Source organism: Urocitellus parryii, chromosome 6 (assembly GCF_045843805.1).
Source record: "Urocitellus parryii isolate mUroPar1 chromosome 6, mUroPar1.hap1, whole genome shotgun sequence".
NCBI classification, from domain to species: domain Eukaryota; kingdom Metazoa; phylum Chordata; class Mammalia; order Rodentia; family Sciuridae; genus Urocitellus; species Urocitellus parryii.
The window spans coordinates 9,168,343-9,456,700 of record NC_135536.1 but is presented as its reverse complement, the minus strand read 5'-3'; the positions used below and the strand labels follow the sequence as shown (position 1 = coordinate 9,456,700).

At 46.6% G+C, this 288,358-nt stretch overlaps 5 protein-coding genes across 12 annotated transcripts; 4 read left to right on the top strand and 1 right to left on the bottom strand.

The window, feature by feature from the left end:
- Positions 1–75,514: 75,514 nt before the first annotated feature.
- On the top strand, positions 75,515–83,826 carry Bdkrb2 (bradykinin receptor B2). Its single transcript, XM_026399441.2, has 3 exons — positions 75,515–75,548; positions 79,323–79,435; positions 82,578–83,826. The coding sequence occupies exons 2-3, from the start codon at positions 79,362–79,364 to the stop codon at positions 83,686–83,688; spliced, it is 1,185 nt and encodes a 394-aa protein (XP_026255226.1). The 5' UTR covers positions 75,515–75,548; positions 79,323–79,361; the 3' UTR covers positions 83,689–83,826.
- Positions 83,827–96,920: 13,094 nt separating this feature from the next.
- Positions 96,921–102,232, top strand: Bdkrb1 (bradykinin receptor B1). The gene is made up of 2 exons (XM_026399445.2): positions 96,921–96,984; positions 100,904–102,232. Exon 2 carries the CDS (start codon positions 100,914–100,916, stop codon positions 101,970–101,972), a length of 1,059 nt encoding a protein of 352 aa, XP_026255230.2. The 5' UTR covers positions 96,921–96,984; positions 100,904–100,913; the 3' UTR covers positions 101,973–102,232.
- Positions 102,233–117,570: 15,338 nt separating this feature from the next.
- Positions 117,571–186,799, bottom strand: Atg2b (autophagy related 2B). Of its 3 annotated transcripts, XM_026399417.2 has the most exons (42): positions 186,208–186,799; positions 177,952–178,114; positions 175,583–175,735; positions 175,026–175,128; positions 173,314–173,476; positions 172,380–172,559; positions 169,730–169,826; positions 168,751–168,936; positions 167,543–167,697; positions 167,347–167,452; positions 165,957–166,218; positions 164,613–164,763; positions 163,840–163,932; positions 163,518–163,706; positions 161,415–161,688; positions 159,960–160,062; positions 157,990–158,182; positions 156,128–156,270; positions 150,724–150,881; positions 150,170–150,342; positions 149,468–149,618; positions 147,814–148,013; positions 147,598–147,678; positions 146,359–146,465; positions 145,915–146,007; positions 145,309–145,379; positions 144,784–144,860; positions 144,352–144,522; positions 142,598–142,739; positions 140,275–140,477; positions 139,176–139,402; positions 138,210–138,318; positions 136,926–137,120; positions 136,112–136,213; positions 131,085–131,163; positions 130,202–130,406; positions 128,191–128,260; positions 127,726–127,808; positions 126,950–127,071; positions 126,605–126,759; positions 125,873–126,022; positions 117,571–122,635 (listed from the first exon to the last, which is right to left on the bottom strand). In XM_026399417.2, the coding sequence occupies exons 1-42, from the start codon at positions 186,367–186,369 to the stop codon at positions 122,381–122,383; spliced, it is 6,255 nt and encodes a 2,084-aa protein (XP_026255202.2). In that variant the 5' UTR covers positions 186,370–186,799; the 3' UTR covers positions 117,571–122,380. The 3 variants fall into 3 exon arrangements, 2 of the variants coding, with proteins under 2 accessions (XP_026255202.2, XP_026255203.2); XM_026399418.2 differs by lacking the exons at positions 177,952–178,114; positions 186,208–186,799 and adding an exon at positions 177,636–177,691; XR_003301755.2 differs by lacking the exons at positions 117,571–122,635; positions 125,873–126,022; positions 126,605–126,759; ... (2 more) ...; positions 128,191–128,260; positions 130,202–130,406 and adding an exon at positions 133,998–134,108 and having other exon boundaries at positions 131,094–131,163.
- Positions 186,321–211,875, top strand: Gskip (GSK3B interacting protein). Of its 3 annotated transcripts, XM_077799885.1 has the most exons (4): positions 186,962–186,989; positions 197,406–197,480; positions 206,871–207,129; positions 210,074–211,875. In XM_077799885.1, exons 3-4 carry the CDS (start codon positions 206,872–206,874, stop codon positions 210,233–210,235), a joined length of 420 nt encoding a protein of 139 aa, XP_077656011.1. In that variant the 5' UTR covers positions 186,962–186,989; positions 197,406–197,480; position 206,871; the 3' UTR covers positions 210,236–211,875. The 3 variants fall into 3 exon arrangements, with proteins under 3 accessions (XP_077656012.1, XP_026255204.1, XP_077656011.1); XM_077799886.1 differs by lacking the exons at positions 186,962–186,989; positions 197,406–197,480 and adding an exon at positions 186,321–186,370; XM_026399419.1 differs by lacking the exon at positions 197,406–197,480 and having other exon boundaries at positions 186,919–186,989.
- Positions 211,876–216,524: 4,649 nt separating this feature from the next.
- Positions 216,525–278,375, top strand: Ak7 (adenylate kinase 7). 4 transcript variants are annotated; one of them, XM_026399425.2, is made up of 18 exons: positions 216,525–216,626; positions 220,652–220,837; positions 224,409–224,517; positions 227,881–227,975; positions 236,076–236,186; positions 241,581–241,661; positions 244,169–244,257; positions 246,773–246,863; positions 248,552–248,629; positions 250,862–251,011; positions 256,919–257,047; positions 257,825–257,954; positions 265,392–265,520; positions 267,144–267,212; positions 270,286–270,483; positions 274,284–274,504; positions 277,886–278,044; positions 278,337–278,375. In XM_026399425.2, the coding sequence occupies exons 1-18, from the start codon at positions 216,525–216,527 to the stop codon at positions 278,373–278,375; spliced, it is 2,166 nt and encodes a 721-aa protein (XP_026255210.2). The 4 variants fall into 4 exon arrangements, with proteins under 4 accessions (XP_026255210.2, XP_026255213.2, XP_026255212.2 ...); XM_026399428.2 differs by lacking the exon at positions 248,552–248,629; XM_026399427.2 differs by lacking the exon at positions 267,144–267,212.
- Positions 278,376–288,358: the final 9,983 nt, after the last annotated feature.

Genomic DNA, 288,358 nt, shown 5'->3' with positions numbered 1-288,358 from the left:
CGGAAGCGGGCGCTCCTTTTAAAAGCCCACAAGAGGTTGATAAGCTCCTTTTGGTTGGTTTTGGGTATTTTAATTGTCCCTGGTGGGCTGTTAGAAATACCAAGGTGCCTAAGAAATCCACCACGAGTCGGAAAGCGGGTGGGCAAGGCAAACTTCCTCCGTCCAGAAACTAGCCAGCCAGCACCTGGGTGGGCGGCCACCTGTTGGACTTCCAGATATGATGGCAGATAATTGATTGATGGCCAACAGTGGGAAGGATTGATTCCTCTGCTGCCTGTGTCTGTGAAGTTGGTGAGCCTAGTGAGTATGAATTCTCCTTTCAAGCAAGGTCCTAGGAGACGGTAAGGAGGGTCATCAGGGACAAAGGATCACTTTAAAGGGGGTTTTTCATCTACAGTCTAGATCCCAGGGGTCCCAGAAAGACAAAGAGGACAGGTTGGCTCAGAGGACCTTCAGTCTTATGCCTCTTTGTGCAGACAGCATTAGCTCTGAGGGAGGCACTCAGGAGGGTGGAGCGTGAGGGAGGAGGTGCAGGCCTAGCTGCCTAGAGGAACTTTCCCCCAGCACCATGATCAGCCACCAAGGATACCCAACGGGGCCTCAGGAAATGGGGTTGACAGAGGGGCCTTTGAGAGTCACTGAAGAGCAATCAGGATCTCACAGTTTCCTCTCAATTGCACCCTAATCCTGGCATCCAAAGGCAGGCCAGGACCAGGGCACTCTCCTCTTGCTCCAGGCACACCCCAAGCTGGGACAGAAAGGTAGGAAATGGCTCCTAAGGGCAGGTGGTTGGAAACTACAGAAACGAGGAACCCATCGCCAGAGACTTGAGACCAGCAGCCACACCGATTGCATGTGACAGGTGCCCAGTTTCCTCCAAAGGACAGTGAAGGCAAAGAGCGTCAGGCACGGACGACTTTCCTCAGTGGGGATCCCAGAGGAGACCCCAACACGATACCCGTGGGACTTGGGATAGGGTCCGGGTTCCACGGAGTTGAAGAATGAACACTGCAAATGCCAGAGCCAAGCAAGCAGCAGGAATTTTATTTAAAAGGAGAGTCAAAGATACAGAGCGCCCAGGAGGGGCAGGAGTGCCGGTCACAGCGCTCCTCCTCTTACAGGCTTGTAAGGAGAGGTTGGTGAGCCCCTGGACTGGCTTTTGATATTTTAATTGTCCTGCAGCAGGCACAGGCTGGGTTATGGATTATGCAGTCGCTTTCCATGAGATGGAAACTCACTCCTTTTCTGAGAAAGAGGGCTGTCCTTTAACATGTGGGGCATGTTAGGATGGCTGTCCCTGTGCTGGCCCTCTTGCTGACCTTTACTGTCCCTCCCTCTCTCCACTGCCTAGCCTTCTGTATCTCAAAAGAGTGAAAACTGAAAGGCAGCTCTCTCTCTCTCAGCTTACTTATATTTACTACAGAATCACATAATATAAAAATAATATCCCATATGGAATTAGTCTAAACCAAGGTTTGCATTGATGTAAAACACACACACACACACACACACACACACACACACTCCTCAAGATGGTACAGCAACCACAGGACCTTGCCCTTAGGCGGGTGTCAGTAAAACCCATTAGGGACCCTAGAGCCGCATTGTCCCCTCTTTTTGCTGTGGATGCATCTGGCAGGAAGATGTCAGAGCAGGGAGCATCCAACTCAAGGCTCATCCCCACACCCCTGGTTAGGAGGTGGGAAGAGCCCTCAGCATGTGGAAGCTCAGAGTTCTGCCCCTCGCTGGACACTTCCTCCTGGGTCTGGTCCCTCTGGGGACATTGTTGTCCAGGTCTTTGTGCCTGGCTACATGTCGGCTGTTCTTGCCTGTTCTGAATGCACGTGTCGTTTGGGCACCTCCACTCATGTAGCTGTGCGACTTACTGAGCTCAGGCAGCCTGCAGAGCAGGAGCTGATACAATGCCTTGACCAGCTCCGGAACTTAGTCACAAATGCTGCTCTCCCAGGCTGGGTGAGGGGACGGAGAAGAGATGCAAAGGGGAAGGGGAAGACTAAGGACTCACCTTGGAAATGATGATCTTGAGGCCCTAGCGGTGCATTTAAGGCAACTGTGTGTCCATGGCAGGTTGACTTTCTAAGCTGGATGCCAGAGAGAGATTTGGGCTTCTGATAGAAGTGTGGGGCCATAGCTGATTGATGGTCATTACCTGCTGTGTGGAAAGTCCTGGATTGAGGGGAGCCCAGAATGGAACCATGAGATGTTGCAGCATTTGAGGGTTGGACACAAGAGCTGCTGGCAGAGGAGGGCGAGCTGCTGGAGAAGGCCAGGGAGGGCGGGCAGGAGGGGTGCTCAGCAGCTCACATGATGGGGATAAGTGAGCAAGAGAAAGTCCCCAAGCTCTGGTTGCATTCAGAGATGCGCAGTTCACCTTGGTGGGAGCTGATTTGGGCGGAGTAAGGGGTGGGAGGCAAGGCCAGAGGATTGGTTGAAGAATGAAAAAGAATAAGGAATAGGAGTTGAGGAGAGTCAACTGTTCAAGACGTTGCCTAAAAAATGGAAGGGAGAAAGGGGAAAGCCCTATTGGGTAAGGCATGAGTTCAAGAGAGAGATTTGAAAAATCAAAGAGAGCTGAACAAGTCCTGCACCTTGGTGGAAATCGGTTTGGTGGTTCCTCAAAAAAGTAAACCTAAAATTACCGTATGACCCAGGAATTCCACTTCTGGTATATATCCAAAAGAAATGAAAACAGGTACTCAAAAAAAATACTCATGCACAGATAGCTACAGCAGCACCGTTCACAATAGCCAAGACACAGAGCAACCCAAAGGTCCAGGGAGGGCGATGGGTAAACAGAACGTGGTCTGTCCGTGCAGCAGAACGTGGTTCCACCATTTAAGAGGAATGGGACTCTGACATGTGCTGCAAAATGGGTGGCCCCAAACAGGCCAAGTGAAGGAAGCCAGCTGGTCTGTTTTAAGGTCCCACTTATGTGAACTACCGGAGCAGTTCAGTCCAGAGGCAGAAAATGGTTGTTGCCAGGGCTGAGCGGGGCAGGAGTTGGGGGTCACTTAATGAGTTCAGGTTTTGTGGGGTTTTTTGGAAGCACTGAGAATATTTTGCAACCAGAGAGGTACGATGTTTGTACCATAAAGTGAACATGCTGAATGTCAAAGAACAGTAGGCTTTAAAATTGTTCCTTTTGTTATTATGGAGTTCACCAATGTTTTTTTTTAAAGAAGAAATGGATTCTAAATGATGGCAACAGACAGAACCTAACCTCTGCGACTACCTCAGTGGCTTGAGGAGGAGCCCTGCCACCCCAGACCACCCTCCTCCCACCCTTCCTCAGAGCTGAGGAATGTGCCTCGACCCACAGCACCAGACACAATGTCCCCACCTGAATGACCTGCCCCAAAGGTCCAATTGTCTCCCGCCTTCCCTTTCCCCAACTCCATCCCCAGATATCCTCGTCCTTTGAGGAGACGCCCTTCCCTCAGTGAGTGGAACAGAGTGGCTTCCTGAGCACCTATTCTGGGAAACAGCCCCAGGCAAGAAAACAACCACCATATAGGGAGGCCGCCACAGGGCGGAAACGCCGTTGCCCAGTTTGGAGGAAGTGGCCACTTCAAAGTTGGCACAGGCCGCTGTCCGGGCCTCCTGTGAACTGGGAAATGATGGGGAAGTTGGGGCCCTGGTCTCTCTGGCCTCATGGACAGGGATGTAGAATCTGGTCACACCTTAGCTTGGCATCCAAAGGAGGTCCCTCCAGCAAACCGTTCCTCAACCAGTTTTCCTGAAAAAGAGAGCACAAGGTGCTGTGTCCAGCGTTGCTTTGGAAGGTCAGTGTCATTCTGGAAGGCAGGGAAAGGGGATAAGAGACAGAAAATGGTGAACCGGGATGGGGAGGCGGCAGGGACCGTGAGCGAGCTACCCCAGTCCAGGGCAAATTTCAGGTAACGGGTGTTTTAGCCTTTCCATTGCTGTAACCGAAAGATCTGACAAGAACAACATAAAGGAGGAAAAGCTTAGTTTGGCTCATGGCTTCAGAGGTTCCGATCCTACTGGGCGACTCCACAGCTCTGGGCCCAGGGTGAGGCAGAACTTCACGGTGGAAAATCAAAGCAGCGGAAGCAGCTCAGGGCATGGCAACAGGAAGCAGAGAGAGCTCTGCTCACAAGGGACAAAAGACAGACCCCAGAGGCCACCCCCGGTGACCCAGCTCCTCCAGCCACAGCCTACGTGCTGCAGTTACCACCCAGGTAATCCTGGTCGGGGGATTGGTCCATTGATGGGTGAAGGCTCCTAATCTAGTTGTGTCACTTCTGAACATCATCTCACTGTTTCACATGCGAGCTTTTGGGGGACGCCTCACCTCCACACTGTAACAAAGCAGTTGCATTAAACAAGGAAAACTGAGGACCGCGTGCATGCAGCCGGATGAGCTTGCTGTCCTGCCTGCCTTCTGGTGTGAAACGGACGCTCTGTTTGTGAAGAGCAAGAGCAGCATCTGTAACCTTGAACCGAAAGGACTGGAGGACAGCGGAGTCACAAAATATAACACCAGAGAGTCATCAAAACTGTATTCAAGGCAACATTGTGTAGTGGAAAGACCACCGGCATGGGCGTCTGCCGGGTCTGGATTGGAATCTGGTTTATCACTTACTTAACCCAGTATGTGGCCCCTACTTTTTCCATCTCAAAAGTGGGAAGGGTGTCCGGACATCACAAAACAGACAGGCAGGGCGCAGGCGCACACACACTAGGAGGACTTCAGCTGTGGGAATAATGGAGGCAAAGTGACTAAAATGTAACAGGTTGCCGCCGCCTTCCTCTTCCCCCAGGGCGAGTTCCCTCCAGACCAATCAGACCCTCCCTGTCAGACACTCAGGAGGCTCCCTCTGCACCCCCAAGGTACATCAGCAGCACAGTGAGCAGCCTTCAGGCACCTCCCCGCCACTGCTCTACGCAACAGCCAAATATATATACATCATTCTTGTTGGTGCCACTTCTGGGAAAGCATCCAAAAGAAACTTCTGGGAGAAACTGGAAAAACCATGTATAGGGTTGCTTCTCACAGAGTTATTTATAATACATAACAGAACTGTTTACTAAGAGACGTAGGAAATGTGGCTTGCTGATACCATGGGATATGACACATTTAGAGGGGTCCCTCGCCATCCGCATGGAAGGATGCAGTCACGAGATGTGAAGTGGTTCAAAGCTGGCTGCAGAACTGCTCCACCCAGGACCCAGGCTCTGCAGTCCACAGCTCAAGGGCAGGAGGACTGTGGGTAAATGTGAATACAGCAGTTGGTAGGTTGGAGTGCAGTGACGGGTACAACTTCTGAACCTACAGAGCTATTTTATGTTATTTTTGTTCATTTTTCTCTTAATGACACCATTGAAGTAGATGATTTCTAAGATTCTGTCCCTCTCCCACATTGTATGGGTAAGGGGCATATCTTTGTTTGATTTTATGTTCCTTCATCTATAAAATCTCCTGGTAGTTTTCTAGAAACAAATCCTGAGATTCGCAGGTATTCGTTCTCTATTGTTACATCACAAATTATCCCCAAATCTAGCAGGTTAAGGCAAACACCTGATGTCTCGTCCTCAGAGGGGTGGGATCCGAGGGCTGAGCCGGCTGCTTTGCTCGGGGTCTCCAGAGGTCAAAGTCAGGCTGTTGGCAGGGCAGCTGTCACCAGAAGGGTGGCCAGAGGACGGAGAAGTCATCTTCAAGCCCACACTTGTGTTGGTGCCAAGTCCCTAGGCCTCACCCTGAGTCTCTCACACATGGTAGCTGGCCCCCCACAGAGGAGGTGCCTCGAGAGCCCTGTCCTCTATAACCCAACTCTTCTTCGACCCAAGCTCAGAAGAGGCATCCGTCATGTGGTGAATTCCTGTAGTTCTTGGGTGGCCTTGGCATCCATTCTGAATGTGAGCTGGACTTTGTCTTGCCAGAAGCAGGACTTGGTCACCCTTGACACGATTTCCAGTCCTCCACCCACCGCATGTTCCTCTCGAGATGGTCCATCCAGGTCTTTGTCTTATATAACCGCCTCCTGGTGACCACCTCCCTACAGGGTGACTGTACACACCTGCCTGGTCACCCCACTGGCCATCGTCCTTGTGTGGACTGCACAGAATTGCCACAGGGACCAACTCTCCGTCAGTGTGACCTCCTAGAACTCTCGCCTGCTCGTTCTACCCCCCCAGCTAGGACTCCCAGGGGAAACCTGCTTGGCAATGCCCTGGTCCCCAAAAAGACACTGGCCCAAGGGACCCTTGCTTTTGCCTCTTCCTCCCACCTACTGGCTGAGCGTATGGGTGCTGGGTGGCTCCCTGGTCCCATGGCCCTGTGAGGCAGGCTGCCCTCTCCATCTGGACCTGTGAGCAACCGGCTGCTTCTGTCACTCGTGGGTTGTGTGGAGCTGCCTCCTCCGTCTCACACCCGACCTCACCCCCAAGTCTAACTCTCCTCCTGCCAGGGCTCTGCGGCAGAGGGGCTGTCTTGGAGTAAGTGACATGGTCAGACAGGAGCCACCAGGACATGTGCCAGTGTAAGCAAGGCATTAAGCGTCAGCCAAGATAAAGAAGTCCCCCGTGCAAGGCATTCTGCACAATCCAGGGCTGAATTCCCGACTCAGCCAGGCTGGGCTGGAGCTCGGGTCTGTCCTGAGAGCCAGCTCCCGACCTTGCTGACTTACAGTAGCACCTCCACCATACAGTGGGGGTCACCAAGGGCAACTGCGGGCCAGTGCAGGGGGCAGTGACTGGGGCATGAAGAGCAGAAGGTGGGGATCGTTAGGGGCTGTGTCAGGCAGCTCCATCATGAAGTCTGTCCTGCAGAAAGGCCGCCTCTCCTCATCACCTCCTGGATTCCGGCATCCTGCGTGACGTCACATTACCCAGCACAGTGAGGCCAGTGAGTGCCCGAGAGATTTTAACTGAACAAGGGGACGGAGAGCTGTTTTCTGGCTTGTGTGAAAGGCTTGTGAGGATTGGAGATGGTGGACTTTAAGTGCCCGGCTCACCAGATGCACGAAGTCACAGTTGCCCATGCTGCGCCCCGCCGCCCCGTCCCCCCACCACCATGCAAAAGAAGAAACTGAAGGTCAGTGTCCCCACGGTTATGAGCAGGTAGGTACCAGAGCTTCCTGTCCAGCCCAGGCAGATGGGTTTGGCTCCTGAGCCCCAAGCTAAGTGGCTTGGAGTCACATCTAACCCATAAAACCCACAGGAGTGTGGCTGGGGTCAGGGTAGCCCTCGGCCCTGCATTCACACAGCCTGTGTTCCTAGAGGGACAGCTCCGCTGGACCCCACCTCGGCAGACCTCCGTGAGCCCCCTCTCCCTGCTCCTCCAGCCCACTGCCCCTCCCTCCAGGCCCATCTTGGACCTCAGGCCATTCACTGCCACTCGGTTTCCATCTCAAGGAGCCTCCAGGATGTGCTGGAGGGACTTCTCAAGGAAACGCAGGCCTTGCCTGATGCTAGCGGGGGTCTCCTGGGACGGCCACGTGGTCCCTTCCGTGGGCCACATCAGTGAATGTCCAGCTGAGGTCCACAGCACATCTTGACAAGAGGGTAGACTGAGCGGGAACCCACCTGGCCTGCGCTCCACGCCGCTCGCCATCTGGGCATGTTCTTCTGGCTCCAAGCAGCTCCCAAGAACCTTCATCTCCTTCTGAGACTCAGCAAAGGGACTTAGCAGCTGGACTTGAGGACCTCGTCTCATTTTCTACTTGAGAATACTGAAGCATTTTATATCTTTTTTTGGGGGGGGGCGGGTACCAGGATTGAATTCAGGGTCACTCAACCACTGAGCCACATCCTCAGACCTATTTTGTATTTTATTTAGAGACAGGGCTCACTGAGTTGCTTAGGGCCTCACATTTGCTGAGGCTGGCTTCGAACTTGAGATCCTCCTGCCTCAGCCTCCTGAGCAGCTGGGATTACAGGCTTGTGCCATGGCACCAGGCTCATTTTATATCTTGAGTTTCCAGTTTCTGTTTTTCTGCCACTTCTTTTTCACTAGGTTTTACCCCACCACCACCAAAATATACACACACACACACACAAAAAAAAAATTCTTCCAGAAATTCTTAAAAGGAAACAGGGTAGGGCTTTGACTTCAAGAGAAGTTCCCCGGGAGTCCTGAGATGCCTAGTTTAGGAAAGCGGCACCATCTGGAGTGCTCCCGTGAGGAGGCCGTGGGGTAAGTCAGCTCTCCAGGCAGGGCCCCTGCGGCTGACACTGGCCCCTCTGATCTCCAGACTGCACTGTGCCCTCATCACACGGAGGCTCTCAGACATGGTCTCCAGGGGTGGGAGGGAGGGGCAGCAGGCAGCACCCCAGGCAGGACAAGCAGTTCTGAAACCTGAACGAGCCACCCAGGGAGCGCAGTCCCAGCTCTGGCAGACTTGGGGGTTGACCAGGCACAAGCCGAGGAGACAGGGAGGACCAGTGGAGGACAGATAGCCAGCTGGGTGGTCCAGGGCCTCCACAGGAGCCGTTTTAGTGTCTCCAGGGTGGGGAGCCGGGTGGAGGCGGTAAGCTGTCCACGGGGAGACAATGGCCTTGAAGAGCTCACTACTCACACTTCCTAAGGGTGACGATGCTTTCCACTAAATTGAAGAAGGATCCACTTGTCCCCTATAGAGAAAATCATTTTTGAGAAGAGAAGATTGCGTCACTTCTGGCACAGGAGGATTTTGAAGAATCAACGTCTGAAGAGAAGCTCCTTCCACTCCCAGGTACTTCAAGGTTTACTCGGAACTTACAAAAGTGAAAAATAAAAGTAATGCTAGCCCTGATGTCATCTCAATAATTAATATGCCTCCAACAGATGGCGAACAGATGGAGGAGAAAGCCGTGGATCCATTAGGACGCTTTTTCAGGAACGTGCACTTTTCGTCTATTAACGTAATTTAGAACCTATTCTGTTGTTCAATCAACTATGAACTCATAATCACAGTGATGAATTATTTCCAAAGACTTTTTTTAACCTTTAGTTTCCATGTTCAAAGGCAGTTTTAATTGTCTACATTTCTGTTTACGTTCATATTTTTATGGCAGACAAAGAATATATTTTGTTGAGATAAAAATCTAGGGGAAGGAAGTGGAGGAGAAATATGAGCTCAAAGAGAAACAGGAACAATGTAAGATTGTGCCAGATTGTTGATGTGTTTATCTAAAGGCTTGATAATGGGCGTCTGATGGCCATGGCAGGTAGATTCCTTAGGATACATTCACAGGGAGATGGAGCCACCTTATTTTCAAAGTATCAGTATAACTTTTTGGAAATTTTAGGTTTGGGAACTTTTTCAACTTTAGATGAGTTTTAGATGTCAACTTGAGTAGGTCCAAGGGAGTCATTTTTAGAATGATCTTAAGGAGTTTGGCAAACAAATTTTAAAACTTCTTCCCTCGGCAGTGAATCCACTGTGGCTGGAGCTTTGGCGTGTGGGGCTGGCCCTGAGAGAGCTGGTTTCCTAGTCAGAACCGATTGTTAAAGTTTCAGAAGTTTTGCACCAATGTTATTAATATTAAACTCTACAAGCACGTAAAAACAAATACACACAAACCCTCACATCCAAACTATTTTACTCCTTCCTGTCTTTGAGGTTATTTAGATCATTCCCATCTGTGTGGGGGAATTCTATAAAATGACAGGCTGTGGCACACCTCCTGCAGCCCTGTGCTCAGTGAGGTTGCACTGGTAGCTTGAATTCAGCCTCAGGGGCATTTACACCATGGGAACAGGCAGATGCTACAAGCCGGAACTTGAGCTGTCACTGTGTTGTGTACACGAAATCAATGGATAAAATGTTACTAGTGCAAATTGAACCTAGTGGAATGCCACATCTGTGAGTTGCACCAAAAAGAGAGAGAAGAAACACTCTTCCAGGTTCAAAACCCATTATCTAATCCAGCAAAAAGTCACTTATGTCATTGATAAATAAAGTTCTGACGATTGTTAAATATGCACCAGCTCCATTGCCCAAAAGCATCCATCAGTATTGGCATCGGTATTTTAAAAATCTACTAGCTGAGACTCCCATGCAGAGGGGTGGAGAATCAGTGATTCTAGAGGGAAACAATGATGAAGAGGATTCTCACAGCAGCTGGCCTGATGCGAGGCTCCCCCTCCAGTGGGTACAGCTCAGGATCTAAGCACTTTGGGGGTCAGAGAGGGTGGCAGGTTTTAGGGAGAGGCCCTATCCATTTGAGAGTTCTGGCCTGTGACTTTTTCTTGCTCTGATATGGCGGATCGGAGGTCATTCTCCAAGACAGAGCTCCCTGAGGGCCAGGCCTGTCTTATATATCAACAGAAAACTGGGTTGGTGCTTCCTGGCTGAGTAGCAAATGAATTGATGAATTATATTAAGACATGTTTTTTTCTAAACATCTCACAATAATATTTTGGATGAACTAATCATAGTACAGGGCTTCACTGTGGTTCTCTGTGACCATTAGAAATGACACTTGATAATTTAAGACAACTGCTCACAATATGTTGTTACAAAGGAAAAGCTACAAAATAACATAAATTATGAACACAATTTGGTTTTGTAAAAACACATGCTAAATATTTTCCCAAGCTGGACAGGGTTAAAGGGAAGTCCTGGCCTGGGGCCAGTTCATTTGGGGGGAAACAAAGACTTCATGACTCTCTGGAATGTGCTCCAAGGGGAGAATCTGTGCGGCTGCTGGTTCCTGCCAGCCGTGGTGTGACCTGGAAAGGGCTGTGGGCATTTGGAGTGATGTCCTGCCACAAGGGAGTTAAAGAGCAATAAACAAGTCTAGACCCTGGGGCACACTCGGGTAGGACGTCTTGCCAATTTCAGTGTTTAGATGTGACATCCTCGTGGTGTACCAGAACATGAAGAAATATGGTTCTAACGCAGAGTGGATTAGCTCGTTTGTGATAAATCCTGCATTTTTAATCTCTCAAGTGTTTTAATTCGATCTATATGACCTTGATCACCCACTACAAAAAGGGTTGAGAGGCACAGCAGTCATTATGCCAGGGCAAGGAAGACTGAGCAACTCGAAAACAGCACTTGGAAAAATCACAGAGTGGAATTCGTGGCTGGAGGAATCTGGAAACCCCTGCAGGGGCCAGAGAGGGAGGAGAGCTGCCTAACGTGCTTAGTAACACTTGGACTCCAACACACTGTGCCAAATAAATCCCTCCCCATTGTTCTCGCCTGTGGCTGCCCTGGACATTGCAGCACAAGCGCTCCTGTTGGGGGCCAGGAATGGGAAAACACAGGCCGGCTGGCTTCCTCCGGACCAGTTAATGGCAGGGCGGTGTGTGAGGTTGGCCTTGGCCCAGTGGTCCACCCCTTCCCTGCCTGGCAGCTCAGCGTGCAGCCTGGGAGTGTTTAAGAAACAGGGTGCAGTCAGCTTCCAAAGCAGGAGTCAAAGCTCCCAGGTGGCCCCCCTCCATCCTGTAATGCACAGCTACAGGAACTCAGCAAGACAAGCATGGACAAGGACTCAGAGATGCAAATAAGGGCAAGCCCACCTCACGCAGGCAGCGGGCAGCGGCTCAAGAAAACACATTGAACAAACCTGAAGAGGTCCATTCCAAGGCGTGCTCACCCTTTGGGTAGCTTCAGAAATTGTGGGCCCTCTACAAGGTCGAGAAAGAAAAGCGTGGTCACACCAGCCTGAGGGTCTGGTTCATTTCATTCCTTCCTTAAAAGATGTTTGGGGATTTTTTGTTTTTGTTTTTGGATACTGAGGATTGAACCCAGGAGTGTCCGACCACTGAGCCACATCCCCAGCCCTTTTTTATATTTTACTGAGACAGGTTCTCACTAAGTTGCTGAGGCTGGCTATGAACTCGAGGTCCTCCTGCCTCAGCCTCCTGAGCCGCTGGGATCACAGATGTGCACCACCACACCCGGCTTAAAAGATTTTTACTGAGTGCCCATTGTGTGCAGAAATCAGACGTAATATCTTTCTTCTAGGAGGTTACTGTGCAGAAGGAGAGACTGATAAAAATAACCACTGTAGCTCAAAACAAAATTAACCTAGTAATCAAGACAGGGCCATCTATCACCAGCCCAGCCACTGACCCAAATTGAATCCCTCCCTGTTCCTGGTTAGTGCTGCGTGGGCATCAAATAATTCAATTCCACAGGAACTCAGGAGGAAGTTCCCCTTCTTAGCTCCCTTATAGATTGGCCTCATCTTAAAGGCAACGTTGAGACCCATGATACTAAGGAGTCTGCTTCCAGAGCTCTACTTATTTCCACTTCACATTAAAGTATCCAAGCAAAGTCCCTCAGGGCAGTGTGGGGGCATTCTGGAAGGAAATCCAGGAAAGCTTCATGGAGGAGAAGGCACTGCATGACAAATTCAATTCCCAAGGATAAGAAAGAGGCTCTGCAGGTCCTGGTCCAAGAGCACACCAAGAGTTACGCAGGAACTTGATCTGACTGTCAATCACTGCTGGGGAACTGTCTTTAAGGAGGCCCTCATTCAGATCTTGTTTATTCTGTAACTCCTCCCGCTTGTCAAAGCATAATCTCAAATTCCTCTTTGGAAGTTGGCGAGGAGCCCAACTTATATGCAGGGACCCCAGTGATTCACTTGCTTCCCTAGAAACGTCCAGAAACGACAGGGTAATTTGCCTTCTGAGAACTGTCAGGTGACCAGCGATCGTCTTGAGTTGCTGTTTGTAGTGGGGCGCTGCCAGAGTGCCAACACAAACGAAATTCTTGGGAACACTGGTGTGTGGCTTTTCACACTCAGGTGGGAAGGCTGAGAGAGTACCCTGAGCCCCATCTAGTGCTCACCAGCAGGAAGTCCTTCGTGGACACTTGGCCCATGCTGCTTGGTGAAAGTGGAGGTAGAGAAGGTGGACTCTGGAGGGACTAAATCCCCCTTAGGGATTAGCCTTGTCCAGCAGAGGGTAGGAGGCCCCTGCCAGATTCCAAAGAGAAGGGGAATATCTTAGTCCATTTTCTGTTGCTATAAGAGAATATTTGAGGCTGGGTAATTTATAAAGAAAAGAGGTTTATTTAGGCTTGTGGTTCTAGAGACTGACAAGGCACCAGGATCTGCTCTGAGAATCTGGTGTGACTTCAACTCATGATGGACAGTGGCAGAACTGGTGGGCACGTGTGGGAGGTGCCAGATCGCATCACAACAACCTATTCCCACATTGTAACTGGCCAGTCCTGTGAGTTCTTGGAGAAGTGTCCTTCAAGAAGAGCATAAATCCCTCCAAAGGACCAAATCGTCTCTTAAAGGCCCGGCGCTCTCAACACTTGGACGGAAGACCAATTCTCAACCTAGGCTCTGGTGGGGACAGACCCCATTCAAACCAAAGCAGGTGGCAACGTGATCAGAAGTACGATTTAGGGAAGGAGCTCTGCCTGATGTCACAAGAGGCTCTAGCATCCCTCCATCCACCACTGATAAGACAACCGGAAAACCAAGGTGACAGCTTGGAAAGGCACAGCGACATCAGCACCAACCACTGCACTCAACCTCAGCAAGATCTCTCTTTACTTCAAGTGCACACAGCACCTTTACCAAAATGACGTGATACAGGGTCATAAACTAAGTAACAACACATTTGCCAATGTTTTAAGTCATGTAGAGTGGAAGAGAATGGAATTAAATCAGAAATCGGTGATAAAACGCTATCTGGAAATTCAATTAACATTTGGAAATTGAACAACAGACTTCTAAGTAACCTATCAGTCAAAGAAGGAATCACAAAAGAAACTAGAAAATATTTAAAAACTGGAAGAAAACCTGTGAAATGCAGCTCATTCAATACTTGGAAACAGTTTAGAGCATTAAGTGCTTGTTCTAGAAAGAAAGAAAGATCTAGAGCCAATGTCTAAGCTTCTGGAATTAGAAAAAGGAGAGCAAAGTAGAATAAAAGTAAGAAGAAAGAAGAAAGTAAAATGATAACAGCAGAAATTAATGAAATAGAAACAGAATAACAATAGAGAAAATAAGCTCATACAAAAGTTTGTTCTTTGAAAAGATAAATGAATGTATGATAAAATCCCTAACCAGGCTGATCAAGAAAAAATAAGAACAAACTACCAATATCAGGAGTGAAGGGGTTAATCTACATACATAACCAGTCAGGATAACACGCCAAAACTTGGCAAAGACGTCACATAAAAAGAAATTGCAGGCAAGTATTCCTCATGAATACAGACACAAAAATCTTCTTAACGAATTATCACCACCCAAGTCCAGTACTACATAAAAAAGATGATGCATTGTAGCCAAGTGGGTTTTGTGGCAGAGGGCAAGGTTGGTTCAACCTTCATATTAACAAGATGAAAAGCACATGACACTTTCAATCCATACAGAAAAGGGTATTTGACAAAATTCAACACCCATTCATAATGATAAATTCTCAGAAAAATCCAAGGAAAGGGAGTTGATGAAAATACTGCAGCTAGCTTTGTACTTGATGGTGAAGAATTTAATATTTTCCCCTTAAGATCAGGAGCAAGACAGAGACACATGCTTTCATCTCAACTATTTAACATGCACTGAAGGTTCTAGCTATGTAATGGGAAAGTAGAGACAAAGGCCTTAGAAGGTAAGAAAAATAACTGCTTTGCAGATAATATTGTTATTTATATAGAAAATGGTAAGAAAGCTATAAAACAATTACAACAAGGATTATTAATTTAGCAAGATTGCAAAATACAAGATATATATATACATACACATATATAGATCCCATATATATATATATATATATATGAAATCAATCATATTTTTAAGTTAGCAGCAAGCAACTTAAATTTGAAAAGCAACATCATTCACGATAAAATATTTTTAAAATTCTTGAATATTTAGGAATAAGCATAAAAAGCAAAAAGAGATGTGTAAGACCCCAAACACTAAAAATTGAAAAACATTACCAAGAAAAAAATGAAAGAAATTCTAAATAAATGGAGAACTATGTTATTATGATCATTGACTTGAAAAGTCAATGTTTTACAGATACCAATTATCTTCAAATTAATGTATGAATTTAAAGCAAAAATGCTGATCAAATCAATTACTAGGCATTAACAACATAGTTCTAAAATTTGAATTGAAGGGCCAAGAACCTAGAATAGCCAAAGCTATCTAGACAACAGAATCTGAGAACTTACCACCTGCTTTCAGAATTCAAGGTTTGCTGTAAAGATGCTTTCATTAAGAGAATATGGTGCCCACATAAGGATTGGCAAATAGATCAGTGGGACAGAACAGAGACCCCAGAAGTAAATTCACACTTACGTGTTATTTGGTTTTTGATGAGATACAAATATCTCATTTTTTCCAATGGGGAAAGAAAGGTTTTTTTCCACATATTGTGGCATACCTAAATAGTGACCTAAGACCAAAAAAAAAATCAATCTATGCCCCTATGTCACATCATTAGGCAAAGTTAACGTATGATGTACAATATTTGTAAACATAAAGACTGAAATTAAATTTCTGAAAGAAATCACAGACACCGAGATTCACAATTTGGAGTTGGTGTAAGTTTCTCACACAGGACACAGACAGCAACAAGTGAAAAAATTAACAAATGGAAATTCATCAGAATTTAAACCTCCGCCCACCAAAAGACAATTTTTCTGTAACCATGAATAAGTTAGCCAGACTGGAGGAGAATATTTACAAAACCCGTATCTGATGGAGAACTGGTATCCAGGTTCTATTTTAAAACTCTTAAGACTCAATAACAAAATGACGAATAGCCCCATGAAAATTAGGCAAGGATTCAAACAGACAACTCACAAAAGAGCCCACACGATGGTCAACAGAGATGGCCATCAGGGGCCGGGGACTCTGGTGGGAAGGGGACGCTCGTTTTGAACCTGCCAACTCCCAGCAGGCCATACGTGCAGGATCAAACCATTTCCCTTCACACGGATTTCACATCAACTTACAAATCACTTGTATAAATGCATAAACAGATGATGACACCCGGCAGGTGCTACCTGCGCTCTCCTTCCCAGCACCCTCCAGCCGTGGAAGGGTGGAGAGCCCGGTTACCCGGTGGGAAGAGGGCAGGACTCTGGGTCCTCTCCTGGCTGGACTGTGAACTGCCCGCCTGGCCCTCAGCCCACCCGCTCACCCTCAGGCTCGTTGTCATTATCTGGAAACAAGTGGCCTTGGGGGGGGGGGCCTGGCTGGGGGAGGAACGGTGGCTGGAGTTTCTAGATCACTGGCTCCTATGGTGCCCTGGCGGGCAGTGTGACACTAAGGCCCAAGACCATCCTTCAGGACCAGCATCACAGGTGGCCCGCCTTGTAGGTGAGTCCCGCCAGAAGTGGATTTGTGGATCCTAACAGCCTCCCCCAGCTCAGTGCTCTGCGACTTCCCCTTCTGCCGGGTGCAGCAGCACATGGTGATAAGGAGCCCCCGTAGATGAGGCTGCAACCTGGCTGAGGGCCTAATGTGCATTTAGAGACATCCTTGGAGACCGACATCCATCTGGGGACATTGGGAGCTGAGGCTGATTCACATTACCCTCTGCAGCGCTGAGCACTTCAGGGACTGCTGATTACTGGACTGTGGCTGGCAGCGGCCCAGGAAGGGGGGTCAGAAAAACCTCTCCCCCCCCAGCCAACCAGGAGTGTGCGCCCTGGAGCCTGGAGACCAGGAAAGCCGGCCACCCACCGCACACCCCATGGGTCCCTGAGTAGACAGCCACCCAGCCCCGGCTGGTCTTGTCGCTTGGGCGGAAGTCGGAAGTCTGATGGGAAATAACGACTACTGGTCATCTAAAGAGTGGGGCCCTGCTCACCTGGTCTCCTGGAGTCACCCCCAGGTGTGAAATGGATATGGTGACGCACGACATGGCGGAGAAGAATGTTGAAGGCCCAAAGACCAGTGTGTGAAATGGACCCTGGCTTTGAGATCCGTTGGCTTTTGAGAAAGGGGATGTGGGGAGAGAGTCAAAGGCTGCCCTCCGGGTTTGAGAAGAACCGGTTTCAGGTGGAGATTGACGGGAATTTGACTCGAGGACTGAGCTGGAATCTGCAGTTCTGGAGCCCAGCCAAGCGGTAGGAGGGCCCTCGGAAGGCATGAAGCTGATGTCCCAAGGCCCTTTCAACCCCCCGGGGTTCACCCAACCGTCAGCTCACAGCATTCCCTGCAGATCTTTCTCTCCCAAGGTGCAAGTGTCTTTCTGAAGGAAAGTTGATTTTCTCTGCCTTCTCCTGGTGGGTGTGAATAAAGAAGCACATTGCCCCAGCTGGCACTGGCTGTCATCTGGAAGCCATGAGATGCACCAGCCCCAGGGTGACATCAGTGCTAAGAATGGTGGAGTAGAGAGACTGGAAAGAACTCAGGTCCCTGTTGTCAGCATGGAACCCCAGAGCGCCCTGTACCTGAAGCCCACCTGCTCTCACACCTGTCATGTGAGACTCACGTCTTCTTGGGGCTTCAGCTTTTGGGAATCCGATGTCTTCTCTCTGCCACACAAAGCCCCTGACAGGTCCATCAGGCTGCAGGAACTCGCTGCCTAGCAGAGGCTCACAGCAGGAGAAGCAGGCCAGGGCCCAGAAACCTGGGGTGTGCTTCGAATTTTCACAGAATCTAGTTTAAGAGGCCTTCCTACAAAGAAGCACTTGATCTGCAGGTGAAGGGTTATGAATAGTCTTCAATTCCACCAAGAAACTTGTTCTCTCCTTTGTTCTATGAAACCTAACTCCTGCTTCAAGTTCCACTTTGGGGAAAAACATAGGTACAGAAGCATCTCGCCCTTCTCCTTAAGAAAAACTCCAACCAAAGGCCAATGCTGACCACCACTCGGTCTCCTGGTGGGGTGGAGAGGACGGGGTGGGGCTTGGGGCAAAAGGGAGAGTTTGTGCCCCATCCAAAGAGTGACTTGCGGGATGGCGAGGCCCAGGGCCACCCAACCTGGTTCTCCTGAAGAAGTTGTAGGATGGAATTTGTTCGTGACTGCTCCAGAGTTTTCAAGTTATTTTTAAATAAATAAATAAAGGCAGATCAACCTTTGGGACCCACAAAACATCCCCGTGGTTCCTGACGTTTGGCCGAGGCCGGCCCAGCAGGCCTCCAGCTGCTGCTGATCCTGGCCCTGCATCTCCAAAGACTCAGCCAGCGGCGAGGGGCCAAGTGTTTCCTCACGCTGTTATTTTTAACGCTGACATTGTGGGAACAACCTTGATTTCTAATAACCGGGATGAAGTAAACCAGGACAAACCCACTTAGTGGGAGATCGGCAACTGTTTACCAAAGGTATGTACACAGAGGAGCCTGAGAGGATCCGGCTGGTGACACCATGCCCAGGGTGGGGGCAGAGTCTGTGCAGTGTACACACAACATGATTGACGACCCTGGCAGAGGACACGGAATGCAGCAGTTAAAAATCGACTCTAAACAAAAATGAACCCATTATCGCCAAGAATGGAAAGAACAGCACTCTTTCCCTTATGCTTTTCTGAACTTTGCAAATTGTCTATAATTTCATAATCGAGGAAAGCACCAACTTTGTTTTGGGGTTTCTGAATCATTAAATGACTTTGCCGCACCCCGCCTTCTTCCACATCAACCTCAGCAGGCTAAGCTCAGAGGCAGTCACATCTGCAAACTTTTCCAGAGCCCTACTGAACCAGACCTGGAGGATGGAGCTGGACTAGGGCCAGCCCTGCCCTGGAGCTTAAAACATGACAGTGAAATGCAGAACAGCACCCACAATCAGAGCCCAGAGGACATGTGCTGGCCCAGTCTTCCAGTGAGGGATAAGGGGGAGTGTCCAGGTGAGCTGTGGGCCTTGTAAGGGTCCCCAGTTGAATGAATGTGGGAACAGGACTCTTGGTGAGGATCCTTGCAATGCAAAGACACAGAAGCAAAGAATAGCATAGCTTTTGTAGAAGACCAGTTGATTGAGTCATTTTCTGATGCTATAATGAATTACCTGAAACTGGGTACTTTAAAAAGAAACAAAGGTTTATTTAGCTTACAGTGTTAGAAGAGAAGTCCAAGGTCAGGTGGCCCTATCTTTTTGGCTCTGATGAGGACCCTCCTTACCTGCCTCACATTGTAGCAGATGGCATCACTGTGGGAACACCTAGGAGAGAGAGCTCCGATGGCAAGACAGGAAGACAGAGGGCTTCAGGGCCAACCTCAGTCTTGTATAACATTTCGCTTTCAGGGACAAACTCTCCACGGAGACCAGCACTGATCCTTCAAAGGGCGATGCCCCCATGACCTTGTTACTCCTCACAAGGCCCCACCAATTAAGGCTTCCACCACCTCCCAACACGCTAAGGGACCAGCTCCCAGCACAGAAGCCTTGGGGAACACCAGAGCATCCTGGGGACCACAAGGGCCATGTGCATGTGCTGGCCACACACCCCTCAGACTGCCTCAGTGGCTGGGGTGGTCAGGTAGCACCAGCCTCGCTTGGTTAGGTGGGGGTCAGTGTCCATTTGGGGCCAAGCCTCCTTCAGGACATCCAGGGTCAAGTGCAGAAGTTCTGAAGTTGGTCAGTTCACAACCGCACCCCTGGCCTGGATTGACTCATTTCTTTGCTTTCAAGGACCGGAGGGCAGACTCCCAGGGTGACTGGAGCCTCAGTGGACCCGAGCCCCTCCTGCACCACAGCTGTCAGCCACGGCCATCCCGAGGAAGCTGGAGAAGGAGGGCGCCCAAAGCCCTGGCCTCAAGAACCGCATCGACCTCAAGGTGCCCTCAGAGCACATGGGGCCCCAGGAGGACGGCTCAAAGCCCTGGCCACAGGCCAACTCTGGGTCCCGCGCTGCTGCCCTCAGGGGCCAGGAACAAATGCCCTTGTTAACGACGGGAAGCCTGTGCGTGGAGATCTGCGGGCAGCCACTTCCCCTCGGGCTGGCCCAGAGCACGATGCGATGCTGGCAGAGCTGCTGTCCAGGAAAAGAGGGGCCAGTGGCCTGCACAGCCCAGGGGACAGAGCTGAGCCCAGTTGTGGAGGACCTTAGATAAGGAGAACTGCCTCTGCCGGGGGCCAAGACTCTGCTCTAGGAACACCCTGTGACCCACGGAGCCAGGTGCGCTGGGACAGTGCCGGTGGCCAGGAGGCTGCTCCCACAGCGGGGAGGGTGGACGAGGAGCCACGTAGGGGCCAAGGCAGGGCGGTGGGAGCTGGGACTCAGAGCCGAGCAGAGGCGTCCAGGTCAGATGCTGCCGGTGGCCAGGTGTTGGGGGCGGAGGTGCTGCTGCAATGCACCCCCCAGCCCTGGGGGGGCGCCAGTGCACACCCCGTCACACCTGCTGTGTCTTGAGTTGTGCTTGTGCAAACAGGGAAAGCCCAGCCCCACGCTGGGTGTCGGGCAGGACGTGGTGAGCGTGGGTGAGACAAGCATGTGGGACTCCTGGGCCAGAGGAGTTTAGGTTCCATGGAACCTAAGCTCCCTGGAGACCTGGCTTTCCCCAGGCCAGGGGCGGGGTGGCCTGCTGACCTTACCCAGGTCCCAAGAGCCAGGAAAACCTCTGAGGCCTTCAGGCCCCTGCAGCAGAGGCTGTCGCCGTCTCCACAAGCCCGGCCAGTGCTCCCAGTGCCGTCGGGAGTCCCCCTGTGAGACCCCGCTTGCATTGGACCTGTGTGACCCTACCGTCACCCTCAGTGCCACCGTCCTTTGTGCACATTCCTGCCTCCCATCTATGCTCTGGACTCTTCTGAGTGTACTCCTGTCCGACCCCCGGAACCTAGCTCACTATAAAGTGACAACGGACAGAAGAGACCTCGATGGACATTTCTGCAGACTGACACTGTGCCAGGCTCCGAGGACACAGGTGCTGAGGCCTGTAGCCTGTGCCCAGGGCGCTCACCGTCTTGATGAAGTGGGCATCCTGGGAGGTAGTGAGGCCCCATCTCTGGAGCATGGAGAGAGGCTGAGCCAGAGCCTGGCAGGGATCCAGAAAGGACACTGCACCTCCAAGGGATGGTGGCCAGATGGCTTCAATGTCCCTTCCAGCCCTTGACTCCCCTGACTCCAGAACCACACTCCGGGAACATACTGGCTCCCAAGTACCCATCTGCAGTCCTCCGGTTGGCAGCGAGCAGGCCTTGAACGGAGCAGGGTAAACAAGAGCTGAGTCACTCTGGGGACCGCCCGAGCGGGAGCCCCTCCCTCCTCTGGAACCCTCATAAACAGACCGTGGATCAGCTCTGTTTGTCAGCTCTTCCGAGTTTATGATGCTGCACGAAATCTGTTGCCCAAACGAGCCCACGGACCTCTGACCACCCATGTTTAGCCATCTCTGTGCCTGAGTGTCATCATTGCACATTCCACGTGTCTGTGCAGGACAAGCCGAAGGGGAACGGTAGCCCCCACCACGGCAGCCCACCTCTGACGAACCCTCCTAGCCTCCCCACTGTGCCGTGGCCTCCCTGTCCCATGGGAAGTCTGGGCTAGGTCACAGGGGTTGCTATATCTAGTACCCTTCTTGTGCTGGTGTCTCTAATCTCTGTGCACCATAAACCAAATCCCTGAGAGGGTTATTGAGAACCCAAAGTGTATACTGGATGCTTTACATAATGACTTGTTTCTGGTCTTCTCAAGGTACTAGCTTTTAAAACACTATTTCACAGACTGGGAGACAGAGGTTGAGAAGGGTACAGGGTCTTCCAGAGCCTTGGTCATTTGGGTCATCCTGGCTCTGGGTCCTGGGTCCCTCCCTGCCATGTGGATTTTTTCAAACCTGTTCCCTTTGCAGTGCTCTCCGTCTGCTAATATGCCAACCTCCATCTGTTTGGGCACCAAAGCAGACATGAAGACCCATGGTAGAGAATAGAGGACCCAGAGACACTCCCACCTAAATACAGTTCTCATGCTAGAGAAGGCGCCATAAACATGCATTGCAGAAAAGAGAGCCTCTTCAACAAATGGTGCTGGGAAAACTGGAAATCCATATGCAACAAAATGAAAATTAGACCCCTACCCCTCACCCTGTATAAAACTCAACTCCAAGTGGATCCAGGACCTAGGAATTAAACCAGAGACCCTGCTCCTACTAGGAGAAAATGTAGGCCCAAATCTCCATCATGTCGGCTTAGGAATCAAATTTCTCAACAAGACTCCTAAAGTGCAAGAAGTAAAATCAAAAATCAATAAATGGGATGGAATAAAACCAAAAAGCTTCTTCACAGCAAAGAAAATAATCAAGAATGTGAAGCAGAAGCTTACAGAATGGAAGGAAATCTTTAGTCCCGTGCACCTCGGGTAGAACACTAACCTGCAGGATATATTAAGAAATCAGAAAAGTAACAACCCGCCTAAAGGAAACCAAATAACCCAGTCAATAAATGGACAAAGAAATGGGACTAGCACCTCACAGAAGAAATATGGTCAGTCAAAAAACATAAAGAAATGTTCAACATCTCTAGCAATTAGAGAAATGCAAATCAAAACTTCTCTAAGATTTAATCTCATTCCTGTCGGAAGAGCAATTATCAAGAAATAATAAGTGTTGGCGAGGATGTGGGGGAAAAGGCACACTCATACACTGCTGGTGGGGCTGCAAAAAGGTGCAGCCAATATGGAAAGCAGAATGGCGATTCCTTGGAAAACTGGGAATGGAACCACCATTTGACCCAGCTATCCCTCTCCTCAGTCTATACCCAAAGGACTTGGAAACATCCTACAGGGACACAGCCACATCAATGTTTATAGCAGCACAATTCACAATAGCTAAAATGTGGAACCAACCTAGATGCCCTTCAGTAGATGAATGGGTAAAGAACATGTGGCATTTATACACAGCAATAAAAGAGAATAAAATCATGGCATCTGCAGGTAAATGGATGGAGTTGGAGAATATCACGCTAAGTAAAGTTGGCCAATCCCAAAAAAAAACAAATGACGAATGTTTTCTCTGATAGAAGGAGGCTGACTCATAGTGGGGTAGGGAGGGGGACATGGGAGGAATAGATGAACTCCAGATAGGGCAGAGGGGAGGGAGGGGAAGGGAGGGGGCAGGGGAGTAGGAAAAACAGTGGAATGAGATGGACATTATCATCCTAAGTACATGTATGAAGACACAAATGGCGTGACTCTGTTTTGTGTACAACCAGAGATTTAAAAAATTGGGCTCTATATGTGTACTATGAATTGAAATGCATTCTGCTGTCATATATTAAAAAATAGAATAAAAAATAAATAAATAAATTTTTTAAAAGCCCAACTACAGTGGCTTAATCAAAGAGGCGCTATGTCAGGTGGCATGGGAGTGGGCCGTATGGAGCAGTGCACCATATGGCCTCCTGTTCCACCCTCCTTACCTGGAAGCTTACATCCTCCTGATCACAAGAAAGGTGCTCTACCTCCAGACATTCCAACAACCTTCCCAGCAAGAGGAAAGGAAGGAAAGGTTCATGTTACCCTAATGTTTCCTTTTTTTTTTTTTTTTTTTTTTTGTAGAAAACAATAGGTTTCCCTGTTAGAATTCTGCTTGCACTTCATTGGCATGACTTGGCCACCTTCAGCCGTGGCACTGAGAACACAAACAATAACCAGCCATTGGTGCTCTTAGGAAACGGAGTTCCTGCTAGCAGGAAAGAGGCCTGGACTTTGGATGAGCAGTCAGCTGCTGGCCACGGCCCCAAGCAGGCCACAGCAGCCTCTGGCTGTGCCCCATCCACCCCTGACCACCACGGGCGATCTCCACAAAGCATGGACACGGCGACCCCGGCTCTGCCACCCCACTTCCCCCCAATGCTTGTGAAAAGATGTCCACGTTCCTCATGCCACCCAAGGCCCCTGTGAAACCGCCAACCCACTCCTTCCCTCACTTCCCAAGCTTCCCATGGCCAGCTGCCCACCATCTCCCAAGCCCAAGCTCCAACCCCGCTGCCCCGAGTCTCCTTACTTAGATGGGGAGGCTCCTCTGCTGGGGGTGACCCTGTCCCACCTCCTCTACCTGTGCAGAACTCCCTCTAGGTCTCAGCTGGAGTCCACCTCTCCCCTTGCCTCCTGGGGAGTTGACCTCTCCTTCCCGGGGCTCCCCATGGCAGTGCTGCCTGTAGTCTCACCTGGAGTCCCCTGGTGGTGGCAGTCTGCTTGGTGGCTTGCCTCCGCTCAGCCCATTCTTCTTCCAGGACGAGCTTCTTGGGGATCCACACATCCCCATCCTTGGTGCACGGAGTCCTGGTGACACCAGCTGAGATGTCAACCAGAGTGACCATCTCCTGAGGCTGGACACGCGCCTGGCTCTTCAGGCACTTCGGACTCTGGGATTCCTCTTCACTTGAATCTGTTTCTGTTGGAGTTTGTTACACATGGTCAAAAGAGGGCTAGAGAGGGCGGGGCACCTGTCCCTGGCTGAATAGGACACCCATCGATGGCACAGTCTATGGTGCAGCCCTTTAGGTCCCCTTGCCTGGCACGGAGCCCTGTCACTGCAGGTGGCCAGGGGCTACACTGAGGGGCTGGTGATTTGTGAGGCCCCCACCCCTCTTCGCCCCAGAGCCTTCTGCACTCCTGGGTCGGCCCAACTGCACTAGCCCACAGGACCCTGAGCCGGTCTTTCTTTCTTTCTTTCTTTCTTTCTTTCTTTCTTTCTTTCTTTCTTTCTTTCTTTCTTTCTTTCTTTCTTTCTTTCTTTCTTTCCTTCTTTCTTTCTTTCTTTCTTTCTCTCTTTCTTTCTTTCCTTCTTTCTTTCTTTCTTTCTTTCTTTCTTTTATCTTTCCACATTTTGGCAGGGGGTATACTTCAGTCCTATATAATGATGGGGTTTGTGGTTACAGATTTGTCCCTGCACACAGTGGAGCAATATAATTTGGCCACTGTCACCCACAAGCACCCCCTGGGGGGTCAGCACCCTCCCTCCCTCCCCCACCTTTCCTCTACTGCTGTCCTTTGAGTCCAGTGACCTGGGCCTTTCTCTTACTCCAGGCGTCCACGAAGCGAGATCACACTCCATAGCACACGACAAACGAAGTTTCCCGCCTGGCGTCTCCAGTCCCGAGGCTCATTCTGTGGAGGCTGCAGGGCCTGGCACATAGGCACATAGTAAGTGCTGGCTCTCCTTATTGCCAGGGCCTTCTGGCAGCCAGTGAGCCAGGTGCCTGGAGTCGGAGCCCCGCAGACGTCCTTTACCCCAGCTGCCCTCTGGCGTTCCCGTGTGTTGGGTCCCTACAGACGTGGCAAGCCTCCATCCTGAAACCACCCCAGGGCCCTCTGGACTGGTGGCACGGGGCTCAGAGTGTTCCCTTCCCCTCGCCCCTGCCCCTGCCTTCCATCACTACCGAGAGGCCGGAGTGACCCGTTGACAGGTGAAGTCACACCTGTGGCTCCTCAAAGCACTGGGGCCCCTCCCGCCACCCAGGAGGAAAGCTGACGGGCTCAGCGTGGGTGGAGGGCCCCAGGTCCCCTCCAGCCGGGCCTCTCTGCCCCCCACTGTGGCCTCCGTGTTCAGGGGCCTCCTGTCCCCGGCCTTCAGCCTGCTCCTCCTTCCGTTGAGGGTCTCAGCAAGTGGGACCCTGGGAATCCAGATGGCATGGGGGACTGAGATGGGGGGCAGGAAAGATCCCGAGCTGTCCGGTGAGGTCAGCCCCGGAGGTCTTTTGGAGTGGGACAGTGACCTGGGAAAGCAGAGGTCTGACTCCAGGTAGGGGCTCAGCCCAGGCCTCAGTGAGGTGGGCAGCTCTTCCACGGCCATCCCGGTCCCCCTCACCAGCTGGTAGCAGACACACTGCAGGTGTCAGTAAGAGTCGAATTCCCTCAGTGACCCCGCAGCACTTTCTTGGGAGCAGGGGCTGGGAGTCCGGTGTCCTCCGTGGCGGAGGCTCCTCTCTGGAGCGTCTGGTGGAGCTGACATGAGGGTGGCTGGCCGCTGCTCGGGGACGTTGGCATCCACAGCCCCGGGAGCCTGGCATTGTGGACTGCGGTTCCTCCTGCTCAGGGGCCGCTGCCTTCTCTGCTTGGGCTGGGGCGGCCCCTAAGGCCCTGGAGGCCCCAAGCTTCAGGAAAGAAGAATTCACATGAGCCTCCAGCTCCTAGAGCACCTGGCAGGCGTGGGGACAGGACGCTGCCCTCATGGCACTCTGGGTCACCAGGGGATGACGGTGAGCCTGCCACCAGCACCCAGGAAGGTGAAGCTGGGGACGGAGGGGGGACTGATGCAGGCTCTGAGCAGTGACCAGGTGAGGAAGGGCCTCTGGGAAAGGGGCCTCTGGGCCCTACGTGTAAGAAGGCAGCTGTCCCCGATCCCAGGAAGAACATTCCAGACCACGGGATGAAGGCGTGGGCTCCTGATGAGACTCGGAGCTTCGCAGGACGAGGCGCTGGAGGAAACCGTGTGGCTGGGAGGCTCAGAGGACGGGAGGGCATGGCCGCAGGCAGGGCGGGTGGCTCTGGCCTGGAGAGGAATGTGGATCCATGGGAAGGGGAGCCGGAGGGCACTGGGGAGCGTGGGGTCTGACCTCCCCCCAGTACATCACTCAGCTCTCGGAGGGGGTGCAGGAGCCAGGTCGGCCAGGTGAGCTCAGGGGATGCAGGAGCCAGAGGCCATCAGCTCAGATCTGCTTCAGTGGCAGAGCCACCAGGAATGGCTGGTGGCTCAGAGGAGGGGAGAGGGGAACCGGAGGCAACTTCTCAGTTTGGGGCAGAGCCACGGAGCCTGTGGTGACGGCCTTTCCTGTCCTGGGGAGAGTCAGAGCCCCGCCGTGCCAGGTGAGCGCCAAGGGCAGCTCTCTCCAGGTGGAGAAGGCCGGGCTGCCCGGGAGGAGCGTCTGGAGCTCAGGGGGCCGCTGGCTGTCAGGGGGAGTTTCTGAGCCGGCCGAGGGCGGGTACCCAGCAACGTGCAGGGTGGGCTCACCGAAGGGGTGGTGGAGCGGGCGGAAGGGGTCTCCATCAGCCCAGGGAGCAAGGAGGCAGGCAACCACCTGAGGTGGGAAATCTCGCCAGGGAAGGTTCTAGAAGTCAGGCCAGTCACATCAAACAATGCTGGGAGGTGAAGGCAGGTGAGGACAGGGACCCGAGCCCAGCTTGGGCGACCCTGGGAACCATCTCACGGGAATCCTGGGGACAAGCGCCCGCCCCTCTGGAAAGCCCAGGGGGGAGGTGAGAAGGTGGGGGCCACAGCTGGGGCCACGCTGCAGTGCTGTGAAGGGACCAGGAGGGGGGTGGAGGGGGACCCCACGGGGGAGGCCCTGCTCCTGAGCCTGACTCCCGTGTGGACGCGTGGGGACCACTTCCTGGCAGGCTGGGAGCTGGGGAGGAGCAGCTCACCCCTGGGCACGGCTATCCTCATCAGACCCCAGGGCCATTGTCAGCAAGAGCCAGGGAAGAAAGCCGGGTGGACAGGCAGGAAAGAACTGTGAGCCCAGAGAGCAGGTGGGCTTACTGACTAGGGGTCTGTGCGCCTGATCCCAATGAGAACAAGGACCCAGCCATATGGTTTTCTCAGCCAGAACCAGCCAACGGGCGCAGGTGGTTGGGGTGGAGAGGTTTTGAACAATCGTGGGCTAGAAGAACGAGAAAGGGTATTTGGTGAGTGGGTTCCTGAAATCAGGACTGGGAGTGGGTAACTGAGATGGGTAGCAGAAGAGATCTCTGGCTGTCCCTGAGAACAGGCCATCGGGAGGTGACTTGGAATTGGACAGTGACACAGCTGTGGCCGATGACCCCGCCCAGTACCCTGAAGACTCAGTTCCTAGCACTCTGCTGGCCCCTGACGATAGACTGCCCTGGGTGTTCCCGAGCCCCCGAGGGGTGAGGCAGAAGCTGCTTCTCCAGACAAGGACACCTTCCCCAGGCCTCCATCCCTCGCTCCCTTCTCCCCCAGTAACTTCTTAAAACCTCGTGTCCAGCCTCAAGCTCTGCTTCTAAAGCAGAGCGGTGTCCTCGTGTCCAGAGCAATGACTGGCCCACCCGTGAACTCAATCAGCCACGGACTGAAATATTTGGGGGGATGTGTCTGCACTAAAGACATAGGATGTTTTTCTTGTCATTATTTCCAAAAACAATACAGTGGACAGCTACCGGTGCCCATACACGCTCTGCAGCAGGTGCTGTAAGCCATCTAGAGGTTATTTAAAGTACACAGGCAGGGCATGTGGGTTGTATGCAAATTCTCTGCCATTTTCTTTAAGGAACTTGAGCTTCCTTGGATTTTGCTCCCCTTGGGGGGTCCTGAAACCAATCTCCTGTGTCTCCTGAGGGTACTCGGGTTTTTGGTGAATAAGGAGAGTGTTAGGATGTGGGAAATTTCAGGCAGGAGGAGTAAGGGCCAGGAAGGTGTATGTCAAAGAAGCGAGGGGCTTTGCAGAGGAAGAGACATTTAGGAAATGGCACAAAAAGCAAGCAGAGCTCCTCTGTGGCTCACAGGTTCTGGCACGGGGAACTTGAGGCACCTGCACAGCCACGTTTGCGTTGGCCCAGGAAGGTGACTGGATAGGAGCTCTTGACAGACCGTGAGTTCTGGCACTTGGGAAAAGGGGGCGGTTGGCCTTGGAAGGACAGGTGATGGGGTCAGATGCGGGAATGCTCAGGAGCTACCTACGAAGTGGGGGTCCTGGATGATCAGGGGTTCAGCTTCTTCCAGGGCCTGAGGGCCATGAGACTTCAGTCTGGGTGGGTTGGGTCCTGGGGCTCCGAGCTCACACTGACCTGCGCCCCAGGGTGCTGGGCCCAGCAGGGATGTACACCAGGTGGGAGGAGTAGATTTCTCCATCAGCTCTCCAGGTTCGTAGAAAACCACGCCAGTTTAGTTTTCTAACTCTAAAGCTAGGGATGAGCTGGGGCCTCCCTGACACTGGGTGGTTTGGAGAAATTTCTCTGACTCAGTTTCTAGACTCTGTGCCTCCAAAGGGCCCCTCTCCTTCCCACCCCAACCTTCCACTCCCAGAAGAATTTCTGTGGCTTCTCGACAGCTTACTCCTCGGGGATCTCCTCTGCAGCCCTCGGTCCCAGGTCCCCTCCACAGAGCTGACTGGATTCTGGACCCTGGGCTCTGGACACGAAGCCTGAGGTGTGCTGCAGGTCAGCCAAGTCAGGCCGCGGGGCTCCCCCTTCCTCCTGCTCTCCGCCCTGCCCTGACTGCACACCAGGGTGACCAACCTTCTCCCTGGCCTCAGGTGGGATGTTTTGGCCACACACAGCTCCTGGGACTCAGCCTCTATCCCAAGGGGCTTTGTCTGGGAATTTCTTCCCAGATGTGTCATGCTCTCCTGGCCAGGAACCTGGCAAGATCCGTGGCTCCTCTGTGCAAACTGAGTGTACAAGGGTGGTACCCCCGCAGGGCTGCACCTTTCACAGCCTCAAACTTCCTGTCTGGACAGAGAGGGCACCAAGAGGGCTGTGAACATTTCCCCAGGCTGTCCTGGCTCCTATCACTAACACTTTGTATTGGTCATGTTAGTTATTAGCTATTGACCTTGTGAGCAGGGCATCCCTCCACTTTCCACAGGTGACCCTGAGTTGGTCTGCCCACCATCCCGGGGCTTTTCATTGGCTGAGCCAGGATTCCACGTGGGGCTCTGTGCCTTTGAAACCTGGGTCCTTAGGAGCCCTGCCCTGGCACAGTCAGGAGCCCCGGGCCCCCTGCTGGCTCTGCCGCTGACCTGGTCCTCCTGCTGGGGCTCGGTTGCCCCATCTGTACAATGGAGGGTCCCTTCCAGCTCTATTCCTGTTGAGCGTTTGGAAACGGAAGTCTTGGGCTTGGGGAATGAACACAGCTGGGTGGGACTCCAAATCTCCTCCTTACTGGGTTCTGCCTCAAGTTTCCAAAATGCTTTGAAGATACAAAGTACATCAATAGATTTGAAAGCCAGGGTCAGAGGAGGTATGCACACAAACAGCTCCGCTGTCCTTCCGGGAGGTCCGCAAACTGAGCCAAAACATGACCACACACAGGACTTTTTGAGGGTTTTATAACAAATAATGCCAAAACACAACTTTTTATCTGTTGTAGTTTATTCCCAGTGGGGCTTCCTCCCATGCAATCACAGAGCCAGAAATCAACCCAGAGAATCCTCAGGCCTAAGGAAGGAGAGGGCAGGGCTGCGGGCTTCCCGGGGCCCCTTCAGCTCGCCAGGCATCTGCACCTGCAGGAATGGGCCCATGGGCAGCCGAGCCCTAAGAGGGGTGGCCTGCCCCCTTTACCCAGTCACTGCGGAGTCAGGGCCCGAGCAGGTCTTTGGGGCTGAGAGTTGAGGCTGAGCCTGGCATGGTACCCAGCTCTCCTGACCCTTGGCCAGTGCTTGTGCCTCCTCTCCCTTTTCCCAGTATTTCTCCAACCACAGCTGGGGGAGCTTCCCCGTAGCCAGGGCTCCGGCCCTCCCTGGCTTCAACCTGAGCACCTTCGCTGCTTCCAGTGTAAGGTTTTGTTGGGAAAAAAAACTCTCTGTTGCTTACAGAATCAAAAACATTTAGCAGTGAAGGTCATATTCGCTCCATTCTTTTTTATTTTTTGCCCTTAAATTTTTTTTTTGGGGGGGGGAATAATAATAAATAAGGCCCCTGACCTGGAGAAGGCAGAGGAGAGAGTAATCAGCTCTCCCATTGGACAGGGGAGACGTGTGCATCCACGTGTGCGTGGGTACACGTGTGTGGTGTGTGCACGTGTATGCGTGTGAGCGCACACCCCACCCACTCACAGAAAGTCGGGCCGCAGGTCCTGGGCAGGAATCCGGCTCAGCCCCGAGAGGCCACCACAGCTGCAGCCGCGCCTTGTTTATGCTCCTAGATGCCGAGATGCACAGACCTTCCCTCTGAGCACTTGTCTCCCTAGAGCGTCTGGCCTTCCCTGAAGTCACAGATGGGGACCCCACAGGGCTGTGGGCCAGCTGTGCAGGTAGGCCACACCGCAGGGGACAGCCAGCTGCAAGCCATCTGGCAGCCAGGAAAAGAGGTTCTAGAAAGAGCCCTGGGTTGAGCAGGAGGCCAGTCTTAGGCTGGACCTTGGTTTCCAGACTCCAAGACCCACTGGGCTTCGGTAGCCTTCTCCGTGTCCCTGGAGCCTGGCCCGGCCCCACCCCGCAGCAGCCATCATTCATGCAGGGAGCCCACTGCAGTGCTCTCTGGAGGTGACAGGGAACCGCCGAGCCCCCAGGCCCAGCACCAGGCCCTTCATGACAGGCCCTGCGGCAGGCGCTCCCGAATCCATTCACGACTGAATTCCTGAACTCAGGGTGCTGGGGTGCTGGGCCCACCCTCCAGGGTCCTCTGTGTATCGGGGTCTTGCTGGCACCCAGCAGACAGGGAGGGGACGAGTTTGGAGCTTACAGAGAAAATCAGTGAAAAAGCAAAGGCAGCCGCAGGAACACGCTGGACACCGTGAAGAACCAGAATCCAGGGGTCAGGACGTCACTATTGGTGACAGTGCACTGTCACCACCCCAGCAGGGGGTATCTCTATCAACATGATGGCCTGGAAATAAACCATTTAACTTAAGAAAATTAATCAACTAAGCTTAGAGAGTAATGGAAACTGATTTCTCATTGTAGAAAATATTGAAAAATATAATGAAGTGGTTAATCATCCCTGGTCCAAGCCCTCACCCAACGGCACTTGGAGGCGTTTTCTTCCAGTCTGGTTTTGTTTGGGTGTTTTGTTTTGTTTTTGGCCCTGGGGATCTAACCCGGAGGTCCTTGAGCCGCATCCCCAGCCCTTTTTATTTATTTTCTATTTATTATTAGGCAGGGTCTCACTAAGTTGCTTAGGGCCTCACTAAGCTGCTGAGGCTGGCCTTGAACTTGTGATTCTCCTGTCTCAGCTTCCTGAGTGGCGGAAATTACAGGTGATGCCATCGGGTCCGGCCTTCTCCTAGTCTGCTTTCCCTCTCTCTCTGTCTACCCCACCCCCTTTCTCTATGTATAAGAGAGGAAAAGAAAGAGTATAGATGGGAACAAATCACATTCCGATTTGCATGCTGCCGTTTTCAGTGAACACGTTACTGTGAGCACTGCACCACGTGTTGGTAGCTGAGCTCAGGATCCAGCACCCCCTTTTTCCCAGCCCCATGACCTTGGAATTCATCTTGCCTTGCTGTGCTCCCAGATCTGCTTCTCTAAAATAACCACAGTCTTACGGGGGCAGAGGCCGGCATTCACCAATATTGATCACCCCTCTTGGTGGATATATTGCCAAACCCTATTCCCCAGCCTCCTCTGCAACTCCGAGAGGCCACATGGCTATGTTCTAACCACGGGGCAAAGGAGAAAGTGGTATATGCTGCTTTCATGCCTGGATCACCAACTCTGCCTCAGAGAGTCCTCATTCACTCCCAGCCCCCAGGCCCCCCATGCTTCCTGGATGAACCACGGCCATCAGGAAACCAGTGGCAGGGCCCAGGATAGAGCAGACCTGGGTCCCCAGGTCAGAGCTGTGACTGAACAGGAGATAAACCTTTGTTGTTTAAAGGTATCAAGGGCCATTTGTTTCTGCAGCCTGGCCTAACCTGACAGCGACTGGCAGCTGGGACTTTTAAAATCATGTGCAATCAACTGCCCGTGAAAAGCACCTCCGTGTGCGCCTTTAAAAATTAAGGAGTCATAAAGGAGTGAAGGAGCTACGTGCTAATTGCAGAGCACACACCGTTGGGGGACTTCAGGGGAGACATCAGTGTGGACAGTGGGAAGTGGTTTAAAGGAAGGTGCTGAGGGGAACCTGCCAGGACCGGCTGGCCTTCCCCCTGGAGAGGAGCTGGGAAAAGGTCATTCATTCAGCCATCGTGTCAGCTCCCGGGGGGCGAGAAGAAGAGCCCCAGTGTGAAGGGAGGAGGATGAGCCAGTGCCAGGGGCTGGCTGCCTCCCGCAGGCCCCGGCTCCTGGCTCCGCCCCTCCGTCCCCACAGCCACAGCTCTGAGGGCTCCCCGGCCCTGCAGTGCCCACCCCGACCCTCGAAACAGAATCAAGTCTCCACCTCCACCCCACCATCTTCAACCCAGGCCCCTCTCCCTTGGCGACTCCATCCTCCTCTGCACACAATCCTACCAGTCCATTCTCCCTCTGCAGCCAGAGGGCCGGGAAATGCAATTTCGATCACACAGCACCCTCCATGGATAGATAAACTGGGAGGGTTAACTTTATGCATCAACTTGGCTGGGCCTCAGTGCCCAGACCTGCATTCAATATTAGTCCAGGCCCATCTGTGAGGGCTTTTGGATGAGATTAACATTGAGATTTGGGGTAAAGCAGGTTTGCCGCAGTCCGGCTGGGCAAAAAACCAGGAGGTGACAGGCAACTTGTGAAGATTGAAACACTGGGAGCCGCTTTATTGCAGGACAGCAGAGGTATATATACCTAACTGATTATACACAGCTTGTTTCAATTAACATCATCTAGATACAGCAATCAGCCAATAAGGAATCTCCATCATCTTAATGGCTGGGTGGCGTTGGCTCACAAACCACTCCTCCTGGCAAAGTGCCAGGCACCATCTTGACTTGGTTGTGGCCCTCAACACAGGTTGTCCTCTATAATGTGGGTGGGCCTCATCAAATCAGTTGAAGGTCTGAACAGAACAAAAGACTGGTGGCCCCTGAGCCAGAGAGAAGACGGTCCTTGAGCTTGGACCCCAGCACCTTCTCTCTCCTGGATCTGCAGCCTGACACCTCACAGTGATGACTTCAGACTTTCCAACCTCCATAACTGTATGATCTGATTCCTTAAAATAAGTTTCCATATGTTTATATACACATCTTTGTTGTGTTACTCTGGAGAGTCCTAATATGCACACATACAGGCATACGTGTAAAACACACACACACACACACACACACACACACACACGTGGTTTCCCATGTCCCTTAGGACAAAGTCCAAACCCTTTCCATGGCTTAGGAGCCCTTTCTCAACCTCTCCCTTTATAAAACCTACAGGGCCAACTCCTACCCCCCCCCCTTCTGCCCCCCCCACCCCCTCCACCCCCCCACCCATGCCACACACATCTTGCTCCATCAAGTTCCTCACAAGCAGGCCGCTTCCTTAATCCAGTGAGTCATTCTCTAAGCCCCAGGGCCTTTGCACACATGCACCTACCACCTGGGAATTGTTCCCAAGTGCTCCTTGGACAAACCTCCTACTTACGGCAGCTTAAATGTTCCTTCCACAGAACCCAGTCCCTGTCACCCCTCCCACCCCAACCCCTCATGGCTCCTCTCACAGAAGCACTGAACGATCATCCGTGACTTTGCACACTCAGTGTCTCGTCTTCCCCTAAGCTCTCTCCTATCAAGGGGCCTGCACAGCCTGCTAGTTCCCCGAGGAGCCCCAGTGCCCATGACAGGGGCAAATAGGTGGCCTGTGTGCAACTCCAGAGACTGGCCAGGTGGGGCTCTGTTCTGATCCAGATGGGACTCTCCAGCTGGTGCCTCGATGGCCACGCTCCGTCTTCTCTGGACACACACTGTGAGACTGCGTGACGATGGCTCCTGATCCAACATTTCTCCACCGTTGCACAACCCTCGATCCTGGGGATTAATTGGAGGCCCTGCCTGGCACCAGCCCCGCCCGTGACTCCTCACCCACAATCCGACCCTCCCGGCTCCTCCCTCTCTGCCCACATCATCCAGCCGCTGAGGTCCCCAGGTCCCACCCCAGCTGCCCGCTCCCTTCCTAATGGGACAGCTGATGGCAAACCCAGGGTGCCTTCAGCTCCCTGGCTTAAGGGGCGTGGCCCTGGCCACCTGCTGTCCAGTCATGTCTCCTCTATATCTTGGCCTGGCTGCCCCTTCCCGCTGCCAGGGCTTCCTTTGGCTGGGAGCCAAAATTGACTATTCCCTGTCCCACCCCAAGTAACCCCTAAGCCTCCGCAATCCCCAGCCACACCAGCCTGGAGGTAAAGTAGGATCAGAAACACCGACAGATTCTCCTCCCTCTTCCTTCCTTACCTGCCGCGGCAGGGGTGGGCTCTGCTCTCCCCCGTGGGTCCTCGTACCCATCCCCACAGGTCACCGTTCCTTCCACCAGTCTTCTGGGTTTGACTCACTTTTCTTTGCACCTCGCTTTTTGACTTGAAGCCATCTGCAGGGACACTATTTGAGTGACAGGCCCCAGGCTGCGTTTGGAACTGCCCCTCCTGCAGTTTGGGATATTTTTGCCTTGGAGCCTCTGAGGACGATTCTTCCCAAGAAGAATAGCTCATCTTCCAAGAAACTACTGGGTCCTTCAGACAGAAGATGGGTCCTCGGGGAGTAGCCTAGAGCTTGAATCCTGGGGCGCACCTAGCACTCCTCTCCACAGAGTACAGGGGTCAGGTTGAAGTCAAAGCCAGAGCTTCTCCTGCTGTCCAGAGTGGCCGAGATTGCTAGCTGTCCCCCAGCCCAACCCCCCTGATTTCTGAGTGGCAGACACAGCTCAGCAGTTCGAATGCACTCTGCAGGCTGTCCTGGGCATGGGCCCTCGTGGTCTAGACCTTAACCTTCATGAGTGACCCAACTCCAACCATGCAAATGACAAAATTGACATAGGGGACAGTGAAATAACAAATGGTGGAGACCTGGGTCCCTGTGTGACTGTGTGGAATAAGGTCTCCAGGACAACTTGGGTGCTTCACTAGAGATAAACCTGTGCGTCCTGCGCAGTCTGTACTGCACAAACTCTTCCGTCACTCAACTAAGACAGCTGTCGATCCAAAACACCTTTTCTCTGGTGGTGCCATGAGGACAGGCATCCGGGATGTGGGATCAGGAAAATCCTCCTGGTCGACAGACCTCAGACTTCTTGCCACATGCTGTAGGACCTTGCCCTTTAGGTAAAGACACTGTGCACTCAGACAGCTCTCCATCATCCCATTGACCGACACCAGGGGATCTGAGACAATGATACCCAGGACGGGCAGATGTGGAGTGGGACACAGATGGTCTCTGAGACTCAGTTCTATTCCAGGGAGGGTCAAGGGGGCGGGTGCTTCGGGGGTTACCAGAGATTATCCTATAAGAACCTGGAGGAGGGACGTGAAAAGCAAGAGAAGACACAGAGATGGCGAGAAGCCCAGACTGGCCAAGAGCTGGGGCATCAGCTGGAAAGGGGGACCTCGGGAGAGAGCTCACGCCAACGAGGACAGGGAGGGAGGGGGCACGGAGGCTGGCGGTAGGGTCACCTCCCACCACGTCTAACCTCGATTTTCGTCTGCTCCCCGGGGTCCGAGCTCCCCCTTCACCAAGATGGACGCCATCTGGCCCTCCCACGACACCAGTGGGCACGGGGGGAACGTCATGTCTGAGTCAGAGGACGGGCTCCATCATCTGCCCCGGCCCCTTTTCCAGTGGAGAAGTGGGCTCAGACCTCCCAGGCCTGCAGCCCTGTGGTCCTCCCCAGCGGCCACCTGGGCCACCTGGGCAGTGCCTGCCTTCAGCAGAACGTCCCGCACTCGGCTTGCCCTTCACAGCTCAAGGAAGGGGCCTGAGGGAAAAGGGGAAACTGAGGCTCGGTGGGGGTGTGACACTCCTCAAGCAGGACAGACAAGAGAAGGGGACTGCAGGCTCCCTTCGGAGGCCTGTCCCCAGTGAGATGCCAGCTGCAGCGTGGCACCCGTGGTCTAGCTGCATAGGAGATGGTGGCATCAGACTGTCACGGATGACTGGCACTGGGGCTGCTGCCTTGGAGGGCAGGGCAGGGTAGAGCCCGTCGGACAGGCCACTCTGGTTGGCTTGGCTCCTAACCCGGGGGATCCACCCTGCCCAGCCACAGGGAAGCTTGGGAGCCCATCTCCTCCTCCTGCCTGGCTCCCGATTCCCTGGACCACCGTATTGCTCTTTCCACGTTTTCCTGCTGCAGGGGCCACCTGCATCTCTGGGCTCACGGCCCCTTCCTCTGCCACCACAGCCAGCAATGGCAGGTGAAGTCTTCCTGGTCTGCCCCCCCCTCTGCATTTAAGGGCCCTGGGGGTTGGAGTGGGCCCAGATGACCCAGCATGATCTCCACGCCGTCAGACCTCTCCCTTCACCCCCTTGATGTCATCAGCAAACTAACCCCCCCATCCCGACCTGCTGCACGGCGCTGGGGGCATCTTCAGGAGCCCTTGTTCTGCTGGCCGTTTTCTTATTCAGAAACACAAACCTTCTGTTTGTTTGCAACTAGAGCCTTGGAGAGAGGCTGAGAGAGAGCCCCTGGGTAACTGGGGATTTCTCAGGGGGCTCTTTGGGATGATGGCCCCTGTGGGAGACCCACAGGCATGGCCCACCCCACGACACATGGCAGGCAACAGGTACCTTCCCCATCTCTTCTAAGATCAGAAGTGGGTAGAAGGAGGGATCCGATGGCTTCCTGACAGCAGAGCTGCCGGGAAACGAAAATGGGTTTCCTGAGCCTCATGAGGGCGTCTGACCCCTGGGCTCAGGGACAGGTCAGTAGGGCCCAGAGGGGTGATGGGACCACCTGCCCCCCTTGGGATATGGGCTTGGAAGTTTGAACGTAGGTTTCAGGAGTCGGCCGCCAGCTGTCAGCAGAAGCAGAGGCTGAGGAACCTCCCAGAAGGAGGAACAGAGACCAGGGGCCACAAGGGCGGGAGGAGACAGAGCTGGAAGAGATGTGGTCAGGGCTGCCGGGTACAGGTGTCCATCTCTCGAGGGGGAGGACCAGAGGCAGAGGGCAGTCAGCAGGACCGGGAATGTGCTGGCCATCCTGGTCCTCGGGTCCCCAGCTCATGCTCAGCCCCGCTGCTCCCTGCTGGGCCCTGCACCTGTGCCTGCCTCACTTCCTGTCTGGGGTGCCTCCAGGCTGCCTGGGGGTGCTGGATCCCCTTGGCACAGCCGGAGAGCAAGTGCAGGAGTTGGAACCTGACCAGAACACAGCACCAATGTGGGGAGCAACGCACTCCCTTGTCCCTGGGCTCAGAAGATCCTGTTGCCCAGGGCCCTGTCACCCCTGCGGTGGCCAATTCATAAGGCCCCTGGCCTCGGCCTCGCCCTTCTTCACTCTCCCTCCGCTCCTCTCCTCTTTTCCATGGATTGACCCCCAGATATGTTCCTGCTCTGGAAGGAACGCAGCTTGGGTGGCCCAGCCAGGGTCCCTTCTGCAAAGGCCCCAGTCGTGACTTCTGGAACTCTTAGGGGTCACGCCGATGCCGTCACTCATCTTACAGTAGCATGAGCACATCACAGAGAAGCCTGACAGAGACAGCCCCTGGCTGCAGGCCCAGGCCCTGAGCACTGTCCACAAGAGGAAGGGGAGGTCACCTGGGCCCTGGTGGGGAGCCCTGGGCCCGACACCACCCTGCTTTTCCCAGCTCCAGGAGACTCCTGGGAGTCCTCTTCTGGGTGTCTGTCCCCCAAGCCATGAGTCAAGGAATTCTGGGGGACCTCGCTTGCCCCCGCCACCCTCCCTCTGTATGACCCCTGGCTCCCCAGGGCCAGCCCATCCCTGGTCCCTGCTGCAGCTGCTCTGCCTCCTGTCCTTCACCTGAAAATGCTGACAGTCTCTCCCCAGGACTTGGGGTACCCTTCGGGACCTGGAGCTTCCCAAAGAGGTGGACCACTCAGGCAGCAGCCCAGCAGGACTGGCTCAGCCCTGCTCCCCGGTACCAGTGGCACCTACTGTCCTTGTCCATGTCACTAAGCCAGCCTCCCTCTGGACCCATCACTTGGCTGCTGTCCTGAATCACCCTCTGCCCAGAGCTCGATCCAAGACCAGGTCTGATTCTCACTGAGCAGAGGAAGGGTATGGAGCTCCTGGGTGGGCATGAGATACTGGTCCCACCTCAGAACTGACTTCATCTCTTAACTGTGACCTAAAGCAAGTTCCTGGCCCCCCCCCGAGCCTCGGCTCCCCCATTGTGAAACGGGGCTGATATCTGTTTCACAGGCGAGTTCTGAGGATTAAAATAAAGTCGCAGTTACAGAAAGCCTTACGTTGCGTTCTGTGGAACAGGAGGTGCTGGTGACAGCTCATAATCCAGTGTCACTATTGGTGAGTGGGGAGCAAGGACCTTGCTGGACAGCTCAGTGGTTTTTCTGAGGGTCCAGGTGGGACCTCCCGGAGCAGGCGCCAGAGCCCCTGAGCTGTGCGCGAGCTCTCATGACCCCCCGCCACAGAGGGAAAGGCTTCCAGATGGCCGGACACTGCCCTCGGGTGTAAATGAGAGTTTAATTAATGAGCATAACACTGAGGAAGTGCGGTGCACAGCAGTGACCCTGGGTGGGGGCGGGGAAGGAGCCTGTCCTCCACTGTCACTGGATGGGGCCTGGGAGGGGTCTCGCAGCCGGTTCCTTTCGTAGCCTTGGCCCCACTGCCTCCAAGTGTGCCGCTTCTCCCCCACGGATGGGGATGCAGGAAGGCTGTTCCGGAAGCTTCCTGCTGCCTGCGGCTATGGAACATGGAACTGGGGCCAGGCTAATAAGTACTGAGAGGAGTGGCCAGCACCGAGCCCGCTCGGCTCGGGAAACCCCGGCCAGTCTGTCAGAGCAACCTCTCCCCATCTGTCTTTCCAGATGAGGAAGTTAGGAGCCTGCTGGAGACCCATGGCCGGGGCTGGACCTCCCCGGCTGCTCACCTGCCGCTCAGGGTCCAGCGGGCCTTCCTTCATAACGCTGCAGGGGTATTGGGGCCAGCACCTGGAGTCCTGGGGGTTTTGGTGAGATGGCCCCCAGAAAGCTGCCAGGGCAGAAAGAATCCATCCCGAGTTCAGGTGACCCCCTGTGGGGTCACATGGGCAGCACCTGGGTTGGCAGCCTCTGGGTGGCACTGGACACGGTCACACCAGATCTATGCCTGCGAGGAGATCTGAGAAATCCCCAGGTGCCCGGGGGCTCTCTCTCAGCCTCTCCAAGGCTCTGTTTGCAACTTGAATAAGAAAACTGCCATGGGAAAACCTGGGGCAGTGGGACCCTAGTGGAGCTGTGCAGTGGGCAGGACCCCAGGTCCCCACTCCTCTCTGGCGACACCCACAGACCACAGGAAGGTGGCCCCAAGCCTGCAGCCCACAGCACCTGCCATGTGCCCAGCAAGTTCTAGGGGCTCAGGGCCCATCAGGGAACAAGACGGGCAGGTCCCTGACAGTGGCCAGGAATCTACATCCTAGAACAGGGAGCAGGTGGGCAAGGACCCCCGGGACCCCAACAGAATGAGAGCAACCGGCTAGGAGGGAAGAGCCAAGGGTGGAGAGATTTAGAGTCGAGGCGTCTGTGCACGTGTATCTGTGTGTGGTGTGAGGTGTGTGTGATGTGTTGTGGTTATGGTTGTGCGTTGTGTGTCTGTGTGGGGTATGTGGGGGGCGTGTGTGTACATGCTACGGGCTACTCTAGATTGGATGGCCGGGCAGCTTCTCCTGAGCTCACATGGCCAGAGAGCCTGGCCCCGGGAGATGACCATCCAGGTGACTGAGCTGACCCACTGCAGGCTCCAGGGCCCCACAGCCCTGGGGGTGCCCCATCACCCCCTCCTTCTGGGTGGAACAGGGGGTGTCCTCTTTCCAGGGTCCACAGAGAGAGAGGCAAACCTTGCCAGGAATGAGCCTCGTCTTGAGCAGGGCAGCCTGGAGCAGGCCTGGGCCTGTCCTCGTCACTGAACTTGTGTGTTCATGGCTTTCAGCTCCCTGGCTCCGGTCCCTTCCTAGAGAGCCCACCTCCCTGGGGACACTTTCCCAAGGCTCACCCACGGAGCCCGAGTTCTCTGTGAAAATGACTTTATTTGGAAATAGGATCTTTGCAGACAATCAAATTAAAATTAGGTCCTGAGGGGGCCCTAACCCAATATGACCGTGTCCTGAGAAAAGGGACAGATGTGGACACAGACGGCACAGGGAGAAGGCCGAGGGCAGCGGGAGCTCCTCTCCACAGCCAGGAGCTGCCAGGAGCTCGGGGAGCGGCCCAGCAGACCCTTCCCAGGCGCCTTGGAAGGGGCGTGGCCCAGCACACACCTCGATCCTGAGCTGCAGCCGCCAGAACGGTGCAGCAGCGTGTTGAAGCCCCTCTGTTCAGGTGCAGCAGCGTGTTGAAGCCCCTCTGTTCAGGGCACTTTGTCACGGCAGCCCCAGCTCACTACCTCCCTCCCACCAGCCTATGTGACAGGGAAGCTCCTGGTGGACCAGGAGGCTCCGGGACACTGCTGTATCCTCCTGCCACAGGTAAGTGTTTGAACATCTCCCCTGGAGGAAGCCAATAGGACAATCTGTGTCCGTGACGTCTCTGGAACTGAAAGGAAGTGCCAAAGCAGAGCAGGGAGAAGGTCGCTACGGTTTAGACAGAAGGTGTCCCCAAAGCTCATGTGTGAGACGGGGCAGGGAAGTTCAGAGGAGAAACGAGTGGGTGACAGAGCCTTCACCTCACCAGGTGCAGTCCCCTGATGGGGTGAACTGGGTGACAACGTGGGCAGGCGGGGTGTGGCTGGAGGAGGTGGGTCATGGGGACCTGCCTCTGGGGTGTGTATTCTGTCCCTCATCCATAATCTCTCTCTCTCTCTCTCTCTCTCTCTCTCTCTCTCTCTCTCTCTCTCTCTCTCCCTCCCCTTCCTGGTGTGACGTCCTGAGCTGCCGTCCTCCTCCACACTCTTCCACCCTTGATGAGCTGCCTCTATCTGGCCCACTGCAGTGGAGCGGGCCGTCTGTGACCTGAGACCTCTGAAACCGTGACCAACACATCAACTTCTCCTCCTCCATGGGTGCCACCAGGTAGACTGCTCCTCCTCCACAGGTGCCACCAGGCATTTGGTCACAGCAGTGAAACAGCTGGTAAAAACAATGGGGAAGTCAGGCAGGCCGGGAGGCCCTGCCCAGGACACAGGGGTACACTCCAGGCAGAAGGCCATGGTGGCCACCGTGGGGGACAGGGGGAGGGGTCTCATCTCTGCGGTTCTGTCTAGAAAGGCCTTTGGCTTGGAACGATGGGGATGAGGAAGGTTTGGAGGCTGGAAGGACAAGCAGATGGGAAACCCTGGAGACCGGGCAGTGGGTGCCCAGGGGAGGTTGGCAACTGCATCAAGGCACTGGGCTCTGTGCGGCCGTTGGCAGTGCCCAGCAGATGCCAAAGAGGCAGATCACAATGTCTGTGCTGGTAGAGAAGAGAGGAGGCAGCGAGGGACAAGGGACACAGGGAAGGCCCAGCAGCACCCCGTGAGGCGAAGACGGCAGGGAGGGGTCGAATCAGTCTTACGAAGGTGGGCGCCCCCCACCAGCACACGCACTCTCAGTTTTGGACAAAAATGGCAGATTTGCCACATCTGGATTTCTTCCGCTCCCTCCTCAAACTCCTTTTAAGATGTTATTACGGTTCCACAAAAATAAGAAAGGTGTGACTCTCCAAGAATATAGCAAACAGCAGAGTTGGGTAGAAGCTGAAGGAATCAAGAAATGTCTAGTTGTCTGAAAGCAAAAAGGGTGTAGCTGAATGGAGACAGCTGAATGGCTACCTGTTTACACTGATAGGTGTTTAGTGATATCTCTAAAAGACAAGATACTTGGCCACGGGACACCTGAGGTGCTTGGTATTTTGAGGTGCCATAAAAGGAGGGTGTTAGATTTAGGAATGAAAGCAAGGAGATGGAATGAAGGTTCATCTGCAAAATAATGGTTCTTAGGTGTCTCCCTGCCTTGAGAACCAACCCCAACCCCACACCTGTCGTACCTACCTCCAGGCCCAAGACAGGAGGTTCATCCTCAAAAGATTCAGGGAGAAGAGGTAAAGGTGAGGCATGGGGCTGAGCAGCGTAGCTCAGGGAAAATCCATACAGAAAGCTTGGGGCCCCCAGGCCCTTGCTGAATCCTGGCCCCACAAGTTCATAGCCATTAGGGAGGGGTTGCAAGCCCTGAGAGAAACTTTGGAGGCTCCCCAAAAAACCATTTTCTTGCATCTGGATCATTCCCCCGTGGAGTACAGCTGGCATTGAGACTTCTCAGTGTGCAAAGCCCAGGACTAGTCACTCAGTGTAAACAGGTAGCCAAGGACACTGGCCATTTGAGGAAACCCGCTAGCCTAAAAGGAAAATAAACCAAGGAAAAGAAGCACAGAAAACAGAAAAACTTGTTAAAATTATACTTAATAACCTGCAAGGATGAAATATTGCATCCATTAAATAAGAACAGGGTGCTTGTAAAAATGAACAAGACTAATCAGAACTCTTGCACATTAAAAGCATCACAGCTAAGACTGGGAGTAAAATCTTTGCAGAGTGTACATCCACCTGTACCTTGTATCTTTTTGTAAAGAACTCTCAAAATTCATCAACATGGAAACCAACAATCCACTTAAAAATTTGAACAGACACTTCACTCAGAAAGACAGCTGATTGGCCAATAAAGAGATGGAAATGTACTCAGCATCATTAGTCATGAGCAAATACAAATTAACAACATGAGATACCACTACACACCTATCAGAGGAGCTAAAATTTAAAAAACTGACTCACTTAATGCTGGGAAACTGAGCCTACGAGAACTCTCTTAACTGCTAGAAGGAATGTAAAATGGTAAGGCAGTTTTCAAAATGGTTTGGCAGTTTCTTAAAAAGTTAAATATTCACTCACCATATGATCTAACCATTCCATTCCTGGTTATTTACTCAAGAGAAGAAGAAATACATGTTCATACAAATACGTGCACATGAATGCTATAGCAGCTTTATTTGCAATAACCCAAAAAGACAGAAAGAACCTGGATGCTCAGCAACAGAAGAAAGAATAAATGAATTATGGTGTATCCATTGTTATGCTTTCAATGTGTCCCCCAGATTTCATATGTTGCCAACATCGTCCTTAAACTCCTGTGTTAATGGTATCTGAGAGGTGGGACCTTTGGGATGTAATGAAATCTTCAGACTCCTGCCCTCCTGATTGGATTAACCCATTCTTGGATTAATTGACTAATGGATTATTAGGAAAGCAGCTCTATTATAAAAATGAGCTTTCTCTAGCTCTCCACGTGACACCCTCCACCATGTTATGATTCAGCAGAAAGGACCTCAGGAGATGTTGAGCAGGTGCTGACGCCACACTCCTAGACTTTCCAGCCTCCAGAACTATAAGAAATAAATTTCTTTTTTGTAAGTTACTTGACTCAGGAATTTTGTTATAGCCACAGAAAACAGACTTAGACATCCATCTACTGAACAATAAAAAGTAATGAACAATTTATACACACAGTGCAGATGAATCTTGAAATAATATATTGATTTTAAAAAGCACATACGGTGTGATTCTATTTTCACAAAACTCTAAACAAGGGACTGGGGTTGTGGCTCAGTGTTGAGCACTTGCCTACCATGTGTGAGGCACTAGGTTCCATTCTCAGCACCACATATAAATAAATAAATGAATAAATAAATAAATGTCCATTAACAACAAGCAAAAAAATTTTTTAAAAAACACTCTAAAGAATGAAGATGAATCCATAGTGACAGAAAGTGAAGAGAGTCGGGTGGAGAGAGTGAGAGGGAGGGATGTTTACGGTGCAGTTTGGGTAATGAACAGGCTTGCTGTGTTGACTAGGTGATGTTTGCCAGAGAGACGTGTGTAAAAAAAAAATCATCAGATGTGCACTTTAAAGATGTGCAGTTTTGTGTGTGTGAACTACATGAAAACTGACATGTTCGAGAGCTGGGAGACTAGGTCAAGGAAAGTTCCAGGATCGAGTTGAGAGAAGAGGAGGGAGAAGAAGGAGAAGGACTAAAAACTGTCTAAGGGTTAGGGACTCGATCTGAAAAACAGAAATTCCTAAAAAAGGAAGCAGAAGAAAACCAAGTGGAAGACTTTGCCAGAGAAATAAGAACCGTGGCCTTATTTGGGCAAAGGGTCTTGGTAGACATGATCAGAGATTCCAAGATAAGAGGATAATTCCAGATTACCAGAGTGGGCCCTAAGAGCCATCCCAGTGTCATTTTCAGAGGGAGATGGAGTACTGGGGCCCCAGGCCAGGGAATGCCGCAGCCACCAGAAGCTGGTGGGGGGAGCGCGGCCCCCGCCGATACCTTGACGTCAGCCTCTGGCCTTCAGAGCTCCGGGGAAACAGCTCTAGGGCTTGAAGGGACCGAGCCCCACCAGCCCAGGACACCAACAGGGAGACCCAGGCATGTGATACAGCTCTTGGTCCCAGGGGCAGCAAAGTGACAGCTCATCCCCTGGGCTAGGGGCCCGTGGAGGTGCAGGAGGGGACCCTTCTGTCTTGGTCTCCACCTGCCGTCTCGGGGATTTTAGCTCCGTGAGTGTCTACAGGATTTCCACAAAAACTCACATCTGTTTAGAGAAAAGGAGCCAGGCTTCCCAAACCCATCATCCCCTGATGCGAGGAGACCAGCGGTGACAAGGGCAGGGCATGTCACTGGAAGACGCGGCTGGAGACGGGTGACAGGCAGGTCCCCGGCAGTCTCCGGAGGTGAGGACACAAATGCTGTCCTTGGGAATCTGTGTACTGGCCGAGCAGGAAGAGCAGAGGAGGCCCCGGAAAGGCATTTGGTGTCCGTGAGTGGAGACACACGAGGAAAGGGGGGAGTGTGACCAGGTGGGGACAGGGAGCTCGGGCCTGGAGGGCAGCACTCATGAGACAGGTAGAGGCCTGCGGGTAGAGCCCAAGAGTAGCTGGGCCTCACTGAACACCCTGTAGGGAGGAGGCCCAGCTCAGGAGGCAGGGGTGGGTGGGGCACCCTCTTGCCCAAGGCCTCCCTGCCTTGGTGTAGGAGCAGCTCAAAGGCCAGCTCCGGGGCGACCACCCCACAGGCAGCTGCAGGAGGTGAGTAGGTGTGCAGATCAGCCCTTGAAGCTGGGCAGCACCTTACCCAAGCCAGCTCTGAAACTGTGCCCCTAGAGAGATCCACACAGGCTGGGAACATTCAGAGGAGGCGGCCCTGACTCTGAGACTTCCCGGGGTTGGGACCTGCGGCATGCAGAGCAGAATGTCACGCCTGGTGCAGACAGACCATGCATGGAGGCCGGAGGGCATGGAATTAGCCCCAGCACCGGTGTCCAGCACGGCTGTCAGGAGCTCCCCCTCCTCATCGGCCTGCCCTGCTCTCTGAGCTCCCTTCCTGAGTTCAGGGAATCTCCCACCCAGCCAGTCCTGCAGGGCAACAGATGCTCTCCCAGCCGCCTCACACCTGGGGTGCACACAGGTGACCAGGAGGCCCCAGTGGGACCCAGCTTCCTGATTCGTGGGGACAGCGTGACGTCCAGTGCCAAGCTGAAGCACGTCAGTGATGCCCGCTGGGGCAGCCTCAGGGTCTGCATAGGAGCAGCCCTGAGTTGGCTTTGGGCACCATTCCTGAGCACATGGCCTCCAAGCCAGGGCCTCCCAGACACCCACCGGTGCCCAGGCTGTGAGTCCTGGTCTGCTGTGTGGTGCACAGACCTGCCCTGGCTTCTGCCCTTGGTCCCGAAGCATCTGCACATGCAAGGGCAGGGAGAGGATGCGCTCCTCCGCCCCCCTCTGCCTGGCGCCAAGGGACCTCAGTAATGTGACATCACTCCTTTTTGCTTTCATTAGATGACTTAAAATATCCCTGAATAAGCCCTGGAATCAAAAAAGCGACTGACACGGAAGGAAAAGGTCACCTTCTTGCTTTCTGAATCATTCTGGTCTGGGAAGAGAGCCTAGCTAGGTGCCAGGAAGAGCGGCCTGTCGCCACCCACGCTGTCTCTGCTGCAGGGGGACCTGGGGTACAGACGGCAACAGGGAACCCCGGCTCCGGCTCCCACCTCCACCCTCGGGGTGCAGGATCTAGGAAGGTGGCGTCTATTTATGGAACCACAGGATGTGCTCACTCAGTGTCCCGGTGCCGTTGGAGCTGGCCCCTCCCTCTGCCCCAGAGTGTCACCCCCACTCCAGGGTGGCTGCTCTCAGACCCACCAGAAAACACGGGACCCATGGTTGGGACTGGAAGGGGAAATCCCAGAGAGGAAGGGCCGAGTGACCTGGGCCCGTTCTTCCTGCACCCCAGCTCTCCACTTGTCCTGGGGGGGGGTCCAGGAGGCTCCCCACCCAATGCCATCCTCTCGGGAGCCCTCCCATTGTGCCAATGTGACAGTTCAGTGTGAGGGGACATGTCCCTTGCCCCCGCTCCTGACTCCCCCAAATGTTCTCAGAGGATACTGCCTGGCTTCGTAGGTTTGGGGTCCCCCTCACCAGCTCCAGCTTCCCCAGTCCTGCGGCTGGTCCCTTCCTCTGGGCTGAACACCCCTGGAGGGCTCCGCCTGCACCCCTTTCTCTGCTCCATCAGGGTTTCTGGAGCACCCCAAGGGCCTGCCTGTGGGTCAGTAGGTAACGTGGCTCCACCCCTGTCCCTACGGAGCTGCAGGGTCACGTGTTGGATGTCGCAGCAGAGCCCTTGCACACAGCAGGGTGTTGGCAGGGAGGGTGGGAGGGTAGGAGAAGCCCCTGAGGCTGTCACTGCAGAGGGGAGGAGTGGCTCCTGGGAGCTGAGGCCAAGAGACCCTCCTGACAGGGGCCAGCTGTGCCCTGTCCTGCTGCAGGTCCTCTGGGCGGTGCACAGCCTTGGAGGGCATGGTGGGGTGGGGCGTGGACACCAGAGTCAGCATCAGTAGGGCAGGTGCCCAGGGTGGGCGGGCAGGTTCATGTTCCGTGCGCTGGAGGCCACAGCTGATGGCTGAGAGCAGGGGTCTGGGAGGGTTCACAGCAAAGGGCCACACAGCGCCCCGGTAGGGTGACTGAATGTCGGGTTTGGCACTAGGATGGGGGATGGAGGATTCTGCGTCTGTTGAACCCAAGGAAGTGCGCGCCACCAAGCAGGAGCTGTGCCCTGTACTGATTAAAAAAAAAAAAAAAATTGTTTTTAAAATCCCTCCAGCCGACATGGGGAGGTGTAGAGAGGGCTAGAAGGACAGGAGGAGGAGCGGGAAGCCACCTGGGGATCCCTAGGAGAGCCCAGTGAGAAGGCTGAGTCCAGGGCAATGGGTGGCCCTGGGGACATGACCTCAGGTTGTGGACACTGTGAGCCTCAGGTTCCTTATCGGAACCCCCCCAGTGAGGCCCAGCTGGAGATGGCACCTGTAACCTAGGGCCAGGCTGCCTGCTTAACAGAGAGTGGCTGTGGCTGTCCCCAGGCCACCTGGAGGTGAGCTCTCTGCCCAGGGAGCAGGTGGGGGCTGGAGCTGCCAGAGGCTCTGTGAAGAAAACAGACTCGAAGGTGAACCAAAGGGTAATTGCTCAACAGTGAAGGGCACCGAGCTGGAGGCCCCCCCACCTGCGGACCCAGTGACATCACCCCCGCAGAGGAATGTGGCCCAGAAGGTGGTGTGTTTGCAGCAATGCTCCCAGGGAGGCCAGAGCCCCGGGTCGGGGCTAACTGGGGCTCTGCCCGTGGAGGGGGAGGAGGGTGTTCCGGGAACGCCTGGGGCCCGGGAGGCGCAGGCTGCATAGTGACCGGCTCTCCAGGGCCAGAGTCCTTCTCCAACCCAGCCCCGAATTAGCTGGGCAGCCCTGGGCTGGTGGGGGCTGAGGAAATGTTTGGGAACTAGACAGAAGTTCTGCTGGCACACCACTGTGGACGCCAATGGATGGCGTTGTGTGAATTTCTCCTCCAGTTTTCTTTTTTTTTTAATGGAGGAAGTGGAGGAGTGCACGTGGGTTCCCGCCAAAGAGTGGACGATTCCAGGGAGTGGGGCAAGTCCCCACCGGCCATCCCAGAAGCCCTGTGATGGATTCCTGAACAGTCCTATTTTTCCCACAGGGAATCTGGGGCTCTGCCCAAGTCCCTGCAGCCCGTGAATGGCAGCCCTAGGCCCTGCCCTCCCTCTGCTGGTCCCTCTGATTTTCACCACCTCTGAGGCAGGTGTTGTCCCCATGTTATGAAAGGACACTGATGGACAGGGAGGTTGGAGTCTTGTTCACAGAGTTGTCAGTGACAAGTGGCCAGAGAGCAGAGGACCTTGGCTCGTGGCCTTGGAGGAAGAGAAGTCCTGCTGCAAGAGGGACATGAGACAAGGCTCCAGAGAGTGGGAGACCCCCGGGGGGGCGGGGGCACTGGGCTCGGGAGGGAGAAGGAGTCCAGGGGGCAGGTGGGGAGTGCGGTGGAGATGAGGCCAGTGGCTGCACACTGCGCAGGTGAAGGGGCTGCTGGGTTGACAGATCACAGAGGGCTCCTGCCAGGGTCCAAGCCCGCCCTGCCCCGTCTCCCTTGGGCCTCTGGTGGCCAGTAGGATGAAACCTGAATGTGGGGCAGGAAAGGCCAGTGGGGCTCGGCCTCCTGAGGAGGAGCCCCCAGCAGACCCTGCCCCAGCTCAGCTCTACCACTCGCAAGGGGCTGCCCTCCCTGGGCCCCAGTCCCCTGAGGAGGAGGAGGAGGGGGAGGTGGGGGAGTGGGCAGGGGAGAAGAGCGGCTGGCTCTAGGCCACTTGGTCCGACGGCTGGGTACTGGTGCTGGGGCCCGGTAAGAGGTTCAGGACCCAGCAGAGACAGCTCCAGAACTCTGCAAGAATCCTGGAGGTACTCAGACCCGGAGAAGAGGCCCGAAAGGATGACAGGACCCGGCTGGCTCCTCACTCGCTGAGGATTTCCCCGGCTGGGAGCCCCAGGGCCGCCGGCGCCCCGTGGCAGGAAGTGACTAATGCTTTCCCAACCTGCTGGCGACAGCGTCAGGACAAGGACAGAGTTAGGAAGCACAGCCAGGCTGATGGTCAGGTGGAAGACTGCTTCCTCCCGCATGGGAGGGACCGAGCCTCCACCATGCCTGAGACCACAGGCCCATCCCCGCCCAGGGCAGCAGGAGATGGACAGACAGACAGAGGAGGAGGGTGGACAGGCCTCTTGGCCACCCCTTCACTCCCCCACGCCCCCTGCATCTCACCTCTGAAGGCCTCTAAAGGCAACTCCACTTGTTTTAAGCATTTTTATTCACAAGCCATTTAATAAAACCTGACCGGGGACTTTGCTATTTCCGCAGGCTTCGGGGAGAGAAGAACAACAGCAGATTCAACCTGCACCTCAGCTTCCGAAGTGTTAAACGGGGCAGGTCCCAGAGCTGGGGAGTCCCTGCCAGGCCCTGAACAAGGAGCCGGACGTGGGTCCCCCTGTCCTACGATGCCCACAGCCACACCCAGTGGGGTTAGGGCTTAGGACTTGTTTCCCAGGGGGTTAGGGTTCCGTTCACTCCAGGTCTCAGAGCTAGAAGGAGGGACACCAGGCTCAGAGAGGCTCAACTGAGTCCCAGAAGCGTGTTCCCCCGAGGCCAGGCTTTCCATTCACACCAAGACTTGCTTCAAATGCAGAAAGAGGCTCTGTTGAGCAGGGACAGCAGAGGACCCCAGGGTAGACTTCCTGCCCAGGTCCCTTCCTGTGTCAGCCACCCTCTGACACTGAAGACCAGGACAGGGGAGGAAAGGGGGAGATCAGGCACCTGAGCTCCTCCCGCTCCCAGGGAGGGGAAGGCTGAGCCTGCAGGAGGTGCCCAGGTCAGCGAGGGAAAGCAGAGCAGGTGAGTTTGGTTTCTGTGCGCTTCCCCTGGCCTGGTGAGAATGCAGGACACCAGACGCACCAGCCCCGGAGAGCAAATTGTGTAATTTCAGCAATTTCTCAAACAAATTGAATGAACTCATGTTTGTGTTTAAAACTGGCACCGGAAAACATCAAGGTGAATGGCAGGGCATGGGCTAATGATTTAAGATTTTATTTTTTCTAGACTTACAACCATATTATCAAATTATTAAAACAACACACACACACACACACACACACATACGCACACACACACATCATGACAAGTCAAAGAGAAAAGGCACAGAAGAAAGGGAAAACTTTTTCTTTTGAACCTCTAGCAGCAGTTCTCTCCTGCTTTCCAAAGAAGGGGACCCACGTCCTCTGTAAGCCCCGTTGGCACCAGGGCAAGGCTCTGGGGAAGGGGAGTGGCCAGAGGGTGGGCGGCATGGGCAGCAAAAGAGAACAGGAAAGGGAGAGTCACACACTAAAATGACATGTGTCTGATTCCACTTGTGTAGGACAGGGTCACCTAAGACGTGTAAGAATGCAGCCAAATGGCTAACCTCCAAGCAGCCCCCTTGCCCGGGGACTTCCACTTTTTGTCTTACACATCAAGCTCAAAGAGTAGAGAACTGCACAAATACTATAGATATTATCAGGTTTTTAAAAAGCTGCCTCTTCATTGCTGGGGCTGGACCGCAGCTAAGGAGTCGGACTTGGGTTCAGACCCCAGCTCCGCCATTTGCAGCCTGTAGGAATCAGGCCAGGTAGCCTCCCAGCCTCTGCGTCCTCGTCTGTGAAATGGGGACAGTGACTGGTAACCATGCATGGAGCAGTGGGAAGTCAGTGGACAGCCTTGCCCTGTGCTTAGAGGGGACCTGGTCCTGAGACCACTCTTTAGGCAGCCAGGAGGGGCAACAGGGGACCAAAAGAGGCCACGAGGGACGGAGGGCCTGAGCCCTGGCCTGTGCTCCAAGACGCCCGCAGGGCTGTCCAGGACCTCCTGAGGGGACCAGACGAAGGCAGAACATGGACCAGGCACGTTTTTCTTCCTGCCATGTCAGAATTAACTGAATAACAGCAAACTCACAAGCCAGTTCCATCAACTTTGGTTCTCAGAAAACACTCACCGCGCATTTAGGTTCACGGCCAAGGCAACCCCCGTTCTTTTGTTCCATTCTGGTCTTAAGAATCAACATCTGTGACCCTCAAGTCCCACCGCACACTGACTGGTCATTATCAAGGTTATGGCAAAGCTTGGAAAGGGTCAAGGTGGCATCAGGGCCACAGGAGGCTGCAGCTAGGGCAGAGAAGGACCAGAGGCCGGGTGGGCACAGCTGAGCCTTGGGGGGTCCTCCTTTTATGGGTGGGTGGCTCTGGTGAGGTTGATAAGCTCCTGATGGGATCTGGGATGTCCAGGAACTTCTGATTCAGTGTGATAACTTGGCACAATGAAGTGGCTTATCAACGTGTGCCTCACCGGGCGGATGGTTGTGGTTTACTGGTACAAACAAGGCTTGGAGTCATCGACCCGGGCCCTGGACTCACAACGGAGTAGCTCATGGCTTTATAAGCCAAGTCCCTTGGGGGCTCTGCATAGCTTGAGGCCTGCTGTTCTGTCCATGGGCTGGATCAGCAGGGCCCAGCCTGCCCTTCACAGGTACCAGGGCCAACTAGGCAAATGGTACAGGCCCTGCAAGGGTTTTGCTCCCATCAAAACCAGAGTCCTTCCTAGTCCACCTTCCAGTTTTCCAGGACTGGTCCGTCTGAGACAAAGGTCTGGTCAGGCCTTCTCGGGGGGCTGCTGATTGATAGGGGTCAGTGGTGGCTTTCTGGCCAGGACCCTGGGGTTCTAAACAGAAGCACAGCCCACCACGGGAGCCTGAGAGATAACGGCCTTCCTGGGAGGTTTAGAGGACCTGTCTCACACAGAGACTTGTGCAGAGAAGGTTCTGGAACATTGGAATAAAGCACTGGACATAATAAAAACACCTGTTCCTGAGCATGTGTACTCTGCTCTTCTGTTTTGTTAGGTCTCTTCTTCAGGTTGGATGTGGGGGCTTTTCCCCAGAGTAGGGTTGATTCTTCAGTTCAGGCATAGGGAGCCTACTATGCGCAGGTGATAAGTAGCAGTAAGTAAGACAGGGTTCCCTGCCTCCTGAGTTTCTCAGCCCACTGAGAAAAATCCCAGGGCAGTGACAGGGGACGTGCAGATGGACATGGTCACTCGGCAAGTGTTTCAGGCAAAGCCCGAGTCCTTCCTGCAGGAAGAGCAGGCCTACTGAGCAGGGCAGAGGAGGGACTTTACAGACAGACACTGTGACACGTGCAAAGGCCCAGGGCCCAGCGCCATCCTGCCGTATGTGGGAGCCCAGGGGACTTCATGGATCTAAAGTTGAGAGGTCTGGGTGTGTCTGTCGAGAGGGGCGAGGGCCCTGGAAAGAGGGTAAGAGGGGCAGGAGCCTGGGTGGGCAGTTCCACGAGGTTAAGAAAAGGGTCCTGGCTGAGTGGGAAGGTCTCCACTCCCATGGGAACAACTGGATCCCCCTTAGTCCTCCTTGAATGCCACCAGGCTGCCCGGAACCCCCTGCACAGGCCACCTGGTGAGAGTCCCCGAGGTAGACACACTGCAGGGAACTGGAGGAAGGGTTTAGCCAAGTTTTCTCATGGCAAAAAGGACGTGCGGAGGACGTGTTGATCTAGATGCAGTGTGGGTGGCCCTGAGTCACAAGGCACCCTTTGACCTGACCCCAGCCACGGGCAGGGGACTGGCGTGGGTGTGTCCCGCTATTCACTGCCACCTGGCCACCTGCTGCCCGGCTGTGTGGGTATCTGATAAATGAACGTGTGGGTAAGTGGGTGGGTGGAGGAGGAGAGAAGGACGCAGAAAGGACAAGTGAACACACGTCTGGTGGATGGACGGGGAGAGGTGTGGACGGCAGGCAGAAGGAGGACGTGTGGACACCAGTGCAGATGCAGGGCAAAGGGAGCCGTTGCTTTAAAAGATTTAAAGACTCTTCAGCTTAGGAGGCCAAGGCGGGAGGATCACAAGTTCAAAGCCAGCCTCAGCAACTTAGCCAGGCCCTAAGCAACTCAGTGAAACCCTGTCTCTAAATTTAAAAAATTTAAAAAGGGGCTGGGGATGTGGCTCAGTAGGTTCAATCCCAAGTACCCATCCCCCTTCCCCCAGAAAAACTGCAGATTATTTTGATGGAAGGACACAACATTATGATCCGTGGACAGATGAGAGGCAGAACTTACTGAGGCTTGCTATTTTGAGGGAAGAGCTTCCAGACAGAGCTACAAGGGGTTTCCAGCGGGAGACAGCCACGGGAGCTCATGAGCGGCACAGCGGTGGTGTTGGCTGGGTCTCCCGCGCCCCCCGAGGACTGGCGCATTGGAATATTACTATGAGTTCCAGGGTGCGAGGACTGTCCATGGTCCTTTGGTACCTGGCCCCAGGTGCACAGCGGCCAGAGTGTGAGAGCCCAGCAGGGAAGGGTTTGGAACGTGAGCTCATCTGCAGCTCCGAGCTCCCCGGCCCTGAGCCAGGACTTCCAAACTGGGTCACAACAACATAAAACCCAGGACCAAACAGCCCTCCACCGCAGCGTTGGGTGGACAAGGGTGAGGTGGTCAGTCCCTGGTATTGACAGAAGCATCAGCACTGGATCCAGACCTCTGGGGACTTCCACCTCAGCATGCAGAGCCCTGCGGGGTCCACCCTGGAAGAGACTCCCAAAGGTCCCTGTCCCTGCGGGCTCTATAAATGGACCCCGTCCATCACACACCCCCTCAGTGATCAACCTGCCCCAGGAAGGAGCACGTGCTCGGCAATGTGTCCGGGGGCTCAGGAGGCCCTGCAGGCTTCCACCCCACCCGGGGGACCCAGGGCAGTGAGGGCCAAGACGTCCAACAGGCCAGGTGCAGACGGGACCTGGACTCTAAGTTACAGCCTGGCCAACCCACGGCCACCCACAGCCTTTCCAGGACTCCGTGTCCCCATTCCTTCACGATGGGGTGGGGCTGGGTCACTGCTTTGTAGGATTCTGAGAAGCTCAGGGGAAGGGGACATGGCCGGGGGACTCAGACCCCATCCGCCCACCTCCCCCTGCCTGCTCTGACCTGGTCTCCCAAAGGAGAGGTTTGGGGCTTTAAAAAAGAGAAAAGTTGGTCTGTCCCTGCCCTTTTGAGCCGTCAGCCTCTGGGAGAGGGTGCTGAAGGTCCACCCAGGAAGCCCAGCGGACAGCGCCAAGGGGACGCCTGGGGTGGCTGGGAAGAGGTCCCTGAGTTTCCTCCCTGTCACCCTGGGGACGGGTACGTGCCGTAAAAAGTACCTTCAGAAGGTCCCTGCCCACCTGGCCACCTTCTGTTTACACCCGTGGGAACGCCCCCTGTGTACACCCAAAACTCAGACTCAAAACAAAGTCCTCGGGAAAATAAATCATGATAAATGTCACGCGAGACACTCGTTCACGTGGCCCTTCGCGGGCCACTCTGGGGCAGAAGCGGACACAGGAGAACATTCCTGGGGGAACACGGAAGCCTCCGGCTCAGGGAGCCCAGGACTGGGGGAGAGGAAGCACCGCCCGCTGCTCAGCGCTGGGCAGGAGCTGGGAGCAGAGCCGGGAGGAGGGAGGAGGTGCCCAGGAGGGCAGTGACATCACCGCCCAGCCCTTGAAAGATGAGCCCTTGGTCGCCACTCCAGCTCAGCTCCCATCCTCTTCTCAGAGAGCTAGGAACGGGTGGGGACATCAGGCAGCCCCGAGGACCCAGGACACTGCCAAAGTGCCTGCACAGCTTGCTCCAGACAAGGTGGGTGCCGGGCAGGGGTTGATCCAGCCGCCACACCTTTGGTGAAAGGACCGTCTGTCCGTGTGTCCCAGCATGAGGGAGGGGTGCCTGCTGCCTGGGGGGGGACAGACTCACAGGCTCCAGAGGGAGCTCCGTCCCTGGGGAGTGTGAGCAAAGTTCTCTTCCTTCCCTAGGTCAGAACAGTGGCCTGGGGAGAAGGGCAGTCGGCAGGAGGGACTGTCTGGTTTGTTCTGGGTTTGTTTTTTGCGCGGGTATGGTGTGAGCGGCTTCGTGATTTGGTTTCTGTAGCTCCTGGGTTGACACATCGGGCTGAAGCAGCAGGAGCCCTTAGGTGTGGGGCGTCAGCTCCAGAATGGGGCTTTCCACCCGTGCTGTGCCACTCACTTGTCCTGTGTGACCCTGGACAAGCTATGTCACCTCTCTGAGCCTTGGTTTCTCTGTCTGCAAAGGACCCTGCTCTCCTGCTTCCTGGGGAAGGAAGAGGTTAAGTCAGACAGTAGAGAGGCTTTGCATTTGTCCAGTGTGCTCTCGGTGGCTGGTGGCTGCTGCTGGTGACTTCAGTTCAGACAGGCTTTGTGTCCTCCTGTCAGGGTCCTGGCTGGGAGTCCCAGCTCTGCTCTCACCCCACGGGGGACAGACACAGTTGGACAAGTTATTTTGCCCAGGTCCTGAGCCACAAAGACAGGAAGGGGCTGTTACCTCCGAGGGCCCACATGGCGGTGCTCGGGGGTGGGCGCCGTTATTCAAGCTGCCAGGAGCTCGTGGGCCTGGGCGGGTGGAGGTGCTGCTCCCGGGCAGGTTGCGATGTGCCTCTATGAGTCACAGGCCGCCTGGCTCCGCCACCCACAGGAAGTGGGGGCTCTGGCTGGGCGTGGGGGGGCTCCTCGGCCACCCCCAGCGCTGTGCTTCCGAGGGGTGGCCTGGGCAGGGGAGCGACCCGGGGACACTGCCGCCTCCCTGGCTGCGCTGGGGAACTGGGCCGTGCCCTCCCGGGCCTCGGCAGCATGAGGGGACAGGGACACTTCACAACTGTGAGCCCAGAAGCTTGGAGAAGAGGTTTCCCCTGCTCGGCTGGGAGTTGGGGGCACATGTGCTGGCCCCCAGGGGACCCCAGGACACTGGGTCACCTGGTCCTGAAGTTCATGCCCTGTGACGTCCCACACAATCGCAGGCCCCCCGGCAGCCACAGCCCCTCCCTGTGCGGACTGGGAAAGTGAGTGTGGACGCAGAGGGCCTGCAGAGCCCTTGCTCACAGGGACCCTGGGCCACTGTGGGGCTCGGGCTCTTCGTCTGTAAGCAGGGGACCTCTGGATGACTGAGCCCAGACGGTGGGTCCAAAGGCTCTGGAGTGGACCAAATCTGGCAGATGCTGGCCAAGGGGAGCGGACAGGGGAGAGTGGACAGGGGATAGCCATGACCCGTGACCTCTGCTGCCCTGGTGACAGGCTGGATAAGTTCAGGGGCTCGAGGTGGAGCCAGGGCTGCCTCTCTTCTCTGCTCGGGGAGGAAGAGCAGCGCCCCGCCAGGGGACCCCAGCTTCCAGAAGGAACACGAGGCCAAGTCTGCGCTCTCAGCCGCCCCCTCCGCGTGAGAACCCAGTGGGTGTTTGTTGAATGACTGAAGGTGGAATGGCCGCAGGAGTCCCAGCCACAGGGCAGGCACCGGTGTATTCCCATATTCCGGGAGGAAGAAGGCTGTCTGAGGAGGCGGTTGCCGGGTTCCGGGAACGCTGAGCTGTGGAGTCAGGGAAAGATCAGAGGCTGCGGGAGGCCTGGAGGGAGGGAGGAGCAGCCCGCAGAGAGGCTCAGGGCAGAAGAACCCCGTCCACCTTCCAAAGCCAGGAGGCCCTGCTCCAAGGGAAGCTGTGGTGCCCCACGGGCTGCAGGTGGCAGGATGCATCCTGCAAGTGCCCTGCAGCCAGCGGAGCCCATGGCAGGGCGCAGGTGGGGGAGAGGCCACCGACGTGGGGTGGGCGGGGCTCTGCACCTTCCCATGGATTTGGCCATGAACCTAAAACTGCTTCCCACCATCAATCACCAGAGGACAGCAGGACCAGCCAGGGGCAGTGGGTGTGTTGAGTGGACTCAGAGCCCTTAGAGGACCTCAGGGTCGTGAGCCGAATGGTCAGCAGCTGCTGAGACCTGAGACCCTGACGCAGCGCCGCCCATGGCCCGTCCAGAATCCTGGAGCAGAGAGCACGTGGTGCAGCTGCTTGCGGGCTGCGGAGCTCCTTGGTCTGTAAGCTGCCTGTCCGTGTCAGGGCAGGGAACGCACCCTTCCTCCACAGGCCTGCAGCCCACCGCCCGCTGAGCAAGGGCCCACCTCCGCTCCCTGGAGTCTGCTCATGACGTCCCCCGGGGCCTCTCCAAGCTGATCTGAGAAGTGTCAGATCCAACTCCCTCCCCCAAGTCCTGCTGGCATTCCTGGGGGCCTGCTCCCCTAAACCAGAGCCCAGGGCTGTTTCCTGGAACAGACCCACAGAGTTAGGTGTCGCTGTGATTCTGTCGTCAACCTGGGGTCTCAAGGTTCTGGAGGCCACATGTGAAGCCCCCTCCTGAACAACGCCACCGTGGCTCAGGGCCCAGGGGCACGGGTGACTTGGGATTCCAACCTGACTTTGTCAGTCACCCAGGGGGAAGCCCTGTGGGCCCCCGTTTTGTCATCTGTGCGTTGGGAGTGACGGTGCCTATTTTGGAGGGCCACAGGGAGGCTTGGTCGGAAGGCGCTGGTGCCGCTCAGGTGGGGCCGCCACCCCACAGGTGTGCAGCTAGCTGAGGGACAGTCCACAGAGGCCAAAGCAAGGGCCGGGGACTGTCAGAGCTTTGTTGCCTAGCAGCCTGGGGGTTCCCAGGGAAAGGAGCCCCACCCCATAAGCCAGATCTGCAGGCGATGACAGCAAGAGGGCTGTGGCCTTCCGTCGGAGCTCAGACTTGCTTTGGTGGAGCCTGTCCCCGCCCCAGTCCCTCTGGGCCCTCCAAGCTCAGCTGCCAAGGAGGGACACCCAGCTCCCTGGCTAGCCAAGTGACCTCTGACGACAGCAGTGCCTGGCCGACCCTTGACCCCGGTGGGGAGTGGGCACTGTGGCGTGCAGACCCCGGGCATGCAGTCCCTTCCTTCTCGGCTTGTTCTTGAACTGACTTTTCCCATGAGGCTGTTTCTCCCCCTCTTTGGGGGCGGGGGTTCTAGGCAGCCCACTCTGTGGCAGATGAGGAAGGGCCAAACCTCACTTCAGAATTACCTGGCGTCCAGGTGCGGCCGGGCCTGCTCGGGGTCTCTGGTGGCAGAGCTGGGCACCCGAGGGCTTGCGGGCATCTGTGGGGATTCTGAAGCAGGTGGCCCCATACCACTGTTTGAAGTAAGTAGCTTCAGCAAAGGGTTTCATCCTGGACGCCCCAGGGCATCCTCCCAGGGCAGAACCACGTCCCAGAGAACCGGGGCTCCAGAGGCTCACAGCAGAGCCATCCGCAGGGGAACTTGGGCCTCACTGTTCTGAGGGCCATCTGCCCTGCCTCTCACCCAACCGGAAGGTTCTTGGGGAGGACTGGGCCTCACTCCACCCCAGCTCCCAGGCGTGGCCCCAGCTGGGCACCAAGAACAAGCCTCAGGCTCCTCGGGCGCCCCCCAGCCTGGTAGTTGCCCCTCACACCCACACAGCAGCCCCTCCCTCCACAAAGATGGGGCAGTAGATGTCACCTGGCTGTACCTGGGACGAGCCACCCCTTCTGGACCCCACTGTGCCTGTTGAAGTAAGGATGGAGGAGGGAAACTTCGGGGTCTCCCCTGACCCCAAGCACTCAGAGGTGGGAAAGAGGGTGCACACCTGGTCCAGGTAAAGGCCTTGGTCCGCAAGATGCCCCGAGGTAGCCAAAACCACAGAAAAAGGGGCCTGTCACATGAGCCAGGGCACTTTAGACAGTGTCCCTTCCCCTCCTCCTCCCCCTCTCCCTCCCCACCCCTCCCCCTCTATGTGACCTGGGAAGACCTCTCTGAGCCTTGGTTCCCTGAGCTACACATAATGACAGAATCCAAGGCGCAGGACAGGGTGCCCCTGAGGCGGGGGCGGTCCCTCTGCAACGCGGAGGTGACAGAAGGAAGTCCAGCAGGTGGCACCTCAACAGGAGGAGGCATGACCTCTGGGTCCTCCGGCACAGCAGGGGAACGATCAGAACAACCCATGACAGCTTCCAAAACGTCCCCCTCTCAGCACCTAGATAGATGGACATTTGGAGCAAATGCTGGTTTCTGGGACTCCGTACTGAGTGGCCTGGTGTAGAAATGTGTGCAGATGTCACGTCTTGGTTTTTTTAAAAAAAATGAGGAGAGTGACGATTGCTACCTGCAGAGGCGACGGTGGTGTCTTTGGGATGCTTCCCCGGGCGACCTGAAGCGTGGATCCAGGCACACCTGCCCAGGAAAGCCCTAAAGACTTCTAGAAAGAGCCAGGGCCCCAGGTGACAGCCTGCCTGTCTCTGCAGGAGAGGGCTGTCAGGGGCTGGGCAGGGCCAGGAGCGAGGCTATACTCTCTTTTGTGCCCTTGGAAGCTTTTATTGAGCATGTAGATCCTTTTACAAAAATGTAAATATAAAAGAACAAAACAAACTGGAATGGAAATAAGGGGACAAAACGGGCTCCCGTTCCCCTTTCTGCAGCCTGGATCCATCCTAAATCTTCCTCTGGGTGTGGGAGAGGACTGAAAGTGAAGGGAGGGGAGCCATTCAAGCACCTGTGCCCACACCCGAGAGCCAGCTCAGCAGAGGTGGCCAGGGAAAGGGTGGGACCCGAGAGAAGCAGGACGAGCCAACCCTGGTCATGAGAGTCACTCCGTGACCACCCAAGAAAATGCATTCACTGAGCATCTACTACGTGCCCGGCTCTGTGCTGAGCACTAGAGCTACAGGGACCCAAAACAGCTCTGCTCACTCAGACTCAGAGTCCCAGGAGGAGTATTTTCCTGGAAAATAAAAAAAAAAAAGAAAGAAATATTGCTTCATTAAGCATTCTAGCCACAGGGAAAATTAATAACTTTAAATAATTCCAGAAAGAGGAAGACATGTTATAGAAAACATCACTGTGATTACTGGAACCAGCTAAAGTCTAGGACTGTGGTCAACAAGTTGGTGGGAACATGATCGTGAAGCCTCACAACTGTTTAAAAGGCTGCTTAGAATAGAAGACGTAAACAACTTGGGAATAATCTGGAACTAAAACTTCATTTCAACTAAAGCTGAAAGTGGAAGGGAAAGCAGAGACTGACACGTGTGTGACGGTTTCTGTCTTATCTGTAAGAAGAATAGTCACTCTTCTGCTCTTGAGGACAAGGGGTGTGGGCAGGGTCTACAAGTTTGTGAAAAACTTCAAGATAGTCATTGGAAGAGTGGAAAAGGGATCCATTACGCTGTACCCTATAAAGAATACACATTTACAGAAACCAACTCTGCCTAGACCCCAGAGAAAAATGTCAGAATGTAGATATTAATTAGTATCAATAAAGAGTCACAGGTATAGAACCGTCACAGGCTGCATGGCCTGACCATATGGTGGAAATTAACACATAAACACCAAACATCACAAACATTAGAAAACACTCTTCCTCAAATCTCTTTCATCAAATCACTCATCAAAACTGAAATCACAGGTATTTGAGGAATGAGTGACTATGATAATGCTACTTATCAAATTTATGGGATATAGCCAAAGCCATATTCAAAGGACAATTCATGTCTTTATATTTTTAAATTATTAAACCACAAAGGTTAGAAATAAATTAACTAAATGCCAAATTTTTTTAAAAAAAAAAAACTAGATAATGAATAATGACCCAAAAAAGTAGAATAAAGAAAATAGTATCACAAAAGCAAAGTGACTGTGGAAAACATCAGTATCGGTAGGTCATCCATGGAGATGCTCTCAGCTAGCTCCTGGAAGAGAGGACAGGAGAAGGGACACATCAGGAAGTGGTATGGGACATGCTGAGAATTTAAATAAAATTGAGGGCTGGGTGTGGTGGCACACGCCTGGAATCCCAGTGGCTCAGGAGGCTGAGGCAGGAGGATCGCAAGTTCAAAGCCAGCCTCAGCAACTTCGTGAGGCACTAAAGCAACTCAGTGAGACCTGCCTCTAATAAAATACAGAATGGGCTGTGGATTGGGCTCCATGGTGAGGTATCCCTGGGTTCATTCCCAGTACAAAAAAAAAAAAAAAGAATCTGAATAGTTAACAGAGATTGAAGGGTGGCAGCTCAGGGTGGTCCAGAGTGGCCTGCGGCCAGAGCAGGGGCCAGTGCCCGCCTGCACCAGGAGCACACGGGGAGATCCCCCGGCCAGGGGCCTGCACCAGCCCCAAGAAGCTCTCCCTCCCACCCGTCCCTGGGACTTTTGCCGAAATTCCCACATCCTGGACCGAGGCTGCCTCCCCTCCAGAAAGAGGGGCTTGCGGGGCTCAGGCTGCACCCACTCCACGGCCCACGCCTAGGATCCCCGTCTCCGCTCCAGTACTTCACACCCACGTCTCAGTCTGAGCCCACAACCCAGGCTCCCACACATGCCCATAACTTAGCCATTAATATCTAAAAAAAAAAAAATATTTAGAAATTAGGACCAACCAGCCTCATGGGCCAGCAGCCTGGGGACAGGCACAGACAACTGCCTGCTGAGCAACCCAGGGCAGGTCCCCGACCTCTCTGAGCCTCTCCTTTCTCTGATGCATCCAGGGAGAGACAATGACTGCTGTCTTGCAGATGTGACAGAACTGTGTGTGGAAGCTCCCACAGGGCACCAGGGGACGCCGAAGCTGGCTTATCCCCACCTTCCCAAGCCATTTACTAATGTCTGGGATCCCTCAGCTCAGAGACCTCTGCCCCCAAGGAGCTCAGATTCTCTAACACAGCACGGTGCATCTGTAACTCCAGGTCCCTTCCCCAAGGAACACACACACACACACACACACACACACACACACACACACACACAGCTGCACGTCCCCACAACAGCTCACTCCACACGTCAGAGTGGTCTGACCTGTCATTGCAGGCGAGTGTCAGCTCTCTCCTGGGAGAGAGCGGGTTTCAAGTTCAAGCTCCCACGCCCAGGTGCAGGGCAGAACCTGCCGTGGGTCCCACAGCCAGGGAGCCCGGCCAGGGCTGATGGAAATATGTCCAAGCCCCACCCTGGCCCCAAACTGTCACAAATATCCCTCCTGGTAAACCTGCCGAGTGGGAATCATGCCCCACTTGACAGGTGAGGAAGTCCCTGGGAGACTCACGCGGCGTTCAAAGCTGGCTTCGCCCTCCCCACCGGGTCCTGCCTCTCCAGACCGGCAAAGGCACGGGGAGGAGCCTGTAGGGCAGCCCAGGGCCAGGAGGAAGGCAGCCGGCAGCTGGGGGAGAGGCCGGTGGGGAGCCCTGGAGCCCCAGTCACCGGGCTGGCAAAGGTGATCCAGAAGCCCCAGTCAGGCCACGGGGCAGCTGGCCTGTCCCCCACCAGCTGCCCTCCAGGCCCTCCCAGCAGAGGACATGTGTGCTCAGGGGGAACACAGACCACCCAGGGCACTTTCCCTATGAGCAGCCTGGGAATTCCTTCTGTGAGTCCTTTTGAGCTGTGAGAGCTGAGGGGATGGAGTAGGGGACAGCTGAGTGGACCCGGGGGGACGAAGAGGTGACTGTCCTGCCTGAGACAGGAAAGGAAGTCCTGAGTGCCAGGTGATCACGCCGCATCTCCAAACCACCCTCACACTGGAGATGAGGCTCCTTACCCTGGAAGTGGGGAGCCCAGGCGCAGAAGGGCCACTCACTCCCAGTCATACCGTCAGTGAGTGGCAGAGCTGGGGTTTGAGTGGCAGCCAGTGCCACTTCATCAGGTTCTTCTGTTACCAGCAGGTCTGCCTCTTGTGCCTGCGTTGGTGGCCTGAGAGGCTGGTGAGGGGAGCCCGAAAACCTGGGCTGTGGTTTGGGTCCCAGCACCCCCTCCCCAGCCTCAGTCCCCCACTATGAAATGTAGCCATGCCTCCCTCCTTCAGAGGCCGTGAGAAAGAACATCATGACAGCGTTTGTTAAATGCAAAGAGAAAAGGGAAATACGATAATCACTAGGTTGACTGGAGGTGGGGCATGGGGTCAGAGACGGGGACAGGCAACACACAGAGCAAGAGAAATCAGTCTGGCCTCAGGCTTTTCTGCAGCAGAGACTTATCAGACCCCCAACGGAGGAGGAGCTGAAGACAGGAGAGGGACAGATTGTGGGGCTGTCACAGTCCGTTGTTCATGACTACAACAAAATATCTGAGGCAGGCAAACTTTATAATGAAAAGAGGTTCGTGGAGCTCAGAGTTTTGGATACTGAAAGTTCAAACAACATGGCACGGGCTCTCGCCTGCCCCCTCCAGTTGTCGGTGTTGTTTCTTGGTGGATGGCAAGAGCTGGAACGCACGCAAGAGGAGATCACATGGAAACCGGAGAGGCTGGGATCTCATGCTCACACCACATCCAAACTGCAGCAGACGCTGATCGGCCACAGGAAGACACGCTCAAGAGTGAGAGGACTCGGAAGAAAGTGCCACGCCCGCGCCCAACGTGGAAAAGTCACCCAGAGCCTCAACCCAGGCGACAGAGACCACAATGACGGACAGGCCGAGTGGGACTCTCTGTTTCCCCCCCATTTCACTGGGACACTTAGACCCTCAGGCTGAGTCCTGTGATGCCCAGGGGACTTGGGGGCTCACGGGCAATTTCACCCTCCAGAGCCTCCTCCGCTGGCTCCACGGCGGCTCCTTTTCCAGGTCATCGGAAGCCTGTGGACTCCACCTGCCCAGGACTGGTGGCCAGCGGGACTGGAAGTCATTACAGAAGGAGCCTGGTGGTCGGCTGCACCATGGCTGCCCATTTGTTTGCCAGTTTCTGCGGGATCCAGGCCTTTCCTCTGGGCATGAACTGGCTGATGATCCTTCTTACGTCAACTAACCATAATCCAGTCCCTGTTTTGCTTTTTCTGTTCTTTTTTTTTTTTTTTAAAGGAAAGACATTTGGCTTCCTTAAATATTTTTATTACAGAAGTCATAGCCGTTCTTCCCAGAAAACTTGGAAACCACTACAAAGGAGTCGGAAACCCGAGGCACACGTGGTCCCTGCCGGCCTCCAGCTTTTGGAACCGCGTTACCCGACGTGGACTCTCTGGCCTTCCCGGGCGCGAGGTGCCATCAGAAGCGGCCTCTCCTTTTCCGCCGCTGGTCAGAAGCACCGGCTTCCTTCCTCCTAGCACACGGTCCCTGCCCTTTCGAGTGACGAGGACCCCCTGCGCGTGCAGCTTTTCCTGACCTTTTGATTATTTTCAGAGATACCAAGCAAAAAGGAAAAGCCGGGTTTTTTGTTTGTTTATTTTAGCTTCTCGATTTGCTTTGCCCGATTGCCCCAAAATTGAATTTTCTGGAGCCGGTTTGGGAGCCACATGGCACCTGCCTGATCCTGTTCAGAGAAGGCTGGATTCTGTGATGCTCAGGGGACACGGTGGCTGCTGGGCCATCTGACACCACCTGCCTGCTCCCTTGGTCTTGGACCAGCCCTTTAAATACTAGCAAACCAGATTATTTTTACAGCGTCTTGGCTCCAGCAGTTCCTGCGGCCATCAGGGGCAGGCAGCAAAGAGGGTGCCTGGAGACAGGGACATCTCGCCGGGTGCAAGCGGATGAACAGTGGTCCCCAAGCCTGACTGAGCCCTGCTAACCTAGGAGGAGGCCGAGGCTCGGCAGTCAGGGACCCGGCAAGAGGCGCTCACCGTCCTGATAGTTCTCCCTGCACTGGGCTCCGGAGCACAGTGGGGGGGTGGCCACCCCTGGGTGTCCCTGCCTGGTTCTGGCTGTTTGGGTCCCACACTAGGCTGGGCAGGTAATCTTGATGGGTTTTATTTCTGGCTTCAAAAATACAAATTGCCAAGGGAAGAAAGCAAGCTCATGAGAAATCTGACATCCTCCCCATCCCAGCTCCGAGGCAGCTCTGGCTCTGTGGGGTGGGGGACGTCTATGAATCTGAGACAGGAACAGGAGGCCTCTGTCCCTGCACTCCCTGCCGGAGGAGGCCAGGAGGGCAGGACACACACCTCGGGGTCCCCTGCGCTCTCCACAGCTGGGGCCCTCCCGGAGGCTAGTGTGTTCTCTGAAACTCATTTTTCACCCTGAGAAACAGCGGGTTTCACACCCAGTGAGACGTCTCCACCATCCCCTGCGTTGCTGTCAGAGGGTTAAGGGAGCCTCAGGCCTGGGAATCTCCTGACACGCACATGACCCCTCCACATCCCCAGACAGGATTCCTGTCTCCATCCAGAGAGGCCGTGGGGAAAGGGGCGCCGTGGCAGTGGGCAAGGCAGTCTTCCATGGCCCCAGGACTGGGATCTGCAGAGTCTAAAGAACCTGGGCTCAAACATATCAGAAACGTTGCCGAGTTTACTTGATTGCCTCCAGTGACAGGGAACTCCCCACCGCCCAAAGCAACTCAGTTCAGCAAACACTCCATAAGCAGCTGAGCTGTTCCAGGACGAGGACAAGGAGACGCAGAGTCCCTGTTCTGTGCTCAGGAGACCAACAGTGTGTCAGTCAAGACGGGCGTAAGGAAAAGGGAAGCCTGGGTGCGTCTGCATCTGTGTACATGAGCCCGTGCCTGTGACGAGGACATAGAGTGACGGAGTCACTGGAAATCACAGACCGTCACCACTGGCAGGACCTTGCAAGACAATCTGCCCCATCTGGGGAAATTGAGCTTGGAGAGGAAAGCCACCAGCTCAGAGGCACCCGCAGCACAGAGCCCCGAGTGGCGCTGGCTCCCTGCTTGGGGTCCATGACCGGGAATGAATCACAGAGCCTCAGCCCCTGGTCTGTAAAATGGGCATTAGAAGTCCCCCGCAGGACAGTTGAGCGGATCGGGGGAAACTGACACGCAGACCCCTGTGCTACAAACTGTAAAGGGCGGTGACAACACCAGGATGTCACTGTGGGATTGGGAGGGGCAGCGGGGAGGCCTGGGATGTCGCCTGTTACTCAGGACAGGGCGCCTTGCTCTCAGAGTCTTAGTTTCCTCGTCTGCTAAACGGGGGTTGGACTAGAACTCTAGACGCCGGGGCTCTTCCAACTCGAAAGCCCAGGGGTACTTGGCATGCCTGGGGTACTTGAGGTTTGCAGTCGCTCCTCACGGATCGCCCCGAGTGCTGATCCCGCCACAGCCCTGCACTTAGCCCTAAGCTTTACCAAGCCCCCACTGGACTCTGGGCCTGTTTTGTTGTTTATAAAGGTGAGGCCAAGCCGGCGCGGTGGTGCACACCTGTAATCCCAGGAGCTCGGGAGGCTGAGGCAGGAGGACCTCAAGTTCAAAGCCAGCCTCAGAAACTCAGCGACATAGTGACACCCAGTCTCAAAATAGAAAATAAGGGCTGGGGTATGCTCAGTGGTTAGGCACCCCTGAGTTCCATCCCTGGTACCAAAGCGGGAAAAAAAGTGAGGACAAGATTCTGGCCCCGCGTCTTTCAGGACAAGGGAGGCCCAAGTCTGTACCTGGGAGCATCTGAGCAGCATCCCAGGCGGCCTCTGCACTGACAGGCTGAGGCACAGTGTCCTCCTCGGCCTCAACTCCTACCTCAGGCCCATCTCAGGACTTGGTGAGTTCACATCTGATGTGCGTAGAACTAGGCTGACCTGTGGAGATGGCGTGGAGACGGCAGACGTGTTTGCTGCCACCATATTTTACTTAGAGACGGGGTCTCGCTGAGTTGCTTGGCACCTCGCTTTTTGCTGAGGCTGGCTTTGAACTTGCGATCCTCCTGTCTCAGCCTCCAGAGCTGCTGGGATTACAGGGGTGTGCCACTGCGCCCCCCTACTGTCATCATAATTTGTCCTTTCCACACACATTTCCCAGCCTGGGCCAGGCCAGTTGTAAGGGGCTACAGTGGCGAGGAAGGGTGACCATTGGGGGCCTTCTGGGGGCTCCAGGTGGTCAGGGAGAGACGGTTAAATGGTCTGTTGAGATGGACAGTGCCAGGGCTATGACAGGAGCACTGGGGCTGGGCACCACGCAGGGTCCAGGAAGGACCTGGAGCCGTCAGGGGACGCTGCCCTGTGGGGGAGGGGCAGGGAGCAGGTTCTGTGACCCCGAGTGTCGGGGCCCAACGGGCTCAGAGCCAGTGGGTACGTTGGACTTGAAGCTGGCCATGGTGGGGGCATTGACACCAGGGAATCTCAAATGCCACAGTTCAGGCCCCTCCCCCAGAGAGCCAGCTGCTGACCACTGACCAGCACTGCCCGCCCGTCTCCCCCACTCCACAGAGGGCGGAGCGGTAGGTCAAGGACCAGGTTCTCCACCCACTGTCCCCCTGAGAGCCGTGCTCCTGAGCAGGTCAGGAGGGAACCAGGTGTCCATCAGGAGTCTCCCGTGCCAGGGCGTGACAGTGGGTCCCAAGGGGAACGAGAGGAGAATTTGTCCCCTTAGCAGCTGGGGACCTTCTCGAGCCCGAGCTTATCCACACGGCGACAAGACAAACCCCGACGGATTCCTCCACTAGTTACCAGAGGCAGAAACGGGAGGAAGTGGCGGATCTGTGCTTCGGAGAAGCAGAGGCCGGGGGACAGAGGATGCCTTTCTGTCTGTCCCCCATCCCTGGAGGTCCCTTGTTCCTGCCTCCAGATTCAGCCAGCACCCTCTGCTGGGCCACCGTCACCAAGCACACCGCACATCGTCACACCATGGCCGTGTGCACAGGGCCTAGCGGGCAGCCAGAGCCAGGGTCTTACAACACAGCGGAGGCTAGCAGTGCGCGGGCAGCTCGGGGCCGTGGGCAGTCACCTGCCCCAGGAAGGCTCCCGTGCCCCACCTTTGGCATGCATCCCTGGCACCTGGGAGATCCCTAAGGGCAGTGCCAGCTGTCATTCCTCCTATAGTCACACAATTCCGAGAAACAGCGCAGTGAGGAGCACGGAGCCACCAGCCACTGGCTGTGTGACTCTGGACAAGCTGCCGGGCCACTCTGTGCCTCCCTCGTTCTCATCTGAAAGATGGAGGTGGAAAGATGGCAGTAGGCCCCCGCCCCGAGGCAGGGTGGATTGCAGGGACTGTTCCGGGGACGGTGCTTAGCATACCGCCTGGCCATCAAGGACGGTGCTACTGTCACGTCCTGGAGGCTGGCAGAGGGGCCCTCACAAAGCTGTGGAATGAATGAAATGGGAACAGGGAAATGCTGTGCAGGTGCTGGGGCCACTTGTCAGCCCCAGGGTCATTGTCAGCACCCCCCATGCTGTGCACAGTGAGGACTCAGGAGACCCCAGTGGACACTCACAAATATTCCCAAGGGACCGTGGCCCGGGACGGTTGAGGCGAGGCCCAGCGACCTCTGGATCTCTGACGTCCTTTGGGAGGCACTGCGGCAGCTTGGCATTCCTGGGGGCTTCCTGGAGGAGGAGGAGTTGTCTTTGGAGCTTGAGTGCTTGGTGCAGAGTGCTCGTGGAGAATGGAGCATCCTAGTGTGTGGAGAGGGGAGGCTGGGGTAGGGACGAGGAGCACCAGGACGACCCTGCGGACCCCATCAGGGCAAGGTCCCTGGAGGGGGGGGGGGCTCGCTTCTGACATAGCTACCTGGAGTTAGCACAGACCCCGGGTGGGGCTCAGTGCCACACCACTGCTGTGACATGAGATGCCAGTCCCAGGTGGTGACCTGCATGTTGACCCGCTAGCTGTAAACAAAGGTTCCCACCATCCCTCCCTCGGGTTCGGTGATGTGCTAGGACGGCTCACGGGTCAGGGACACGGTGACCTACACTATAGACGGATTAAGCAGGACCCGCTCGGGAACAGGGGAGAGACGCAGGGACCTCTGCATGTTCTCCCCCGCACCCCCCCAACCCTGCCTTTTAGGGGATCCAGGGAGGCTTCATCCTGTGGCAGCCCCCCTCCTTCCTGGAAAGTGGGGGTGGGGCTAAAAGCTTGAAGCTGGGTCACACTTGACCTTTTTGGCGACCAGCCCCCATCCTAAAGCTGGCCACCACCAGCCCATGGCTGTCCCCACTGAGAGTCAACTCCGACACCAAAAGATGTCTTTTGTCACCCGGGAAATTCCAAGGGATTTCCAAACTCTGTATCTGGAACCAAGATCAAGGACCAAATATATATATTTTTATTACATCCGGTCCCACAAACCACAGGCTCTGAACGTCAAATTCTGTAATCAAATTCTAGATCTACCCTGCCTAATATGGTAGCCACTGGCCAGGAGAGGCTACTGAGCACTTGAAATGTGGCTAGCCCAAACTGAGATAGGCTGTGATTTACAAAATGCCCATCCATGTCTAAGAGTTAGCAGGAAAAGCATTCCATAAAGAAGCTCACTAAAGACTTTTCACATTCATGACATGATGGAACAGTAATGTATTGGATATTGTCTTTGTCCATTTCATCTTACTATAACAAAGCACCCGAGGACAAGTAACTTACAAAGAAAAGAGGTTTATTTGGCTCTCTATTATGGTGGCCAGAGGATCCAGGCAGCATGGCGCCAGGGTCCTGTAACGCGTCCTGTGCAGAGGGACACACTGCAGGCAGGAAGCAAACACCAGAGGGTGCCAGGCTCACTCGCTGTAACAACCCACTCTCAGGGAACTAAACCAGTCCCAAGAGACCTGACCCCTCCCGAGAGACAGCATCAATCCATTGGTGAAGGCAGAGGCACCGCGACCTTGCCACCACCCTCTAGCCCACCTCTTAAATGTCCACCCCCTTCCATGCTGGGGATGAAGCTCCCAGCACATGACCCTAGGGGTCAACCACGGCCAAACCACAGCCAACATATTTGGTTAAACCAATATAGCATCAGAATTAGTTTCACCTGAGTCCTCTTCCTTTGTTTTAAAGGAGGCTGATAGGAAATTAAAATAGCTTCTGTGGCTCACATTCCATTTCTACTGGACATTGATGCCCTGGGCACTGGGCACTGGGATCAGATGGCCACAGAACCAGGAGAGGAAAGAAGCCCGAGAGAGGCATCGAACAGCCCCAAGTCAGATTCTGATCCAAGAAAACCGGCTGTGGGTAAAAATAGCGTGACATCGGTGAGACGCCTGGAAATGGAACAGAGGGCCGGGCCAGCAGCGAGGGGGACTTGTCAGGTGGCTTTAGGTGTGACCATGCTCGTGTGGCTTTGCTTTCTGGACCAAGAGTCTGGGCTTTTGGAGACGTTTGCTGAAATATTTACAGATTGATTGACAGACGGACGTACAGGATCTGCGTCAGGCCGGGAGGACGGGGCACCTTGGCTGTGCATTAGTGAGAGGTCCGTGGATCGTCATGACGCTCGTCTACCTACCTGTGCGTGTATTCAAGCTTTTCTATCATGAAAAGTTTTTTAAAACAAACTGGTGCAGGGGCACACACCTAAAATCCTGGGACTCAGGAGGCTGAGACGGGAGGATGCAAGTTTGAGGCCCACCTGGGCAATTTAGTGAGACTGTCTCAAAATAAATATAAAGAAAGACCTGGAAGGACTGGGGATGTAGCTCAGTGATAAAACATCCCTCCACCACCCCCAGTGGCCCAAAAGAGAGAGAGACACCCCAACTCCTGGGGTTCTGGCACAGCCCACCAGGTTCAAACTGCAGTTTGGGGTCTGTCACCTTTGCCTCACAGTACCCTGCTCAGGGAGGCCTTCCCCGTTTCCTCAGGAGGCCAAGTCACTTCAATCCAGCACGTGGAGGCAAAGCCGAGCTGCCCGCCAGGTCTGTGGGCACCGAGGGCAGGCCAGGAGCCCTGAGCTGGCTGGGCCATTGCTGTCTTCCCTGCGCCCCAGGTCCTGAGGGGCGGGGCCCACTGCTGTCAATCAGCTCTCAGAACACGCCCCCCTCCTTTCTAGAAAGAGTCAACATTGGCAGGACGCGGAGCTCTGGAATCTCAAGGTTGCCTCCCTGGGCTCCAAGGGGTGCCAGAGTCCCACCACAGAAATGGGCAGCAGAGAGAGGTCACGCGGCTTTGGCATGAGTCCACGGGCAGGCCACGAGGGACCTGCCCTCTGTGCCGTGTCCGCAGATGGGGACCTCGCTGAGCCTGCTGGGCACCGTCTCCATGGAAACCTTTGGAGCCTCAGGAACTCTGCCCTGATCCCATTCCCTCTGCACGCGGCTCAGGGTGGGGAGCTCAAGGTGTCCTCGTCTTTAGGGAAGTGGCTGTCCCCAGGTCCCCAGAATCCTCTATTACAACCCTGCATCCTCCCAGTGAGGCCACAGAGACCCAGAGGTGGTGAAGTTGCGGGGCCCAGCTGGTCCCTGGGCTCTGCCCTCAGGCCATCTCCTCCCACCTCTCTGCTGCAGAGTCCTAGAAAAAGAAGGCTCTCTGCTGGCCGGAGGGCAGGGGCGGGGGGCTTCTCCAGGAGGTGGCCTTGGCGCTAGGATGCTGCCGGGTGCCCTCATTCCTTTGGTCCTGTCCAGGGGTGCTGTGAGGAGACTGAGGCCCACATACTACAGTGTGCAGGAAGGGACACAACTCCCCGCCCCAAGCTCGCTCTCCCCAGCTCCTCCTGCCTACTCCTTCCTCAGGGCCAAAGCTGCTCCTGACCACGGGCTCTCTCCCCCTGGCTAGCTGGGGTTCTGTTTATTGTGTCTTCCTTTCTTGTTTTGTAAACCAGGCTGGGTGGCAAGCAGGGCGGGCGCATGCCCGCACATGGGGGAGGAGTCGGGCCAGCAGCCAGCATGGCCAGCCCCTGGACAGCTCATCTCTCTCCTGCCCAGCAGGGCTGTGCCACCCACCCTCCAGACACTGGGGACCTTCCTGGGCTGGAGAGATGGAGGGAGAAAGAGCCTTCTGAGCGCACTGACCACAGCTCCCCTCCTGGCCTGGGCTGTCCCAGGGAGCCACGTGCAAGGGCAGTTCCCTCCCGAGGCCTTTCCCGTGTGGCAAAGCCTTTCCTCCTGTTTCCTCTCTTTGTGACTGAACTGCCCCTGCTAGGAAACGGGACTCTCCGGCCAAGGGAAGAGGGTGTCTCTATCTCTGTGCAAAGGCATCTGCTCTCCACGATGGGCGTGTCCCCCAGCCCCTCTGCCTGGGTCGGGACAGGGGTTTGGTGCAGACGCTCAGCTCCACTTACTCCCTGGGACCAGCGCCGCTGGGGGAGGCTGAACAGAACAGGGGCTGGGAACTGGGATTCCGCCACCTGGGTGCCAGGGGAAGCTCAGCCACGGACCAGGTGTGTCCTGGTAGAAGCCGGTCTCTGTCGTGCTGTGCCCAGGAGCTCCCCCACCTGGGGAACTTCCAAGGGTGGAAGGAGGAAGGAGGAGGACTCCAGTAAGGTGGCCCGGACCCAGACCCATGAGCAGGAGCAGGCACACCGTGGCTCTTGCCCCAGGCTGTCGCATCCTTGCTGGGGGCTCCAGACATCTCCCCACCTCTCTGGGCCTCCGTTGGCCCTGTGTGAAGGAAAGGGAAGTGGGGGGGACATCCGTCTTGCAGCACAGAGCCCTGGCCCCCGGCAGCACTGTTTGCAGAGACCCGAGGCAGAGGAGGGACAGCTGGAATTTGTGCAGCAGCTCAGGGTGCCAAGAGCTGTCCCAAGTGCCCACGATCATTAGCGTCCTCGCAGCCTCTCCAAGTAGTACAAGGACACCCCAGATGGCAGATGAAGGAAGCCAGGCTCTGGGGAATGACCGCTTGTCCAAGGCCACCTCCAGCTGGTCAGTGCCGGAGCTGGGAGTCTGACAGGTGTGGGGCTCATCACGAAACCGCAGCACCCTTGTCCTCCCAGGCCTGGGACACCTCCAGGCACGTGGCCCTGGCTCTGTCACCTTCATGGGCACATGGGAAGGCGCCCAGAGGCCCAGGGATGGTGGGAATTCTCCCAGGCCACACCCAGTGAGTGGCCAAGCTTCCCCCTGAACCCAGGCCCTGGACACACGCACTCTGCTCCTCGGCAGCCCTCCTGCCTCACGCAGCTCAAACCCAACCAATGTCGGCTGGGAAGATTGGGCTGAGGGGCCTCCAGTGGTGGGAAGCCGTCAGCAGAGCGTCCCAGCCACCCGACGGCCACGGGAGCCCAGGAAGAAGCCCGCGCTCTCGCCAGGCAGCCGCCCGGGGGACTTTTTCTTTCTTTCTAAATTTTTTTTAACTTGGAGACAAGACCCTCGGATTTGTTACGTGCACAGAAGAATCATTGTAGTGCCATTAAACACCAGCTCCACGGGGCTCAGCGGTTTTCTACAGGGAGGACAGCCATGCGGGAGGTAGGGAGTTTTCAAGGGAAGAGCAAAAGAGTTTTAGGGGCACCTTGTGGACTTGGGCTGGGACAGAGTCCTGGGGGCCCACAGAACAGATAATGGATGATGTGAGTCTCCGTGGGACTGAAATGGGGGACAAGGGTGCGTGGAAAAGTCCGCCCAGGTGTGTCGACGGACCCTGTCTTTCTTCCTGGGATAAATAAAGGCTTTGGGCTTCTGTGCTCATGACTTTTCAATCATAAGACTGAAGGCAATTGTGTCCCTCTTTTGACAGCGCTGGTCAGGTAGATAAGGGGACCTTGAAGGACTGCGCTCTCTGCTCTGAGAGGAAAAGAACCAAGGGAAGGTCACGGGGACCTTGATTCTGGGGAGGTCTGAGGCCTCCATGCATCAAGCAGCAGTCCGTGGGGTCCGTCTTCTGAGCTCCAGCAACACAGTGCCCTGAGGCCACGGGCATCACCAAGACCTGAGTCCTGCTGGTCAGAAAGGGGACTCTTCCTTTAGGGGAAAGGAGCCCTAGAATGTCAGATGAAACTTGTCATTTATTAAAACTGCACAAGCCTGGAATCCTTGTGACTCAGGAGGCTGAGGCAGGAGGATCTCAAATTTGAAGGCAGCCTGGGCAACTGAGTGAGACTCTCAGCAATTTAGCAAGATCCTGTCTCAAAAAAAGAAAAGAGCTTTAAACAAAATATGAAATCCAACTCGGGGCAAAGAAACAAAAGGTGCTGACCAGAAGAGCCGCAGTGAACAGGAGAAGAAGGACTCAGCGAGTCTCCGGAGGGTGAGCCGACCCCGGCAGCCAGCCTCCCCTCCCCTGCAGACAGCAGATGGAGAGGGCTCTGCCCTCAAGGTTCTCCTGTCCCCTCATAAGAGTTTCCAGAACATTCTGGCCCATGAAGTGACCAAATGCCAGGAGGGCCCCTGTGCCTGTGCCCAGGACTGATCCCATTTTCGGGGCCGGCTCTTGGGAGGTCCACGATTGGAGGGTGGCTTCCCACCACCTGCCCCACGGGCCGCTTCCACTTTTCGGAGATGAGCCTCCAGGGCTCCCGGAGACTGGGCTTGGGGCCACACCTCCCTGCCCGGGAGGTTTACGAGGCGTAGCTGGCCCTTCCCCGTGTGAGCTGCCGCCGGACGTTCACCCAGTGCTGCTCCGTGAACAGCACCCTGACTCGGTGACCCTGTGAACCAGGACCTAGGGGAAAGCGGTTACCGTGGGGGTGTCGAAGCAGAGCTCAGGAGACCCCCCTCCTTTCTAGCTTTGGCCTTGACTCCAGCTTGCTGGGTGCCCTGAGCAAATGTCCAAGAGATCAGGGCGTGCTGACCACAGCAGCCGGCGTGGGGAGCAGGGACGGTGGGGCGATACGGGAGGCAGGGTGCTCCCCTCCGAGACTGGCTATGCTGCGACACACACACACACGCACACGCACACACACGCACACACACACCCCTCTACTACCTCCTCAAAGCCTCCCCTGGGTGGGCAGCTGGGGCATCTCAGAAACACCTGTTCTCCCTCCGTCTGTGAAGTCAGTGTGAGCCGGAGAGCAGGCTGGGTTGCGTCCTGGCCCCTGGAGTGGCCTTCTCATGGGGGTGCCTTGGTCTGGGAAGGACTCTGACCACCGCTCCCTGCCTTTGACCTGCATTGACTCATCTGCTCCCCACAGCAGCCCGAGGGGGGCGGGGAGGATCAGGATACTTTTATACCAAGCCCCATCAGACATTTGAGAAAAACGAGGCACAACGAGGTCACTCAGCCTGCCCCTGGAGGAGGACTGAGTCCAAGGCCTGGTTCCAGTCCATCCCCCAAACTGCCAGGCTGCCCCCCCCCACTTGTCTGCACGTGTCCAGCCAGACACCGCCAGACCCTTCCTCATTGACCATTCTGTTCTGCCATATCTACGGCACCTGCACAGGTATAGCTTTACTACTGGCTTATTTTCCAACTGTAAGCTCATATCACCAACCTAAAGAGAAAATGAGTTTCATTTGTCATTTAAAAGGAGTTATTTATAAAAATATAGACACTTTATTATAAAGTATGACTAGATGGGGGGGTAGGGGTGAGCCACAGCGGAGCCTGCTCTCCCTGTTAAACAGGGAATGTCTCTGTTTTCTGTTGCTATGACAGAACACCTGAGACTGAGAAATTTACAAAGGAAAAAAAGGTCCAGTTTGGCTCAGGAGGATGGAAGTCCGAGACTGTGGGACGACAAAGGCTGCTCAGCTCCTGACAGAAAGCAGACGGGCAAGCAGAGTGAGTAACTAAGGTTTCAGTGCATGAGCTTCAGGGGACATGTCCAGAGCAGGGAGCTTCTGAATACTAGAGAGGCATTGAAGACACGGGGCACGAGGCTGCGCCTTTCTCCCTGCCTAGTGAGAAGGAGGACTCCAGGTCATCACCCACCAGTCTACCCTACCCCCGCCTGGGAAATGCTCCCCAGCTCCTACATGAGACCCCCAAATACCAGCATGCGTTGTCATGGGGACAAAAGGACCTTTTCCCTCTGCCCTCCTCGGCCGAGGCCCCTGTCACAAAAGGCAGCTCACGGAGAAGCAGAGACATTTACCCCACGTGAGCTCCAGGAGCGGGAGGGGTTGATGCTGAGCTCCCGGGAGAGAGGCGGCGGAGGAGGTGACCGAGGCAGAGGGAGCTGGGTGCACGCTGGAGACGGGGCCTGCAGATCCTGTGGCCGCCTGCCACAGAGCTGCGAGGCACAGGGACCCTATCACGGGAGGCCTCTGGCTGCTCTGGCCTCAGTGCGTCCTCCCAGCACCTGCGGCTCCCCAGCTCCCTGAACCCCATCACTGCCCCAGGTTGGGGGTCCGGGCAAAGCCTGGTGCTGGAGATGGTGACGCCCTGTGCCCGGGGGAGGCCCAGCCTCCAAGGCCCTGAGACCGGGGCTCCTGGGAAAGCACACAGACTCCCTCTGAGACTAACGTGGAATTCACCCGACAGCACCCAGCCCCGTGCTCGGTGACTAACCAGGGAACTATGTGCACAGTGTTCCTGGTGGAGACAGGACGGCGGGTCAGAACGTGGGAGGTCCCCTGGAAGCATCCGCTAGAGTCCGCGCCTGTCCACAGGCCCCTGCCTGGCCATGGAGGTCTGCGTCTGAGAGGGCTGATGTCCACCCTCCCGGCTCTGCTCAGGGGCAACCCAGGCCCACAGAGATAGGGGACTCACTCCAGATCACCCAGGGCTGCACCTGATCCCACCTTACGCCCTGCGCCACGCCCCGAGCCACGCTCCTCCCCCCTGCCCTCACACCTGACCTCACCATCCCTGGACGCGTTAGTCAGGTCCCCAGAGAGCGACAGCACCTTCAGGCTGGGAAACATGAAGGGAAGGTGAACAGAGTCCCAGGGCAGTCCGACAGGAGGTGCCTCCCCTGTGCCTCGGGCTGCGGACCCACGGCTGAGCTCCCTGCCCCTCCCCTCTGGGAGCAGGACCCCAGTGGACATGGTGGACTCTGGTCCAGTCCCTGAGGGCCAGCTCTAATATGAAACCCCAAAATATGGGCACACATTGTGACAGGGGACAAAAGGGAGAGCGCCCGGGAAGCCCATCTTCACTCCGCCCTCCCTCAGCCTCCTGCCTGGGCCTCCACTGGCCAAACCCAGAGAACCCAGGTGGCAAGGAGCCGTGGAGTTGTCCCCATGGGGCTCCAGAGGCAGGGGTCCAGGGGGAAAGCCGGAGGGGACCTGGAGCAGAACACACAGCCCCCTGCCCAAGTCCCACCTCCAGAGCAGATGGACAGAGCCAGCAGGGACCCAGGCTCCCAGATTCTCTTGTCCCCTGAGCTTAAGTCCCCTGAACTCTGGACACTGGGAATGTCCTAGACTGTTCTGAAATGAGCGCTGTGTTACAGCCCGAGCAGTGATGAGGTTCAGCTGGGCTGACTTGGCCAGATCTGGGACCCCCAGACAGAGGTCACCGGAAACATGGACATCTCCCCAGGGGGGAGGCACCACAGGACCTGAGCTAACTCGTGGCTGTCCTTCTCTGGGTGGGAATCGGAGGCCAGGCAGGGAGGCTAAGGTCCCCTGCTGCACAGCTCAGCTGGACAGCCAGCCCAAGGGGCAGGGGAGGCTCGTCCTCCCTCCTCCCTGCTGGCCAGCCAGCAAATGAGTGGTGGGCGCTGAGTTATCCTTGAAATGTTTTTAAAATAAGTGATTCAAACATGACCTCTGGCCCGCAGGTGGATTTTCTCTCCGTGAGCCAGGAAAGGCCCCCTCAGAAAACCAGTCACGAGGTCTTTCTTCCCTCCCCCAACCTCCCCCCCACCAAAGGATCAGAGGGACTCTGCTCGCTGCGTCCCTGGCAAGTTCCGGGTCCTGGCCTTGGCTCTGCTGAGTCTCTTCCGGGTGTCGACTGAACACCTGCCCTGGGCGCCCCATCGACTGACTCGGCCTCCTCATCTTCTGAGTGACTTCCCTGGGCCGTCTGCTCCCTGATCACCACGTCCCGCAGCTGAATGAGGAGAGCCGGGCTTCCAGAAGGGCAGTGCCCAGGGCCCATCCAGACCCCGTGTTCCTGAGGGGCTGGAAGCTGGCACGGGGAAGATCCGAGGCACACCCATGCACACCTGGGCACACCCATGCACACACACACACACAACTGCATGTGCCCACAGCTCTTCATGCGTGTTAGGCAGGAGTCCCAGGTCCCCTGGGAGCCTGCAGGGAGTGCTAGGTGTGGAGGAGAGCAAGGGGTGTAAGCCCCACCTGCAGCCCCAGCAGTAGGATGCAGAACATCCGCACCTTCCTGCACCCCGATCCTCGGGGCAGGGCAGGCGTGCAGCAGGCACAGGCCCCCAGGGGTGGGAGTGGCACCTCTCCTCCAGGGCCACCCAATACAGGGGAGTCTTGTGTTGCCAACACCAGAAGGGACCGAGGACCCTCCTCCAAGCCGTCTCCTATGCGTATCGCAGCCCTCAAGGCCCATCTAACTCCCCTCCGTCCGGCTCTGCCCTCAGACCTCCGGCAGCTCCAGCCCCCCCTGGGCCACAGCTTCTCCTCCCCAGCTGCAAGTCTCAGAAGAACCTCACTCTCTGGTTCAGTCCAGTCTAGATACAGGGTCCCCCTGCAGGCCTGCCCTCCCTGCTCTTCTGCTCTGTAGAAGGCAGAGCACCCCCCAGCCCCAACCGTTCTGTGTCCAACCTGGGACCAGCACATCAGCTCTACTCTCTGAACCCTCTGGAATCCATCCTCCTCCCTCTCCACCACCCCATGCCTAGGTTAATGGACACTTGCTAGCCCCACTCCACATTTCTACTTGGCCCCTATGATCCCCTGTCCTAGCAGCCTCCAGGGCCTAAGACCTCCAGTCCCCCTGACTGGGCCTTTGCACCTGCTCCTTCTTCCTCTACCATGACCTTTCACCCTCCTACTCCTGCTCATGCTCAGGTTTCAACATCAGTATCTACTCACTCTCCATTTCTATAACAAAACACCTGAGGCTGTACACTTACAAAGAAAAGAGGTTTATTTACCTCACAGATTGGGAGGCCAAAAAGTGCAAAAAGTGTGGAACCAGCTCTGTTGAGGGCCTCTTGACATCACCTTGGGAGTGCCCGTGAGAGGGAGAGATCACATGGCCAGACAGGAAGCCAGAGGAGGGGAGGCCAGTCTTGCTCTGTACAATAGCCCTCTCAGACAACCAACTGGTGTCTTTTGGGGAACAGTGGCCCCAGTGGCCAAATTACCCTGTACTCAGCCACCACCTTCAACATCACCCCCCTAGGGACCCAGCTTGCAATACAAAAATGCCTGGGGACACACCCAAACCATATCACTAACACAGGACCTTGCGTCTGATCAGTGGGCATCACTGGTGACCATCTGGGTACCCTCTGGCTCCAGCACTCATCTCGCCATTACGTGCCCAGCACCCAGCGTGCAGCGAGCACCTCATCAGCATGTGCGGGGTACTGGCCTCCGCACCCTCTGCTCCCTCGCTGGTGGGGAATGAATGCACTTATGGTCCCCGACGGCCCCGCCCGCTAACCGTCTCCTCTCTTTCCTCCAGTCCAGGCCGGGCCTCGCCCTCGTCCTGCTCTGAGGCCAGATGTTCTCCACCTGGAAGAGACCAGGGCTGCTCTCTGTGCATGAGGACCCCATGCCCACCACAGCCTCCCTCAGGTGAGTGCAGGGCCTTCTCCTTGTGCTGCTTAGACAGCCTGGTTGCTCCCCAGAGAGCCCGGCCCTCGGTCCACAGCCAAGGAGCAGACAGTGTCCTGATCCCTGCAGGCCGGTGGGGGAGTGGGCTGCTGCAGGGGACAGTGGGAGGGCCACGGGGCAGGCTCCTGGTTGTCACATTCGAGACCTCCCAGGCAAACTTGGAAATGAGGGTCAGAGCATCGAACCTTGAACTCGAGGCCACCCGGCTTCTGTGGCAGGTGCAGCCTTCCAGAGGGCCAACTCGGCCCAGGCTCCCAACATCCCACCCACAGCCGATCCTGCAGCTTCTCAGGATGCGCCGTGGGCCAGGGTGCCAGCCTGCTGGCTGGCTCTCCACCTGTCCAGCTGAGAAGTCAAGACATTGCCCAGTGTTGTGTTTCAGTCTCTAGTGACACACCGAGAAACACCAAGTGCCCGGGTCTGGGGCACCGAGGCCACGGGTGTTCTATAGCTGCAGAAATGGGGCCAAATGTCGACTAAGGGAATGGCCACGGGAGGTCTTAGCTTCAGAAGACTGGAGAGGAGCCTCCTGTTTCGGGGTCAGGACTAGAAGCTGCGCTGGGGAGCTCGTTCCTGTGACATGGTGTCTGGAGCCTCAGCTGCGAGGATGCAAAGCTCAGGGAGCAGAAGCACCTGGGCTCTTCTGGGGCCAGAGGACCCACCGCCAGGGGGTCCTGCTCGGTTCCTTGGTTGTGGCCACCTGGGTGTCCTCCCAACATGGTGGCTGCGTTCCCCAGATCAAGCAATCCAAGAGGCCGAGAAGGAAGCCGCAGCACACTTTATGACCTACTCCTGAGGACACCACCACTGCCACCATTGGTTAGAAGCAGTCGCCAGGCCCCGCCCATATCCACAGGGAGGGGAAGTGCGCTGCTCCTTTTGAAGGCAACAGTATCACAACAGTGTGGGGCCTATTCAAGCCACCAGAGGGATCTTTCCCCAACACCCCTCAGCTCCCCTTCCCCCTCCTTACAGGGGCAGCGCCCCACTTCCCCAGCAGCCAGGGCAGACACTCGGTTCCCTTACTCAACCTCACCTCTCGCACTTTCCCCCTGTCCTCTCCAACCCCTGGTACCACGTGCCCCAGCATCTCACTCCTCTCCGACTCTGCGACAGCGGCTCCCGCTGCCTGCTCTGCCCGTCTCCCACCCCTGGCTCCCCATCCTCATCCACCTGCACCACCCTCATCCTGTACCTGGGCCGGCCACTCCACCCCACACTCACGGGACCAGGGGAGAGTGGGATTCCTCTCGTGTCCCTGTCCCAGGGCGGGGCTCAGCTCAGAGCAGGTGCTCAGAAGCCCCTCCAGGATAAAAGCTTGGATGGGTGGGCCCCAGTCCAGCTCAAGATGGCCTCCAGCTGCACAAGCAGCAGCAGGGCTTTTCCTGGGAAATCCCAGAGGCCACGGGCAGCCTCTCCTGCACTCGGTTGCTCAGCTCCTCCTCCTGAGCCTCCCAGCCATGACCTCCCAGGAGGAGCCCATTGCTCTCCACACACACACACCACAAGCCCTAGGGACACGCCCACCGCTCTCTGAGTGTGCTGCACGCTTTTCAGTGTGTCTTCACTACCACTCTCGGATGTGAACCTTGCCACCATCGTGGCAAGTCGGGAGGCGAATAATGTGCTACTCCCCAGGAAGAAAAATGGAAGCCGAGAGAGATCAAGCAATTTTCCCAAGACTACGCAGCGAGAGAGAGCTAGAATTGGCGCCCACTTCTGCCCCAGTCCTGTGCCTCTTTCCTGAAGGTAGAAATGGTTAGTCTTCACCCAGACACTTCCAGAACACCGCCTCCCTCCTGGTCTCTGAGTGAAAGAGGAGTCAGTGGGTTGATGACAAGGTCACTGCGTTACTCAGCCTTTGGGTGATCAAAATACCTGACAACAGGAAAGATTTATTTTGGCTCATGGGTTCAGATGTCTCAGTCCCTGGTCAGCTGACTCCACTGCTCGGGGCCTGAGGTGGTGGAACATCGTGGAGGAAGGGCGTAGGGAGGAATCCTGCTCATTGCCGCTGGGAAGGAGGAAAAGAGAGAGAGGACTAGAGGCCACAGCCCCCAGGACCTACTCCCTCAAACCACACGCACCTGCCTGTGGTCAACACCCAAGAGTCTGTTCAAATCATGAACCCTCAGATGGACTGATCCACTGAAGAGGTCACAGGCCTCATAATCCAGGCTGTCACCCCTGAACGCCACCACACTGGCCATACATGAGCTTTCGGGGGAGGATTCCAGACCCCCTCCATTAATAGTCACTCACACAGAAGCCAGGACTGCAAACAGCGGGGCTGGGGTTTGACTCGGTTGTTCCAATCAGTGGACAAAAATAATTACTCGTTTATTGAACCAAATGCAGTTTAGAGCTTTCTGCACATCATTTCAGAGCTCCATCACAATCCTAAGAAGTGCATTTTGTTGGTTAGGTCACTGAGGTTCAGAGAGGCAACTTCCCCGAGGTCACACAGCTAATAAATAAGCAAACCAGGATTTGAAGCCAGCAGGACTGTCTGGCTGCGATATCCCACCTTCTCTCTCCATCATGCATCCCACCACGGTCACCCCACACTTTGCAGATGGAGGGCGTGAAAATAAGAGGCTGCCCGGTGCCAGAAGAGGCAGGATACCCAGGAGACAGGGTGTGAGCAGATGGCCCTTGGTCTCACGCCCAGGCTGGAGTCTCCCAGTCTGGCAGGATATTTTTCTTGTCTAATTAATTGCTCATCCATGACACAATTGAATGACCCCTCCTTTGGGAGGGGTCACAGGATAAGTGAGGATAACTCTTATGCACCCTCCTGTTGTGGAAGCTTCTAGACACCCCCGGCCCAACACTCAGATGGTTAGCGTTAGTGCTGTTGATGGACACTGGCCCAGGAAGTACCCTGAGGGAGCTTCAAGGTGAAGAAATGAGGTCCCATTTAGGTCCAGGTGTGGAGGGGCACTGTAAGACGGAGGGTGGGGTCTCAGGGTCTTCTGGCACTGGCTGCAGCAGTTCAGCCCATTCTCCTGCTGCCCGGGGGGCAGATGGACCATCCCACTGCTGCACACCTTCTGCGCTTGTGACCTGGAGTTTTAAAAGCCTCTTTTTCACTTTCTTTCAGCACTGAAATGCTCAACATCAGCTCACAAGCTCTCGAATCTGCTCTTAACGGGACCCTTTCCCAGGACAGCAGCTGCCCGGACACCGAGTGGTGGGGCTGGCTCAATGCCACCCAGGCCCCCTTCCTCTGGGTCCTGTTCGTGCTGGCTGCAGTCGAGAACGTCTTTGTCCTCAGCGTGTTCTGCCTGCACAAGAGCAGGTGCACGGTGGCCGAAATCTACCTGGGGAACCTGGCGGTGGCTGACCTGATCCTAGCCTGCGGGCTGCCCTTCTGGGCCATCACCATTGCCAACAACTTTGACTGGCTCTTTGGAGAGGTCCTGTGCCGGGTGGTGAACACCATGATCTACATGAACCTGTACAGCAGCATCTGCTTCCTGATGCTGGTGAGCATCGACCGTTACCTGGCCCTGGTGAAGACCATGTCCATGGGCAGGATGCGTGGGGTGCGCTGGGCCAAACTCTACAGCCTGGTGATCTGGGGGTGCACGCTGCTCCTGAGCTCGCCCATGCTGGTGTTCCGGACCATGAGGGGGTACAGTGATGAGGGCCACAATGTGACCGCGTGCGTCATCATCTACCCGTCCCACACCTGGGAGGTGTTCACCAATGTTCTCCTGAACTTGGTGGGCTTCCTGCTGCCCCTGAGCGTCATCACCTTCTGCACGGTGCAGATCATGCAGGTGCTCCGGAACAACGAGATGCAGAAGTTCAAGGAGATCCAGACAGAGAGGAAGGCCACCGTGCTGGTCCTGGCCGTGCTGCTGCTCTTCGTCGTGTGCTGGCTGCCCTTCCAGATCAGCACCTTCCTGGACACGCTGCTGCGCCTCGGCATCCTCTCGGGCTGCTGGAACGAGCACATCATCGACGTCATCACGCAGATCAGCTCCTACGTGGCCTATAGCAACAGCTGCCTCAACCCGCTGGTGTACGTCATCGTGGGCAAGCGCTTCCGGAAGAAGTCCCGCGAGGTGTACCGGGGCACGTGCGGGAAAGTGGGGTGCGTGCCCGAGCCCGTCCCGGCGGACAACTCCGTGGGCACGCTGCGCACCTCCATCTCGGTGGACCGCCAGATTCACAAACTGCAGGACTGGGCGAGGGGCAGCCAGTGAACGGGACCAGGGGCTGCTGCTGTCGTGCGCGAGGACGGACGGACAGCGGCTGTCCAGCACCGGCCCAGCAAGGAGCTGGCGGCCTCCGGTGATCTCGAGCAATGAGTTGGTGTCTCAGGAAAAATACAGGAAAGCGATTCCCGCCCTCCAGGATGGCAGTGCACAGCCGTGATGAGGAGGTGACCTGGGCACAGCCAAGCGCCCCCTACAGGCAGCAGTATTATTGCCCCCTGCTGACCCTGCGGGGCCTGCTGCTGCTTTCCAGGAGCCAAGGGGAGCAGGGAACAGGGGCAGGAGTGGCCGAGCCAGTGGTCCCTCCCTGCCTCAGCGTGACAGCTCAGGGCTCCAGAGAACAATGGTCCAGCTTTGGTCTGTGGTGGTGCACAGCTGGACCTGGCTGCACCGTTGCCCTGGGTGTCATTAATCCATGCAGCTAGGACTTTGGAGGATGACTCTGCAGATTAATGAAGGTTAAATTCTTACAAAAACGCATTGACCCATGAGCCTTTGGCTCCTCTCACTATTCGACATGTGGTCCATGCAAAAGGAGAACCCAATAAGCACTTATTAAGCACTTGCTGTATACACTGCACTGAAGAGTGGACCAGAGGAAAGCCTCTCTCTGAGCATCCGCAGAACTCGGTTGGGAGTGTCTGTGTGTTCTCAGTGACTAGTAGGCAGTTCCGTGGCATGGTGAGGCAAGAGGCTGCAGCAGTACAGACAGCAGAGCTGGGAGGGACCCGAGGTCCCAGTTTAGCTGACTGCTAGATGCACAATCCTCTGGTCCCTGCCTCCATTTCCTCTTATGTAACATGAGGTCATTGTGAGGACTGAAGAATGAGACAAGCATAAAAGTCCTTTGAGAAGCAAAAGATGTTGTGTCACTGTGAGATGTCATTCTGCACACCAAGCGGGATGGATTATTATAGGGAAAAGACTTTGAGGTTTGGAATTCGCTCCTGGAGGAGAATCAGACCTAGAAGCCAAGGTGGGCACAGCAGCTTCAGCAGGGGCTCAGTAGGGCTGGCCGTCCCCACCTGCCTTCCATCACCTGCCCCGCCCCCTCCCACCTTCCTCCCCATCCCCCCACACACACATCCAAGCCTTTGCAAGGGGCCACCCCTTCCGTGGCCGCCGGAGAGTGGTCTCTGGTAAGACTTGCTTGGGACAACAGTGCTCAGACCCTGGCCTCAGCCCCCACCTGTCCAGGGGTCCAGTCCTACTTCTCCCTTGTCCTGGTCTCAGCAACCAAGACTGCCAGTCAGTAGTTTATTCAAAGGTGGCCCAGAGGGACCCAGAGAAGAGCTTGGGTGGGAAGCAGTAGAGCCGTCCAAGAGCCGAGACCCATGAAGGTCACTCACCCCAAGGCATCAGCTTCTGGGACCAGCCTCCCTACACCATAGGGAGGCCCACAGCCCTGGGTGTGCCGAGCCTGTACCCACTGGGCTGCCCGGTCAGGGCATGTGTGACCTCTAGGAAGCCCTGTGGAGACCACAGACCCACTTGTTGAACAGATGGGAGGCTAAACAGAGGCCCGAGCAGGCCTTCCATCAGGGGACTTGCTGCACGTGCTCCCCTTAGGGCCAGGCACAGGGCCTGGCTGGGCTCTGCCACGGGGCGCAGGCGAGGCTCAGTGCTGCATGGCACGCTGCCCCAGTCCCTGGGATGCGCCTAATTAACTGCCTTCTGTGGCCAGTACCGTGCCAAGTCTCAGGGGCTGCGCCAGTGGAGGGGCCATGGCCCGGACTCCAACATCAGGCAGCTTAGAGCCGTGCAGCGCTGCAGCAGTGAGCTCAGTGGAACAGGAAATGAAGATTAGCGGCCAGCTGTTAGACCCCAGGAGGATCGGGGTGCAGTGAGCCCATAATTCCTGGCCAATCTGACTCTGATTTTGTCACCAAAAAGTCCCCCCCCAACTTCCTTCCCCAGGGAGCTGCTGGTTACAGCTGGTCACAGCCTTGGGCTCCTCATGTTCTGCCTGATCTGGGGCGAGACTGCTTCGGCCAGAGGGGAGCCACCCATGGGGGGGTGTTGATCCCCTGGTGGAGAGGTCTGTGCCCGGAAAGAGCCCAAAGCTGTCACTTGTGCAGGAAAGCAGCTCAGCAGCCACGAGGAAGGGAACCCTGTGAGCATGCGTCTTGTCCCACAGCATAATAAATGGATGAGCGGTTTTTCACTTGATCCCTTCACTTGTCACAGCTCCCTAACCTTGAGTTTTGTCCCTGGATGCTGCCTTGGGAAGTCGCAAGGCTGAGGGGCTGGGGGATCCACTGATTTCTTCTGGCTTCTGGGGTGTAGATCAGGGGTCTCATGCTTTTGCAATGATGGAGCTTCACAAATTTCCTAGATCCCTCCATGGGGAGCTCCTCACCAGCTCCCTTCCGGTGCCCACGAGGCCCAGAATCACGGACGGCTGAGGTTCAGTCTTGATTCACACAGGATGTATTTTTGAGTGCCTACACTTGACCTTCCCTTCAAATCAGGAGTCGAATAACATCCAGAGTAAGAGCCACTGCCTGCACGTTCTCAGGGCAGCTGTACCCATCCTCCTCAGTGTCCTTCATTCAGTTCTGTCCTTCGCTAAACAGAACTTGCATTCTGTGTCTCCATAAGTAGCACAGCCCTGGGGGCGGGGGCAGGGGCTAAGGCAGGAGGATTGCAAGTTCCAGATGGGGCTGGGCAACTTAGTGAGATCCTGTCTCAAAATAAAAAGGACTGGGGGCCCAGCTCAGTGTTAGCCCCTGGGTGCCCCTGGGTTTAATCCTCACTACAGAAAAAGAAAAAAACCTAAAATCACTGCTCAGTCTGCCCTCCAGACCCTGGGGCTCACTGTTCAATGCACTGCTTTTTAATGCCTCCCACCTGGTGGGTTGGCACGTTTTTGAGACTCGACCCCATGAGTGTGAGCTGGATCTACCCACTTCCATGTCCACCTGTCTTCAGTTGGTCTCTCCACCTCCAATGTTAGCCACCACCATCTCCCAGGTCTCCAGTCTGCAGCCAAGGTCACCTTTGAAGGACTCACACACACTCACAGATCAGGGCTGGGGCACAGGCTGTGGGACAGCACGGCTGTGGATGCCCTGCCAGCCAGTCCTGCCCTGGGCTCCTCTTGCTGAGTGGTCTTGACCATCCCACCGCATCCACATCGCTTTATCTATAAAACTGGAGGCAGACCCAGCAGCAAACTGGACATCAAGTGACCCCACGGGAACTCCTGCTCCAAGTCAGTGCACCACTGACTTACGGAGCCCCTTGAGAGGCGTCTTTGTGCTTCCGTAGGCCAAGAACCGGCTGTGTCCTGGGCCATCGCCATATTACCCGACCCTGACCCCACTGCAAGGCCTCACACAGCTTCCTGACCGTCCCCAGTACCGGCCCAGGGGACGTGTGGTCAGCCATGAGTAACAGAGGTCGGGTTTGCAATGCGACTGCTGAAAGTTTAAGTCTGTTTGCGGTTTTTGGCAGTGGCCAGGCCTAAGGCCAAGAGGCCCATCAAGTATTTCACACTGTGCTGAGCGCCCGAGGGACTCCATGCTCCTGAGTGGGAGGGCCCTCAGTTCACAAGGATTGACTTAAAATTTTTCAAATATTCGGTAGGAACCGTACTTTGAATTTTGAACCTAGATCTTCCCCGGATTGGCCATAAGCCATCTGATCCTCTCTCGGTGCTGGACAGCGGCAGCAACCACGGTGAAGGCTGGAGGTCACGAGGTGAAGCAGGCCAGAGACCTCCACCCTGGAGACCCCCACCCGGGAGACCCCCACCTGGGGGACCCTCACCATAATCCAACAGAAACCCCCACCATATTTGTAACATGTAAGTTCCTCCTCTCGTCAGAAAGCTTTTTACACAGGACAACAGCCAAAATTCCTACAAAAAACCCATGTGGGGCAGGGCTTCCTATTTCTTGTGAGGCCGAGTTGCTCCATCTTGCAAAAACTGAGTGTGGCCGCAGACTTGATGGTGTTGCTTCTGCTTTTGTTGTAAAACCTCTGACTAATCTAAAAAAACATGGGACCAAAAGCACTCTCTGTGAACTCAAGGGAAAAAATAATCTCTTATGCAGACTCTACAAAAATGGAAACCTCCAGTGCCCCCGTCCCCTTGGGGATAAGGTTCCAAGAATTTCCAGACTCGAGGTCCAGAGAATTTCAGGCAACAGCCCCTCTGGACCCTACAGTCAATAAACCTGCTTCCTGAAGATTCCTTGGGTGTCCAGCCTCTTCTGTCCGACGTCAGAGGGGCGAGGACCACCAGTGAGTGGACAGCGCCCCGAGCTGCCCTCTGGGAGGCTGGGAGGAAGGGGGGACCCGGTGCACTTTCCACATAGGACATCTTCACCTTGGGGTGGGCGCGCTGCGGCAGAGCCCCTCCCCATGGGGCACCTGCACATGCCCTCTGCACCGTCGCCTCCCCCAGGGACAGTGGCCGCTCCTTGTGCTCACATTTGTCACAGCAGTTTTATCAAGAGATGACTCACACATCATACGGTCCACCCACCCCAGCTTTTCATTATCTACAGAGTTGGGCGACCATCGCTGCTCTTAATGCCAGACCCTTCTCATCACCCCAAGACAGAACCCCCACCCACCAGGGTCGTGCCTAATTCCACCTCCCACCACTCCTGGCAGCCACTTCTGTTGCTCTGGCTCTAAGTCCCTGCACAGAGACACCTGCAGGGACACTTCACCTAGAATCACGATTACCTGCCTCTGGGGGCTCCTCTCACCCCCCTCCCAATATTAGAATATTAGGTGCAGGGGGGAGAACTTTGGGGCCAGGCCTAGAGTCCCTGCCCTGCCACCTCCTGTGAGCCGTGAGAGAGGGCTTCCTAGGAAAGACAGGACGTGCCACCTCCAAACAGAGGGTCCTGAGGCCTTTCCCAAGTCACACAGCACTTCAGGGGCCAGCCCAGGCCCCCTCCTCCAGGGCCCCAGGCCTGGTGTGCTGGTCTCTGCGGACCCAGGACTGCTCCTGTCTTCACCCGCAGGCCCCAGGGCCGGCTGACTCAGGGACCCCCCCACCAAAGGGCCCACCTGGGCCGAGCCCACCAGGAGGGAGGCTGCTTATGCACAGCCCTGAACCATGGCCAGAGCCGGGGTTCGAGCCTCCCCCACGGGAGTCACCTGTGACCCCCACAGTGGCCAGCGACAGGCATCTGCTTCCTCTCCGGGTCTGGCTGCATGAGGACAGCGGGTGGCCCTGTGCTGACACTCCCTCTGTCTTGTGCAACAGCAAGATGACGACCTCAGGAACAGCTCCTTCCAGGAGCCCACCAAGCCCGGCTGCCTGCACCTCATCAATGCCCCCCAGCTCTGCAGAGCGGCTCCTGGAGAGGGCAGAGAAGGGCCCAGGTGGCCCTGCCCAGCAGGGGTGGAGCGGGGATTCAAGCCCTGGCGAGGCGTCTCCACTCCACCGACCTCCAAGTCAGGCCCCAGCGTCTCACCTTTGGGATGGGGAATTCAAGAGGCCCGTCCTGCCCACAGATGGCATTTCTCAGGGCCCTTTTAGGCAATCCAAGGGCAGGGCCACTTTCACAATTTAGACTATTTGTGTCATTATTTATTCCCCAGAGTTTCCCAAAGGTTCGAAATTAAATAAATAAATAACCACCACCCTGGTTTCTGATTAAATGAGTCCAGGAAATGCGATTAGCACGCCTCCTCACGGGGCTCCACGTGCCTGTGTGCATGTTAGAGGGCCTGACAAGTCCTGCAAGGGGGCGGCCCGTTCCACCTGAAGGGTGGAACCCCAGCCTCCTGGATTTGATTGGCGCCTGGATCTCCATGGTCTCCTTGCCCAGCACCCCCCCCCTTCACCTGAAGCCTAAATGTTGGACTCCCCGGGCCTCCATCCTAACCCTTGTTCTCATCTGTCTGCATGGTCCTCTGACTAATCTCAGACAGAATTATGGCTCTACGTACCGTGTGTGACGGAGGGTTTCATGTGCCCATGTGGCCGCGATCCTTGCAGTTATTTATATGGATGTGAACGTGGGTATTACAGTGGGGCACTTGGCAGAGGGGGTTAGCACCTTATAGACCCCTGGCAGTGCATAAAGGAGGTCACCCTTGGCAACCAGCTGGGCTTCATCCACAGTGGACTCAGTGCAGGGCTGAGAGCAAACCCAGAGTCCCTGAAGGGTCCTAAGGGACCCCTGCAAAGCTTGGTCTCAGTCGGACCCCCTATCCTATGAGCCAAGCCCTTGAAAGAACTCTTGAGATGGAGGATAGACCCACAGATAGGTAGGTAGGTTGGCAGGTAGGTAGGTAGGTAGATAGGTAGATAGGTAGGCAGGTAGGTAGATAGGTAGGCAGGTAGGTAGGTAGGTAGATAAGTAGGTAGATAGGTAGATAAGTAGGTAGATAGGTAGATAAGTAGGTAGGTAGGTAGATAGGTAGGTAGGTAGATAGGTAGGTAGGTAGGTAGGTAGATAGGTAAGTAGGTAGGTAGGTAGGTAGGTAAGTAGGTAGATAGGTAGGTAGGTAGATAGGTAGGTAGGTAGGTAGGTAAGTAGGTAGGTAGGTAGGTAAGTAGGTAGGTAGGTAGGTAGATAGGTAGGCAGGTAAGTAGGTAGGTAGGTAGATAGGTAGGCAGGTAGGGTAGGTAGGTAGATAGGTAAGTAGGTAGGTAGGTAGATAGGCAAGTACGTAGGTAGATAGTAGGTAGGTAGATAGGTAGGCAGGTAGGTAGGTAGATAAGTAGGTAGGTAGGTAGATAGGTAAGTAGGTAGGTAGGTAGATAGGTAGGCAGGTAGGTAGGTAGATAGGCAGGTAGGTAGATAGGCAGGTAAGTAGGTAGGTAGGTAGGTAGGTAGGTAGGTAGGTAGGGTAGGTAGGTAGATAGGTAAGTAGGTAGGTAGGTAGATAGGCAAGTACGTAGGTAGATAGTAGGTAGGTAGATAGGTAGGCAGGTAGGTAGGTAGATAAGTAGGTAGGTAGGTAGATAGGTAAGTAGGTAGATAGGTAGGTAGGTAGATAGGTAGGTAGGTAGATAGGTAGGTAGGTAAGTAGGTAGGTAGGTAGGTAGATAGGTAGGCAGGTAAGTAGGTAGGTAGGTAGATAGGTAGGCAGGTAAGTAGGTAGGTAGGTAGATAGGTAGGCAGGTAGGTAGGTAGATAAGTAGGTAGATAGGTAGGCAGGTAGGTAGGTAGGTAGGTAGATAGGTAGGCAGGTAGGTAGGTAGATAAGTAGGTAGGTAGGTAGGTAAGTAGGTAGATAGGTAGGTAGGTAGATAAGTAGGTAGGTAGGTAGGTAGATAGGTAAGTAGGTAGGTAGGTAGGTAGGTAGGTAAGTAGGTAGGTAGGTAAGTAGGTAGGTAGGTAGGTAGATAGGTAGGTAGGTAGGTAGGTAAGTAGGTAGGTAGGCAGGCAGGTAAGTAGGCAGGCAGGTAGGTAGGTAGGTAGGTAGGCAGGTAGGTAGATAGGCAGGTAGGTAGGTAGGTAGGTAGGTAGGTAAGTAGGTAGGTAGGTAGGTAGATAGGTAGGTAGGTAGGTAAGTAGGTAGGTAGGCAGGCAGGTAAGTAGGCAGGCAGGTAGGCAGGCAGGTAAGTAGGCAGGCAGGTAGGTAGGTAGGTAGGTAGGCAGGTAGGTAGATAGGCAGGTAAGTAGGTAGGTAGGTAGGTAGGTAGGTAGGTAAGTAGGTAGATAGGTAGGCAGGTAGGTAGGTAGGTAGGCAGGTAGGTAGATAGGCAGGTAGGTAGGTAGGTAGGTAGGTAGGTAAGTAGGTAGGTAGGTAGGTAGATAGGTAGGTAGGTAGGTAAGTAGGTAGGTAGGCAGGCAGGTAAGTAGGCAGGCAGGTAGGCAGGCAGGTAAGTAGGCAGGCAGGTAGGTAGGTAGGTAGGTAGGCAGGTAGGTAGATAGGCAGGTAAGTAGGTAGGTAGGTAGATAGGTAAGTAGGTAGGTAGGTAGGTAGGTAAGTAGGTAGATAGGTAGGCAGGTAGGTAGGTAGGTAGATAGGTAAGTAGGTAGGTAGGTAGATAGGCAAGTACGTAGGTAGGTAGGTAGGTAGGTGGGTGGATAAATAGATAGTCAGGTAGGCAGGTAGGTAGGTAGGTAGATAGGCAGGTAGATAGGTAAGTAGATAGGTAGGTGGGTTGATAAGTAGATAGGCAGGTAGGCAGGTAGGTAGGTAGGCAGGCAGGTAGGTAGATAATTCATACATAGGAGACAGAATATGGAGATGGAGATACAGAGATGAATAGAGCCACTCGTATGGACACACACAGAGAGGGTTGACACAGAGACACGGAGACAGACAGATGAGAGACACCCTGAAGTTCCTTCTCTGGAGCCCGACTGGGGAGTATCTATGCCAATAGCTCTCAACAGCAGGTCCCCTTCCCAGATGCTGTCCCTGGTGCGGTGTCTGATGGAGAGCTACTTCACACGCATCTCACACTTAGGTCCAAACTCACTGTTCCAGTCCTCTCTTGAGAGATGTGTCCTCCCTTCATCTTCCCCCTCTCAGGAAATAGAACCCCCGCCACTCCAGCTAGCTAGCTAGGTAGGTAGGTAGGTAGGTAGGTAGGCAGATAGATAGGCAGGTAGGTAGGTAGGTAGATAGGCAGGTAGATAGGTAGGTAGATAGGTAAGTAGATAGGCAGGTAGGCAGGTAGGTAGATAGGCAGATAGATAGGCAGGTAGATAGGTAGGTAGATAGGCAGGTAGGCAGGTAGGTAGATAGGTAAGTAGGTATGTAGGTAGATAGGTAAGTAGGTAGATAGGCAGGTAGGTAGATAGGTAGATAGGTAAGTAGGTAGGTAGATAGGTAGATAGATAGGTAGGTAGATAGGCAGGTAGGTAGATAGGCAGGTAGGTAGGTAGATAGGTAAGTAGGTAGGTAGGTTGATAGGTAAGTAGGGAGATAGGTAAGTAGGTAGATAGGTAGGTAGATAGGTAAGTAGGCAGGTAGGTAGGTAAGTAGGCAGGTAGGTAGGTAGGTAGGTAAGTAGGCAGGTAGGCAGGTAGGTAGGTAGATAGGCAGGTACATAGGTAGGCAGGTAGATAGGTAGGTGGGTAGATAGGTAAGTAGGCAGCAGGTAGGTAGGTAGGTAGATAGGTAGGCAGGCAGGTAGGTAGGTAGGTAGGTAAGTAGGTAGATAGGTAGGTAGGTAGCTATTGCTGGGAAAGCTCTTGGATCCCCCTCCTGCCCTCTCCCACCCACCATCTGTCCCCAGGGAGTCCCTGCCCCAGCTCACTTCCTCCTTGACTGCCCACCCCCCACCTGTGACCCATCTGCCACACAGGAGCCAGGTGATCTTCCAAACACAGCTTCCCTCCCCATTGGCTGAGGTGCTGGGCCACCGGGAGGGCCCGGGCCACCTCTGCAGGGCCACCCAGCCGTCTCGCCCCCTCGCAGCTCTGAAGGTTTATCTCAGCGTCAGAACCCCCACAGGTTGCCTGGGGCTCCTGGGGACTGCCTCAGAGCTCAGCGTTCCCTTTGCCTGATCTTCCCTCCCTCCCTTTCGATGTCGTTGAACGGGGAAACTCCAAACTTCCCACAGTGCTCTAGCAGACTGGGTCGAGATGGCCTCCGCCCGCCCCACCGCTCTCCAGATGTCCAGACTCTGCACACAGCCTCCTCAGTTGTTCCAGCCACTGAGCCCCAGGGCCTTTGCTTATGCTGTGTGTGCCTCCTACTCCACAGCTGGTTTCTTCTCACACTCCAGGACCTGGCACAGGACGTGCTGCCTCCCTGAACAGCCTCCCTGAGCACGAGTCCCCACTCCTCTCTGTGTCATGGGCCACTGTGTCCTATTCTTTTTCTTCACAGAGCTCATGGATTATAATGACACATGCATTTCAGTTGGTAGCTGCCCTCCATCCAGGACGGGGACAGTCCAGAGTGACCCCAGGTCTTCCAGAAGGGGTATAGGTATCTTCGGCTATCCCGGTAGCTCTGTGCCCAGAGTCTTGCAGCCCCTGGAAGCATTCCTGCCCTGGGGACCAGTGTGGCCAATGCTCAAGTTAGGTGCCGGCCGTCCCAAGGCAACCCTTTCCCCCTCCACCAGGAGCACCGTAAAGGGCAGCCAACGTGTCTCCGCCTCGTTCTTTGCTGCACACGCCCCCAGGCATCAAGGCTGCTGAACAATGACGCACTGTCCGCCAGGTCCCACGGGAGGGCGCAGGACGGGAAGACACAGGGGCATCTCCATGCCCAGGGTGCCCACGGGCAGCCAGACAGTGCAGCGTGGGCCCTGCCTGTGTTTATTGGACTCTCCCAGCAACTTTCAAAAGTAGGCAGGACTGGAACATTCCTAAGACGGCCAAGTCCCCCACTGTCCCCAGAGGTCTTAAGTGGGGCTGGCCCCTCTCCCGCACCCACTCAGCACAGCACTCACTCCGGCCTGAAGAGCTCTGTTTAATCTTCTCTGCACCAAACCACGGGTCCATATAAGGCCTGCCAAGGGCGGTCTTTCCAAACCCAGCTGGGCCCAGTGGTCTTCCTGGACAGAAGGATCCGTGTGGCCTGCGGCCTGCTCCGAGCTCCCAGGGGCCTCGCACAGGGCCTCTGCGTGTTTATACTGCACACGCTGTCCTTGCACACGTCCTTCTCAGCCTTCCCACTCCGATCCATCTCTCAAAACCCAGCTCAAACGTGCCCCCTCCATGCAGTCTCCCCAGACTCTGCATATTAGGACTCTCCTGAGAAATCGATGACAGAGAGAGACTTATTATGAGGAATCAGCTCGTGTGATTATGAAGACTAAGAAGTCCTCTGAGGAGCTGTCCGCAGGCTGCAGGCCCAGAGGCTGGCGATGCATATCCCAGTCCAAGGGCAAAGACATGTTTGTTGGCATAAGACAAACTGTTGATGCTTTGATCCATAAATGCCTGGGGTCATGAATTCATTCAGCAAGTATTTATTGAGCAACTGCTGTGTATCAGTCCTGAGAGAGGAAATGGGACTCTGATCCACAGAGATGAGTTCTCTGCCCTGTGGAGCTCAGATGCTGGCCAGGAAGACAGGAAGTGAACACAGACACAGGAGTGCATACGTGTAGGAGGCGACGGGGTTGTGAAGAACCACAGAGCGAGCACAAAGGGAGAAGCTGTTCCAGAGGCTCTCTCACCTGAGGGACTCGTGGAGATGGGAAGCAGCTGAGAGAGCGAGGGTGTGAGTCTATGGGAAGGGTGGGCCGAGGGAGCTGGCAGTGCAAAGGCCCTGAGGTGGGAGAGGATAGAGCGTGCCCAAAACAGAGCAAGAAGGCCCAGGGCTGCTGGGAGAGCTGGGCAGGGACCACGAGACGCATGCTCAGGAGACAGCCAGGTCTGGCCTGTATGGCCCTGTAGGCCACTGTCCAGCCCCTGCCTGTGCCTGGCCCAGAGCCTAGGAGGGTTTCAAGTTCAGAAGTGACCTGGCCTGACAGGTTTTAGAAGACGGAGAAGCATAGCTGATTCTCCCAGCCACAAGTCCCTTCCAAGTGTCCCTAGGGAGATCTCCACGGTCCAGGTCCCAGACCCTGTTCACCATGGAGCCTCACAACTCCCCTAAGGAGAGGGTCTGGTGAGCCCACTGCCAGGTGGGCGGCCCTTCCTCTCCCAGGCAGGCGAGCACAGGGCTGGAGGCTTTTGGTTCTTGGACTTTCCTCGTCCTCAGAAGCCCTGGCCCAGTGGAGCTTGTGCCACCAACAGCCCCTTCCTGCCCTGGAGCAGCGCTCAGGCCTGCACCTTGGCCAGCAGGTGGGCTCAGGCCCCCGCCCCACCTGGGGCTCTCTGGATGCCCGGGACCCACCCAGGTGGACCATGGCGACTCTGACTCTGTGCATCTGTCCACCCGCCTGGTGGGTGAGCACGGAGCCGGGGGGCTTCCTCACGCTGCCCTTGGCCCACTCCCCACGGGGGAGACCCTCTGCTCCCTGGGACCAAGGTCTGCCTCCCGGTCTCCATCCAGGGCCAGGGACAGCTGGACGAGCCTCATCAGAGACTCCCACGCCTCGGCCAAGGCCGCCACAGACTGACCCCTGGAAGTCTGGCTCCTCGGCCCCCATCAGTGGCCCCTGCTCAGGGCTGAACTCTCCACCCTCGTCTTCCGGGTGAGCAAAGCTGAGCTCAGACCCTTGGCAGGACCGTCTCTGGCCGCGAGAGACTAAATAGACCCTTGGCAGGGGGACAGCTGGGAAGGAGCGTCCCAGACCAGGGCAGTCTCATCTGCCCGCTGAGGGAGGCGTGGTCAGTGGCTGGCCAGCCAGGCCCCCGCTGCGTAGCCACAGGAGGAAAGAGGGGGACTCGGGGTGCTGTTCTCTGGCTAAAATCCACCCAAGGACAGTGTGAGGCCCCTGCCCAACGCCCCGCCCGAGAGGTGCCTGGATGCTAAGGAATGTCCCCAGAGGCCCTGCCAGCTCCCCACGTGTCCTCTACCAATCCAACCTTGGAATGCCCCTGGACCCCACTCGAGAGTGCGTCCATCCCCCGGACATCAGTAACAGGAAGCAGGAGAGCCAGGCCAGGCAGATTCTGCAGACAAAGGAACACTGTGTGGCAGGCGTGGGGGGGCATCCTGGGGGGCCGGCCTCTCAGGAGCCCCGAGTTGGCAGATGAGGCCCTGCCAGAAGCCGGGGAGCTGGCACAGCTGGGCTCCTGGTCAGTGGCCTCCGGAGGAAGGGCCCGTTGCCTGCCCCCCCAGGAAAGCCAGGAATTTCCTCTGTCCTGAAATGTGGTGTAACTCACCAACGCAGACAGGTCAAAACCAGAGTCCAGATCTGCCCGGGAGGACGGGGGATGTGCCGAGGTCTCACTCATCCCCCCCCGTGAGTCAGCCTCCCCCCCCACCCCGCTGTGTGTGTCACGGTCCACGCGGGTGGATTCCTGGCCACGCACCCTTCACGACCAAAATGCAAAAGGGGAGGCGCAAGCCGGCTCCTGCCAAAGTGGGGCCGCGTCCCAGGCACTGGGGGGCCGACTGCGACAGCGAGATCACCCCCAGCAGAGGTGGAGGTCTGCACGGTGCCAACACGGGGTTGCAGGGCCTGTGTGCAGTGCACATCTCGGGCAGCAGGGCCAGCCTCCCGGATGTTACCCAAGAAGCAGGGAGAGGAGGCTGAGTAATCTCTCACCACCCCAAGAGCAAAGCAAAAGGACAGTGAGTTTTCCTCTCCAAAGCCGGACCACCTTCTCCAGCCAAGACTCACTTTTCAGCCAACCCCCCTCCCCGTGACGTCACAGGAGCAGACACGGTTTCACTGAAGGCTGTCACATGCCCCCAGAGGTCCCAGCACAGAACACCTCTGAAGGCTGTCCTCGCCCGGAGGAGACCCAGCCCAAGCTGTGAGCGTTTTCATTTTCCATTCCGGTAAGTAAATGACCACCTTTTTTTTTTTTTTCTTATGTATCTAAAAAGGAAGAGATCACATCTGTTTAAAAAAAAAAAAATCTAACAAACGGAGAGCTTCCCTTATACCTGTATGTTGGCAGCCTCTATGTTCCTCAGTGTGGATTTCTTAACAAAAATAATTCTGATCTGCCCCATGCCTGGTTTGGGCTTTAGTTGCTCTTTCAGATTAGGGGAAGAGGAAGAGTGTTTGGAGCAGCTAGGGAAGGTTCCCGTCACGCTTTATGTCACAGTCCAGTGGAACTCGTCCACACTGTCTGTCACTAGACCCTGCAGGATGATCTAAGTCTGGTTCTGTGATGCCTCCTGCTTCACTTTTCTCACTGAGGATTGCTTTGGCTCTTCCGGGCCTCTTGTTTTTCCCAGTGAGTTGCATGACTGCTTTCTCTGTTTCTATGAAGAATGTCATTGGGGTTTTAATTGCTTTAAATCTGTACAGTGCTCTTGGTGGTAGGGCCATTTTGACAATATTGATTCTACCTGTCCAAGCACATGGGAATCTTTCCATCTTCTAAGGTCTTCTCCGGTTTCTTTCTTTAGTGTTCTGGAGTCTCCAGTGTGGAGGTCTTTCACTTGTTTTGTTAGGTTGAATCCCAAGTTTGTTTTTGTTTGTTGTTATGGTGGTGGTGGCTTTGCAGGCTCTTGTGAATGGAATAGTTTTCCTAATTTCTTTTTCAGTCGATTCCTCTTTGCTGTATAGGAACCCAATTGGTTTATGGGTGTTGATTTTATATCCTGCTACTTTGCTGAATTTGTTTATCAGATTCCATCTCACTCCTGTCAGAATGGCAGCTATCAAGAATGCAAACAACAATAAGTGTTGGTGAGGGTGTGGGGGAAAGGCACACTCATACAATACACTGCTGGTGGGGCTGCAAGTTGTGCGACCACTATGGAAAGCAGTGTGGAGATTCCTCACAAAACTTGAAATGGAACCACCATTTGACCCAGTTATCCCACTCCTCAGTCTATACCCAAAGGACTTAAAATCAGCACACTACAGTGCACAGTCTCTTCAATGTGTCTAGCAGCTCAATTCACAATAGCTAAGCTATGGAACCAGCCTAGGTGCCCTTCAACAGGTCAGTGGATAAAGAAAAAGTGGTAGATAGACACAATGAAGTATTACTCAGCCCTAAAGAATGAAATTATGGCTTCTGCCGATAAATGAATGGAACTGGGGACTATCATGCTAAGTGAAACAAGCCAATCCCCCCCAAAAAACAAAGACTGAATGTTCTCTCTGATGTGTGGATGCTAACCCACAATGGGGGTTGGGGGGGTTAGAAGTTCATTGGATTAGACAAAGGGGAAAGACCGTAGAATGAATCAGACAGAACTTTCTTATGTTCATGTGTGAGTTCATCACCAGTATGACTCCACATCGTGTTCAACCACAAGAATGGGATCTAAGTAGAACGGTTTTACTCCATGTATGTAGAATACATCAAAATACATTCTGCTCTCACGTATATCTAAAAAGAACAAATAAAGAGCTGTAGGAAATAAAAAAGAAAACAAAAGTAACTCATCAGTGCTAAGTACAGCCATCTGGCCTCACAGGGACTCTGCCCTCACAACATACAGATTCGGATTTATGAAAATAAATCCCTCCCAGCTGGCTTACAAGATTTCCTAAGGACAATCACTGCTCGGGTTGGGTTGTGTGTGGCTTGCTCTTGACCATGCTGACTTTCTCACCCACTCTGTCTATATTCCCAGTGTCCTTGTCACCCCCTGACTGTTGACATTGGAGTTCATCTGAGGAGGGCTAATTTAGTGAAGAAAACTATGAACTTGCCACGTAGCCCATGCCAGGCTTAAAATGTGGGGAACTCGGAAAACCTCACTTAGAAATTACAGACTTCTCACCTTTGGTAGAGATGCCCAGTGCCCCCTCTGAGTTTTTCAAAGCAGAGCAAATTACTGCCCTCGAGAGCTGTGGTTTACTGAGCACTTACTATGTGCCAGGAAAAATCTCAGCGCTAAAGCTAAGAACTAAGGAAGGAAGATTTTTCCTCTGGCCAACTTTAACCCCAGCTAGTAAAGACCACCCTGGCTTCAGCAGACACGTGCTGTGGCTGCTGAGGAGTGGAGGGCAAAGCCTGCTGACCCCGTCAGATCCAAGCTGAGGCTCCTGCATGGGTGGGGGAGCTGACCTCTTGGGCTGGGCGTCAGTGTCCTGTGTCTGCTCCAACAAAGCTCCACGAATTCCGTGGCTTGAAACAACACAAATTAATTCTCTTACACTTCTGGAGGCCACGGCTAAGGTCAGGGGTGGCCAGGCCGTGTTCCTCCGGAGCTCCCAAGGGCCAGCTCGTCCTGTGCGTGCAGCCCCTCCCCCATCTTCTAGGCCCCAGCACAGCGTGGTCACATCTCTCCCTGACCTGCCCACCCCCCTTACGAGGACCCGCAGGATGCCATGGAGCCCATGTGGACGACCCAGGACACTCCCCACCCCGTGACCCATGATCCAATGACATCGGCAGAGCCCCCTCTGCCACTAAAGATAATATTCATGGGCCCCCAGGGGGGGGCAGGGACCCAGACACCTTTGGGGGCTGTGATTCTGCCGACCCCACCCCTCCGCATCATGGAGAGGGACTCGCCACCAACATCTCGCAGGAGCTGCACGCTGGCCCCCTCCTTGGGAAACAGAAAGTCCAGACTTGGATTTTTGTTCGACATTTGGTTCGGGGCCCGTCCTGCAGAAGAGCTCACTGCAAACTTAAAGTATTGCCAGACTGCAAAGCGAACATCCGTGGCGGACTGGGGCCCTGCCATAAATGACAGTCCCACGGTGGCAAGAGCAAGATCCTCCTCCTGCTGTGGCTCAGAGCGGCCCCGTCCTGCGTGCCGTGGAACTTCACAGCCACCAAAGCATCATTCCCGGGTCTCCTGCTCCTCCGCCCCTCCCCCTCCGTCTGCACGCCCCCTCCAGGGTTCCCTCCATGGGACTGCAACTCTCAGTTACTTTTCCTTATCCCAGATTTGTCCCTGAAAACCGGGTTTGAATACCTAATTGCACACTGGGCATCGCTACTCCATGTCCAACAGACACCTCCCCCTGCACAAGTCCAGTTGGTCACAGGGTGACAACAGGCTGCTGGAAGATTAAATGAGGAAATACTTAAATGTAACACACTTAGAGCTTTGGAACCCAGCGGCCGTTGATGAGTGGGAGTGTCCTCCTTCCCATCCAACTGCCCAGGTTTTCCAAGCGCAGAAGAATCTTCTCCTGGAAACACTTCACTCTTGCCCCCACCCATCCACCCTGCCAGCCCAGCCCCAGCAGCTCCCCTGGCTGTGCCCCCTTCTTGCCCTGTGTGTGTCCCCTCTTAGGTCATGACCCTGCCTCTCCTCCAGGCGGCAAGCCCCACAGAGTTGGGGCTGCTCCGTCCTGTGAATCTCCAGGACCTTGCAAAGTGCAGGAAGTAGATGCTCACTAAACATTTGTTCAGCTCTTTCATAATAATCATGAAATGGTCTCCAGTAAGTCTAATCGCTGCCGCCTTCTTCTGAGCACTTTCTTTTCCCCTGGGCACCACGCTAAGCACTCAATAGACAGATCCCCAAAGGAAAGGAAAAGTCAGTGGGCCCACGCAGGCCACAAGCGGTTGTGCCAGCATTTGAACTCAAGGGCAAAGTCCTGTTCTCTTGCTCTCCACCAGACATCAGCAACCTCCTCCTCTAGAGGAGCAGCTGTTGAGTAGGGGCAGCCGTCAACTCTGCTGTTGTAACATGGAAATGGCCACAGGTATATGCAAATGATGTGGCCATGTGCCAATAAAACTTTATTGTTCGAAGCAGGCGCAGGCAGGGTGGCCCGGGGGCTGGGTCTTGCCTCCCCCTGCGCTAGCCCCCACTCCTCTCATTTCAGGTCACTGTGGATGGCATCCCAGGTCCTCCTGGAGCTCCAGTCCTCCAACGGCAGCCTGCAGGCCCCTCCCAACGCCTCCTCCTGCGACGGCGCCTCCGAGGCCTGGGCCCTGCTGCACAGGGCACTGCCCGCCTTCCTCCTTGGCATCTGCTCCCTGGGCCTCCTGGGGAACCTTCTCGTCCTGTCCGTCCTCCTCCTGCCGCGCCGGCGACTGAATGCAGCGGAAATCTACCTGGCCAACCTGGCGGCTTCCGACCTGGTGTTCGTCTTGGGCCTGCCCTTCTGGGCGGAGAACATCTGGAACGAGTTCCACTGGCCCTTCAGCGCCCTCCTCTGCCGCGTGGTCAGCGGGGTCATCAAGGCCCACCTGTTCATCAGCATCTTCCTGGTGGTGGCCATCAGCCAGGACCGATACCAGGTGCTGGTGCACCCCATGGCCAGCCGGAGGCGGCGGCGACGCCGGCAGGCCCAGGCCACCTGTGCGCTCATCTGGGTGCTGGGGGGCCTCCTGAGCACCCCCACGTTCCTGCTGCGGTCCGTGGAGGCCGTCCCTGAGCTGAACGTCTCGGCCTGCATCCTGCTGCTGCCCCACCAGGCCTGGCACGTGGCCAGGATGGTGGAGCTGACCGTGCTGGGCTTCCTGCTCCCCCTGGCCGCCATCCTCTTCTTCAACATGCACATCCTGGCCTCCCTGCGAACGCGGGAGGCCGTCGGCAGGGCCCGGTGTGGGGGCCCCAGCGACGGCAAGACCACGGCGCTGATCCTGGCGCTCGTGGGGGCCTTCCTGGTGTGCTGGGCGCCCTACCACCTCTTTGCCTTCCTGGAGTTCCTGTTCCGGGTGGGGGCCGTCCGGGGCTGCTCCTGGGAGGAGCCCATCGACCTGGGCCTGCAGCTGGCCAACTCCCTGGCCTTCGCCAACAGCTGCCTGAACCCCGTGATCTACGTCTTCGTGGGCCGGCTCTTCAGGACCAAGCTCTGGGAGCTTTACAAACGATGCGCCCCCTGGAGCCTCACGGCGCTGTCCTCCACCCACAGGAAAGACTGCGGCCCGCTGTCCGGGCAGAGCTGAAGCAGCAGAGAAAGGAGAATCCTGGCCTCCGTTTCAATCCTTCCATCCCCATAAAGACTACGGTGGTGGTCAGATGACCATCTACCAAATAATGACCCCCCAAGACATCCGGAGCCCTTTCTAGACCCTGGGGAGGTTAGTTGACAGGGTAACAGGGACTTTGTAGGTGTCATTAAGATGAGGATCTCCCGGTGGGGAGACGGTCCTGGATTATCCACGTGGCCCAACATAGTCACAAGGGTCCTCAGAGTCAGAGGAGATGTGGGGACACATGCAGAAGTCAGAGCCAGGGAGGAAGGGGCCGTGAGCCAAGATTGCAGGCGCCCTCAGAGGCGGGGCAAACCACGGGGGCAGATCCCCCTGGAGCCTCCAGAAACAGGCCCTGCCCGCCCCTGACCTCCAGAACTGTCACAGAATAAATCGGAGTTGTTCAAAGCACTGAGTCTGCGCTAATTTGTTACAGCAGCAACAGGAAACTCACCCAGGCATCCAGGAAGGGTGTCTTGTTACATCTCCATTTGTCCAGAATGTTCTGAGCTGTGAGGAATATACCGAGGTTCAGCCCAAGCTCCTGCCCACGAGGTCTGGCTGCCCAGAGGGACGGGGAGGTGAGCTGTGGGCTGAGTTTCAACAGAGGGTGGGGTACAGGAGGGGAGGACAGCTGGGGGAAGCACTGCCCTGGGCCACTTGCAACGCACTGGTCAGCACCCACTGGCCCCTGGCCCACCATGCTCTCCTTGCCACTAGGGACCTGATGCATGGTCTGACGGTGTCTCTGCTTCAGTTGTGGCCACAGGACAATAACCAGGAGCATATCACAGAGCAGGAGCACCGCCCCATCCCCCGGGGAGAGAATGGGGTGAGAGCGCAGAGATGGGCCAGGCCGGGTGGCTAGGAGGAGCCCTCAGAGAGGGCTTCCCGCAGGAAGGACAGATGACCCGAATCCCAAACACCTGGCCATTGGCCAAGCAAAGTAAGGAAAGGGCATGTTCCTGCAGAAGAAGCAGCAGAACAGAGGCAGGTGGGCTTTAGGTAGGAGGGAGGGCTTGGAGGGAGGCGGAGGACCAGGGTGTGGGGCTGGGGGAGGATGGCCTGCTGGGGGGTCTGTGATGGTCAACGGTCAGAGTCAACTCACTAAGGAAGCATGAAGGGATTCAGGGGCTCGGAGCCCTGCTGAAGCTGGAAAGCATGAATTTGATGTGCACGTTCCTTCTACAGCGCTCAGCAAGCTCCAGAAGGCAGGCAGGCAGTCGGACTGCTCCAGGTTGGGTTTTGCCAGATGGATGGCCACAGTTCACGGGGATTGGAGGTACTGGTCAGTCGGTGGTGAAGGACTGAAATAGGGAACATGCAGGAGGTACACCAGCCAGCATTCTGCCACTATGGCAAACTACCTGAGATAATCCCCTTAATGAGGGAAAAGGTTTACTCTGGCTAATGGTCTCCCAGGTCTCAGTCCATGGTCACCTGGCCCTGGGCCTGTGGCTGCCCAGCACATCACGGCAGGAGCGCATGACAGAGGAGCCTGTCCCTCTCCTGGCAGCCAGCACTTGAAGAGAGATGAGAAGGGCCTGGAGTCCAACAGCTCCTCCAAGGCACGACCCCAGTGACCTACCTACCTTCTAGGAGGCCCCACCTCCCAGTGGTGCCAGGGACTGGGGACCAAACCTTTCACACCGGGGCCTTTAGGGCCATTTCAGATCCAAGCTCAGCAGGAGGTAGGGGAAGCCAGTGGTACAGGTCAAGGACAGGCGTGTGCAGGTGGGATGTCCACTGAGCCCCACGGGCAGATGGGCACGGCAAGGCCCTGGGGAGGAGAGAGTGCTCCTGGGGCCAAGATCAGCTCCATGGAACAGGGACAGAGGTCCTGTTCAGACCCCCAAGACACTGAGCCCGCAGCCTCCTGGCCTGGACAGAAAGGCCGGCCCTCATGCCGCTGCACAGAAGTGGAAAGCAGACAGTGTCCCTGGGGACACATGGTCCTGCGAGGCTGGGCTGCTGGGACCCTGGGGACGATGACCTGGCCATCGTGCTCCAGCCCAGAGTGCCTGGAGAGCAGGTGGGATCCCAGCAGCCTACATCTGGGTCAGCAGGCGGGATGCACCTGTGCGAGCCCCAGGCCGCGTGGCATTCGAACAGCTTCTGATGCATTATCCAACCCAAGCTCCAGAGAGACACCCGCTCTCCAGCTCCTCCCGAACACCGGGAAGGTGGAGTGACACTGGGCGGTTCGTGCCTTTGTCTGCCGTCCCAGGCACTGCCAGCACAGTGAACACAGACGCCACTCCCGGCCCCTTGGAGCTGGCCTCCTGGGGCTCCCAGGACACTGATTCTTGGGTGCTGAGTGACAGCGCCCCCTGTGGGCGACCTCCCTCCAGCGTGGCACAGGCACCATACTGCAGGTGGCTGCGATTGCAAGCCCTGATCTGACCCAGCTCCTTCATTAACAGTCTAGGGACAGAGGGCAGGTGGCCCGCGAGCAAGCCCAGGGAGAGCCACACACCCACAGGGCCAACGTCCCGGGGCCACCTCCTTCACCCTCCTTGAGTCCTTATGAGTCCATCCCCGTGTGCCAGGGTAGGAAGGGTGGCGAGGGAGGGGCAGAGGCTGGCGACTTCCAGACCCCCAGGCGGCAGCTCTGCAGGCCAACACTCCCGAGCCAAGAGGGCAGGAGGCGCCGGCAACACTCGCTGGACAGGAATGGACAGGCGTCCCTCTTCCGCTGCGCGAACTGCCTGCCCTGAGCTGCCATTGTCTTCTGCCACCTGCGTTCAGCCCCTTCAGCTCGTGGCTCATCAGCCTTTCTAGGGGTGCAGAGCATTCCCAGGATCACGTGCCGGCCTTGAGCTTTTGACTGCGCAGCTCCAGGCTGGTTCAAGGGCACGCTGTGACAAGGTCCCTGAGAAGCCAGCCTCCTGAAGGCAGCCGCAGCAGGAGGGCCTGGCGCCTGGCAGCTGCACTGAGGCCTGACCCACTGCCCGGAGGTTGTTGCTCATCGCAGAGATTCCTGCCTTGGCTGAAGGAGCCATTTTTCAGATTCCTGTGGATGGGGCTGGTTGGCACCGCTGGCTGGTTTCCCTTCCCACCTGGATCAGGCCCGAGCCACACCCCGGGTGCTGATGCCCGCCCTGGGTGGAGGGACGTGTCAGCAGAAGGTCCTGCAGCACCCCTTGCTCCACTGCCCACGTGGCTCCCACCTGCCCTCTGTGAAGGGCTCCTGGAGATGGGGGGCTTCTTCCCCAGTCCACTGCTGGCTCAGCCCTGTCCTGGGCCCGGGAACCTGTGGTCAATGGCCACGTCTCGCCATTACTGCTCCTAACCCTGGGAAGGACACAGCCCTCCTCCAGCCCCATCCATCCCCGTACCCATCACTGATGGGCGACCCTAAGCCCCTCCAGATCCAGGGGAACTCCACAGTGTCGCAAGCGCAGGCGGGTCTTGTTCTCTGGAGATGAGTCACCCTGAGAGGAGGCAGGTGGGAGCCGCTGGGACTCCTCCTCCACCTCCCTCCCCACCCTCCCTCCTCCACCCTCCCTCCTCCACCTCCCTCCCCACCCTCCCTCCTCCACCCTCCCTCCTCCACCTCCCTCCTCCACCCTCCCTCTCCACCCTCCCTCCTCCACCCTCCTCCTCCACCTCCCTCCTCCACCCTCCCTCCTCCACCCTCCCTCCTCCACCTCCCTCCTCCCACCTCCCTCTCCACCCTCCCTCCCCACCCTCCCTCCTCCACCCTCCTCCTCCACCCTCCCTCCTCCACCTCCCTCCTCCACCTCCCTCTCCACCCTCCCTCTCCACCCTCCCTCCTCCACCTCCCTCCTCCACCTCCCTCCTCCACCCTCCCTCTCCACCCTCCCTCCTCCACCCTCCCTCTCCACCTCCCTCCTCCGCCTCCCTCCTCCACCCTCCCTCTCCACCTCCCTCCTCCACCCTCCCTCCTCCACCCTCCCTCTCCACCCTCCCTCCTCCACCTCCCTCCTCCACCTCCCTCCTCCACCCTCCCTCTCCACCTCCCTCCTCCACCCTCCCTCTCCACCTCCCTCCTCCACCTCCCTCCTCCACCCTCCCTCCTCCACCTCCTCTCCACCTCCCTCCTCCACCCTCCCTCCTCCACCTCCCTCCTCCACCCTCCTCCACCTCCCTCTCCACCTCCCTCCTCCACCCTCCCTCTCCCACCTCCCTCCTCCACCCTCCCTCTCCACCCTCCTCCACCTCCCTCTCCACTTCCCTCCTTCACCCTCCCTCCACCCTCCCTCCTCCACCTCCCTCCTCCACCCTCCCTCTCCACCTCCCTCCTCCACCCTCCCTCCTCCACCCTCCCTCCTCCACCCTCCCTCTCCACCCTCCCTCCTCCACCTCCCTCCTCCACCCTCCCTCTCCACCTCCCTCCTCCACCCTCCCTCTCCACCCTCCCTCCTCCACCTCCCTCCTCCACCCTCCCTCCTTCACCCTCCCTCTCCACCCTCCCTCCTCCACCCTCCCTCTCCACCCTCCCTCCTCCACCCTCCCTCTCCACCTCCCTCCTCCACCCTCCCTCCTCCACCCTCCCTCTCCACCCTCCCTCTCCACCCTCCCTCCTCCACCTCCCTCCTCCACCCTCCCTCTCCACCTCCCTCCTCCACCTCCCCCCTCCACCCTCCCTCTCCACCTCCCTCCTCCACCCTCCCTCCTCCACCCTCCCTCTCCACCCTCCCTCCTCCACCTCCCTCCTCCACCCTCCCTCTCCACCTCCCTCTCCACCCTCCCTCTCCACCCTCCTCCTCCACCTCCCTCCTCCACCCTCCCTCTCCACCTCCCTCCTCCACCCTCCCTCCTTCACCCTCCCTCTCCACCCTCCCTCCTCCACCTCCCTCCTCCCACCCTCCCTCTCCACCTCCCTCCTCCACCCTCCCTCCTCCACCCTCCCTCTCCTCCCTCCCTCCCTCCTCCCACCTCCCTCCTCCACCCTCCCTCTCCACCTCCCTCCTCCACCCTCCCTCTCACCCTCCCTCCTCCACCTCCTCCTCCACCCTCCCTCCTCCACCTCCCTCTCCATCTTCCTCCTTCACCCTCCCTCTCCACCCTCCCTCCCTCCACCCTCCCTCCTCCACCTCCTTCCTCCACCATCCCTCCCCACCCTCCCTCCTCCACCCTCCCTCCTCCACCTCCCTCTCCACCTCCCTCCTTCACCTCCCTCTCCACCCTCCCTCCTCCACCTCCCTCTCCACCCTCCCCCTCCACCCTCCCTCCTCCACCTCCCTCTCCACCTCCCTCCTTCACCCTCCCTCTCCACCCTCCCTCTCCACCTCCCTCCTTCACCCTCCCTCTCCACCCTCCCTCCACACCCTCCCTCCTCCACCCTCCCTCCTCCACCTCCTTCCTCCACCCTCCCTCCCCACCCTCCCTCCTCCACCCTCCCTCCCCACCCTCCCTCCTTCACCCTCCCTCTCCACCCTCCCTCCTCCACCTCCCTCTCCACCTCCCTCCTTCACCCTCCCTCTCCACCCTCCCTCCCCGACCCTCCCTCCTCCACCTCCCTCCTCCACCCTCCCTCCTCCACCTCCCTCTCCACCTCCCTCCCCTTCACCCTCCCTCTCCACCCTCCCTCCCCACCCTCCCTCCTCCACCCTCCTTCCTCCACCTCCTTCCTCCACCCTCCCTCCTTCACCCTCCCTCATCCACCCTCCCTCCCCACCCTCCCTCCTCCACCCTTCCTCCTCCACCTCCCTCTCCACCCTCCCTCCTCCACCTCCCTCCTCCACCCTCCCTCCCCACCCTCCCTCCTCCACCTCCCTCTCCACCCCTCCCTCCTCCATCCCTCCCTCCCCACCCTCCCTCCTCCACCTCCCTCCTCCACCTCCTTCCTTCACCCTCCCTCCTCCCACCTCCCTCCTCCACCTCCTTCCTTCACCCTCCCTCTCCTCCCTCCCTCCTCCACCTCCTTCCTTCACCCTCCCTCTCCACCCTCCCTCCTCCACCTCCCTCCTCCACCCTCCCTCTCCACCCTCCCTCCTCCACCTCCCTCTCCACCCTCCCTCCTCCACCCTCCCTCCACCTCCCTCTCCACCCTCCCTCCTCCACCCTCCCTCCTCCACCCTCCCTCCTCCACCCTCCCTCTCCACCCTCCCTCCTCCACCTCCCTCCTCCACCCTCCCTCTCCACCCTCCCTCCTCCACCTCCCTCCTCCACCCTCCCTCTCCACCCTCCCTCCTCCACCTCCCTCTCCACCCTCCCTCCTCCACCTCCCTCCTCCACCTCCCTCCTCCACCCTCCCTCTCCACCCTCCCTCCTCCACCTCCCTCTCCACCCTCCCTCCTCCACCCTCCCTCTCCACCCTCCCTCCTCCACCTCCCTCTCCACCCTCCCTCCTCCACCTCCCTCTCCACCCTCCCTCCTCCACCTCCCTCCTCCACCCTCCCTCTCCACCCTCCCTCCTCCACCTCCCTCTCCACCTTCCCTCCTCCACCTCCCTCTCCACCCTCCCTCCTCCACCTCCCTCCTCCACCTTCCTCTCCACCCTCCCTCCACCTCCCTCTCCACCCTCCCTCCTGCCACAGCTCCTGGCTGAGCTGCTGCTTGCTCTCTGGCCTCTGCACACCTGCAGGTCCTTCCTGCCTACTGGGGAAGGCACACTGTCCACCGCCATGTGCAGTCGGTCCACAGGGCCCCGCAGCCACCCCACGGTGGGATCTTACGGAGATGAAGTGAGTAACGGGCTGCCACACCGGCTGGGAAAGACGGAACGAGCCAAGGGATGGAAGCCACCAGGGCGGGGAGTTGGAGGCGTGCACTAGGCCGCCCTGCAGCCAGGAACACAGGCTCTCCTGCAGCTCGCAGGGGCTGTCCTGAGGGCCGGGCACCGCCCAGTGGTGCTGGGTGCTTAGTGTCAGGAGAGCCTCGTTCAAACCCCAGCACCAAGTGAATAAATACCATGCAAACGAGTGCAGGCCACGTCGGGATGTCGGAACAAAATCCGAGAAATGGCACCAGGGCCCTTTCTCTGGTTGTGACAGAGTGCCGCATGAAGTTGGACCTCTCTGTTTTATAGATGAAGAGATCTCCCTTCCAGAGAGGGAGGGAGACTTACCCAGGATTCCCAGGGAGCTGGGCTCCTGAGCAGGGCTCTCTCCAGACCCAGGACGCCCATGAGGCCTTGGGACAGCTCCCAGCAGTGAGGTCAGAGAAGAGGCCAAGTGGCCTCAATGGCAGCAGAGACACCTATGGCTGGGCTGGATTTCAGACAATGATCAGGAAGCCAGGTCTACTTTCCAGGAACTTCAGGGAACAGAGAAGTATCAGAAACGGTCTTTTAGAAATCAGAAACCATAAAGGGAAGATATTTCTTGGTGGTAGTTGGTAGGGAGCTCAGTATATGACCACTCCCCAAATAGCTGCCAGCTATTGGCTGCATCAATAGGAGTAGAGCATCTACAATGAGGAAGGTGAAATCCCACTGAGTCAGCCTGCACAGGGGCCATGGGGAGTATGGGTTCAGCCCTTGGCTGGTTCAGAAGAAAGAGATCAGAATGGCAGCGGTGGAGACCCAACAGCAGGGCCTGAGCTTGGAGGGAGAGGAATGGATGTACTTAGCATGACCACAGTAGGACCAGAGAAAAAATACTCCTGAGACACAAGTTCTGTAATCTGAGGAGGAGCCTTTGACAGGCAGAGCTGTCCTGAGATAGGACTAGCTGCCTGGGGTCCCTGTGGGCTCCCTGGTACTGGAGAAGGTCCTGACAGAGCTGTGGGTCCCCTGGCAGGGGACTGCAGCCAGGACCCCAGACGCATTAGCGGCAGCCACCCTGGAGGGCCGACAGACGTGTGAGGTGTGTAATCACGGGTGGCCGCGTCTGCCCGACAATGAGGGCATGGGCACCTGCAGTTCTCCTCGCCCAAGTCAGGGGAAGAGTCATGCCAAGGCCAAGGGTGACTGTCACCTCGAGGTCACATGGTCATCACAGCCTGTGAGGGCAGCAGTGTGTCCAGAGGTGGCTTTTAGGGAGTGGCTGTCCCTGGAGTGGATCGCGGATCACAGAGGGAATCGACGGTCTGCAGCTATGTAACAGACCAGCCCCCGCCGTGGTTTAAAATGACCCCGAGCTCCCGACTCTGCAGGTACCGTCCACACAGCCAGGTGGCTCTGCCAGCCCAGCCGGGCTTTCTGACATCAGGTAGCCGGTGGCTCTGCTTCTGGGGAAAGGGGCAGTGGGCACGGTGATGCTGGGTGAGGAGCCACCCTGACCTCTGAAAACCAGAGTCAGGCCGCTGTGCAGTCCCTGCAGGGATGGGACACGCTGAGGGTCCAACACAGTCGTGCCTCCTGAAGGCCCGGGGAGCAGAGGGAAAGAAGACGCTTTCCAACCGTAGAATCCAGACCCCAGGAACCAGCACAGCTAGTGCAGGGTACTCGTTTTATAGATGGGAAACTGAGGCCTGGGACACTTTGCCCCACCACACAGTGACATTTGGTGTGAGGTCTGGGATCGGGGCCTTCCTCCTCTCTGTCTAGGGATCTGTCCTGGGCCGTGGCTCCCTAGGAACAGCTCCTGAACATCTTATGGTTCCCAGAGAAGTATCTTTGGGCCAGGGTTGATAGCCATGACTGCAGCCCAGCCACAATTCCTGGGCTCTCCTTCTGGGAAAGGAGAGGACTGAATTTCCTCAGTCTGTTGAGGCTGAGTATGGCCTTCTCTCTCACCTTGGCCCAGGTGAGATGCACGGTCATTTCTATGCAGAGCATTTAAGATCATAGATTTCCACACCCTTTCTCTGCTGTAGCCAACCCAGGATCTTTGTGCTAAGATCAGCCTGCACCCCTGAGTGATAAGCAGAATCCCCTGCCAACCAGTAGAGAGTGAGTAGAAGATGAACTTTTGTTACTTCAAGCCATGAGAGTTGAGAGATGTTTGTTATTGCAGCAGAACCCAGCCCATCCTGACTGACTCATCAAACTTTAATAGAAAGAGGGTCGTTCCCTACAATCCTGGCTTCTTGGGTCCACCCCCTCCATGGAAGAGAACTGACTTATCTAATTAAACAGTTTCCAAAAAGAAGAGCCAGACCTGTAGGGATCAGCTCCTTTCTCCATTCTCTTTGGGAAGCGCCTGACTGCAACCTCTGTCTTCTCTTGGCCATCAGGTAAGCTTCCAGGCTCTACTCCAGGGGGCCATCATCAGCATTTCCTGGGCTGCATGACTAAATTGGCTGTATTCTGAGACTCAGCTTCACGAAGCCCATCCTGGCCGCTCACCTCCAGGCTACCCCTCATTGGCAATAGAGGTGACACTGTGGCCCCACGCTGACTTCCCTGCTTCAAATTCAGAGCTCACGAAGGAAAACCCCAGCTTCCACGGTCTTGCTGCTACGATTTGAAATGTCCCCCAAATGTCCCATGTTGGAAGCCCAGTCCCCAAGGCAGCAGTGCTGAGAGGTGGGACTTTTGGGGAGGCCACTGTATCACGAGGGCCGAGCTGAAGGACTGATGCCCTCACAGATGAATGAATGGGTCCTCACAGGAGAGGCTTCGTTATGGAACGACCCCTCCTGGCCTCCTGCTTGGCCTCGCCGTGTGATGCCCGCCCTGTCATGACACAGCACAAGGCCCTCACCTTGTGACACCCGGAAGATGCGAGAGTCATGCTCTTAGAAGGTCCAGCCTCGGGGACCACAGAAATCAGCGTTTCCTCTTTATAAATTATCCAGTCTCGAGTATCCAGTTATAGCAACAGGAATGAACTTGGACGTTGCCTGCCCCTGACTGCGACAGACTCAAATCCCAAACAGGTGTGAGGAGAAGCTGCGAATCTGGTTCTTGGGAGACGTCACAGAACCCTTAGCAAGAGCTCAGTGAGTTCTGGCTCAGGGCTCACAGCACTGTGGACATTTGGGGTCAAGGGACCTGTGCTGGGGGCGGGGCTGTCTGAGCAGTGTTTAGCAGCAGCTGCCTCTGTGCACCAGGTGGGGGGTCAGGAGAAACCCCCCAAATTGTGACAACTGAAGAGTCCCTTAGTGGGTAAATCCCCCCACACACACCCAAGAACCACACTCAGCAGACACGATCAGGTTGTCCAACAACGGCCTCGGGAGAGGCAGGTGGGCTGGGGAGACTTCTTGGAGGTGTGGGGACTCCAAACCCTGAAGGACTGGACTCAAGGGGAGCAGGGAGCCCCAGAAGGAGGAGACAAGGGGCAGGGGCTGCCAGGGGAGTGGCAGGGTGGGTCGGGTCCAATGGGGGTGGGGGGTGGGGGCCAGCCAGAGCCACCTGAAGTCACCTGGCCCCGCTCAGCCCTGCACAGCCCCCCAGCAAGGGTTTGCTAATAACATTAAGTCCAAAGAGTGACAGCGGCTCCTAGCAAGTTCCCACTGGGGACCTGGGGACCATCCCCTGGTGCCTAACACGCCTTCCCAGTGCCTGTGGCTGCCTCCAGCCATGCCCCCTCCCCAGCCTGGTCCTGTCCCAATCTCAGGATGGAGGGGAGGCAGGGAAGCGTGAGCAAAGGGAGGGAGGGGTGGGATTCCGTCACAAGGAGATGCCACCAACCGTACGACCCCACAGGGCCCCAACCAGGTTGGGGGTGATGCGCACGTGACAGTCCCACGTCGGATCCTGTCTTTGACATTTTAAGGTTTTGTTCATTACGGATGCTTTTGTGTTAACTTTGTTTTTAGAACCTTGTATTAAATTATGGCTTATCTTGATCACGATGCCCTCTCCCCACTTAAACACCACGTCCCAGGAGGGCACCTGCCTGACCCCAGACCTAAGCAGAGGACTGGGGAGGGGACCCTGCATTCCTGGGAAAGGGATCTACAGAGAAGTGTCCACAGCTTCTGTTTCACTCCCCTTTAGACACCCCCAGGGAAAACAAAGAGACTGGGATCGGAATCCAAAGCCCATTTCTCTTCTCTCAGGCCCCAATATTCCTTATCAACCTCTGAGGAAAGCCTCCAGGGACACGGGCTGCTGGGTGCTGCCACCTGACCCAGTATTTCCAGGGATAAATTAATCGTGAAAAAAAATGACATTTTCATTTAAGCAGTGTCCTTGACTCAGGGGAAGCCGTCACAGGTGAGCTCTGTGAAAGACAGAGCCCAGTGCAGCGGCACACGCCTGTAATCCAGCCTCTCAGAGGCTGAAGCAGGAGGATTACAAGTTTGAGGCCAGCCTCGTTCATCCATTTAGCGAGATCCTGCCCTCCTCCCCGCCAAAAAAAAAAAAAAAAGAGAGAGAGAGAGAGAGAGAGAGAGAAAAGAGTTGGGGATGCAGCTCAGCGGTAAAGCGCCCTGAGTTCAATCCCAACCCAAAAAACAGACACAGAGGGGCTGGGGATGTGGCTCAAGCGGTAGTGCTGGGTTCAATCCTCAGCACCACATACAAATAATGATGTTGTGTCCATTAAAAAAAGCTAAAAAATGAATATTAAAAAATTCTCTCTCTCTCTCTGTCTCAAAAAAAAAAAAAAAAAACCAGACCCAGAGAGAAGGCGGATGGGGCTTTCCCAAAGCCTTGCACTGCAGAGGCCACGCTTGGGGGCGCGCGGCCCAGCCCCAGGTTCCGCAGGGAGAGCGCGGGCTCCCTCTGCTGGCACCGAGGTGGGGGCGCTCCTTGCCACACATTCCCAAAGCCAGCCCCACGCGGGCGACCACGGGTCGGGCCCAAAGCAAAAGCACAAACAAGGCAGCGTCCTCTCGGATGGGGTGTCCCAAGATCTCTTCAGAAGGGAGTGCTCCCAATGAATGGGGGGGGGGTGTCACCAGGTACAGCTTCTATCAGGGCAACTGGCCACGGCCACCCAGATTCCCAACGGCTGCCACCTGTCCCTGGCTCCCTGCGCCCCCTGCCGGGGCTCGTCGGCAGAGAGCTCGACAGCACGGAGGACACGGAGGCCGGGCCACTGCCAGGCGGGGGCTTGCGCCACCAAGCCGGGTGGGACGGCTTCCGCAGGGTTCGAGGAGAACCAGGTCCCGCGGCGGAGGAGGAGCGCTGCAGCCGCGTGGAGACGGACCCGGGGCGCGGACCGGCCTCCAGCGCCCACGCCACGCGGGCCTGCGACCGCGCCGGGGCGGCGACTCTGGAGTTGGCGTAGCGCAGCTGGGGACGCGGGCTGCTCTTGACCGTCACTCAGTGTTGGAGGAGGCTCCGCCGGCGACAGTCGGCTGACGGAATGCGCGCCCGGGTTCTGGAAGCCAGGGGAGGCTTGGCACCGAGCGGTGCGCACCCCAGTGGGACCCAAGTTTCCAGAATGTCCTGTCCCCTGGCGGTGGCCTGGAGATTCTCCTGGGAGCTCCAGCCAGCGTTGGCCTTTCGGTTATTCCAAAAGCAAAGACTTGGCCTCAGTGCTCTTGGAGTCTTATTTCTGAGTCTGCACCACCCTCCAATCCGACCTCCCTGGAACTAGGCAACCCTGACACCAGGCTCGCAGGGGAGCCAGCTCCCGGGCTCCGCGCCAGGCTCAGGTCTGTTCGTGCCCGGGAAGCCCTGTCCCCGAGGCCTCCCACGCCAGGAATTCTACAACTGCTCCGATGGCTTTGTTTCTTTGCTCAGCTTCATGAGACATGACTCAAACTGATACACTCTTATGAGGAACAATGGCCGAACTGGTTGGCAGTGTCTGATCAGGTTCTTGCTAGAGCAGGGTGACTGCTCACTGGTTTCTGCGCCACCGAAAAGCAAAAGCAGAATCATCCACGTCTGGCGAAGGGCCTTGTACCATAGCAGGTATTCAAGAAGCAGCAGCAGCATTTCTAACACTTGGATGGTGCTCACATGGGTCAGACACTGCTTTAAACACTAAGCAGATATTAACTCACACAATCTTCATAAGTACACTGCTACTATCTCTAATGTTATACAGAAGGAAACCAAAGCACAGAGAGGTTAAGTCACTTCCCCAAGACCACACAGCTCCTAAGTAGTGAAACCTTTCTTCAGACCCAAGTAGCCTGATTCAAAAATCTACACCCTTAGCCACAGACCCAGTCATAACCAAACTTGTCTATTAGAGTTTTAAAAATACACCCCAGAGGTGGTGACTTCATTGGTCTTGGATGTGACCTGGGCTTTGTCATTTTTTGATAGGGAGGTACTGGGGATTGAACCCAGGGACACTTACACTACTGAGGTACATCCCTCTGCCCGTTTATTTTCCCCCCATATTCAATCTCACTGAGTTGCTTAGGGCCTTGCTAAATTGCTGAGGCTGGCCTCATACTTGTGTGATCCTCCTGCCCTAGCCTCCTGAGTCACTGGGATCACAGGCTTGTGGGCATTGGCATTTTTAAGAGTGCCTAGTGATTCCAGTGAGCAGACACTTTTGAGACCCACTGCATCATCATATCCTGCCTCATTAGCCAGCAAATTCGCTGGATCTAACCTATTTGCTTCTCGAGGATTTGCCTTCAGGAATACCAACAATCCCAGGAAGGGGGAAATCCTGCCTCTGGCCACAGCAAATTATCTTGGAGTGAGCTGACGGTCTCCCGAGGGTGGGGAAGAGCATGGTCTGCCGCCGGCCTTCCTGGCTTCCAGTCTAAAGTGGGCGCTGTGAGCTTCGGGTGGGGAGCTGCCCAGGGCTCAGCAACCCACTTCCTCCCGTCCAGGGCACGCAGCTAGCGTCCATTGCCCGGTGCCTCCCAGTGAGCTGTGGCCATCTGGCAGGACCTGACCAATAGAATGTGGACAGCAATGATACTGGCCTTCCTGCTGCAGGTAGAGGTTTCAGGGGAGTCTCAGACTCCAGAGGAGGCAGAGCCACAGGGAAGGAGGCAGGATGAAGAGAGCCGTGCGAGCACCACAATCCACAGTCTGGACGGCTGTCCCCTACCCTTGCACCCCCACCCTCCAGCCCCTGGCCCGCACATTAACCTCTGCCTGGGAGGCTGAGCCTCACGCTGTAACCTCCTCCTAGGGGAGCCCTGAGGGAGGCCAGAGGGCAGGAGAGTGGGGTGTGGGGAATCGCTCCTCTGGCCACTTTACCCACTGCCACCCCTGTGTGAGTCACCCTCAGCCTGGGGGAGGGGCACGCATTGCTTCAGTCTCTTGGGAGGACGGGAAGGAGGACACCTGTGAAAGGTGAGAAGTGGCCACTGACTCAAGGCTGAGGTCTCTCCTGGGCCCACAGAGCCCTGGAGGTCCTGGGGCCCCCTGCCCTGCCACCAAGGAAGTAGCTCCTTCCTGGCTCCAGGCACCCCCATGGGCCATGGGTTTCCTGCCAGGACCCTGCTGATTCTGTGTCTGTGGCTCCGTGCGGAGCGGGTAGTCACCACAGAGCAGATATTCAGAGACAGTGGATTTCTTCTTTTATGTGTATGTTAGAATTACTACCAGTGGTGGGAAAACCAAGGAAAGTGAGATGACACTGAATAAAGGCACCTTTAAACATCAGTCACACCATCTTAGGCATGACTTCCTCTCTCTGGGCAAAGTGACTGCACAGGCCAGATGCCTGCGGTTCCTTCCTTCACCCTCCACGCACGGCTCCCTGCTCTGGGCAAGGCACTGCATGGGCACCGGGCACACAGGGACGCTGCCTGCATGGGCAGATGGGGTAGGACACCAAGGGGGACTCAAATTCAAGAGAGCAGACTGGTGGTAGAGCCCTTGCCTCCCGTGTGAGGCCCCGGGTTCGATTCTAAGCACTGCATATAAATAAGTGAATAAAATAAAGGTCCATCAACCACTTAAAATTTTTTTTAAAAAAAGAGGAGACAGTGCTACACTGGGGAATGCGGAGACAGGGAGGTGGCGCGGCCTGACTGGGGCAGGAAGGCAAAGCCCAGTGGGGAGAAGCCAGGGCCCCTCACCACTTTTGCCAGGGGAGCTTCAGTCCTGGGGTTTCCAAAAAGGGTTTTCCCCAAGGGACATCTGGCCTTTACTGGAGCCCTGTTCGGCTTTCAGAGTTGGGAGGGGGGAGGTGCTCCTGGCACCTAGTGGGTAGAGGTCCAGAGGCTGAGACCTCCTGCAGTCACAGGCCACCCCCCCCCCAAAGATCAATCAGGTCCCAAATATTGTGCTGCCATGGAGGGACCTTTGCTTGGGCCCTATTTTGACTTGTGAGGGACCTTAGTTTAAAAAAGGCACTCTCCAGGCTCCTCCGGCCTCTGCTTACAGGCCTCAGGCAGGAGCACAGGACCAGGGAAGCTGGGGAACAGCTGGGAGGGGCGGGGCACACTGAGCATCCCAGGAGACTAGTCCTGTGCCCTCAGGGCTCAAGCCGGAGGATGACTGCACAGTGACACCTGCCACGTCAAACTTCTTGTAATTTGTCTTTAAAATGCCTTTTATACATTCCTTTATAAGCAAAATATTTCTCCAAACAGATTCATCAAATATTTATCTAGGTCCTTAAGACCAAAACTACAGGATATATTTCCAAGTCCAAATTGCACTACTCAAAAGGGGTAGGAGCGGCGAATTGTAAGATCATATACTCTGAGTTAGAAACTGGTAGCAAACGCCAGATTTGCTATTGAAATGCAGGATCATGGGAATGTCCTTTCCTAGTCCCAGAGGCATTTCAAACAGGCTTTGGAAACAATTCATGGTGACAGACAACAGTTATGATTAAAGAAAAACCCAAAGAGTAAATATTTTAATTTTTTGAGTATTCTTAATTTCATATTTTAAATACACACTAACAAGATACATTTCCACCAAAATACTTGTATCATATCAGTATTCTTGTAAGTATTCACATCCATAATTAACACAATTAGGATAATTAGGAAATTTAGCAAAGACAGTAAATATCTACATGAACGTTCTCATCCTTGTGGTGATTCAGTCTCTAAAATAAGTCAGGCTGGATCTACATAAAAGCTGAATTTGGTGTTGCTTCCAAATTTCTCCTTGAGAAAGCCTGAGTGAGCGGCAGGCTACAGAGGGCAAGCCAATCTACCAGAAATCGGGAGAGGCCATCCACAGCTACAAAATGCAGGTGAAGCAGCAGAGGAAACACACTGGGGGCTGATATTTTGATCCCCCAGGCAAGAGTGACCCTGAGCCAGTGCCACACACCCCCCTGCTCTGGACAGAGCAGCACTCGGGCACTCACTAGGAAGCCAGTGCCTGAAAGCCGAATGGCTGTCCAAGGAGGAATTACATCTCCAACTCCTTCGCCAACATCCAAAATGTGAACTGACACTCAAATTTCTCATCCCCAAAGAGGCCTATGGTGGCATTTTATAGGACTGCCTTTTCTGTCTTCAGTTTGCAGACAGCATGACAAAAGGGAAGTAATTCCTCACTAGAAGTAGCTGCCTTGCAACTGGGCATCACATCTATTAAAGGAGCAGCTTGCCCTACACCAATCTTAAGCACTGAGCTAAAAGCAGGCAGGCCATGAAGCACAACTTTTTTTTTTTTTGGTACCAGGGATTGAACCCAGGGGCACTTGACCACTGAGTCCTTTTTGAGACAGGGTCTCACTAAGTTGCTGAGGCTGGCCCTGAACTTGAGATCCTCCTGCCTCAGCTTCCTGAGCTGCAGGGATTACAGGAGTGCATCACCAATCCCTGCTTGAATGTGTATTGGATGCCAGTTGCTATACCCATCTGATGCATTTGCAGGTCAAAAATGAGTGTGCACAGTCTCTTATTTTCAAGGTACATTGGCTATCCTCATTATAAGAGGCAAAATAAGCCAATCCCAAAGAACCAAAGGCTGAATGTTTTCTCTGATATGCAGCTGCTAATTCACAATAAGGCGCGGGGGGAGAACAGATGTATTTTGGACTAGACAGAGGGGTGTGAAGGGAGGGGAGGGGGCCTAGGGATAGAAATGATTAGAATGAATGGGACAGTATTACCCTATGTGCATACATAATTACATAACCTGTGTAACTCTACATCACAAACAACCAGAAGAATGAGAAATTATACTCCATTTATGTACGATATGTCAAAATGCATTCTACTGTCATGTATAGATAGAATTTAAAAATATATTTTAAAAATCAGCTCTTCTCTCTACTGCTGCAGGTGAGGCCAGGGGATGTGAAGGGAAAGGAAAGAGTGTGCACCCCATGGCTCAGCACATTAACCATAACCTCGGGAATTCACTCCACACAGTCATGAGAAAACGGAAGCTGAGTGCTTTTTTTTCTTTTTTAAGCCCCCATGGGCTGGGGATTGAATCCAGGGTTCACACATGAGGCAAGCACTCTATCACCGCGCCACATTCCCAGCCCCAGCTTTTCACATATACAATATTTACATTAATGTTAAGAAAATTAATAGTTAATCCTAAAACCATTTAGTGAAAATGTAGATTCTGCATTTAAAATTCAACTCTTCCATTGGTGAGAACACAGGTACCAAGGACCCATGTCAAAGGGCATCTGAGGTTCAACAGCAATTCCCTAAAAGCCAGAAATATTGCAACAGCACTTAAAAAGTGGCACATGGCAGGGGACAAAAACCACTGGTCTTTATTACTATTTTGCCATGGTAGGCATGCTGCTCCTTGGATTTTTTTCTTAAAGTGACTTTTGCATATAAAAACATCAGTGTTAAATATATTCACTCTAAGCAAGAACCAAGTTGTACCCAAATTTCATTAAAATGAAAGTCTACTGCCACAGGATCTGAAAGAAACAGTTTTATCTATTGTCAAAGGCCAACGTTCAGATGAGCATGGTGGCGCACATCTGTAATCCCAGGGGCTCGAGATGCTAAGGCAGGAGGATCGCAAGTTTGAAGCCAGGCTCTACAACTTAATGAGACCTTGTCTCAAAATAAAAAGGACTAGGGATGTTGCTCAGTGGTTAGCGCCCCTGGGTTCAATCGGTACCCCCCCCCCAAAAAAAGAGTTCAATAGATGTTGTACTTGTAAATACCAGCAACATGGGAACACATAGGAAGGTAAAATTGGTCAGTTCAAGAGAAATACATGGCTATGGCTATGGTGTGAGCTGCCTACTTGTAACACAGTCACCTCAACAGCACTGTGGGAGTCTATGGCTCCTAGCAGATCCTGATGGAGCTTGCTTACCTGGACTCCTGGGGGAGACCTGCAAGGGGCTCAATGCAACAGCACGCGTCAAATCCCGACTCAACACGCAGGCAAAGTGACAATTCAAAAGCATATCACTGAGAGCCTGAGATATGGAGTAGCCCACAGCTGCACAGGGTGTGATGTGACCAGAGTCACAGTTCCCACTCAAGGTCACCTCCCAATGTAGGGGGCACAGACACGTGCCACCATTCGCACAGGTGCACACAAATTCCCATTGGGCTTGGTCAAAAGAAACCTTCACTCGGAGAACTAAGTGTGTTGGCCAAGTCATCTGCTTGGTGGCTTGCAGATCCAGCAACTCAAGGATCCTGCTGCACACTCCTCACTGTGTCCTCACACCGAAGTCTGGAAAGACCCTCTTTAGTAGGAGATAGTTAACATACACATGTTCAGATACAGACAGGCCCTCTACAAACAGCTCAAGGGAAGAGCATTTTGGCTAAACTGACTATGAACAGACCCTTGACACTGAATCTCTGAGAGACATAGTTTTTGTTCCAGTCAGTGATCCCACCCAAAGCGGGGCAGGAGGGTGGAACAGAAGGCAGTGCAGAGACCCATCAAAAGGACATATGTGTTAATGAGCTTTTCAACTAAACCATTCACAACTCAAGGGCAAAGAAAAGGATAATTATTTCCCCCATATTACATTTAATTAAATTGAAGTATAACTATGGATTAAGAGATTAAAGATTTTAAAGTTTGATCCAGTGTTTTTCAGCTTGATTAATCAGGTAGCGTACACAACATGGTTTATTTTAAGGCAAACAGAATACTGGAGCTGGTGAGCAAGGCAACAAAATACACCCCAGAGGCTGGACTGTCATGGTGGTACACTGTGTCATCACCTTAATGTTGGTCAGGGCCAGGATATGTGAACTGTTAATAGGGATAGAGTTACAAATGATTCCATGATGCTCAAGCAGGTAGTTGCAGGTAGTTACTGAGCATTGCCTTTCTAAGTTTTTCAGCAATAAAAAGGAAAAAAAGTAAATTTAAATGCTATGTAACACCACTTTTATGAATTCTGAATGTGTGGATTTTTGGTTTGCATTGCCTCCCTGTTTACAAATTTAGAGAATAAAATTGATTTAATTTCATTTTCTGACCCCCCCAAAAAGAAAAAACAATTCCAAAATCCAAATTCACCTTGACAATACTCCCCTGCAACCCCTCCCACATATTAGGAATGAGAAGCTGGATGACAATACTCCACAATCAGGGACCTTTCTCGGTCCTTGGGGATCATTTACTTGATAACAACCACAATCAATTCTGATTAAGTACTTCCAAATATTTTGGACTAAATCAAAGTACTGCATTTACAAATATGCTCTATGAAAAGCAGAACAGTCATTAAAGCATAAAACAATTTTATCTTTAAATAGAAAATACTTTATTCATTCCTGACAGGTTATTAAAATGTACACTGTTAACCAAATAAAAATGGTACTCTGAATTAGTTGACTAGGGCATATGTTTTGAGGATTTTTTAATTTAATTTTCAAAGAGTAAAAACTACTTCCAATCTCCCTTCCCACACATTCTAACAAGCTTGCACTATACCTGCTTAAATTAAACAAACAATTACATGGGCCCAGTTCATTACAGAATGCACGTTTCCACTTTCACTTAGAGGAAGCTACTGCACTTGGGTATTTCGGTCTGCCAGAAGCTCTCAGGCATGTTTACTCCTCTTCGTGTTTTGTGTAACTTTGTAAATGACAAAGAATAAGGAATAAAGAACATGACTTGTATTAATCTACACACACACACACACACACACACACAGGATAAAGTGCAACAGGACAAAATATGTCTGTGACTTCACTTTTTCCAAGCTCCAGAAGGCTCTTCCGAGTAAATGGGACGAATGCTGCTTTGACACCTCAAGTGTGGGGAACACCTAGCCCAGCAGGGTGACTTGTGTTTTCACACTGGTATCATATTAAAAGCACTATTTGCTTTGCGTCCCCTGGGCTTCTCTCATTCTCAACCAAAGTTTTGAAGCTGTGTTTCTTTCTAAACCTTGAGAAAAATTAACTACATAAATAGAGCTACATAAATAGTGCTTTAGAATGCTCCAATGCTTTTTGAGCACTCTATGCTGTAAAAGAAGGTTTCCAATGAAATCCTGTCTACAACAAGGAGAATTATAGTCATTTTAATAAAAGTAAGCAATACACTAACTTGGCAGCAAATGCTTTAACAATCTTTGACACCAGCCACCAAACGCTTCTATAGGCAAATACCAAACTAGTCCTAAATATCAGAATTTTTGGTTGCATGTTGTTTTGACGTTAAATTATTTAACTAAAAAAAAAATGCTTTTGTTCCTGAGATGAGCACGATAAAATAAATGAGTTCCCTCTGAAGCTGCCACTGAGGCTCTATGCTCCTTATTCCACCCTTACTCTCCTCACAAGGAGTCTCGTTGGAAATGCCAGTCCTCCCCATGGCGCCATTTCTGTGATTCGTCTTGCCGAACATCTGGTCTAATTTGGTTTCTCATGCCACCCAACACGTTTGATGTCGCTTCGGTGGCAACAATCAGAGGTTTCACCACTGCTGGGGGAATCTGGCGCAGGACTTCACCCACGGCACCGGTAACCCCTCTGCTCTCATGTTCTCGAGCTGCTGTTTCATAAATGGTCTGAGCCGTGTCTGTGATTCCCTGGGGGGGGGGGGGAGTGGAGAAGGGGAATAAATTACTGGTCAGAAATCTGAATTATCCTATATTGTACACTTTCAGTATAATAACATTATATTTATAAGTAGACAAATGATTGCTTTTTTGAGATTACCCAGGATAATTATTTTTATGACAAATTCTAATAATAAGGAAAAGAGGCAAGTATTAGTATTTTGTTGTGACACCAATGCATACAAAATGTAGCTAAACTACTTTTCACACAGGGAAGCTTACAGAAATACTTAATGATCCAAGAGCAGCGTTTCTAGCTTGATTAATCACTCCGGTTAAACCCAACTTAGGACACAAAGCTCAAATAAACACTCACTTAAAGGACCACAGTGATAGCTCCTTTGATGCAACACAAAAAAAAAACTTAATTCCCCTAAGCTGTAGAAAATTATTTGTCTTAAATTACTGGCTATGTATTAGAAAAGATAACTGAGGAACATTCAATTACAATAAAAAAGCTAAATAGACCCATTCTGTTGAGTTGAAGAGAAAATTCTGAGAAAATACAGCAGAAACCTGTCATCCAAGGACTAGAGATAAAGCTTCTGCAGGATCTCAATCTCCCTGGTCTACAGTGTTAAAGCAATCATGGCAGCCCAGCTCCGGGGATAATGTATAAATGTGCCGTGCGCCGTTAGGAGTAAAACCTCATGTGCCTTTTGAACCTCTGCTATTCATCTGACTCAGAAATCCCCCAGAGAGACCAGGGCACTGGTTCCCTCGTGCTAGGTCCAATATAAAGGAACTTTCGGTTCTCCTGGGAAATCAAAGGTCTTAACTAAGAATCCAGTCACCAGTTTAACAAGCTAATAACATAAGGTTTTTACCCAGCGCAGCAAACAAAAACATGTAATACCATGAGTTCTACACATACACACAGCACAAAGTTCAGAAAACTAAAAGAAATAGAAGTGCTCCCTTTAAAACCATCTAGAAGACAACAGCCAGTGAGGAACTGTGAGCACAAATCATCCACCTCCCCGCATCACCTTCCCTGCAGTTAGTCCCCCCGCTCCCCTCCTGCCCACAATACAGGTCAGGATGCTGAGTGAATGACCAACTCCACTAAGTTTGGAGACACAGAAGAAAATTCAAACCCCATCACTTAGCTGTGTAACCTCAAGCTAGTCTTTTAAATGGGGAATTAAACCACTGGCTGCCTCTTACGGTGTTTGTTTGAATTAAAGAGCCTGACGCTGCTTGGAAGACTACCATGACCACATCCCAAAGATCTGACTACCACTAAAGAATCACAGAGCACAGGGGTCAACAAATATCTTCTGAGAAGGACCAGATGGTAGAGATTCGTGGGCCACACAGTCTATTCACACTTCTTTCTGGATTTCCCTTTTAGAGTCATTTAAAATTGTGAAAACCATTATTAGCTTGAAGGTCCCTCCAAAAACAGGCCTGGGTAGATGTGACCTACAGGCTAGTCTGCAAATCTCCATCTCACAGACGAGTTATTTATGTAACACCTGAGACGTTCTCTCTTTCTTTGATTTATTAACATCTAAACTGAAAAAAAAATATTTATCAGCATTTTGGAACCTCTATTTAAAAAAAAAAAAAACCATTAGTTCAGAATTCAGTTTCAGTCTAATCCAGCATGCCCTCACAACTCAGCTCAAGCACTGTCCCCATCCTTTCTTCCTTCATTCTTCCTACAGACGGTTTTTGAGAAAAGAACTGAACTTCAGCTGCAGTTCTCCGAGCGTCAATCTGCTTGCTGTGGTTTGCTGGGGGCTCCTTGTTGGTGCTAAGCCGGTTTCCTCATCTCTAAGTCAGCATTGGCACCTATCTTAAGAACCACTTATACCCTTGGCACAAAGGACCACATCAATGCACGTGTTGTATAAACATACATTGTCAGGCAAGTGCTTCCCAAGTGCTCCATATCAAAGTGCTGCTCTTCCCTGCTGCCACTGCCTTTGCCCTACCTTGAACCTCAGTAATAAGTCTTACAAATCTGTTGGTAACTGGACCAATACTGGTAATTCTCTCTTTATTCTCTGCGCTATATCTCTTTTCAGAAGTTGAACTTTGGTCTTCCCTTCTTTTATCCCCTGATATAATTCTTGGGCCTTACCCCAATGGCCTTCCCACAGACTTGAGAACCACAGAGTCTACTTCAGTAGAAGAAGGACTGGCCTAGGTCCTTTTATCACCAGAACATGACTGGTGAAATGTCTTTTATGAAATTCTAAAACATGAACCATAAAGTAGGGTGACCACAAACTTCTTCATGTCATGTTAAAAAGAATGTCAAAAATGATGAAGCCAGAGAATACTCCAGGCAACAGAAAGAATCAGCATTCATTACATGATTGCTGCAGAGCCATGTAGCATGCCTACTACAGGGCAAGATTCAGCTGCAACCCACCCACTCCACCCTAGAAAACTTTCTGCACATGTAAACACACACACATTTGGGTGAAGATTCCCCTTAGCAGTGCTTCAGGGGGAAAAATAGAAACTAAATAGCCACCAATAGGAAAATAATAAACTATGGTATATTTACATCATGATACTATAAAGTCATTTAAATCCGATTATGAGTACTAACATGGACACATAAACACATAAACAAAAATATGCATCAACTTCAGGTTAGGATGAAGATGGGTGGTTCACTGAAAAGCTGCATTTCTTAAAAAAATCTAACACTAACAAATCAAAGTATAACTTTGCTTTAATGCAGATAGTGAGCTGGGTACAGTGGTGCACTCCTGTAATCCAAGCAATTTAGGGAGTCAGAGCTGGGAGGATCACAACTTCAAGGCATCCTGGGCAACTTTAGGAAGACCCTCAGCAACTTAGTATGAACCTGTCTCAAAATAAAAAAAATTTTAAAAGGCTGGGGGTGTAGCTTAATGGCAAAGCACCCCTGGGATCAATCCCCAGAACCAAAAAGAAAAAAGAAAAAACTGCAGATGGTGCACACATGGGCATATATTTCTGCCGTTCCCCACATACTTCTGTGGTAGTGAGAATCTGCCCCTCGCTCTCTTCTCTTGGTGGAAGGCTGTCAGTCACAACCTAGCCCTCCTGTCTCACTTCAGGAAGGTATGTCACATGCTACTGGTGGCTGCTCCCATTCCATTCTCAGGGGTTTCTCTGAAACACATTAACACTACTGAATGCTCTTTGGGTGACAGCCAGGAAAATAGGCAAACTAGTGACTTGTCCACTCAAGCACTTACGTACCTCTTTGACGACACTGTAGGCCTTGGCCACACCTTCCCTCAGGTCTACTGGCTGGTGAGCTAATCGGTGATGAGGAAACCTTCTGACCTTCTTGGGCTCAATAGAAAGAGTACCAGGAGACACCATGTCATAAGCAGTCTCTGCTGCTGCCTGGATATTTTGTCAGAATAAGAAATGAATTAGAAAGCAGTCGGGAGAGCTCTGTAACAACAGAGAACTCTATGGGGAGTGTGCGGAGCTCCCAGGGTCTGAATTCTATACAAGAGTTATGACTTCTACAATAAGAATATGAAAGATAACTAAAAACTCATATCTGGATTGAGCTCACTTATTCAGTTCCTTTCTCTCTCCATAGAGAATACTCAATATTTCTATGTTATACAATTTAATACTGAATGGAAACAAACCTTAATACCTCTACTGTTTAATCAATTAAGCTTTCTTGAATTTAGCTATGATATTTTTATACAGACTGATAAAACAAATCCCCTAATTTAATGGTTGTTATTTACCTGAAATAGGCAAACAAATTTAACACTGCATTCCACTGTTCCATTCTACTGAATATTTTAATGTTGGACATCTAAGCGATAAAATGATATTAAATAATTACAAATAAAACATCTATGCTCAACACTTAGTGTATTTATATTTTCACAGTATGTTTAAAAACAAAACAGCCCACTTTACAGTAGCTCTTCCTTGTGGATTAAGACAGGCTGGGAAAGATACCTGTATGGTTTGGACCATTCTGTTTGTGAGCTCCAGAGCTGCCATTGCTGTTGAAGTGCCAAAGGAAGCGGCGCCTCTCTGGAACCCTCGGACAATGCGGCCATCCTTCCGGTACTGCTCTATGGGTAGCCACACTAAGTCCTTGAGGCCTTGCACTGAAACAGCACAATAATCAACATGAATTCTGGGGTTCAAAACTCCATTAACATTCTAATCCTGGAGTTTTTAACCCCAAAACTGGAGGCAAAGTTTTTTGTCTGACAGTACACATGTGGGTTTTTAGAAAAATGATCTTCATGTAGACTCTCATTCATAACCCCAAAAGGGTTAAAAGAGAAAACTCACCTAACTGGACCAGTGAATGCATAGGTCCAACGCCTCCCAGGATTCCTGGTAGCTGGTTCTTCTTAATGTCATTGAGCCATTCAGTGATTGCATATGAAAATAACTTATCAACACCTAGCAAACTAGAGTAAATGACTATTAGTATATAGAAAGGAAAAATAAACTTTATACATTTAGATAAGTTTTTTAACTTAAATTTATGAATTATGTGAGCAAAATTTTTATACTTTTTTAAAATTTAAAACAAATTTTAAATCAAAAATTAACATATATCAGCCACTTAACTCGCAATCTGAATCACTCTCTTTCTACATATTTATATTAGATGACAGGTAAATATAGACATAAACAGATATAGAATGTTTCTAATGTTGTAATGTTTCTAATTTCCACAAGACTTAAGTACATGTGTGTGTTGTTCCACTATCCTTATTTCTTGACTATCTAAAGCTCTAGCATAGAATTAACCCAAAGTCTATAAATTGCCATTAATTTTTTTCAAAGAATAAGCTAATTTATAACTTTAGGAAATCATTAGAAATGTCCCAAACAGCTATTTTTAAATACTAGTACTCTACTCAATTGACTCTGTCTCTCTCAGAATAAAAATTAGCCTCTAACCAATCAGAGTACTCTAAAAATGAGCTCTCTACAGAAAACACTGTATTTTAAAACAACTAACATATGCATGCTTGCTATGAGGGCTCCATTTCTAATTTGTTGTCAACTGGCCTTAGTAGCCTCCCCTTAAAGCCTCCCAGGATAAATCAACTTACCCATGCCGATAGAAAAGCCTCTTCAGCTTTAGCTCTGAGCAGTTTAACTGGGCCAAACCAATTAGAATCCCAGCTAACGTACCCTTTAAAGTTAAAAACATTTGGATTAATTCGTAAATAAAGACAGACTCAACATTTAATATTGTTGTTATTTTGGGAAAATCAACATGATATTCATTAACAAAGCTAAAAAATCTTGAAATATTTACAGAATATATAATTCATAGTATGTACTACCCACTAGATCCCAAAGTATACTTATGGCACTGAAGGAAACAATATTTAAATTATTTACTTAAAAAAATTAAAATTTAAAACCCTATGCTTCATTTCAATTCTATATATGTGTGTGTTAAAACTTTATATACCTATAAACTATGATAGTGCAAAGTTTAAAAAAAATTGAGCCCATTAGGAAAAAAAAGAGATAATTTTATAGAACATATTTATGCAAAATTTCCAAACCTGATCCATTGATACATGTTTGCCATGATAATCAAGTCGAATAGGAACTTCTGATGTGAATCTGAATTCTCTAGAGATAAACAATGGAGGGAGTTATTTATATTCAAAATTACTAATTGTTTAAATTACATATAAATTAATTTGTTGAATTAGAGAATTAAAAATAAAACCACAAAATAAGTCTGTAAATATCTTATGGCCTAAATAAAAAATGTCTTTTAGTTCTATCTTTTCGTAGGTAACAACTAATCAGATATTAGTCATTTGATAACTTTGTATTTAGTATATTTTAATTTTTCTCACAAAAACTTTTTCTAATTTATTAAATAATGTTCATTCTTATAAAAATTTATTTTGGTAGATATTCTCCATTCATACAAATTAATAAAAACAATAAAAGTGATCCTTTAAGAGTAATCATTAAGTCAATCATTACCAAGAAGTAAAAAAGAGAAAAGGTTAGATGATTCTTCTGGCTGGTGTGAAGCAGTCAGGAGACTGGCAACAGTTAAATGGGATGCAATCGTGGGCAAATGACTTAAAACACTTTGAGCCTGTCTTCACCAGCAAATGTTTTAAATGCCACCTACATTGGTAAATTTTGGTGAGAATCCTTAAAATTTATGCTTGTAAGTAGGTTATCAACATACTAATATTGAGAATCCTTGGAGAATAAAATAATGTACATTGATGGCATGTAGCAAACAAACTCATCTGGCTTCTAAAAGCTAAATGTAAACTGGATACATGGAACTTTTTTCCCCATAGAATTAATATTGGTGGTTACAACCTAAGCCACCTCACAAAAGTTCACTTAATCTTCAGTGAAAAGAAATAGTGTATTTACAGCAATCTCTTTCAGCCTGGGTTCACAGGTTGTTCCTTCTGGAGGGGGGGGGGGGTGGTAACTGGGGATTCAACCCAGAAACACTTAATCATTGAGCCACATCCCCAGCCCTTTTTGTATTTTATTTAGAGGCAGGGTCTCACTGAGTTACTAAGTGCCTCCCTAAGGTGCTGAGGTTGGCTTTGAACTTGCAATCCTCCTGCCTCAGCCTCCTGAGTCACTGGGATAACAGGCATATGCCACAGGACTTGGCTCCTCATTTCTTGAATGCTCATCTCCACCTGGTTGTCTGGGCAATACACTTGGTACTCTCTCCTTCCCCACTCCTTTTACTCAAAACAAATGTTATTTTAATTATTTATAAGCTCACTGATTTTTCACTGTGTGTAGACCAAAACCTGGTGTACACACAGTAAGTGCTCAAGATGTTCAAAACATAACACACTTTCAAACACATCTACTGCCACTTTGGGCCAGATCTAAGGTCTAATGTCAGAATCTAGTGGAGAAGACCGAGAAAAGGGGGCCAAGATGCCAACAGGGGAGGGATTCAGGGAACCAGAGAAGGTAGCTAACTGTCCCTCTCAACAAGGGGTTTTGCTCTTTCTCCCTTGTTAATGCCAAGGCTCCATCCCTTCCATCAAGGGTTAGGAAAGAAGAGGACAGAAGATGAAAGTCTGGAGAGGTGAGAGAACTCCAGTGTGTGGCCAGCTGGCCAGGCAGCTAGACAGCATCAGAGCAGGCAGCAGCAGTGCAGGAAACCTGGGCATCAGGAAGTGATGGTTCAGCCAAGGAGGAAGGGTCAGGAAAGACAACCGTGGTGGGGAACATCAGGTAGAAAATCCCACAGGAGAAAAGGCAGGAATGCCAAAGCCAAGGTGTGAAAAGAGGCAAAAGGAAAACCTCCTGTTTGGGGAGGGAAGGGAAGAAGTTAGAAGGAAAAGGGAACTTGTATAACAGATTCAAAAGAGATAGATCCTGAACCAGGGTTCCTACATATAAATGAGCATGTAAATTAGATGGGCACCACATACGAATAAACACACTAGTTAATTATGTGGCAAGGCAAAGAAAAGCTGATGTAACCTCACAATCACCAGTATACTTACACATTACAGAACTACCCTCAGAACTTCAAGGTAACTTGTTATCAAAATTATTTACCTAAAAAACACAGGCTGATCACTAAATGACGCTTCTTCGGCTGAGAAGTCCTTTTCCTCTGCTCCATTAACTGCCTCTGCTGCACTGGCACTCTCGTTTTGGGAAAGTTTTGGCCCAGGGAAAGAAAGAACTAGATTTGGCTCCTTTGAAATACTCAAATGCCTTGGCAAACTGCAAGTGACATCAGCTCCAGGAGACTTTTTGACTGAAAATATAATGTGCACATTTGAAGTATTAGGTATGTCTCTATAGAGCAACTGTTTAAATCAATCTTGTTACCTTTCATTTAATAAATACAAACCCTATTACAGAGAAAATTTGCTTCTCAGTAATTATTACTTTTATATAAACTATATTTGCATTAATTAAAAACAACACACATGCATATACATGGGAATAAAGATTATAAATATGAATAAGTCAAAGTGAACCCCACTACTAACTATAATGCACTAATAAAAATAAGCATATTCTCAAAAATACCTCATATCAATCCAAGTACAAACAGTCCCAATTTAATTTAATGACAGTTTTGACTTAAAATTTTTCAACCTCACAATGGTATGAAAAAAATATGTACATTCAGTAGAAATTGTACCTTGAATTTTTATCTTTTCACAGGCTAATAATTGTGGTCAGATTCTGTCTGTGATGGCAGGTATCTATCTGCAGGTAGCCACAGTTCCACCAACCCCTCAGTCACAAGGGGAAACAAAAAACACCCTACAGTGTTATGTTGCTATGATGTTCAGTAGGTTAGAAAACTAAATGCATCTTCAACTCAAAAGTGTTTTCAACTTACAATGTATTTCTCAGGATATAACCCCAACCTAAGTTAAGGGCATCTGTACTTACTATAGATTTTTCAAACTATGTTAAATACCTTCTGGATCTGGAGTCAGTAGAAGCTCCACTTCTGCAGAAAGACTTGTGAAGAAATCCTTCAGGAAGAACAAGGCATCCTAGAATTAAGAGAAGTCATTACAACTGAAAAGAGGAAAAGGACATCTATTTCTAAAACTATGAAACAAAATAATTTGAAAGTCTCACATTTTACTCATTATTCAAATATAGCTATAATTTATTGTAACCCTATCATGTCTTAGGTCTTATTCCTATTCTGTGCGTGTGTGTCTGTCTGTCCCTCCCCCACCATACACCTTTCCCATCAATTCTCACAACTCTGAGAAAATTAACTTAGAGAATTTAAAAATTACAAAGCTAAGAATGATTCTCAAAGTACTTTCTAGTTTTCTTAGAAACAGAGCATTCTCATTCTTGTTTGGCATTACTCTTCATTCTAAATTGTAGTGGTAACACTACTAACAATAATAATGGCAACTAGTTTGTTCTGGATACTCATTTGCCATGAGAGTTCTTAATGTCTCATCTCTGCTTTTACCACTGTGTTACCTTAATACATTTTCTCCAGTGGACAATGACATTCAAAATAAGAATGAAAAATAAAATCAATCATTCAGAGTAGACCCTTCTGGTACTATAGAGTTTCAAACAAAAATGTTTGGCTCTGTCCTGATAATCCATTCACATCTGGCCCATTTTTGGCAGCTTCATTCTGCTTTTCTCAAAGTGACAATTACATCCTGGGACATATAAAAATCAAATGCCTGAGCCTATTCTTTCTTATTCTTCCCTTCCACTTTAAAAAATCCTAAATTAATATAAAGCATTAATACTATACCAAAATACAAGGCAAAGTTCAATTATAGGGTCACAATATAGTTAATTATAGGGTCACCAAAAAAGTCTGACAATTTCCAAGGATTCGAGTACTTAGGATCCCATTTATCTCAAGTATAAATGATCAAGTTAGAAGAATATTCTAGGTACCATGGAGCACAGGGGAATGAGGCAGCTCTAACACTACTAGAAGAAGGTAGCAAGTTCATGGGCTGTTCATTACTCTGTAATGCTTTACACACGTATATTCCTGTACATAGTTTATACATTATTTACATTACACATTTATCAAATAATATATGTTATTTATATCAAGTATTACCCATTAACAAATCTAACCGTATATAAAATGCTTTCCTTGGCCACTAAATGGTAACATTTTAATACAATCAAGGTTTTAAATCCAAGATTGCCTTCATAAAAACAGAAAATTTCAGATATCAATATGCTTTTTAAGAAAAAGCAAGGGGGGCTGGGCTGGGGCTGGGGATCAGCGGTAGCGCACTTGCCTGGCATGTGTGAGGCACTGGATTTGATTCCCAGCACCCATGTAAAATAAATAAAGGTTTACCAACAACTAAAACAAATTTTTAAAAGAAAAGGGCTGAGGTTGTGGCTCAGTGGTAGAGCACTCACCTAGCATGTATGAGGCATTGGGTTCAATCCTCAGTATCACTTAAAAATAAACAAAAAATAAATAAATAAAGGTATTGTGTCTACCTACAACTAAAAATTATTTAAAAAAAAAGAAAAATTAGACACAATACACAACATGACAAAGGGATACTACTCCCAGCTTCTTAAAATGTTCTCAATTTTTATTTTGTATTTATGCTAAACTCTATACAACTCAGTAAAACAGGCATAAAATACAGAGGCATAACAAAATATATACAAATGGCTAACAAACATGTGAAAAGGCGCATAACATCACTAGTCTTCAGAAAAATCCAAAATGAAACCACCATGAACACGAAGTAAACAACTAAATTAGAAAGCTGATACTCGCAAGTTTGACAAAGATGTGAAGCAATTAGAGTGCTCACTGGTAATGCATGGGAATGTAGATTTGGTACAGCCAAATAGGACAGTAGGACACTGTCTGGAAGCTGCTTATGCTAGTTAAACATATATCCCCTGAACACCCAGAAATCCTGCTTTTATCTTATACATATAATAACCCAAATGTAAATCAGCAGGTAAACGGATCAATAAATTGTGGAATATCCACACAGTGAAACACCACATGGCAATAAAAAAAAAAAAAAAAAAAGAACTGGGCTGGAAGTGTAGCTCAGGGGTATAGCACTTGCCTAGTATGCATGAGGCCCTAGGTTCCAACCCCAGCACCGTAAAAACAATGAGCAGATTCTTGACATGCTACAATACAGGTGAATAACTGACAAAATATTGAGTGCAGAATCCAAACACAATTCTATGTACATAAAACTATGCAATAGGAAAAAAAAACAAATTATGGTAATTGAAAGACAAGTGGTTGCTTTGGGATAGTGAAACTGACTACAAAGGGACATAAAGGGATTGTGTGGGGTATGGGAAATGTTATGTACTTCAACTGGTTTAGTAGTCACGCAAGAAACAAATCTGTTAAAGTTTCACTGTAAAGTTAAAATCTATGCATTTTATTATATAAATTATACCTCAATACAATAACTTTTTTAAAACTCAAAAAAACTTTCATAGCAAAATATTTATGCCAGCTTTAAGGTACAACAAAAAAGGATATTAATAGTGCAATAGGATTTAAACTGTTAAAGAATTGCTTTTAATGCCATACTCAAACAAGGAAGTGATGAAGACAAAGTACACAAATATGCCAAGGTGCTGCTACTTGTATACCCTTGCCCAGCCCCAGTGCTTCCCTATCTCACCAGAATGGCCTCCCAGCCCAGCCTGACTTAAGCCCCTCATGTCCTTCATGAAGAACTTCACTGGCCTAACACCCTGACACTCCCTAAGACCTAGTTTGCATATCCCCGCCTCCAGAAAGCCTTTCCTCACCATCCCTCACCCTCCAAACTCCCTTTGCGGGACAGGCACGTCATTCTACGCCTTCTTTATCACTTGTACTCACCACAGCATATAAAAAGCATCTGCTTTATGTCAGTCTTCCCCACTACAGAGAGATCTTTGAGGATAGGAATGTCTTATTCATCTTTGTATCCCCAGCATCCTAGTTCAGAACCTGGGACAAGGTAGGCATTCAGGAAATGGCTTTGAATTCATTAACAAGTCTCCCCTACACAATTCCCAGGCAGTGCAAGGCTAAAACAAATGCTAGACTAGGACAGTCAGGGAATCTGGCCCTTCATACTTTGGATCTCCTATCTCCTACACAATGGGACTCGTCCATCTGCACTGTTTACTGCCTGTGCTATGGACGTGCTGTGCTTTGGAAGCAATGCCCTTAATTCCAACAGCAATGAAGCTTGATGTCTATAATTCAATTAAGATGAATAAGATCAGGAGAAGCTGGCTAAGAAAAATATTACTCAAAGCATATCATTCACCAACTGATTTATTTTCATAAGAAAAAATGAATAGAATGCAAGGTTTTCTACTCCATGATGGTTTGCAATCTCAAAATATGCCATGTAGAAAAGATTTTTTTTTCATTCAGTAAAAAACATAAGGCTTGTATATTGTAGCATGGTTTTATTTTCCTAGGTTTTATGTCTTAGGGACTGATTTCCCATTTTTCCTCAATGCAGTTTCGACATTTATTTCCCTGTTTTCTTTAGGATTAATATTTCATTTTGACGTTTTAATGTTTTATAGTTATAACAAAGAAATTATACTCAACACTAAAGAAAAAAGTCTACTAAAGGAATTGGGCTTGCCACATTTAATAAAGTCATGACATAAAGACAAATTTCACTCAGTCTTGCTCACACTGGTGCTTTTCCCATAAATCTTTCTACTAGGCCAATATATAGATAAACTAAACTAAAATATGGATATGAATATCAAAAGATATTATTCTCATAATGAGAAAACCTAAAATCTGGCCCAACTCAGAAGTCATACGCATTAATATGAAACTAAGGTCCACTCCTGTACCTCACAGTATATTGTTCTCTGAGATAATGCCATTCTGTTTGCAATATAAATATTTAAATTCAGTCCTAAAATACCTGTTACTTGCTTATAATTGATTATTCACATTTTATTTAAGTAACTAATGAATAATAGCCAATCAATATTATTTAAGTAAATGAATGACACCTCACAAATAAATACTCTGCTTCCAAACCTGAGCTCAGATCAATATAAAGGATATGAAGAGGGTTTTATTATTTTAAAGCAGATTAAAAATTCCATTTGTGTTCTGCAGTTGTTATATGTTTCAGTTAACATTAAGAACCTTAACATAGGCTGCCGAGCACTTAGCATAAGTGTTTCCTTACATCAATCTATAATCCTCATTCTTAAAAATCCTAATGCATGTATTACAATCCCGCTCATTTTATCAATAAAGAAAGTGAGTCTTGGAGAAGTTAAGCAACTTAACCAAAGCCACACACTAGTAAGTTACAGAACAGAGATCTGAATCCAGGTCCGATTCTAAACCCACACTCTTCACCACCACACTATATTACCACTAAGCATCTTATTTTATATCTCAAATATGGCTTTTACAACCATGTTTTAAGCACTTCTCAGGGTCAAAGTTAGCCCAGAAAAAATATGATGGGAGGTTTACTTGAATATGGGAAAGTGGTTTTCCTTATTTACATCTTTCCATAAACCTGTTGTTTATGACCTCTTTAGGTAACAATTTGCTAATTTTCATTTTGCTCAGGGTAGAAAAATTATTTTCCCCGATGTTATTACAACACAACCCTTTATATTTATCATTCAACTCATTAGGAAGTCCTTTAATAGTCTCTGAAAATGGTGTACATATGAACTAGAAGTAAGTCCACAAGGACTGGAGAAAGTGAGTAGCATGTATTTTGTCCCACCCTCAATGAATAGGAGAGTGGGATAAATAACATCCATAACATCTACCCACCAGCAATTCATATTCCAAACCTTTAATGAATCTGCTCTACTATTTATCAAAAGTCTGCTTAAATTATATAATTCCACAAAAGCTCAAAAGTAAGAAACATTACAGTTCCTTTATTCTGGATGAGGGGGCATAAGTCTAACCATAATCACATGAATCATGCCCATGCTACCAACCTGGTCAATATTGAGGCGAAGTGGCATCAATGATACCCTCAAGCAGCATTCCTGTGGTGACCTGCCAGACTCTGGGCGCACATGTAATGCTTTAATTGTCAACTATAAGACAAAAACAAAACATTTTTTTTCCCAGTGAGATAAAATGACCTTATTCTCATGTTAATAAAGAAAAATCGTGAATTCTATGTAAGTACAAAAAGTGATGAATTATCTACTTTTTCCTTAAAAGTCTGAATCAAAAATTTTTGGAGCACAATCCCTTTTAAGAACGTAATGACAGAAATTGGGCTGCCTTTAGAGGAAAAATTGCAAATGAGTGATACTGTACTTGCAGGCTCAAAGGAGTCTGCTGAGGCCCAGAAGCCAATGTATAGGCCCATCTTCCAAAGTCAACTTCTGTAAAGAACCTCTAAGGTCCTAAGCTTATCAGTTCCACCTCGATAAAATTAAGCAACTTAAGCAAAGCCATCACTAGTAAGTTACAGAACTGAGATCTGAACCCAGGTGCAACCCTAAGCCCACGCTCTTCACCACCACACTATATTTCTACTAAGCACCTTATTTTATAACTCAAATAAGGCTTTTAGAACCATGTTCTGGAACACTTTCACAATCCTAATTATTTTGTGCAGACTGCTATGGATTTCTGGTTTTCTTCAGATATCAATATATTGGCCAATTATAGTTAATAGACTCTAGCAACAATATGCAAAATAATTTTTTGAACACAAAACTTTAAGTGACATATTTAAAAGGGATTTTCATATTAAAAAGAGAATACAACAACAAAAAGTGAGGCTTTAAATCTTACCATGTTGGAATGAGCTTTTCGAGGCATTTCTTTGCTGCAATACAAGTACAAAAATTTATTCATTTGTGATGTTGCCAGCCGATCCCGAATTTCAAGATCCTGAACAATGAACACCTGCCGAGAGACTGGCTGTTCTAAGAGGCTAGAATCGCATTCTGCTTTGCATGTGGGGTAGACTTCATGCTGAAATTTCACCTTAACAGACAAGGAGAAGGAACACAGAGTAACCTTTACTTTTATTTAAATTAGATTTTCTCTTTAAAATGCAAACAATCACTCATAATTTTCTTTGGATTCTATCTCAGCTTATAATTCCACTTTCAAAGAACTAAATGTTTCATTTGTTCACTTACTCATTGATCTATGTGTACCCTACAATACACAGATAAGCTTTGTTAATATTTCTTAAATGATCTCAGTAAAATCCCTTACTCTTTTAATTTTTTACTCATTTATTTTGGTACCAGGGATCTGAGACAGGGTCTTAGTAAGTTGCTTAGGGCCTTGCTAAGTTGCTGAAGGTGACTTTGAACTTGTGATCCTCCTGCCACAGACTCCGGAGTTGCTGGGATTTAGAGGCCTGTACTACCACACCAGCCCCCTTTTACCCTTTTCAAGCAAAATTAGAAAACCTAAAATTAAGATCTTGCATACCTATGAAACTGCATGAACAAATCAATAGAAGGAAAGTTCAGTTCCAAAAAGGGGCAAAGAATTGCCATCACTACAATATCTGTACACCACCTATCCTAAATATGACACTTGGGGCATCCTGAACAGACTGACAGAATTAAATTAAATGCATATAATGTCATTAGCGGTGTGGGACCTATGGCCTTCCAGAACTTCACAGAGCACCTGCCATATGCACTATCCAAAGGCAGGCCTTCCCAGACAGGTACTCTGGGGCAGCAGTTTATCATGTGCCTGCAAAAAGAATCACACTAAAAATTCATGTCTGTCAGACCCATTCAGTCAGCAATGCTAGAGTGGGGCCCACAAATCCAGGCCTAAATAACCCACTAAGGGATTCTAAGGGCATTCAACTCTGAGAACCCAACTCCTAGAATAGCATGAGAGAAAAAAAAAAAAAAAGCACCATGGGCTTCTTAGAACACCTGAGAAATAAAGAAAAGGAAGCATTTTATAGGAGATCCTTGTACTTTTTCAATCCAAAGAGCTAGGACCTAAAGCTCAAGACCAATGAGGCTAGGGAAACCAAAGAAACACCACTAATACTCCTTCCATCTTAAGTGGACTTTTCCTTTCAAAATACCTCCTTACCTTGCTTAACTGTATTTCCATTAAAAAGTCAGGGTTTCTTCCTTTCCCTCCACATACTGTATTCCGTCCATGTCTTGTGGGTGTGTGAGAAGGAGAACTGTGAGGACTACTAAAAATGAAGAAAAAGAAAATAGTGTTTAAAAATAATCAAAGAAATTTAATTAATAATATTAGAAAAAATAATAAGATGAAAAGAAAAATAAAATTACAGAATTATCAGAATGTTGTCACAAATTATATTATTATAAATCAAAACCAGAGTAGTCATCCGCTTGCTAAATAGTCAGAACTTAGAAAAATCTAATTATGGTGCTGGGTTCCATATCACAGGATTCACTTGGAAATGAGACCTCTTTATAGCATTCTTATTACCTTAGAAAACCTTTTGGTCTAAGAACAAGTCCTAAAAATGCCAGAAAACAGAAAAGAACTATAATCAAGTCAGAAGTGTTTTAAAGTAACTTTTTAAGTACAAAAAGGCAACTATTGTAACAAATGTCACTGCTCCTCCCACCCTGGGAAACTCTTTGCCCCACTGTCCGGGCACCCTCTGCCTAGTTCTCTTCTCCTGCTGCAGAACATTGCCTTTGTTTAGTTAGTAAGCACTCGGTAAGCACTGGTGCCCTGCTCAGTACGCTCCTGCGTGCTGGGAGCTCAGGGAATGCACAGTTCCTGCCTCCTGACACACTCACTTTGCTGTTCTCCTTCAGTCCATGATTATCCCCTCCTTTGGAGCTAAAGAAAGAGCTGGGTCTTGCTCCTTTTTTAGAATGGGCATATAGTAAATACCTGAAAATCTTGCTGAGTGAAACTCATATAAGTCAACATTAATTACAATACAAATAAGTACACAAATGGGAAATGACACTTAAATACTAGTTTATTAACTCTTAAGATAAATTCTATATTTTAATATGAAAAGAATACACTGGCCTGATAAATAAACTTGCACAGAAATTAACTTACATGTAACTTTTAGCTGGAGAAGTAGGAGGAACTGTCCCAAAATCCTTGCCTCCGTAAAGATGCCACACAAGAGAAACTTCCTTAACAACATACCGAATTACAGGAATGGGAAAGTGTAATGGGGCTTTGCTGGTATCTGTCTTCTTAACAGGTAGGCTAAAATAGTTGTCTCTTATCACAATTGCATCATCAACCATGATTTTTATGACTGGCTCTTCTTCCTTCTCCTGAAATCAACAGAAACACAGACTCTCACCTCATTAGAAATGACTGGTTATGCTGCATATCTCAAGGGAATTTCATGAGTCTATATTCTTTTTCCTAATTTTGATATATAAAATAAGGTTATAATTCTGACATTAACCACTACCTAAGAGAGACTGCTTCATTAAGCATACAATGAACTATATTTCTGTTCTTTATAAATCACCCATGAAAATTTTTTCTAGTTTACAATTTCACTCTTACAACTTATTTGATAATATAAAAGTACAGATTTTATGTATAGGTTTGCACATGTATGTATTTTATTCCTTCACTTAAAGTCAATACTGCATTTCAAACCAAAACTTGACCAACTTCAAAATACTGAGCAAATTATCATGTTTCTAATAATTGGTTTATCCTGAGTTTGACTGCTTTGATTTTTTAAATTTTAACCAGAAGATTCTCAGAACTTAGTGAACAAATTCAGTCACCTACTAAGATACTACTGGGAAGTTTTGTGTGTTTGTGTTCCTCTCAATCAATCATTAGCATTCACACACATCTTGTCTTTCCCAGTTATACCAACCACTCTAGGCAGCACAACTTCTGTCATTTAATATTAATGCCCTTAAGAGTCATCTAACTATATGATATTTGCAGTTCAATAATCTATATAGGAAACTTTGCAAAATATAGAGCAGTAGTCTCTGAGTCTGAGAGATGTGCCATAGAAATAATAAAGTACAACCACCATTAAAGTGAATTTAAATTGAAGTAATTCTGAACTGAACCATAAGAAGTAACAAAATCTAAACAATCTTCTTCAGGGACACTTTGGTCAATTTAACTTTTAACATTACTTAAAACCTCAATAATTCTGTTAATTTATTACCTGGATGGCTGCTTTTGGTGCAAAAAGAATGCAAAAATCATCGTTTTCAGTGGGCACACCTGACATTGCATCGCTAATCAAGTGGTGAGTGAATGAGGCATAAGTGGGGCCAGGCTCGTGGGACACATTTCCACTCTCATCTGGGAACAGGAAAAGGTCCGAACAACATGGTTCTTGAATTTGAGATTTTTCATCCAAAACACCTAGATTAAAAAAAAAAAAAAAATACAACGTTTCGTATACTCTGAAAAAATACTAAACATCTTAACTATGTGTCAGATATACAGGTTGAATGTTTTCACCTGCAAAATCTCATTTATTTTTTACAATAACCCTATGAAACTGAGAATTAAGAACAGCTAAAGTAACTTGCCCCAAAACACCTCAGCAAGTGGCAGAAATACATCAAAAAGACTGTTTAACAAATGTATGGATACATATAAAGACTGTTTAACTCTCTAAAAAACAGCAAATGATAGTTTTCTAAGTAGAGATAGTTCCTCTCAGTTATATGGCATTAGAGAAGTTCAGGAATCCAGCAGCAGATTAATGCTGACTCGTTTTGCCTCAGCCAGAATTTCATTTTGACATTTCTGTCCTGTGGATGATATTCTGGAAGAAATTTCTTGGGCAATATTGCAGGAGGAAGAGAAATTGGTTACATCTAGCAGAGCCTTACCTAAAACTAGGAGAACCCTGCTTATGAATTGGGGAGGAAGAACAGTTACTAAGCATGTTTTAAGTATTGGAAGAGGAAAATGATTCCAAGCAACAAAAAGAAAGCTATTTCCTGGGCACACTTTCTCCCCCAATGGACACCTGTTCTCAGGAGCTCTCTCAATAGGAAGTTCACAAGATAGTATGTGCACAAAAACCTTATATATGTGAATATATTTTTATACATTTATACTACATATTAGAGTCACTGATTGTTTCTCCATTCATTCAAACCAAACACTGAGATGGGGCTAAGAACACAAAAATGTATAAAGTAACATTTTGGCTTCCAGAGGCTCACAGACAATGAATAAATTTTGAAAAAATTCTCAACTTTCATGTGGTAGCACCTCTGAATTATGCAGTCTAAGTGTCCAGTGCTTAGTGAAGAATCTTGTCTATAAACTCACTCAGTGTACGAATGGGAGCGTGGCTCACACCTATAATTCCAACAACTCAGGAGACTAAGGCAGGAGGATTGCAAGTTTGAGGCCAGCCTTGGCAACTTAAGTGAGATCCTGGCTCAAAATATAAAATAAAAAGGGATGGGCTATAGCTCAGTGGTAGAGCACCCCTGGGTTCAATCTCCAGACACCCTACCCAACACACACACAAATTGGTAAAGCCACTCAATAAATATTCATTAAATATGCCTTCCCATGTAATTAGACAGCTCTGTTCATTACAAATAAGGTAGTACAAAGGAAGCCAGAATTCCCAGTTTACATCCTTAGTTCTAATTTATTCTAAATTAGAATGGAAGCTACATTTAATGCTAAACTTTTGTAACACCATAAAATATTTAAAAATTAAGATTTCACAATATGGGCTGGGGATGTATCTCAGTTGCAAGAGTGCTTGCCTTGTATTCACAAGGCCCTGGGTTCGATCCCCCGCACCAAAAAAAAAAAATTCACAATATACAGAAATAGTTATGTCCATCCAATTAGGAAAAACTAGTTTTGAAATAGATGCTTTAAGTATTTAAATAGTTCAGTTTGGCTCTCAAGGATTTCTAATCATCCAGTCCCTCCCTGCTTGTCCAATTTGACTATCCAGTTCTCACTAAGAAGGGTGCTTTCACCTGCAGCAGCCTGGCAGCACCGAGGAGTCTAAGGCTCTCAATGCCTGTGTTCTGACAAAGACCAGTCTATGGCCTTTCCAGGGTCACCTTCTCCTTCCTCACTACATACCTAATTCCACCCAGTTTCCAAAGTCAACTCATCTCATTTTCACTAGTGTCATGAAATCATTTCAATCCTTTCCAAATTACAGAATACAAACCACATTCCAAGGTATTTCCTTATGTCATTTTTCAGTCATTCCAAGCAGTAGCCTCAGTGTCCTGCCCATTTGTTTTCCTAGGCTATGAGCTACCAAAAAAATAAGTTTGTCTCCCATTTCCTCTGTATCCTTCATGTCATCCTGGATACTGTTATTTATCTACTAGACATTCCACAAATACAAGCTAATTGGCTAATACATATATACCCAAACTTGGACAAGTTTTTTCTTCAGTAAGTTACTTACTGAAGAATTTCTGAGAACACAAATAATCTAAGACACTACAATATCAGTGCTCCCAGGGAAAAAGTCCTGGTCTTACCATTAGCCTGTGGCTTTATTGATGAAGAGGTCTGCTGCATGTCGACCTCCTCCATAGCATCACTCATCAGATCCCGTAAAACCTGCTGATCTGCTTCAGGAAGCACAGGACCACGTGAGGATGATCCACCAGAGGAACCTACCTATAGCCAAAAAGTTTAATTAAAAATAGCCAAAGATGGGTATCATGGCATGTGCCTGTAGACCTAGCTACTTTGGAGGCTGAGGCAGGAGCACTGCTTGAGCTCAAGAGTAAAAGGCCTACGAATTGCCATTTAATGGGACAACATAGCAAGATCTGTCTCAAAATAAATAAATAAATAAATAAAATTAAAAATAGCTGAAAGTACTCTTTAAAAACTCCTTATATTTATTTTATATTAGAAATATATTACATTTTACAGAAACACCAGAAATGGAACCATACTCATTTTTCTAAATTCTGCCCAGTAGCTATCTACATTTTCATTTTTAGTTTTTAGTACTACCATACAACCCTAACAACTACTGCAAACAAGAATGACTGACTCTGAACTGGGATCTTGCAGAGACAATGCACAAGAAGACAGCCCAGTTGCCAACACAACACTGCTGTGAAGCTGGGAAAGGGCATTACTAGCAAGTCTGATTTGACAAATCTGACAGGCTGTGATGACTTTCACTTTTGAAGACAAAGCAACTGCAGGTCAAAGCCTCCTTTCTTGGACTCCCAAGGACAGGAAGCAACATACACATACACGGGAGGAAAAAATCTACTAAGTGGTGATTCACAGGGCTCAACTTCAGTACTGCTACTTCACCACTTTGGTTAGTAAACTGTGGTTTCATTAAATCCAAGTCATACTTTTTAAAATGGAAAATACAAATTCAAAGAATTAATATTTAATTTTTAATAAACTGGAGAATGTTTTTAAAGAGAACAAATAGTAGAGAGGGAGTGTCATAAATCACCTTATTACCAGTGATTATGCAGAAGGAGCAAGGAGTCACACACAGAAGGATAACATATGAAGTGTAAGATATCCTCAACAAAAGATAAAGCAACGCCAGTAGGACCAGAGTTCATAGCAGAGGCACCCACCCCAGGGACTGAGGATCTTGCTCACAGAAGAGGCTATGAAAAGAATGGCCCTGAAAAAATAAAAGTGCTTAACAAAGAGGAGAGTGTTTAAATTGGTCAGAAATGTGACACCTGAGACATAAGACAGCACTGAACTTGGAACAAAAACATCTGGGTTTGTTGCTGTTTCTCCTACTAATCATCTACACAACAGAGGTGATGATCTTTGACCTCTCCTCTGACAGAGTTGTCAGGAAGGGAAAAGGAACTCGATGAGAAAGCACACTGAATGAGTAGCACTACCTAGAACCCAGAGGGAAGCCACTCTTACAGAACTAAGTCTGACAACATGAACATCTACCATCAAGCTTCTCAGAGCATGTTTTATTTTTGATTTGCAGAGAACAATTCTTACATTAATGTTTTCATTCTTCCCTGAGAATAGATGAAAATAACCAAAGACTAGAAAAAAAGTATTAGTTGAGAAGATTAATATTCTGAAACAAAGACTACCAAACAGCAGAATGGCTTTCTAAAAGATCCAGAAAATCACCTTCCCAGACCTCATTTCTTAGATTGTAAAGAATAGACAGTTAACTTTTCAAAGCTTCTTTCCTACCCGATTGTCATGATGACAATGACATAAGCCTGTCACTCATGTGGCAGGGTTGGGGGAGTAACATTGTTGACTGTACCTTGGACTTTCTCTGAGGGCCTCCAGGCTTCCTTTCTGCCTTGCCAGGTGCATGTAAGTCACCATAGCTTGCAATGTACTGAATGAGATTCATCAAAGCAGCACAGGAGTCTGAGCAGGTTCTGATGTGGACAACATCACTCGAACAGTGCAACTCAAAGCGGGGCTCAGTCTAGACAAGACATGGAAGAAAAGGACAAAATGTCTTCCAAACAAGAGACACAACTTCCTTTTGGGCCACACTTACTTTAAATATGTGAACATCTGTCATAAGAAAAATGTACTTGTATTAACCTAATCTTGATTTTTAAATATTTTATCTATTTTTGACCAAAATTAGGTAAGTGGAAAAGTAATTTTAGAGTACAATATAATTTTTTATCTCTCAAAAAATCAGTACTTCAATAAAAATTTCCATATCTTACGAACTTACTTGCTCTCGGTCAGAATCAGACTTCACTGCAGTTATGGTTAATTCTAAAAGCCCCATATCCATAACACGAACATAATCTAAAAATTTTTAAAGAAATAAAATGTCTGAGTAGAGCTTTCAAAAAATGCTTATCCAACATACACCAAAAATTGAACATTTCTTTAAAATTCATTGCAAATAATACTATAAATATTGCAATGTGACAAATATAGTTTCATCCTACAAATTCACAATTTTCATCCTGCAATTCACTTTAATTTAGTGAGAAACTATCTTATATTAAATAATTGGAGTATATATAATTTTGATGTACATGCTAATCTTTTAAGAACGTTATACTATCAAGCTAGAAAACCAATAACTGAAAAACTGAATGTATACACCATATGATCACTATATGTGTAAAGATCCTTTAATAAGATCCTTAGTTTACTAGCATTACTCCAGAGTTAAAATGCTTTAATATAATCACACACAAAACAAAGAAGCTTAAATCTATTCCAGATAGTTTTATTTAACTCTTACCTCTACTCAAATTTACAGTGACAGTGTTACATTTGTCAGACAGATGTAAAGCAGCCTCATCCATGATTATTCTGAGAAAAAAAAGATGAAACCAATATTTGAAAAACTAAGCTTTGAATCTATCTCAGAATTACTCTACACGTAACTGTACCATTCTTTCTAATATAACATATCAAAATTACATACAATTTCTAATGTTACCTAACTTTTTTTAAAACTCACTGTTGATAAGTTCTAGAAATATTTATGTGGTATAAAAAAATTAATCATTTGCTCAAATTCTAAATTTTTAGTGGTTTTTTAAATAGATGCTCAAATTCACAAAGTAACAAAGATAAAGTATATCAAGTATTGAGAAGTTTATCCCATATTCTAAAAGCAAACTAAAACTCCCAAAGATTAAGTTCTTCCCTAAAAATAAAATACAATAATGAAAAGAGTAGATAGATAGGGCAGGTCACTTGAGAAAGAAAATTTGAGTAAGTTAGACAAAAAGATATGACTACTTGTAGAATGCTGATTTTACAAAGGAACAATGAAATGTATCCACCAGCTAACATGTTCTGAACAGCCAGGTTCAGTATACAATGAAGTTCACACAGGTACCTGAGAGTAGAAGACGACTTATCCAGTGCAACACTACTAGAAATACTGAATGTTTCAACTGTAAGAAGAGATCGGATTGGCAAATAAAGGGGCCTAGTATCAAAAAGAAATAATAGAATGTTAATTTAATGCAACAACAGAAACTCTCTTTAAAAAATATTTTGAGCTAGGTGCAGTGGTGCACACCTACAATCCCAGCAACTGGGGAAGCAGAGGTAGGAGGGTCACAAGTTCTAAGCCATCCTCTGCAACTTAGAAAAGCCCTATCTAAAACAAAAAATAAAAAGGGTTGAGTGTATATATCTCAGTGGTAAAGCTCCCCTGGGTTCAATCCCTAGTACCAACAACAACAAAAAATGAACCTTAATTCAATAAATTATGTATTTTTCAAAACTTAATACACATTTTAAATTAAATTTTATTCTGTTCCATTTGTAAATTTACCTGTAATCAAGTGCACAGCTCCAAAGGTGAACATGAAAAGTTGTAAATGAAGTTGGAGGATTATACCCCAAAACAGGTTCATCAGCAATATTCAAGAAGTATAAAATCTATAATCACAAAAGTATAAAATACCCTGCTTTAGAAGATAAAAAGGTTTTGATATAATATACTTAATGGATGTAAAACCAAAGCATCTCACAGAAAAAGCATTTACAATGAAATTGATAATGCTAAAGAAAAAAAAATCATTTTGAAGGAATTAATTTCATAAACTACTTGTATATGTGCAAGCATACACACAAGTATTTATGAAAGATGATAGATGTGTTAATTTGACCATATTAAGCACTTCAAAATATACATATGTACATATATATGTGCATATATAAAACGTAAATGAATTTTATAGAATTGACATTTTTTAATTATGTAAATGAACTTCACATTTAAGCTTTGGTCCCTTCCCTAAGATAATCTCATTAAGTATGCGCTAATATTCCAGAATCCAAAAGAAATCCAAACTCCAAAACACTTCTGGTTCCAGGCATTTCAGATAAGGGATTTACATGGATTTTTGTTGTTCAATTATAGAAGTGATAGACTGAAATATATCTATCTATACAGAGAAAGAATAGAGAGACAGAGATAGATATCACTATACAGACACACACACACAAAACTACATGCTTTACATCTTAAATATATATAACTAAAAATATTTTTAAAGTACTTGAAAAATCAGAATTTGAAATGAAAAGTCCCATCCAACATCTATACTGCTACAGAAAACTCAGAAAATCACATCTTATGAAATTAACAACAAAGTATGAATATAATTTCACATTATTTTTCTTTTAAACAATTCTTAAAAAAATAAAGTTTGCTACAGACCACTTTAAAACTCTTATTTCCTAAATAACCCACTGTGGTGGTGGTGGTGGCGGGGGGGGGGGGGGGGGTTCTGCACAACTCATTGTTGAAGGAGGATCTCTTTCCTTAATTAGTTATCTCTAGCTCAGTCTAAAAATTGGGCCCTTTCACCAAATTCCTCCTGCCTCAGCTCCTGAGTAGCTGAGCTTACAGGCATGCAGCACCAGGCCCAGCTGATGATGTCCCATTTCATAATGTCTGCTTCATGATAACTACTGAGCTGCACGTTTCTCTCTTGTGAACTTTTCCATATGTGCAGTATATGTCATATAAATGTTAAAATAAACTGATGCACAATAGTTCTCTTACCTGCTCATGCCAGCTAAGCCCAGAAGGAAGCATTCTGTGCTGCAGAGTGGCTCCTTTTAGTCCTACAGCAATGAGAAATTCCTATACAGAACAATACAAAGAATCACATGTACTGCTTATAGAATCCTATTATAGTTCAAAAATTTTTCCAAGAAAATAAATGTGTTGCCTTTTACATAATCATTCTTTGTTGGTATAAAAACAGAAAACACACACCTTTGTATTAGACTCTGATTTATCAGACAATATTTTAACTGCAACCGAGAGCATATTCAAATTGTCTCCTCCAACACCATCTGAAGCAGTTCTACTGAGCCCATCTTCTTCAGAAGAATAAATAGTAGGCTCCAACCAATGAGGGCGCGTTGAACAGGGAAGTCGTGTTTCTGTAGGAAGAACTGCTCCATCTACTATGCCTAGATCCCCATTGAGGTGAAAACATTAAGAAAACAATTAAAAATTGATTTTTTTCTATAACTATTTTGACTCTCATAAAAAAATCCATGTACAGTCAAATATCCCTTTTCTAAAATGCCTGGAACCAAAAAAGTGTTTTGGAGTTCAGAATTTTTTGAATTTTGGAATATCTGCATATGCCTAATGAGATTATCTTGGGGAAAGGATCAAAGCCTGAACGTGAAATTCATTTACAACCTCAAACAAATAGCCTGAAAATAATTTTATACATTTTTGGTCTGCATGCATTTTGACTGTGAACCACCATGAGTTCAGGGTATAATTTGCCACTGTGGTATCAGATGAGCACTAAAACAGTTTCAGACTTTGGAGCATTTCAAATTTAGAGTTTTCAGATTAGAAATGCTCAACCTACACTTCCACTGAATGTAACACAATCCTGGTAGCACAACAATCACAAAACAGCTTGGCATTAATAATCCATTGCTCTTTATTTATATTGTTATGTCTGACAGTGCACAACTACAAATATTTAAAAAAATAAACAAATCTAGATTCAAAAATGCTAAGAAAATATAAATAGGAAAATCTCATAAACATCAAAAATATGCAAGTAGCTCATGTCTATTCACAGGACACTGCTCGAAAAGTGGTTAAGTATTTTTATCTGAAACCAAAAGGAAATAAAGAATATAAAGTCCTATCAACTGATAAACAGACAAATAAGATGTGGTATACTCATATAATGGAATATTACTTAACAATAAAAAGGAATGAAGAAGTGATATGACCTAGATAGCCCTTGAAAACATCATGTCAAATGAAAAAAGACTACATATTTTACGCTTCTGTTCACAAAAAAAACTCTCAGAATATGCAAATCTATGGAAAGAGAGAGAATAGATTAATGGTTGTTTGGGGGCAGTAAAAGTGAGGGTCATAACTAAAGTATATGGATTTTTTTTTTTTTTTGGTACTAAGGATTGAAGCAGGAGTGTTTTACCACTGAATTACACCTCCAGCCCTTTTTATTTTGAAACAAGGTCTCCCTATGTTGCTAAAATTGGCCTCCGACTTGTGATCCCTTGTGGCTCAGCCCTCCGAGTCACTGGGATTACAGGCATGTGCCACCACACCCAGCTGGCATTTCTATTTAGGGTGATGAAAATGTTCCAAAAACTTAAGTCTGGTGATCGACTGCCCAACTCTGTGAGATACTAAAAATCACTGATATATGCACTTTAAATGAACTATATGATATGTGAATTATAACTTAATAAGACTTTTTAAAAAAACCTTCTAATTTATAATAAGTATTACTTTAACAGTGGAATCTGAATTCCACACAGAAAATAATTTCTAATAGCAAAGTTCTATTCCCAATTGATTTTCTTTTAAATGAAAAATTCAAACATGTTCAAACAGAAATGAACAAAACACACAATTGTCCTACCTTTGTGGTACAGACTGAAACTGCTAGAATGAAGGCAAATGTAGTGCTTGTCATCAAAACCTTCATATTTTGTTACACAAAATAATGATCCATTATTGAACTCTAACCAAAATTCACCATGCTGGTTTTCCAGTAGGTCTCCATTATCTTGCTAATAAAAAGATCACAAAAGCACAGAAGTTATTATTTTATTTCAGTGCTGAAGAGCAGACCCACGACCTCACACATGCTAGGCACGTGCTCACCAGTGGAGCTACATTCCCCACCCCTAAAAGTCATTATTTAAATGTGGAAAAGTCAGAATGTCCCTCAGGATACTCTTTCTTTTAATTCAGCTCAGGAAAATCTCCCACACTGTAGTAAAGTAATCTAATTCTTGAACCATTAAGTGTGGTGGTATTAACACCTGAATGATTTAAATACTCCTAGGTACAACCTCTTCTGCCAAATAAATCTCTGTACTTCACCCTTCTTTAAAACAGATCAGTTACCACTCTTGGGAGCAGAATTAGTCAAAGTTTGGTCAGCAATGAAAGCTAAATTTCAACCCAAAAGGTGCTGTCCCCATGGTATGCCTCAGAACACTGGACTCCTCAGGCACTGAAGCCACTTCAACCCATCTGAATCACTGGGTATATATCATGTTAGATTTCTTTAAAATAAGACACATTTGAAAAAACACTTTGTATTTATAAACCATACCTTTACATCTGTGAACACTGCCATTAATCCATGATTAATATTCAGAAGAACTGAGAGAAAACTCTGAGAATTCTTGTTCTGAGAGTCTAATTTTTTTTTCCTACGAGAACGATAGTTGGGATCAACAGTAGAAAAATACGGCAAAGTCTCTTCTTCAGATCCACTTTCTTCATCTATGAGGGGGAAAAAATACTGTTACATGGTTCTAAATAAAATAAAAATAGCAACTTATCACAGGAAGATTTTGTATTTATAACCTGTTTATTTTTTACAAAAAATATAGAATTGAAATAAAATAGTATCTTCTATGTTTTTCTCTTTAACTCTGAACTTCAATGTGTATACTATTCCTCTAAAGAAAATACATTCAAGCGATCATAATATTCAATATATAGATCAGAAATGGGGAAATATTCTTATAAATTACTAAAGAAATTATAATATAGTATTAATATAAACACAAAGAAACATTTTTAAATCCACAATCTAAAAACTGCTATTTTGTTAATTATAAACTAAGTATTTTAATTCAGAACAAATTTAAAATATATTACCATAGTGAACTGTAGATTTAAATGGACTAAAACTATCTTTGTTGAAGGTGTTAATCAGTTGACTGGCTACTGAAAGCCCAATACCATAGGAAATATTTTCAAATGTCTCCACTGGTGAAGGAGCTGTGGGCTCCCACAGTAGCAAGTCATTAAAGATCCTATAAAGACAAAAGTTGAAAAATAAATATATAACTCCTAATTTAATGGAAGACAAACTAAAGAATATTCCTTTAAGATATATATCACATGATCAATAATTTTTAAAATGGTGAAATGGTGGGCTGGGGATGTGGCTCAAGCAGTAGCACGCTCGCCTGGCATGCGTGCGGCCCAGGTTCGATCCTCAGCACCACATACCAACAAAGATGTGTCTGCCGAGAACTAAAAAATAAATATTAAAAAATTAAAAAAAAAATGGTGAAATGGAAATTTGATCCTATGAAAGAATTTTTTAAACATTTATGTTCGATGGGAAAACAACTGCTATGGCTACCATGCTGGACAGTGAGAAAGGAATCTACACAGTAGATACCTAATTAGCTAGGTGCCTAGCTTTCGTGTTATATACTCAAATTACAAACTCATACATTTAAATGTACTTTAAAGATGAAAGCTAATTAAAAGTAAAAACCCACAAAGAACAAAACGAAAACAGCTTCCACATGAAAACACTTTGTAAACTACCCACTGGAGCAGGCTCATTTGATCCCACCTATCCTGGGGAGCAGCCAGGGAGAACTGCTATTCTTACTTCACAACTGAGGAAACTGCCTCACCAGGGTACGTGACCTGCAAAATCACACAGCCACTTAGTGGAAGAACTGGAAAGAGGGTCCAGATTTCTTCCAACTCCCAGTATGTGTGTGTATATATGTATGTATGTATGTATGTGTGTGTGTGTGTGTACATAACTTCACTAGAAAAAATATCTGAGGTGAAGACCACATGTATCAGGGAGGAGAGGAAAATATTACTGGCTAGCCAGAAGAGCCCAACCAAATACTGAACCATGGGGTCACAGCTGGGCTACCCTCGTATCCTATCTTTCCAAAGAAATACTGGTCACTACTCAGATGCCCTCTGTCCTAGACTCTACCCCTCACTCTCTAAGCTTTCAAGAAAACTCAAACTTTACAAAGTTCTCCAAGAAGTCTATGTGAGATTTGGACCCAGTGCACAACCTCCATGCATACCTATTTCAATCCCAACCTTTCACGCTCTCCTTTTCCGTACCCTAGACTGCTAGCCTGCCCTGCTAGAGGGACTTGCATCTAATCATCTCTCCCTGTGCCTAGCACAGTGGCATCATGCAGCAGGCAGCAACAACTGAGGAGGAAAGGACAACTAGACAGCTCATGTGGAAGGACTGCCAAAGCACAGACTCATCGTAAAGCAAGGTGCCAAGTGATGAGGTGGCCCTGCCCTTCCAGTGAGAAGACTCTTCCTAGGCCAATGGCTGAGCTTGTGGAGCCCTAGAAGTATAAAGCAGGACTGAGCACTGTGACTCTTTCCCCACCTGAAAAACCTGAAGCATCACTGTTAAAGATACGAGGTATACAGGACAGAAGGATGTCACATCTCAGTCACTGACAGCTATGCCTCAAAACACTGTGTACAAATGTGGCTTACTTCTTCTGGGGCATATTACAGGACAAAGAAACAAAGGTTTATAAATCCAGATTTTGGTCTGAATTCCTATGCATATGAATGATGAAAGTATAAAATGAAGAATTTTCCCAGGAAATGCTCTCCCTTTACCTTACTGCTTACAAGCATTCTTTCTATTGGTAGGCTACATGGAAACTATTACTTTAAATAAAACCTGGAGTCTGTGGCATACGCCCTATACAAGAAAGTTGCATATTTTACTGTTTTCCTTATTTATATTTAGATCTAAACAGTCTTGACACCATTAATACTATAAAACATTGAATGATGCTTCTAGTATAAAGAAAGAAAAGAATGCTTAAGATATTTAAGGATATAACCACCACATTTCTGTGTCTGTGAGCTTGAAATATAACAGATACTCAATATTTGATTTAATTAAACCAGTCATACTTATTTTTTATTTTCTATTTAAAGGATTTTTTACATAGAAAAAATACTATAACCAAAACTATCTTCAAAGAGTCATTCAACTAAGACCCAAAAGGAATAAACAATATTTTAAATGAATAAAATAAAGGCAGAGTTGGTTACTGGTTATAATCCCTGCTCAAAAAAATATATTTCTTTATAAAAAATAGAAAGGTATTATTGAAACATTTAATAAAACTTGATGAAAATGAGATGGCAGTGTGTATAAATATCAACTTCCTGGTTTAGATGCATGAGTTGTGACATGTAAAATGTCCTTGTTTGTGGTAAGTTTATATTCAAGTACTCAAGGCTAAAGGGGAATTAGTCAACAACTTACTCTTAAATGGTGAGGGAAGAGGAAGCAATTTGTGCTGTATTGCATACTGTCAGTCTGAGAACATTTGAAAAAATTTTAAATTTTACTACTTTGAAAATACAAAGCCAATTAAGGGTCAAAGAATTAACACCCTGAGGAAATTAAACATGAAATTACATGATGTACAGAGAGACGGGGGCATTTCAGCATTCACATGATTCCAGGGACCTGAGAGAGCCAGTAGACAGAATAAGAAAGAACAGACACTCTCCTCTGCAGGCCCATTTAGTTCACAACCCTGATTAACAAGAGGCTCTAGTTCTTTGTCTTAAGCAGTCAACTTTCACTGATGGCAGCAGAGAACTGCTGCTGCTATCAATGAAGTTACGTATTTTACATATATTCATCTACGGTCAACTGCATCTGGCCTCAAATCTGTTTATATTTGTTACCATAAGCACAGTTTAACACTACATGCTAAATGATTAATTTCAAGTAACATTTTGAGGAGAAAAAAAGTCTTAAAAATCTATAAGGATTCTGAATTTAATTGACTTTGAAAATATTTTTTTCCACTCTGAAGAAAGAAGAACTAGCTGGGTGCAGTGACACAAACCTATGATCCCAGCTACTCAGGGGCCTGAAACACAGAAGGATCACAAGTTCAAGGCCAGTCTGGGCAACTTATTAAGGCCCTGTCTCAAATATAAGATATTTTTTTAAATGGGCTAGGGATGTAGCTGCTCAGTGGTAAAGCACTCCGGGTTCAATCCCCAGCACCCCTCCCCCCCACACACACACACAAATTGGAACTAAAAACTGTACACAATGCCTTCTGGGTATACTTTATGCAAAAAAAGACAAGGTGGAACTGTAATCAGTGACTCATATTCAAAGAAAAAACCTTGTTCTATATTTCAAAAGGAAACAGAGCCACACACAGTGGCCCTTGCCTGTAGTCTCAGCTAATTGGGAGACCAAGGCAAGAGGATCACTTGAACCCAGGAGTTCAGAGCCATCCTGAGCAACCTAGTGATACTCTCTCAAAAGAAGGAGTAAATAAATATACACTTATAAATTGCACTTTTATAGTATGCATTACTATTCTAAATCTCCTGGTTTAATTGACAATAATCCGCTCAATCAATGCAGAGAGAGCAGGGTCAAGCCCTCTGTCTTCAGAGTGAGCCTTGAACAAGTTGTTCATGACCCTTAGTCTCAGCCATATGCATGTATCCATGACAAGCAGATATCCCTCAACTATATTTAAAGGGAGGAGCCTAGAGATCATGGTTTCCAAACTTCAGATTATAGGTAATCAAACTCCTCCTCTAACATGAGTTTATAAATTACATGCTATTTTTAAAATAGTTTTAGTTGTAGAGGACATGATAACTTTATTTATCTTTTCTTTTTTAAAATATTTATTTTTTAATTGTAGTTGGACATAATAATACCTTTGTTTTACTTATTTATTTTAACATGGTGCTGAGGATTGAACCCAGGGCCCTGCACATGCTAGTCGAGTGCTCTACCACTGAGCCACAACCCCAGCCCCTAATATCTTCTTATGTGGTGCTAACGATCAAACCCAGGGACTCACATGTGCTAGGCAAGCACTCTATCACTAAGCCACAACACCAACCATGTGCTGCTATTTCTAATGTGTATTACAAAACAAATATAAAAAATATAAATTTGAAAAGTAGTTTTTAGAAATAGAGGTATGCCAGGGATTGAATTCAGGGCCTCCTACATGCTAGCCAAGTTCTTTACCACTGAACTACATCCCTAGCCCCTTTTTTAATTTTATTTTGAGACAAGGTCTTGCTAAGTTTCCCAGGCTGGCCTAGAATTTGTAATCCTCCTGTCTCAGCCTCCCAAGCAGCTGGGATTACAGGAATGTGCTCACTGAGTTGTTTTCAGAATTAAACAAAGTGCTAACCTTTTCTTCCTATATTCCTGTAGACTGTCCTGTGACTCTCACTGTCAAGACCACTGAACTAACATGGACCCATCCTGGGACTAACTATATGATTCTAAGACAACAGCTAATGACAATCAGTAAAAATACCTAGAGTTTATTATTCTCAGTTAATAAATAAAGGGCCAAGATATCTGATGCCAAGTAAACCTACAGCAGAAACAACAACTGGGAGCTTCTTCTGAAGACTCATGGAAATCAAAATAAATTGTTTAGTACATGTGGGAAGCTACTAATTATAAGCACCAAGAGCTTCTTTTTCAAGAATCACACGACCACCTTTCAGTTATGTTATACAAGAAAGCCCTTTTGTGGGTAGGAATTAGACCACTACTACTAAGTGCTTACCATGTCTCAGACACTATTCTCAGAATCCAAGTATTACATCACTTAATCCCCTACATAGCCTTTGGGTCAAGCAAGTATGTAGTATCATCTCCACTTCACAGATGGAGAAACTGAGGCTTATGAAAGCTGGGCAAACTGTTCAAAGTCATTAGAGTCTGTAACCTAGAATTCCACTTATTTCAAAATATTTGCCTAGTATATATATTGAGGAGCATTTAAATACAATAAAAATAAATTGCTGTACATAAGTTGCTTAAAATCAAATGCCTTTTTGAATTGTGAGAAGACATGCTTCAGAATTCTCATTCTATGTCCATAGCAATTGTCCCTTGACAAAAGAATCTCTTAACACTCTTTACATCCCTTACATGTAGAAAAACGTAGCATTTGCTCAGCATTTGCAGTAAGCTGACAGGGGCAACCAGTCTACCTGAGGGCTGAGAGAATCAGCATCTAACATACCAGCAGCCCAGACACCAGAACCACTAACTGGGAAAATCAGCTATGACAACAGCACATCATAATGGTAACAGTTCTACAGTCACCATAAACACATACACTATACACTGGGATGGCAAATAATATTAAAGGAAAAAAAAAGGAAAGGGAGAAACAGGAGCAGTTAGGCAGACAATCTGATTCCAAGGATCAATTAAATATGTTTTTAAACTCACCTATTATAAAGTCTCTCATAAAAGCTCTTATTAGGTAATGTTACATGAATATTCGGTAACATTAGTTCCAACACATAGTGAGAATTGCTGATTGCTTTATCCTGAAACTCCACCATTTCTACAGGGTCTCCTGGCATCACCATCTAAAACATAATAATTTTACACACACATACAAAAAAGCAAATAACTATTTTACGTTTAAAATAGTTGTAACATCTTCTTAACGTATCATAGCATTTAGTATATGGGCAATAAACAAACAACAGGGGAGAAGGAAAAACAAGACAATGTTGGAGTTAAAAACCTAATTTTAAAGAAAGTATTCAAAGTATTTTTTTGTTCTTTTAATAAATGATTTCAGTGCAATGAACATTCCTCTTAGCACTGCCTTCAGTGTCCCAGAGATTTTGATACGTTGTATCAGTGTTCTCATTTACCTCTAAGAATTTTTTATCTCCTCCCTGATGTCTTCTGCTATCCATTGTTGATTCAATAATATATTATTTGGCCTCCAGGTATTAGAGTAGCTTCTATTATTTATTATCACTGATTTCTAATTTCATTCTATTATGATCTGATAGAACACAGGGTAGTATCCTTTTTTTGGATTTGCTGAGAGTTGCTTTGTGGCGTAATACATGGTCTATTTTAGGGAAGGATCCATGTGCTGCTGGAAAGGAGTATTTGCTTGATAATAAATGAAATACTCTATATATGTCTATTAAATCTAAATCATTTATTATATTAGCTCTATAGTTTGTTTAGTTTTTGCTTGGAAGATCTATCCGGTGGTGAGAAAAGTGTGTTAAAGTCACCCAGTATTATTGTGTTGTGTTCTATTTGATTCTTGATATTGAGAAGGGTTTGTTTGATGTACAAAGATCCTCCATTGTTTAGGGCATAAATGTTTACTATTGTTATAGCTTGTTGATGTATGATTCCCTTAAGCAATATGAAATGTCCTTCTTTATTCCCTTCTAACTTTGGTTTGAAGTCCACTTTATCTTATATAAAGATAGAAAACCCTGCTTATTTATAAAGTCCATGTGAGTGATGTATTTTTCCCCAACTTTTCATCTTTAGTCTCTGGATGTCTTTTCCTAGGAGGTGAGTCTCTTGAAGACAGCATATTATTGAGTCCTTTTTTTTTTTTTTTTAAATCCAATCCACCAGTCTATGTCTTTTGATTGGTGAGTTTAGGCCATTGACATTCAGAGTTATTATTGAGATATGATTTGTATTCCTGGTCATTTTGGAACATCATGCTAAGTGAAATAAGCCAATCACAAAAAACAAAAAGAATGTTTTCTCTGATAAGCAGATGCTGATCCATGTGGGGTTTGGGGTGGTAGGAAAGAATAAAGGAACTTTGGATTGTGCAGAGGGAAGTGAGGGGAGGGGTGGGGTTGTGGGGATGGGAAAGACGGTAGAATGATATAGACATTACTGCCTTATATACATGGATGATTACACTACTGGTGTGACTCAGCAATATGAACAGACAACCAGAGGAATGAGAAGTTGTGCTCCATTTGTGTACAATGTTTCAAAATGCATTCTACTATCATATACAACTAATTAGAACAAAAAAAAAAATAGAAAGGAGACCAGTAGAATAGAAGAAGGGGATCAGGGGGAGGGAGGGGAGATAAAAGGGAGGTAATGGGGAATAAAATTGATCAAATTATACTGTTTTATTGTGTACATGTATGAATATATTATAACATATCCCACTGTTACATATAATTATAATGCACCAATAAAAAGGGGGAAAAAGAAAGCATTTTTTAAAAAAAATTAAAATCATTACTACATGACTAAAGATAATATTTTGATATTGCTTGCTCACACTGTTATTTTACCTGTTCATTTTCAAACATTACTCTACGAGAAGAAAAAGGAGATGGGGCTGGTCTCCTTAGGTCACAGACATCTTTCAGAGAATGAGCACCTCCTTCCTCCTCTTCCTGGTAGTGACCGTTTTCTTCCTCCTCTTCAGCTGCTATTCTCTCCAAAATGGAATGCATGGCTGGTGGGTTTATTTTCAGTACCATTCTGATAGCAAAGATAACTTTTTTAGAAAATCAAGATTTAAGTATAAATAAGAAGACTTTAACTTTTGTGCATATTAATACTAAAAAGCTCTGATTAATGAAAGTATTAGACTTCTTTACAAAATCTATGTCTAATGTAACCCACTTATGAATACATTATAAACTTAAATATACTGTAAATGTAGAACTGAAAAAGCAAATAAACAAAGGCCATAAACATGACCTTATGAGGACAAAAAGGTCATTTCAAGTATCATTAACAGGAAGCAAAATTTACCTAAGAATTTGAGTTATTATCATGAAACCAAATCCTCTCATATACATTCTATTCTGCTAGAATGGAACACTTGCCTACCTAAGAAACTTCGTGTTATATAATTGGTTCAAATGGGAAAAAAAAAAGTCGATTAGGAAATAGTTTCAAAACAGCAAGAACAAAGTTTTTCTACCTGGAATTTCAATAGTAAAGGACTTGTGTGACTATTGTATGTATCTACAAACTCTAAACCTCATGGCATTAATGCGGCCTTTGACTGCAAATGCCATTGAGCTTTGACTTCAGAGTATAATCCCATTCCTTTCCTCGTCTTCTACAGAACATCACTAGCACAAGCTTTTAGGGTCCTTTTTTAATACCATATCAAACCATTATTATGATGAGTCATGGAGTCCTCAAACAAAATAGCTGTGTTGTTCTTTCTACCTAAGTGATGTTTGGGTTTTTTTGTTTTGTTTTGGCCCTAAGAAGGTGTTGCTATTTGGTTCTAGTAAACTATCACAAACCATTTCTTAATTTATGGATATCCAAATGTAAATTGTGCTTCCAAATTACTTAACTGAAACAGATTCAATTCTTCTGATGAAAACTTACATTCATTATCAGAAATGTATTGATAATGCCTGTCCTGAAAATAGGCTAATATATAGCACGGAAGGTGAAAAAGGCAGGGATAAAAATGGCACCAAAAAAAATCAATTTACTCTGAACCCTCAAATATTCAGTTTTCATACAATAATGGATTGTTATTTCAAGTAAACTGAGTTCTTTGGAACATGATCAAGGCTCACTTTTCAGGGTAACTTAAGAAATGATTTCTCCTGCCTAAGAAATCTTGGAACCAGGAATGGTGGTGCACACCTAAAATCCCAGAGACTTGGAAGACGGAGGCAGGAGGATCTCAAGTTCAAGGCCAGACTGGGTAAATTAGCAAGACCCTGCCTCAAAAAAGGGCTCGGTATATAACTCATTGTTGGTCACTAGCAAAAGATCCACTATACTGTAAAATAAACCAATCTATCTTTCTAGAAGCAATGGTTCTCTAAATACAGGTGCATATTTGAATCATCTGATGTAAATTTTAAAAACACAATGATGCCAGGCCCTATCCCAGAATCTCAGGTTAGAGCCCAAGAATCAGTAGGATTTGGGTAAAAATGACCCATATTTTAAAAACACTGCAAAAGCAACCACTGACTATAAAATTCATTTGACAACTACTCAAAAGATGCCTCAGGATTTCTCTTCTGTATCCTTGAAGTATTTTTAAGATGTAATTAAACTAGGCAACTAGAGACCGAAGAAACACCTGTACCTTCTATTTTGAATATCTAAAATATAAATTTCACAGAGTGGTGCTCAATATTTTCTTATTTATCCATCTTGCTCTAGGTTCTCTCATTAACCATTTTTAGCAAAATTTATAGCCAAAATGTTGGTTAAAAGGACTATCATATTTTAATTTTGAATGGAAATACATTACACCTATACACTTCCTTACCGTGGCCAGTCAAAGTCATCTGACGATGCTGTATCTCCATCTACTCCACCAGATACATGGAAAAATTTAACAGATGGCTCCCCTTTCTCCTCCTGGAATGACCCTAATAAAATAAGACTGTTATACTAGAATGCATTCATTCTCAAGTGCTAAAAGACCTTTAATAATGCACTATTAACTTCTATAGCATTTATTCATTTGTTCCCACATTCATGTGACATACAACATACGGGACTGAGCAGAAAAATTTTTGATGCTGTTTTGTATTCAGACTAAAATTCTTGGGTTCCAATATTTGATGTATAAGGTATGTATCATGACACAGTAAATATATTACCATATATATTAACAGTAAATGTTATATATTTTATGTATTACTTATATGTAACTATAGTAAACTGTAAATACCACTTACTGGATGCTATTATTTCTTCATAAGTCTATATAACTAATCTACCACTATCAAATAAAAATAAGCATATTTCTTAAATGAAAATTTGTTCCAAGCACGGTAAGAATTACCTCTGTTCAAAATAACTATATTGTTTATGCTTTTTCATTTGATTTTACACCTGAAGAATGGCTTTCTTTCAAAATAGTTTCTTGCCACTGAAGATAAGGAATGATTAGTAACATTTAAAGGTCCTCTAGTGAGGCCTTAATGGATAAATGTTAATTTTAAATATCTCCACAGATACAGAAAACTAGTAAGAACAGGGAAGGAAACTTTTGCAGCCTCTTCCCAGCAAGTGGGAGTGGTTGTAGCAAAAGCAGCAGTCCAGGAACCACAGGCTCAAAGCCCTTCCAGAGCTCTTCATAGGCTGGTTCACTCAAAGTTTACATAGAGTCTATTCATTAGGTGACAAAAACAGAGCAATATAGAAAAACTCAAAACAGGATTTACAAAGAAAAATTACTAGAAATTAGTTCATATAATGATTGAAAATTCAAGTTCTTATGTCAAGATTTGGGTTTGAATCTTAATCCTGCCATTTACTACATGATCTTGAAAGATACCTCCTTCTACATGCACAGATTCCCTCAACTACTTACTTATAAAAACTAGAAAAAATAAGCATATGGTGATTATGATAATTAAAGGGAACAAGATAATATGTAGGAAGTGCTTAGCACAGTACCTAACCATACACTGACACTCTATATATGGGCTAATAAGTAGTAGGTGATTACAAAAAAGTAGGTTAAAGGCCACTTTTATTTTCCTCTGTAGAAAATCAGTACTTGAACAAAGTGATTAAATCATTATGCTTGGTCATTTTTTTTAATCTAACATATTACATATTTGCAAACAATCTTGATGGGAAAAGCTACTGCTACTGTATCTAACATAATATTCTTCAATTCTATTATATTTTGGAGCTCTCACATACTTTTATGATATAAAATTAGTAGCAGTTATTTGTATCTTGTCTCCTAAAGCACTTTCAATCTTACCAGCTAGTTCTCTAAAGGTAAGTTCCAATTTAATTTGTTCTGGGGTTGAGCCTCCTATAAACTCCGTCTTAAATTCTAGATCTGTGAATGCTAAATGAAGGATCTCCTTCTGAAGTGACTTCTTGAACCATGGTCCTCTTTCTTGATCTGACCGAAGATCAGGTATTGGGAAACGAACAGAAAGATTTAATGCTGGAGTGGCAACTTGAACTGATACTCGACAATTTGCAGGATTGTGTGAATCATCTAGAAATACTTCAGTGAAAGCCTTGTGCTAAAACACAAAACATCAAAAAAAATGCCAAAATATTAAATTAAGTAAATTACATTAGCATTCAACATTTCAATATGTACAATAACTAATTCCCCAGTGTAATGAATTAGCATTCAAATCAAATTCACTATCATAGTAATTTAGTATAATGAAATTTTATAATGTAACAATTACTGGCAAAAATTATAACTACTAGCAACAGTTACACCCTGATATAAAAATAAATCAATCAAAATAAAAACTGAACTAAAGACAAGACAAAGACACAATAGGTACATATATACATATTTTATTATAAACTAAAAATAAAAAATGTGTAAATTAGCCTGTCAACAAATCAAATGTAGTTAAAAATCATTATAGTATCCAACATTCAATCTGAAGGATTTACCTACCAACATATTACTTTAAAAATTCAATGTGAGGGGCTGAGGATATAGCTGAGTTGGTAGAATGCTTGCCTAGCATGTACAAGACCCTGGGTTCAATCCCCAGCACCACCACCCCCCAAAAAAAAATTCAGTATGAACACAGATGAATTATGCCATATACAAGACCAGTCGCTGACTCATCTTTGTATTTCTAGGACTAAGTCCAGAGCCTAGCACATACAAGGTTCTAAATAAATATCCACTAAATGACTCACCCTGAGTTCCTATACAATCTAACAGTATGATCCCATGAAATGACTACTGGAAAACAAACAGATGTACCACATGCCCCAAACCATGAAACAAAAGGGTCAAAGAATGTGCAATTCACATAAAGGTCCACTTCTAACTTTTCTCTAAAATGTATTAAAAGCAATAAAGGTTTAGTCCACTGTAGGTGGAACAGTCCACTATTTCTTGAATCAGTCTCTAAAGTCTTAAGACTATAAAGTTCCCTTCTTATGTTACACATTGATTTTTAACAAACCTACACTTTCTCTCTTCTATTTGACTTTCTCATACTATCTCTCACTCCAAGGCAAAAGTAATCCAAGATATTAAACCATCATCCCAATACACCTATGAGTAACAGAAAATATAGAGACTAGTCCAAAGAACTTAAAATAACTAGCAACTGGTGACAATAAAAAATGATTCAATGTGAATACTCACCACTAAGGAAAAATAAATAGGAAAATAGAATATTTTGTCCATTTTCTTTTTAATTACAGTTGTCTATGCTGGTCCTAGTCCTACAGCACCCAAATTCCAAATAGATTTCTTACAAATCTGACTTCCTTGATTTGCTTATGAAAGAATCTATACACCACATCTAAGGAATATAATGTGATACTCAATAGATTATTTTCCCAGTTTCAAAAGTATATTCTATATTACTTGGGCTACACTTTTTAGATGTTTGTTTAATGTGTGAACAGGTAAAACTTTGTAATGTTACAAGCAGAGTTTATGAAATTCATAAATTCAGGAAAGGAAATCTAAGTCCTACAACACAATCAAATGCTATCAAATGCCATAACTTCTATTATTTTTTTTTTTATTTTTTTATTTTTTTGGTATTAGTGATTGAATCTGAGTGCCCTACCACTGTGCTATATTCCCAGGAATCCTAACCCCCACCCTTTGTTTTTAAGACAGGATCTCACTAAATTGCCAAAGCTGCCTCAAACTTGTGACCCCTCAGCCTCCAAAGTAACCAAGATTACAAGTATGCACCTCCACACCTGGATTCTATTAATTCTTTTTCCTGAGCATCCATTTATACTGACATTTTAACGTATGCTATGTAATCTACAGAGAATGCTTAGCTCAGAAATTATCCCAATAAGCCTATTAGCTAATTAAATTATGATTATTTACAACATTTTGAATACTTACCAGACTGATATGCTTATTATATGAAGTATACATGTGAGAGGCCATCATCTCTACTGTAGTAAGTTTCTGTGGTTGAAGCAAGGAATTTAACCGGTCCACAATACTTATATCCAGTTCACAACATACTGGATTTAATTTAATTTGTAAGTCCGCCTTCTGAGGAACTGAACTAAGTCTTGCTTGATTGCCCTTAAAAGGGGGGAGGGAGGAGCATTAATACAATCACTAATAATACTAAAAGATTAGGTTAAGACCTCAAAATTGTGAGAAAATATATACCCCAAAATTTTACATGCAGCACTTAAACAAAAAGATTTCTTACCTGGGGTCCTCTATTCTCAGAATGCTTATAATGAAGTTGAAGACACACAGGGGGGTGGGCATCAGTTCCTTCTTTAGAATGAAATGTTAAAAGCTTAAAAACAAAGAAGATAAATTAAATATTAGATGTTAAGCTATAATTTATCACCGGAATTCAGAGGTGCCAATATACTAGTGGGAAGAGCTATCTGAAGTCAGAAATGCTGGCCTTACTTTTCACTTTTATCACTCACTAGCAATGTAAATCTTAGTCCAGTTAGTTAAATTTTCTTGTTTTGAGACAGGGTCTTGCTAAGTCTCTGAAGGTCTCACTAAATTGCCTACAGCAGCCCATGACTTGCATTGCTGCTTCAATCTCCTGAATTTCAGGACTACTGGCCTGCACCACTACTCGGGCTTCAGTAAGTTAATTTCTGAGATAGTGTCTTATTTGCATAATGCGTATGAGAATTCAAATGAATTAATAAGAAAGAGCTCTGAAAATAAACATATAAGGGCAAAATAACAGCAATAAATATTATTTTTGCCAACATACTTAGATGTTTGAAAAAATCAGATTAATGGTAAAAGAACACAAAACATTATGCTCAACTTGAATAGTATACTTTGGTATTTGTTCAATAAAAAAGTCTTCTGAAATGAAGAATGATTGAAAGTGAGTGAATTCCTCTATGCATTCCTGTTCATTTTTTGAGAAAACTATTTATGATCATACAATTCCTTAAAAGCAAGACAGATTTAAAGTGTAATCCAAAGAAAGTGACCATCATTTACCTCTGTGTAGTGAGGAGGAACAGAATGACAGTCGGTTGGAAACAGACACTCCAAAAGCTCCATTTGTCCAATGGATGTATCAGTACTAAAATACCGGGAAGCTGATCTTTGTCTTTGTTCATAGGCTACTTTGATGCCAGTACCTATAAATCTATTATTAAAAAGATGTAGCATTTAAAGGCCTCTATATACTTCTAGATTAAATGACATATCACAAGTAGTCAGGGAACCATAAACAAATGTTAATAACAAACTAATTACCCACTTATTCTGACAAATTCAAGTTAACAATAGTAATACTCCTAAGATTTATTAACCAAGTCTGCTTTCAATTTCCCATTCCCTGACAAAAAAATAAATTTAACTGACAGAAAATCATCCAGGGTATATTCATTTCCCAACACTGCCCTTCCTTCTCCATACATTTAAAATTTACACTGCAATGGATAAAATCTTTCAGATCTAAAAAATATATGAAATAGTCTCTGAAAATTATCTAGAAGCATCATGAAATATTTTAAAACTTCAGTTGGTGGGGCTCAAATGAAGCCTATCTCTAATTTCTGTGGGTTCTGCTATATTTTCTGATATTTGAAAACGTGTCAAAATTAGAGAAAAAAGCATCTCTACATCTCTATAAATACTACGGTCCTAATTTGTAGGTTATCTTTAGGTAGGGATCAAAACTACTTTACATATTAACTTTAAAACAGTTATGTTAAAATAAAACCCAAAGGTATTTTTCTAAAAAATTAATTATATTTGCCTAAACTATTTATCAAAATAATATCACTCAGGTCATAATCAGTATTTGCATTTTAATAATACTAACAAATTCAATTCATCTATTAGGACTCAATTTATAAAGGATCAGTGTCAATTTGGACAGTTTGGGTTTGTTTTGTTTTTTAAGGTAAGGATGGAAATGTAGCACCCAAGTTAAGGACCAACCCTCATACAACTTCCCATTCCTGCCCAGTGAACATACAGCATTTTAGAATGCCTCCCTCATTAGTTCTCTCATTATTGTCAGCTGTTAATGCCAATGACAATAAGAAATGTTTTAATGATTGTAATACAGTCAACAGGGATGATGGCAAAATACGAGCAAAGAAATTTAGAATTACAGAGATGTTTTAGCAAATTCCAGATTATCTCCATAGTTCTGCATGCCACACAACCTGAATGAAAAATTCTATTCGTAAACATCTTCATAGCATTGCAAGGAAAGTACTCATTCTACTCTTTTACAAATAAATTTTTAAAACAAATACAGATAGCTGGATATGAAAGTCCACACTTGGTTCTTACTCAAAGATCATTAATAAACATGACAAAGTTTACCTGAGGTGATCATGTGAGCAAGCTTCTGCAAATACTGTTCGGAAAGATTTAAAATCATCACATGAAAATCTTGCTGGATCAATCTTTTCTATACAAGTAAAGAAAGCTATAGCCATAGGTGTCAATGGGTTGAGGCTCAATGACGTTTCAGGTGGAGATAAAGGATCAATGTGAAGCACAGAGACTGAAAAAGTTCCAACAGCTAGTCTAAAAATAAGCTCAGGCCTGGATTCATCCATTGAAACAGATCTAGATGGGAGAGCTGAAATACATATGTTAAAATTATACACATAAATTTTAATACTTAAATTCACATATCAAAACTATAAAACATTTACTCACGTATTAGGTTTAAAAAACAGCTGACCATACAATAGCTAGAATGACATTAAATAATTAAGGTACAATAAACTGCTAACTTCCTATGTCTTACATCTAGTATACTTGATATTTGAAGTAGAAAAGAGTCCATTAAAATAGTAAATGTATGAAAAATGCTTTTTCATTATTGAAAGTATACTGGAAAAATCAAAATTAATCAAAAGTTGCTAACCAAATTTTCTTTTGAGGTTTGTGTTTATTTCAATTAAATTTTGCAGAATAAGGGTAGAGGTGTACAGGTCAGTGATACAGCACTGGTCTACCATGCATGGGACCCTAACCTTCATCTCCAGCACCACAAAAAATTTTTATATTTGCAGAGTAAAAACTTGAGGTTTTATTTCAAGGAATATATAAACAGTGAAAGAAAAATTAGGAGGATGGTGACATGGCTCAATGGTAGAGTGTTTGCCTAACATTATGAGGCCCTGGGTTAGATCCTTGACATCAAAAATAAATATATAATAATCAGATGTTGAGGATCCTAAACTTTAATAATAATATGAAACTTACGTGATACTTTTCACTAACAATATCCAAGTATTTAAATACACAAAAGCTATGATGAACGAGCAACTATTCTAAAACACTTCACAGGGAATTGTTCAACAATTCATTTTCTTTCTAAACTTTGTTAAATGGCCTAAACCAAAAAAAGACCAAAAAAAAAAAAAAAAAAACCCAAAAGACAGATGTAAGTAGAGTACATGCTTAACATATACAAGGCTGAGTTCAAATCCAGCACCAAAAATTTTTTTAAATAAAATTGACATTTAAAAAAAAATAAAGTAGAATGACTAAAAAGAATTTTTTAATTTTTAATATTTCAAAAGTTCCAGGAGGGCTGGGGTTGTAGCTCAGTGGTAGAATGCTTGCCTTGCACACTTAAGGCCCTGGGTTTGATCCTCAGCACCACATAAAAATAAATAAATAAAAATAAAGATATGTGTCTATTTACAACTAAAAAAAAAGTTCCAGTGGAAACAAAGATTAACTCTCTTCCACTCACCAGCCTTCTGCAAAGATGTCTGGTGAACCAGGTTGGATGGAAATGCTGACCCCCTCACTGGCTGTTCTTTATGATGATCAAGGAACTCTCCCCATGTTGGCTGAAGCTATGAAAGATATTTTTTTAAAGAATATGAATAAAGTCCAAAATTTTAGAAGTAACTTTTTAAGAATAAAATAATAAAATAATACTTTACCACAGTAGCACTTAATGGAGATCCTGCTGGGGTATTAGTGTATGTACTAGTTAGTGATAACTCCAGGTCCATATTTGGGGGATCCCCAAGGGGTGGAAGAGAAGAGAGACTATGGGACATGTCCATATCAGCCATGGAGAAGAAAACTTCTTCTTCTGGAGAGAATTAAACTTCATCACTTATAGCACAATTTTACCCACTTTGTATACTTTAAAGTGGGCTAATATACATTAATATAATCTTCTTCTGAAATACTGATATACAGTGATACTCCAAAATGTATATTACTTCCAATGGGGTATTTGAATCCAAGTTATTAATGGCATAGCCAAAACTCAATTGAATATTAATTAACGAAAGGTTATGCTTTCCTACTGAGTGGTTTTGTGAAGCTTTGTTTTGTTTGTTTTGTTGTTTTTAATACCCAGTATTTTACAAGGTATATTTTTAAAACATCATATGACAATTTAGAAGTTAAAAAAAAATCTACATGTTAAAATGTCATTAGCATACACAAGACCCTGGGTTCAATCTCCAGCATAAATAAATAGTATAAATATATTGCCTTCTCTTTTCATATGTATATAGCTATTTCCTTTTAAAAAAAAAAAGAATCAAATATATTATTGAGACTTCTATTTATGTTTCACTTCCATCTTTTGGAGATTGTTGTACCCTTATGCAAATAAAGGTAGTTATGGCCAAAATTTAAGAAGGCTTTAATTTTTATTCGGTTCAACATTCCATACTTTATTAATTCTTACTATTTATGGTATTAGTGCTCATATATTCTAAAACACCTGTAAATGTAAAGTAAACTGGGTAATGATGATACTTAGATATAATTAATGGAAAAATTAATAAAGTTTCCTATTTAAAGAAATCTACTGTATATCATTATGTGAGCACATAATTTGACAAAAATGTATAATTACTCCCAATTTATCTTTTGTGTAAATCTACACTTTTATAAACTGACTTTACTCAAAAACATCATTTACAAGAAAAAACCAAAATAAAAAAATAGCAACCATGTGCTGGCACATCACTATTAATACTATGGTTAGATAAACTTAAAAATTAAAATTTTCTTAATGATATGGGTCTTTTGTTATTTCACTGCTAAACTCCTTTCACAAAAGCCAAAATTAAGTTTAATTTTACCTATGATGATAAAGTATGATTCTGGTGTCAACTGAGTTGCTTACCACGGCTAGAAGGTGTACGAGCCGTTTCTGTCTCATAAAAGCTTTGCTCTGAAGACACACCCACAGAAAGGGAATCTTTTCTCAAATAATACCGGTTTAATTCCATCTGAATTCGATACTCGTCTTCCTGCTGCATGGGTCGGTTTTTCCTATCTTTATTAGCTAACCCTATTTTGCTAGAATTTTCTACAAGTATACAAAAGGAAAGCAGAACAGTAATTAAATTCAAGGTTAAGTTATTTAAAGCATTTCTCTCCCAAATCCCATTTATCCAATACCAATGGCAACTTAAGACCATAAGGCAGTGCAAAACACCACTATTCAATATTTTTTTTTTAAAAAAAGAGAGAGTGAGAGCGGGGAGAGGGAGAGAGAGAGAGGGAGGGAGGGGGAGGGAGGGAGGGAGAGAGAGAGAGAGAGAGAGAGAGAGAGAATTTTTTTAATATTTATTTTTTAGTTCTCGGCGGACACAACATCTTTGTTGGTATGTGGTGCTGAGGATCGAACCCGGGCTGCACGCATGCCAGGCGAGCACGCTACCGCTTGAGCCACATCCCCAGCCCCCACCACTATTCAATATTAATCAGAAATCTAAATAACAGTTGTAGGCAACAAACCAGGAATCAAAAAATCTTATCTCTAGTATATATTAGTTATAAAAAATACTTTAACATGTATGCTACTTACTGTGTTCAAGAATTACATTTTCTTCTTTGTATGAAGTACTATCCCAACCAAAGAAATCAGTCAGAACAATTTTGAAACAAGAATGTGACACATTCTGAATGCAAATATATGCCATGCTGGCACAATTCAAAAAGACACAATCAAATTAACTCTTTAGGACATGATACATTGTTAATTTTCAATATGTTTAATTTCATATATTCAAAATAATAAACTTTCTTAGGTGTATGTTATATATTTCAATTTAAAAGTTTCAGAGAACTAAAAATAATAACAACAAAATTATACTTGCCTGGTCCAGCAATAGCTGCTAACATATCCAAAAGCAAGTGTACCTGTCTTGGTGACAGGAATAGATGAATAGAGTCTATCTGTCCATCAACATCCAACTTAAAAAAATAAACAAACAAACCATTCAGGATGAATACTTTCAAAACCTCATCACCATAAATTTCAGTAATATTTCAAGCACTGAGAGAAATATTTACTGCTAATCTTGAATTCCTTTACCTAAGAGTCTCTCTACTAATTCACACAAACCTAAAGGAAAAGACCTCAAGGTCACCAAGCAGTGTGCCTCTCAGATAGATGTCTACTGTGTTCCAATGTCCATCCTCTCTTGGACATAAAAACAATAATTATCATTATCATTTATTTTGAGCATTGGTGCCTTTGTATATATTTTCTCTACTTACTACTGTTTGTTTTACAGAGGAGGAAACAGGTTCACAAGATTAAGTGACTTGCAGAGCAAGATTTTAATGGAGGCTGACCCAGATAAAGAGCCCTCTCTCCTTTCATGGCATGACTCCCCCTACTACACACAGACTGTTTTAGGGGGCTCCTTACTGACTGTTGACACTCTAAGCCATGCCCTTGATTAAGGCTAGGGAGAGTAGCAAAACATACTTCTGATTATAGGCCAAATTCTTTAATGGTTTTTTAATATTTTCTTTGCATTGAAAGTATAATCTCTGATCTTTATTAGAATAGATAATCAAGAGTTGGGATTCTAATTTTTGTAAAAATATTTTGTTATTAATAGATTCTGGGAGCTGGGGTTGTGGATCAGCGGTAGAGCGCTTGCCTCACATATGTGAAGCATTGTGTTTGATCCTCAGCACCACATAAAAATAAACAAACAAAGGTATTTTAACAAAAAAAAATAGATTCTGAATTTGGCATAGAAAAGACAAAGTACTTATTACTTTTGGAAATATAAAATAACCAAAAAATTTTTCAACTCAGTGTAACACAGTAGCTAAAACAAAATCTCTCTAAATCAATCCAGGCAGTCCTCTACTTTCATATATAATGCATTGCTGAAAACATACACTAAGATTGGAAATATAAAATATCAGACTTACTACTTGAGTGTATACTATTCTTGCAGAACTAAAAAAAAATGGCATGAAACCTTTTTTTGTGTGTGATTAATTTCTTTTAGTTGTCAGTGGACCTAAATTGAACCCTGTGACTCACAAATACTTGGCAAGTGCCCCAACACTGAGCCACAACCCCAACCCATGAAACCTTTCTTAACATTTTGAATGCACAGTTAAAAAGTTTAAGTTTAATGAACACTGGAAAGAGACTAAAGACCTAATACTTTGAGCACATCTTGTAAAGCTACCCCTTGTCTACTCTGTATTAAGGTTATAAGATCTATGCTTCTCAATGCTAATTTCCAGAACTCTTTTTTTCCCATTTAGCACTCATTTTCATTAAATAAACACAAAATGTATTTCACGTACCCAGTTTATTACACAAAAGTTATTAAAGAGACAAGGATTATAGTATCTCTAATACCAAATATTTGCTGGTACACAATGCTGCCACACAAAATTTCCAGGTGTCCATTTGTCACCTAATACACAAACTCTAAAAGTATCATATGACAAAAACTTATACATATCAATACATAATATTAAAAACTTTGGGTGTGTACAAAAATCAAAAACATAAATATTGAGAATTATATATATTTGATCAAAATTGAACTGTAAAAGTTATTGTTATAGTTTTTCCTTCTTAAAGAAATGATAAATACATTCCCTAAAGACACTGATGTGCTGGGTATCCCAAGGATATTGCCACAGCAGGGGAGCTCCCATGGGGCTTACACACACCTGCAATTATCCACTCCCTAAGGAGCCTCTCATATTATTTCAGGAAGACAGTTGAAAACCTAGTGAAAGAATTTTATACCATCTTGAGGTAGGACAAGTCAGTAAACAAGGAAGAGAACAATAATCAGAAATAGAACTGTCTTCATTCTAATTCTAGATTTCCTCCTCCAACATGAGTCAAACATCCCAATCCAAGAAAAGATTTGAGGATTCCTCAATACACTGAAAATTTTTCTATGTATATTTACAAGCATTCAGTGTGTCCCTCTTCTATATTCCCATAGTAATATCCATACCCCTTAGTGTATCTTTCATTGTCTTTATACAATGTCTTCAAAAAGCTACAAAAAATAATAAGTGAATATCTTTTCATAAATATTGCACAAATATTGCACAACTATAAAAAGTCATTCCATTCAAAATATGGATGGACATTTCTAGAGTCAACTTGCTTTTCAAATCTCTTTTCCTTTTTAACATCTTAATTTTATGACAATAGAAAGACACTATTATATAATTAAATCTAGTTATCTTAATCAATGAAACCATGCTTTTGGTTTTGGACTGTTAGAACGGGAAGAGTGAGTGTAGGAGGCAACTCTTCATAAAACCTGACTTGCATAAGAGTAAGGCCAAGTCAGTCCTCACTTTAATTTTGTGACCCCAAATACCAGGTCCAAGTGAGAATAAAATGCTGATTCCAAAACTGCAGATAGATACCTTTGTTACAGGGTAATCTACAGTAACCAACCAGAGGCTCAGTGTATAGATTAAAGAATACTTTTAATTTTATTAGAGAAAATAAACACTGACCTTAGCTCCAGGAAGTACTTCATTCTGTTTCAACGTGAGACTCAACTCCAACCTACCAATTAATCCACCAATCTGCACTGGGTCAGAGGGCGCTATCTCTGGTAAATTTCTAGTTAGTTGTGGGTGCGGCTCATAAACAATTTTGGGGTTCCAGCTAGGTGACAGCTTTGGCTCATTTTCCTAAAATAATGCAATAAGAATAAAGGAACTATTTAAAAAGCTTAGTGTAAATAAACTGGAATGCAAAAAAAAATGTCAACTTAAGAATAAAATATTTGGCATGCAAAACTATATTGTTACAATGGATAAACTATATCTGGTAGCTAAAATAAAACAGTACTACATTGGGCTAGTAATGAAAACACAACATGGAAAGGACTTCATGAAGAAAGCATAATATCTGCTCAATTTAGTAAGAAAACCTAACAGACACTATAATTAAGAATACCCAATTTGGGAAATAATGTAAAGGGTAAATAATGGATTGACTGATATATAAAGATTTTTTACTCTTGGAAGAAATTAACAGAGTTCCTTAATTGCACAGATTTTTTTTAAAGGCAGAATTTGTAAGATAAATTTTCAGCAATATGTTCATTCTGTGAGATAAATTTGAATATTGCTTAATTTCCAGTTTATACTGTAAAAGGATTATATACTAATGAGCCATTCTGCCCCAATAATTCTGCCAACATTTCTCTGTCAAACTAACACATAGCAACTAGCTTAAAAAAAAGTATGGGGGGGGGCATTAATTAAAAGTACAAGTATATTTAAATATCTGAAATACATGTTGCCATATTGAATATTTGTGTTAACTTGCAAATCAGATGAAGACTTAGCCCATACTATATATTCTAGAAAAATTTAACAGTCCTCATTTAAACCTTTGAGAAATCTATGATCAAGTTTAGGATTATTCTGTTTCTCTTACCACTGGTGCAGTCGAACACACTGGGGAAGATTTTGCTGATGCAGAAAACTCATCCCAAAAGAGAGACACTCCAGAGAGCTGAAGTAACTTGTGAGCAAAAGCTGTGGGCTGATGTACATTAATTCCTGAGGATTCATCAGCAGTTTCATCGCAGTATACAGTTCTAAAAATTAAAAACAAAAAGATTATTAGAACAAAACTCCTGGGACAACTTATTTGCAATAATAAAAAAATGGAAAGCTTTTAAGTTAAAGAGACTTTTCAGGTGTTAGCATTTCTTAGAATGTACTTATAATAATGCCTATAAAATAGGTCAGAATGATCACACTTCAGTAAATATTTCCCAGAGACCTTAAACTCCAAGAAAAATAACTTTATAAGACTCTTAAATTGAAGGAAAAAAATTAATAACTTCCTAAAGTTAGCTTCAAGGAAAACAATTCCTGTACTCCTTCCCAAAATCTCTTGGTAACAGTGAGACGGCATTTGGCTTCAAGTCACAAGTCTGAAAATGACATTTCTTAAATTCTTGTGTGACCAATCTTCATTTTAAATAAGATAAAGTATGTGGTTCCAAATGCATGAGATGTTACAAACAGTTTTAATATGCCATCTAAGGCAATGCCCCCTATTTTCAAAGATCATTAACAATAATTGTTTAACAACAGATGTATTTTTGAGAAAAACAGAAACCATAGTGCATCTCTTTAAACCCTGGAAAAGGACCCCAATAGATAAATATATAAAGGGTCTTTGGGGCCAGGAGGCTTGGCACACACCTGTAATTCCAGTGGCTCAGGAGGCTGAAGCAGGAGGATAGAGTTCAAAGCAAACCTCAACAACTTAGTGAAGCCCTAAGCAAATCAACGAGGCCCTGTCTCTAAATAAAACATAAAAGGAGCTGGGGATATGGCTCAGTGGTTAAGTTATCTGAGTTCAATCCCCAGTACAAAAAAAAAAGTGTCTTTGGGGCTTGGTGTACATACCTCATCCTGCTCATTTCTCTTAGCAAGGTGTACAGCACCAACACTGGTGAAGATATGACTTCACATCAACACTCAGATGTACATATGTAAATAAATCTGCTTTCAAGCTTTTATAGGGGTGCTACCAAGTGGGTACACAGAAAATTAAAAGCAACATGTTTATATCTTTTTAAGTAAATCAATATTACAGATATTTGCCTGAAACTAATGCTTATAGAATTCTCCAAAGAAACAGTGCCTTCCTTCCCCCTCTCTCAATCAAGCAGCACTAAGATTAAGCACAGCAAAGCCAGTCCTTCACATTAATGAAACCCACCTACATATTGCATTGCTCCACAAAAAAAACGCAAACTCACAAGACAGCCTGAAATTTAGTAGCACTCCAATACTTGTAGCTTTGATTTGGTAACTAAAAGAAAACTACTTGCTTTAAATTTAACATAGTAATTTCAATAATGGAATTAGAATATAACTTGGAGAACAGCACTTTACTCCAATGTTATGTAGTATTTTAATTTAATATCATCACTTCTAGTCTCCAAAAGCATCCTGAATTTATTTTTTTAATTTTTGAAGTATTAGGAATTGAACCAAGGGACTCACACATGCTAGATAAGCTCTCTTCCACTGAGTTCTCTTCCACTGAGCCACATTCCCAGCCCAGCATTTTGAAATGTAATGTGAGAGTTAGAATACAGTTATTTTCAAATTCTTAAAAATTCTTACCTTTCTATTCGAACTTCAAGGGCTGTTCCAGTTTTGGAATTTTCTGGCACATGTTCAATTCTCAAAACAGTGTCTATAAAAGTGACTTTTACTCTTCTTAGTACTAGAATAAACAATTAATCATTAATGGAAGAACCATATTATCTACTAAATAAAAAGTTCTAATAAAAGAAAAAGTATTTGTTTGATAACAACTTACAAAATAAAAAAGCCAGATTTCTTTCCATTAAAAGTCCCAAATTCTGAGTTTTAAAATAGATATTACACTTACTGAACACGTACCCAAGCTACGTATCTAAGTATACTTAGAACAGTCACTAACACTGTCTGTTGAACTCAATCACATCATTTTGCAAATGTAATAAATCAAACAAATGAGAGACTAGGGAAATAATTGCAATTAAATGAAATAACCCCAATTGTAAAGTTCTGAAATGAGAACATTAATTCTTTTAAAAAACACTCCAAGAGGGCTGCCTAACACAAGACTTAAGTTATTAAGGTACTAAATTGCTAAATAAAATTTGAATTTTTAGAGATGATCAATAATGTCAAACCTGTTTCGATGGTTTCTGCAAATTTTTCAAGCCCTTCAAAAGGCTGGGATCCTTCTCCTTGTTCATCTGTTAATTTTTGGCTAAGACATTCTTTTGCCAGTTGCATACTGCTGGTCATGAAACTTGACCAATACATAGGCTCAGAACCAGTTGCTACAGAAAATAAAGATTAATCCATAATTTCTCAAAATTTCAACAATGCCATTTCTTTGAATTTCCCACTTTTTTATTGCTGTATTATAGTTGTACATAATGATGAGATTTGTTGCTACATATCTGTACATGCATACAGTGTAACAATACAATTTGATCAATGCCATACCTACCCTAATACTTCCCCCTCCCCCATTTCTTAAAATTAACATATTTCAAGTAGATTTATTATTAATATATAGTTATTAAGTTTGCATTTATGACACTTATTTTAAAGTCAATTAATGAGTTCAGGGAGGCTTCGAAAAAACAATCATTTTTTTCTAGTTCTGATGTATTGTGCAGATCTGTTATTATAGCCTCAATTCAAATAGATTTTTAACACTAGGGTATTACACAGGGAAACAATATTCTAGAAATTACTCTTAAGATTTAAATACCACCTTAAAAAAGCAGATCACATGAAAAATTCCAGCGATATGTGATTTCACTATATATTTTACTTTTAGAAAATATTAATTCATACACTCATTCAACAAGAATTATTTTTGTATATGTATGTTACTGTTCTAAATACTACACAGCAGGGTTCAATGAACTTTCTCTTTTTTTTTGTTTTTTGTTTTTTGTTTTTGTTTTTGGAGATTACTTGGGGTGATTTAGATTTTATTTGAGATAGGGTCTCAAGTTGCTGAGGCTGGCCTCTTCTGCCTGAGCTTCCTAGTGCTGGAATTACAGGTGTGTACCACTACACCCAGCGAGAGGCAATTAATTTTCTCTAAAGGGTGAGATATTGAATATTTTAGGCTTTGTGGGCAATATGTTCTCTATCACAACTCTCCTACAATAGTGCTAAAGTAGAAAGTAAATTAAAAAAGCATGGCTGTGTTTCCATAAAATTTTATTTATAAAAACAGTTAACAAGCTGGGATCAGTGGTGCATACCTGTTATCCCAGTGGCTCCGGAGGCTGAGAGAGGAAAATTGCAAGTTCAAAGCCAGCCTAAGCAACGGAGAGGTGCTAAGCAACTCAGTGTGACCCTGTCTCTAAATAAAATACAAAAATAGGGCTGGGGATGTGGCTCAGTGGTCAAGTGTCCCCAAGTTCAATCCCCAGTACCAAAAAAAAAAAAAAAAAAAAAAAGGTAACAGGCTTGATTTATCTTGTAGGCCAGAGTTTGCTAAACTGCTATAGAGCATAGAAAAATGAATTATGAATTGCCCTCGGAATGCTTACAAGTAGTAGAAGAAATACAGCATAGCTAGGAAGAATTAATAGAAGACTACTGAGAGTCAAATGAAAACATCATAAAAGCCAAGAGAAGAATCATCTCCTAGCTGAGGAGATCAACAGGAAATCTGGCAGAGGTGGCAGATGATATAACTTTGGAAATTAGCATAAGTGTAGGTAATACAAAGGAACATCTTTTGTGGAGAAAACAAATGAACTGTAAAATATTCTTTCCAGATTTTCCCTCCTAAGAAAATTCCATCATACCTCCTTAGGTATTCAAAATAAATGAAGACTACTAGAAAAATTACTGCTTTCCAAAATGGAATTTATAAGTCCTCTTAATGGAATATTTTAAAAGGAAAAAATATTTCAAAGTTTGACTTTTCATAGGGAAGTATTATATATACCCATCATAGTTAAAATAGAGAATACTCTGATAAATTAAATATCAGATTATTAAAGAGGATATCCATGATTATACTATCAATTTTCAAAATACAGAACACTATAATTCTACTAAGCAAAATTTAAACTTTGGAGTTTCATACGTTATAGGATTAAAATTTTTATCACTGCATACTTTTCCTCTAAATTTATCAATCCTATTTTTTTTTCTACATTTATAAGTAGACATTCTCAAGAAGAGCATTCCCTTCTCCCTGCTCACCTTATTTATATCAGAATAGCTTTGAGTACTCTTCCTTGTTAAGTGGCAATACTTTGAATCTTTAAAACTTTAGATAATAAGTAACAAATAATTACATAAACCAAAGTATATGTACACTGAAGTTCCTGTGAGTAAACGGAAAGAAACAACTCTTAGAATTTTCATCACACACATCCTACAAAGAACCAAATCCTAATATTTTATCAACTGAAATTTTTACAAACACAATGAAAATCAATAAATCAATCAGGCTACTTTCTCAATCTCTGTAGGGTAAAAATAGAAGCAAATAAAACAGGAACATATAACAACCTACCTAGACGAGGTCTAGGTCGGAAGACCATTTCTAACCCTTTTACTTCCAGTGCACAATTGTCCTGTAGCAAGGAGCCCCACGGAACTGACAGAGAAATCGACTGAATAAATCCTTCGGTGACTTCTAAAGGTGCATCTGCTGACTCCAGGATTTCATTGAGACACTAAAGAGAAAAACCAAATTCATTTTGAAATCACACAAAGAACATAAAATTAACTTTTTCAAGATATGAATATGCCCATACCTGTGAATAAGCACAGAAAAGAAAGCAGAGACCAAGATAAAAGGTGATTTGGTTTTCATTAAGATGTATACAACATACAAGAAACTTTGTTAAAGAATGACGAGTTGCATGACAGAGGAAACAGATGGCTCTTTTAAGCACATGACAGAAGCTAACCTGGAGCTAACTAACAGCAGACCTCCAGAGAAAGTTTGATTTTTAAGCTGAGACCAGAGGCTCAAAGTTAACCAGCAAATTAACACATGCAGAGGCAACTGTATGTAGAAGCAGGGCCAGTAATATATTTTCTGGTCTTTCCTATCTTATGCTTTTATTTATTTTGACACGACAATCCCAGTAACTCCGAAAACTAAATTATATTGCTACTGTAAAATTTCTCAGTTCTTATTTATTATATCAGTATTTCTCAAGTTTATATCTATTTTAAAAATTTAGAATGAAATTTATGCTGGGGTGTACTGAATTCTAGGTTTAAGTGTATTCAACTAAGGATACATGAAATAATTAGAGTATAGGGAGAAACAACCCATCCATATTCATTTTGAAGGTTATCTAAGCATGAGGATATAGATAGTTCAGCCAATGGTGTACACTAAGCATAAGAACACATTACCATAACAGGTGAGTGTCTCATCAGAAAATATATCAATTATATCTTCAAGGAGTGTCTCATCAGAAAATAAATAGGAAATTTAGTTCTAATAAGTTTTTAATTATCAAAATGTATAATACATTTATATTGTTTTGACCAACTGTACACTTATAGTAATTATAATAACAACTGAATCCAGAGGAAAAATCTTAGCACTTAAAAGCCTAATGATTATTGAAGAAGGTATTGATAAGGTGAATATGGTAAGCTGTAGAATTACCACTAATTTAAAAATGATGATGAGATCACTCAAGGAATTGAAATGTTATACTAGAAAGTATTCATATGATACAAAAGAAATAATAACAGGCTGGGTGCCATGGCGCACACCCCTATAATGCCAGTGGCTTGGGAGGCTGAGGCAGGAAGGAGGATCGCAAGGTGGATGTGGCTCATGGTAAAGCACTCCTGGGTTCAATCCCCAGTACCAAAAGAAAAAAATTTTAAAAAGAAATAATAACAAGAAACTTCTAATTATGATTAATTTCAATTTGTACCTTTTTATTATAAAGAAATATGGAAGCATGATCAATAAATCTTAAGCATAAAATATACAAATTATAACAATTCTAGAGAGGAAAATGGAAATATGAAGTTAATGAAAAAAAGATATGTTAAAATTCCAACTATTAATGAAAAGTTTGTTTGAGCACTTTTATTTACTTACTTATTTAGGTACCAGGGATTGAACCGAGGGGCATGTAACTACTCAGCCATATCCAGTCTTTTTTTTCTTTTTTTTTTTTTTTTTGAGACAGGGTCCCAACTAAATTGTTGTGCTGGCCTGGAACTTGCAACCCTCCTGCCTCAGCCTCCCAAGCCACTGGGATTATAGGCATGTATTACCATTCTAGGCTTTGACACTTTTAAGTGGCTAAGGGGTAGAAATTGAGACCCTACTGGTTAAAAAAAAAAAAAAAAAAATCTACATTTTTATATCAATATTTATGACACAACATTATCATCTACAATTATTTAACTTATGAAAAATGTTAAGTCAATTTTAAAATGTATAAGGAATACATTATTTTGTTTTGCTTCAATGTTCTTAAGGGCTAAGTAAGCAAACATGTTTGAGGACCACTCCTTTAAAACATAACACAGCCAGGTGCGGTGTAATCCCAGCAGCTCAGGAGGCTGCAGGGTGGGGGGGGGGCAGTCATGAGTTCAAAGTCAGCCTCAGCAACTGTGAGGTGCTAAGCAACTCAGTAAAACCTGTTTCTACATAAAATACAAAATAGGGCTGGGAATGTGGTTGATGGTCAAGTGCCTGGTACAAAACAACAACAACAAAAAAAAAAAAAAACAGCACATGTTCAGGTCCTAATGCAATCACTTAGCTAGCTGGGTAGCTTTGGACAAGTTCCTAACCTCCAAGTCTCAATTTCCTCTCCAAAAAAGTGGGATAGTATTCATTTCATAGGGTTATTGTGACCACAAATGAAACAGTACATGTAAAGTGACCAACATAGTTCCTGGTACCAAGGAAACACTGTCAAAATGTTGAATGCCTACACAGTACCATGATGAGCTCTACTAGGAATTCAAGGTGTGCCTAGCAGTATGAAGAAAAGCAAACTTTAAATTACATGTTCCTTGTTAATACATAATTCCACAAGATTAACTAGGGAAAGAATATATCTTCACTAGTTTAAATCAAAGCATCAGAATTCAAATAGGGACAAAAAGTGCATAAAAATTTGCAAGAACTTAGTTAGATCAATTAATATTTAGCACCTACTACATGCAGGACACTACACTATACTATTTTATACCTCAATTATTGCATTAAATCTTCACAAAAGCCCTCTGAATTAGGTATTGAATGCCCATTTTATAGATATGCTGACTGAGGACCAGAAAAATAAGTAACTTATGAAAAGTCCATTAATCATTGAAAGAAGAAAATTTTTAAAGAGAAATATATATATCTCTCAACCTAATGGTGCCACTTTGTATCTATTTCCAGTTTCAGTGACTACTGACTCCCTCTGGTGCTCCAGTCTTTATCAACTCCAATTCTCCTCTATGCCTCCTGTCATCTCTACTTGAATATTTCAAAGCCCCCTCAAAATTCTTCATGGTAAAACTTAAACTCACTCCAATCTCAAGTTCCTCCTTCATTCCCCACCCCCATGTAAGACAAAAAAGCTAAGTTCAAAACTGCTTGTTTCATATATCATAATTAAAAATTCGAAATTTGTATGCCATATTGTTCTCTCTGGAAGAGATAGGATTAGGTACTATTACTTCATACTTTACATATTTCTTTTCTGTTTTTTCTTTACAATAAACATATTAGTGTTATAATTAAAATGAACAATTAAAAATACATCAAACATTTTAAGTGTACATAAACAATGACTTAGCCTTTGCAAATGGGAATCTGTCAACATTAGACAACCATTTAAGAAAATGGATTTGAGGAATTCTTTTCTCATTACAAACCAAAATTTCTGTCCCAATTTTGTGGCTACTTAAAATTTCTAATATAATGCTTCAGAAAATTTTATTACAACACTGAAGAATAATATTAAAAAGAAAATATGTCAGATGTTAACAAAGTAGTTCAAGAATTTACACTGTATACTTAGCTGCAATTTGCCTAATTACATGTTTAAATAGGTTGCACTTAGTCTTATGTGCACTTAGGCAAAAATCCCTTATGTCTGTCTTGTTTCATAAGGTACTTTGAAATTCAACCTGTGCAAATCCAAAGTTTACTCTACACTATGAACAGAACAAACTTCTAAACCTAATTTGGTCAAATTGACCCCTTGTTGTGTAGTCTGGTGACATTTTCTCCACTAGTTCACTTCCATGTGATTCAAAAATTCTTAAAGTAAAAGTTGAACCACCTGAAATTCTCAGCAAATAAATGCCCTCCTGTAGATTTCCTTAAGGCTCTTCTGTTTAAAGCCATTTTGCTTTCTGTTATCATCAATGAGTTTCATGCATATATTTTTTTTAAAAAAAGGCCACACTCCAGTTTCTACTATAGCATTTGGCAAATAATGGTAATAATATTTCTAGAACTGAAAACAATTTTATTATATATACCAATAAGACATAAATATCAAAGCAAACAAATTATTAAATTGAACTTAAAAGACTTTGGTGTACTGAGTTGCTAATATCTATCCACTTGTACCACACTGAATTCCTATGAGAAAAGGGTCTTCATTTAGTTCACTATTAGATCTCTAAGCCTCTCACAATAGCACATGCATTTAATTCATTCATGAAAGAACTTCCATTTAAAAAATTAAAGTCATATTCTTAAAGGGTTTGGAATGGGAGTCTTAAGTCCAACCTCCTACCAAGCAGATTTCCTCTGTTTTGCCCTCTTCTAGAGACAAGGAACTCATGAAACTAATAAACAGCCCATTCCAACTGCGGAACCATTCCAAACCCCTTGCTCCTCTTCCCCCTCCCACCAGGAACTGTTTAAAGTACTTCTCTCCAAAGTAGGAAATATATATATATATGGAAGTATAAAAGATGATTCATAGGGATGTATGAAGAAAATCAGATATTCTACATTAAATGTCTCAATGGTTATACTACAAAGTTGTACTACAAGTTAATATATAAATAGGCATTAGTACTCTTATTCAGATCTGTACAGAGCTAACCAGCAGTTCCACCACAGAGAAGAGTTAAGAGCAGTGTCCTCAAGTGAACATTCCATTTCAGCATACTGAAACTTATTTAGGCTTACATTCTATATACTAAAAACAGATCTTTAAATGGTGGAATCTTTGTAAAGAGAGTGTGTGTGAAAATAACTTTCTGGTTTTCTGATTTTTCTTTTCATCAAGTTCTTAAAAGCTGAGTTTTGCAATAAGCAGTTCCCTTTTCCACAGTGTAAGTAAGTTCTAAATATGCCAAACATTTATATGATGATAAACAGCTACCATTAGTATATGCTACCTGCAGGTCCCAAAACTACAATATATTTAATCTGTCTTTTGAAAATAAAAAAAGTATTTTAATAGTGAAAAAGAAAATAACGCCTTTTCAAAGGATACCTGTACTATAAAGAGGGAATACTTCTTAAAACTATATTTGGAAATGTTTCCATTGTTCCATGACTTTGTTGTTGAAAACAATGACTTTTTTAAAACACTGTCTATTTAAACACAGTCTGTTTTTAGAAGACATTATCTACACAGGTTACAAAAGGTTTAAAAATATGGAAAGACTATCCCAACCAACCTAAAAGTCTTCAGAACAAAAAGTTTAGGGAGAAAAAAAATCTAATTTTTTATTCTGCAGCACTTTCCAATTAATTAGCAAGAATAACTGATCAAGATCAGGGAAGAAGGGACTGTCACTGCCAATCTCAACAAAATTCTATGCATAAATTAGTTAAGAATTAAAACATTAAAAAAAAAAAAGAATTGAACCATTAGCCGAGCATCATGCACACACCTGTAATCCCTGGGACTCCAGAGGCTGAGGCATATCAAAAATTCAAGGCCAGCTTCAGCAACTTACTGAGACCCTGAGCAACTTAATGAAACCCTATCCCAAATAAAAACAAAAGGACTGGGGATGTAGTAAAGTGCACTGGAGTTGAATTCCTAGTATTAAAAAAAAAAAAAAAAGAACCAGTAGTGTAGCCAATGATGCATTCTTCCATTAGGATTTACGAATCTTTGTAGGTATCATTTTTTCAGTTATAAAAGTCAGTAAAAGCAAGTATCAAAAGCAACTGAATTTGTAAACAGAATTTTGAATAGTTATAGCTAAGTATCACACTAAAATAAATAAACAGCTGCAAATATTACTGGAAACTTTGACAGTAGCATTTTTAGTTGGCATAACCCTTACAAGAACACAACAATCCTCAAATTAAGCCTAGTCATAAATTATTTTGCCAATGATCCTGAAGTCATGTATAAAATTCAAATATCATCATTTGATTTCCCAGAAGGATGAAATAAAACCACAGAAATGAAAAAGCCTAGAATACTGCCTGACATAAACAGGTGCTCAATAAACATTAATTGGCTTCCTTTTTTATTTGTTCTTTTTAGATGTGCATGACAATATATTTTGACATATTATGCATACATGGAGTATAACTTCCCATTATTGTGGTTGTACATGATGTGGAGTTTCACTGGTCATGTACTCTTATAAAAACATAGGAAAGTTAAGTCCGAATCATTCTACTGTCTTTCTTTCTATTTCCCCACCCTTCCCTTCATTCCCCTTTATCTAATCCAATGAACTTCTATTCTTCCATTCCACCCCTCCCGCTTATTGTGCGTTAACATCCACAAATCAGACAGAACATTCAGCCTTTGGTTTTTTGGAACTGGCTTATTTCACTTAGCATGATAGTCTCCATTTCCATCCATTTACTGGCAAATGCCATCATTTCATTCTTCTTTATGGCTAAATAATATTCCATTGTGTATATATACCATATTTTATTTATCCATTCACCTGCAGAAGGGCATCTAGGTTGATTCCATAGCTTGGCTATTGTGAATTGAGCTGCTATAAACATGGATGTGTCTGCATTACTGTAATATGCTGATTTGAAGTCCTCTGGGTATATTTCAAGGAGTGGAATAACTGGGTCAAATGGTGGTTCCATTACAAGTTTTCTGAGGAATCTCCAAATTGCTTTCTAGAGTGGTTGCATCAATTGCACTGCCACCATTAATGTATGAGTGTACCTTTCCTCCCCACACCCCGACATCCTCGCTAACATTTATTGTTATTTGTATTCTTGATAATAAAAAAATTATCAAGAATACAAATAACAATAGCTGGAGTGAGATGGAATCTCAGTGTAGTTTTAATTTGTGTTTCTCTAATTGCTAGAGAAGTTGAACATTTTTCATATATTTGTGACGATTCGTATTTCTTCTGTGAAGCACCTGTTCAGTTCCTTTGTTAACTGGATTCCTCATAAACTATGTGATGTAATAAAAAAAAAGCATAGGCTTAGGAATTAGATTTTAATTCTCACTGTAACACCTGCTAGCTATGTGACTTGAGCAAATTATTTAACTCCTTCTATAAAATGGAAATAATACCTATCTTTTGGATATGAAGACATTAAAGAATAATACATATTAGTCACTTCTCTTACTAAAGACATGTGATAAATGTCCAGGACTGGGGATAAAGTTCAGTTGTAGGAAACTTGCCTAGCATGTGAGAGGCCCTGGGTTGATCCCAACCCACTAAAAAGAAATGCCCAACCCTCCTCCTTCAAGATTCTCCATTCCAAATGTACCAAAAATATAGAATGATGGGTTGCTGAATTCAAAAATAACTATCAGAATTTCTATCTTTTGGTAAGGATTGCATTTAGACTATATAAGTACAATATGACGTATTGACCTCAGGTAAATTCTACCTCCACTATCACTTGGCTAATTCTGGCAACCTGGACAACCCTGGAGTAGGACTACGTCTTTTTGCTACTCAAACTAGAGCTCTTTAAACTAATTTAAGACTCTAGCTTAAGTCACCTACTTACTGATACAATTATATGCTTATTCATACTCCTTAGCACAAATTAATAATAGAGTCCTAATAAGCTGTTACCATAATTGAAGCTTTTCTATGGCACACTCTAACCTTTTCCAACTGAAGGCCAAACAGACTTTTTAAGTAAAACACTACACGTCCGACCCACAGGTGCCCACACAACGGCCGACAAGTGTAAATCAGACTATAAAAACGTCTGAATCGCAACTTCAGCGCCTTCGCAACGCCTGCTTTTACATCTGCGACGTGAAGTCCACAGGCGTAACAACTGTGGCACTACCAGGGTCACTCGGCCACTCACCACCTGGCTACACACGCTGGCCTTGAAAACACGTAATCAAGCGACGCAGGCAAAGCGGCACAGGAAGCTTCCACCCGACTTTCTTCCAAATGGCAAAGGCTTCGGAGAAAACCAGGCAAGTGCGGCGTGCACGCAGCCACCCCCAAATAACCAACCCGGGTCCCGACATCCCAACCGTCCCTTCATCTTTCATCATTCCGGAATGTCACCCAACGACGGGTCGGTCGGCCACGGGCCCTCCCACCCCACAGCCAGGGCTGGCCACCTGGCTCCCGGGCCCCGGCCTGCCCCAGGGCCCCCACGGCCCGGATTCGCGGGTCCCACGGTGTAGACGCCTTGACAGCTGTTAAATTTCTGGAACATGTGACTCTGGGGACCGACCTCGCTGCCAACAGACTAAACACCACACTTGACACAATTCCCCGAGCCCCGCCACACCTGGCTCCAAACAGCCCCAAGCAGGGAGCGACGTGCCAACCCCGAGGACGCTCGTCCAGTCGCCCGAGGACGGGGAGCGAGTCCCGCCCGGCGGGCCGCGCTTACCCATTTGTCCAGGGGGACCTGGGCGAGGGAGCCGGTGCCCTGGTAGAGGTCCAGGCTGAGCTGCTCCAAGCTCAGCTTCTCCTGCAGGAAGTGGCCCAGGTACCTCTGCAGGAGGTACCGACAGGCCCTCTTCTTGATGGACTCCGAAAACGGCCACGGCATGGTGAGGGCTGGCAGCTGGCCGCGGGGGCTGCGGGCGGCGGCTGCGGCCTCGCGCCCAGGCTCCGGCTCCGAGGCCGGCGGCACCTCGGATCGCGGCCGGCGGGCCCAGGCCGCGGCGGGTCTAAGCCCTGGACGGCTCCTGCATGCCCGCTCGGCGCCACCGTCCCTCAGGGCGACCCCATCACCCGCGCCGCACCGCTCGCGCTAGGCCCGGCGGGGACCAGGCGCTGAGGAGTGCCGGTCGCCCCAAGCCCGGCGGCTTTCCGGGTCACCGTCGGCCCACAGAGCGGGTGCAAGACAGCGCGAGGCAGGAGGCAAGGGCTGAGGTAGACACCTCCACCGCCGCCGCACGACGAATTTGTTGTCATCTACAAGGCGCGCTCCCGGCACGGGGCGCTCCCAGCGCGTTCGCGAGACGCAGCCTCCTCGCGCGCGGCCTGGCGCAAGCGGAAGTGACGCCACACTGGGGGCCGGGTAGGCGGGAAGGAGAGCCTGGGCCGAGCACTTCCGGCGGTTTCGGGGGCGGGGCCAGGGCGGTGCGGGGGCGGGGGCGGGGCTGGCGCCGCGGGTCGGCTCCAGACGCCCTCGCCGGGAGGAAGAGAAGGACGGGGCGAGCACAGGTGAGCAGTTGCGCTGCCGGGCTGCGGTCTGCGGGCGGGTTGCCGCAGGCAGGGCTGGGGGCAGGACGGGGCCCTGCGTACCCCCTCGAGGCCCTCGGCCGGGTGGTGAGGGGCGACGGACAGCGGGCCCGGTGTCCGCGCTGAGTGGGGTCTGGGGGCGGGTCCGGCCTGGGCTGGCCGGGTCGCTCAGATCCTGGGCTCTCGGGAACCGCTGCTCGGGGCGCCGCCCCTTCCACTGCAAGAACGGGTGACCGTCGGCATCCCGTCGGCATCCCGCCCGCCGCAGGAATCCCGACCGGTGTCATTGTCAGCAAGTTATGGGTCCCGTGCCTCCTGCGGGCATTGTTTCCAAAGCTTCCTCTGGGTTACTCTTGGTCTAGTGGCTTGCAGTTTGCAAAGCGCCTGTCGTACACTCTTAGTCCACCCTGGGGGTGCTACACCGACGACCAGGAAACTTGGGCTCTCGAGGCATCTGTGGCAAAACTGCTTTCTCGGATAAATTCCAAAGGCTCCCGACCCCTCGGGGACCTGGGTGAAGAATTCGTGCCGTCCAGAGCATCTGCGCAATCGTGCTTCTGCCCTCTGGGAGGCTACTCCTGCAGAGGCGGAGCCGGTTCAAGTTAGTCAACCCGGTGCCGGTGGCCCGGAAGTCAGCTATCCTGGATTAGAATTCTGACACTGACACTCAGTGGCCGAACCACCTTGCACCGGCCACTGCCCTCTCTGAGCCTACCTTGACTCTTTGCCAAGTGCGAGAGTATTAATATCTTACCTCCAAGGATTGCTAGGAAGAGTAAATGATGTTAGTTGGGCACGAAGCAAAACAGAGTCCTGAAACATAAAGCTGATTAATTAAGGATAGTGAATTAAGATGACCAGTTTAAGGAGTTAAATATTTACTGTCTTCGTAATTATTTCATGAATATTGACATAGACCGGAAATGTTGATGGATACAAAAAAAAAAATCTGGTTGTCCTTTACATTTTAGAACCAGCGTGCTCTCAAGTATATGTAGTGGCTTTGATAGTTGATGCCCCTCATTCTGTGTAGACATATCTCAAATATTCCCAATAACTTCAATTCCCAAGCTATTCCTTCATTTAAAAATATTTGTTAAAGGCTTGAGTTGTGGCTCAGTGGTGGAGCATTTGCCTAGCATATGTGAGGCACTGGGTTTAATCCTTAGCACCATGTTAAGAAATAAACAAAGTTATTTTGAAAATATATCTGTTAAGGGTCATTTAAATGAAATGACCTGGGCCCCCAAAAGTGTAAAGAAGAATCAGGCGTGCAGCTCAGTGGCAGAGCTGTGGTAAGCATGCGGGTGGCCCTGGGTTCATTCTCCTACACCAAAAAGAGAGTGAGTGACTGAATCAGACAGAACCTTCAAGGAGCTTATGTTCTGAAGTAGAAGGGGCATTCATGTATTTAGTGTTTATTAATTGCCTGCAGTATGTCAGGGACTGTTCTAAGCTCTGGGGCTACAACAGTAAACAGATTGTTCCTACTTTCATGGAGCTTACATTTTACTGAAGGAAGGGGAAATGAACAAATCAATTGAATAATGTGTCATGTGTTAAATGCTATAGGGAAAAAAAAGAAATGTAAAGGGATTTGATCTAGAAATGAGGGGAGGAATATGCCTTTACAAAAACTAAAAAATGCTATGAGAAGGCCTCTCAAACTATTACTTTTTAGCAGACTTGGAGAAAGCTAGGAAGCAAGGCACATGGAGTTGGGAACAAGTCATACAGGGCCTTGCAGACAATTATTAGGATTTTTGCTCTGGGTAAAGCAGGTCTAACAAGAAAAGTGACATAATCTAGACTGTTTTTATAAGGTTGTGCTAACTACTGTGTTGAAAATAGCCTGGTATGGGGGTTGAAGGGTCTGGCATGAACACAGCAAGACCAGTTAGAAGGATGCTGCAGTAATCCATACTGCAATCCAAACAGGACATTGGGACAGGAAAATAGTTAGAAGCAGCTGGATGTTCATTTCTCTTTCTCTCTCTCTCTCTCTCTCTCTCTCTCTCTCTCTCTCTCTCTCACTCTCTCTCTCACTGTGTGTGTAGATATTAAGACATGTTTGTAATAATTATAACCCTTGCCATAAAAGGGGTATTAACAAAGTGGTGTGAACAGTCCAAGGTGGGGATCTCATCTGGCAGTGAAATAGGCCTTGGAAGGTTTGGACTGGAATTTTGACAAATGGATGAAACTTTTTTCAGTAACTGTTAATAAGTGGTTTCTTTTGCAATGTGGAATTACATTCAAGCTATTCATAGAATGCCTATAATATCAACTATCAGACAGGAAAGGAAAGGAAAATTAAAACCAAAGATTTTTCAATAAACACTCAAAGTGTTAAGTGGGTTGCCTTATACATTTTATGGTTTCTAGGAGAAATTCAGCATAAATGTTAAATGTCCTTGTCATATGGTTAGCTGCAATAGAATATAAACTCTTCCCATGTCACAATGCTATTTTGTGTTTTATCAAAGAAGTACTACCACAAAATGTTAATACTTAGGAATAATTGAGGAAGATGAAAATATTTACCCAACTAAATATTGTGAGCTTTTTAGGAATTACATAAAGGGGTTTGAAGAGACAGGTTGGAAACCACATATATCACAGACTAAATAGGTCATCTCAAAATAATCATTCTTCAAAGAAATCCATGATAACAGGTGAAATAAAAGAAGCTAGTAAGATGTTATGGACCTTTTTAATACTCGCACCTGAGGAACAGGAATGTGATGTCAAGACACCATTTCCCAGGTCTCTTTGAAGAAGTTCTACAAAACAGCAGTAGCAGCTGTGGCCCTATAATGTAAAGATTCAAACGCCTGGAGTTTCAAAGCCAGCACTTTATTCTCTAAAATTGGTTTAATATAATTAACAGATAATATTTCTTGAACTTAGCAAGTACACAGCACATTCTATTTTTTTATTATTATTGTTATTTTTAGTTTTAGATAGACACAATATCTTTATTTTTATGTGGTGCTGAGGATCAAACCCAGTGCCTCACGCATGCCAGGCTAACATGCTACCACTTGAGCCCCAGCCCCCACAGCACCATTCTAAGCTTTTTTTTTTTTTTGGTGGTGCTGGGGATTGAACCCAGGATCTTGTGCATACAAAGCAAGCACTCCACCAATTGCACTATATCTCCAGCCCCTCTAAGCCTCTAAGCACTTTCTATATATTTTCTCTCTTAATTCTATCAATATCACTTTAAGATAGATATTACTATTAGCTTCATATTAGAGAGGAGGAATGTATAACTGAGAGACTAAGACATCTTGCCCTGAGTCACAGATTAACTGCTAGAGCTGAGAGTCACCCCATCAGCCAGCTTGAGAGCATCAACCACATCATGCTGATCACTTCTAGTTAGCATTAGGAGGATTTTCCAGATTGTAGTATTCCAAGAAAAAGTGATGGCATTTAAGATGCCACATCCCACTCCTCAGCTGACTGTTATAATGTCAGCTGAAAAGTCAAACTTTGTTTCAAAGTGAGTATTTGTAACCTTTGTACTGCTCTTGAAATCTTTTGCCAGGCATTAGGTAACTGTCACTCTGCCCACTCTCTTCTCATTAAGGACAAAGCTCACCTCTGCAATTTTTTTCCAGGTCTTTGATGCTTTGAATTTGTAGTGAAACAAAATTAAGTCAAGTAAATTAAGTGGAGAATAAGGGATTTAGTAGTAATCGGTATCTTGCTAACCAATTTTGTGAATCCTCCAAAGACATAAAAACACTTATTTAGCACAGCCCAAAAATTATACCAACAGATGGAGAAAGAGCTGAACCCTAAATAATTTATGCGTGATGTTTTAAAGAATCATTTTTGGAAACTTTATAAAAACTAGGTGATGCAATCTACCAGAATGATTGAGAGCAATTATAATGAATTCCAATTTTTAAAGATTTTATTGGCAACAGAATACTGCCCAGACTCTGGTAGAGAACCAGTGTAGGGTTTAAATGGGAAGCAGTGAGGTTTTCTATTTTATCTCTTTATTGATTTGTTTTATATTGGTTAGAAAGTGCTTTATTTAAATATAGTGCCAAGTCATCCTTATTTCCTAGAGGATTATATAGTAATAAGAAACTAATTAATTTCTACATTTTTTTAAGCATTCAGTGTTTGAGTCTTTTTTAGGTCCAAGTTTACAATTTCTGGTTTTGAAGAAAAGTTTACAGAGGCACAGTGTTACTGTTTATTTATAGTTTTAAAAACCTCAAATCAGCACAAGGTGTTTCTCCACCCCGGAGCTCCTTCCACAATCAGTAAAGGCACACCACCATTCTCTTGGCTTACTTTGCACCCCGTAATGTGTCTCTCTCGTTGCTGAAAGGTGAGTGCATAGTCATTTTACAGATCAGTGCATAAATGGAAAATAGCCATTTTTTTACAAATGATTTGTAAATGATTGATTTAAAATTTTTAATTTGAAAAGTATATGTGAGTTATTGAAAACAGATATGTTATGATTCAGAAAATAAAAGCTAAATTAGGTGACTTTTCCTAAATTCTAAATGATACCAATTATAATCAACTTTATTCCTCTTTACTTTCAGACTAATGTTTGAAATATTATAAGCTCAAACTTCATTTGAAATAGATGCTTCAAATTACTTCATCTTAATAATACTCTAGTTTTTCTAATACCTGTATCTTAATACCTTAATAATAGTCTAGTTTTTCCATACCTGTACTTTCCAATATATCACAAACCTTAGTTCTTTTTTCTTACTGCAAATATAATACATTTTCATTTTACCATAGAAAAACTACAAAGGTAAAAGGTTAAAACTACCAACAATTACCTTCTTTCTTTCCCCCCTCCCACCCAGATTAAGCCCAGGGGTGCTTTACCACTGAGATACATCCCCAATCCTTTTTATTTTTTATTTTGAGGCAGGGTTTCTCAAAGTTGCACAAGACCTCCCTAGGTTGCTGAGGCAGGCCTTGAACTTGTGATTCTTCTGCTTCAGCCTCCCAGGTAGCTGGGAATCAAGGCATAAGCCACCACACGGGGTTACCTTCACTTTGAACAAAAAACATCAGTGTAAATGAAGTGGAAAGAGTCTTGAGAACTTAGAGAATGCCGAGCTCAGTGCCAACCTGCCACCCTCGTACACTCCTGCCTCTGCCTGTCAACTTCCTACTGTCAGACACATTTCCTGTAGTGTACATAGCAAATGTACAACAGGAAATGTTGAAGGAAGTCCTTCTAGCCTTTAATTCCTTGGAATAGGGCAGTATTTCTCAGATTGTTTCACTCGAATATTCCTATCAGAGGGCAAAGGAAACCCCAGAGTATAGTATAGGGATAAAACCTAAAGAGGACATGGCTTGAGACTTCCAAACATTTTTGTTCTTTCTTTAATTCAAGTCAGTTTTACATCATTTTTTTATAATATTGATACTATAAGAGTGATATGCAGGGCTGGTGTTGTAGCTCAGTGGTAGAGAGCTTGCCTAACTTGTGTGAGGCACTGGGTTTGATCCTCAACGCCATACAAAAACAAACAAAGGCATTCTGTCCATACACAACTACAAAAATCTTTTTTTAAAAAAAAAGTGATATGTATTCTCTAAGAACATTACCATATATGTCCTGTGACTTTGTATACCCTTCTTCACAGAGCTGAGTACCATGCAGAGGTGCTTTGTAGGGGATATGGTGATCTCTCTTACATCCGGACACAGAACCGTGAAAGATGTCCAAGTTGAATTTTGAAGGATTGTAGATCATCAAAGTAATGTCAAAATATATTTTATAAAGTTAAAAACAGGAATCTAGAGCTGGAGATGCAGCTCAGTCGTAGAGTACTTGCAACATTCATTAATGAAGGAATCCACAAGATGGTAAGGTTGATTCAGAGTAGTATAGGCAAGACCAAAGTCAATGAAAGAAAAACTGATGAAATAGGGTTGCAAAATTGACTGGTGGGATTTCTACTTCTAGCCAAGGTAGAGTAATAGGGACCTTCTCACCTTAAACAACAAAATTTGGGCAAAAAAAAAAATGAAGCAGTATTTGGGGCATCTGCAATGCATAGTGATCCCTAAGAAGCAAGACTTAAATGAGATGAGCCTGTGGTCCTAGTTTATTGCCTGGAGAGATGTTAGACATAGCACTTGGGAGAAAAATTCAGGTGAAGTCTGGTGGTCTACCAAAATAGAGGACATGGAACTAGGACAGAGTGTTAGAAAGCAGAGAGCTTCACAGAGCAAGGGCTGTGGAGATAACATAGAGCCCCGCCTTGAGCTTATAGCTGAGTATTAATCAGCATATTGCTATGAAGACACCATCCAAAAGTGAGAAAAGAACTACCTGAAAGAACTAGAAAAAAAACAATTTTCTAAACTAAAGCGAGACCAGAGAGAGTTCCTGTTCCTCTTGCACAAAATTCACAAGGCATTTGGTAGAGTACTCAGAAAAGGGGTTTTTTAGAAAAAATAGATATTGTAGAAGAGTAAACTCGAAGATACAGCAGTAGACATCATTCAGTATGAAACCCACAAGAGGGGCTGGGGTTGTGGCTCCATGGTAGAGCACTTCCCTAGCATGTGCAAGGCACTGGGTTCGATTCTCAGTATCATATGTAAATAAATGAATAAAATAAAGATCCATCAATATCTAAAAAAATTTTTTAAAAAGAAAGAAACACACAAGAGACTGAAAAACTGAACAAAGCTGTGAGGAATAGAGCACCCTCAGTCTAATACACAAAATTCTCCTAGAGGGACAGATAAAAGTTTGAAATGATGGCTGCCAAATTTTTTCCAAATTAGTTGAAGACTATAAACCCAAGGATCTCAAAAAACCCAAGCCAAAGAAACATGGAAAAAGTATACCAAGAAGTACAGTGATAACCATGTTACCAGATTTCTCATGGGAAACTGCCAGCAACATGAGAGTTGAAAAACATCTTTAAAGATTTAAAAGACAATGAATGGGCTGGGGATATAGCTCAGTTGGTAGAGTGCCGCAGTCTGGCTGGGCACAAATCATGAGCCACTGAAGCAGGAACAAACTTTATTTTTGAACTGCAAGAAAAAACCTCACACATGCTCCTGGGGAATTTTCCCGAATGCCATGCGGCTCCTCCAGTAACCCCCAGCCGGAAATATCTCTCCGGGAAATCCCTCCTCCTGCACTTCCCCAACCAATGGGAACTCTCGGGGAATCCCCGGAAATCCCCAGGAGAACTCCAAAATAGTGCGAGAACTCAAAAGTAGCGACAGGGTGGATATTAATGCCTCCCCTGTCAATCCTGTTGGCAAAATGCCAGGGGCCATACAGACTCGGCTGTGGCTCTCAGCATCTCCCCCCCTTCTGTTTAATTAAACAACAAGTAATGTGGCTTAGGGACCATGCCTGTTAGGTAGTCCAATTCAACATATGGTCCTTACCCGTCATTGGATGAACTGACCTCTAGGCGTCAGCCTCCTGTCTTAGGTTGGTACCACTGCAATTGGATCATACCCGTCACTGACTACCGGTCCAGCATACAGCCATACTTGTGGATAGGCCTTTGCACCAGTGGGGGGGTGAGGTTCTTTGCCTCACCTCTATTAGCCCGCAAATTTGGCCTTGGTGCCAGTGGGGGGGTGAGGTTCTTTTCCTCACCTCTGTTGGCTCCCAAATTTTAGACCATCACTAGTAGAAGGGAGGAGGATGCAAAATGCCAATGACACCAAGCCAATTGAGGGCTCCTTTGAAAAATAGTACCACCAGTGACACCATCAGCAAAAATACTCCAGCACTACCACAATTCGCTGCACCAGCAGATAGTTCACAATGCATACAAGAGATACATAGTCCAGGCAAGTTCTGCAAGCAGTTCAAAGCAGAGGAATCTGTCAATATGTCCATTTCCTCCCAAAGTAAATCGACTCCTTGATTGAGCATTACTTGTTGAGTTATTATTCATTGATGCATCAGTTTATACAGTTTGTTGTGATAACTATCGAAGAAGCTGTAGTTTGGTTTTATCTTTGTCTTCACCGGCACTGGGATGAAGATAGGAATTCTGGCAATGATGCTAGGAAAAAAATTATGTAACATTCCAACAGGCACTAAGAAAACAATTTTTTGAACAATTTACATTATCCTGAACAGAATTATTAAATATAATGAGAAGGAAAGGTGAAAGTAAACAAACAGATCTGTTAACCTCCTTATTTGTTCACATATTAAAACAATTTTCAACAGCTGTTTGCCCAATCTAAATTAAACCATTAAAATCACAAAAATCCGCATCCATTTATTCATGAGCGCTCCTCGTATATGATATATGGACATACACACATACAGACATACAACACAAAACAGAATAGTGCGCACATAACATACAACACATAAGACAATAGTAAAGGCCTTGTAGCTTTACCTAGGTGAAATCTCCATTGCAATGTTTAAAAACTCCACAGTCAATAAATAAAACTGATCAGAAAAACATTAACCTAGGTCTGTATGAGCTCAAAAATAAAATAGAACTTTATGATGTGGGAAAAGGCAAATAATAAAATAAATATTGAAAAAAGCATTCTGGTTAATCACTGTTGCAGAAGAATAGCCAAACTGGAGCTCTGGATATCAGCTGTTATGGATTTGAGTCAAATCACCATTTTTTTTTTTTTTTTTTTTGGTCCGTAGAATTCACTTTGGTTAGTTTCTCTGGAATCCAAATCAGCTGTTGTTCTCCCTGTGGAAACACACAAACAGATCCCTGACTCCAGACAATCACTGGGTCAGAACCGTAGTTAATATCTCTGGAATCCAAATCGGCTGCTGTTCTCCCTGTGGAAATACACAAACAGACCCCCGATTCCAGACAATCACTGGGTCAGAACCTTTCCATTGTCCTGTTAGAATATCCTTCCAAAGTACCTTAGGCTTATGTACATTTTTTGGACACATATGCCTTTCCGCAGCACTAAGCCCTGATGAATCCAAATTTTAAAAGTTTAGAGTAAAAAGGGTTATTTTAAGTTTATCTTTGGGGGATATATACCCCTTTCCAATTCCCTCTTTTTGCTTTAATAAGTATATTTTAATAGTTTGATGAGCTCTTTCAACTATGCCTTGTCCCTGAGGATTGTATGGGATTCCTTTTATATGAGTAATGCCAAATGATGAGCAAAATTGTTTAAAAGAGGTAGAAGTATAACCAGGACCATTATCTGCTTTTAACTGTTTTGGAACGCCCACAGTGGCAAAATTTTGTAAGCAATGAGCTATAACATCTTTAGTTTTTTCTCCGGCATGAAGGGAGCCCATCAAAAATCCGGAAGAAGTATCAACTGTAACATGCAAATATTTTAATTTTCCAAATTCTGGCAAGTGTGGGACGTCCATCTGCCAAATATGGTTAGGTATCAGTCCTCTAGGATTGACTCCAAGATTAACTTGTGGTAAAAAGGTCACACAATTTTGACATTGTTTTATTATTTGTCTAGCTTGTTCCTTAGTTATTTTAAAACGCTTTTGTAAAGTGTTAGCATTGACATGGAACCTTTTATGAAAATGTGTAGCTTCTTCTAGTGTAGAGAAAATATGTATGTCATGTGTAGTTTTACCTGCTAAATCGTTGCCCAAACTAAGGGCTCCAGGCAATCCTGTATGTGCTCTGATATGTCCTATAAAGAATGGATCTTTTCTGTCCCAGATTAGACTTTGTATAGCAGAAAACAAAGAGAAAACAGTAGAGGAATGGGAAATCCTACCAGCATCTTCAAGGGATACTATAGCATTAACTATATACTGACTATCAGAAAATAAATTAAATACAGAATCTTTAAACATCACAAAAGCTTGTAAAACTGCATTAAGCTCTACCTTTTGAGCTGATTGTTTGGGTACTAAAAATGTAAAAGTTTGATCAGGGGTAACTAATGCTGCTGTACCATTATTTGACCCATCAGTGAATATATTTGGAGCATTCATGATAGGGGTTTTTCTTGTCATTTTTGGAAAAACTACAGGATGTGAAGACCAAAAAGACAACAAAGGATTAGATGGTAAGTGATTATCAAGTGAAACATTAGATTTACACATGATTATTGCCCAAGTATTTAACTCATTAGCTAACTCATCAATTTGATCCATAGTATATGGAGTAATAATTTTATTGGGAGAAATTCCAAACACTCCCTTTGCTGCTTTTATTCCTTTGAGTATTAATTGTCCTACAGCCTCAGGATACCTAGTAAGAATAGTGTTAGGAGAATAAGATAAATGTATCCACAATAATGGACCTTCTTGCCAAAATACTCCTGTAGGAATATTTTTTGTTGGTATTACAATAAATAATAAAGGCAAAATTCTATCCAAATGCATATTTTCCATATATGTTTCAATAATTTTTAATGCCTTTCTTGCTTCAGGTGTTAACATGCGGGGTGAATGTGGATCTGATGGACCTTTTAGGATATCAAATAAAGGTCCCAACTCTCCTGTTGGTATGCCTAGATAAGGCCTTATCCAATTTATGTCTCCTAATAACTTTTGAAAGTCATTAAGTGATTTGAGTTGATCTACTCGTATTTGAATTTTTGGTGGACAGACCATAGTTGAGGATAATAGAACTCCTAAATAATTAATTAGAAAATTTAATTGTACTTTATCTATTGCTATCTCTAGATTATAATTTTTTAATAAATTTGTAAGTGTGGCATAATATTCTAGCAATGTGTTTTTATCTTTGTGTGCTAACAATACATCATCCATATAGTGAAATATTTGTAGTTCAGGATTTTGATTTCTAAGTGGCTGGATTGCTTTGTTAACATAAATTTGACACATAGTTGCACTGTTAGCCATCCCTTGAGGGAGTACTTTCCATTCATATCTCTGATCAGGACCTTCATGATTCAGTGCAGGGATAGTAGATGCAAAACGTGGACTATCCTCAGGATGAATTGGAATTGAAAAAAAAAAAACAATCTTTAATATCTATAGCTAAAACGTACCAGGTTTTTGGCAAAGCAGACAATTGAGGAATCCCTGATTGAGCAGGTCCCATAATAACCATCTCCTTATTAATGGCTCTTAAATCTTGCAATAATCTCCACTTACCAGATTTCTTTTTAATGACAAAAATGGGAGTATTATAGGGAGACACAGAAGGTTGTATATGTCCCTCCGTTAATTGTTGTTTGACCAGGTCATGGGCTGTTTGTATCTTTTCTTTAGTCAGGGGCCACTGAGGAACCCATACTGGTCTATCTGATTTCCAAGTAATTTTTATTGCCTCAGTGACCCCTTCTGAAAACCCAGTCCATGTCTATTTATTCCTTGATCTATTTGAATTGGTGCTGCTATACCTTGTTCTCCTAATCTTTTTTCTTTCCTGAAACCTTGTCTAGCCCTAATAGAGGGCGCATTTGGATTGATGTTATTTGTTAATGTCAAACCTAATTGATCTAGGACATCTCGTCCCCATAAAATTATAGGAAGATGATCCAATACATATGGCTGTATAGTTCCTTCACATCCTTCAGGATCCTTCCAATCTAATACCATTGCACTTCTATGGGGATTAGTTGCCACTCCTAGGCCTTGAAGCATTTGAGTGGCTTGTTGTAATGGCCAATGTTTTGGCCATTCTTGATGAGATATGATGCTAAGGTCTGCACCTGTATCCAGTAGCCCATTAAATTCATGTCCTTGAATATTTAGTTTTAGCATTGGGCGAGAATCTACATTCAAAGACAGCATAGCCCAATCTACACCTGTGGAGCCTAATCCCCTGGAACCTCTTTCCATAGTACTACTGGAAAATTTATCCTATAGGCTGGGTATTATTAATAACTGTGCTATTCTATCTCCTGGTGAAATTACTGATATACCCTTTGGAGAACTAGCTATAATTTTTATTTCACCTTCATAATCGGGATCAATTACCCCGGGACTTATCATAAGTCCTTTTAGCGTAGAAGAACTGCGTCCTAATAATAAGCCTACTGTTCCTTGGGGAAGAGGTTCTTTTACTCCTGTGGGAATGATTTGAACTCCCATCTCTGAAGTTAGTACTGCTCTGGCGGAGGCGCAGATGTCCAACCCTGCGCTCCCTCTAGTTCATCTGATGAGAGATATGATGGATAATGTGTCCTGGACACTACCCTGATGGTGTTTCTGGGTTCCTCCATGGTGTTTCTGGGTTCCTCCAGTGCCCCGTACATTTGTGGTCGTGGGCCCCGGAGCATTGGGCCCCCCTGTCCATTTTTTGGCAATGGAGCCCGATGCCTTTCTCCATGATATCGTGGGTAAACACCTGGTCCTTGTCCATTTTTTGATAACGGAGTACCCTCTATGGTGATTTGAGAACGGCATTCATTAGCCCAATGTCTCCCTCTACAGCATCGTGGGCAAATACCTGGTATTCTATTCCTTTGATACCTAGCTTTGTTAAACCCTCCTCCTATGGGGCAACTCCTTTTAAAATGTCCTGTTTGTTCACAATTGTAGCATGTTTTTGGCCTGGCATCTAAAGCCTGTTGTACTGCTGCCAAGACTTGTCCTTGTTCATTAATGTCTCTACATAATTTAATATATGTGTTTAAATCTTCATGTCTCCATGGTCTAATGACCTCTCTGCACCAACAATTTGCTTGGTCATAAGCCAGTTGTTTTATAAATGGCACTGCTTGTTCTGTATCCCCAAAAATTCTGGAAGCTGCTTGAATAAGCCTATCTACAAATTCAGCGTAAGGTTCATTAGTTCCTGTATTACCTTAGATAATTGACCTTGTAAATCTCCATGCCCCTGTAAAGTTTTCCATGCCCTAACCGCATCTACAGCAATTTGTGCTTATACGCCAGGATCGTATTCAATTTGTTGCCGTTGACCCTCATAAGGTCCTTTTCCTAACAACATATCTAGATTTCTTTGAGGGTAACCAGCTGCTGCATTTCACCTAGCTGTCTCCCTGCAAAATTCCTCATTGGCAACCTTCCATAACAAATATTGTCCTCCATTTAGCACAGATTTACACATGCTAGCCCAATCTGCTGTAGTCATGTCCAAGTTGGTAATGGATTCGACCATGCTTACAGTGAAGGGTGCTTGAGGACCATAGCTTGTTACAGCCTCCTTTAACTGCTTCACTGTTTTGAAATCTAAAGCACGGTGAATTTGCTGCCCTCCTGCCTGCTCAAGTACAGGGCATGCTAATCTTTGAGGTCCTGTCTCAGGATCCCATCTATCAACTACAGGGGTTGAGGGGGTTGTGAGCCACTCAGCTATCTCCATAGGTGGAGCTGTTGGTTGAATTACGTACGCCCTCTGGTGATAGAACGGTGTTAGTAGCAGACTCCTGTTGTAGCTTTTTCCCTAATAGCTATTTCTCCTCTAAGCTTTCTTCCTTTAAATTTTCTTCCTCTGTCTGACTAGCTTGAGAGACCTTCTCTTTTGCTTGATCTAAAATGTCTTTCTCCATGGTCTGAAACTCTAACAATTTACTTAACTCTCTTTCAGTTTGTTTTTTGCTAATTTCTAATCTGTTATAAAGATAACGCAACCCAATAAGATAACACAAAACAAAACCGAAACAGAATGAAACAAAAATGGAACAAAAAATCGTTGTATCAATTTTCCTATTTTCTTGACATGTGCATTTGTGGTCTATTTCTATCTCTTCCTCAGGGTCGAACAACTTCCAACCTTGAGCCAACCATTTTTTCCAGTCTGCCTGAGAAAATTCTAGGGATAGGCAGCTTGAAAAAAACACAAAACAAATCAAAACAAGAACACATTGTTTTTTAAAATGGTCACCCATTCTCTAGCCTTCCCTTAGGGGCAAGCAATTTCACTTACCCCGAAGCTTCAGACGTTCCCTTTACGGGCCACCAATTGCCGCAGTCTGGCTGGGCACAAATCACGAGCCACTGAAGCAGGAACAAACTTTATTTTTGAACTGCAAGAAAAAACCTCACACATGCTCCTGGGGAATTCTCCCGAATGCCATGCGGCTCCTCCAGGAACCCCCAGCCGGAAATATCTCTCCGGGAAACCCCTCCTCCTGCACTTCCCCAACCAATGGGAACTCTCAGGGAATCCCTGGAAATCCCCAGGAAAACTCCAAAATAGTGTGAGAACTCAAAAGTAGTGGCAGAGGCGGATATTAATGCCTCCCCTGTCAATCAATACTGTTGGCAAAATGCCAGGGGCCATACAGACTCGGCTGTGGCTCTCAGCAGTAGAGTGCTTGCTTTGCATGTACAAGGCCCTGGATTCATCCCCAGCACCACACACACACACACACACACACACACACACACACACACACAAAATAGATTTGAAAGACAACTGTCAATCTCAGATTCTATACACAGCAAAATATCTCTCAAAGATGAAAGGAAGATTTGTTCAGACACACCAAAGCTGAAAGAATTCATAAACAGCAAATGTACACTACAAGAAACGTTGAAGGAAGTCCTAGCAAAAAGTACACAGATCATATATGTAGATATAGGTAACACAAAGGAATAAGTAGCATCAGAAATAGTAACTGCGTGTTAAGAATAAAAGTTTATATGAAGTTTTTAATATATATTGAAGATATATGATAAAAATAGCAAATAATATGTAGTATACACTTGTAAAGTTCTTATACACAAAATGGTATAGTATACTCTTGTAAGGTTCTTATACATAAAATGATATCTATTGCAGGCACATTGTGATAAATTAAAGAAGTATACTGTAAGCTAAAACAACCACCAAAAACATACCACAGAAAATTATATTTAATAAGCCACCAAAAGATAGAATCCTAAAAGTGCCTAGTCCAAACATAAGCAGAAAGATAAAGAAAAGGAAGTAAAATACAGATGAAACAAAACAAATAGCAAGATAGTAAATTTAAACTCAATAATACTGGTAATTATGGTAACCATACTAATTGTAAATGGTTAAACAACCCCAATTATAATGTAAAGGTTGCCAAATAGGATTTAAAAAACTGGGCCAAACTATGTGCCGACAGTATACAGACTTCAAATATAGACTGTTATTTCCATTCTCAAGACCTAAAAACAACTTCTTATTTCAAAATCAAATTCCTCCCATCTAGGTGTCAGCACCCTGTTGAATAGCCATTCTTGCCCATCCATCATACCCTTAACAGTTTCTTTGTATGTCATTTAGGCTAGTCTCCTTACAAATCTTGCTGTATCCTACACAAAGCTGTGCTTATCCTCTGTTCCCCATGAACAGACTCTGAAGACCACTCTGCTGTCCATAACTGTATGTAGGCTCATTCCAGACGAATTTTGACATGTTCATGAGTTGAACCTCATCATAATTCACTGATATATCGTAGACCATGCAATATCAGGGCTCTTAAAACAGTAGAATTTTCTGTCCGTTTTCTTTTATATGAGAATAGCATGAGCCCAATGAGATTATGTGGCCAAATTCCAAGTTCACACAAGTGTAATGGTAAAGGTCATAGTAGGTCCAAAAGCATATCATCGTTTTCTGTGATTATCAGCCATTCACAATAAAGTAAGTACATTTCTTTAGTTGTAATTATGATGTGTTTGGCTTGTAGCTGTAATATTTGTACAAATATTCCTCATTCTGTTTTATTTCCTAAATTAGACCATAAGCTACCAGTAGGCATCTTTAATTGCCCCTAGGCTTCACTCTTTCCTGTGGGCTCCATCCCTGACACACATGGTAAAATCAAACCTCAGTAAAACTACAATTTTAATATAAGAAGAAGGAAGAAAACATGTCTATATTTTCTTTTACCTTCTCCAGCTTAATACACATTTGGCTTCTTTGCATGTTTTCAGTGTTTTAACTGTGGTAGAATATGTACATAAGTACAAATAACTAGGTGTCTGCTCAGAGTGCTTTGACCCACTGCTGTATGGAATAAAAAATGTGGAAACTGCTTCTATGATGCTCAGTGCTCTGCTGCTTCTCCAGCCACTGAAGCTTGGATATGGTTTAATAACCTCAAAGGTTCACATGCTAGAGCTTGGTCTGCAGTGTGGTGAGAACGTTGTTAAACCTTGAAGAGGTGGGCCAGGCTGCAGCTCCCAGCCCCCCGCAGCCTCCACCCCAGGCGTGGCCCCTGCCTGGCCTTACTCCAGCAAGAGCAGGGCAAGTACACTCAGCTCTGTCCTTGGTGCCAAGCTGATGACAAGACTGTTCTAAAAGGCTTCCAGGACACTTTGATGTCCTGGAGCAGGGGATGATGGCATTGGTGCTCACCTGGCAGGACCATGGCTGTTTTGCAACAAACACCATAATAGCAGCTTTGCCAACCTGACAGTTTATCCACATGGCTTTGTGTTGTGCTGCTGGTCCTTCAGAATCACTATAGTGATGCACATGGCAAAGAAGAAATTGTCAGGCTTTCAAACAAAGTAGAAGAAAGACAGAATTGAGTCTGACAGTGCTGGGAGGTGATCCCTTACCACCCACAATTTGCTTAGGGGCTATCGACAGTTGGTCTACTGCTAGTGGACGAAGGAAGCACTACAGGGTGAAGGGTTCACACCTCATCAGACCATTAAATTTCTACATCTGAAACAGCTTGGAAATGTTTGCCTCCCCAGTGGGAGAGTGATTTGGTGCATACCTAGATGTCCTGGGCAGTGGCAAAGGGGGTTACACTAGCAAAGAGGTACTGATTCTACAAGTAGGCCTGGGGCATATTATATGAAATAGCCAAACTAAAACCAAAGCAACTAGCCAGGGAGCAGCTGCAGAGACCCATCAAGACCCCCAACAAGAGCTCTGAGGACCTTAGTGCCCACTTGTCCCAGAGCTCATGACTTTCTCTCCCTACCCTCTCAGAAATTCTGGTTGGTAGTAACTCAAGAAAGGATATTGATAAATAAGTCTATTTAGACTGTTAGGAAAAATAAGTTGTAATCATAGTTTAAAATGTTTTTATTTGTATAATGCTTTAATACTAAAATATTTTAACCTATATCATGAAAATTTCTGAATATTACCAGGTGAAGTGGCACATACCTGTATTCTTAGTAACTTGGAAGGCTGAGACTGGAGGATAGCAAGTTCAAAGCCAGCCTGGGAAACTTAGCAAGACCCTGTCTCAAAATCAAAAAAGGAAAAAGGCTGGGGTTGTGGCTCAGCGGTAGAATGTTTGCCTCGCCCACACCTAGCTCTGCTTTCCATCCTCAGTACCACTGCAACAGCAAACCTTCTTTCTGAATGTTACACTTTCATTCAAAAGGCATTTTGGAGAAAGGCTTCTCAGAGTTGTCACAGTCTCAGAGAAGGTCTTTCTCTTTTGCAGCTTAGTGCTAATAATCACACAGCAACAATTTGGTGACCTACTTTGCAGACCTGTGAGGATTTCTTCCATTCTAGCACCAGATTCTTCATCATTCCCCATCATTAAGGCCCTAATCACACTGAATTACACTCCTGCTAAAAGAAAACTTTGTAAACTGTCAGGCTTTCTCATGTATACATCTTTTGCAAATAATATTATTTATTACATCTATAATTGAGGCATTCAGTCACTTAAGCAAAATAAAAACAACATTAATGATGTTCAGAGATTTATAGTAGGTAGGCAATTTCAAAATCTTCAAAACTAAATTTGCAAAATATAAAATGTGCTCCAGAGCTTATATATAAAACCAAGTGTGATATTAAGCAGCATATTGATGATATTAAGAAGGTTGAAATTTTTAGAAAATCAAATATTTTTATTTTCATATATATAGTAAATCAGATTTTAGTTACCTGACAGATTGTTTCAATAGTAATTGATCATTTTGTAATTGTGTTGTCAGCAATGAGTGGCTAGTTCTATAAAGTGGAATAGGAGACAAAGGATTCTTAAAAGTGTCATTAGCTGAGATAGAACGGAAGAGTACAGGGCTGGGGTTTTGGCTCAGGGGCAGAGCATTTGCCTAGCATGTTCAAGGCCCTGGGTTCAATCCTCAACACCACATAAATAAGTAAATAAATAAAGGTATTGTATCCAAGTACAACTAAAAAATAAATATTTTTTTTAAAAAAAGAATGGAGGAGTACATTTTTTATCCATTTGCTTTTAATTTTTTAACATAGCTTTACATAGTTTTCCACAAGTTGTCTTTAGCAAATAGTTTTGGCTTAAATAATGTGCAGATGACATGCAGCTATAGGAACTCTGCCTCCTTAAGCTTTTTGCTGATAATTCAGAGCAGTAACTGCACAGCAGAATCACTCAGGAGCTCTGGAAAAATACCCATCTCCCAGAGTTTTGGGTTCCATTTCTCGGCGCTGGGGCCAGGTCATCCGTTTTTATGCGCTCTCCCAGGCAGTTCTAGTGAGCTGCAGAGGCTGAGAAGTACCAACTTAAAGCATTTTGGATATCATAGAAAGGGCACAAGTGAGTAACTTTAGAAAAAGAGATGGAATACACAATGTAACAGACAAATGGCATAAACCAAAATGTGCATACAGCGTTGTCAGGAAAAAAGGTTATTAAGGCTTCTGTTAGGAAATGAGATCATCACTCATGTAGGCTCTCCAGCACAGTGGAGGGGAGCTCAGGAAGAGAATGCTGAGCGAGTGTGGATGGGCGAGAGGCACCCTGCGTTCAGCAGAGCAGTGCTTAATCCCTGTCAGAGAAATGAAAGCCTTAACTTTTAAAACCTTCCAGGTAAAAAGAAAGTACAGGATCTTATTCTCTAAAACCTTTTTTACGAAGTCCTACACATTTTCACATATATCAACTTTTCTCATTCCTACATTTGAAAATTTAATAAAATTCACTGCCAGGAAAATCCTTTTTAACCCTAGTCACAGAAGAAACACTAGAACTGCGTAACAGCCCGGCAGTAATATTGGATCAAGTTGGCATGAGAAATGTCTTTTTTTTTTTTAAATATTTGGACCAGTTCAAATAAGTAGTGAAAAGATGAGCTACTCGGAAACTCTTAGGATTATAGGCTGTCCGTTTGTAAAATAAAGCTACAGAAAATACATCCCAGGCTAACTAAAAAGTTAAATATGAATATGAGAATTTAGAAGACTGCTAGAGATTTTGTAGATGTAATCATGGGGGTGGGGAAGGCCTTCTGACACAGTCCAACCTGGAAGTCTGAAAGGAACCAGTAGGAGGCAAAGTGTTGTCATGGATAAGGACTTGAACTGGACTTCAGATGGCCTGGGTTCTACTGCATATCTGCCCTTTTGATCTTAGAACTAAAATACAATCTAAACAGTCAAAAAGTGTTTACTTAGGGAAATACATACTAAAATAATGAACTCTCATTCTTCGCCTCTCACATTGGCAAAAATTAGAAAGGATTGGAAAGAGTATGTTGAAAAAGAGAACAGATGCCCCTGTTCTGTTGGTGGGTATATAATCAGCACTGCCTCCTTGAAGTGTAAAGTGCAATGTCTGTTGAGAGTTAAAATGAGCGTGTCCTTTGACTCTGCAGTTCCAGTTCTAAATCTCTCTCCTAATCACACATTTATAAGTGTGCATAGTCTTTTTACTGAACCATTATTCAGAATACCTCAAAACTAATATATGCTAATCAATATGGGAATTAATCTTTTAGGGGTAAGTGGGGAAGAAAGGCCCTTTTTTTTAATACCTTTATTTTATTGATTTATATGTGGTGCTGAGGATTGAACCCAGGGCCCCGCACGTGCCAGGCAAGCGCTCTACCGATAAGCCACAACACCAGCCCCAAGACCCTTTTTTTGATCCATAGATATCTGTAATTTTACTGGAAATGATTTTAGAATGTATTCTCCCTAAAAATTGTTAGCTACTTAGTGTTTCATGCCAAGCTATTTCAATCAACAATGTTTTAAATGTCTTTCTGTTAAAAAAAATATCATATGTACTTTTTGTCAGAATGGAAACAGACTGCAATCCCATGGAGCTAAGCAGTTTGTCGGGGTTCGAGGAAGGCTCAGAGCTTAATGGCTTTGAAGGAACTGACATGAAAGACATGAGGCTGGAAGCTGAAGCAGTTGTGAACGACGTTCTCTTTGCTGTGAACAACATGTTTGTCTCAAAAAGCCTACGCTGTGCAGATGACGTGGCCTATATCAATGTGGAAACAAAGGAAAGGAACAGATACTGCCTGGAGCTCACTGAAGCAGGACTCAGGGTAACTCGGTTTTCTTCGCACGCTCACACAAAAGTATATCTTTACCATTTTTTGATAAAAGTAGAGAGGAGTAAGGATGGGAGTGGTGTTCACTGTCAAAACTAGACATTCAGTAACTTCCAAAACTCTTAAAGAAAACCTTAAAGTATTTGATCATGAGAAATTGAATTTTTTGAAAAAAGACAAAATTTTACTTGCAAGGTATTATGTCACTTTAATCATTACCCCTACAGTAATTTATTTTTCATGGGGCTAAATGTGTCCACCAAAACTATGCATACTCTGCAGTGAATGAGTTTTGCAGTCTATATATTGAAAGGATCTTTGTGCACTTCTTGTAAATGTCTTCCCTATTAAAACAAAGTTTTTGACTCTTCTGTTTTCCAGCTCTTAGATCAGAATTGAATCAGAGAGAGCTGGGAGTTGTGGCACAAGTGTGTAATCCCAACAACTAAGAAGGCTGAGACAGGAAGATCACAAGTTCAAAACCAGCCTCAGCAACTTAGCAAGGTCCTAAGCAACTTAGCTTGACCTTGTGTCAAAGTAAAAACTAAAAAGGGCTGAGGATGTGGCTCAGGGGTTAAACGCTTCTGGATTCTATTTCTGGTACCAAAAAATCAGAGAATAACATTGTACCTCCAAATTTCCACGAGTTGTTCCCTTCTTACAAGAATCTGTTATAAAATATTCCAGACAGATTGACCTTTCCGTATCTTTAACCAGAATCATAAATTTAGAATAACAGAAAACATCAACTGACAGCAGCTATACAACAGAAAAGATGAAGTACCACATACCAGTAATCCCAGCAACTTGGGAGGCTGAGACAGGAGGATGGCAAGTTTGAGGTCAACCGAGGTAACTTAGTGAAACACTGTCTTAAAATATAAAAGGGTTGGGGATGTTGGCATGGGGCTTGCCTAGCATGTATGAGGCCTTGGGTTTAATCCCCAGTTCTGGTTTCCTTCAGATGACTTACAGGTACTGTATGTTCCTTGAGAGGTGAAGCAAGGCCAGCATCTCCACTGCTCTCAGTTTCCTCATAACTGCCATATAGACAGCTGCTTTAGTAGTAGTACCTGCATTCACCTAAGGACCAAACCCAGGCCTTGAGCACACTAGGCAAGTGCTCTACCGCTGAGCTGCTTCCCCAGCCCTGCATCCACCAATTTTTATGCACCCCTTTTAAAATTTCATAATTTGCACTGAAAACTGTAGTGGATCTTAAGTACAAACAGGCTCAGGAATCAGAGGCAGGAGGATCAAGAGTTCAAAGCTAGCCTCAGCAAAAGCGAGATGCTAGGCAACTCAAAAAGACCCTGCTTCTAAATAAAAATACAAAATAGAGCTGGGAATGTGGCTCAGTGGCCAAGTGCCCCAGAGTTCAATCAATCCCCAGTACCCTCCACAAAATGTAAAGACAAATAGCCAAATCAGGTTTAGAGATAAATGCCCAGGGTAAATTCTGTCTTGGTTTTGGCTAATTCTAAAGTGGCTGTAGTAAGGTCAAAGGGGTTCTTTTTCCTCTGTGCTACTGGGGATTGAACCCAGGGCAATCTACACCAAGCTACACCCCCAACCCTTTTCAGTTTAGCTTTTATTTTAAGACAGGGCCTTGCTAAACTGTCTTGATTGGCCTCAAACTTGTGATGATTCTGCCTCAACCTCCCAAGTCTCTGGGATTACAAGCATGCACCACAGCACACAGCTAAGTAGAAGCAGTTCTCAGGGAAACTCAGAAATCATAAATGTGAGTGATCTCGGTTGAGTTGGTCTACTGTGAACTCCTGCTTCTTTATCTATCACCTAGAAATTAAGAACTAAAATGAACTGTAAGCACTATTATACGACTAAATGATGCAGAAAGATCTGAATCAATCATAAGAATGGGCTTGATGTCAGTCTGTTTTCAGATATTTTTTTGTCTAATAGTTATTGAGCAACTGTCCTGCGTCAGCACTTGGAAATCAAACCAAAAAGATGTGACCCCGACCTTTGGAAGGTCACAGTCTAGTAGGGATAAGAGAGAGGCAGACGGAGTGTCCCACACAGCAGAGAGTGACATAGAAATGTGGACCTGAGGAGGTGTGGTTCATCTTCCTCAGGTGTCTGCCTCGGGTTTTATTTTAACTATAAATTACTCAACTTCTGTTTCTAACATAAACTTCTATGGCTTAAATGTCTTCTCTGGCTTAACTATATGCAACAAAATATAGAGTTTATATGGGGGTTTTATAAGCTGTAATGAACAAAAACTTACTTACTTTTATCCTTATGTGCTGGTAAGACATGATATATCTTATTTTCTTGTCAGAAAAGCTTAGCTATGTTTAAAGGTGGAAAAAAAATCACACAGAATAACATTTCCATTTATCTCATAAATTTGTTCCCTGTCAGACCATCAGATAAGTAATGTATTAGGTGAAAGTGACCTTTCACATTACTAATTACTGAAGCCAAGTTGTTATTAAAACAAGTAATTAAAATTAAAAACTGATAAAGCTAATTCATTATTTAAATTAAACCATCTATAGGAATAATTTTGAGATACTTTATTTTAAAAGTCTAACCTAAATAAATAATAATAAAATATGAACTGATATTATCTATTATAACACCTTAATGTAGTGGACCCTCAGTATATGTGGAATTAAATAGGTATAAAAAGCATATTTTGATATATGAAAATGAAATTTTTATGTATGTAACTTTTTAAATTCTTTCTCTATATACCTTTTAGGAGCAGAAGTGGGTAAATCAAACCTTTTAAATATCAAAAAAAAAAAAAAGAATTCCATAGAAAATATTTTTCTGGGGTTGTTTATATAAGTTCCTTAAATACTAAAGGTTGTATTAGAGAACAACCTGTGTAAACACTCAGTTTTCATTTCCTGAACCAAGGTGGAAAGGAATTATGTAATTCATGGGTATATTTCTCTTGTAGGTGGTAGGTTATGCTTTTGACCAGGTGGAGGATCACTTGCAGACTCCCTACCACGAAACCGTCTATTCCCTGCTGGACACACTCAGCCCTGCCTACCGGGAGGCGTTTGGAAATGCGCTGCTTCAGAGACTAGAAGCTTTGAAAAGGGACGGACAGTCGTGACCAAGTTGATTCCTGTCAGATGGGGCTGCTTCTGGTACAGAATGTCCACATGAAACTTGAAGTTTTTGCACATGGTCATAATTGAAAATGCTTCTTCAGTTCTGTGTGTTTATCATTTGCTTCAGATTTAGGCTTTTGGCTTAGAACATCAGTGACCTAATCAGTTGTCTTAGTTTCTGATTCATTAAGGGAATTCTGAGGCCATTGCTGTGACACCATCATAGGACATCAGATTTCTTCATATAATTTCTCTGCATCTCAGAACCTAATCAGTATTTCATTCTCTTATTACAGGGCTTTGATGCTGCCAGCACTCTCTTTTACATATGAAATTCTAGATTTGCACAGTAATAATAGGAATTAGAATTACCTAACTTCAAACATGGATTCAGCCTGCTAAATCAGGGGTTTACTACTAGCTTGGACTGACTTTGTAGTGATTATTTTGCTACTGGCCTTATTGGAAACAAACTATTGACTAGTTTCCCCTGCACAAATTTTGAGATTCACTGCTTCACTTAATCTATTTATATTGCTAATATGGTTTAAAAAGATGAATGACTTATATGTTCTAGCTAGTATTAAATAAAAACAGGGACCGAAGTCATGCTTGTGCTCCTTGTTTGCAGCAGCCAGCCAGCTAAGCAGAAGATGAACCGTTAGCAAATGAATGTAATAACTACTTGTTTCCAAGATATCTAAGCACATAAACAAATATAGGAACAGGCTTCATTCCCAACAAAAAGCATCCTCAATGTGTGATTGAAAAGAAGATTCTGGTTTCCTAGAAGACAATATTTTGGCCTGTGTTAATTCTTATTCTGAATGTTTGTTTACATAATGTACAGTATATATTCAGAAAGTATTTTTGCTTCAACATTTACTTTCTATAACGTAGTGCTTTGGTATTCCCATGGCACCCCTCCTCCCCAGTAGATGGACAGTGTTCTATCTCAGTGCTAAATGTACAGTGTAATGTGAGTGCATTGTATGGGTTTGAAACCAAAGGATGAATGAAGCATTCAGAGACTTAATATTTGAAAAAGAGATACTCTGTATTTTATATTTTACTACAGGTACTAAAATTTATAAACTTAATAAAATGTCCAATGCTGCTGCATGTTTTCAAGTACATGTCGAACAATAAGGATTGAGGAATTTTTTTTAATAGTCACCTAAAGCAGCTACTGTAGAAATATTGAACTAAAATTCTGTTTCCAGACACACCTTCATGAATTTGTCATTTGCAGATTTTTTTTGTCATTATTTGAAAAATAGGCATTTCTAGGTTCCAAAGATCACATGAGGGCTATGGGTGTATCTCAGTGCTAGAGCAGTACTTGCCTAGCATATGTGAGGTCCTGGGGTTCAATCCCCAGCACCAAAAAAGGAAGAAAAAGGATCACTGGACCAGAGCAAATTAAAGTTCAGTTTTCTGTCATCATCCCTGTCAGAGCTCACTGAAATGTGTGTGATGGATAACGTATGTTCACTCTCGACTTTATTTTCAGACGCTTAACTGGGCAGTGAAGTCTAACTTCAGGTTGAACTTTCTCATGCTTAATCTCAGGCTAAATGTAAATGATATTTGTAAAGTTTGAATAAAATTCTGTTTATCATTTTTTGAGTTAAGTATGAAGAAAAGCAATTGTGTTTAAAAATTGAAATTGTTCATTTTGTGATAAATGATTGATTCCAAAAGCTTCTGTTTCCATTTTTCAATTCTACATTGTTATATTCTACGTATGTACTTTTGGTTTGAAGTGAGTTAAGTGAGTTGCCTTTTTTAATTACCATGAAAGAGGAACAGCAAGAGAGGATATTAGTAAAACTACACAGATCTACATGAGAACCTAGACATTAAAACCTCCATTTTGCTGGGTATGGTGGCACAGGCAGAAGAATTACAAATTCAAATTCAGCCTGTGCAACAGAGCAAGACCCCATCTTAAAACAGGCACAGTGGTATACACCTGTAACCCCAGGAATTTGGCAGGAGGATTACAAATTCAGGCCAGCCTCAGCAACTTAGACCCTGTCTCAAAAAATAAAAACAGGTGGGGATGTAGCTTAGTGATAAAGCACCTCTGAGTTCCATTCCCAGTACAAAACAAAACAGTTTAAAGAATTTAGGCAGACATGAAGTCTGTCACTCCTAAAATAAAAAATGGAGGGGGGGGGTAGCTTCTAGACAAATAATTCTTACGAATGAATTTTTTAAAAAAAAGAAAAAAGAAAGGGCAAAAAAAATACACATCTCTCACTTGAAAACTATTTTAAAAAACAAAAAAAACCTGAAAGATATTCAACCAATTAAGAATATCAGAAAGGAAAATTTTAAATAATCCGGCCATTTCACCTAATAATTTTGTGATTTTAAATACTGGGACTTTGGGGCTCTATCCCATTCTCTTGGAGAATATGCGGATGAAATATTGGTAACAAAACTTGACAGATTTTAACTCTTGAACTGATTGTAGCAATCTGGTGTGGGGAAATGATCAACAAATGATGTTTGCTTAATGAAAAATTGGCAAGACTCTAAAAAGCAGTATGTTATGCTACATCCTTTTGATGAAAAATACAGTGATTTAAAATTATGCAAGATGGCAGTAAGGGGAGATTACGTTGCACTAAAATATAGGAGCTACTTACTAAAATAATGTTCTGAGGGCTAGGGATGTGGCTCAAGTGGTAGCGCGCTCTCCTCGCATGCGTGCGGCCCGGGTTCGATCCTCAGCACCACATACCAACAAAGATGTTGTGTCTGCCGAGAAATGGAAAATAAATATTAAAATTCTCTCTCTCTCTCTCTCTCTCTCTCTCTCTCTCTCTCTCTCTCTCTCTCTCTCCCTGTCTCACTCTTTAAAAAATAAAAAAAAAATTAAAATAATGTTCTGAAATGTTAATGGTCACCACTCTGTGGTAAGTTAGGTAATTCTCATTCTCTTTATACTTTTTCTCGTTTCTACATTAAGGGAGACACACAGGGTGGAGGTCAGTGCTTCAGCACATGTTCAGCATGCATGAGGCCCTGGGTTCAAATTCCAAAACCAAAAATAAAAAGGCAGCAGAGGCAGGCATGCGACCGGCACAGGGTTTCTATGTGCTGTGGGGCAGTGTGATGGGGAAGAGTGGCACCTCATTTTCTGTAGTGACGCTCCTGCCTTTGCCTAGGTTCCAGAATCAACTGTTACACTTCCCACACAGCTCATTAGCTAGTGCTGTACTGACTGTTGGTTTCTCCGTCTTTCGCTGCACTATTCTCTCTCCAGCATTCAGAATCAAAATGTCATGGGCGCACCCTTGTAATCTCAGCCACCTGGGAGGTTGAGGCAATTAGATGGCAAGTTCAAGGCCAGCCTTAGTAATTTAGTGAGATCCTGTTTCCACAACAGAGCTGAAGATGTAGCTCAGTGGTAGAGTGTTCCTGGGTAAGGCTCTGGGTACAATCCCCAGCGTCATAAATGAATGAATGAATAAATAAATGGCACTGTCAGACTCTTCCCTCTTAGATTCTGAGGTGTGCCACACTGACTTAAGAAATCTCTCACCACTTATTTTAGGAATGGCATAGCTGAGAGGAACCTGCTCAGCAGCCTAGCCTAGCCTACAGTTAGATCAAAACAAGTCTGACACAGAGCATGGTGGTGCACACCTGTAAATCTTAGCATCTCAGGAGGCTGAAGCAGGAGGATGCCAACCTTAGCAACTTAATAAGGGCCTAAGCAACTCTAGGAGACCCTGTTTCAAAAAAATTTTTAAAGGGATTGGGATGTGACTCAGTGTTGAAGCATTCCTGGGTTCAATCCCCATCTCACCACCCCCCAAAAAAGGTCTGCTCATACAGTAACATAAAAGCCATCACATGAACTTCGTGATTATGTGTAGGCTGATTTAGAAAGAGGGAAAAAATAGACACATCAGTTGGTATAACAGAAGTAATCAATAGACTTCCACCAATATAAATATAAAATAATCTGGAAGCCATCAGCATTGTAACTACAGAGCTAGTTCATTTGCCATTATCTGGAGTGTAAACAGTAAGAATGAAACAAAGGTAAGTTAAGTTATTTCATTGTAGTTATCTAGCTGAAATACTTCCAAAGTATTTACCTGCCTAACTATATCAATAAGGAAAGCAAAGACAAATGAACACCTTGAAGATGAGGAATCAGGTGAACATTAGAATATTCGAGCCAACAAGTCCTTTGAAAGAACGCTGAATCATATCTACCCCATCAGCTTTGGCACCAGTCTTGCATGAGTGCCTTTGCATTTAAATTGACAGCACTTTTCTGTGCCTTGAGCAAATTGTTCCCAACTTTGCAAAAATTAAAACAGAAGAAGTTTTAATGAGGCTCACACATATTTTTTAAAAATATATAAAAAGACTGGGCACAGTGATGCAAGACTGTAGTCCTATCAGCTCGGGAGGCTGAGACAGGAAGATCGCTGGTTTAAAGCCAGCCTTAGCAATGGCGAGGCATTAAACAATGCAGTAAGACCCTGTCCCTAAATAAGATACAAAATTACAAAATAGTGCTGGGGATGTGACTCAGTGGTTGAGTGCCCCGTAGTTCAATCCTGTGTGTGTGTGTGTGTGTGTGTTTTCACACAAAAAGTGGGGGTTTGAGGCAAAAATGGAATGCACTTATCTGGGGGTAGGGGATAGAACCTCGGGCCTCATATATGTTAAGACAAGTGCTGCACCACTGAACTAGAACTCTAAAAAGGTGAAACAGGTTTCCATTCCTGAAAGTCTTCAGCCTGCCAAAAACAAGCAGTAATTTCACCTTTGGAGACCACTTTAGAAAATGTGTTGTCTTATTTAATCCAAACAGTCCTATTAGGCTGATGGTATAACTCCTGTTTAAAAGCCAATTGAACAACCTGGGGGAAGTTAAAAGATTGGACCCAGTGGTCCTCAAATGGCTTCACTGGAACTTAAACATCTCCTGAGTCCCTAACAGCCCAGAGTCTCCAAACTGTTTGGAGGTTCTGGGCCACAACCATTTGTTTCAAAGCAATCAGTATTAAAAAAGTGGAGGGATGGGTATGTAGCTCAGTGGTAAAGGACTTGCTTAGCATTCCTCAGCACTGGAGAAAAAAAAGCAGCAGCCATAGGGGGAAATAAAACGCTGTATATGTGGAATACTTACATTTAACAAATTAACGTTTTTAAATTTTTAAATATTTTGATACAATCGGGCTATTTGTTCTAAAATAACTACAGAATATATTCATAGTCCAGCACAACCTTTGAGGTCCACAAATAAGTTATTTTTTTGATTTAATTTAGCAAATTCTACGGGTAATCTCATTTGGAAAGAAGGTCAAGCGTGCAAATTTCATCCATTTGTGAACGTGAGTGAACCCTGGGCACCACATGGCCTCTAGTGGCCCTCCTCCTCACCCTGGGAAGTCTCCTGGGAACAGCCCCTAAGCCAGTTGAGTCCTGCGGACCCGACCGCGGGAGGCTGCGCGGAGGAGCCCGCCCACGCTGTAGTTCCGGGGTCCTGGCCCCCAAGCCCCGAGGCAACCGCTTCTCTTCCCAGTAGAGGACGTAGTCGCGTCGCCCCGGAGACCGTTCCACAAGAGAAGGAACGCCCGAGGCTCAGCTGGGTTCAGGGGAGGATCCTTTCGCCAGGGTCACCATATCAATATTTTTGGTCAAGTGGAAAGAAATGAAAGGGAACAGAGGTCACCTGGCCCCGTGTGACAGACGCTGAATGAGGCTCCAAAAGGAGACGCCTCGGCCAGAGGGCACGCGGTGGGTCGTACGGTACAACGAGAACAGACTGCAAGGGCACCGCTGCCAGGAAAAGCGCTCACTTGGGACCCCAAACTGCAGCCCACAAACCGACCTGGCACCCGAAACCCCATGCGGGAACCCGGCACTCCCGCCACGCCCCGCCCGGCGCCCGAGCCACGCCCCGGCACCTCTGGGGACTCCCCGCCCCTCGGAACACGCCTCCTCCAGGAAATGCCCCGCCCGGCGCCCACGCCACGCCCCCTCCGAGACACCCTGGCCTGCGCGATACGCCCCCTCCCGGAAATGCCCCACCCAGCGCCAGAGCCACGCCACGCCCCCTGGGGGCCCCGCCCCGCGCGACACACCTCCTCCCGGAAATGCCCCACCCAGCGCCAGAGCCACGCCCCGGGCCAGCACGCTCCACCTACCGCCCAAGCCACGCCCCCAAAGAGCCCGACTGGAACGGCCTCCCGGGACCCGCCTCCTTAGCAACCGAGGGACTCTTTCACCTTAGCAACCAGCGAAGCTCCCACCATGGCTGAAGACGAATTTGCTGCTCCTCCGGAGAAAGTTATCCGGGTCCAGCGGGTGTTTATAAACCTGCTGGACACCTACAGCAGCAGGAACATCGGGAAGGTGAGCCGCCGCGGCGCAGAGCCAGACCCCTGCCCACGCCGCCGGGTACCAGGCCCCACCCGCCTCCCCTGAGGAAGTCCCACGTCCAGGCCACCGCCAATACCCCCTGGGCCCCAGTTCGCAACTAGGCTAGACATGGGCTCCCAGCTGGAAACACAAGTGTTTGGAGATCACAGGTCCAGTTCTGCTTCCTCCCTGGGAACTAAGGACAAACTGAGGCTCAGAGGGAGAAATGGTCTTGTCCAGGTTCATGTAGAGGATTCGGGGCAGGACCTAGCCTCCTGACTGAGTCTCCTCCCTCCTAATGAGGTTGTCTCTCTATGCTGCCACTGCATCTGAAGCAGGCATGTGATGGAAAAGTTAAGTTCACGAAGCATTTTTCATGAGTCTGGCTCTTTTGTGAGCATGTTATGTAACAGGCACTCTTTGGGCTGGAATACCTCCATCTTTTGTTCTGGAAAATGAAGATATTCAAAAGGAAAACCCAGGGGCCCTTCATCTTAAGTTGGTGTGCTGAAACCAGAAAGTCATGAATCTGTCATTCCCCTTGGTAGGACCCTTTGATCTTAATTGTGCCCTCTGGAGTGACACAGGAATCTAACCTCACCCTGGGAACCTCTGAAGCTAATGATTTCAGATTCAAACAAGACAAAACTGCCTAAAATAGGATGCAGCTCTAGTACCAAGTGTCTGCACTGGTTTCCTAGGGCTGTGATAACAAATCACCACAAACTAGATGACTTCAAACAAGAGACTCTATCATCTCACATTTCTTGAAGGGAAGTGCAACATCAAGGTGTCAGCAGGGCTACTTGCTTCTAGAACCTCTGCGGGGAGGGGATCTATGCCACCTTTCTCTCCTGGCTTGTCTGGGAGCCTGCAATCCTTGACATCTCTTAGCTGACAGACCCGTTGCCCCCATCTCTGCCTCATTCCTCACATGGTGTCCTCTGAGTCTCTGTACCCTAATTCCTTCTGATAAGGACAACAGTCATGGGATTGGGGTCCATCCTAATCCAGTATGGATTTAGTTTGACTACATCTGCAAAGACCCTATTTGCAAAGTACACTACGTTAGAGACTGCAGGAGAACAGGAATTTGGAAAGACCATTCTACCGCATTCACCATCTAAAGTTCATGAGTCAAAAACAGAGATTTAGCTACATAATTTATATGTAAAATTTGCATATTTTATAGCATGTAATTATACATCTAAACCATGTGTATGATATATACCTACTATAAGGGATTCAAAACACATGATACATCCTTCAAATTAACAGCAAAGGGGAGCAATAAGGGGCAAGGACACAAGCAAACTAAAACAGTACAATAAAAATTTTCAAAGAAGGGGAGTATTAAAAGGACAGATATAGCTGAGTGCTGTGGCACATACCTGTAATCTTGGCTAACTGGGAGGCTGAGGCAGGAGGATCACAAATTGAAGGCTAACCCCGGCAACTTAGCAAGACCCTGTCTCCAAATAAAAAAATAAAAATTTGAAAAGGCTAAAGATGTAATTTAGGGGTAGAATGCCCCTGGATTCAACCCCTAGTACCTCAAAAAAAAGACAAATATAAGTTGAGGGCATAACTTAGTGGTAAAGCAGGGCTTAGCATGCATAACACCCGCAGTTCCATCCCCAGCGCACATGCACACACGTAAACATGTTCCCTCTCTCTTTCTCTCTTTTTTTTTTCTCTCTCTCTCAGAAATCTTATTTGTGTTTTTCAAAAAGATAGATATGGAGAATATGGATGGATGGATGGATAGGTAGATAGGCACAGAAAATGTCTCAAAAGCTATACAAGAAACTCAACTATGATCCCTTCTGTTGGATGGGATTCACGCATTCATCAGCACCTATGAAATGCCAGGTACTGTGCTGAGCCCAGAGAACCTGACAGTGAATAAGATTTAAAAAAAAAAAAAAAAAAAAAAAAAAAAAGGCTACTTGCGTCTGCCTCTGCTGGAAGAAGATAGTAAGTACTATTTTCAGTAAACAAGATAGTTCAATGTGTCCTCTGAAGGAAGAGAAGGTGAGATGACGGTGGTGGGGAGAGCACCTAGTGGGAGCTCTCCTGAGAGCCGCCCAGGCCAGATGAGGGTCCAGCCAGGGAACTGCTCACAGGGCACAGAGAGGGCAATACCTTGGTGGGATGAAGTTAGAGTGTCTGATGTGCTATCTTCTCAAGATGGGCCCACAAGACTTTGGACCCATAAAAGCATTTTAATTTATTTTAAAATCAGCAAATAAAAACCAGAAACAAATGAAATTTTATTCCCAGAGATTATGTTTAGCTTTATAGCATGCTGTCATAAAATATAATATTTAATATATTTTTATGGAGGAAGAGTCCCACAGAAGTCAGTCACAATGTGGCCCTTATCAGCTCCTGAGTGACGAACAGTCAGCACTCATAGGTATTTGTGGCCTAAACCAGTGAAGCAGGTTCAGGCACAGAGGGCTAGATATGCAGGGCCTGGCTCGGTAGTTTGGATTGTGTTCTGAATCCCATGGCAAGCCACTGGCATGTATAAAAAAGTCACATGACTGAGGTTAGGAATGAGGGAAGAAAAGCACTTTGACTTTTAGTTCATTCCTTTTGATGTTGACTGTGTTTTACAACATATAATAAAACCTCTGTGGTATGCAAAGATCTTTTTCAAAAGTTTTTCAATAGCAAAATTTTCTGATTAGTCCTTAATGAAGCAGGGAACCCTGCTTCAAATTCCAGGCAATTGCTGTTAATCTGTACTAAACAACATGGCAATGGAAATATGAAACACACAAAAAAAAAGAAATGGAGGCTGGGTGCAGTGGCACAGCCTGTAATCCCAGTGGCTCAGGAGGCTGAGGCCCCAGGATCACAAGTTCAAAGACAGCCTCAGCAATTGAGCAAGGCCTTGCCTCAAAATAAAAAGGGATGGGCATGTGGCTTAGTGGTAGAGCCCTTGCCCAGCTAGCAACCCACGATCCCTCTCTCAGTTCTCAGCACCTGAGCCATCATCTTGGAAAAGTTACTTATTGCTGGGCATCAATTTCCTCATCTGTGACATGGGATAATAAAATTGATTATGTATGTTTGAGATACAAACGAAATGTATTTGGGACACTCTCTTCCAATAAGAGGTTGAAGCTAACAACCTGGCATGCCACCTCGCAGTGTTATCAAAATAAATGAGGTGGGACTTGGGTTGGTTTTGTTAGTTTTCATTCCTCAGGTACAGCAATGTCATGATTATTTACAAAGCTTAATATGTAAATTAAAATAAGATTATCTACATCTAACAGGAGATATATATATATATATATATATATATATATATATATATATATATATAACTCTGAAATGTTGGATAGGCTATCCCAAAGATAGGTTACACTTCAGTGTTTCCAGTGAAAGTGTAAATGCATATCATGTTTTGAAGACGTAGTATTAGAAAAAAAAGAAAATGTCTCATTAATTGTTTTATGTTGATTATATATTAAATTGATAGTAGTTTGGATTTTTATTGGATTAAATAAAGCATTAATTAAATTAACTAATTTCATCTTACTTTTTTTTTCTAAGTGCTGGGAGTTTGAACCCAGGGCCTCACACATGCTAGGCAAGTTAGTGCTCAACCTGTCTCAGCTACATCCCTCCCTAGCTCTCGTTACTTTTTTTTTATGTGACTACTAAAAAACCCTTAAATGGCTCACATCCCATTTCTGTTTCAAGTGGACAAGACAAACATCTTCACTAGAGTCGGCTCTGCCTATTGCTGATGCAGAGAAGTTCCTTGGGTTGGTTATCCAGCTCTGCCAGAAAGTTTCTCATCCAGGGAGTGGGCAATCAGCAGTACCCCTTGGGGGGTCTTTGTGGGCAGGAAGTGCACTGAGATGACAGTCTGCCGAGCACCAGCTTGGCCCTGGTGGCACCCAGCAAGCCCATGGGAAAGACTGGTGTTTGGAACTGCCAGGCATCGACTCTCCTTGCGCTCATGTGCACTCAGAGTTTGGGAATGTGTTTTCCTGCAGTACCTGTCTAACTGCGTCGTTGGAGCATCCCTGGAAGAAATTACAGAGGAAGAAGAAGAGGAAGATGAAAAGCCAGCTGCCCGGGAAGCCTCATCTTTCAGGCTGAAGGAGGGCACCTTCCAGATTGTGGGCACGCTCTCCCAGCCCGAGAGCCCGGGGCCCAACTTTGCGGTGGAGACGTACTCGGTGAGTCGGGGGGCTTTCTCCGTTTCTCAGGGAAGGTCCCCTCCCAGTGCCTCCTTGAGTGTGGCTGCTCTGGGCTTCCCCTTCCCTGTCGCTGCAGGTGCAGGGTGTGCAGCAGCACGATGGTGGCAGGGCTTTTTCGTGAAGTGGCTGAAATTTTTGCCTGAAAAAATAAATTAGATTAGACATTCTTGGAAAGGATGGATCTAATTTGGACTCTCAGGCGCCTAACATTTTTTTATGCTGTGCTTAACCTAACTTCTGCCCTGCATTACCCACAACCACTCTAAACCATGGCGGCATGACCTTTGGTAACAAGCCACCCAGGAACCATGGACCATGATGTTGTGTCTTACTGTGAAACCCTATCACCTCCACGCACACAGTCTACACAGCACTACTCGAGATATCCGAATGCCCTCGAGAAGGGGGCCTCCTCTCCCAGGGGTCCCAGGGGACCCCTCCCACCCTGTCCCACCTGCTGCTCCCTGAACCCTACCATACAGCCTTGAGCACACTGTCCCCAGACCACCTTCCTCCTCTTTCAACCAGCCAGCGCTAGTCTCCTTCAAGATTTAACCCATTACCCCACAAACTTGTAGAATTATTATGTATCGATTAAAAATAAAACTTAAAAATGAATATTGTGCAGGCCACAGTGGCACATGTCTGTAATCCCAGCAACCTGGGACGCTGAGGCAGGAGGATTCCAAGTTTAAGGCCAGCCTGGGCAACTTACTTAGCAAGACCCTGTCTCAAAATAAAAAATAAAAAGGACTGGGAATGTAGCTCAGGGGTGAAGTACCCCTGGGTTTGATTCCGGCATGGCAAAAAACCAACAAAAACCACTGTAACTGCCGTCACATACTCACCCTCTGCCCAAGCTTGCCAAGTTTCTGTTCTCGAGACTAAAAGGCTCAGGGGTCACTCCAGTTGAACTGGGCTAACTGGGCTGCACAAAATAACCACACAAGAGACACAAATACCTTTTTCTTTGGGGTCACTGTGACAGCTCCTCTGACCTTAAGGGTCTACAGGAAGAGAGAGAGTGAGAGCATGAGCTGACCCCTTTTATTGAGGAGAAGCTATTCAAATGAGGCAAGGGGTCAGGTTTCAGGGGGCTGAGTCTATCTTCATGATGTCCATTGTCAGCAGGTTGACTGACACCTGGGTAGGCCACACCCAAGGGCACAGTAGGAGAAGGGGACACACACAAGGCACTTCCATGGAAGATTCTATCCTAAACAGGGCAAGGGGTTATATTACAAAGCAACAGGTGACCATAGCTCCACCCATGGGGCTGTAGCAAGACACACCCATGCACGAGAGACACCGACCCTGGAACCCAAGAAGGGTGGGGAAAGCTCTGCCACATTTCTGTGACTGAGCGCCTCAGCACCCAGCCGGGGAGTGTGACTCAGTCACATGCAAGATTGGTCTCCCACACAAGCTGAAGGCCTCTGTCGCTGTGGGCTCCTAACCCACCTCTCCTCCCTCAGCCCACTGGGCATGGTCCTTGGCCACCTTTGAGAGCTCCCAAGCCTCCCAACTGGCACTCGCATGCATTCAGATCCCAGGGCTCTCGTGTGCCCCCAGATCTGACTCAGTGAATGTGCACGGAGCAGACCCAGGGTCCATAGATAGAGAGCTCACAGCCCAGCAGGAGCTCCACAGCAGACCAGGAGCTAGGTGCCCCAGGGGCACACACAGCAGCACCCTGAAGGTCAAGAGGACAAGCTCTGGCATGATCCACAGACAGACAAATGCAGCTTCAGATCCCAGACAGTGAGGCCCCTCACTCCCCCTGACCTTCTGATCCAGGAGCCTCCTGGAGATGAGGCTGGGCCTCCAGACTGAGTCAGGCTTGCCAGGCAGATGAGGGGGAAAGAAACAACCCAGAGTATCGTGTGCTTTCAACTAGGAAGAGCCAGTATAGCTAGTGCCCGGGTTGTGGGGAGCCAGTGGGAAGAAGCAGAGTGACAGAAAAGGGAAGGGGAGTTGAGCATGGAAACGTGGAGCTGGTCCATGTTGTGAAAGGTGCCTCTATTTGGTTGGACAACGTGGCACATGCTTGTAATCCCGCAGCTCAGGAGGCTGAGGCAGGAAGATCATGAGTTCAAAGCCAGCCTCAGCAAAACTGAGGCGCTAAGCCTCTCAGTGAGACCCTGTTTCTAAATAAAATACAAAACAGGGCTGGGGATGTGGCTCAGTGGTCAAATGCCCCTGAGTTCAGTTCCCAGTACCAAAAAAAAAAAAAAAAAAGCCTCTATTTGGCAAATCACCTGCTGTTCCCTGGGCATTCCAAATTCTGCCAGTGAGCTCATATTTGCCCCTCCAACCCAACTCAAATGTCAACTCCTATGAGACATAATCACATCTTTCTCAAGTTCACTGAATCTCAAATGTTCCTCTAAGCCCCTTTCACACACTTAGGATTGCCACGGGAAGCTATGCAGGTTGTGCACCATACAAGGATGATGCTTGGCTGAGGGAGTGAGTGGGGGCCTGCAAAGCAGCCTGTTCTGCTGGCCGCACTGTGCCCCAGATGAAGGCCTTCTTATAAGTATTCCAAGAGCAGGCTGCCATTTGCTTAGTTGAGTCCAGGTCTTTTATTTGCTAAAAATTTCCCCTAAAACGCACACATACACATGCACATACATGATGCCCTTAATATTAGCAACCATATGCATTTATAACCATTAATTATTTTGCCTCTATCCTAGGGCCAAAAGAAGAACCACAGATCTCTGTCAGGTGAACAAAGGGATTCAGGAATGTGGGTTAGGACAATAACTCTCTTGAAAATGTACCTATTTGATCCTGTATAGGTCTGACCATATTTATTTGTTTATCTTTGGTACTGGGGATAAACCCAGGGTGCTTAGCAAGATCCTGTCTCAATGTAAAATATATAAAAGGTCTGCGGATATAGCTCAGTGGTCTGAGCTATATCTGCAGCCTTTTTTTATATTTTATATTGAGACACGATCTTGCTAAGTAACTTAGGGCTTCACTAAATTGCTGAGGCTGGTCTCAAACTATCAGTCCTCCTGCATCAGCCTCCCAGGTAGCTGGGATTAAGCCACCATGCCCTGCTAGTTTCCATGTTTTTAAAATAGTTCCAACTATCAAGTGTAATAAGGTACCTTACGTCCAGATTCTTTCCATCTTGAGGGTTCCCAATAATTCAAACCAATTGCTCACAGCACTTTTAAGTGATTCCTGATACGTAGCTGCTCAAATAATCTCGCATGGGGTTTGAGTCGCTTTTCAATGTTCACTCGTGGTCCTCCAACATGGTCTGAGCTGGGGTGGGAACGGCATGCAGAGGGAGGACCTGAGATCATTGCACCATTTTTAATCACCTGTTCCAGGCTGTTTCCTCAGACTTCTTTGTCACTTGAAAACTCCACACAGAAAGGAGCCAAATGTTCATGTTACATCCAAATCCTTCTGCAAATGTTTCCCGTGGTACTTACTCCTCCAGGCAGCCTGATCTGGAAGTTGCCATCCTGTCTAAATATCAAGGTCACCGTGTTAGCTCTCTGCAAGAGACTGTCACTTCTCTTTCCAGACCATCTCCAGAGAAGACCTTCTCCTGCGCCTGCTGGAGTGTGACGTGGTCATTTACAACATCACTGAGAGCTCGCAGCAAGTGGAGGAGGCTGTGTGGGCAGTGTCCGGTCAGTGAGGGGCACTCTTACCTCAGCAGCTCATCTTTTATTGACTTTTTTTTTTTTTTTTTTTTTTTTTGAGCTGCTGCGGATTGAACCCTGGCCTCAAGAATGCGTGGCAAGTGCTTTGACACTGAGCGCCACCCCTGGTCCCTGGTCTCTTATTTACACTTTATAGTTGTAAAGGGCATTATTTTTGTGCATGTTTCTTTGTCTAAGAGTCATCTAATGAACATTAGATAAATTAGGGCCACGGGAAAACTGACTTACCTAAAGTATGCAATCGGTGCTACTGACTATGTCTGTGGAATTGGTTGTAAGCCAACTGCTCTGTGGGTGTAGGAAAAAGAAGCTGTAAATAGCATGTACGTGAATGGACTGGGTTCCAAAAAAGTTTATTTATAAAAACAGGCAGTACTTTGCCAACAGTTTAATTCAATCAATAGCAAAACTATTTTTTGGCTAAATTCAAGGAAATAGAATGGAACCTAGGAATGACTGTACATATTCAGGAAAATGATGGATTTGTGAAGCTTGGAATGTTCAATTTCTCACTTACAACTTTATGCCTAAATTTTGTTCAGTGAGGCATAAATCAAAAACATGAGTGTTGTCATCTTTTGGAACAGAGCTTGCTTAAGCCCTACTCTCTGCATTGTGCCTCCTCTCTACATTGTGTCCCCTAGCAAATACTTACAGATGATATATTATTGTACCATCTGAAATAATAATTGGAGCTAATGGTTTTGAGCACTTGTTTTGTGCTAGGTTTGAAAAATTGATTTTTCTTATAATGCATGCTTGTAATTTTCTTTAAATTTCTAACATTTTTTTCTGAAATAAAATCTAGATGTTTTCAGAACTATAAAGCACAGTAGAGCTTAGAATAAAGCAACAATTCCCTGCATTTCCTTTCTACTCTGTCCCTACTTTCCCAAAGTGACTTCCTGCTCAAGGCCCCGGGTTCAATTCTCAGCACCTGGAGGGAAAAAAACAGCCTGTATGGATGTTTTCCATTGCTGTGCTAAGAAAAACAATTTACAGGTTTAGTTTGCTTCACAGCTTCAGAGGTTTCAGTCCAGGTTGGAGGCCCTGTTGCTTTGGGCCTGTGAGGAGGCCGGTCATAAGGTGGGTAGTGCCAGGGGAGCAGCTCACCTCTTGGGGAAGCAGAGAGGAGGGGCCAAGATCCCTGTCAAGGACACGCCCCCAGGGACTGCTCCCTTCCACCCATTCCCCACCCCCAGAGTTCCCACTGCCTCCCAAGGGTGCCATCAGCTGGGGACCAAGCCTTCAGCACTAAGCCTTTGGGGGACACTTGAGATCCAAACAGCAGCAGCCGTTGGGACAGATGTGCATCCCCCTCCCTTAGGACCTCTCCACAGCCTCAGGGGAATCCAATCACTTCTCAGACTTTGAGACTCCTCCCTGCCGTCAGCTGTAGATCATGGAGTGGTTTCACAGGGTCTTCTTCATCCTGATTTACATAATCAGGAAAATTTTACTTCTCCTTTTGGAGGAAGAGCTTTGACTGAATCGCATTGTTTTTGAGCCACAGGGTGACTGTGTGCAGGAAAGTGTACTCAGGGACCCTTCCTCTCTTGGCAGTCACCTGGGGGCTGTGGGCTGGGGGAACAGCAGTGGGGACTTTGTCACTTAGGCGCATTCTTAGATTTTGCTTTTCTTACAATAGATACATATAACTTTTAACAATGTTTTATTAACTTAGGTTTTAAATTTTCAGAATTCTCCTACCTCGCCTATCCCCTATAGGCAGGCAAGAGGACGCAGGAGAGCAGGGTAAATTATCAGAAATGAGAAGAAAACATTTACATATTTGCATAAATGGTGTGTTCAGAAGGAGAAAGCACATCATTTCAAACCTGCTGTAAATATCATAAATAGAAAGGGCCACCCAGTTAGAGGACCTCAAAGTGTGTCAAGTGTTCACAAAATAGGCCGATCGGAAGCACAGCCGAGCGTAAAGGTCAAAAGAGCAAAACGAGGTTGAAGAGACAATCTTTTTTTTTATTAGAATAAAAAATAGAAACTAAAATTAGCATTGGAACTTGGGAAAAATATGTGAAACACAATGTCCTTAAGCTTGATTCATTAAGACTTCCCCACGTTGGGGTGGGAAGCCACACGCCTTCTCCTTCAGGATGTCACCATGTCCTTGTTTTCCTAGCTCTTTGTTTAGTGAATCACTTTATGAGACTGAACCTGTATCTTCTAGACCCTCTGACAACCCAAGTAGACCTCATTTTAAGGCTTACACCTTTTTCTGGAAAATTTACAAGATGAAGACTATTTTAGTGGAATCGCTTGCTACATGCATTCACGGAGGCGCAGTGCCTAAATGTGTGACAAAACCATGGCAGGCAGCAGTCACCCTTCCATCCATATCTGCAGGGGTCGGGGCATAGCCCAGCAGGCCACTGCCTGGATTGCACCGCCTGCCCCAACACTTCCCTCCATGATTCAGGGCAGACTGGGCCTCGGGTCCTGAATCTGTAAAACAGAGATGATATCAGGACCTGTCTCACAGGGTAAGAATCCAATAAAGCCCATGAACTGTCCCAATTCATGTCAGCCAGGATTATTCCCATCCCTCCCCCAAGTAAGTGAAAACCCTGATGAGAGACAGTTCTGAGATCCCTAAACTTAATTACGAAGGGCAGAGGGGCAGGGGAGAGAGGAAGGGACTGCAGTCAGTTAGCAGCTACCTGCTCCACACTCATGGATGTATGTTCCACCCCTGGACCTGACCTCAGGTGCCACTGCTGCCTTCTGGGTACATATAAACTTTCTGGACTACCAGCCCCAACCAATCCAGAAGCAGCAAGTTCTCCTTATGGACTGTCCTCCTATCCCCACTGGCATTTCCTGGCCCCTCTTACCCAGCACCAGTGTGGCCTCCGTGTCAACAGCTTATGCTTTTCTTCCCCAGATTCTCACCGTAGTGCGCTTGGCTTTTGGGTCAGGTGGAGACATTTCCAACCGCCACCCAGTGTTCAGCTTGCTGTAGCAGAACGTGTCCCAGGATCTGTTCTAGCTAGTTCCTGGAACGGTTCAATAAACCCTCGATTTCAGAACTTCAGTCTCAAGAGTTTGGGTTTAATAGCACACAGGACGTGGGAAGGGGTTAAACTTTTGAGCTGAGCCCAGACGGGATCAGGCAATGGGAGGGGGGATTGGGGAGAAGACAGATGGGGATGGAACAGTGAAACCTCAGAGGTGACCCCCCTGGAGCTAAATTGCTCGCTGAGGAAGAAACCTCAAGCCCTCCCCCCCCCCCATATCTAATAGTACGTGTGATTGCTAAAGCAAATCCTGCATGGGTCCAAATAACTGCTCTGCTTTTTGGTCCTGCAGCGCTGAGTGAAGAAGTCAGCCATTTTGAAAAAAGAAAGGTATTTATTCTGCTCTCCACCGTGATGACTTGGGCACGATCCAAACCTCTGGACCCAGTAAGTAGAACTTCAGCTTTCCTTTAGGTAACCTTTCACCTCAAGGCCTTACTGGCTACATATGGAAGGAGCTTTGTACAGTGAGCTGTGCTTTCTTACTCCTGTTGCAGGTGTGCAGCTGAATCTAGTGCTTCTAAGCACATTTGGTTGGTTCTGCGGGACTCCATTGGTTTACAGGACACAGAGGATTCTAAAATGCTACCTTGTAAGCTGTGGTCAGGCACTGCATAACGGTGTTTGGTCGTGGAGGGACACATCCGTAGGGTGGTCCAATAAAGTTGTAATGGAGCAGGGACATTCCTGAGGTCCTGACACAAGGCGCCGCTCATGTGTTTGGGTGATACAGTGCAGACCAACCAACCTCCTGAGCTACCTGCTGTGGAGAAGTGTAGCACCTTGTGCATGGTTCTCGATAATCAAGACCCTGCTACTGGTTTATGCATTTCCTGTGCTATACTCTTTGTTGTTAGAGTGCCCTCCACCTTTCTGAAAAAGGAAAGGTTCAATGTCAAACAGCAGGCCCTGTTACGCTGGCAGCCCTCACATATCTCGTTTGCCAGCTCTTGATTTAATCCCAAGTTGTTTTGTTCACCAAAAATCCACTGCTGATGTTGACAGGAAGAGGTCAGGTCAAGTCATGGACCTGGAAACAAAATGTAAGGTGATTAAGGACTGCCAAGTGGACACTCAGTGATGGTCATTCGCATAGTCAGGCGCGTCCCGCTTCGCCACGGCTCTGATCTTGAAGGAGAACCAACTGACGGGAGCCATTAAAGGGTCTGCTTCTCTGTGGGCAACAACCAGAGGAGGGCCCGTATCTGACCTGGAGGACCTCTGGGACCCGGACGGAGCGAGGTCAGACACAGAGGCGCATCCCCCTCAGCACCTCGGCATCACAGCCAAAGCCAACGGTTTGTGGTGATGAGAGACCCGACTGCAGTGGTGAATTCCTGCTGGCTCTGGGTGGTGTCAGTGACTCAAGGGTTGTCATTCATTACCCAGTGTGAAAGTGAACGTTGAGTCTCAAGGGTCACTTGTTCAAGATCTAGCATGATGGAGGGTGTGGAGGAGGAAAGCAGCTCAGGACATGGCAATCAGGAAGCAGAGAGGCTTCTGCTCTCCCGGAACAAAATACAAACCGCAGCGTCACACTGCCATGACCTGTGTCCTCCAGCCACACCTGCTTGCAGACACCACCCAGTTAACCCCTATCAGGGGATTAATGCACGGATTAGGTCAAGACTCTCATAACCCAATTGTCTTACCTCTGAAAATTCTTACATTGTGTCACACATGCTTTCAGAGCCTCTGCTCTTCTCTGCTGCTATCTCCTCGTGATCATCCCGTGAAATTCTAACAATCTTGGGAGCCAGTTCTAAGGAGGAGTCGCCTCATATCTAAACTATAGCAGTCCCCTACAAAACCATCATTGACCGGTGGACTGGCTGACCATCCTGCAGTCTTCCTGACTGTCCCCATTGACTTCGGCAAAGTGGCAAGTTGACTGACCCAGAGAGTGGCTGAGTCCAGTGACTGCCTACAGGCACAGCTGGACCTCCAGGCTGGAGCCACGTGCTCAGAGCTTGCCCTCTTCCACGGCTTCTTTCCTCCTCAGAGCAGGCTTCCTCCGCCAGTCAGCTCCCTGCTCCTTCTGACTCCCAGGGGCCCCTGGGTGGGCCTCCCTAGAGCTTCCATTGACTTTCCTCTTAGGTCATGTCTTATGCCAGGACTGGAATATGCTCTTTGGCCAGGTCTTAGGTCACAGCCTACCCTTGAACTAATCTCTGTGGCCAGGGGAATACAGTGGTCTGATCTCCAGACCAGGGATCCTATAACTCCTTGTAGACCAGGGAGGATCAGTCCCCTGAGCTAAAACGACCAAAAGTGAAGAATTATTGATTCCCCAGAGAAAATATGGAGAAACAGCTCCTATGTTGGCTCCGGAGTCCTCTGGCCCCACCTTGCACAGGTTTCCGTTGTGTTTTCCTAGTGGCTAATGGTGATTTTAAAGATCACGTCTACTAAGGTGTACATACATACAGTAAGTTGACCCCCTTCCTGCACAGCACTGGGTTTGGACAAACGCCTGATTGTGCACATACACAGCAGTCAAGGCACAGAACACTCCCTTCAGCCCTCCCGAACTCTCCCTCTCTCCGCACAAAAGGTCAGTCCAAGGTGGTCACATAATTAGAGTAAAAAGCAAAACTTTAGTTTTTAAAGAAAAGTTATAGAATTTATATGGAAGGATTTCTTAAACAAGTCTTAATAATTTAAATATTTGAATAATTAATAAATTTAGCTACAATAAAACTGATAACATGTTCATGGATGAAATGATACTATATCTGAGCTTTGCTTTTGAAATGAGGGCGGGGGTGGGTTAAAGGTGGAAAACATTGGCTACACAAAGCAAGCATGTCTGTCCCCATGAAGTCAGCAGAAGAGCAGGTGGCAGAGGAAGATGTGGCTTCTGTCTGAAATCAGGACGAGCTGAGGAGGACCATCGGTTAGGGCAGTCCAGTTGGAGTCAGTTTAACAGAAAGAGGAAGCTGTTGCAAAGACATGAACAAAGCCTTATGATCCAGGGACAGAGCTGCCACAGGGGATAGGGACTGGGGACGTCTGGGAACTCAAGAAAGCCTCAGCTCTTTTCTGCTTCTGTCTCCTTGTGATCATCCCAGGAAATTCTAACAGTCTTGGGAGCTGGTTGTAAGGAGGAGTCGCCAGTATGATGAGCTGGAAAAATCATTGAAACTCATGAGCTTATGGAAGATACCTCAACCCTGCCACTCTGCACAGTAGCCCCCAGCAGCCCTCTGGGCATCACCGGTGCACAGATGGTAATCGTGGACTCCCTGGGCCAAGCCTAGTAGCTCTGGGATTCTGTGGCAGGCAGTCAGTACCTGCCGTGGCTTGGTAAATGTCTGGATGGGCCTGGAATGTTCTGGTGGTGCTGGAAAGCCCAGATACCTCCAGAGCTGTCCTGGGAGTGCTGGGGAGACAAAGGTTGTGAGATGCCAAGTTGTGAGAAGTGGAACCTCATGGTAGGTCTGTGCACTGGATGTTGTCCACCTGCCCCTCCAAAGCACCCTGTCCCTGACTGTGAAGCCTACAGCAGCAGGCAGCCTTGTCCTGGGCTCCCACCTCTGTCTGGCCAAGGGACACACTGGCCAGAGGAAGGAAGAAACAACAACAATGAGTCAGGGTATCTGCTCGCCCAGTGCCCTTCTGCAGAGTTGCTGCTGGTGGGCTGTCCCTCATCAGGCTGCTGTTCCTGTGGCACCCAACTTTGTCACCAGGCTCTAATCACTTGCTCCTTGACACTTTCAGACTTAGGAGTGGTACAGAGCATCATGGTCATGGCTACAGGCATGGGGCTTCCCCTGCCTCCTGCCCACATCTTCCTTAATAGCCCTGTTGTTAAACTGCACTCAGATGCCCATGCGAGAAGGTATATGCTTTCCTGCCAGGACCCTGGTGTACCGTGGTTCATTGGAGTCAGAGGACTGTGCCAAGTCACGACTGCATCATGCCACGCGGAAGGGAAGGGGGAACGCAGGGCCATGTGGATGTGACTGGCTTCCTGTCAGGTAGTCACCATGCCATCCTGGCCAGCAGAGCCTGGATTTGTTCAGATGTCCACACTATCCATAGACCCAAGGAAGGGAAACTGCCCCAGCTCCCAGCTGATCCAGACCCACCATGATGGTCCATTCTTCTTGCCAACAACTGTTTAAGGGGTGGACAACAACTTGATTCTGAATTGTTAGGATGTAACAAACCAACCCCCCAAAATGCAAAATGGCTTAAACATGGTGGAAGTTTTTGCAGTACTGGGGATTGAACCCTAGATCTCAGCCATGCTAGTCAAGTGCTCTACCACTGAACTACAATGCCCACACTGTTATTTTGTGGTTTTGTTTTGTTTTGTTTTTTGAGACAGGCTCTCATTAATTTGCCAAGGCTGGCCTCAACCTTGCAATCCTCCTGCCTCAGCAGGATTACAGGTGGGCACCACTGCACCCTGCTGGAAATTCATTTCTTGCACATGTGAAATGTAAAACAGGTGCCCCTGATGATTATTTCTCCTTTGAACTCTGACTGGGGACTGGGGCTCCTTCAGCTGGCTCAGCCACTTTCCAGAAGCCTCCCAGGCTGTGTAGAGCCACAGGGAACTTTATGAACCAAGCTGGGTCAAGGTGCTCATTACTTCTGTGAATCCTTGTGACCTCGACCTACCCACCTGAGCACACCTGCTGCAGGAGAGCCAGGGTGTGTGGTCTAGCCATGTGCTGGGAGACCAGCAAGGTCCAGTCACAGCACAGGAAGCCAGCTGAGACTCTGGGTATGGCTCCTCCTTGATTAACGGAGTCCTCTGTGAGGATGCAGTCCTTCTCCTTTGCATGGGGTCTCTCTCATCCAGCGAGGAGGTCCACAGAACAGGGTAGAGGAGAGAGTGGCTGCAAAGTCACAAATCAAGACCTCAGGAGACCAAGCAAAAAGCAGGTCTGATTTTATTGTGCAGTTACCATGTATATATGTTTAGGCAGTAGGTGAGCAGATTACAGGCAGCCACCAATGCAATTTCTGGCCAACTGTCCTTGAGGTGACCAACGGAGGAGCGGACTATGGAACAAGTGATGGGATCACAACATGTGGCCTCAGACCCAGGGCTGTGCCTACAGGATAAGTGGTTTGCCACTCACATGCCCAGCACAAGGAGAGTGGTTTCCACTCAGGTGCCCTTAACGTGTGCCATGTATGCAGTACTGCATGCACTTGTCCCCACACTCCCTCTGCGGACCTTCTAGGTCTGCCTGTGGAGCTTGGACCTGCTGCTGCCCTTCTGCTGCCAGGGCATGGCCACCCCCATAGGGAGGTGGAGCCAAGGGTGCAACCGAAAAGCAGAGCCAGGTCAGCCCATGGTGCCCAGAGTCGCCCATGTATGGCAGAAAATGAGTTTCCTGGTGCTTTGGCCATTTCCAACTTGCTTGTATGTGATTTACAGCCCAAAGCATCCAAACAAATACAAAACTATGTAAAATCAGTTTTGACACAAAAGGGTGAATATGACAAAATGTTTGATTTGTATTGATTTCAATAAGTAAGAGAATTTCAATATATACTGGGGTTGTTTTTTCCCCCTGTCATAACTGTTTCTGAAGTCTGTGTGTTCTTGTTTCTGTATGGGTGAGTGAAAACAGGAAAGCAGAGGTGACCCTGATGAACCAAATAGTCCAGAGTAAGAAAAACTGACAGGCTCTGGCTGACACAAATAATGGCCACTTAGGATAAGTATCCAGCATGTGACTCACATGGGTGGTCACAGTCAGCCACCCTTTAGAAAGGAGATTGTCAAGTGGGGTACTCGGGTGTCATCCCAGCTAGTTGGAGGCTGAGGTGGGAGGATTGCTCAAGTCCCTAGCCTAGGCCACATAATAAAATCCATCTCTTTATGAAAAAAAGAAAAGTGAAATGTACCATGTTGTTATTGCCGTAACAGTGACCATTAAGGACCAAAAGAACCCAACCCAACAACTGGTAGCAAAGGTTGAAAATGCACGACCAGGTCTCCTCACAAGCAGGAAGAGAGAAATGACCACTCAGAATCTACAGTCCTGGTTGATTTGAATTTATGGGCTGCAGTGCGGCTGGCCAAAGAAATTCATCTCCCTTTTCTTTAATACAAGCCTATGGCCAGGCCTGGGGATGTGGCCTAGTGGAGGAACACTTTCCTGGCAGACATCTAAGAGCACAGTAAAACAAAACCCAAACAAACAGGGCCTGCCTCAGAACCTTGCAGTTCACCTTATAAAACTGCAGCCATGGGACTGAGGGTGGGTCAAATCCCACAAGGAGGGGTGTCACAGGCAGAGTCACAGGGAGCAGAGGAGAGTCCCTCAGGCAGGCTGGCCGCTGTGTCGTGTTATCCAGGTCTATGGAGCTACCAAGTTGATTTCATCTCCAAGGCAAAGCTGATCACACTGTTTCCAGACCCCATGTGGGTAGGGTTGCCAGAGTCAGGAAATAAAAATATAAACAAGGGCACTCAGTTAAATTTGAATTTAAGATAAGCAACAAGTGATTTTTATCATGAGTCTTTTTTTTTAGTGTAAGTATTAAAGACCTACTTATAATAGAAAATCATTCATTTTTGTGAAATTCAAATTCAGCTGAGTACTCTGTATTTTTCTGGCAACCCAATTTGAGAGGGTGGATAATCTGGAGCTGGGGATGTGGCTCAGCGATAGAGCACCTGCCCAACAGACTTAGGCCCTGGGTTTGACCCCTAGCACTACAAAAATGAAATGAAAAGAAATGAAGTTTAAAAAGAGGACATCTGATCATTCAGTACGTATTCATCAAATTTCTACTATGTGCACAGAATTGAGGTGGTTTAACTTGATCTTCCTCTCAAAAGCTCTCTCTCTCTCTCTCTCTCTGCCCCCAAGGGCATCCCCATTATCAGTGTTCTAACCTCATTTCCAACCTTCCGCCAGTCCATCAGGAAACGCCATTAACTCGTCATCCAAATTATATCAGAAAGCCATCTAGTTCTCTTTGTGTCCTTGGCAACTTTCTGGCCCAAGCCTTAGCCCTTAGCTTCCTGGGCTACTTAAAATTGCTGTGTGGCTGTTGCCTACCATCGACTCTTCTGGGCCATTCTCCACGATATAGCCTAAGAGATCTTGTTAAAATATAATTCAGATCATGTTGCAATCCTGCTGAGAAAGCTTAAAACCATTCAATATCCTCTGTCACTCTCAGAATAAACCTCAACTACTAACATGGCCATAAACCCTGATAATCCGGCTATTGCCTGCTTAATCCTCTGCCAATTCCCAGTTCAGCTCTAGCCATCTGAGTCTCCTCCCGTCTCTCCCGCGGGTGTGCAAGTGGGCTTCTACAGCAGGGCAGTCACCTGTTTCCTATGTTCCTTTGGATGTATTCGTCATACGCTCTGGGCTCACGTGCTTTGGATTGGTTATCTAATTTAGATCAATGGACTATCATAAAGATCATAAAGTACAATGCATTTTTAAAGAGGACCTCGAAGTCTGGACAGGTGTTTGGGAAGTTTCATGACTCTCAGTTGTTCCTTTTGAGTCCCCAGGAAGCGGGTGGTTTCAGAGGCATCCCTCTGAGGCCTGCACCCTGAAGAGGGTGACTGTGGAGGGGCTGAAGGTGCTGAACAGGTAAAGTGGACTGTTAGATTTTTCTGATCCATGAGTTCCAGGATGAACTGATACTTCATCTTATATGGGATGGAGGCAGTTTATAAAGCCCGAGACTGAACTTTACACACGTAATGTTACTATTAACATGTGATTGCGGAGAGGGGAGAGGCGTGTGGACAAGAGGGGGAAAAACATGATCTAAGTTAAAAATAAGGGTTGCGAATGTGGCTCAAAGTTGGAGCACTTGCCCAGCACGTACAAGATCCTAGGTGCTGTCCCCAGCAGCATGGGCGGTGGGGGTGTACATTAGATGGACTAGTGAGAAAGGATTTAATACCTTATGGAATCCCAGTAACAACCTGCCACTGTCTCTACAAAATAAAAGACATGTAAAATTTTAATTTGCTGAGATTAAACTTAAATTATTAAATTTGCAGCCTAAAGCGTTCTCAAGAAATGAAATCACTGTTAAAAGAAACAGCAGTGGGCTGTGGATATGGCTCGGTGGTAGAGTACTTGCCTGGCATGCATGAAGCCCAGATTCCATTCCCAGCACCACAAAAAATAAAAATAAAAATTTAAAAAGCAGGATTTTTTTGTTTGTTTTAAAATAATACATTTTTAGTTTTATAAATTTGACGATAATAATTATACATACTTATAGGGTACATTTTAATAACATCTATACAATGTAATCAGATCAGGGTAATTGGAATATCCATCACTTTACACATTTATCACTTGTGTTGGGAATGTTAAAATACTTACTGTTCTGAAATATACAATTGCTGTTGACCACAGTTACCCTACTGATGAGCAGTAGTTTTAAGCTTTATTTGAACTTAAAAGAACACATCTCTGGGCTGTGGAGCTCTGCAGAGCTCATATATACTAGGTCTGCACCTTTTCTCTCTCGTAGGATGATTCTGAGGTCCCATTTACTGAAGAGGATTATCGAAGAAGAAAGCATCATCCCAATTTTACAGACCACATCAATGCTGAAAAAATGGTTCTCAAATTTGGAAAAAATGTAAGTATGGAGTCATAGAACATTTAGGGTAGAAAAAGGGTTTTTTGAGGCAGTGTACCTGGGCTGCTTCCTCCTCACTCATATTTACTCAACCTGGTTAAGGTAATATTTTACTGCTTTGAGTTCTGTCTGCACAGCTGGAAATGCTCCTGGCTTTATTCACACCATCACGATTCTTTAAACACCTTTGTTTTAGTTTCCTTGTATTTACACCCACAGATCTCTCAGCTTCAGGTTCACCCCAAGATATACTGTCCTTAGGGTGCTGGCCCAGGCTCTCAACTAGCCCACTGAAGTAAAGCCCTCACCCATCAAGGGGTCTGCACATCCCAAGGGTCCCCTGGTCCAGAAGATGCAGATAACTCAGTTGGAATGGAAAAGAGGGGAACTACATTGTCTCTGATCCCAGAATCTATCTCATTTGTTTCTTAAAACAATTCTGAAAAGTGTGTATTAACTTCATCTTGCAAATAAAGAGATGGCACCTTCCAGGGGTTAACTAGGATTTGCCAAGCCATCCTGGGCACTGCTCTGCCTTGTCTGATCTACCCCTTACAACAGTGGTATTGTCCACGGACACCACTGTCCCCTTCATGGATGCAGACACCATGGGAAAGTGGTGGGGCTGGGATTCAAACTGAGACCCATCAGACAACAGGCCTATGGATTTGCTTTTATTATTTCCCCCTAACTCCAAAACTCTATCATCCATAGAGTTAATCTTGACACATCCACAGTCACTCACTATTAAAACATACTGAAGGCTGAGAAGTTTATGTAAACAATAATAAGAGCTTATTAGAGCTGGGTGTTATTCCATGTAGAACACTTGCCTTACATGCACAAGGCCTGGGTGCCATCCCCACTACCAAATAATAATAATAATAATAATAATAATAATAATAATAATAATAATAGCTTATTAGCCTTCTGTTGCAACAAATGTATCATTTTTACATATATCTATCATAAAATTATTTTATTTTTCTTGTCTTTTATCATCATAAAAGGTGGAATACCCTGGTAATGAAGAAGCAGTAATAGCTGAGAAGTCATTAGGGGCTTAGCTTCCAGGACCACATGTGTAATTTACAAAATTCTGTGAAGTAGGTGCTTCTATCATCATCCCTATTTATCTTATATGGAACCCCAAGAACCTCTAAGGATTTCATTACATTTTTCCCACTTCTAGACCCACAGTTAAGTGATGAGGAATAATAGTTCTAAGGTGACACCTAGTGGTCTTGGAATATATTACAACAGAAGTTCAAGTGTCCTCAGTTCTGGCTGACTATAAAAAACACATTGACATTAGCAATGAATTAGGAATTCAATCCCCTTTTCTGTCCACTAGCTTATGACCATTATCAAGTCATTAAACTTTTGGGGTTATGATGTCTTTTTTTTCTAACTGTTGGGAATTAAAGCCAGGACTTTGCACATGCTAGACAACGTTCTACCACTGAGCCACATACCCACCCCATAACTTCTGGGGTTAAAATAAATAAAGTAAAGGGGCTAGATTAGATGTTCTAATATTCTTCCAGTGCCAAATTCCATAACTTTATTGTTTTGTTAAAATTCATGATTGTTGACCATTTATGTCTAATTCATTAGTTTAAAATAAATGATCATATGCAAAAACTAGTTGTCTGAAGTAAAGAAATATCATCATCTTATTATCATTAATATTTATTATAAAAATCAAACACCTTCAAATAATAAAATCTATTCTTTTCATCTCCAGCTTTATTTATTTCCTTCTGTTTTTGTTTGTTTTGTTTTTTGTTTTGTTTTGTTTTGTTTCTTCTCCCAGTGCTAAGGATCAGCCCAGGGCTTTATGCATGCCCGTCAAGCACTCCACCACCAATCTACATCGAAAGCCCAATTTTTTAATATCTTTTATAAATGCACTATTTTTGATCTCAGTCATTTGCCAACTAATTGTCAAAAACCAATTAAGAATTAATACCGTAAATCAAGGTGGGCATGATGGCACACAACTGTGATCCCAGCAGCTCTACAGGCTGAGACAGGAGGATCACAAATTCAAGGCTAGACAGCAACTTATCGAGACCCTGTCTCAAAAAAAAAAAAATAGAGATGTAGCTCAATAGTAAAGATCCCCTGGGCTCAATCTGAAGCGCACACACACAAAACAAAGAAGAATCAACACCAAGAATTGTCGTTCTGATAGAATGTTGTAGAATAATGTCTGATGCTAATAGTTTTCCCACTGTCTGGGTTACACAGGCCTAACATAGAAAAGGCCCCTGTGTCTGTGGATTATGAAAGATTAGAATTGCTTTTTTGTTTGTTCTATTTGTATTTTCTATAATCAATCAGTTATTGGTACATTTTAGGAGTTTTCTCTCTAAGCAAGTACAGGATAGCTATTGAAAGGCAGAATAGGGCTGGGTGGCTCAGTGGTAGAGCACTTGCCTAGCATGTGTGAGGTACTGGGTTTGATTCTCAGTACTTCATATAAAAAATAAATAAAATAAAGATCCATCGACAACTAAAATTTTAAAAAATTTAAAAAGAAAGGTAAAATAGAAATATTTGTAAACTTGATTTGACTAGAATGTTCAATATGTGTATTCCTGATTTTGCATTCTTTGATGACATTAGCACAGAAAAGAAAATGAAACGTCTCTCCCATAACATGGTGCGTGTAACCCAACAGGATTCCCAAAGTTTCACCAAAATTCAAACAAGCCAACCAGACTTTAACTTTCTGATACCAGCCTAAAATGAGGCTAGCCTTTCTTTCTTTCTTGTTTCTCCCCACCACCACCACCACCATTTATTTAGCTGTTTTTTATTTTGTGTGTGTGTGTGTGTGTGTGTGTGTGTGTGTGTGTTGGGTTGGAACCCAGGGCCTCACACCTGCTGGGCTGGGTCTCTCCGCTGAGCCACACCCACAGCCCCCACGACTCTTCCTTGCCCATCGAAGTCACAGGAAGGGAAGTGCTCAGAGTCATCATCTGCTTGAGGCCCAGTACTCCATGCCATCCACCCTCAAGTCTTCTATTCCTCTTCTCTAAAGGGTCCTATCTCCCCAGAAGACCCCCTTCAAGCCCTTAGTTCAAGCAAAATACTGGTATGTGTCTTTTAAAGTACAGTGGGGGTCATCTGAACCCTAACTTCAGCCTGCTCAGTTCCCAGCACCTTTTCCCAAACCATAGTCTCAGACCAAAGTGACCCATAAAAGATTCAAAACATCCTAAAATAAAGCTGTTAACGAGAATGTTTTACTGAAACCAATTTCCTCCTTAAACATTTTATCAGAAAGAATGAGTGAAAAAAAGAGCATTTTTTCCCACATTTTTGGTTGGTGCATTAGAGTTGTACACAGTGGTAGGATTTGTTGCTGATATCTGCACATGCACACAATGTAACAATGTGATTTGTCCAATATCACCCCCCAGAACATCTTCCCCAAAAGAGCATTTTTTAAACTTGCATTACCCCCACACCCATGTTTAGAATCTTCCTCAGTTTTATCCCTTCTGTTTTGAGCCCTCTCCCATCCCCTAAATTCTCAGCTGCACTCTCCCACCCACCCCCTAAAACCTCAACAGTTATTTAATTTCTTCCCAGAAAGCAAATGCATGCCCATCTAGTTGGGGCTTGAGAGGATCTGCAAGATTATCTCATGCACATAGGCTTTTAAAATCCTTTGGGGAATCTTTTGCTGTCACATTACCCAGGACACTTAGGAGAAACCCGGGAACAAGATCACCTTGCTCAGCTATTCCACTGGTAGGAATGAGGACCACAGTTTCAGAAGTCTCAGTGCAGATGGCAGCTCCAGTGCTCTGGGCCCTGGTGGGAGGCAGCGGTCATGGAGGAGAGCTGTCAGTGCATGGAGGCCAGGAAGTGGGGGGTGGGAGGGGGGATGCACCTGCCAGGGCATGCCCCAGTGACCCACCTCCTCTAGCCATGCCCACCTGCCTGCATTACCACCCAGTCAAACCAGGGTGGTCTAATGAGGTTACGGCTCTTGTAATCTAGTTATTTTACCTCTGATCATTCCCGAATTAACAGAGGAGGGTTGGGGACACCTCACATCCACACCATAAAGCCATCTAATAGACCAAAGGTTTTTAAAGTTCTGATCTGAAATGAGGCAGCCTCTGGAAGTCTGGAAGTCAGGTGTTCCCTGGAAGGGCTGGGGACAAGGCTGAGTGGAAAGGGCTGGAGCACTTGCCCATGAGCCCTCTAGAGGTGACTGCTCCTTGTAGACTGGAACCTTAGATCAGCAACACAGAAAAACATCGTGCCAACAATTAATTACTCGAGGTTATCTGGGGGTTCGATTTGTTGTTTGGGGTTTTTTTTTTTTCTTTTTCTTTTTTATCCTTATTACTTTTTTATTTTGAAAGTGTTTCACTGTGTTGCCCAGGTTGGCCTCAAAAAACTCCTGGACTCAAATGATCCTCCTTCCCTAGCCTCCCGAGAAGCCAGGATAACAGAAGTACCATTGCTCCCAGCTCTATTTCTTAATTAAGCACATCCAGGTCACATATTTACTAGAATATGAGTGGCGAGGGCACAGAGGAGGAAGATCAGTGCCCAGGTATGCTCTCTGCCCTAAGCTTCCAACATGCCAGAAAGCCATATGCCCTGGGCCACTCTCAGCACTGTGATGAGTATTGAAACACAGATAAATGCTGGGTGGGGTGTGGCTCAGTGGTAGAGCACTTGCCTAGCACTTACCTGTGCCCCGGGTTCCATCCCCAGTACCACCACTGAGGCAAAGTCTCACAGTGCCTGGCCCATCCAGGTCGGGTGAGTGAACATCCATGCCAGCCAAAACTCCCCTAACTTGCCTCGTGCTCCACCGCTACTAAGTGGTTAAAGAACTTCACAGAAGGTCCCTTTTTAAAGGTTCCTTCCCCCAGTGCCAGGATAAAACTTTCATGTATTACATTTTTACAAATAATAGCTTTGGCTTTAATTGAATTAGGATTCCCAACTAAAAAAAAAATTTTTTTTTTGTACCAGGGGATTGAACCCAGGGATGCTTTACCACTGTCCTTCATCCCCAGCCTTTTTTATTTTTATTTTGAGACGCTAAGTTGCTTAGGTCCTCACTAAGTTGCTGAGGCTGGCCTCAAACTTGTGATCCTCCTGCCTCGCTGCTGGGATTACAGGTGTGCACCACTGCACCAGCATTCAACTAAATTTTAATTGTGGTCAAAGACATTCCTGAATAGTGCAGAAGTGTGTTCTCCCATTTAAAGAACATTATTTCTGTCCTAGACAATACCTAAGAAGCCTGGAAGAGTTAATGAAACTTCCTTCAGTGCTCATTTTAACTTCTCAAATGATCTAGTCAACAAGATTGGTAAACATTATAAACAGCTTTTGTTCTGTTTTAACTAACAGGTCAAAAAACTTGCAACTTATGTTATTGCTGCCGGACTTCAGTATGGGGTGGAAGAAGGCATCTTACACACTTTTTTTAAGGTAGGACTTTTCAATGACTATGGATATTTTAACGTATTTTGCGGGACTCTGGGTGGACCTCAGTGGTAGAGCACTTTGCCTCTGGGTTCCATCCCCAGCACCACAAATAAATAATAAATAGAAAGTGTGCTGCAATAAGGAAATGCAGATTGAAGGTGGCTAGTTCCACATAATAAGGAAAAACTTGGGCATCTACCGTTACCCCCTGAGCTTAGTTGCCATTATTAACCACTTATGTTCACACGCTGAGAACGGTAAAGGAAAAGATGGATTTCCTTTCATTGATGAAATAAATATTCAGTGCCGACCATGTGCCAACTCTTACAGGTACAGGGGACACAATAACATCATAAAGCCTCTGTCCTTGTGGTGCTTACTTCTAGTGGGGTGAGCTAAAAACAAAGAAGATGAAGATGTAAACAAAGCAAATATGGGACATTTCAGAAGTTGAAACCCGCTACAAAACCCAGCAGCACAGAATAAGGTGGAGCGTGCCAGGGTGGGGTCGCGACAGGGATAGGGCTTCTGTGTGATGGCTCAGGGAAGACTTTGTAAAGATGTGGTGTCTCAGGGAAAGGCAACGAGGGAAATCACTAAGGTGCTTTCTGGGGGAAAGAACATTCCAGGCAGTGGGACTTGAATGCAAAGAGCCCAGTGGAAATGTGATGGCCATGTTTGAGGAACAGCAGGAAGACCAGGAGGCCCAGGAGGTTCCCAGCCACGGTGAGAGCTTTGACTTTTTTGACCATCAGACTGTTTTGAGCAGAAAAGTCACAATCTATCTGAAGTTTTAAAAGATCGCGCCTGTTCTGCGGCTATGTGAGGGTGTGCCATAGCGGGGCAGGCAGAATGGAGAGGGAGCGAGACCAGCCAGGAAGGTCTGAGACCTGAGTGGAAACGGTGGTGATGCTGAAAATTGTTCCAGTCGGGGTGTGTGGGGAAGGTAGAGTTAGTGGGATTTCTCAGACTGTGAATGCAAAGGGGACTGAAAGCAGAAGACCGTGAAAAGGATCTGGGTGTAAGCAGTGGACGTATGGGGGCTGCAGGCTATTGAGATGGGCAGGATCAGTGCTGGAGTAGGGCAGGGTGAATGCAGTGGGAATTCAGGAGTCCAGTCTGGGCCTGTGACTGGAGATGACTGATTTCAAGCACAGATCAGAGTAGGCGGTTGGACGTAAGAGAGATCAGAGATCAGGATTGACATGTCATGTCACAGGCTGCCTCACAGGGAAGGTTTTAGATCTGTGGGACCCAACGACTTCACCAGGAGAAGGAATGGGAGAAGATATGAGTCGGACACTCCAATGTTTAGGGGCTCCAGGGAGATGAGAGGGAATGAGGAGGGGAGGCTGCCGGAGTGCTGGGAGGTAAGAAAAGAAACAAGAGTATTGAGAGAGCCAAGCAAAAAAGTATCTAAAAAGAAAGAATGAAGGCTGGGGACAGCTCTGTCAAGGAGCGCTCACAAAGCAAGCAAGGCCCTGAGCTCAAATCCACACTGCTGAGTCAATAAAGAGAAAGAAGGAAAGAAATCATGTCACATGCCACAGATAATCAAGTCAGATGAGACCTGAGAGTTGGCCACTGGGTTTTGCGAGGCTGTAGGACAACAGTCCCGCAGGAGTGGGTTCTGCAGGGAGCAGGTGGAGAGGAGTTGAAAAGGAATTTTGCTGTAAAAGAGGGATAGAGAAAACAGGGGAGAGAGAGAGGGAAGAGGGTAGTTGAAAGGCTGATTGGATTTATTTTTTAATAAATATGACAGCTGGAGAGGATAAGCCACAGAAAACTCCCTGTCCTGTCCCCTCGCGGCCACCCCTCCCTGCCTGACCGCTGAGTGTTGGCCTTACGGGGCCTCTGCCGACCTTTTGTCTCCTCCCTCTTGCTCTTTCCCGGGGTCACTCCCCCAGGACGGGCACCAGTGCCCTCCAGACCTAGCCCCTCAGCCAGGCTCTCTCTTGCACTTCAGCTCTACCGGTCCAGCTGCCCCCTCAGTCCCTTAACTCTACCTCTGAGCCACATCCCCAGCCCTAAATGCTGCAGTCACCCCCAAACCTGCTCCCCCTCCAGGGCTCCATCTCAGAAAATGGGACCACTCTACATCTAACTACCATCAGAACCCAGTTCCTCCTCCTCACCCATCACCAGCTTCCCAAACTGGTCAAACCCAACCTCCCTTCACCCACCTCCTGCTTCCCAGCCTCTAGTAATTCTCCATTCAGATCAACTTTTTTCTTTTCTTTTTCTTTTTTTTTTAGCTTCCACGCATAAGAGGGAACATGAGGTACTTATCTTTCTGTGTCTGGCCTATTTCACTTAGCAGAATGTCCTGAAGTTACACTCTATTCCTCCTGAGAGGAGTGAATTCTAGATAAATGTCATGAGGACTGATTTATGAAGCCTCTCCTGGAGGGGATTTCTCAGCTGGTGGTCAGCTCTTCTGGAGCTCGTGATCTGCCACAGTCAAACCCATAGAACCAGGGGAAATGCTTTTCTTTTTTTTTTTCTTTTAGATAGCTTGGTTGGGTGAGGTTCCTGCTTTACCTGTTTTTGGAGATGGAACAAATGTAATTCCGGCAATTCATGTTCTTGACCTAGCAGGGTAAGCATTCTCCCGGAAAGGGGACTCTCCTAGATGGTTTGTGTATCAGTCTGTTAACTAATCTGTACTGAGAACTCAGCAGTGTTGTCAAATTGATTCTTCACCACACCCTGGCAGGGGGCATCTTACTATCTCCATTTGCATCTGATGAGAATTATATCTAACTAAGAGGTCTACATGTCTAGATTTTTGTTTTGTTTTGTCTTATTTTGTTGTGATGCTGGGGGTGGAACCCAGGCCTTAGACATGCTCAGCAAGTGCTCCACCACTGAGCCACACCCTCGCCCTCAACGCTCCCCACTTTTTAGAATTTTTTTTTTTTAAATATTGACTTTTTACTTATAGGTGGACACAATACCTTTACTTTGTTTTATGTGGTGCTGAGGATCAAATCCAGTGCCTCACGCATGCTAGGCGAGCACTCTGCCTCTGAGCACAACCCCAGCCCTCAGGCCCTGTACTTCTGATGACAGGTTCAGGTTCATCTCTTGGGAACTTTGTCAGCAGAGTGACCCTTCTGGAAAAGAAAGAACTTGTTCTGTACACTCTGGGAACATAGTTTGCCTTTCCTTTGTCCAGATGAGATGGGGATGTCAGGCCCACCAAACCAAATTCTACAGATCAGATGATGAACTGGAGGTAAAGTGCCAATTCAAAAGAACAATTCTGCCTTTAAGGAAATAACTCTGCCTTTAAGTTTATTCTGAGGTAAATGTGAATGACGATGGCCCAGGAACACTAACTCAAGATACCTATAAATCAATACATCGACAAACACACCAGTGGGCCCATTCTCCCTGCAGGTAACAGGTATTACCTCACAGCACTCCACTCTGGGGTGGAAGGAGGCTGGAGGTCGCTAGGCTTAGCAATACATTCCAAGAGGTTTACCTAATAGTCACGGGAATGTTAGGTCACACACAGAGGTTAAAAGTAAATGGTTGTTTTTCTAAGGGGCCCACCATGGCCCAAGATGATGTCCACTCTTGATCAATGACAATCATCTCTCCACAGCCGCAGGGTCCACACAGCAAAGGTTGGACAGTCTCCAAGGTTTCCAGTACAGATGTGGCTTCTTCAGAGAACTTAGCTGACCTGTCTTTCCCATTCCCAGGGGCTCCCACCTGCCACCCAGGCAGGTCCTGAGACCTTCTCCTTAGAAGACCCTGCCTTCCAGGGTCCAGGGACCCACTCCCCACCCCAGGCACGCTCCCAGGGAGGGAACAGTTTCTGCCCTTCAGTGAGGGGCTGGTTTCCGCCCTCCCCTCATCCACTGGCCACAGTGATTAGTCATGGTCCCAGAAAGATTTACCAGGCAGCAAGTGAAACTTAGATGTCACCGCCATCCCCCTATGTGCGTGCCTTTCAAGGCCCTGAACCTCATTTTTATTATTGTTCTTAAAGAATTTCTTAAAGTACGAGTTTCAACTCCACCGAACCTCGATCTGCTCCAGCCTGCGTTAACTCTGGGAGCGAAGGAGCCAGACCCGCCCTGGCCTTTTGCAGACATTGTGCATTGTGTAACAGGGTTCTCAAGATGTGGCTGAAAGGCTCTTTGACATTCTTAGGACAAAATACTCAGCATCAGTCTACAACATCTTGCTCCCAATAAATTAGTGAAAATGTTCTCATTATGGAACTTGGGGCCCTCTTCAGCAACACTGTTTTCTTCTTGCAAATTTCTCTGAAGATTGCCAAATACTTAACAGAAGATAAGACGCTAAAAAAAATCTGATAAATTAAATATAAAACAAATGTAAAATGAACTGTTATTGTTTCATTTAGATGTGTGCATTTTTCTTTCATTTTACTGAAGAGAAAGCTAAAATGGGGTTGGGTGGAGAGGCCCTTGTGATGGACTTCTATTAACCCTAGTTCTCTCCAGATCCTTCAATCTGCCCAACCCCTGCTCTGCCCTCTCCAGAGCTCTGGAGATTGGAAGGTTTCTTCACTTGGATTTTCTCATTGATAAAACGGGGATGGGGATAGTGCCTGTCTAGTAGGCTGTTGTGAGGATTCAGTGGCAGAGCACCTCGGCACAGTCCTGGCTAGAGTTAAGCACAATGTTGACAGTCAATCATTCAGAGTGGGACACTCAGGCTTGGTCACTGCTGCTATGCGACTTCCTTGAGATACTGCTTCTCTGCATTGGTGTTTCACTTTGTCAGACAACAACTCCAAGCAGTCTTGGAGATCGTGGAGATCGTGGGCAGGGGCTTCCTGACCTAACGGGATTAGGTCTTTTTGATGGCGAGGTGCTGCAGACTAGGAGAAGCCCAGATCCAGGGCCAGGCGGTTCTGACTTTAAAGGCTGGCTCCACTGCTTTCCTCGTAGGTGGTCAGCCTGAGAAATGTCATCCTTGGGTGCAAGGATATCCTTGGATAATGATGCCAACCCCAATCTTGTTGGCGATTAAGAGAACCTTCCAAATGCCATGTCTGGGGGTGTGGAGTTCAGTGAATTCTAGTTCATTGTCTCTCCTCAACTTTTCCTCTCTTCTCTGTTGCTCTGCAGAGTGATACAAAACGTAATAGACCATGTGCCAAAGCTCCATTACCTGGTGGCTGTGGATGAATCAGTCCATACCCTGGAGGACTTTGTCAAGGTACGGTACTCTGGAGTGATTTGTTAAATAGCTTTACCCCTAAACAAATATTAGGAATTCGTTGTGCTAATAAGACTGAGGACTCCTAAAATACAATGTCCTTAAAACTCGAACTCTGTATTTGCAGTGTGTGGGGGGAGTTACGACCAAAATGGCCTTCCTTCAGCCTACAAGGGGAACAGGAAGGACCACATAGGGCTCTGGCTGAGAGGACAAACGTCACTGCACCAAGGACACACGGATGACACAGTGGAATCCTAAAGTGTGTGTGGAGACACTGTTTTCACAGTATGGCTATGCCCAGGCTCACCAGCCCTCCTGGCCACCTCCAGGCCATGCTGGCTAATGCCACCACTCGCCTGGGGAGTGTGACCGTGGACCTGCCCCGCCTGCCTCCTCTCTCTGCATTTGCAAGATTTGGCTCAGATCTCTTCCTCAGCACCCTCCCTGCTCCTGCAAAGCTCCCCCTCCAGCCAGAGGCCTCTCTTCCATGCTCCCAGAGTATCTGAGTCTGTCTGGGGTTATAACACAGCACTGCAGCTTGGCAGGCTTTTTCCCTCAGTCTGGAGGCTGGGAAGTCCAAGATCAAAGCGCTGATAGATTTGGTGAAGACTCGCTGTCTGGCTTCACAGATGTCACCTTCTCCCTGTTAGGGTCTGTAAACAAGTCAGGATGACACCTGGCATTTTGCCAGAGGGAGTGGTTTGTGAAGTAATGCCAGTATATGTATATACACCCCTCCTGTCCTACAATAAATGGCTCCCACTCCTGCTGTATCAATGTACACAGTTGCTTGTCACCCCACCCCCCTTTTAGTTTGCTGCAGCCGGACTGCAGCACTCCCTGTGTGCCCACGTGGTGGAAGGAGGCAGGGAGCTCTCTCTGGCCTCTTTTATCAGGGCACTAATCTCATTCATGAGCCTCCAACCTCATGAACCGATGGGCTCCCCAATCCCCACCTCCTAAATCCAACATCTCAGGTGTTAGGATTTCAGCATGTGAAGTCAGGGTAGTGGGGAGCACAGACTGTCAAGGACAAAATCATAACTAATTTAGTTACAGTTGTAATTAGCTTTTATTCTCAATTCACGAAATCAGGAAACCCTCCATTCTACAAAACAGAACAAGGGCTCCCACGGGCTATGGAACAAGGAAACCAAATAGCAAGTCAAACGCTTATGGGTTAGCATCAGGTTAGTTTTTTGTAAGGGTTAAAGCAGAGGGAATCTCCTTAATTAAGCTGACTCTGGTAGACAGGAATCTCCTGTTTGGGGGAAAATAGTTCTGTTTGGGTCTATCTGCTTCCCTGTTTCAGCTTGATTGGGTGGCACTTAGCATGGGTCACTCCATTTTGGTTAGGTCTGGTCTGCTGGGGCCTCGTGCCACAGTACAGTCTGGAACAGTGGGCTCTTGTGATTTTTGTTTAGTGAGACGGTGGCACAGAGCCTCCTTTGCTGAGCTGCAAGAGCATTATCTGTGTCTGTCTCCCTTTTCAAACTGGGAGCTCCTCCAGGGCAGAGACTGGGCCTTACTCATCTCTATCTCCAATATATTTTCAGAATAAGTGACTAACTATGTACCCTCTATGCCCTGCACTCTATTTTGGAGTATATAAATATTCAGTTCTGTTCACATTCATTTGAGAAGTTTTATATAAACTAAATAACATCTCTACTCTTCCCTAACAGTGCATCAGTAAACACACCGGCCCTGGGAAAACCCAGAAAGTACCCAAAGAAAATGCTTACCTAATCAAGGATTTAAAAGTTAGTATATAATAAATTCTTTTTTTTAAAAAAAAAAAAACTGTTTTCTAAACCCTGCTGGTTCCTGAGGGTGTGGGTGGAGGCCTGTCTGCAAAGCACTATTCTAGGTGCTCTACTTAAAGCAGCTTCCTCTTCTAGCCTCAGTTTTCATTTGTGAAAACCCCTCAGAGGCCGTAGTCAGAGAAGGTGTGTGAACGCTGATGTGTAAACTGCTACCCAAACACTGGGTGTGTTCACCTTGGCCTGTTTCTAAAATTCCATGAGCTGAGTGAGATTCCAACCTTTCATCACATCACAACAACAAATAGCTTGTCGTCAGGTGGTGAGCTTCTTTAAGCTTGCTTTAAGATGTAATCTGGTTTTTTTGTTGTTGTTGTTTGTTTGTTCCTTTCTTTTGTTTTTCCTAAGTACTGGGGCTTGAACCACTGAGCTGCATACCCAGCCCTGTTTATTTTGAGACAGGGTCTTACTAAATTGCTGAGGCTGACCTCAAACTTTCAATCCTCCTGCCTCAGCCTCCTGTGAAGCTCCCACATGCTGAGGCATGTGGGGTGGCACCTGGCTTAAGCACTGTATTTACATATTTAAGAGTGATATTTTGCCAGGGCACCGTGGCACATGCCTGAAATCCCAGTTACACAGGAGGCTAAGGTAGGAGAATTCAAAGTTCTTGACCAGCCTTGTTATGCTCGAATTCGGGACCCCCAAAAGACCACCAGAGACCAAGATCGATGTAAGCAGCAAAGAGGTGTTTATTGCGAGCTAGCTTGGTCCTCCGTGAGCACACAGCAACTGGTGACGCTGAGAGGCCCCGAGCCCAGGTTTGCAACAGTTTTATACATTCTTTGGGGAAGGCAGGGACTCCCACATACATCATAGCATCTCTTAGCAAATCATCACACACCTCGGGAAAATCAAATAAAAACTCTAAAACATGATTAGCACATTCACAGGCGGGAACAAGTTGGGTAGGGGTGATTGGTCAGTATAAAAGGGGTATTCATTTGAACTGATTGGTTTAAACCAAGAGGGGTGTTCATGCTGAACTACATGGTTTCCCAACATGTTATCAACCACCATAAACCACTGGGAGGGTCATCTGGCATCCCAGGTATTTCCCTGTCTCATGCTGATTGGTGGTTGCTAGGGGGTTGCTATGGATCCCCACCTAGCCTGACTGAGTCAGGGACACCTGGCGCAGCAGATCTCTCCTGTTATTTGTAGATAAACAACTTAGCAGGGTGGGAATGTGCCTAGGAGTGCTCTGTGGGTCTTTACAAGGACAAAGGTCATGTTCCTTCCTTGGACAGGCTTTGCTCTGAGGTAGAGGCTGGTTTTTCAGCCTCAGCAACCAAGACTCTGTCTCAAAATAACAAATAAAAAAGACCATGTGGGGCCTAGTGCAGTGGCGTGCATACAATAATCCCAGCAGTTTGGGAGGCCGAGGCAAGAGGATCATGAGTTCAAAGGCAGCCTCAGCAAAAAGTGAGGTGCTAAACAACTCAGTGAGACCCTGTCTCTAAATAAAATACAAAATAGGGCTGGAGATGTGGATCAGTGTTCAAGTGCCCCTGAGTTCAATCCCTGTTACATTCTTCTACCACAAAAAAAAAAGAAAGAAAAAGAAAAACCTAGGTGGAAGAGTGCCCTAGTTCAATCTTCAGTACCACCAAGAATGATAGACAGCTGTGGTGCTGTAAGAACTGATACCACTGGTGGCCTCTGGGGAGCAGAGCTGGGTGGGTGATGTTTGGGGAACAGAAAGATTGTTTTCTGTTATACTTATCATTCTTTTGGATTTTAAACCATGGGACTGCATTATTTGAAAAGTAGATGCTATTTAATTTTTTTTTTAAAGCACTGGGTGGGATGTAGCTCTGTGAAAGAACATTTGTCTGAGACATACAAAGCCCTGAGCTTGCTCCCCAGTACTGCCCCCCAAATGATTTAAAGGGAGTGGAAGTGCTTCAGGGTTGAGCCTTCAGCTCAGTGTGGAGCACAGGCCTCACATGCCTGAGGGCCCGGGTTCCACCCCCGAAGCACACAAGATAAACAATAATCATATCCTGTTATCAATAATCATATTCCTGGCAGTACCCAGCTCTGGATGAACTGACTTCCTAATTAATGCATGCATTCTGTTTTTCTTCAAGAACTGAAGTGATTTGGATCTGTTATAACTGTCAATATGAAACAAAAAAGGTAAATTTCTAATTTTACTTTAACTCTTAGCAAGAGTGTCTTGATCATTTGCTGGTCAACCTAAAAATGGAAGCGCTCTTCGTGAAGGAGAATTTTAATATCCGATGGGTTGCCCAGACGGGATTTGTGGAAAATATCAACAATATCCTCAAAGAGTACAAGCAAAGCAGAGGATTATTGGTAACTATAATCATTTCTTATTTAAACTTCTGATTTAAGCAAAATAAAAGAAACTGACTTTGGGTGCGATTATACCAATCAAAGTGTCTTCTTTTTCAAATATCCAAACATCTAACTTCAAGTTGTTTTTTAAATTTGACAAATTTGTCCAGGTCTGACAATTTACATGCATGTTAGTTACATTAATATTGCCAGTGGAACATTAAACATCTTAAAGTGAGCTTTGAAAGTAAGAGTTATGCAAATTGAGCATGATGGTGAGCTCAAGAATAATTGTGGCAAAATTGTCTATGCAAGGAAATGTACCCAGGTATCTTACTGGCTGGCCAGTTTCAGGGGAGGGTAGGTTGGACTTAGCAGAAGTCTGTAAACTACTTCGATTTCTTTCTATTGGCCAGAGGATTCACTGGTTATTTAATACTCAGAATCTTTCAAGGTAGGTATTCTTCTTGAAAAATTAATTAACAAATAAAAATTATATATATATTTATCATATACAGCCTGATGCTTCAAAATATGTATCCACTGTGGAATATGGAATGTGTGAATTAATTAATGTGCATTACTTGACATACTTAACTGTTTTTTGTGGTGAAAAATAGCTACACTAGATATTCTTTTTAGTTTTGATTTTTTTTTTTTGCGGGAGGCTACTAGGGATTGAATTCAGTGGCACTCAACCACTGAGCCACATCCCCAGCCCTTTGATTGTTCTTCAAAAATGTGTTTATGGGTGCATTATTAGTTATACATAATGGTAGGGTTCATTTTGACATGATCACACACACATGGAGTCCCCAGTACCTCCTGTTTCCTTTCCCTCCTCCCTTACCCTCCTCCCCTTCCTCTACTGGTCTTCCAGTTATTTATTTATTTATTTATGCTTTATAAATATACATAAAGGTGGAATTCACTGTGATACTTTCGTACACACACACACAGCATAGTTTGGCCAATTTCATTCTGTAATTCCTCCCTTTCCTCATCCCTTCTCCTCTCCCCTTAGTCCCTTTCTCTGCTCCACTGATCTCCCCTCTGTTTTGTGGAATCTGTCCTCCCTTTCCCCCCTTGTTTTACTCCAGCTTCTGCATATGAGAGAAAACATTTGACCCTTGGCTTTCTAGGTCTGGCTTATTTCACTCAGCGTGATGTTCTCCAGTTCCATCCATTTACCAGCAAATGTCATCATTTCATTCTTCTTTATGGCTGAGTAAAACTCCACTGTGTATTTATATCACATTTTTTTAAAAAAATATTTATTTTTCAGTTATAGTTGGACACAACAACTTTATTTTACTTATTTATTTTATGTGGTGCTGAGGTGGAACCCAGGGCCTCGCACCTACAGCTCGACTGCTCTACCACTGAGCCACACCCCAGCTCTCACATTTTCTTTATTCATTTATCTGTTGTGCACCTGGGCTGGTTCCATAATTTGGTTCTTATTAATTGCACTGCTATAAACACTAAATGTCCCTGTATCACTATAGTATATGTTGATTTTAGTTCTTTTGGACAAACACCAAGAAGTGGGGTAGCTGGGTCATATGGTGGTTCCTTTCCTAGTCTTTTGAGGAATCTCCATTCTGCTTTCTGAAGTGGTTATATTAATTTGCAGTCCCACCAGTAATGTATGGCTGTATCTTTTCCCCACATCCTCTCCACCGTTTATTATTATCTGTGTTCTTGATGATTGCCATTCTAACTGGAGTGCAATGTAGTTTTGATTTGCATTTTCCTGACTGCTGGGAACATTTTTTCACATTTTTGTTGGCCATTTGTTTTCTTCTTTTGAGAAATGTCTGTGTAGTTCTTTACCAGTTTATTGTTTGGGTTATTTCATTTCTTGGGTGTTAAGTTTTTCGAGTTCTTTATATATTCTGGATATTAATTCCCTTTTGGATATTAATTCTCTGCAAGAAGTAGCTGGCAAAGATCTTCTCCCAGTCTGTAGGCTCTCTCTTTGGGCACTCATTTTCTTTGCTTACAGAAACTTTTTAATTTGCTGGCATCCCACTTTTTGGTTCTTGGTTGTGTTTCTTGAGCTTTAGGAGTCTTGTTAAGGAAGCCGATGCCTGCACCAATTCACTGACCCTGGGTTTTCTTCTAGCAATTGCAAAGTTTCTGGTCTAATTCCTAATTCTTTAATCCATGTTGATTTGACTTGTACAAGGTGAGAGAGGGATCTAGTTTCATTCTTCTACCTATGGATATCCAGTTTTCCCAGCATCATTTGTTAAAAAGGCTGTCTTTTCTCCAATATGTATTTTTGGCATATTTGTCGAATGTCAGATGACTGTCACTATGTGGATTTGTGTCTGTGTCTTCTATTCCATTGCTCTTTGTGTCTCTTGTGTTACTAGAGCTCTGTAGATGATTGAGGTCAGGTGTCGTGATGTCTCCTGTGTCTCTCCTCCTGCTCAGGACTGCTTTGACTATTCTTGGTCTTTCATTCGTCCACATGAATTTTAAGACTGTTTTTGTTGTTGTTGTTGTTGTTCTAGTTCTGTGAAGGATGTCATTGGTACTTTGTGGGGAATGCATTGAATATGTATATTGCTTTTGGTAATGTGTCCATTTTAACAACATTAATTCTGTCTATCCAAGAACATGGGGAGGGGTCTTTCCATCTTCTAAGGTCTTCTTTAATTTATTTCTACAGTATTCTAGTTTTCATTATAGAAGTATTTCACCTACTTTGTTAGATTTATTCCCGAGTGGTTTTTTTTTTTTTTTGAGGTTATTGTGAATGGGATATTTTTCTTGATTTCTTTCCCAGCAGATTCATTATTGGAATATAGGAAAGTTATTGATTTACCAGTGTTGACCTTGTATCCTGCTATTTTGTGGATTCATCAGCTCTAGAAGGTTTTTTTTTTCCCCACATAATCAATGTTTTAAGTTTTTTGTTTTAGGTTTTTTGTTTTTGTGATGCTGGGAACCAAACTCAGGGCCTCATGTTCAGATAGGTACTCTTATCTCTACATTATAGATGAGGAAACTGGGGTTCAGAGAGATGAAGCAACTTCTTCAAGGTCACACAACTACTCAGGAATTCAAACTTAGGATGCAGACTTAGTAAGAATTGTCTCATTTCACCACAGTGCCTCTACACCTCCGCTCTGAAGTTGGATAAATGCAGCACCTGCCCAAATCATTGGGCTAATCCCAGGGAAGTGTTCTAAAGATGAAAGTAGGTCATTCGTAAGAAAATGCTTTGAAACTGTAAAATAGCCTGTGAGTAAAAAGGGTCACCATTATCACAATTACTGTTCATGGAAAGCTGCAGCTAAGCAAGCGCAGTGTTCCCATGGTACCTACCCTAAGAAACACGATCTCACAGTTAAGAATAAGTAAAAGATACTCCGCAGGGCATGGTAGCTTGTGCTGCTGGTGTCATTTGGGAGGCTGAGGCAGGAGGATCATTTGAACCCAAGGGTTTGGGGCCAGGTTGAGCTGCAAAGCAGGACCCTGTCTCTTAAAAAAAAGAAAAAAAAAAAAAACTTAGCAGAAGAAATCATGATCCCTGTAAGTATCAGCATTCCCTGATGGGGAGATAATCCTGAGGCAGTGCCCAGCCAGCCCTAGGTGTTAGACAGTGTTTTCCTCTGGAGGTCAATTGTAAAACAGCAGCATGAGCTTAGAGATATGACAAGACACTTTAAAGAGACCATATGGTTTCTGATTAGCAAGACTGCACAGAACATGATAGAAGGAATAGTGTATCTAAAAACTAAACAGAGGGCTGGTGGTGGGTAGAGCTCTTGCCTACCATCCTCAAGGCCCTGGTTTCCACCTCCAGCACCTCAAAATTAAAAAAAAAAAAAAAACTAGACAAAGTCTATCCATCCTTGGGCACTGGCTAGCAGCATAGAATAGGAAGCTGCCAGGCCTGGCATAGGAAGCATTCCGCCAGCAGCATCCCATGCCTCCATCCAGGACGGGGTCTCGAGCCATGCCCTCCCATGACTGCAGCTTCTCTAGCAGGGCTGGGTGACCACTGCTGCAGAGACACACAGAGGAAGCCACTCAACAGCAGCTCATCCCACTCCCCTTGTTCTGATCAATGTTCAGCAAACAAACCTGGGCCGACTTGGCTGCCGTGCTTATCCGCTCTAGGGGAGGAAAGTGCCAGACCTGTGGACTTGGAGCATTCCGAGCTCTGTGGCAGCCATGCTTCTCCTTATAAGTAGATGAGTGACCAGATGCAGAAGCTAGAGGGAAATAAAGGAAAGGGGCGGGAGGCCTAGTATATAGTGAAGGTAAAGGGAAGAGCAGTAATGGAGGAGGAGGAGACGGAGAAGGGAGCAGAGGGTGGGGAAGGGGAGGCAATGAGGATGGATTCTTTAAAAATGTATTATATGCATACACAAATATGCCACAGGGATTTTACCTTTTTGCATAAATCAAAGGAATTGATCAGATATAAATAAATAGACGAACAAGCACAAGGAAGTGTAGTAGAGAAAGGAGAACGGGGGAGGGGAGGGAAAAAGAGGGATAGTGACTGAAATCTCATCCCACGCAGGTCTGAATCTGTCTGGATGAACCCAGCTACTGTGTGTAACTATAAAGCTCTAATAAAAAATCAAATAAAGACAACATCTTATATGCTGTCAGTACTAAAACAGTGAAAGTTCATTTGTCATTAAAATAAGTTAGATATAGGGGCTGGGGATGTGGCTCAAGCGGTAGCGCGCTCGCCTGGCATGCGTGCGGCCCGGGTTCTATCCTCAGCACCACATACCAACAAAGATGTTGTGTCCGCCGAGAACTAAAAAATAAATAATAAAAATTCTCTCTCTCTCTCTCTCTCTCTCTCTCTCCTCTCTCACTCTCTCTTTAAAAAAAAATAAGTTAGATATAATAATTAGGGATTTGTACCTATAGTATTTACCAATTTATAAAATCAGATATTAAAATCACAATTATTTTTAAAAAGTGAGTGAATTGCTTCCTGGTTTCATACCTGGCTGGATAAGGTGAGCCCACCCAAGGGACAGGATCCATCCTGTGTACATGGTCAGTGAGGCACATAAACCTGCCCGGCTGACAACTGGGCCTCAGGCCTTGGCACCAAAACCATCCAGGGCCCAGTCTTGCCCTCAGGACTGAGCTCTGGCGTTGCCTCCCCTACTCCTGCCTCCCTCCTGCCTGCCACTTGGTGAAATCTGTCATCACTCGGCACACAGATATCCCACCCATGGAAATTCTTTTCATGGGCATGATTTTAAAATTTACCTTGCAAACACTGGGCCTCAGCTTCACAACTATTTGGACTATTTTAAAAGAAATGACTACTTACTACTGATATTTTTATTTCTGTTAGAAGTAAACGTTTACTCACTGGTTATGAATGCCACAGAGCTTCTATAGCATTCAAGCAAGTTTTTCAGTAGAATAAATGGTGTTTTATTTTAATAAGTGTATTTTTAAAAATCAGAGTAGAGAACTGTGTTATAAATAAAAACAAGTCATATTCAGGCAATAAGGCAGGCCCCTTGTGCACTGGATGGGGATTACTTGCTGTGGTTGTGCTCCTGACAGTGGCGCATACAGAAGAGACGGGTAGCGCCTGATGCCTAAGCACTTACTGTTTAGTCCTTTCGGGGTGTTCCTGGGGGAATCTTGCAAGTGTCGTATCCCCCAGGCCCAGGTCAGTACGTGTAGTAAATGCTATTGAATCCCTGCTGAAGGAATGAACCTGAACCAGGACGTGAACCCCTCAGGCACTTTCAGGATGACACAGCATGACCATGATGGCAGGGCCTGGAGGCAGAGGCTCTGGAGTCTCTATGGAGGAAGGAGCCTCAGCTGCAGGGTCCTGAGATTGAAGAAGGCACATCCCTGAATGTGTAGCCCCAGATCATTCAGACTCACTGTATGTTCTCTGTTCTCCTTTTTCAGCCAATCAAGATTTGTATCCTTGGTCCTCCTGCTGTGGGAAAATCCAGTATTGCTGAAGAGCTGGCCAAGCATTACAAACTACATCACATCAAAATAAAGGATGTGATTTCCGAAGCCATAGCAAAACTGGTAATTCTAAACTACTTTATTGGGGATTTTTAAGTTTAAAAGATGCTTTTTCCGAGTGCTGTAATATTCTAGCAACTAATTTGACTTGTCAAAGAGATTTGTTCTTCTATTTGGATTTTGGTTTTGGCCCCGGTTATGAAAACCCAGACTCCCGTGGGGCTTTCCTCGGTGAAACAGAAGCATCTTTCATGGATTGTCCTTGAAATTTAGTCGGCCTCCCGCTCTTGCTCAAAGTGTATCTTGTCTGCTCTCTGCTGACTGGAATACTATTAAGCTTTTTGTTTTTTGCTTTTCATTCTTGCAGTATGTTTCTCAGGGTGTTATCAGAACCTTAACTGCTTTTCATCATTTTATTGGAAATGGTAGCTACTGAGAAAATTTTCCAGAAGTGATTTCTAAAAGTCCTTTTTTCTTCATCTGGTGCTGGATGTTGAACCCAAGTCCTCGCTCCACTGATTTACGCCCCAGCCTAAAGTCTTGATTTCTACAAAATATGTTTCCTTCAAGTAAGATATAACCAAATACCTTAGAAAGGACTTGACTCTTAGGCAATTCTGGCATTAGCACAGAAATATAGTCTCCTAAAAGCAGAGTAGGAAAGACCTTGAGTCTCCCATACATTGTTGTAGACAAACATATTCGACAAACCTTTGCATGGTCACTGACTACATTCCTGATTTGGGCACCAGCCATTCTCCAGGATCACTGGGCAATTGATTTGTGAGGAGCAAAGCAAAGCAGAGCACTGTCCAATTTGAACATCCCTGTGGTCTGCAGGAGGCGATTGTTGCACCTAAGGAGGTAGGGGATGGAGAAGACGAGGGCGAGGAGGAAGAGGAGGAGGAGAACGTGGAGGATGCTCAGGAGCTCTTGGATGGCATCAAGGAAAGCATGGAGCAGAATGCAGGTGAGGCTGCAGCACACAGCTTGCCAATGGTGACTGCTTTTCAAATCTGGTTTTAAAAGACTACCTGTTTGCTTCTGAAAGTGAAGTACCCCAGAAGTTATGATAACAACAAAGAAAATTCATTTCTAATCTCACCTCCCAGGGAGAAAAACATCATTGTCAATATTTTGGTGACTGTCTGAAAATAGGATAGGAAAGAACTTTCTAAGTTAAAAAAAAAATCATAAACTAGTGGGTAGCTCAGTGGTAGAGCACTTACCTAAGAGATGCTGGGCCCCGATTTGGTTCTCATCACCACACACAAAATTCAAATGTCTCTTCATATATATTTTATAGGTATCAAACATCATTAATTAAAAAGCAAAGGACAAACCAAGAAAACAAATAATTGCCACCAATAAAATAATTGATTTTATTAATATATAAAATACCAGGCTGGGATTGTGGCTCAGTGCTCTATAAATAAATAAAATAAAGGTCCATTGACAACTAAGAAAAATATTTTTAAAAAATTTATAAAATACTCAGGCAAACTAATAGAAAAATCTTTAAATTCTGCTGGACACTGTGGCACATTCCTGTAATTCCAGCAACTCGGGAGACTGAGGCAGGAAGATTGCAGATTGAGGACAGCCTTGGCAACTTAGGGAGACCCTGTCTCAAAATCAAAACTAAAAACTATTGGGGATGTAGCTCAGAGGTGGAGTACTAGCTTAGGCCCCATGAAGCCCGGGGCTCAGCCCCAATACTACCACCAGAAAAAGAAAAAAAACCCCATTAAATTCAATTAGAAAAATGGATAACATGAACCAATAATTCACGTAGGAAGAAATAAAGTTTTCTTATTCACTTGATAATTAGTTATTAACCAGTTTATTGAACCAACGAATCACAGTAAGGTGTTTTATTTCTTTGTTTATTTTTATTTATTGCTTGGGGGTGATGCTGAAGGGAAATCGAAGAACGAGAGTCGGGTAAATGAGAAATGAAAGATGGAGACCAGGCAGAGGTACACAAGAGAGTTTATTTGTCAGAGCTGACAAATAAAGGCCATCTCTCTATATTGGAGAGAGGCAAAACAGGCTTGGGTTCCCAGACTTTTATAGGGCAGGCTCAGGAATAAGAGCCTTGTGGGTCCTAATGAAGGTAGTTAGGGATTGGGTTGGTATAAGGGAGTGGTGAGCCTTTCTCAGAAATGCCCTTGAACAGAAAAGCAAAACTTTTTCCTTAAAATGGCAGCTGTCACTTAAGATGGCCATCCAGATGCTAAGCAAGGACTTTACAGGGGCGGTTTCTGGGTGTCAAATCCAGGGCCCCCAGCATGCCACATGCTAGGCAAGCACTCTACCACTGAGGCACACTTCCAGACCAGAAGGTTTCTGTTTCAACTCAAACTCTGGATTCATTCTTTCCCCACCCTTGGCTGGAATTCCAGGCCTGTCCTCTTGCAACTCTCAGATAAGAAGCCAGTAACACCTGTGTTTACTCCTGCTCTAAGTCCTTGACAATCAAATTTTCACAAACTGGATTTTGAGAGTTATCTCTGGGGGATCTTGCTACCCAGCAGGAAAGCAGAAAACCTTCTCATTTTTATACTTGATTGAGACCCTCCTTCCAGCCATCACTGGAGAGTGTCTGGAGAGTGGTCCAGGGGTCCAGGAGGTACGACTGGTGGGGGCTGGTGGGGGTCTAATCAGAGCTCCGGCCCTCCTCCCCACCACCTTTGTTTTCTTTCCTCTCCCTACTCCGCCCCTCTTACTGGTGGCTGTTTCTTATCCTCCAGGGTTGGGCTAGGGCCGTGGAGCCTGCGGAAGGTGGGGGGATACAACAGAGGCATCTGTGGCCGCTGAGGTGGGAGCCATGCTGGGTAATGGCGCTTCATGTTTCTTCCTGCATCAGAACCCAGCGTGTTGGGTTCTGCTGAGTCTGCACTGGTACCCATCCACTGCATGCCCTGGGGCACAGGACCTGACTGCCCTCCACGGCCATCCAGAGATGTCCTCTGGCTCCCAACCTTTGTCCCAAGGTGCTCCTCTTTCCAGCCCAGCTCCCCCTTGGCTGGGGACCCAGTTTCCCTGTCCTGACTTCATCGCATGCCCTAGGTGTCAGTATTGCCACCTCCCTTGTGGGATGTGTGACAGTGCAGGATATTCAGCCAGCCTGAGTACAGTCCCCTCTTATCCCTGACTCTTCCTCCTTAGTTTGTTGTGCCCCCTTCCACTTTAAAGTCGCTAGTCTCTCCCTGCCTTGCTCTGAGCTCAGGTCCCCAGTACTTCTCTTCTCCCAGGCTGGTTCCATCTGGTGGAGAAAGTGGTTTTGGATGCTGATCCTGAGCAACCACTTAAGCCAGCTGCCTGTCTGAGTCAGTTTCTGCTCTAGCATGGCTGGTTCTGGAGGAAACGGGATTTGAATTCCATGAAAAGTTCCCAGAGGAAAGCAAAGGAACACAGAAAACACAGATTAATACTTAAGATACAGCATTGCCTCTGGCTTGCCACAAGGCATTTGGGAGGTAATATTCATTCACCTTTGGGGGGAGGGGGAAAGCCCTCAAGATAAGACATTCCACAGTGAGAACACTGAGGAGGGAGATCTGGCCAGCAAGGCCATGTTGAGGGGTGGAGGATGGAATTCTTAGTAATGAACAGGTGTATGTGGCCTTGTATACCCAAACCTTATGGCTGCGTGGAAGGCCACAGACAGGGCGTGGGAGAGTGAACTATGCCACCCCAGACAGAGGCAGGGATGCCTGATATTCAGGCTGACAGGGCAGCCGACTGTTACTTATTGACAGAGACTTACATAATTGGTCTTTGCAAGGACTCAAAGACACTATCTACATACTTAGCAAAACACAATAGTACAAAATACCAGCTGAGCTTTCTTCACGCCCAGGACAGACGTTATAGGACAGACGTTATCGGAGACAGTGCAGTAGCCAAGTCCCCAAGCTCAAGAAGGACCTGTTCCTAGCAGGAGACACTGTTCTTCCCCAGCTGCCAGAGAGGCCAAAGAGGCTGGCATCCTCGGGCAAGAGATGCAGGAGCGATTGGGAGCAGGGAAGTGGCCTTTGGAGAGGGCAGTGTGTAGAATGGCAAGCCACTGCCCTTCCCATGTGGCACCCAATGCCAACCACTTCCTATGAGATAGGAATAGTTCATCCACCCTCTTAACTTTAGGGAGATTTCTTTCCTCAAGGTTGTCCAAAAATCCTTCCCATTCATGTTTACCTGAAGCCAGGTCGTAGACCTTGATTATGTTTGAACAAAACAAGACCTTTGAACCCACCGCAGGGACATGAGGGAGCTCACTTTCCCCTCACATGACCCTTTGTCCTGTGGTTCCAAGGATCCTAGCAGTGCGATGTCACAGTCCTGCAGCGAGGCCCCTGGGCCCCTGGCAGAACTCTATGCCTGCTGTCCCCAACAATGCAGCCAAAATGGGAACTGAAGTCCCTAAAGCACAGAGTGTGTTAGTTCTGGATTCTTTGTGTTCATCTCATCTATTTCAAAATGTGTGGGGTTATTAAGTCTAGGTAGTGGGATTTCCCGTGAGTTTGAAATAAAAAGGGAAAATCATTTGTAATTGTTCAGCTTTGTAAATCTACATTGTGCATAGATAATTGGAAAACCTTGGCCTATAGCTCTCTTTAAATCCTGTTTTGAAAATTATGAATATGCATGAATATTTTAAATATTAGTGGTACTTAAAAGAAAAAAAGCAGGTTGACATTTTAAAAGTTCCGGTAGGTCTGTACTGGTTCATTTCAAAGCAGAGAGTGGTCCAGCCATCATGGAAAACAGCATAGAGGTTCCTAAAGAAATGGAAAATAGAACCACCATTAGACCTAGCGATCGCTCTTCTGGGCAGGTAACAAAAAGATCTGAACTCACCAGCTTGTGCAGATAGCTGCACTCCAGCAAACCTGGCAGCTCTGGTCACGAAAGCAGGATACAGGAGCAAACTCAGTGTCCATCTACAGCTGGATGGATAAAGAAAATGTGTTACATACATACATACATACATACGTACATACATACATACATACATACATACATACATACGTGCGCACGCCCCTCCACACACACACCAGAATATTTTTCAGTCTTTGAAAAGGAGGGGATCCTGCCATTTGTCTTAACATGGATAGAACTGGAGGGCGTTAGGCCTAGAGAAATAAGCTCTGGGAAAAAAGCTTGAACATGGTATCACTTATTTGTGAAGTTGATTTTTAAAAGAGATCTAATTACAGATTTAGAGGATCAAACAGTGTAACCACTGGTGAAGATTAGGGTGGGGTAGGGATGGGGAGACATAGGTCAAGTGAAACAAAATCACAGTCTAGAGGTGGAAGGTGCCGCAGCACAAGGACTCCAGGGAACGGCAGTGTGTTCTAGCAGGGATCTTGTTGAGTAGCGTTTCAGCAGCCCTATCACAGGAAAGTAACCAGAAGATACACAGCAAGTCTGCTTCACTGTAGTAACCATCTTATTATCTATATGTATCCCCTAGCAACACAGTTAAACCTCAGATATGCACATTAAAATTTATTTAAAATTAAAAATAAAGCAGATAGGAGAGATCACCTGCCCTGTAGCTCAACACTAGCCTAGGGAGGTGCTAGTTTTCTAGAATAAGGCCCTTGGGCTTGGCCCACCCAGTCATGCCTCTAAAACATTCCATCATTACCAAAAACTATGTAAGAGGCCCCTTGTTGTTTACTGAACACAGAAATGAATGGTAAAGCCCAGTGACTTAAATAAACAAGGGAGCTCTTGAAAGGGACCATAGCTAGATTTCTGATTACATGTCCTTATCATAATGATGCAAGTTTTGAAAACTGAGACTAGATTGCTTAAATAAAGCTGGTCTTTGAATGTTAGTGAATCCCTCGATATTCTTAACAATGGTTTTATTTCTTTGTACCACTGCAACCTTACTAAGAAGTAATGTAAACCCATTTGGAGGAATTTCATTATGTTAAATAACACCTTTAATCATTATTTTATCTTGGTCATAACACTTAAATTTCTGAAAGACACATTATTTCCTGAATCCTTTACCATCTAATGATCTGTGTGACATTGAAAAGTAGAAGAAAGAAGAGATGTTTTAATTAGATCATTTTATTGTCACTAGTAGGATGTCAAAAGAGGCTAAAAGCTATTTTATATAAGCAACTTCCTGATAAACTAAAAGCGTTAGAAGGAACCGTGGAGATCTAACCTCGGGCTTGGCAAGCTTGCATTACTATTAGACACGCTGTTAAGCAGTTGAAGGACTGGCCGTGTCTTGAGTGTGACAGCTGCTCAGATAACATGCTGTCATTTAACCACTGTGCCTCTTTAGAGCAGACTCCTCCCGCCTCAGGTCCACCTCCCAGCTTCCAGGGCTTGAGAGGGACCTGTGCACTGGGCCAAGTCAAAAATGCCAAGCACAGAGGAAGTGAGGTGGGGGCACAGCCTTTTCTGCAGCTCTAAGGAGAACAGAGCCTTTGAAAGTTGGGTCAAGTTTAACTATCATTCAAATCTAGCAAATATTTCCTGAGCAGTGTGTGTGTGTGTGTGTGTGTGTGTGTGTGTGTGTTGGGGGCACATGCACTAGAGACTGAACCCAGGTCCTCATGCATGCCAAGCACAAACTCTGCTACTGAGATTTAGTTCCAGCCCAAGCACCTATTTTTATTTTTTTTTCTTTCCACATTTTTTATTGGTGCCTTATGGTTGTACACAATTACTTATTGTTACACATTCATACATGCACACAATATAACAAGATAGCTTGGCCAATATCATTCCCCAGCTCTTCCCCCCGGGTCCCTTCCTCTCACCCATAACCCCTTTCCTCTGCTGATCTCCCTTTGATTTTTAGGAGATCCCTGCCTCCCCTACCTTTCCTTTCCTTTGTCCTCTCCAGTTTCCACATAGAGAAAACATGACCCTTGACCTTCTGAGTTTGGCTCATTTCTAACATAAAGGTCTCAAGTTCCATCCATTTTCCCGCAATTGACATAATTTCATTTTTCTTTTTTATCTGAATAAAACTCCATTGTGTATACATACATTTCCTTTATCCATTCATCCATTGATGGACCCCTGGGCTGGTTCCATCGTTTAGCTTTTGTGAATGGTGCTGCTGTAAACATGGGGATGTGTGTATCCCTGCAGTAACGTGACTTTGATTTCTTTAGGATAAATACTGAGGAGTGGTACAGGTAGGTCACAGGATGGTTCCATGCCTGGCCTTTAGAGGAACTTCCATACTGATTCCCTTAATGGTTATACTAATGTATAATCCCACCAATAGTGTAAAAGCGTTCCTTTTTACCCACATGCTCTCCAGCATTTATTATTGTTTGTATTCTTGATGACTGTTTTTCTCACTGATGTGAGATGACATCTCAGTGTAGTTTTGATTTGCATTTCCCTAATTGCTAATGATGTTGAACATTTCTTCATATATTTGTTGGCCATTGGTATTTCTTCTTTAGAGAAGTGTCTGTTTAATTCATTTTCCCATTTATTAATTGGATCAAATTTTTGGAGTGTAAATTTTGTGAGTTCTTTACATATTCTAGATATTAATGCTCTATTGGAGGAGTAGCTAGCAAAGATAATCTCCCGTTCTATAGATTCTCTCTTTACATTCCTATTGTTTCCTTTGCCAAGCACCTACTTTTTGTGTGGGTTTTTTTTTTTTTTTGTACCAGGGATTAAACCCAGGAGTCCTTGACTACTGAGTAACATCCCCACATCCCCAATCCTTTTTATTTTGAGACAGGGTCTTTCAAGTCACTTAGGACCTCGCTAAGTTGCTGAGGCTGGCCTGGAACTCAGGATCCTCTTGCCTCAGCCTCCTGGGCTGCTGAGATTACAGGTGTGCACCACCACACCTAGAGCCAGCCACCTACTTTTAATAAATCATGTGCTAGCAGCATAAATGAACACTATCTACCTCACTTAATTCTCACAACAGAAGCATGTATTATTGCATATTAGGATTACAGAAGTGTGATACTGAGATAAAATTGGGAGAGCTGGACTCAGAGGCACATGCCTGAGTTCTAGATGAGGTCAAGGCAGGAGTCTCGCTCTAGCTCAGGAGTTTGAGATCAGCTTGTTCAAGACCATGAGACCCCATCTCAACAAAAAAGTCTGTAGAAAAAAAAAAACACCACCAGAACTGAGTAAAACTCCGAGTCTTATTCGGCTCCACCCAAAGTTGTGATTGCAAGACAGTTTTCAAAGCAGGCATGGACATTTGCTTCTGTTCCTCTTACAGACAGCTCACTGCTATCCATTCATCTATCAAAACCACGTAACTTTTACTTTAAAAGGATCCCAATCACCCCTTTAACCACACAGTTCTTGAGGTAGTTTAGAACCTCATTCCCATGTAGACCGTGCTCCCCAGTAACATATTTTTTCTTTTTATCAGGTCGACTGGAAGATCAATATGTAATTAGATTTGTCAAAGAAAAGCTAAAATCCATGCCTTGTAGGAATCAAGGATACATTTTGGATGGATATCCAAAGACCTATGATCAAGCAAAAGATCTGTTCAATCGTAAGTTTTGAGTGTTTCCTATGTTTTGTGCATTTATATTCAGATAAATTGTAACCATATTGTTCACTCAATTAAATTAAGAAATATGGAGAGACTTTTAAATTTGAATCTTGGCTCACCTTTTATTAGGTACATAGCTTTGTTTGTGGGTTGGTTTATTGATACTGTGGATTGAACCCAGGGGCATACTATGACTGAGTCACATCCCCAGATCTTTCTATTTTTTGAGATGAGGTCTGGCTAAATTGATCATGCTGGCCTGTGGTCCTTCTGCTTCAGCCTCCTGATTAGCTGAGATAATAACCTCCCAGGTAGCTAGCTGGGATTATAGGTGTGCACCACTTCACCCAGCCACAATGAATTTTTTTTTTTTTAAAAACAGAGTCTTGCTAAATTGCTAAGGGCCTCACTAAGTTGTTGAGGTTGGCTTTGAACTTGCAATCTTCCTGCCATAGGCTCCTGAATTGCTGGGATTACAGGTATCCACGGGACCCAGCCATAATAAGAAATTTTAGTGATTCTTCATATTGTAGGTTTATGTGTTGATTTTTTCCTCATTTTATATTCATTGTAGAAGTTTTTTTTTTAAAAAAAGGAGAATAATATAGGAAGAAAATTAAATACATGGACAGAAGTCTAATGTGTTCGGGAATGGAAGGAGGACCTTTGCCTTCTTGGGGTTGGTAGTGGTCTGGTGTACAGTTCCAGGAAACAAGCAAAACAATCCTTGTTATTCTGAGGCTTATGTTCCCCGTTGTCCAGTGTTAAAATGTATGTGTTTGTCTTTGTTAGAAACAGATCAGCAATACAAAGATTCCTTGTTTTTATCACTGGTATTTAATGTCTAGGGTCTTGTAGTTGTTGTTTTGGTGCTAGGGGTTGAGCCCAAGGGCACTCTCCTACTGACCCACACCTCCAGCCCTTCTTAATTTTTATTTTGAGACAGGGTCTTGCTAGGTTGTCAGGATGTCTGTCCTCTAACTTGCAATCTTCCCGTCTCAGCCTGCTGAGTCCCTTGGATTACAGACCCGCACCACCACACCCAGTTAGATGCATAGCTTTTAACTTTTTAAAAGTTTTTATTTCATTGTAGCATAAACACTTGACATGAGATCTCTCCTCTTAATACATTCTTAAGTGCACAGTGCGTTATTGGTGACTCTTTGTCCTATGTTGTTCAGCAGATCTCTAAAGCTTATTTATCTAGCTGAACTAAAACTTTGTCTCCATTGATTGCTAATTCTCCTTCCCCACCTCCCCAGCCCAGCACAGCCCCCATTCCATGAATTTGACTATTTAAGATCCCTTATGTAAGTAGAATCACACAGGACTTTTTCTGTGACTGGCCCACTTCACTTAGCCTAATGTCCTTAAGGTTCGTCCACACTGCGGAAGTTTTCTTTTTCAAGGCTGAATAGCATTCCACTCTTTGTATGAACTACTCTTTCTGTATCCATTCATCTATCAATTGATGTTTAGGTTGCAAGACTATTTCTGAACCACGTTGTCTATTGATGACTAGTTTTCATTAGTGTTTGCAGATCAAGATAGGATATTTAAGTTCTTGCTATGACCCTTAGTAATATGTTAATAAATGTTACTTCATATATTTTGTTCTATTAGAGGAAGATGAGGAGGAGGATGAAGAAGTCAAAGGCAAAATGCTTCCCTTTGATAAATTAATTATACCTGGTAAGTTTAAGATATTTCTCCAAGATCACATTTAAATGAATGGTATTCAACATCTCTTGTGCCAAAACAATCTTTTTGAGTTTAATAAAATAGATCTATTTGTAGGAAAATTTTAAAAGATACACACAAGCACAAACTTGGAAAGGAGGGAGTGTACCAGGGGTAAACGTCAGAGATACTGAAGTTCTGAAATGGAGAGCAGTCCTGCTGCTCTCCCCTGTGGCCAGTAGCTGTCCTGGTGAAGGTGTGGAACTGAGTCACCTGGCAAGCCCACAGGGGCCTGGGCTACCGCAGCCCCTTCCCCCTGTTTCTGGCGCCATGATGCCTTTACTTCCAAGACCCTGTGACCCTGAGTGGAGACGGTCAGGTGAGAGCCTTCCTGTTGGCCACTGACTTAAGGCGCAGCACTTCAATCCACGGTGTCTGGACACAGATGTCTCACAGCACACTGGAGATGGAAGCATAAACCACGTGTCCACCACAACAGGATTCCCAGAGCATGGGCAGGCACTCTGTGACCCTTTAAAAAGTTTTGTGGTCACTTTTAGACGGTTCGCGTGACGTGAATCATAGGGGATCATTTTGAGTCATGTGATCAATAAAAGCAGCTATTTTCAGCAACTTACTTCAGGGTTGTAATTGAAAGGGCCTGCTAGCGGGCACCAAAGGGGTACAGTTGATAGCTGTAGAGAAGCTTCTGGAAGCTCTGAGATCACCAGAAAGCAGGTATCCTCAGGGATGGATGTTTATTGTCTGTCTGTGGGCTCTGCACCAATGGCAGAAACCCAAAATGCCAAAAGGAGGGGTTGTCTCATTAATTTAGGTATACACTTTGGGAAAAAGTTAAAGAGTAAATTGATATTTTTTGAATAACTAGAAGTATCCTATTTATGAGACTTTAACACTTCTGGGTAATGTTCATTAATTTATTGCAAACTCCATAGTAAGTCATAATGCTCTTGCTGAGGTAACTGGATAAAATTCAGCTTGATTAACAGCTTCTCATGTGCTGCGTGAGATCTGAGCTGGGTGAACCTTTTCACAGTGCCATGTGGCAGGAATGACACCCAGGTTTACCAGATCCAAAAGCCAAACCCCAGTTTACCTTTCTGAAAAAGGGAAGGGTTTCCATTCAAACTTGGTCTAGGCTGCATGGAACCTTTCTTGGGGTTTCTGTGGGAAAGCCAGGCAGACCAGAGGAAGCTCAGGGTTGGCTAGCTGGGGCCCAGAGGTGGTCTTTATTTGCCTGGCCCTGAGATGATTTGGGGCAGGGCAGAGCCTGGCGTGGTATGAGAGTTAGGTCAAGTGGTGATGGCTTGCTGAGAGGGGGTTGCTCTCAAGTAAACCCATCTAGGGGTGCTGGCTCATCGTCTTCGTTCAGCAAAGAATGGAAGAGCAGGACACAGAGAGAGAGAGAGCAGGCAAGCAGCAGGTTTATTGCAAAGTGGCGGAGACAGACTTCTCTATGGAAAAGGAGCCCCAGAGCTGGGAGTCTGGTGGGCAATTTTGGCCTGTTCTTTTTATGGTCTCTGAAATTCCCTCCTTTCCTTATCTCCTCCTCTGTCCACACTCTCATCAGTATTACTGACTGGTGTCCCCTCTGTCCACACATCTGTGTTAGTTTTTCTATTGGATCCCTCACTTAGGAGCATGAGTATGGAAGTGTCTGTCTGATTGGGTCCCCTGGTTGTGTCCACGAGCACGTTTGTCAATCAGGAAGTTGACCTCTTTGGAAGGCCCTCTCCATGCTCCTTTGTCCTGGCCCTGCCCCGACCTCCTCACTGCCATCTTGCCCTGGCTGCCTGCGCTCTTCTGGATGCCCCCCAGTAAGTTGCCTCTGTCTTTAGAAACTCACAACTAGCCAGCTCTGGGAGCCGGGGAATCTCTAGGCCAGAGGCCTCCCAAGACATCAAAACATCATAAGACATAGAAAAATTTAAAAATGGTTAATACAGCATCCATGCTTCACGTCAGTGATGAAGCCTTTGACTCTATGACATCAGTTCTGGACACATTCTCTCCCCGGGATCAGTCTGTGGATTTCCCCACTGCCATGAGCTCAGGTCCAGTTTCATTCCCAGCCAGGTTAAGACAGTAGGTGCTCTGAATAATTGTCTTGAGATATTGCAAAATCCTGAAGTCCTCTCTGAATCATAAAGACCTGTGATTGTGTACATGTTCAAATATGTAACAACAAATCTCATCATTATGTACAACTATAATGCAAGAATAAAAAATGTGGAAAAAGGGAACTTTGAAAAAAATCACCTACTGGTAAGTATATTTTATCACAGTAAAGTCCTTTGAAAATTGGAGAATCAAGTATAATACTCACTATTAGAAATATTTCAATCTCCCAATCACTTGGGGGGAAAAAAGAGATAGTATTACACATATTTTGAAATTCTTCAATTATTAACAAAGTAACTTTCTACCTAGATTTTTAACATCCTAGAACTTAAATAGATTCAATTCCCAATAAATTTATTGACAGAATTTTGATTTAAGTATTATACAAGAATTTAGGAATTTAAGTGTCTCCCTTTTCAAAATGTACTACTCATGAAAATCATGAAAACCAATGGCCAATGATGAACAAAACAGATGAGAACAGTAGTAGAATCTGACTATTATGGATTTGTAGGGTCCCATTCCACAGCCAAGGCCTCAGCCTTTATTTCCACTGTTAACACAGGTGGCAGCCCCAGGCCCTGTTCACACCTGTTCCTCACACACCATGGGCACACTGTCCTCTAGGTCTTCCTGATACACTTAACTTTCCACTCTAGAGAGCTCTTAGAGTGCAAGTAAATGAGGTGTGAACCAGACAATCAGAGCAGAAATCGATGATTCTCAAGCTTAGCGGGCTTCTGTGGGTAGCATGTTTTGGGGATGCACTTGGCCACCTGTGTCCTGGGACTCATGTCTGCTGGTGCTATTGTTGAGAATATCAGGAATAGCGACTTCCCTTGGGAAGCTTATTCCTCTGACCCACACTCTGATCTCACGTTCACTCAACAAATACACAGCTCTGTGGTGCTGGGCCAACTCCAGAGCTTCTCCCTCTCTGCAGAATTCGTGTGTTCACTGGATGCCTCCGATGAGTTCCTGAAGGAGCGGGTGATGAACCTTCCCGAGTCCGTTGTGGCGGGAACCCACTATAGCCAGGACCGCTTCCTCCGGGCGCTAAGCAACTACCGGGACATGAATATTGAAGATGAGACTGTCTTAAACTATTTTGATGAAATTGAAATCCACCCAATACATATCGGTATGAAATGAACTGCAGGGGGGTGTGAATGTTCAGACCCAGACACCCCTGGCAACCGGGGTGCACGTCTGACGGGGATGGTGGGGATGAGGAGTGTGGGGTATAACCCTGTGCTGGGGCTCAGGGAGCCACAGGTGGACTGGCACTCCTCTGGGCTGTTGTTCCACCGGGGGACACGGTGGTGGGGAAGAATTATAGGAAAACATAGGGGTACATATGAAATGGAAGCCAGATGGGCCTATTTTTTAAAAGGCATTTTGAAGAAATGCATTCTTACTACTGGTGGCTTTGGACCCTTCCTCCAGGTTTCTTGGGGCACTGTTCTGTCCCCATTGCTTGCCAGGCAGTGGCGCTTTTCACAGACCTCAGACTCACCTTCTGTTTCCCACAACACACAGCTCAGCCCAGCACGCAGCCCTGCTCAAGAACCCGGGTCTGCATCAGCCTCTCCCCACGCTCCTGTCCCCTCCCACCTCACAGCTGTCCCGCTTCCCTTGGCTCAGCGAACCTTCAGTTTCCTTTCTAGTTTTCTGGCTCTTGATACTTCTTCTCTGGGTTTGGGGAAAACAAACCTGGCAGATAGGATACATTTGGAACCTGGAGTACTGTTAGGCTTAGAACTAAGAGACGGTGGGGACAGAGGGCTCATCCAGCTCTGGCTCTGTCCTCTCATCAGTGAAATAGGAAAATAACCAACTCTGGAGGCTTGTTATGAACGGTAGAGATGAGGGATAAAGTGCCTGGTGCATTGAAGGAGTTTATCCATACTAAGGCATAACGGGATGCACTATTGAGAAACAGAAAAATAAGCTGGACACAGTGGCACACACCTATAGTCCCGGCCACTCAGGAGGCTGAGGCAGGAGGGTCACAAGTCTGAGGCAGCCTCAGCAACTTAGCAAGGCCCCGTCTCAAAAAGGGCTAGGGATGTAGCTCAGTGGTAAAGTGCTTCTGATTTTAACACCCAATACTGAAAAAGAAAAAATATATATATACAAGTCTGTAAAGTCTTCTTCTCTGTTTTACACCCTCAGCATTGATTGGGGTTTGCCATCGTTCCGGTGTGTTTCTGCACAAGGAACACACTTTATATGTAAGAGCTACTAATATGAAAGTCAAACTGTTTACCTAAAGAACTAGGGAAAAAATGGTGAATTTCAGAAAAATAGTCATTGTCATCTTTTCAGTAAAGCCTAAAAAATTATTTATAGAAAGAAAGATCAGGAGGACCTGAGGAGAAACACTGAGGAGAAACCGAGGTGGGTGGAGGAAGGAATGAGTGACCGTGGTGTTCCTGCCCGTCCTGTCTGTGCCCATTGCACCGAGCCTCATGTCCACACTGACAACTGGGAGATAAAGGAAAAGCAAAGGGAGAAGCAGATCGAGGTGTGGGCGTTGGGGAGGGTGTCTGAAGGTCAGGAATGCAGGCTGGCCTCATAAGGGTCTGCAACGGGATCTGGAAAGATGCTGGGAAGCACATTCTCTGCATCTCGGGAGTCCACTTCTCTGTGGGTCTTTTATCCCATCTCTCTTTGGACCACACCTTCTGTAGACCAGTGTACTCCTCCTCCTGTCTGGCCCACAGCAGACTGAGGCCACCATCACCCTGGAGTTGCCTTGCTATCTGGGAGTCAAGCCAGACAGCTCTGTGACCCAACACCACATTCCTAGACAGGCAACTTTGCTGGTTGAGGTCCGGTCAGATATCACGGGGCCCAACAGCAGCTACCCAGCTCCAAGGGTCGAGGTGGATGTTGCAGATTATTTAGCAGATCATACTCCACTAAAACGGAACCCATTAAGAAACACTTGAGGGCACTTAGTGACATCAAGGTTGTGATTACTTAGAGACATCAGGGAGTACATCTGAATTTCAGAGGTCAGGCAATGGGGAGGTGGCAGGTTGGGCCTGTATTTCGAATTTTCTGCTCACTCTCTAATGCACTGGCCCTGCTCCTCTCCTCTTCTATTAGAACCTGCTGTGTCTCTAGTCTAGATCAAGATCAGGCACAGCAGCGGCTGCGGGTGAGAATGCAGCAAGCAGTTGCCAGGTGTGCACTACCTTCCATTCTCTGCAGAAACCTCCCAGGAAAACCCAAGCATGAGCCGGGCACAGTGGCACACACCTGTGATCCCAGCAACTCGGGAGGCTGAGGCAGGGGGATCGAAAGATCCTGACCAGCCTGGGAAACTTAGCATGACCCTGTGCCAATATAAAAAATAAGGAGGACTGGGGATGTGGCTCGGTGGTTAAATGCCTCTGGGTTCAATCCCTGGTACCAAATAAAATAAAATCATAACAAGCCAGGCATCATGACACACAATTATTTTTTTTAATATTTATCTTTTAGCTTTCGGCAGACACAACACCTTTGTATGTGGTGCTGAGGATCGAACCTGGGCCGCACGCTTGCCAGGCGAGCGCGCTACCGCTTGAGCCACATCCCTAGCCCTCATGACACGCAATTATAATGACAGTTACTCAGGAGGATCCCAAGTTCAAGGCCAGTTTTGGCAACTTAGTAAGACCCTGTCTCAGAATAAAAAATAAAAGGTCTGTGGATGTAGATCAGGGGTAGAGCACCTCTGGGTTCCAATCCCAGTACTGCAAAAAGGAAGAAAGCAAAAAAAGATGAAAGGAAGGGAAGGGGAGAGTGGGAGGGAGGGGAGGAAGGAAGTCCATTTTGGTCACAGCTGCAGAGAGTCTGGTTCATACCCCGCAGGCCCTGTTGCTTTGGGCCTGTGACAAGGCAGCATATCATGGGGGAGCCTGTGGAAGAGCCAAACTTCTGGCCCCATGGCCTGGAAGCAAAGGAGAGTCAGAGGAAGAGCCCAGAGCCCCAAATCTCCTTCAAAGGCACATCCCAGTGACCTAAGTGTCCTGGACATTGTGCTCAGCAGATCAAGCACCACTGGGAGAGCAGGAGAACTCAGGTTCGTCCATCAGTGGATCCAGATGAGCCTGTGCTCTGAGGTTCTGGGCCCAGGTACAATATTGGTGGGTTAGAATTCTTCACCTTCTGGACCAAGGACCATGTACAAAATTTTATAAGTAGTTCACAGGTGCAGAACAAAGGAAAACACTGGCGAGCGTTGTTATCGTGACTTAGACAACAGTTAATTGGCATTGTGACTTAAAATTTATACTAGCCATTAAGTGATGTAGCTACATCCCTAAAAAGTTTACAAACTAAAAACTAAAAAGTTTACAAAAGTATAAGAAGTATCTCTGGCCTTGAAAACTTGATATGTTTACATATCAAGAGAGAGTCACCGGACTCCTAGAGATAGCTATTTACAACCCAATTAACCCCTGGTTAATTAGGTTCCCTGAGGAGAGGCTGGGAGGGGGGCTAACCCTTTCCCCAGGCGCTGGTTCTTCATCATAATGCTCTTATAATTTCATTTTATTATCAGATCTGGCATCTCCACCACATAAGCTAGGCCCCCCTCTCTTAAAGGCTCTACCTCCTGATGTGCCACCCTGGTGACCAAACCTTTCACACATGGTCCTTTAGGGACATTCAAGATCCAAACTATAGCACAGCCCGTTCCCTCATCCATCCATTCAGATCAACAATCCGACAGGCCCAAGCCCAAATCCTCCTGCTTCATTTCAGAGAATCATAAGTATTCCACGGGAATAGAAATTCCCAACTGTCGTCCCCTAGAAGAGGAAACTTCAGGGTGTCGATCTGTATAATTTGCTATCACAAGCTAATAATAAGAAAAAATCTCCCTAATAGCAGTCAGGCCTAGAATATAAGTATGTGTTGGTCTGCCCTCTCCCGTATGTAAAGATGTAGGAAAACTTGAAGATGCTCAGAACAGACTTGCCATCAAACAGCTCATCAAAGAGATTGGGCAGCCTCGAAATTATGGTTTAACCGAGGAGGAAAAGGTCGAAGCCGAGAGGCGAGCTGCAGAGGAACGCCTGGCTAAGGAGGCTGCCGCGGAGGCTGAGCGTGAGCGCCTCGAGGCCTTGGAGGCCGCGGAGAAGCTGGCCCGCTGGGAGGAGTGGGTGAGTGAGCATGGGGGGGGAGAGGTCATGGAAACACCCAAACATGGATTTCCGTTATATGTACCATCTTAAAAAGACATCCTCAGTCTTTTGCTTAATTAATGAGAAAAACTAGGCACTGTCAGTAGGAGCAATAACATACACCTCTGTGAATGTGCTGCATTTGGCTGCGTGCTCTGACTTGGTTTGATTTTTCCTCCATTTACCCATCTAACCTAAGTGGTCAGCCTCATTTTCCAGATCACTAAGGCTGGTTAATTCTGCTTCCCAAAACAGCACTCAGATCCATCCACACTCTCCACTTCTCCTGACCAGGGTCGGTGTGTCTCTTCAGAATTAGGGGGTGTCCTCTCCCCGGCTCTTCCTCTCTGCCTTTGTCCATCTCCCACTGCTCCCCGCTGCTGCCAGGGGGTGCTTCTAACCTGCAGCTCCACCACGGGCATCGCTGTTTAAAGCTCCTCTCGGGCTGTCCAGCTCCGTTAGGTAAAAGTCCATTCTCCTCATTGTTACTCACAAGGTCCTGAGTGTCCCGGGCACTTTGAATCTTTCCCAATTTCAAACTCTGTCCCGCTGGTCTTCTCACACCATCTGCATGACTGACTGCCTCATCACAACTCTGCTAAAAGTGTCTTTCTAAGGAGGCTCTTTCTGGCCACCATTTGTAGAATTTCAACCCGTCTTCTTCCCACCACGTTACACACCCTTTCGTACTTCTGACTTTCTTCTCTAACAATTCTATATATTTTACATGTTCAACTTGTTTCTTGCCCTTTCCTTGCACAGAATTCAACTTACATGAGAACAGGAATCTTTGTCATCATGTTCCACTGCTGTATTTTTCAGTGCCCAGAACAATGCCTGAGAGGCACTAAGAAAAGTTGTGAAAAGATGGAAGGAAGGCAGGCTAGAAAGAAGGAAGGACGAGGGGAGGGAGAACATCCTCAGCACACATCTTTGGGGGATGGATTGATTGCCTTGGCATAAATTCCTAAGGTCTGTTGGGTCAGACTGGGCGAGGTTCAAGGTTTTGTTTGTTTTGTTTTGTTGTTTTAAAAATATTTTTAGTAGTAGATGGACCTAACTTTATTTATTTATTTTTATGTGGTACAGAGGATCCAACCCAGTGCCTCACAAGTGCTAGGCAAGCACCCTACCACTGCGCCCCAGCCCCAGCCCTCCAGCAAGGGTAAACTGGTTCACACATCATCTAACAGAGGCTGTTTCCCAACACTTCCTTCCACCTGGCTTTCTCAAATCTGTTCCAACATGTCAAACTGATAAAGAGAACCAACCATGTTGTATTTGGATTAATTCTCTGATCTCTAATTTGACAACTTTTTCCAACTTGGTTAGGAATTGAAGTTTCAGGTTGCACGTTGTCACTGTGTGTAGGCTGTCTTTTTCTTGTTATTTATTAGAACTTCTGATAAAGCAATATAATAGAAACAGCAATAACCTCAATTGGTCTTCCAAGACTTGCTCCAAGCATTCAAATCCCACTCTACTCTCTTTGTAGGTATGTGGCCCTGCCAGAGTTACCTTTGTACCTCAATTTCTCTATCTGTAAAATGGGGGTTCAGGCCTAGAGATGTGACTCGCAATGGTAGAGTGCTCACTAGCATTATAAAGCCCTGGATTTGATCTAAGAGCTATAAAAATAAATAAAAATGATAAATGAATAATGTGGGAACAATGATAGCACCTACTTCATAAAGTTGTACCTGATTAAAACATTAATTAAGGAGCTAGGGTTGTGGCTCAGTGGTAGAGCACTTGCCTAGCATGTATGAGGCACTGAGTTTGATCTTCAACACCACATGAAAATAAATAAGTAAAATAAAGGTATTGTGTTCATCTACAACTAAAAAATACTAAAAAAAAAAAAACCCATTAATTAACATAAAGCACACAATGCCTGGCCAATAGTGTGCAGTTACATAAACTCTTTAAAATAGCCTAGCTTTTTATAATGTGCTACAAATAGTTTTTCTGAATTAATCACCTACCTTTTAATATTATTTATGGCGTTTTCTCTGGCCAAACAATTTTTTTTTTTTTGGTCATTCTCAAGTTAAAGTCATAACTGATATTTTTGCCTGAAAAGAGATGCTTCTCAGCAAGACAGCAAACCCAGATACCCAAACTGGGAAGTCAGGCATCATAGCACACATCTGGTTCCTTGTAGCCCGGGAGATGTTACCCTCGCACCCCACCCCACCCTACCCCACTTTTTTTTGTACCAGGGATTGAACCCAGGGACACCTAACCACTGAACTACATGCCCAGGCCTTTTTTAAAAGACTACTTTATTATTTATTTATTTTAAAGAGAGAGTGTGAGAGGGGGAGGGGAGAGAGAATTTTTTTTTAAATATTTATTTCTTGGTTATTGGCAGACACAACATCTTTGTTTGTATGTGGTGCTGAGGATTGAACCGGGGTCGCACGCATGCCAGGCGAGCGCGCTACCGCTTGAGCCACATCCCCAGCCCTAAAATGCTTTTTAATTTTGAGACAAGGCCTCATTAAGTTGTTGAGGCTGACTTTGAATTCATGATCCTCCTGCCTCAGCCTCCCGGGCTACAAGGAACACAGATGTGTGCTATGATGCCTGACTTCCCAGTTTGGGTATCTGGGTTTGTTGTCTTGCTGAGAAGCATCTCTTTTCAGGCAAAAATATCAGTTATGACTTTACCTTGAGAGTGACCAAGAACAAAAACAAAAACAAAAAAAAAAACCCCAAACCTCAGAATGGCCTAAAGAAAGTTTATGAGTTCTTGTAACAGAACAGTCCAGGCTTCAGGTGAGACCTGATTTGGTGGCTCAGATAATTCACCAAGGAGCTGTGGTCTCCCTCTCTGCTCTACCTTCCATGGTTGGCTTCATTCTAAAGCCCACCTGATGGGCCTACCCTTAACTAATGCCCTTGGGCAGAAGACACCTAGCCCAATAGGCTTTCGTCTTGCCAAAACCAAAACCAAAACAACAGGCCCCAAAGGCAGGAGTTTTCAAAGGAAATCTGGAGTTATCCCGAGAGAGGGGGACCATACTGCGCACTGAGCAGGGATAGCATGGTCACTGTACCAATCCCTCTGGACTCCCCAGCAGCACTCCTGTGATTTTGCTCTCTATTTCCTCCCCCGGGCAGCTAGAAATTATTTTCGTATCAGAAAGGATCCATCTTTTGATTTTCTAAATGACGAGACAGTTGTGATCGCGTCATTTATGTCTTTTCTCTGCTGACTGAACATGCCATCTTTATCATAAGGTGGTAACATTTTTAGCATTATCCAGTTCTAATGCAGTGGTGGGGGGGGGTTGTGTAGAGGTTCTACCGTTTCTGACTGTGCATTTCCCCCTCCTCCAAACATTCTATTCTTAGAATAAGCGACTAGAGGAAGTAAAACGGGAAGAAAGAGAACTTCTGGAGGCTCAGTCTGTTCCCCTGAGGAACTACTTAATGACCTATGTGATGCCAACCCTCATGCAGGGGCTGAATGAGTGCTGTAAAGTCAGACCGGATGATCCTGTGGATTTTCTGGTAAGAGGTTTAATTTTTTAAAATATCAGTCTGAAAATAAGATTTGCCTGAAATTTAATGGAAAACACCTGAATAGAGAAATTGTGGGTCTGGTTATTTGAGAAATACCTTCAAATTCACAGTATACAAGAACATCCAACCCCTATTTATTCTTATATAATAGAATTTTATTATTCATTTGGAAGCAAAGAATTTACATACTTTTATGTTAAAATTATAAGCATTAATGGTACAAATATATAACTATTAATAAATATCTTATAAATTGTTGACTTTTCTTTTTTAATTGTAGGCAGAATATCTCTTCAAGAACAATGCTGAAACACAGTAAAACTTCAAAGATCTTGTAACATGCAACCCTACAGAGCTAGAGATCAACTTAACACTGTAATTTGAAAAAAATGCTTTTAGAAATGCTTTCTTAGTTTTTTGAAAATTCTTTCTTTTTCTGTAACCAAATATGTTATAAAGTAGAATCATTATAAAAAGCTAAATGACAATGAGTGAATGACTACTTCATTAAAAATACAATTGAAAAATAAATTGATAAGGCATCTGTGCATAGCCTATGAGATCAATGCTGACTTAATATTTCATTATTAGGTCAGTTCCAAATATTCTGTATATTCATGCCCATAGTAATTTAATTTACAGCACAAAGAAAATCACTAGCAGGTTCACTAATGATTTCACACAACTTGTTAACTTAGTACCAGGTCTAGTACCAATGGTTAGAAATGAAAATAAATAGAACAGTTGTTGAGTCTTAGTAAGTCAGATAAGATTGGCTTCTGTAAGGCTGGGCTGCTTCTGAAGTTCAGGATTAGGATTCTTATCTGGTGAATCAGAGAACTGTAAACCTTGTGGTGGAAAAAATCCATGTTGCACAAAGAATAATACTGATGATGTATGTGATAATTAGAAAGTAGCCAAATATTTTTTGACAAATTAACTTTATAATATAGGCTTAAGCTCACAATTTTTTCCCCAGCTCTGAATCCCCCTTAAAAGTCCTAGATTTGCCTTAAATAAGAAATTACTTTAATGATATATTTTTTCACAATGTAACCTGAATATAACTACATTTTTTAAATGATATAGACTGTATGTCTGTGTGTACATATATTATTGTTGTTGTTTATTTTTCTGTGGCACTGGAGATCAAAACTAGCGCCTCATGCATGCCAGGCAAATGCTTTATCACTGATCCCCAGCCCTTCACATTTTTTTTTCTTAAATCATGGTTGTGTTAATCAACTTTTCATTTCTGTGACAAAAAAGAAAAAAAAAAAAACCTCACAAGAACAACTTAGAGGAGAAAAAGTTTAGTTTGACACTAGTTTCACAGGTGTCAGCACATGGCCCTCAGCTAACTATTGCTCAAGGCCCACGGTGAGGCAGAAGGTCATGGCAGAGGGCACTGCAGAGGAAGGCTGCCCAACTCTTGGCAGCCAGGAAGCTGGGGGTGGGGAGGGAAGAAGGGTCAGGGGTAACTAGAGTCCAAGGCCACACCTCCAGTGACCTACTTCTCCAGCCAGTATTCATCTGCCTGCAGTCGCCACTCAGTAGTCCTTTTGGCTATCAATGGGTTAACCTAGCAAATAACCCACACTGAGGTTAGAACCCTAGTCATTGCCTAAAGCCCCCTTTCAGAAGCTTGCTGCATTGGGATCATTCTGTCAACACATGAACTTTTCAAGAGATATTTCCAACCATAACACATAGTAAAATACACATAACACGTGCCATTGCAAACATCTGTAAGTGTATGTTCAGTACATAAAGTGTATGTGAGAACATTTACAGTGCTGTGCCCCCACCACCATGACCTAGCTAAGTGACATCATATTGTAACTAAGAATGTTCTCTTTTTCTCCCCACCGTTCTTCTTCTTCTTCTTCTTCGTGTGTGTGTGTGTGTGTGTGTGTGTGTGTGTGTGTGTGTAGTGGTGCTGGGGACTGAACCTAGGGCCTTGTACATGTTAAACATGCATTCTGCCACTGAGTTACATCCCAACCCTGTAACTAGTCATTTTTTCATGGGCTTGCTGGCCATTTGGATATTATCCTTTGAAAAAAATTAATGTTCAAGTCTTTGCCCACTTTATTTTGGGTTGTCTTTTGTTGTTGTTGAACCCTAAGTTGCCGGTTCAACTTTCAAAACATACCCTGAGCCAGGCATGGTGGCACACACCTGTAATCTCAGCAGCTCCGGAGGCTGAGACAAAAGTATTTCGAGGTCAAAGCCAGCCTCATCAACAGTGAAGTGCTAAGCACCTCAGTGAGACCCTGGGTCTAAATAAAATGCAAAATAGGGTGGGGAAGTGGATGAGTGGTTGAGTGCCCCTGAGTTCAATCCCCGGTACCAAAAAAAAACAACTACAAAAATAAAAACCCCGAATCTGTTTCTCATCCCCACAGCACTACCTCCCCTGGTGCAGGGCAGCATGGTTTCTCCCCTGGATTGCTGCTGTACCACCCCAGCCCCCTACCCCGTCTCTTTCTGTGACTCCTCCTAGCCTCTCAGCCAGAAGCATCTTAATAAAACAGAAGTCAGAGCAGCTCCAAGGCCCCTGCCTTCCTATCTCACGTGGAGTTAGAGGCAAAGTCCTGAGCTGGGCCTGGGAGGTTCTGTTCAATCTGACCCATGTGACCTCGTTGTGCCCCTCACTTGGCTCCTCAAGCCATGCTCACTGTTGGTGCCTTTGCCTGGGACACTCTGCCCACACACATGTACGGCTTGGTCTCACTTCATCCATGCTCAGCTCAGATATCACCTGCTGAGAGAGGCCTCCCCTCAGGGACCTTCCAATGATAGCCCACTCTGTTCCTTTTCTCAGCTCCCATTTGACATGATTTTTATATCTATGTATTTATTTTCCATCTCCCTCATTAAAATATAGGCTCTATGAAGGCAAGGATTTTGTTTTTCTGTATCTCTAGAAATTGGAAGAAAACATAGCATAAATATTAATCAGTGAATGAAAATTATTTAATTGATAGGTAACTAATTCACAAACACCTGTATGTTTATAGATGTATAACTAATTCAAGCCTCTAGTCATCCAACAAAGTTTCCATTTCCATTTCCATCTGGCTGTGATGGGACACTTAATAAGGTCACCAAGAGGCCACATTATGTGGCACTAATATTGGCAAATTCATGATGGAGCCTAGCTCTCAACCATGCCATGGTGGTACCTGCTTGCCTGAAGTCCAAGTCACAGGAGTTCAAGGCCAGCCTGGGCAACACAGCAAGACCATCTGAAAAAACAAAAAAGTAAAAGAAAAGAATGGGAGGGAGATTCAGACAGACAGACACCCACGTACCCTGGATGCTCACCTGTCTTACTGATTTACTGGGAGATCAGGAATGACAACAGAGCACCACCTATTTACACTGAGAAACTGCCACAGTCTGGCTGGGCACAAAATAACCGAGCCACCACAAAGCCTTGTAGATTCAAACAGCAACTCTTTATTCCTCAACTCTCACCGACACTCTCCCACACTTCCCGGAAACACATTGCCTTCACCCGGCTCTGTGCGCCAATTCTCTCAGAACCCTGCGAGAACTCAACGGGAACTCCAAAGGAGTGGGCGCCTGAGGCAGCAGGATCTGCCCTAATCCCAGCAGGATCCACCCTAAACCTGGAGCCGCCCTAATCCCTGAGCAGGGTCACCTTTCAACCCAAAATGCCATGCGTCATTCCTACTTGGCTATGGCTCTCAGCAAGAAACAACTGGTAGGAGGCAGATTCCTACACCCACTTCACCAGTACCTTCTCTTCCTGGAAGCGCACTCTTTGAGAAGCCCGATGATTAGAGTTGCTTGGGAATACAAAGCCAGTTTGCCTCTCTAGCTTGATAAACACATCCTTGCCACCCTGCTGTGGGGTCCCATCCTTCCTGACAAAGTGCACTTTCCCAGCCTTCGTTTAGGTAGGCAGTGATCCTTTTTACCTCTGTGACTCCTCTTGACATACTCCCTCTCTATGTTAATATATTCACTCTTTCAGGCCTTGTAACTTAGGGGCATTTATTCTCTTAAAGACAACTTTTCATGTTTCCAGTCTGATCCCTTAAATGCATTTTATAACTAAGCTCTCTGAAGGCTATCCATATGTTTTTCCCCTAGTATCTGAGCAGGCCAGCCTGTCACTGCAAAATGTCCTCTCTTTCTACCTATGATTTGGACAGGCATACTCCCATATTACTTAAAAGAGCTGGTATCACAATAAATAGCTAGGGACAAGCTAAGGAATACGTATAAGACCTCTTACTGAAAACTGCAAAGCATAGCTGACAGTAATTAAATGTGAAATAAATAGAAAATGGAAGGATAAACCATGTTGATGATTTGTAAGCTCAGTTTCAATTCTTCCCCTGAATGTCAATGCAATCCTAATCAAAATCCCAGCACCCACCTTTCTCTTTTTTTTTTAAAGAGAGAGTGAGAGAGAGAGAGAGAGAGAGAGAGAGAGAGAGAATTTTTAATATTTATTTTTTAGTTCTCGGCAGACACAACATCTTTGTTTGTATGTGGTGCTGAGGATAGAACCTGGGCCGCACGCGTGCCAGGCGAGCGCACTACCGCTTGAGCCATATCCCCAGCCCAGCACCCACCTTTCTTTCTGCCTTCCTCCCTTCTTTCCTTCTTTGATTCCTTCCTTCCTTCCATTTATTTATTTATTTGGTGATAAGGGTTGAATCCAGGAGTGCTCTACCACTAAGCTGCATCCCCAGCCCTTTTAATTTTTAATATTTTAATATCTATTTTTTAGTTTTCGGCGGACACAACATCTTTGTTTGTATGTGGTGCTGAGGATGGAACCCGGGCCGCACGCAGGCCAGGCAAGCGCGCTACCGCTTGAGCCACATCCCCAGTCCTTATTTTTTGTTTTGAGACACAGTTTCACAGTTGCTGAGGGTTTCACTAAGTTGCTGAGGCTGGCCTGGAACTGTGATCCTCCTGCCTCATCCTCCCGAGTTGCTGGGATTATAGGCATACACCACTGTGCTCAGCTATTTCTTCCTTTTTTATGATGTGCATAGAAATTTCTAATCTGACTCTAATATGCATATGGCAATGCAAAAGATCTGTCATACTCAAGACAATCTTGGTTTTTTTGTTTGTTTTGTTGCAGTGGTGAGGATAGAACCAGGGCCTGGTGCATGCTAGGCAAGGACTCTACCACCAAGCTACCTTAAACCACATACCTGGAGGGCTTAGATTTTCCAGGTGTTATGTCTGATTATAAAGCTATAGTAATTAGGACAGACATATGAGTCAATGGAACAGGAGTCCAGAAATGGATCCACACAGTTACAATCACCAGATTTTCTTACACCTGATTTATAGCAAAAGAACCCTGTCAGTTCAGTGGGGAAAGTGTGGTCTTTCAGTCAATGGTGCAGGTCAATTGGAGATACATACGGCATGGCTCAGTGATAGAGCATGTGCTTAGCATGTTCAAGACTCTGGGTTCAATCTGTAGCACCCCCCAAAATAAAACCAGCACCTTGACCTCTACTTTTATTGTTACACAACTTGTTTGTTTGAGAAGGAGTCTCACTATGTTACCCAGGCTGGTTTCAAACTCAGGAACTCCATGAATTTCATGCCTCAGCCTCCCAAGTAGCTGAGACTACATGTGTCACCATGCCTGGCCCACAGTTTATTTTGAAATGAATCGTATAACTAAATATGAAAATCAAAATAAGAAGTTTCTAGAATAGAATAAAACATAAGAAAATATTTTCATAACCCTAGGGTGGGCAAATATTTCTTTTTTTGAGATTAGGGTCTCTCTGTGTTGCCAAGGCTGGTCTCAAACTCCTGGGGTCCAGCAATCCTCCCATTTCAACCTGCTCTGTATCTGGGACTACAGGTGCACACCAGGCCCCACAGGTAAAGGTTTCTTTTTTTTTTTTTAATTTTTTTTTATTTTTTAGTTTTCGGCAGACACAACATCTTTGTTTGTATGTGGTGCTGAGGATCGAACCCGGGCCGCATGCATGCCAGGTGAGTACGCTACCGCTTGAGCCACATCCCCAGCCCAAGTAAAGGTTTCTTAAAGGCAATTTTTTTTTTCAGTTGTAGATGGACACAATATTTTTATTTATTTATTTTTATGTGGTGCTAAAGATCAAACACAGGGCCTCACTTGTGCCAGGCAAGCGCTCTACCCCTGAGCTACAACCCCAGCCCTCTTAAAGGCAGTTTTAAGAGATGAAGGCCGGGTACGGTGTTGCATACTGTAATCCAAGCTTCTCAGGAGGCTGAGGCAAGGAGATTCCAAGTTCGAGGCCTGCCTCAGAAACTTAATGAGACCCTATCTCAAAATAAAAAAATAAAAAGGGCTGGAGGTATATCTCAGTGGTTTCAATCCCCAGCGCCAGCAGAGCAAAAAGGAAGAATGAAAGACACTGAAATGGCGGGCTGGGAATGTAGTTCAGTGATAGAGCTTGCCTAGCATGTGTCAGGCCTTGGGTTCCATCCCCAGTACCACAAAAAGAAAAAAAAAAGAAAAAGAAGACTGAAGACTGAGAAGTCGAGTCTCAGGATGGGAGACGATATTTACAACACATATATGTGACGGAAGACTATACTCAGGATATAAAAACAATTCCTACAAGTCTATAAGATAACCCAACTTAAAAATAGAAAATTTGATTAATAATTTCATAAAAGATACCTAAATGAACCATCAGCATATTAAAAAGTATTCAAGATCATTAATTAATAGAGAAATGCAAATAAAAACCAGAATGAGATGCTGCTGCAACCCTGCCAGATGTCACCCATCTGGTGAAATCAAAGTCGTGATACTACCAAGGTGTGGCCAGACGTGCAGTCGTGGACCCACAGCCTTGCTGGTGGGAATGCAGATTAGTGTCAGCACTTTGGAAAACCATTTGGGAGTACTCACTAAAGCTGCAGTTCCACTTGCAGCATGCGGTAGTCTTCCTGGGTTGTGGTTTCATTTTCTGTGGTTTCAATTACTATGATCAACTGTGATCTGAAAATATTAAATGGAAAATTCCAGAAACAAACAAACAATTGATACATTTTAAATTGTGTCCTCTTCTGAGTAGGTTGGTGGAATCTTGGGCGGTCCCACTGTCTGACCTTGGTCTGGTTTCCAAGATGTTTCTGCTAGGTGCCCACTAGTCACCTAGTACCTGTGTCAGTCATCATACTGGCTGCCATGGTATCATGGTGCTTGTGTTCCAGTAAAACCCCTCCCCTACCCCTTTTTTTTTTTTTTTTTTTTTTTTTACTTAATAATGGCCTAAAAGACAAGAGTAGCATTAGTCAGCTTTATGTCATGGAGACAAAATTCCTGAGAGAAATCAACTTAAACAAGGAAAGATTTATTTTGGCTCAGTTTCAGTTTTTAGTCCACGGCCACTTGGCATTGTTGCTTTGGGCCTGTGTTAAGGAAAACGACACGGCAGAGCCCAGTGCAATGGTGCGCGATTGCCATCTCAGCAACAGGGAGACCGAGGAAGGAGGATCATAAATTAGAGACCAGCCTCAATAATTTAGAGAGGCCCTGACTCAAGACTAAAATAACACCACCACCACCAACAAAAAACAGGTCTGGGAATATAGCTCTGTGGTAGAGCACCCCTGGGTTAAATCCCAGCCCCATAAAACAAAACCACACAACAGCAAAAGACAGGCAGGTCAGACACAGTGGGGCACACCTATAATCCCAGCTACTCAGGAGGCTAAGGCCTGTAGGAGCACAAGCTGGAGGTCAGCCTGGGCAACTTGGTGAGACCCTGCCTCAAAAAAAAAAAAAAAAAGAAATCAAAAGCGCTGGGGATAAAGCTCATTGGTGAAGTGCCCTGGTTCAAGCCCCAGCACTAGCACTGAGATCCTGGAGCAAAGCTGCCTACCTATGGAAGCCAGAAAGCAGGGCGGGGAGGGGAGACGGTGAGAGGAAGAAAGAGAGAGGGAAAGACAAAAGGCCAAGGCCAAAATATACCCCTTAAAGACACATCTTCTTCTACTAGGCCCCACCTCCTAAGGTGTCCACCCCTCCCAATATTCCATCAATTATGAATCCATAAATGGATCGATCAATCCATTTATGAGGTCAGAGCCCCCTGATCCAATCACCCCACCTCTGAACACTGGTGCTCTGGGGATGTTTTCAACACGTGAGCTTTTGAGGGACATTTTAGATTTACACTATAACAAATAGTGATGCTGGAAATTTGAATACGCCAAAGACAAGCCATAAAGTATTTAAGAGAAAAGGTGAATGTTCTTAACAAGGAAAAAAAAAAACTTGAGTGCTGATGTTGCTGAGATCTCCACCACGATATTTTGAGAGTCCACATTCATATAACTTTCATTACAACTTATTGTTATAATTGTTCATTCTTACTATAAGTGATTGTTCATCTTTTATTGCGCCGAATTTATAAATTAAATTTTATCAATTTTTTGTATAGAAAAAAACATCCCCATAGTTTGATGTGAAATGTCCCCCAATGTGTAGAAAGGTTGGTCCTCAGCTGGGTGCTGGGCAGTAGCAGAAGCCTTAAGAGGTGGGACCTGGGGAAGGTCCCCAGATCTTAGGTGGTGTACCCTAGAAGTGGAAGCGGGAACCAACCCTTCCTCCTCCTCTTTCACCTCCCAGCCATGAGGTGAGCAGATTTACTCTACCATGTGCTCCCGCCATGGAGGGCTTCCATGCTCACGAAGCTAAGGGGCCAACTGATCATGGATTGAAACCTCTGAAACTGTTGGCCAAAATTAGCCTTTTCTTTTATTAGTTGACTATCTCAGACACTTGTTTCAGTCCTGGAAAGTTGATTAACACAAATATAGGGGTCTTGGAATGCATCCCCTTAAGATGGGGGAACTACTCTATAACCAAGAGAGATCAGTGCTTATATCCAACAAAAGACATGAATGAGAACACTTTTATTCATAAAAGCCAAACCGTAGAAAGTATTCACCAAAGGGAAAAATACATACTGTGTTCAAGTCACACAAGAAAATAATTATACACAGAAATGAAAAGCAGGGTACTGGGGACTGGAGAATGTATCTCAGTGGTAGAGTGCCTGCTTTGTATTCATGTTCAATCCCCAGCACTCTTCCAAAAAGAGAGCAAAGAATAGACCATTACCTCCAACAACAGGAAGAATGTGACAGACATAATGTTAGTAAAAGAATTTAGATACACTGCTGAGGTCGAAGCTCAATGGTAGAGCACATGCCTGATGTGCATGAGGCCCAGGGTTCAATCCTCAGTACCTTAAAAAAAAAAGAAAAAAGAGGAGTTTAATTACATTTTGTTGCATATGGATTTCTAGTTTTCCTAGCACCATTTGTTGAAGAGGCTATCTTTTCTCCAATGTATGTTTTTGGCACCTTTGACTAATATAAGAAACTGTAATTATGTGGGGTAGTGTCCTCTATTCTGTACCAATGGTCTACTGGTCTATTTTGGTGCCAATACCATGCTGTTTTTGATACCATTGCTCTGGAGTATAGTTTAAGATCTGGTATAGTGATGCTACCTGCTTCACTCTTCTTGCTAAGGATTGCTGGGAATGGAACCACCATTTGACCCAGCTATCCCACTCCTCGGTCTATACCTAAAGGACTTAAAAACAGCATACTACAGTGATGCAGCCACATCAATGTTTATAGCAGCACAATTCACCATAGCTAAACTGTGGAACCAATCTAGATGCCATTTTATAGATGAATGGATAAAGAAATGTGGTATATATACACTATGGAATATTACTCAGTAATAAAAGAGAATGAAATTACAGCATTTGAAGGTAAATGAATGGAGTTGGAGAATATAATGCTAAGTGAAATTAGCCAATCCCCAAAAACTGAATGCTACATGTTTTCTCTGTTATAAGGAAGCTGATTCATAGTGGGTTGACAGGAAGAGCATGGGAGGATTCTATGAACTCTAGATAGGGCTAAGGGGTGGGAGGGAGTGGGCCCAGGAGTATAAAAGATGGTAGAATGAAATGGACATCATTACCCTAAGTACATGTATGAAGACACGAATGGTGTGAATATACTTTGTATACAACCAGAGATTTGAAAAGTCGTGTTCTGTATGTGTAATGTGAATTGTAATGCATTCTGCTGCCATATATAACAAATTAGAATAAAAAAACAAATAATTTTTTCCTTTTAATAAAAATGTTTTCTTTGTTGCAGCAAAAATATATATACTTAAAAGGCCTGTCAGGCTATCTCCAAAGTTACACAGTTTGTTGGAATTCCCCCAAAGAGAAGCTTTATCCTCAAGAATCCAATTTC

Coding starts and splice junctions, on each gene's coding strand:
- Bdkrb2 (XM_026399441.2), top strand. CDS start 79,362: ATGTTCTCCACCTGGAAGAGACCAGGGCTGCTCTCTGTGCATGAGGAC. Junction 79,436..82,577: donor CCCACCACAGCCTCCCTCAG/GTGAGTGCAGGG, acceptor ACTTTCTTTCAG/CACTGAAATGCTCAACATCA.
- Ak7 (XM_026399425.2), top strand. CDS start 216,525: ATGGCTGAAGACGAATTTGCTGCTCCTCCGGAGAAAGTTATCCGGGTC. Junction 244,258..246,772: donor CATGTTCTTGACCTAGCAGG/GTAAGCATTCTC, acceptor GTTGCTCTGCAG/AGTGATACAAAACGTAATAG. Junction 267,213..270,285: donor TGATAAATTAATTATACCTG/GTAAGTTTAAGA, acceptor CCCTCTCTGCAG/AATTCGTGTGTTCACTGGAT.
- Atg2b (XM_026399417.2), bottom strand. CDS start 186,369: ATGCCGTGGCCGTTTTCGGAGTCCATCAAGAAGAGGGCCTGTCGGTAC. Junction 178,115..186,207: donor AGGTCCCCCTGGACAAATGG/GTAAGCGCGGCC, acceptor TTTTCTCTTTAG/TGTCTCAATGAAATCCTGGA. Junction 166,219..167,346: donor GACATCTTTGCAGAAGGCTG/GTGAGTGGAAGA, acceptor TATGTATTTCAG/CTCTCCCATCTAGATCTGTT.
- Gskip (XM_077799886.1), top strand. CDS start 206,872: ATGGAAACAGACTGCAATCCCATGGAGCTAAGCAGTTTGTCGGGGTTC. Junction 207,130..210,073: donor TCACTGAAGCAGGACTCAGG/GTAACTCGGTTT, acceptor TTTCTCTTGTAG/GTGGTAGGTTATGCTTTTGA.
- Bdkrb1 (XM_026399445.2), top strand. CDS start 100,914: ATGGCATCCCAGGTCCTCCTGGAGCTCCAGTCCTCCAACGGCAGCCTG.